Here is a 284,336-nt window from a genome sequence, read left to right as displayed (position 1 = left end):
TGTCAGTGGTGGAGATTGAAAAGAATGGGAAGGAGAGTGCCAAGAACCTGATGACCACTTCGCGTTTCAGTTTTGCTTGAAAACCTCGCAACGTGTTACGAAAGAACCACCGGGTTCCTGTTGAAAGGCCCGATCTGCTGCCACTTTGTAGCACCGCTGATGCCATCAGTGGACCACCCTGCACTGATAACTCCATCCAAATGCGTCAGGCAGGCATATGGGAACACCCAACCACCCACCCAAAATCAAAACCACTTCTTGTATGCTTTCTGCCAAATTATGCCAACACACCAATGTCATCAAACTGCCAACAGCTTGTTACTTCATTCATAACGCTATCTGTTTTATTTATTAGTCGTACCTTGTCTTATGAATTGTTTTACCTCACAACATCCGCCCAGCATTTAGCATCTCGCTCACAATTATAAATAATACATTGAGTAAATAAGAGCTGAGTCACAGAACAAATTGAACTCCTAAGCCAAGGTATCACTGTATTATCAAAATGGAACTTGCTTTTGAGGCATAACACGCAACACACTATGACCACATCCATTCCATCATCTCGTCAAAATGTTGCCTTACTCGGGGGGGGGGGCAGAGCTGCTTGTTTGGTTAGCACTGTGCCTTGTTGCAGTGTTAACCTCTCTATTCCGCCCTCAGCCCTCCTCACTGCATGAATGGCAGCAAACTACACATCTGCTTATCTGGCACGATTGCGCTTCCCTGGCCATGTGTGACTGCTTTAAAAAAATAAAAAAATAAAAATAAAATACATACAGCAATTTCCCCACCAACTCGCCTCTCTGGGTTCTTATTCTGCCCGGTGACAGGTGATGCTGTATTTTACTGTGAAAGAAAGTGGTTCTTGTGCTTCCTAGGGAGAGCAGAGCAGTCTTTGTTTACATTTTTTTAATCATTATTTTGTACAAATGACTGATTCCCATCATACTTTTTTTTTTCTCTGACTAAACCGATGCTATGCTTATAACGTGTGCTTTCTGTGTGCTGTGGAACTAGCTGGACGAGTGCTAAGAGTTATTTTTTGAGTTATGATGAATTGTCGCGCGCACACACGCAATTCTGCACCGGATGAGGCAATCAGGCTTCCTTGACATTCCGACATCATTATTTTGCTGCCTTTAATGCTACAAAGAAATGACGTGATCGTCACTGTAGCGCCGAGCCTGTATTTGCTTTACGCTGCTCCTCGTCCTCTTCACGCTGCTGTCTGTAAATGTCAGACATCTTCTTACATGAAGTGCAAACAAGCTCCTGCCTGAAGTTGATGCCATTGCTTGTGAAGCTGTCAAAGATCCGATCAAGCACGTGGCTTTTAAACAATATCATATGTGTTATTTCTCCTCCCCCACAAGCCAAAGCATGCACCATTTTGCTTTAAATTAAGCCTTTCTGCCAGGCAACACTTGACTGTATCATGTCATTTCCACAGTGGCCTGTTTTATTTATAAATATATATACATGAAGAATTAAAGTTATGATTTGTAGCCTGATTCCTTCTGAGTGGATGTCATGGATATATAAACTCACTTGAAGATGTACGGATGCTTGGGGCAAAATGTACAAAATGATTTCAGTTTTTTTCAAATTGCATTTGTTGTGTTGAGACAGATGTATATTAACGTATTAAACTTTGCAAGCATTACTGTAGTGATGTGTCTTTTTGTTTATTTGGATCCCCACACTGTGCTACTTGCACATTCAGACCCCTGGGCTAACATGACATAATTTTGTAATTTCCATTCTAATGTAGAAACAAAAGTACAGTACCGTACAGCAAGGCTACATGATTCATTCTTAAACTCTAGAATGAAAAGAAATACATACACTAGTTCAGAATTCCTCCTAGTAACAGAATTCCTTTGTTTTGGATTATTTTCTCCTGATTGATTGCCCCATGTAAGGGTGTTGCTTTTTTGCAGCACTTGAAAACTGCACAATGTCCCAAAACATGAGATCACAGTCGTGTTTCAGCCTTTTGTCCAAAGTTAGCCAGGATAGACTCAGTTCACGAGACCCTAATGAAGAGTGATGTTGTGGGGGGAAAAAGACAAGAAAAAAGTACCGTATACAGTATTCTCAAATGAGTGGCCTCAAACTAGAAAAAGTAGGGGAAATAAAGTGTCCCAAGATTTTCTCAAATGGCCTTTTATTTGTCAATCATAGCATAAAACATCAAATTACAAACTACAGACATTCGCCTCATGGAAAAATAGATATCTATAGAATAATAAAGGGAATAATCCCTAAAAAAATAAAACTAAATAGCTCAGAACCAGAAAAAAGCGAAAGTGTTATGAGCATAAGTTACACATCAATCACACTGACCTGCAGCATCATCGCTTTGAACGCGTTTGTATATGTGACTCATGTGAGTTTTATTTTCTATTCCCAAATGGTCATTTGAGGTGCATCAGGAATAGTGGCGTTCAATCGCTCATTGAAAGCACTTTCCTATTCCAACCAGCAGGAGGCAGAACAATCAAGGTACGCATAATGCACCTGTTAAAAATAAAGGGCCTGATTTGTGTCTGTATATAAGTTAGTGTCAAGTGTGTGTTTGTGTTAACCCCATATATTTGATATTATTTTGACGACAGTACTTCTTTGGGATCATCTAATTTGAGAAGTTTTAATAAACATGCAGGGTTTTTGTGGTGATACACAAACCCACTATAATTGCCCTACAAGGCTGACTTCAAAAATTCCATGTGTGCAAGAAATAATACCAACGGAATGACAAATTGTGGATATGGAACTTTCATGGGAATTGAGGGGGATTTGTAAAATTGCAGGTTGTGCTATAAACCGGTACTTTGAATGTTTTTAGGTTGTCTGACAAAATTATGTTTAAATGTTACTGATTTTAAACATGTTTTTAACATTTCAGTTTTTTCCACTTGACGTGTTCACTGCTCTCTGACTGTGTGGCATCACCAGTCCCCTCCCCTACGTGTGTCATATCAAGACTGACCTGTGAGAGGCAGCATGGTGCCACAAGGCATCCGCATTTCTGGAAAATACAGAGAAGTAGTAATCTGTGGCAGGTGTTCAATAATGGAGTACAAACAGGCCCCAATTTACCACTCAGCTAACTCACCTTTAGTAAAGCAAAAACTGGTGAGTTTGCCACCCTAAATATTGTACTGCTTTTAACATTTACTAAATAGGTTCGTGTAAACTTTCTACCCTGAACTTCATTCACTTTCAGTTTAAAGAGTCCTTGTGGAAGGCTGGAACCTTCTAGAAATGTACCTGAAAATTTCGCCCTAGACGATATATAGATACAAATGTAGCAATATTTTGTACTGCTAATTGAAGTATTTGTGGTAACAAACAAAAACGACAACTAATTAGTTCTCGTATAGTCATGACACTTTGACATAATGGTAACAAATAGGCCTTCAGTGCAGCATGTGATGTAGGCCTAATTGGGGGTACCGTACTTCTTTTTGCACAATTTTCTACTAAACCCTCGAGTACGTCTTTCTTTGTTTTGTTGTTGTTGTTGTTTTCTTTACGAGGCAAGCAGACATGTTGATGCTAATTCTCCCAAAGCGTCTCTTACTGCAACAAGAATGAATTAGTACGCCTCGTAGGAGTTCAACACGACCGCTATCTTCATGCAGCGGTCAGTCACGTTAGTACAATACAAACGCCCAATGGTACCCAGCTGCAGCCCTCCTCTCCACTGTGCTGTTTCACTGCCGTCAGTCTCATCAAGTTGATGGCACATTTGGAAAGAAAATTGCAACTCAAAATGAACAGGCACAAGTCGCAATTAACAGTCTGTTATACAATCTTTAGCGCAGTGTTAAGGACACCTTGGTGTGAGGATTGTTCGCGTGTGTTTCTGGGTTGTTTTGGTGTTGCCATTCTCTTATTATTAGTCTTTGTTTGTGGGGTAGTAGAAACACAAACATTCTAAAACATGCCAACAAGCATGTAAATGCTATGTACATCTTAATTGAGAAATAGAAAAGAATAACCCTGCTCAACCAGATTGAAACATTGTGAAAGGTGACAGCAACATGCTGGAAGTTAAACTGAAAACATCATTTAACTCATTCACTGCCATCAACGGGGATGGGAACAACTTTACTGAAGCACAACCACCAGTAGATGGCATTGTTGAGATCAGAAAGCAGTACAGCACAGTTTGTGAAGTCCACTGGGAGAAACGGCTGCATTTTCTGCAACCTGTTTTTATTCAATGATTAGATTTGGTGTGTGTATATAATCATTGAACACAATATCTTGTGGGTCTTGAAAATGCCAAAAAATGCTCAATATGCTTGCCAGTGAATGAGTTCACTTAGACAAGAATGGGACATTTGTCAGTGTTCCTAATTATATAAGGAGAGGCAAGAAAATGACTTCTGAACTGTGCTTTCATGTTCATGTTTTGGTCTTCCAGTTTCCTTGATTTGTAATACTAATAAATATTTTTGTGAAATGGCAATAATCTATAGGCAGCAGGGTTCGAAAGTGGTTAGCCTTCATTCGTGGAGTTTGCATGTTCTCGCTATGCTTGCGTGGATTTTCTCCGGCATCTGCCCACATTCCCAAACATGCAGGTTAGTAGTAGGAATAGGAATAGGAATTGGGCACTTGCACCTCCATTGTAAATTGAACCTTAAAAAAAAAAAAGAAAAAAAAAGGAAATTGAACCTTAGTTTACTATCCATCCATCTTTTGTAGCGTTTGTCCTCATGAGGCTCGCAGGTGAGCTGAAGACCATCTCAGCTGGCTCGCTGGACTGGTCGCAAGCAAACCCACGTAAGCACAGTGAGAACATGACACCTCGTCTTTATTTAATACAGAACACGTTAAGTTTCACTTTTTTATTGGGCGGCTCATGCTGAACATGACAGCAACATTTTGTCGCATTTAGCTTCAAATTGTGATCTAAAAAAAATAAATAAATAACCTGGTGTGACTGCCAACAGTCAACTTTCCTGCACATTTACAATATTTCTAAATAGTTGAATCGAAATATTCAATGTTACACCTACATATTGAATATATATCGAAGTATAAATCTTAAATCTAAATTTTAAATATATCATTATCTATACTGTAAACACACACTTTGGACCCCAGTGAGTCAATTTCTGCTTCCGCAACGTCAAGTATGTTTGGCCGAACTGATTTGAATGGGAATGGGAAACCCGCTTTGATTGGCCCAGAGTCGACTGCGTTCAATCCAACAACGGCACAAAATGTCCCGCTTCTACATGTGGTAGAGCAAAATAACAAACGAAAGAAAACTCCACCCATGCGCAAATTTAGACTGTGCTTTGTGCTAGACTTGCACTGGGAAAGGAAATAGGGTTCTTAGATTTAATATATATTAAGACCATTTTCATGTAACATTTAGGCGGAACCTTCAAAATTCGGCGGCCTGGTAAGCAACACAAATACTGTACTTAGTACAGTACAATAATGGCACAATATTTGTATGCCCTGACAGTGTAAGACAATTATTCAAATCTGTGTTTTGAACAATTTTGTATCAATAAATGAGGTTTAAAATTGGCCAAAACCGACGCTGAAATGACGCTGACAAAATTATGTAATACTAAATTGCAATCTACAACCTAACGTGAAGTTTTTTCTAGGGCTGGGTATCAATTCGATTTCGATTCACACGAGTTCAGTTCGATTTGATTTCAAATTTTTTCTGATTCCATTTACTTTGATTATATATGGTACATCAATTCTTGTTAAATATCAAGGACTGAAGAACATGATTAAAAACTCCACAAACATTAAATTCCCAAATAAAATTTAGCTGAGGCAGTAACTGGTTAAATGATTTCGTTATAATGAAAGTAACACGCGTTTATCGCTTAAGTGTTACATAAACATTGACATCAGAAAAGATGAAAATATTGTCATAATTCTCATTCAATTAAATTTCAGTAAAACAGTAAATAAATAAATAAATAAAACTGTAAGATACAAAAAAAAAACTTTGGCCTTTAAAAGTCAATTTTATTATGAATCTATGGGAAAAGATATTAAAAACATGGATTCATGGTTTTATGAATCCATGTCGGGCTTGAAAATTAAAATAATTTATTCAATTTTTTTTAGCCCTAGTTCTTTCTGTTGGCCTATTATGTTGAAACAACATAATTTCTATGATGCTGTGCTAGCTGGGATATTTGGATTTACCCATTGAAGGTGACAAATATTGTTGTAAATATGCAGAAAAGTGACTCTTAATTATTCTCACCAATTTTAAACCCGCTGTTTGAAGCGAAATGTGACAAAATGTTGCTGTTATTTTCAGCATGAGCCGCTTTATATATGGCTCTCCATGCACATTCCTAAAAAGCTCGGGCAAATGTAGTGCTGGGACGCAGACAAGCAGCAGCTTCAAGTTTTAAGTCCCTGTCTTTGCATGTGCAGTTGGATGTGAAGTGTGTGTGTGTGTGTGTGTGTTTGTTCCAGTTCATGCACTGATGAGTCTAGCGAGGCCCCGGTGCACTTCTGCTTGCACCGGCCCGTACTCCACCACCTCCCCATCCACGGTTATAATCCCTTTGGGAGAATACGGCTCCATCCTGAGCGCCCGCACTTTGGTGTGCACCAGATGAGCACAGCTCGAGGCCACGTGCGCGCCCTTCTCCATGGCGAGGAAGAGCCGGAGCAGCGCGGGGCGGGATATTCCCGCTTTCACGTAGAACAGATGAATGACGCCGTCGTCCAACGCGGCATCCGGCGCGGCCAGCAGGTCCTCGGCCAGGTGGGACTGGTACATGGCCAGCACCAGGACAAAGTCTTCTTCGGGGACCACCACCCAGTTTCCTGGGACGGGCTCGTCCAGCCGGGGGAGCACAGAGTCCGACAGGGTGGTCGGAGTTTTGCTGGAGCTCCGCGAACGCTCAAATCTTCTCGCCCTGAGGGAGTTGTTGGAGTGACAGGAGTTGTGGAAGGAGTTCAGCACGGCAGAGTCTGTGGAGACGCGCGAAGAGGCGCTGCGATTGTTCGTATGTCTGGATCCCACCTGGGTGCAGTCCTCTGCCACGGGCAAGTAGGCCAGCTTGCCCTTGTAGACGCGGAGAGACGCCAACCTCACCAGCGTGCCCACGGTGAAGCGGGCCGCCCCGACACGGCGATACTTCTCGCTCTCGATGTCCACGTCGGCCACGAAGCCCCACGCCAGCGACAGGAAGGAGAAGAGGCGAGTGCCAGAAAAGAGGTGGACTGACACCAGATCCATGCGGGACACCACGCCTTTACACAGAAGGAAGCCACAGTTGACCAGGAGCTCCTCACTGGACACCAACGAGCCACTGCGGGAAATCAGGCAGGTTAGACACCCTGAACGCAGCACAACACAGATACAGCTAGTGATGCTTTCAAATGCAGTCAGATTTTTTACAATTACATTAAACCCACACTACTTCATGCCTCTTCACTAAAAGTTTTCAAATGCCTATAAAAGAGGCTGTTTAACGGCACTCCCATTTGAGGTTTAATGTCAAAATAAGCATAAAATAAAGGCAATTACATTTTGTTTATTTAAAACAACCACAGCATTTTGTCTTTAAAATGGCTAGCTTAATGCTAAAGTTGTAATGGGAGCACCATAGACCCGAGGTGGACATTGAGGGCCGGAGTCCTGTGGGTTTTACATGTTGCCCTTCTCCAACACAGCTGATATATGATCAGCTCATCAGAAAGCTCTGCATAAGCCTGATAACGATCCTGTTGATTGGAATCAGCTTGTGTTGGAAGTGAGAAAACCTCCAAAACCTGCAGGACCTCCAGGGCCGAGATTGCCCACCTCTGTCATCGACAGACGGGCTCAGATAAAAGTAGATCTCCCAAAGAATTTCATTCTGAATTACAGAATATCAGATGGCCACAATGACATTCCCAAATCCAACCAAGAGTCAAACATGGAAAAAAATCCAAGTAAGGAGTCAAAGACTTTTTGGGAAAATCAGTGAAACACATTTTACCTTGATAAATTATAAATGTAAAAAGTGTTTTTCCAACCAACGCCAGTCTTCTGGGATTAGATTTGCGTTAATAATTAAGGTCCCAAAATAAATATGCAGACAAAGATGAAACCATGAAGGTGCCCTTAATATTTGGGGAAGGTTGGAAATGGGTCAAGGCTGCTGTATGAATGCCTTTTAGAGATTCAATCATGAGTTATCTTGATTGTTTCGGACCAATATGGTTGTGGGGAGACAGCGGCTTGATAAAGCCATGAAGGCAGATGGATGATGCTGGGTGTGTGCATGCGTGCGTGCGTGCGTGCGTGTGTGTGTGTGTGTGTGTGCGTGCGTTTTAGAGTGGTGATTTCAGACATGACAGGCCAGTGAGACAACAAAGGCAGTCCCATCTGGGGAAATGGAGACAAGGGTAGAAGGTCATAATCTCGATCTATCTTTCGCTTTTTCTCTCTCAAACATACAAACACACGCACACGCACGCACACACACACACACACACACACTGCAGTTGTGCAAAGAGTCTAATTGACATTTTTGCTGCTCTTGTCCTCTTCTATAATTTTCTGCTTGAAAGGTTGCAACCAATTGAAACCTCACTGTTGTTTTTCCATTAGTCCAATTTTTAATGTCAGTGCTTTTACTGTTTATTCATAATATATATATATATTTTTTTTTTAAACTTGCAATCTCTCTTATGAGGACAATCAATCTTGTACTAGTTGTCACGCTTCTATGAGATTTGAATAAAAACGTGATTTTGTTTGATTGTTAAAACGTGTTAAAAGAGTAGAGGTCACAAGCACTAATTCAACTTAATAACCAAAACTATTTGTTGCCAGATTATTTGTAGGATGTCATTCGTTTTGCCGTTAATCTCTTTTATGTTTTTCATTGTCATTTTATAATTGGAGTCTGTGTTGAATTTCTCCTCGAGGGACCAATAAGTATAATGAATTCCAAATTGGGAAAAAATAATAGAGCAATATAAAGTATTCCCTGAACTGGTGGTCTTGAATAAATAAACACCTCACTCCAAATAGACAATCGCCTTGTTGCCTGTGAAATTTCTTTACACCGAGTGCTTTATAACACATCATCTGCAGAGCCAACGCGGCAACTGTAAAGCTAAAGATGAAGCTGACGTTTAAAGCTCAAACTGCTAATAATGTACTCAACATTTCAAAAATGACCTGAAAAGAACTTTCCTAATTTGACTCCATACATCCGACGTGCGTCTCGTTGAAGCTCACAGCACCCCCCCCACCCACCCCCGGCGCGCATGTTGCGCTCTTCGCCGTATTGCGTAATAGCAGCTAGCTTGTAGCTGGTGCTCATTTCAATCACAGCACGCCTCACCCGGCGAACCCCCCCAACCCCCATTCATCAGGGAATAATCCCAAACGTACTGCCTGCCGGTGAGCAGCCTGCAGCAAGCAGACACGACACGGAGCTTCTGGATGCAGCGGGGAGTGTGAGTGTATGTGATGTGAGGAGTGTAAACAATACAGAAGCCTGGACCCTTCCTCTATTGTTGTTGTCACTGGAGCGCTGCCATACAGCATGTGAAAAGGGATTGACGGGTGCAGGCCAAGGAATTCATCAGAAGGAAAAGCACACGAGAGTATTTCTCATCGAATTTGAATGAAGTGATGGATGGCAGCGGACGAGCGAGTCTCGATGATGAGGAGAGAAAAACACGCGCTGCTTTCTATTGTTGGGAATCTGACAACAACAACTACTAATAAGTGAATGTAGTAAACTTCCATTCGTTTCCTTCTGTCTTGATTTTGGCAACCTCAACCACTCCAATGTGGCAATCGTTAATTAATTAATTAAGTGCATTGTTCTCTAGATGAAAAAAGTATATTGCGCAAGAAATGTAAATTTGACACGGCTTTAGTGGACCACGAAAAAAATGACGTGTACAGTCCGTGCTATTCTGAAGCTGCGATTTAAAGGTACAATTGTTATAATTGCAGCTTTGATGTAATTAGTAATCAGTCCGCAACTGTTGCTGCATAATGGATCACACACTGACCTGGGCTCACCTGCCGTGACAGCATGGCAATACGTTGTGAATCACGTGACATTAATTAGCTTGTCCCCAGACTGGTTAGACTCGTTTTATTGGCGTCTGTGATGAGTGTTAGTCATGCTATAGTAATGATTTAGGGCCAAATTCTCCCATTCACAAGCACAGATGAGTCACTTCAACGAATTTCGTGACCCCATAAGTCAAATAAAAACAAATGTTTCAAAATGCAACTCACGGCGCCATTACGATGACTGCAGTTGTTTGTGACGGCGGCTTTCAAACTCCATGCCCCCTTCAGCATGTGAAAATGCTCCTGTTCCTGTAGTTGGGACCCATTATAGCCGTTGGGCACTGGGCAGTCAAGTGTATATGTCGTCCACTACTTTTATTTTTGGTCTATTTTTGTTACGGAAATATCCCCTGAATAGTGATTGTGAGTGCTGTGGTGTGTGCGTGTGACTCACCCTGCGTAGTGATGTATGGATGTGGCCAAGGCATTGCCTGAGCCGCCAGGAAGTATACCAAGTGGTGTACGGATGGCCTCCTCCCAGTCTGATCTTTCCATGAGACCATTTATTACCTAACACCAAAACAGGGTTAGAATTATTGGGGATTCTTCAGTATAGTTCATTTTTATACCGTTTTGACTTTAAGTTTTTAAAATTCAGTTTGTTTTAATTAATTTTAGAGCAGGATTATTAGTTAAAAAAATAAAATAAAAAATGCTTTGTTTAGTTGAGTTGTTAGTTTTAGTATTAGTTTTAGTTTTAGTTTCTTTCTCTCTTTTTTTTAAATATGGAGTATTTGTTGGACACAACATAAAAAAAAATCACTAAGTATTTTTTAAATAAAGTAAATTGCAGTTTTCCAACGACTTCATTCTTCTGTACTGGTACCGCAATAGCGACAAAATTTAAAATGAACCCTGAAAGCTCATGTACGATTTTAACAAAGACAGAAACGAACAACATTTTTACGAGCATTATAGTTATTTTTTATAAATGTAAAATGTAGATTGAGTTTCATTTAGTTTATTTTTTAAAAGCACTTTTATCTTTATTTTATTTTGTTAAAGGTGCATTGTGCCGTTAAAAAGGTCATGCTAAAGCTTTTTCTACATCATGCATGCCCCACCAATGCCAAGAGGAGTACGAAGAACCCTGACTGTTTTACTCTGACTGCACCAATTTAGCTTTTATCTTTATAGCAGAGTGTGCGGACCCTGCACACTTTCTTTGGGGAGGGGAGGGGTGGAGTTTTTCTTACCTCATTTGAAGTCATGTCTTTGTTTTTCAACTGTGGCTATCGCTTTAAGATCGTGCAAGTACTTGCACGCGCACCATGAACGAGCCTGACACAGATGCTGCAGTTACGCTTTGGCCCAGTGGTGGCAATCGTGAGTAAAAAAGTGACAAACTGCACAAAGATCCTTTAACAAAAAGTGTTTTTTCAATTTGAGTATATTTGGTGTATTTTCATTAACCATAATAACCTTGCACCAAAAAAATATACTTTTAATTATGCAATGATTTAAGAGTTTTCAGCAAAGCTTTGATTGTGTTTACCTTAGAAAAGCGTGTAGAATTTTTATTATTGATTTCAATATTATGCGGAAAAAAAAGTTTTATCACATCGACATACATTTTTTGTATATCATTTTAGGTTTAGTAATCGCTAATTATAACACATAGGTCGTGCCGCGCCTTACAGGAGGCTAACATGCTTTGCCGGCATTTTTCTGCTACGGATACCCAAAGGAAAAGAGTTTTGCAAACGTTAATTGGTGGTATGCTTTGAAGTGTGGTCTCTCTGAGGCACTGTAGTGCATGTGCTTCAAAATGCATGAGCTTCGAACTTGGGTTGTTGCATTCTATTAGTTCACCACTAGATGGCACAAAATTCTACCCACTTTCCCTTTTAACGCTTCTTTATTTTACTCATGAGGTCTTTCAATGTTGAACGTTTGGAGTATTTGGTTACCTCAAACAGAAGACCATCCCCTGACACGATGACGAGCGCGTCCCACTGGGACAGGTCGGCCTCCCTCGCGAGCTCGCGGGCATGGTTCTGACGTTCTGTAAAACACAAGTAGAGTAAGTGATGCCGCCCGCCTTGCCAGGTTGTGTCTGTTTTGCTGTTGGTGCTTATTAACTTCGACAGTTTGGCTGACAAAGATTGTCTCTGTGGGTTGAAATACAGATCTGCAGAAAGAGAGTAAGCAGGAAATATTACAAGCTTCTAAAATCTGCAGTCCTGAGCTTAGTTACAAGTTAACTTAGCACTGCCAAAGATCTAAGAAATTCTTTAAAATTCAGTGTGGATCCATAATTTGCGCTCTATGCTTGCTTTTGTTAAAAACAGCGTCCTATTTTTTAGTCAAACTATTTAGCCAAGTCTGAGAATTTATTTCGGGAACTTCGTAATGATGACTTGTTGAAAGTGTTCTACAGCTGACTTAAGTGATGAAAATGACTCAAGTGGAGCTCAAATTAAACTGAAGACACAAATGTGCTAAAACCCTTAATTGGCTTCTATTTACTGCACCGTTGATTGATGCGAAATGTTTGCCATCCAGAGAGTTTCCGTGCTATTGTGCTGATCGTGCATCATTCATTAGAAGCAGGCGGCGCCAGATGAATGTGCACTCTGCAGCAAGGAGCTGCCTAATAGCTGCAGTGCTCCACCACCTCACTAACAGCAGGTGATGACTGACTGTGTGTGCGTGCGCGCGCGTGTGTGTGTGTGCATATCACTCTGATAGCTTAATCAGATGCCAAGGGACGACTGCTGCACGTATAATTACATTTGTATTAATTCAAACACTCACTGTGTTGTACTCATACAAGTCGGGGCATGCTGACGTTACGAACAGAATAGATTTTTGGCCTGATGTATTCCTCAAAGGTTATTGTCAAGACAGGCAGTGGTTCATTGCGAAATATAACACCACCATTGCTGGCTTTACGTAAGATAAAAACAAATTTCATTTATGATGTTTAAGGGAGTTGTCTGTAGAATAATAAGCCATTCAGGTATCGGACATAGTGTAGTATAGACATATTCTAAAGTCACACATTACCGGTATGTTCCTTGGAATAGTCCTATCATTTATAATGATGTATTTAGGGGTTTTGCCAGTCTCTAGCTATGATGACCAAATTAAATCTGGATGGTAGCCGTGGATGGAGGCGCTGATGGCAACTTCCTGTTCTAAATCCAGTCTGAACCCTTAAATGAGGATGCTTTGGAAACTGACAAGGGCCTATTTTGAACATTGATAAACATTTACAGTTCATCAAGTAGCAGATATTTTAGAAACTAAAACCACTCTGTTATATGAACAAGAGAGTGAAATCTTTTTATAAACACGTTCTATTGAAGACAATTTTGTGAAGTAGTAGGCGGAGTCTAACCAAGACACACTTAGGACCGTTCCCCCTCATTTGAATAACATTTCATGACGCATTTTCTGCTGACAGCGTCTGCAGCATGAAATAAATATGAGAGCAGAGACTTTTTATTTATTGATTGACTTTTTATTCTATTTATTTATTTAGTTTTGTCTCGCGACCCTTGTGAGGACAAGCAGCTAAGAAAATGTATGGATGGATATTTAGTTTTGTATTTAATTCCGCATTTATATTATTTTTATTTTTTGAATCTCGTTTTTTTATGTTGTGTATTTACATTTATTTATTTATTTATGTATAAATACGTTTTTATTTCCATTTATATAAATTTTTTATATACATTTTTTAAATATCTCTTTTTTATTTTTTTTTTTTTTTTTACGTTTATTTATTTATTTTATTTTGGCATTTTTGGTCCTCCATAAATGTCAGGTATCCAGATTCTTCAGTCTTTGGTGCTCTCGGGTTCCTCTAACAGACAGCTGATGCTACGTACATAAGCATGCTAAATGCTAATAAAATGTGTGTTTTAGAACATTATGGATTAAAATAAAGATCGTTGAAATATTTTGTATGTTGAACACTTGTACAAGCACTGTACATAACTTTAAACAGGCATTTTAGCGCTAATACAGGAAGGTACATTATGATAGCTCACTAATGTACGTGGTCTAGTGTTACCATGGCAACAATAGAGACACAATTCTCCTAATTACAAGCTGGAGCAACTTAAAATTGGATTTAAAGCTGTTATTTTAGTGTAATGTGTTACTTATTTCTTTAAGTGCAAGTCATGGAAAAAACGAGTGAGGCGGTTTTTTTCTTTCTTTTTTTTTCCATTTGAGTAAAACAGTGAAGTGTTTTTCTTGGGGCACAAAAGGAGGACAAGCGTCCTCCTCTTAATGCTGTCTGACAGACATCCTTGGGTACTTGTGCAGTAAGGGAGAAGAAACATAGCCGTGCCATCCTTTCTGACACTGCTGACACTGACCAAGACATGCTTACGCACACACACACGCACACACGCACGCACACACACACACACACACACACACCCTCTAGCAATGCAGTCATGCCTCATCTATCCTGCAACCCTGCAGTAGTGCCCACAGCTGCCACACAGCCAAGCAACGCATAATGAGTTTGTCCACTTTTGTTAGCTAGACACTTCAAGCCACAGTAATTCACACACACACACGTACTGTAAATAATACACACAAGATTAAAAGAGCGTCAAACACAAGACATTACTCACTGGTGAGGTGCATTTGTTAATCAATGGACAATTTCAAAAACTTTATTACATAGAATTAATCATCAGAAGTCATCGAATTTTTAAATGTCATTATTTTTGTTACGAGCAGTCTTAAGTGCATCTAAATAAAACCAAATCATTACTTGGGTAGCTTTCATTTTAAAACCAGAGATTAAAATGGCTCACAATATTTGACTTGAATAGATTGTAACCAGATTCCCTTGTCCGTGGTCGTAGATTTTAGGAGTAAATCCGAAAGTCTATTTCCTTCAGGATTAATGTGGCAAAAAGTGCATCTCTACCCTCCCCCCAAAAAGTGTGTATTTCCCCACAGTAACTTAAATGCACAGTTTCACCCTTTCCTCGCTCACATGAATGACTTACAATTAATCTTTTTTTTTTGTGTGGTAAAATTAGTGTCACACTTGCTCGTCATAAATCTGTGTTGCATAATCATTACCAGCCGGTATGGAGGCTAGTGATGATAAATAAATAAATCAAATCACCGTGTGGAAGGGGATTTTGTGAGACTGTGTGTTTATTGCGTGTGTGTCTTTATACATACAGTATGTGAATGCATGTGTGCATGTACATCGGTTACATAACAGCTGTGCTTGCACGTGGGTCAGAGGCAGTTGATCAACATAGTGACAGCATGAAAAATGACGTGTTCATTTGGAGTCGGTGTTTTGGGGCATGTTTTCCGTGCAGTCGTGTGGCTTTTAACACTAAAGAGACGATCGGTGAGATTTCAGCAGTAAAAAAAACAAAACGTACCTGTCAAGTCTGTCAGTGAGCTTGTTTACTAACCTTGAATGACATGACAGAGATAACGTGATTGAATTACATTTACGAGATGCCCTTAATAATGCTTGTATTATAACTTAATTCAATTTCAAAATTGAAAGATAAAAAAAATCTTGTATTTTTCAAGGCGCAACATTCATCAATTTTACTTATAATAGTTAAAGGTAAAGTAACAAATCAAGCCTGTTTTTTCACGTGTATGCTGCAGCCAGGACATATCAGCATGACCAGTGTTTTGTCAACTTGTCTTTGTGGCGTGTTCTAGTGCTCACCGGTGATGACCAGCGTGTGCAGGACGCCGGCCTCGTTAAGCATCCGCTGGACGTGGTTGTTGTAGAGCGTGAGCGCCTGTCCTTTCCCACTCTGTGGATTCACCAGCAGCATCATCCGACAGGGGTGCGACAAGTCACTCAGCAGCAACCCTGCAATTATAGAAATTTGGTCATGTGATGACTGCCACAAAAATGTGTGCACAGTACACAGTTGTTTAAGTTAGAGTAACGATATAACTGATTTTAAGTAAGCAATACATGAAGCCCTTTTCACGCTGCATTTAGCAGGGCGTATTCATTGTATAGGTGGTGACGGGCGGGTCACCACGGAATGGAGCGGTGCAGAAGAGGAGTGTTATTTTGGCGAACTTGTTTCCAAGTAACGGCATGATTAAGTTGTCCAAGTTCCCACTGAGCCATTAGTTTTTCTCTGCTGCACGTTTCGTCCTCCTCATTAAAATGAGCAAAGTCATAGCTTTCTCTTTTGTAACAATGAATGATACATCTTGTCAAGGTGCAGTCTAAACCAATTGTAAAATTTCCATTTTTACTTTGCGATAGGCTACTACATCAGCACATCCAAATATGGGCGCGCAGGAAACCCGTGCGATTGCAGAGCTGAGAACTGAGCAGGTGCAGTGTATTATTATTATTATCTAATTTTGCCAAGGCAGTCGGACACACCGTTTTCCTTCCTACAAAATTGTTGTTGTTTTTTGTAAGCATTAATTCCTGGTCCAAATGACTACTTATCGTTCAAACTAAACTGTTCATGTATAAACCAATCTCGTGCTCATGTTATGGTGCAAATTAGCATATCGAATATGTTAGGGATGAAGGAGACTTCAGAGTATTGTGTAGGGTTACAAAGACTTTATGAACACAGATCCCGAATCTTTTTAAAAGACGCTTGACGATGATCTTCTTTAGAAGGCTCAGCAGGAGGGAGGAGATGAAGGAAGATGGATTTGGGCCATCTGTCCCACAACATGGGAGGAGAAGTAAAGGAGAAAGTTGTCGGTACCTCAAAAAAAAAAAAAAGGTAGATCCTTGGGGGAGGTAATAAAGGCATCATACAAGTCACACAGTTACAACAACTGAGCGAACGACAAAGAATGTTCCTCTGGAATTCTGAGTGTAACTAGCAGTAATAGTGGCACTTTAGTGGCCTTGCGAATCAGGAGGCGTGCCAGTTGGCGCTGGAGGTCCTGACCCGGCTGCCTGCGTGTCCGCGTTGGCCGCATTCAAATCCCGTCCACTTCCTGTGTGCCACTCCTCCCTCCCCAAGACATTCCGGAGTGAATTATCTCTTCGCCTCTGTCTGCTCCCAGTTTCCTCCTCCGTCATTAGCTGCAGTGCCCAAACTGTGACACATGTTGTATATTTATTTACCCATCATGCACAGGGCTGGGCAGTCGTCAGAAGAGGACTGGTGGATTTATGTCCGAGGATAACGAGTCTGGTTTGTTTGTATAGGAGTGGGTGTTGCCCTGATTGCCAAGTGATGTGCAACATTTGATCTTTTTTTTTAGGTTTTATTTGGCATTTACGGCAGTTCTCACTCAACAATAAGCCAATCATGGCTGGAAAAGTTGAAAGTCCCCAAACTAAGTGCTTAAACTGAAAGCCAAATTTGTGTTGTGATGTGTGATTACAGACGACGACTCCATGCATTCTTCCAAGCAAGAGCATGGGAACCGGCCCAAATCTTAATGGAGTAATCACTATATTGAGGTATCCGCCATAGTATTTCCTATGTCCTAATTGAAAGGGGGGGAAACCCAAGAGCCGGAAAAGCGATCTTATAATAGCTATCTGGGCGCACACAGTCTGGGAGTCTGAGAATAGACACGTTAGACTTGTGATATTCTGCAACGTGTCCGTTTCTTGAACTCAACATACACTCAAGTCATAATTTGAAATTGTTTAAAGAAAAAAAAAAAAAGGTTTCTCTGTGAACCCCTCGTACCACCAACAAACTGAGATCTCCTATTTCTGCCTGTTGCTCTGTGTTGACGAGGCCTCTTAAGCCCGAACAAACACCCATTAGGAGGGAATCCAGTTTCCACATTAAAGGGATTAACGGATTAACATGAATTTGGCCTGGTGCGAATCTGTCCCTTCTGTAATATGACATAGAGACCCAATTTCAATCCACTGAAAACTAAATAATGCATAAATGCAGCTTTTTCAGCATTTGAAGCTTGAAGGTAATTTCTTGCGTGTGCATCAACATTAAAGCCATTCCAAAATCAAATGTATCTTGATCCGCTACCATAATCGCCACAGTACGTTTATACCATATTAACTGTACACTTTTACACATTTGATCATTTAATTTGCAGGTTGTCGGAGCAGAAAGAAAAACATTGTATTGGTCCCATAATGGAACATTTTAATTCTCTTTCTTATATAACTGGCAAATGGGTCTCATGTATTGCGTTTCTCAGCTAATTTTTTTTTTCTAGATAACACATTTCATCCAAATCAACAACCTGCAAATTAAGTGGGCAAACAATTTCATACATATATATATATTTTCAAATGTCCTTTTAACAACATTTAATTTAGTTTGATCCTTTTCATTTACAGTTTTATTGCAGACCGCAGCTATCGACAGACTTCACAAGTGGCCCAGCCGCAGCAGCAAATAGATGTGCCGTTCCATAATGTTGCTTGTAAAATAAGTGGCGGCTTTTTGGCCACACACGCTTACTTCTGCTGAATGAGACCATAAAGAGTGTGGAAGGAGGAGGAGGAGGAGGAGGTGCTGGCGGTTAGCTAGCTGCAGCTCTATTTTAAGAGAGGCTCAGAGTTGACGACATTGAGGTTTGTATGCAAGTCCGATAGCGTTGTTTTTGGTTCTTGGAACCAGAGTCTTTGTTCTAAAGCGATGCATATGGGAACTCAACTTCAAAGTGAACACATTAAGTGATGATTTCAGATTTGACATTGACATTTTCGAGTCGTTCCTTCTGCCTGGAGTCGTATCTCGCGTGAATGTGCGTAAATGACAGCGTTAAGTCAATGATTGAATCTTTGCTGCCAGGAAATGCGTTTCACTCAAACGCGCGCACGCACAAGAAAGTGGCCCTTAAAGAGTAGTTTGAGGCAACTGTATGTGACTAATTGTAAGAGGAAGAAGGATGTTACAAATTCATACACAATTTTTCAACACATGAGAAGCTGAATCACGAACCAAACGCCCGATGAGGATGAGTCGGAATCCTGTTGTCATTTGTAGTACTTTTTTTTTTTTGTACAACTCAGTTAAAAAAATCTGGCTGATCATTTTTGTTTTTGTTCCCTTTGCAGGTTTATTTGAAAGAGGAACTCTACACTTGTTCCACATCAGGTCTGATGTGATGTCTGTTCACACAGAAGTTCCTCTTCACTGGTCATTTACAGTATATTCACTGAATCACAATATTTTTGCAATAGTCAGTCATTTTTTTCGTACCATTATTTACACTATTCTTTTTTCGAGCGGTCCGTACCGCTTCACACACTTGCACATAAATACCATATGTGATCAACAGCAATCAGCCACCAAGTCTTCACACACAACCATAAATTACGTGAGTGAAGATATGAAAAGGCAGTTGTGGGGGCGGCTACGATCTCTCTGTCATTTTCATTATATTGTCTGCATCAGAAGCTTTTGGATAACATGGTAAGTGGTGGTTTCTTTGCTGGTGTGCAGTCTCAGCGAGTCCAGTATAGCAGGATCAGAGGTTCGAGGTTTTGAATATCAAAAGCGGCATTTACTCAGGCTGGGTTAAGTTAATAATTGAGTAATAGCAGTGAGCTCGGCCTGGAGAGTTCCGTTTGTGGTTTCACACTTAAAAGGACTTCCCAGTTAGTACTCACTGCAAAAGATTTTTCAGACCTAGGTTCAAGAAAATGATCATCTTCATCTGACTGAGCTATTGCTTAGGTCTCAGTATGGTTTAAGACTGTAAACGCTGATCTTGTGCGTGTTTCCGCCACAGATGTGTCGGTGGGATGGAGATAGCAAGGTCAGAAAAGTAGAGGAACAACACAGTGAACAAAATTAGCTACAGAGGACCTCATGTAGTGTTTTCTTCTAGGGAAAAGGCTACATATTGTATAAAAATAAGACAATCATTGTTTGTTTGGGGGTAAGAATGGAAACTCGTAAAATGCATCCCATACCAAATTGAGCAAAATTGTACTGCTTGGTCGGTGAACTTCACTGACACGGGTGGCAATTCATAAAAATTGCCACAAAAAAGTAAAACATGGCATCTGCTCCATGGTGTGACTTTGGAAACAATGATGAGCAGAAAAAGAGCTCGTTGGATTGTGAATTGTAAGGTTGACAAGTTGCAGACAACATGTACTTAAGTATAAATGTTCTAGTTATAAAGCCAAAGTAATGAATGAGCAAGCACTTTATGAGTTTAGCTCCCGGAGCAGAATGTTTTCTTCTGGGATATTTTCACATTTGAATTTTATAATTGAATTGAATTACACATATGTGGTTTTATTGAGCTTTATCATGGGAGAGTTCCTCACAATGATCATGCTGCCTGCTTAAGTGGATGCCTGATGTTGTTATAAATGTTATTTGCAAATGAAATAGGTATAGAGAGGTGGGTTATAAAACACATTTAATATGGGGAAAGTAAGCAAATTAAAAAATTGGAGATGGGACCATAAACAAAAATTGACCTACAGAAGCCCTGTCTGCATGGTATAATTGGCTGTGATAAACAAGTTTGCATTATAGTGTTGAGATTTGAACCCCATCCATCTATTTTCTGCCTTTCCTCGAGGCTGACTGACTGACTTGAGAGTCAGGGCACACATTGAAAAAGTCACCAACCAATCACAGGGCACAAATAGACAATCAAGAACACTCACATACGGAAAACTCCAGAGTCTTCAATTAACCTAAGAAAAATGTCGAAGCCTGGATTTCAACCCCCGACCTCAAAACGGTGAGCTAAATGTGCTAACCATTTGAATCCCATTAGCTGATATTGTGGTGTTGATTTGCTGCTTTTGGCCAGCGCAGGTCAATTGCTTCAGGTCAACGGATTGATTTGATCAGTAACCTCTTGGGCCAACTGCCGTCGCCTGGATCATAACGATGATAATGCTGTCCACAACACAGCTGAATCCCGCTATTGACAAAATCGGATCCATTTTGATGAGATTGTAGTCGGGCAAAGCAGCAGCAGCAGCTGCTGCTCTGTCAATCATAAATGTGTGAGCAGGGATGTATGTAAACATATGAATGGGACTTGGCAAGTTTAGCAGATGATTTGTCATGTACATGCACATACATGAACTATGACCTCTTTATCACAGTAGCAGACACATTAGTGACACACACTGGAGCAGGAGAGCAATTCTGGGGTATCGGTGCCTTGCTCAAGGACACCACTCGGTCACGGCTGCCCTAACGACATACAGTAGAACCAACTTGCTGGTTCTTTTCAAGCTGAATTGTCTCAGATTGAGTGGGTAATGTTGATACACTGTTTTATTCTCTTCTCTTTTTTCCCAGGAAGAAGAATACAAACTCAGTGATTCTCACAAGTATCCAAACTCTCTCATCTCAATTCTGCAGAGAAGGTTAAAGCTGCGGTTGCACAGAGGCCTAATGTGAATTAAGTGGGCGGAGAGCATTGCTTGACAACAAAGCCAGTTGACTCTTATGTTTCCCAGGGTACAAAACCTGTCCGATCACTATAGTTCCATGGTAAGTCTCACATCTGCTATTTCCTCCTCTGACAATGACAAGACATATAAAGTTGCAGCATGTTTTGTATTAAAAAAAAAAATAATCATTGCAAACTGGGAGATGTTATCTGGGTCACAATGTGCCAGTGATACTCTTCATGCATTTTAATATAGGACACGTAAGCCTTACAGATCACTTATCTTTGGGAGTCTTCAGCATTCCGCACAGGAGTAATTGTACTTGTTAGTATTTCAGGAATTTAACCGCTCTAATTCCCTACAGGTTCTCAGGAGTCTCTGACAGTCAATTTTAACTTTTAAAATATGCAAATAAATACATAAAGCAGAGAAACAAATAATGACATTGAATGTTAAAGGAAAACCATATTTGTCCATCTATCCATTTTCTATAATCTATACCACTTATGTTTAATAGGGTTATGGGTGAGAGGTGGGGTACACCCGGGCTGGTCGCCAATCACAGGGCACATACAGTATAGACAATAAACTGTTTACTCTCCTATTTACAATTACACCTGTGTCTTACACATGCATCATGTTTTTTTTTTTGGGGGGGGGGGGATATGCCAGAGAACTGCAGAGAAAACCCACACAAGCACGGGGAGAACATGACTCCACACAGGAAGGTCGGAGAGCGGATTTGAACCCACATCCATTTTGATGTTCTCTCTATTTGGCAGATTTTAACCAAGACGTGCTATTCACAATTCCACAGTGTTGTGCCAAATAATGCCTAGATTAAGTGCCGGTGGCAGTCTTAAATCCAGACTGGATAGACCTGATTGATTGATTTGATTGATTGATTTTGGTGACGACAGAGAACACAAACTTCCAATCACTCAGTCTGGCATCACCGAGGATAAAAACACAATCAAGCCTAGGTAACAGAATATGACACTTACTTATTCATCATGACCCATCAGCCACAAGAATTTAAAACATGTCAGCTATTTTAATTGGTTACTCACAACTGGTGAGATAATGGCATCCTCAGAGTTCATTTAACTTCTGACCTGCTTAAAAGCAATAGGGAAAAAAAGACTCTTACCTTCTAGAAGGTGCTGCCACCGGTTCGAGCGCTCCCGGACGGCGCGAGCCCACTTTTCCGCCTCTTCCAGGTTGGCTCGCGGGTCTTTCAGCGCGGAGAGACGGAAGCACTGCTCCACTCTCTGCCGCGAGAGCCCGGAGCCCACCCAACGTCGCTTAAACGGGTAAAAAGAGGCCGTCAGGTAAGCCGCCAGATCAGCATCGTCTTCTTCCCGGTACGCCCGGCAGCCGGCGCAGTCCTTCAGGTTGAGGACCACTCGGCTCCGGCCCGCAGGTACCGATGTGAGCCGTCGGACGACGAGCTCCTTGTCAGTCAGGCTCACGGCGCACCTGACTTTTCGGTTCCCGGTGCTGGCCGTGAATTCCCCGTACAGCGTGTTCATATGGTAGCCATGTTCTGTTTTCATTAGGTCCATCCTGACCTGGACGCGACGGTCACATCGCCGCGAGACCATGCAGGGAACACTTCGGGACATCTGACAGTTGCCACCGGTCCGACTGTTGTCAGTCACTGGAGTGAGTGACACTGCATCCGTTTTTACTTCACAATAAGAGTATTATATCTGTCAATATTCAAACAAGTCATACATTTGGACGCTATAATGAATACAACTTTAATTTAACTATTTCCTCAAATATAACAATTTATTATTCATATGAAACAATGACGTACTACTTTAACAACCGCGGAATGTTTTTTTTCTTAAGAGCTCGACAGACACATTTGTAGTTAGTGTTGTGGGTGATTCTTGTGAACTTCACACGTAAACTTATCCATACTTCACGCGCAACTTTGGTCGAGAGCTGTGCAAAAAAGATATGATATAGCTCCCTCTAGCGGTTATTATCTGCAAATGTGTTAGAAAATATGAAACATTGGGCCAATAACATCAACACTGACAAATGTTATTTGTTTATAAATAATGACTACTAAAACAACTAAATGCCTATATGATGAAAGTTTTAAATTTATTTTTTATTATATTTTTTTTAACTGATGAAACATGAGAAGTTACAGCTATTCATTGGTTTTATTTGCATAGTTTTCCACACGGATCAATTGCATTCTCCCCAAAAAGTCAATCTATGTATTTTCCCACAAATATAGCAGTATATTGTGGACTAAATTGAATTGCATTGTGTATTACTATGTTCTGATGAATAAATAAAGGTGCTTCAGAGATTATATTTTGCATTTATGGTTGAATAGCACCCGTGGATACATTTGCACCAATGTACAGTACACCAACGAGGTTCTTTCGAGGTTCATTACTGGTTCAAAGGCAACGAGGTCAACACGGTACTTATGATTTTACAGTATTAAACAATTCTCCAATGCTTATCAGTTAAAGAGCTGCATTTAGGTACTAAGCAAAACTTTTTCCCTTTTCTATTTTCTCTTTCGTTTTTTCCTCTTTCATTTGGCATACTGGTCTGTGTCATTTTACAGCTGCTGAAGCAGTTATACTCTGACACCAACAGATGGCACTGTTGGAAAGAACAACGACGGGGAGTTTAGAATACGTATTAAACCGTTTTCTTCTCATTCAAGATACCAGATCGTAACATGCAGTGTCTTTAAAACTATTCTCAGAAGAGACTCTGAATAGGGGAAATAATCCGTTTGGATTCTACTCTTCATTATGTAATGTAGTAGCCTATTGCTATTCGTTGTTGATGTTTTTTTGTGGTCAGAAATGTAACATTATAAAGCTTTAAACTTGTCATTTATGTGTAAAAGAAGTTAACTGCAATATACTAAAGTCTCTGTTAAGTGAAAAATAAATACTGTATGATGTCTCAATTTAACATATCAAGCAAATGTAAAATGTGGATCAAATGTATATCAAGCAGATCTCTTACTGATGTATGAGGAGGAGGAAGGGCACTATTGTTTTGCACCTAATGCATTTCTTGTGCATCTTTGCTGTGGTCAAAACAAAGTCATCGTGTGTTGTGGTGATGCTCCAGGCACAAGCATATCATCAACTGAGAGGAAAGGAGGAGTGGAACAAGTAGGAGGCGGTATGCATATATGCAGATGGGAATTAACGGTCCCAGTAACACCTGGGGCCAGAGGAGAAATGAGATTCGCATGCTAGTTGTGTGCGAGAGAGCAAAAAGACTTCCACCTTTCAACAGAACATCGGTAGACGGTAGCACCTCAATTCCTTTGCTGCCAATGCAGCGTTTCTCCCTAAAAGCCATTCAGCTTCATATGAATACGGACACATCATGTCATTTGCAACATCTCAAAACGCGCATGTCAGATCTTTACATAGATGATGGAACTCGCAACAAAAGAGGCTTTTCATTTCAAACTGCAGGGAAGATGTTGATTTCCTTATTGACTGAAAATGGCACAGCTGAGGAGCAGCCTTGAATGGAGACAAATCGATTTTCCCTTCCACGCTTTTCCAGCTGGGAGCTCTATTGGAGCCTTGAAGGCCTTGAAGTGGGGGAAGAGGGCTGGCATTGCATGTGGCGACATGGAACACGAGCACGCACGCTCATACTTGGAGGGGTTTGATTTCAAAAGTTTGTGCTAATTGCGGGCCTTCCCGACAATGAATCTCCTGAGCGCAAGTTGACTGACACGAGCTCGATAGCGGCTAAACTGCCATTATCTACTGAAGGGGTCATGCGGCACAGATGTCAACTTGGAGCACGCCGGTGCAATCGCTATTTCAAAAGCGTGTGTGTTGAGCTCCCACACACGTACGCACACACAGTGGCGGGTCACCAAGTGGGACTTTGGGATGTCGTATAGATCTCAACGTTGAGATCAAATTGGCATCCGACATGGCACGTTGGCCATCTGGGTCGCTTAGCATTGAAGGCCCGGAGAAAGGTTTCGCCTGTCTGCCTGGCTCTCCTTCATTTGCCCCTTAATTCTGCTCTGTTTCTTCGCATGCCCGCCCCCATTGTCGCAGCGCTGACTTCATTATATAAGCGGAAGACGTGCCGTAAACACAGTCCTCCGCAAATATCGGCTGAATGGCAGAAAGCAAAGACTTGTGAAATTCCTGCGAAGAGCTTTCAATGAAGTGCCTTGAGACTTGAGGGAGCGATCAACATGGCAGTACAAATAATGCTGAAATGAAAACCTTGTCAAGAGTGCTTAGAAACGCAGATACGGCAGATGGTTGACCTCGAGTCCACAGCCAAGACAACACGAGAGCCTTAAATGTAATTGAATGTCTTAGGAGAGACCAGAATAGATCATCTGTCCACTTTCCTTTTCCAACTTGAGTTTGACAGATTTTTTTCACGAGAGAACCTTCAAATGGAACTTTGCAAAACTTGTTGCATCATTCTCAAATATGACTTATTGCTGTATCTAAAAATATGAAATGGTGCTACTAAGTAAGGGGTCAGCAACCTTTATTGTCACAAGAGCCATTTTAAGCCAAAATAATAAATAAATAAAAAATCTGTCTGGAGCCACAAAATATCTGAAGATTATGATGAATGAAACAGTGTGTGCATTGAGGGACCAAGAGCTAATTAGAGCTGCACCATAACAGAAAAATATGCAATTATCCATTATTTTTTAAATTACATTTCTTGTCCTTTTTGTCCTTTTTTTTTCTTTTTTCTTTTCAGACATTTGAGACTTTTCTGCCTTTTTGTAATTTTTGGCAATTTTATGGACATATGGTAATCTGCTGCCTTTCTACTTCTGTTTTGGACATTTTATGGCTATTTTTTGACATTTTTGTTCTGACTTGGGGCGAGGACAAAAGGGAGCATTAGGCATTAGGGAAAGAACAACTCAACTTTTTGGGCAATTTTGTGGACATTTTATAATAATTTCCGGGATTTCTTCTTTTGTTTGTGGACATTTTAAACTAAGTTTTTGAAGGTTTTCGTATCTGCCTTAAAAAAAAATCTATTTCTGACTTTTTGGGCAAATCTAAAGACATTTTATGGTAATGTTCTGCCTCTCATCTTTTGTTTTTAACCATTTTATGGGTTACTTTTTGAATGTTTTCTTTTTTGCTTCTTTTTTTTAATCAATTCTCTGACTTTTTGGGCTATTTCATGGACATTTTATGGTAATTTTCTGCTTTTCCGCTTCCTTTTTGGACCATTTATAGTCACATTTTGGCCTTTTTTTTTTAGGTACATTTTAAAACTTTTTCCATCGACCTTTCAACTTAATAATTCGGTCTCTGACATCTTTTAATATTTAAATATTTTATTTATTCATTAAATCATTTAAATATAAATAATAAAATACATAAAATAATTAAATATGAAAATAATATTAATTTCTACTATTTATTATATATATATATATATATATATATATATATATATATATATATATATTTATTTATTTATTAGAGATCGGTTGCAGACCTTAGTAAACATTGTAAGCATAGGTCTAATGTGATGATTAACATTAAGGACAACCATAGTTCCACACTTCATTAGTAGCATTATCCCCCCTTTCTTCTAGTTTCCTTTATTTAGACTCACATGTGAAACTAATGTTCAACCCTACCTAAGTTTTATTTCAAACATCTTAATAGACATGAGAAACATTTGGGGATAAAAACATCCCCAGAAAAACAGAAACTCAAATGTTGATTTAGCTTAAATCCATTCATGTCATTAGAGTGCACTACCTGTTGAACAGGTGCTTTTAGCGAGCCTAAATGTATTGAGTTTGTTTCATATCCTCCACTACTTTTCCATACCCTCATTCAAACGTTTTTTTTTTTTTTGGTCCTTCCTTGCTTGTCACCTGTGGAGTTGTTCGTTCCCCCCTCGCAGCCTAATGCTGCCTTTTGTCCTCGGCCCAAAACAACACTCAACAGGAACCATGCTGCCTGCATGAATAATAGGTGCAATTAGTACAATTATAAACTGCTGGCGATGGAGGGAAGCTGTAAGTTGTAATTTGTATGCCCTTTAGACCCGTTTACTTTTGCCATTGTCATTTTCAATAACATTTTATTGAGAATCTATTCATAAGCTATTAGTCAAACCGCAAAATGTCACAGTGAATGGCAAATTTAATTTCTAATATCTTTACAAATTAGAACTGCATGTTTTGTCCAATCTCTTTCTTTCTTTCTGTCTGTCTGTCTGTCTCTATTTCTTTCTTTCCTTCTCTCTCTCTTTCTTTCCTTCCTTCTCTCTTTCTTTCTTTCTTTCTTTCTTTCTTTTTCTCTCTCTCTTTTTCTTTCTTTCTTTCCTTCCTTCTCTCTCTTTTTCTTTATTTCTTTCTGTCTTCTCTCTCTCTCTCTCTCTCTCTCTCTCTCTCTCTCTCTCTCTCTCTCTCTCTCTCTCTCTTTCTTTCTTTCTTTCTTCAGTTATAGAGTCATTAAAACTGACGTGAGGCCAAGAGGAGTGGACAGGAGGCAAGCCCATGCGCCGCCTCTGCAAAGCTCTTCTGGGTTATCACTCATTGTTACATATTACATTGGTTTATTGGGTCACAGCCAATATAATAGCGGGGTTGATGAAGCGTAAAGTGGAGGAATCAAACAGAGGCAGCTGTATTAGCGTGCCGGCATTGATATGTGCCATAGAAAGCAATGTGCACTCTTGCAAAATAGCCAAGTTGCCCGGGTCTATTAGATCTAGTCTTTGTAAATCTCTTGAATTGCAACACCGGCTTGGAAGATCACGCATGTTCAAGTCAACCCATCTGAGGGAAAATCTGAGGAATTTGTTAATCAATTAATAACCCCAGCAGGGCAATATAATCCACACACACCACAGCCAGTGAAATTTATTATTAAGATTCATGCATTACTAATTTAGAAAATAAAAACAACAAAAAATGCCCGATAGCAACCATCTTTTTTTTTTTTTATAGCGCTTGTGCTCATTAGGATCTTTTTTTAAATTATTTTGACTTTGGGTGAGAGGTTCTGTACACCCTGGACTGGTCGCCAGCCAATTGTCGGGCACATATAGATAAACATACTTGCTTTCAAACCTATGAATAATACATAAAGGGTTACTCAATGGGTGGCTGCCAAGATCAGATGAGGTCAGGCATTTTCTTAGTTTATGGCCGTTGCACCTTGAGCAACTGGTAGGCCACAGAAAAGGCTGGAAGGCAGAAATTCAGGCGGCCAATCCAAACGCCAAACCCGTTCATATGATTTTGAGCCGACAGCCCCAAGCAAAATTCTCAGCGGCTGCATATTAGAGGATAAATTGCTCACTTTGGTCCCCGTATTCGCTTTGAGCGCCCTCGTCCAGTCTTGTGTATACTGTGTGAAGCACACCAACAACTGTAATGTGCAGTATGTGAATAAATAGACCAGGGGTCAGCAACCTGTACTGTCAAAAAATAAATAACCATACTTTGAAATTCATTTTCTTTCTTTCTTTCTTCCGTCTACCGTTTTTTGATATATATTTTTTGTGTGTGTAATTTTTCAGGTTTACTTTTTCATACATTTTTAGAATCTTCTGGCTTTCTGTCAAATTTCTGACATTCTTGACATTTTTATGAGCATGCTGTATTATGGCCATTTTCTAAATCTCTTCTTCCTTTTTTGGACATTTTTGACATTTGTTTCTGCCTTTTTGCTATAATTTTTTGACATTTGTCATTTTTGGCAATTTTGTGGACATTTTATGGTCGTTTTGGGGGATTTCTTCTTTTGTTTTTAGGCATTTTATAGTTACTTTTTAAAGTTTTCTTTTCTGCCTTTAAAAAAAAACTGAATTTTTTGGTGGCAATTTTGTGCACATGTGGTAATTTTCGGGATTAATTAATTTGTTTCTGGACTTTTTATAGTTACGTTTTGAACTGTTTCTTTTCTACCTTTTTTTGGGGTCAATTCCAGATACATTTTATAGTGATTTTCTGCCTTTCTTCTTTTGTTTTTGGACATTATATGGTTATTTTTCTGCCTTTTTAAAAATTATTATTATTATTTTATTTTATTTTATTTTTTTGGTAAATTTTGTGTACTTTGTATGGTAATTTTCTACTTTTCCTCTTCCTTTTTTAGGGTCACTTTTTCGACATGATTAGGAACTTAAAACCAGTTGTTTTTTTTATCTACATTTCATCTCTCTTTGTCTGACAATTTACAAATTTTGACTCTTTTTTTTAAAAATAATTAACTTCAGTTTTATATATTAATTTCGACTAATTTTTTTTTAGAGCTCCACAGGACAGGGACTAAAGAGCCGCAAGTTGCAGACCCCCTGAAATAGACTGAAAATCTATCAATCGATTCGTTTATTTATGGAAACGACAATCAGGCTTGTGCTTGTGTGTTCTCCTTTTTCTCATCACCGCCATTACAGTGTCAACAACTACAAAGGCGCAGCTCTCATGATTCTGGGCGTGACCTATTCGGATAGAAGCCGCTGCTCATTTCCTGAAGTGGACCTGAGAGAGAAGAACAAACATATCAAGTCTTTGCAAGGCACACCTTGCTGTGTTCTCATCTCCTCTCCAAAAGCACTACAGCCACCTTGGCAAAGCGCACCCTTTTAACCAGCAGACTGTGTGTAGGCGGTCACATGTGGATGTCTTTGCGAGACTATTTTTGTTGCTCCAAACCGGCGGTGGTGAATGGCGTCTTATCAGACTCTTGGTTGCGCTGCAGGAAGCCGCCGCTTGCTTCAGCAGGGTGGATGATGATTATGATGAAGATCGCGCTCATCGACTGTGTAATAACTATAAAGCTAAAAGTGGATACAAAATATACACTGCCCGCTGCTTTTTCTTCAGCCACACATAGACACAGAAGATTTCATGCACAAAGTATATTTCTCAAAACATTACATCATTAACATTGCAGATATGCCCACAATTTGGAGTCATGCTGTGCCACAAAGGCTATTCTGAGGATTGTTTTCTGAAACCAGTAGAGTAAAACTAAAGAGACTTGAGTAGAATCCAAAATACATATGGTTGTCTCCCACCATGCATTTAAAGTGCGTCTCAAGATCCTACGTTGTGTGACGGTTGGTTTTCGAGGTCCTCACAGCCGAGATTGCGAATCACTGTTGCGCAGAGAAAACCTATTGCGGCAGAGGGCAGCCTAAAGTCCTTATCGAGTTCAATTTTCTCCAGTGTTGATAGAAAATGGATGGATGGATGGATGGATGGATGTACGCTATTTCTGTGTTGCGCAGACACGGTATGTGAAAGTTTTCATCACTCAATGACTTGCTTTTCTCCAACCGGCATAGTTCCATACCTCGACAGTGACGTTTCTTGTGTACCCCTTTGAAGTTTTCCCTTTCACAGCATCAAAGCCATTCTCATGCTCTCTCTGGACTTCTGCCTCCCCGTGGCAATTTCTAAGAAAAGTGAGCTGCTAGCCTTTATTTAATAAGCACTTCCTCTTCCTCCACATTGGGAAACAAATTGTTTGTTGTGCCCAGCTAAAATATAATGAAAAATCAAATACACACTTCTTTTGTATGGCACCTAGCTTTCTACCTTTATTTCCAAGATGTTTTTTTTAATGCCAATTTACAATATGATGAGTCAATATTTAAGAGGTAATTTAGCAGGAAACTTTATGTCAAGTCAAGGTAGCTAGCCGCTAATCGCAAGTCCACAAGACAAAGTCCACATTTCACAGAGATTGACAACATCCCCTGGTCTATAAATAGGGACGATCTCCAACTATCAAGAAGAGACTAAATCAGTTGCTAACACTGGACAAATAACCCTAGTCTTTTATACTTAGTCTGTGTGTCCATTTATATTCACCGAACCTTCCAGGGATATATTCTTCTCCTCTTGTCATCCTTTCAGACGAAACCGCAACGGAGAAAGCAAAACACATGCTATGCTAACCCTTTGAGGCTGAATGAAAGGACATCTAGTGAGGTGTGTTCTTTCTTCACAAGTTGCTAAGCAACACTAAGGCAAGAGAAAAATCACCTGTCAGGCTTGAAAAAAAAAAAAATGCAAAGGTCACAGACATAGACACCAATAAAAAATTAATCTGGCTCTATGAAGGAAAGAGGACAGGTAATGATGATGTACCGGACACTAATCATCCCAACACAAGTCACCTTTAATGTAGTAGAGCAAGAGGGGCGGCAAAAATGCTCGCACATCTGTAGACATAAAGATACTAGTAGTTTCTAGTAGTAGTAGACTAGTAAAAGTAGAAGTACTGACTCAACTCTTCATTAAAAGCAAAAAAAGAAAAGAAAGAAAAAGTCCAGACTCTGAAATGTGCTTAAGAAATGAATTTTTACTGTCCATTATAGGGCATGTACAGAGAATAATGAAAAAGGAAATAAATGATGTTACATCGCTCGTTTAAGAGATAGATAGCTAGCTAGCTAGCTATGGCACAGCTTTTATACTATCAAAACAATGTGTTCCCATAGCTTTGCTAGCCTTGTGAATTGAATAGCAAGAAATGGTAAATTAGCTAATGAAAATAACTGGAAAAAAACTTTTTTGTTTGTGTGTGTGTTGGTTGGTATGGTTTGTCTGTTTGTTTGTTTGTTTGTTTTCTCAAATTAGTACAATTTGGATGACAGCAGTCATTTGCATTTGTGTATTTTTTGGAACAGTATGATTGCAGTTAAGCTCTGTAATTTAGGGCTTGCCCACAAATAGCGAAAATTTGCTTATGATTGAAGTTATATACCATTATTTTACCGATCCGGCCCACTTGGTAATATATTTTCCTCCATGCGGCCCTTGAGATAATATGAGTTTGACACGCCTGACATAGAGCATTATTGTACTTTTGTACAAAATATTTCTGTTTTATTATGATAAAAAGTCCAAAGGATGATTATTTATTATTTTTTTTTATCCAAATTGTTCTTAATGAAATCACCGTGCAGCTGACCTGACTTTTCAGCAACACGAGTGCATCCAGCATTTGTAAATGATGATTAATGACAGGAACTATTAGTCTGCGTCACAATGGTGAATCAATGACAAAATGCTTATCCTTCCTTAACAGTCAACAGCTTTGACTATCTTTAGCCTCTCAAGAGACAATAAAATCATTGATGCCGCTTTAATGCCTTCCAGTCCTCACTCGGAGTCTTTAAGTCTGGCGGAGAGATGATAAATTAAGTCTGCAATACAGGAGTCAAATAGAATGAAAGGACTCTGCATTGAAGCCGCCATCGCTCCCCATCAACCCGCGTCGCTCTCTCGGGGGGCCATTAAGCATCATGGGTCTCTCCCGTCATTAGATTAACTCCTGTGCTCTGCCAGCGTTGGCAGGAAGACCATCCTAATTACCTTCACCGTACCAAATGCACAAAAGTCCTGCTTTCACCTCGTTATTTGAGTGCGACAGGCTCATCAGTGCGGGGAGGCGACAGCGAGAGGTGGACCTTTCGGATATTCATGTTTCATATCGCCTTCATTACACAGCGCATGATTAGAGTGCATGCTTGGCAGAGGCGACGTTCCTGGGGAAACATGAGCCACATTAGCTCCCTCGGCTTCGGCCAGCGGCGCACTGGGACTTGGTACGCAATGACACCGAGACATTTGCCATCGTAGAGTTTTTAATAGAGTGGATGCATAACACTCAGTCTCGTTACAGATCACAGAGGTGCTTTCCGTCTGTTACAGAAATAACTCGGCTGCCTTTTGGGGGCCAGGGGAATGTGAAATGAATGCACATTGGAATATGAGGGAGAGCGGGGAAACAACCAGAATAACAAGGAATCAAGCATTTAGGTAAGGCGGCAGAAAACAACAAGACTCATTTGTCAGTGAGGAAATTGTTCTGCTCAGAAAAAGTTTCTATGCATTGGGACATAATTGTCGTGATTCGGTTGGATGATAGCGAATATGTCGTTGAGCTCGGTGTTAACTAAATGGCAAATAATATTGAAATCAGCCGGAGGTTGATGCCATGCTACATGCACCTGAAAACATGCTTATTTCACGCCTGACAATTATCAGCCAAAGTTTGGAGTTATACACCTTTTAGGTGAGGATATCGAAAAAAGGCTTCACAAACGTGAACTAACGCAATCCTCAAGTCGGCCTCCTCCAATTGGCCGCCCAGCACAAATCCTGTACATTCCATTTGTCTTTGCTTTTGCTGTCACATCATCTGGACTGTTTCCACAATCACGGCGAGGACATTTCTCCAGTGAAGCGTTCTGGAATACGGAGAAGAGATGTTAGTTTAACTTCACTGCCCATATTTAACTATAAGTGCAAACACTATCGCTGATATCATGCTACAAGTAGAGCATTGTGATTAAAAAAAAAGAGGCTTTTTTTATTAAGCGATTAATCGTGATTAATGAAAATTCTAAGATGTAATTAACTTAATTGTTTGACAGCTCAAGTGTTGACATGATCTTGTGTAAATATTCCGGTTTACAAGGGCTTATTGACTGCATGTAAACATAGTGACTCTCTCAAGGAACGGGTCGCCTTGCAGGGCCTGTTACAGTGTTCAGAAATAAGAAACAAAACGGATAAAAGCAAATTCATATGCCTGCTGCCAGTTGATGAATTGTGGCAGTTAATTGATTTGTAATGTTGAGTAGCTAGTCACAATAACAAAAGACGGACAATCCGCACAGATGGAAAGAACAAAACATACAACATAAAAAAGAAATAAAAACATTTCTATGCAGGGAAATCCTAATAATATTACTTCTAATATTTAAATGTACATGATTATATTATTTATGTAAATGTGTTGTTTATACTAGAGGCCACATACAAATGTTAAAATTAGGGTTACATTTTTTTATCGTAATTAATCACATTACTTTGATAGGTAACTCATGATTAATAAATCAAAAACTAATTTTATATCTATTCTTAATATACAATAAAATATTTTTCTAAGTTTTCATACTCTTGTTAACATAAAAGTAGAAAAAAAGTTGCACTATTAGAAACATGGCTGCATCTTTTAGTCATTGATGCAGTAATTTCATAATAATTCATAAAATTGAGTTAAAATTAAAAAGATGTACTGCACTGTAAAAAAAAAAAAAATTCTGCCACTTGATGGCACAATTGCATTTGTAAGACATTGGTGACAGCTCAGTGCATTTTTCTTTTCACATTAAGAGCTATCTAATCTTCAACATGAAGTAACTTGAGAAATTCTGCACATTTTTAAAATTGTAAAATACAACTTGACTCCAGTATCCACAAATATATGCATTATTATTCAATTTATTACTGCTCAATTTTGACGTGGACGTGTCTGCTGCGTTGCGACTGGAATTCCCGCAGTACAGGCTTTCCAAGTAAAAATAAAATAAAAAATAGTGTTGTTAAGGAAACTTTAAATTAACTCAAAATTAACGCACTAATTTTGACACCCCTAGTTAAAACATATTTTTTTTACCAGGCATGAATTTTGGTAGTTGACTGACATTCCAGAAAAATAACAGTATGAATGACTCGTGTTGAACAGTTTGTTTTTCTATTGCAATACTGTAGCTGTGAAGAGGTTTATTGTCATCTGCAAAGTAAGAGCTAAATAGTTACACTATAAGCAAAGTTTTTTTTTTTACGCTAAATTTTGTGTTCTTCAACCAAGATTTTTAGGCACCATGAGTGAGCTCACCAATTTTCTTTCCGTAGACCTGATGACAGCTTGCATGTGCAATAGCCACACCTTGAAGCACAAGAGAGAGATAAGGGGGCGAAGATAAGTTGGTGAAACCAAACGGAGAAATTAACCATTTTCATCATTTATTACAGCAGACCCACGTTTTAGCAAAAGGACTTTTCCAGCGTAATGAAAAACTGAACCTCACTTTCAGTTTCCTTGCCTGGGGCGGAGTATAGTCCATTTTGTTTCTAATGATCGTAAAGTTGCAAATATTTGGCATGAACACAAAGCTTATTGTGTTCTATACATCTAACGAGTCTGTCTGGGGAGCAACTCAACTTGTTGAAGCCTCAAATTCAATTATAATGCGGCCATTACAAGACAAAGACAAAGATTTTGACCAAGGTCATTTGCACCGTAGGACTACAAAGGATTCTCCTGATGGTCTTTAGGCAAGAAAACCGCAATCAAACACTCTCTAATATAATATTAACACTCATTTCAATGAAGTTGGGAAAACGTAATTAAAAACGGAACAATAATGATTTGCATATCCTGAATACACAAAGACATGATACTTACTGTTTAAGCTATCAAAAAAAGAAGAAGTTTTCTCTCAAACATTTCCAGAAACTTACAGTTGACAAATGATGACGAAAAAGTCAAATATTCTCTCGCTTCCAATGTTAATTTCATTGACTAAAAAGGCTTCTTTGCTGTGCTTCATTTCTTTCTTATCATCTATTTTAACAATTCTTGCAGTGGTTTGTTCATTCTTTGCTCTTAATTTATTTTCCTCTTCATGTTTTGTGCGTAGCATTCTCTCATTTAACTTTGAAATGAATTAAAAATGATTGACATTTTGATGTTGTCTCTTTCTGCGTTCAGCAAGCTTTCCAATGGTACAAACCTTTTGAAAATAGGAGAAGGATTAACAAAGAACAAAGGAAGAACATTTCTACTTTCCTTCTAATTATTAGTGAATGAGGACCATTAGCATTTGTGCCAAAAGTGACTCTTTGAATGCTGCATGTGTGTGACTGGACTGCAATGGCGGGTCGTGAAATTCCTCCAGTCAAAAACCCGTCTCAGAAACATGAAAACAGAACGAAAGCCTGGTGGCTCGCCTTTCAGCGCGCCGTGTTTCTTTCTGTCCATCAGTTCGCTGTTCAAGGTGCTGAAATGGCGCATCACAAACTGTTCGCAGGGCACATATAGACTCACGTTCACATCGTCACTGAGTAAGAATTCAAGTCAGGCCAACAAACCACCACACCAACTCCTGTGTTAGTAAATGAAAACGTCTCATTAAAGCTGTCAGTCAGTCACTGGAGTGGATAGTTATTTAGCAACTCATTTAAGATGTGGAGAGTTAATAACTCCCACACCGCTGGAGGCGGCTTTTAAAAAACATGTTCATTAAGGGAGATCATTAATTTTGTATCTCAAAGTTTCAAGATTCTGTCTTTTAATTGAAATTATTGAATCGTTACCATGAATCCAATGAGAAAAAAAAGAAAAAAAAACACGCATTAGAAATGTTCCGGTCTGCCGGTCTTACTCTGTGGTCCTGTCTCTTCTCGATGCTCCATTCTCGCAGATCTCTCCAGTGTTGAGGTAAACATGCATCAGGGGACTGGCTACCTTCCTTCTTTGCCATGAGGCTCCCTCTAACCTTGGCCACCGAGCTGCCCACAGTAGTGTCAAACACTCCGGCCTGTTACTTGATTCTCCAAATGGATCTCCTCTTTCCGTGCAGCTCCAAAGGTGTCGGCTTACATGACAACGCATCTGCTCCATTATCAGCCCAACCGAAATGTTTCCTACCTGCATGCGTATGATCTGGTTTGGACCGCAGCCTGCATATTCACGGTTCAGCTTTTGTGAATTCAGCCATTTGTGGATTTGTCCTTTTTGGAAAAAATCTCTATTAACCACAGAAATGACCTGGTACTAGGGTTTCGGACCCGATCCCCTGCTTATTCGCAGTCCACGTCAATTAGTCAAATATTTTTTTTCTATTCACGGTCGGGCTCGATCTCTATCCACTGTACAGCAGAGTCCATGTTGAAGTTCCCTTGAGGGATCATAATTGATAACATTATAATAATAATGTTGATGATGAATGATTACAAGAAACTTGGGACGCTAATTAGCGAACTGCCAGGCTTCCCGTTCTGTCTAGGACAGGTTGTGACCGTGCACTCTAAAAACGGTTAGATCAAAAATAACCCAAATTGGGTCAAAAATGGACTGACCCAACTTGTTGAGCTATTAAATAAATAAAATTAACAATCAACAAAACAACCATTTATTTTACTTGTTTGTGGGTTATTTGTTTGACCCAACTTTTTGGGTTGATTGATTAACCCAAATTAATTTGGTAAAAAATGAACATAACCAACTTTTTTGAGTTATTTAATCCAAAACGTTGGGTCAAATTACATAGTAACTCACAAAGCAACCCAATTTGTTCGGCTGTTTTGTGGGTTATTAATTTGACCTAATATTTTGGGTAAATGGAATTGAATTGGGTGAAAATTTAACCGACCCCACTTTATGAATTACTTAACCCAAAAAGATGAATAAAATGAATAATATGAATGATAACCCATAAAGCAACCCAGTTTTGGGGTTGGTTATCCATTTGACCCAACTTTTGAATTTAATTAACCCAAAAAGTTAAAGTTTAAAGTTGGCTCAAATGAATAACCCAAAAATTGGGTTGCTTTGTGGGTTATTAATTACATTTTATTCAACTTTTTGGATTAATTAAATAACTCAATCCGTTGACTTGGGCCCTTTTTGACCCAATTTGGGTTATTTTTTACCCAACTGTTTGTGAAGACAAATTCCTTGCGAGTTTTGTCATACTTGACCAATAAAGATTTGATTCTGATAAATAAATAAAAAAGAAGGTGACCCTTCTTCACAAATAATCTAAAAGTTGAATTTATGCAGGATAAAAGATAGCAAAAGTGAATCTCTTCAAAAGTGCTGCTTTGCTACCTCTGCCAGAAAGGTCATTTATTCATCGGCATGGCTTTATTGGTTGAAATGCTGAAAGGTTTTATTGTTTACCTTTATGGCGTCACATCTGAGCTTCGCTGATGTGCACATTAGTCGCTGCCTTCTCCCTGGTGTCTTTTGGAAAGCTGCGAAGAGAAAAACACAAGCTTCTGATGGAAGAGGTCAGCGGGTCAGCGGTACAACTGTACATTACATTACTTTGCGTTATACTGTATTGTGTTAGGAGATAATAGGGTTGTCGGCGGGAGGGGATGAAGGTGAGAGAAAGCGAGATGGGGTTTGGAAGTCTGAAGGACTGTCGGCGAGAAGCGTGACCCAGCATTTGTTTCTGACGTCTCAGGGGAAAAAAAATCTTGTGATGGGTTGAATATCAATACGGTGCTGCGTACATTCATGTCGGAACCATCATGTTTCCTTTAGCTGCTATACATTGATCGGATGAGAAACCTCCGTTTATTCATATGAAAACCAAAATAGCGTGGAATAACGCATGTGTGAAAAGCAAAACATCCGTCAGGATGCAAAGTGTTTGTTTTGGCACTAATCTAAAACCATTTCCTCAAAGGGCATCATAACCAAGTGTCAGGCTGCCAGTGGCGCCGCTGCACAACAACATAATGAACTTGGCATTTCAATTGCATATTTGTCACATTTGGCTGTCACAGCATGCCATAAAGCTTTGGATTCCTCTGAGTGACAAATTACGAAGCAGACTGAGTGAGCTTTGTCTGCAAATGGCTTCACCCCCGCCAAAAAAAGAAATCATCTATAGGTACGTTTGTTTCTTTATTTGTTTCCCGACTAACGTTCCAATTGAAAGATCATCCTGGATATTCGACACGGATCCATTTTTTGCTCACGTCAGGAATTTTAACTCAGTAAAGTCCGTTCATCTTATTCAGATGCTTGACAACAATCTATGATAGCTCGTCAAATGTACATGACGTAAAAGTGCTCGAATTTCAAAACAAATGTTTTTGTGTTACTTTACAAACGAATTTTCCGCAGAAAACGTGTCTCGACTTCCTAATCAAACGACCTCAAAGGCGTGTGATGTCGCCTGTAGTTAAAACGGATGCCCTTGGCTTGAGAAAGATACTCGACATGATCGATGTTGACTTCCTTCTCTAAATCCTGATCGCAGTATGTAGCCTTTTTCTCATTGATTTCTGAGGTGACAAATGTCAAATGAGGTCCGTATTCTTTGAGAGAGGATGTTGCTTTATTGATCTTTCGGTGATTACGGTGCCAATAATGAGCTGAAGAACCTCGGATAGACCCTGGCTGCGAGATGGTGATGTGAAAACGATGCTTGACCTAACTGCAGTACCTCCCCTAATGTCGCGTGACATATCACCATCTGACAGGTCGAAAAAGGCCACGCATTTATCAATTTATTAATAGAATACATTTTAATGGTGCAATGTATTCAGTCTTAATGTATGATAACATGTGCACACAAGCTATCTCTCGCCCCGGGGCGATCATCAGCATCATTATATCACAACAAGGCTAAAAGTCAGGTATTGAAAAAGAAAATCAGAGTGATCTTGATAGGGTTCTTCTTAAAGCGTTGATCAAATAAGATCATTTCTTAATATTGAGTGAACGTTTATAGACTTTGCAGCATTTTGCAATTTGGGCAATAATAATGGCCCCAGAAAAGAACCCTGAGGAACACCACATTCTGCCACAAGGATTTAGGAGGAGGAATTCACTACTTTGAATGTGACAAACTGTAGTCGGTTCTCCCAGTAGTTAATTCCAAGTATAACAAATTATGAATAAAATAGAGAATAGATCAAATGTTGTTGTCCTTTGTCTAATGCATTTCTGATGACTTAACATTTTACATTTCTTAGTTTACATTTTACAATACAAAATCTCAACAAGCACAATACAGTAACGATTAGCATGTTTGCCTCACTGCTGAGGGGTTCTGGGTTCAAATCTGGGCTCTGGCCTTCCATTGAGGGGTTTAAATATTCTCTTGAGTCATTTTTTACACGGTTCGCTTTTGCTTAACTTCCAAATTCCCAAAACTGATCTTAGGTTCATCGAAGGCTCAAAGTTCTACAGATGTGAATGTACAGTAAGTGTGAATGGTTGTTTGTCTATACGCTACGTGCCATGCGACTGACTGGAGACCAATCCCGGGGTGTATCCCACCTCTCAACCACAGCCACTTATGATCGGCTCCTCGTCAAGCTATCAGGATGAGCTCTAAGGAAAGTGGAGACACTGCAAAATCTACTAGTGTATACTTAAAATACACAAGTGCTTCTTAATTCATAAAAATATCATAGAATTTTTTTTAAATCATTTTTGATGGAATGGTTTGATTCTCGCTTACAGAGACAAAAAACCCTAAATGCACTATCTCAAGTAATTAGAATATAACATAAACAGTTCAAATGATTTAAACATGGAAAACAGTTAGGAATTGGCCTTTTCTTATGCAGCATTATATAAAATAAATTGAACACATTATGAGAGTTTCACTTAGTTTTACTTAAACTACGGACATCAATTCATGTTTCTATGTCATTTATTAAAGTGAACATTTATTTTTACCCAATATCCCAGATATTTCCCATGTATCCGTTAGTGCTTCTCCTGTTCATGGTTTTCGTTCATTTGGCTTTGATGCTTTCCCCCGTGTCCCTTTTATCATGTCATGTCTGTCTCGTTAAGTTTTTGTGGCCGCCTGTTCTCATCAGACCACTATCCAGGTGTCTACTAATCAGCTCCCTCGGCCACTCGTGTCTCGTCCAGGTGTTCCTCATCAGTTTATTTCCACGGTTTCTTTCTGTCTCTGTTGGTTTGTTGTTTCTCTTGCTCTCTGTTCTCTAGTACCTTCTTCGTGTCATGCTCCTGGTTATGTAGATCTGCTCCCAGTGTTGTTTTTTAATTACTTTTGACTTAGTCTTTTTGATACGTCAATGTAACTTGTACACTTTTTGGAGACGCCTCGTGTTGTTCCCCAGTCTTGCCTCCTTGCTTCCCTGCAATGATCCGGCAAGACAGAAAGAAACCTGCTAATTGCTTGGAGCTGATTAGTAGACATCAGGGACCGGGCTGATGAGAACAGGTGGCCACAAAAACTTAACGAGACAGACAAGAAATGGAAAAAAAAAAGGGACATGGGGAAAACGTGGAAAATCTAAACCCGATCAAAACCAAATCAAACCAGTAGGAGAGCCAAAGTGATTGATTAGCCCAAATTAATTTGGTAAAAAAATTAACATAACCAACTTTTTTTAGCTATTTAATCCAAAACGTTGGGTCAAATTACATAGTAACTCACAAAGCAACCCAATTTGTTCGGCTGTTTTGTGGGTTACTAATTGGACCCAATATATGGGGTAAATGGAATAACCCAATTGAATTGGGTGAAAATTTAACCGACCCAACTTTATGGATTACTTAACCCAAAAAGATTTACACAGTTAAATTAATAACCCACAAAGTAACCCAGTTTTGGGGTTGGTTATCCATTTGACCCAACTTTTGAATTTAATTAACCCAAAAAGTTCAAGTTTAAAGTTGGCTCAAATGAATAACCCAAAAAAACAACCCCAAAATCGGGTTGCTTTGTTGGTTATTCATTTAATTTTATCCAACTTTTTGGATTAATTAAATAACCCAACCCGTTGACTTGGACCCTTTTTGACCCAATTTGGGTTATTTTTGACCCAACTGTTTTTAGAGTGTAAAGACAAATTCCTTGCGAGTTTTGTCATACTTGACCAATAAAGATTTGATTCTGATAAATAAGATAAAAAGAAGGGGACCCTTCTTCACACATGTTCTAAAAGTTAAATTTATGCAGGTTAAAAGATAGCAAAAGTGAATCTCTTCACAAGTGCTGCTTTGCTACCTCTGCCAGAAAGGTTATTTAAAAGGCATATATTAAAATGCAGACATTTCTGAAACGTAATGATTACTCAATGTTATTACCTAGTTATTAACTTTTTTTTTAATTTTTTTTATTTTTTTTATTGTGGGAGTAGGCCTAGCTACCTATTGAAACTATTTACGGCAACAGTATAAAATCTGTAATTCGCCAAAAACCAGGAATAACATAAGAGGGAAGAGAAATAGCTCACGTTTTGTCTCTGCTGATGAAACGCTGGCGCAGTAGGAGAGCCAAAGTGGACAGAACCATGACGGTGGTGCACATGGCCCCGACAGTCCACCGCAATCCAGACAAAGAAAGACGGGAGAGGAAGCATCCGTAGCCAAGACGACGTTACACAACAGAAATGCTGTGCAGGTGTTGGCTCTGTTTCTATCCGGCCCTGCCCGTCTGGCTGGATCAGCAATGGCGTGGGATTAGTCAATCCCAGATTAGACAAGGTGACAGCAATCTTTATTCCGACACAGTGCGCACTTTAATGTTGGAGTGAATGCTTAGTGGATAGAAAGAAACGAAACAAGACACCATTTTCATAAGCAAAGTATGGACACACACTCAGCTCGACATGAAATCCAAAGCCTTCCCATTTTGCGTCTCATCATGCCCAATTTATATGTGGCAGTGAGCAAGACATGGTTATTGAGAATCCTGAGAAGACATTGCTCACCGCGACGTGTGCCACTCTGCCGTGAAGGCTGCGGTGCGTGGACAGCACACAGATGGAAGTTCACACAAGTGGCTGTCAGGAATGTCAAGTCGCAGAGATGCGGCTGTGCATCTCATCTCCCGCTCTGAGATATTTACGCTCGCACGCGCCTAATTGGTCATTTCTGCAGGCTGCCTCTGCAGTGCTGATGGAGAGAGTGGCCTGGAATATTATCGTGGCTTAAAAATCAGGAGGACTGTGCTGTGATCCTGCACTTTCAAAATGCCCAGGTGATGTTGGGTTTTTCAACGTGTTAGCTTGTGTTTTTTTAAATGCAGTGCACGCTAATCAATATTTAGTGACAATCACCACCACTGCAATCATGTGGTTGAAGTGTAGACTTTGAGCTTTGATTCAAGTGGTTTCTTTTTAACGTTTACCATTTTGGAGTTACTACAATTTCATATGGAATACTTCCATTTTGAGGGGACTGAGCAAATCTGTGCAGTTGATGACTGCTTGAAGGTTGGACTGAATTCCGAGTTTCCTTCCTCGTGATGATTTTCCAGGCCTCCATGTTGAAGATGACTTTTCTTTATGATGCCCCCCAAATGTGAAATGGAATCTACTGCTACAGAGAAATTGAGTACTGCTCACCCAGTCTCATATACTGCTGGGCCAATTGGGTATATTTTGTTGCCATGACAACTACAGCTGGAATTTGGGGTGGCTGTATGTTGAGCCCAATTCTAAAAAAATAAAAAATAAATCAATAAAAAAAGTTTGTGCATACAGCAAAATGCTCGCAAGTCCCCACAAAGACAACTTGGATTCTAATTTTAAACTTGTTTTGAGACTCTTTTGTGATTAAAGGGGAGGCCAACTCCAAAATATGTTTTATGCAGCCCCACTGGTCTTAATATGGTATTCTGGTTAATACTGCGTTAGTGGAATATGAGTTAAGCAGCCAAATCCAGCCCTTTTTCATCCATCTCAGGGGGCGGCCATTTTACCACTCAAAGTTGCTCAGGTAACAACCAATCACAGCTCAGTTTCAGAAAAAACAGGTGAGCTGTGATTGGTCGTGGCCTGAGAGAGCAAGTGGCAAAATGGCCGCCCCCTGTGATGATAAAAATGGCTGGATTTTGCTTCATTACTCTTATTCCACAAATGTAATATTAATCAGGATGTCATTTTTAGACTCGTAAGGTCACCATAAAACATATTATTGTCAAGAAATGTTGAAGGTTGACTTCCACTTTAAGGGCTATATAAATAAACTTGACTTGTGCCGCGTATCTCAAGCTAACCCAGTTAGCTAAGGCTAATCTGTGTTTCAGGTTGCTGACGTAAATTAAGCACAATTCACATTCACATTTTTAGAAATAGGCAAGAAAAGATGTTTCATTTCACATTTGGATGTTGATTTTGAATAGGCACTCCAGAGACTGTTTGCATGTAAGTAATTAATACGGTCATTTCCCTTCATGCGCTTGTTTTAACGAGCTTCCAAAGCAGAGGTGATTGGCAATGTAGTGGTTCATCGAGGCTTCGGCTTCCCTGTGACCCTGAATAGGTGGTATAAAAAAAATTGATGGAGCCATTGTTTACAAGGTGTCTCGCATCTGAATTATTGCCTCACACAGCGCTCCTGGAATTACAATTTTGGGGCGATGGGAAATTTGTCGCCATGGGAACAGCTTAGCGTATGGTCGCGCGGCAGGCCTGATGGAAACCGTCATTGGTAAATTGCTCCATTTTCTGACTGCTGTAGTGCCGTTTACTTGCCGTTTACTTGCCTCACCTCTCCATCAAGCCGGCAATTTTCAATACCGCTTATCCTCATTAAGGTCGAGGTTGTGCTGATATCAGCCTGTCCCAGGTGGCTTTGGGTGAGAAGTGGGATAGTCAACAGCCAATCGCAGGGCACATATACTGTATGCAAACAACCATTCACGTTCACATTCTGAATTTAAAGTCTTCATTAATCCTAACATGCATGTTTTCGGAATGTGAGAAAAAAAAAAAAGAGTAGCCGCAGAAAACCTTCGCACCACAACTTCGAACAAACCCTGACATACAGTTTTGTTGGGCACTTGAGCAAATGCATATTAAAAATGAAATAAATCTCTAAATTAAACGCCTCAGGCTCCAGTAAATGAGGCCAATCATTTGAAAAATAAAAGTTTTCCTCCCTGCGTGAACCTCCCTTCGGACCTCTTGCTTACAGCGTCAAGCGACAAACAGGCAAACAATAATTACAAACATTAATACCTCTTTTTATGTAACATTACTACTACCGGTAAATAATATTTGGCCTCAATCCGCCACTTCTGTAGAGTTTTCTTGTCAGCACTCTTATGATTGTGTGTAATGTAAATATAATCTTCAAAAATAAACAACACATCAAGTTGAAGGTCAAAATATTTAGATTAAAAGGTAAATACTTTGGTAAGATGTTTTTTTTACAAACTTAATTTTAAAAAATGTAGTGCAAATCTATTAATAAATTATTTAAAATATTACAGCGAATTTAACATACACTCGTCAGACTGGTTGAAATTGTTTCTTTTTAGGAATGTACTCATTTTATGACATGCATCATGTTATCATGCAGAGGTAGGACATTGCGATAAAGTACGGGAGCGTGGAACCGCCGATGCGGAGTAAGCATTGCTGACTGTTGAGTACGTTCAAACCTACTTGCGAGTACGTTTGAATGTACTCGCAAGTATGTTCGATCATGCTCGCAAATACGTTCAAAATTGTAGGCTAAATGCTACAAACATAGCATATTGGTTTTTTTTGCATTATGCTGATACTTTGGAAAAAATCAAGTACAAATATTGTTTAATCGTAACTTTTACGATTCATTGGTATGTCTGCAGGGCATTATTTCAGTTCGGCAATGGGAAAAAATGTCATGTTTGTAGTTTTAAGCCTGCAAGTATTCTGTAGAGTACATTTTATTGTAAACAGAGTCTGTTTGGTCCCACTCTAAACAGAATAAAATTTACACTTGGAAGAGAGTAAAATAAAAAAAAAATAAAAAAAGTTACACAAGGGTTGAGGAACGAACTCACTACCTTCAGCTTGGGAGACAGCTGATCTACTCCCTGAGCCATGCAGCTCCTGCTTGTGTTAGTATATCGCTCGTCAGCTGGAATCTTGGTAAATCCAACAAAAAAAAAGGTTTTGGTCTTCTTTTAAATATAGGAGTGGCATAGCTCAGGTGGTAGATTGTTTTTTTTAATAAACTAGTGAAATGTTGTCAAAATATCTCCTTGCAAAATGAACTTAAAATTTCTGAGTAAAAAAATCTTTAATAGTTTTTTTTTTAATGGGATAGGCAAGTTCTTTCGTACACACAAATACTTTGATTAAAATTTACTCTGAGTGTTTTACTCTTTTCCAAGTGTAAATTTGTACTTTATGGAGAGTTGGACCAAATAGACTCTGTTTAGACTAAATTGTACTCCAAAGAATTGACTGTGTATGTTCGAACGTATTTACGAGAATGTTCAAACGTATTTGTGAGTATGTTCAAACGTAATATGTTCACTCAGGAAAACTAGTGGCTGAATCCGGCACAACGCACAACAGTTCAGTCGGTTTCGGTCACGACCCTCCTCTGTCCGCCAATCGGCTCCTTCCATTCCCTTATGTCCTCTCCCGTTCTCTGCTTGTCTCATTAAGTGGGTCATGGTTTTATTCACTGCTCGGTTTCTCGTCAGTTGTTGTGATAGTGAGATGTCAACATGACTAATTCATTTCTCTATGTTACGCATGTTACTGTATGTTTTTATCTATCACAAGAAGAAGTGCATTGCCATACGCTGTTTGCCAAAACAGGACACGGACAACTGTTCAAGTGCATTTTATTGACCATTTTCATGTTCACCACGTCTACAGAGGTACGAGTTTGTGGCAAGATGTGCAAACATGCTTGAAACACGACAAAGCCACTGCACTTGCTCCCACCGACAACCTAGTATACAATGACATGAGAATATAGTATTCAAATATGTCAAAATCATTGTCAGAGATATACTTAGAAAAATATAATTAAGTCTGCACTTTTAACAACTGATTGGCAAAATATTTTCACAAGAAAACAGATATTTCCACATATATGCCGTGATGAGCTTACAAGCTATGGGGAGAGCAAGCGTGTTAGATGTTATCTTTTTATTGGATGAAGTGCCGAGGCATACTTGGCATGCGTGGACATGTCCGAGTCAGCTAATTGTATGCACAATCACAAGTGTGTGTGTGAGAGAATGTGAAAATGGGATGTATGTATCTTGTATCTACGTGTTTGTGTGTGTTAATGGACGAGAACAAGATGCGAATTGAAAGTCGTAAAAGGCTAAAGCAGCAACGCGGCGTGATGACAACTGGTATTATTGAGCCAAGGAATCTAGTTTTAGGATGATGGATCATTTATGACCAGCAGTTGTTGGGTCTCTACACTCTAAAAACAGTGGGGTCAAAAGTAACCCAGTCCGATCTACTTTATGGGTCAATTTCACCCAATTTTCTGGGTTGTTTTACACAAAGTGGCCCAATTTTTTGACCCAAGTAAAGGATCTGACCAATATTTATGAGTTGTTTTACGCTGAAAGACCCATTTCTTGACTCAAAGTAGAGGATCGATCCATTTTTGACCCAACTGTTTTTAGAGTGTGGATAGAACTTAAAATCGACTTGGGTCTTCCATAAGAAAGTTTTGTAACTCTGCCGAACTTGTGAAGATGAATTTTTTAATCTGATTGATCGAAGACCTTGCTCATATTTTAAGATACATTAACCAGCATTACTGATTCCGAAGGCCCTGGGTAGATTCGATTGACATGGCAGCACATTAGGCTGAAATTTGAATCTGAAAGGCTAAAATGATCATTCTTGACTCTGACACGATATATGTTCATTCATGTCGGGACCAGAATTTAAACTAGATAAATTGCAGTGCTTTCTTTCCATCTTCTAATTCATTTTTTGCCTACAAACTCAATGTAATCCGTTTTAAGTGATTAGAAAGGCCGCTTATCAGCAAGTGTTGCCAATGAATGAAAGCGTATGATGGATGACAGCACACGGCCATTTTTAAAAAGAGTTATAGCTCTCAGTGAAGACGCTCGTTACCGAGGCAATGGGATGTTACGTTAAGTAGATGAATGAGCAGCCGAGGAGGAGCGGCGACTCATTGCCTCCTGGTAAAGGCCAGATGCTGATAGCAACAAGGGTCGAATAGGAGAAACAGGACATCAGTGGAGCAGATGCGAGCTGAAGATTGGATCAAATGTCCATCCTAAACAGATTTGCAGTGCATGCTCGGGAATTTAATAAACAGATGGCAACTGTAAATGGCGGCGCATGCAAAATTGCGATATATTGTCATTATTTCACGGGGTTAGACGGGTGGGGCATGTGATTTTTAGTACGACTCTTCAAGACACAGGAACGTCAATTCTTTGCTGTTACTACAAAATCTTGTTAGAAGACGCGCTCTGTTTCCGAGACCTCCAGAAGAGTTTTTAAAGCCCTTAATGGAGCCTTTAATGCGGTAAGTTTCTCTGATGAGGTAAACTAAGTGACAGGCTTGTAAATATTAGCAAAGGGGGAGAACTGCCCGTGCAACGTGGACATGCGTGGCTGCTGATCGTGCCCACCTGCGGACATTTTCCATCTTACGTTCTCAGTGTCGCTGTGTTTGTCTAAAGAGAGTGAAGCAAATGTAAAGCCCTCTTTGGTGCGGAAACAGATTCATGTGGAAGTGAATTGCGAAGGCAGAACAGCACATGTACACTTGCACACGGTTCACTTGTACAAAGGACAGACTTGAGATCAGATATTTTGAGCACATAATGCGTCGATATAGAGCCAAGAGGAGCACAGCCCCTTAAATCTGAGCAATACAGGACAGAAAGAGTAAAAAACAATTAACAGTCAGCAGTTCCATGGTCCTAAAACATATGACTGACCCAAGCATTCCCTGTCTATACATATTTCAAAGGGATACTTGACTCTTTGAGCCATTTTCAACAGTAAGAAGATATTTTGTCTATAAAAATTTGAGAGTGTCATTATTTATCATAAACAATTAATACCTTTAAAAACGAATTTTGCCACTTGCTGTTGAAGAAACAGGTAACGACCAAACATGGTTCAGGCCCTGTTCACACGGAAGCAAAGCCGGCTTTGTTCCTCAAAAGAATCTTGAACGCACAGAAACGTTTCAAGACATGCGTGTGTCCAAAAGAAGACGCTGAGGACGTTTAACGGCTGTAATGTGTATGCCAAGTCTGGAGTGGCGCTGCAGCCCAGCCACAGGGAGTTAACGGAAAAGTGTAGAAGAAGAATCAGCAAGGAAGAAGAACCACTGAATAGTCGATAGGCCAAGACTTTAAAAGTTGTGAGGCCGCCATATTACTCCTCCCAAGAAACGTTTCTCGGCATTCGATCCTATACATTTACTGTATTCAAATATATATACATATACGTATCGTTTATACAGTAGTCTTCTCGCAAGATGGGAGGAGTAAGATGGCCGCCCTGTCGCTTCAACGGCTTGCACGGGTGTGTATTGGGCTATCGGCTGTCCAGTAGTATATACAGATCAGTGAGACGAACACAGGAGAAGTGACAATGGCAGATGATTCCGGTACAATAACATCACGCACAAATATTTAGCTGAGGAGGTTGCGTAAAACGACTACGACACGGCTATCCGCCATTGTTGACAGACTGGCGGATTGCGCGCAGTTACGCAAGAATTGGAGCATACGTCATCAAACGGGAGGAGTATCCCGCATATGGTGTCCACATTAGAACGTAAGGGAATCTTTCCACTCTGGAGCCCGGTTCCAAGTGATCGGTTTCAAGCTCCGAAAGGGCGCCGCCATGTGGACGAACTGCCCAAATGGTAAGAAACTTGTGCGGATACATTGGGCCTCAGTTTGCTGACCAAACCCAGAAAACAGGTGAGACGTGATTGGTTGTTACCTATTTCCTCAGCACAGGTTATCTCCAGTCCACAGCAAGTGGAAAAAAATCGCTTTTAAAGGTATTAATTGTACATGAAAAATAATGGAGTTATCAAATTAATTCTGGACAAAATATTAACTTTTTACTGCTGAAAACGGCTCAATGAGTCAAGTATCCCTTTAATATTACTTTCAAAATAACATGAGGTGTATTCATACAAAATGTGTGACTCGAGGATGCATCTCGCTTAGCAGATTCCCACATGAATTTTCCCTTTTTGCCCCCCCCTTAGTGCATTTATGGCCCTTTGTATAAAAAAAAACCCAGTTTGACATAAAAAAAAAAAAAGGTGCGTTCAGTAGATTATTTGTCATAACTGTTTATTTCCATTTGTAAGCATTGTAGGAATAAAGAGCACAAATGAGTATTTTTGTTACACCAATGTGCCAAATTTAAGCCATATAGCCTATTTTTCTGATGTTATGGATATGGTTGTCATCTTTTGTTGAGCTTTTTAACAGTAGAAATTATTTTTGGCAGAAAGCATTGTCTATGTTAATTATATTTTATGTTGCTTGCTCTTAAATGAGCGAGTCGCAACATTATGCTGGCATTATGGCTTTGCTATACACTTTGTATTGTTTGACTTTTCATGTGGAATCAATAGTTTGTATCATCAGATAAAGTATTTCAGGAAACAAAATGAGTTCCATTTATGCTTTTTTGACAAGAAAAATGCCAAACAGTGTCACCTTCTGCAGGTGGTCTTAGAGACATCCAATAGTGGCAACTACCCTACACTTGATTCTTGAAATTTGGTCTCAGAGAAAAGAGCTTGACATGTGCGATACGAGCAAAGGGGAAATTAGATGGGCACGACATTTGGAAGGGGCCACCCCTGCTGGACTACGATTGCTTGTGGGGTTGGCAACAGTTGACAGCTGACTGGATAATTACTAAACTTAGTTGAGCTAAAGTGTCCTTAGCGTTTGCAGATGTTGCCAGCCTACATTGTCAGGGGGTTATCCAGGGAATTTAGTGAACAGCCCCAGCTTCCAAATGTCACTCAAATAAGCAGAGCAATTGTGTAGATGAACATGTTACTCATCATCATCATCATCATCATCATCATCATCATCATCATCATCATCATCATCATCATCATCATCATCATCGTCGTCATCCATGTCTGAGAAACCTCCCTTGCAAAACTTGAGCTTAAACAATCAGGGAAAACATGTCATTCTCATTTTTTTTTTTTAAGTCCACTGCAAACCTCGACACATTTTCTTCCTTCCCACTGACCATTCACACGGCCGAGCTGGAGACCTGCAGCCAGCCCACATCTGTGTACGCCCCCGTCACATGCCAGTAGACGGCGCCCATGAGTTTGGTCCACACCATCTGCACTTCAGCCGTGAAGAATTCCGGGAAGTCTTCAGACAGCACCTCCAGCATCACCCCGCTCAGTATCTGTAATTTGGTATGCAACGCACAAAGTCTCACTAAGCAGAGTTAAATTAACACTGCAGGAGTAGACACGTAACTCTTTTCAGACATATTTGTTTTCCTAATAACACCTACTCTGGACACCATTTAACTCAGTAAATGTTAAAAATACACTTTGGGAGTTGAAATAAACTCCAGAAATGTAAGTCTAACTTTTTTTTTTTTAAATGTATCTTTTGTGATCCCAGTCCTGGTACTTTTCTGACAAGCCTTTCATAAATGTAAATAAAAAATACAGTATGGCCTAAATATGAGCAACAGGGAGCTGGAAAGAGAATCAAACGAAGCTGTCGTAAGAAATAAGATTATTTGGTAAGGTAGGAGCAGAGCTGAGGCAGGAAATCAGCCCAATTCATTGTTGAAGAAAGGTGGGCGAGACAGGTGAGAATTGAAAATGTCCACGATGGTGAAACATGAAAGTACAAGGTAGAGAGGAATCACAATGGGAAAGAGAATCACACGCTCGAGAGGACAATACGCCGAAGTAAAGACGTGGGCCATATGTGCGTCAAGGGACATGAAATAGATGATGTAATACGCAAATCAGCAGCAGAAATGATTCCGATGTAGTAAACAGCCTTTGAAAGCAGTCTATCTCCTAACTGGTTATTTAAAAAAAAAAAAAAAGAGAGACTAAATGCACATTTCCCATGCAGGTGCATGCTCTTGCTATAGCTTATTTTATGATCAGAAAGCCTGAAAGTAATTTGCTTGTATTGCCATTTTGCGCTTTTTATATTCGTCAATGGCCCATTTTCACATCGTCACATAGATTTTAAAAATAATTGCAGGGCTTTTCAAATCATTATCTTTCAGTCTCTATTTTGGAACTAGAGTATCATTTAACACTCTTTTAAAACCATGAATGAAACAGATCAAACAGCTGGCCACTTGTAAATATGTAGTATGAATACAGTCCCCTCCAAAAGTGTTGCAATGACAAGGTCAATTCCTTTCTTTTTGTTGCGTACTGAAGACATTTCGGTTTCAGCTCAAGAGACGAATAGGAGACAAACGTTATTTCATATCATTTACATCTCGATGAAGAAGAAAAAGCACATTTTGTTCGAACCCAACAACTTTTCAAGTGAACAAAAGTATTAGAACAGTGAATAACTTGTCATATTTGGTGGCATAACCCTTACTTGCAATAACTGCATCAAACCTGCGACTTCTTTTTCAGGACATTCCAAATTGTTGTATCGGCTGTGCTCGATGTTTGTGTAAGAGCTCGGATCGATTTTCTTCAAAATGGTTTACTTTTCTTCCATAGACAGCTCTCTACTCTTAGAAATACCGATCGGTCACATGGTCCGATACTTTTGCTCATATCAAACGTTACGCTGGCACATGTAAACATTGAGTTATGTATATACTATGGTTACATTTGAATATGATTCGATTTCATACATGCAGAATTTAGATGTAAAAAAATAAATGTCATGATTCATCCCTGAATTATTAAGGAATTAAAGCACCGTAGCCAATCGGATGCCAGTGACTTCAATGGCGCTGATGTGCAGCTGCATTTAGGAAGATGATATTGAAAAGACATGAAGAGAGGAAGTGTCTTCAATCGTATGAAGAGGGATGCATGGTTGATTTTCTGATTGGCAATTATGCAAATATGTATATGGGGGAAATGAAACACGACACGTTGAGCATTTTGCTTGGTAGTTTGTTTGATTCGTCTTCACGGCAATCAACAAGTAATGGACACAAGTGGATTCTACAATTTAATTGCCTTCATCATAAAGAATTTGCACATTCCATTGCAAAATTATCAAAGTTATTTTAATAGGTGGATTGAATGGTTCCTTATGAAATTTACATGAATTTGTTCCAATCTTTCGGGAACCTTCTAGTAGTGATGGGAAAATGAAGCTTCATGAAGCACTTGTAATATTTTTTGACTCCCCTAGATGGTGCTCTTGGTTTAAATATAACGGCTAGTGCAAAGGAAATTGATTAAATTTCCACTGCATCTTTCAAACAAGAGTGGCATCTAGAGGAGTCAAAAAATGTTACAAGTGCTTCATGAAGCTTCATTTTCCCATCACTACCTTCTAGTACCTTTTTGTGCAGTGTGCATTATATTGACAAGTATTTTAATTCCCAGCAATATTAGCATTCTCAATATAATAACAATAGACAAACAAAGGCGCGTTGTAGAAATTTGTAAGATGAAGTCATTCATACCTTAAAATACATTGGTTCCACCTTGTGTTTGATAGCATGAGCTTTCCCCACCAGGGCCAACACCGACGACACCTTCTCCGGGTCATTGAGGTTCTGCACCACAGTATTGATGGCATTCATCACCCTGCGGGCATGTTGGCGAAGCTGGCAGCTTCGTTCCATCTCCTCGGGGTCCTCCATGTCCTGGAACTGGCTGAAATACTGTTTGGCTGATGGGAAGTTCACAAAGAACCTGGATGGGGGGGTGGGGGGATGGGGGGTGATTCAACAACAAAGCAACGTCATTGGTTTTATTCATGTGAAATTTCATGTGGAATCTCTGTGGTTAGTATTTCAATTTTATTTTATGGATTGTGATGATTTTTTATTTCTATTTTACCTGAAGCTATCAGTTAATGAGGACATCCTGGGAGTCAGTGATGAAATGTTTGACCTGCATTCATTTATCATCATTAACTTTCCATACGTGTGCAAGCTGACTCACTTATTTTTCCTTTTCCACTGAAATGGCCATGGGCCTGCTTTGGGTTACAGCGCACACTTATTTATATTTATTTTGTTTCCAAACACAATCCAAATGTGCATTGAGATACATTTGCTCCAAAGTAGAGATTTGTGTACTAAAGTATGTTAACGTGGCGACATATGGCCAAACGTTGCATTACAGTTTGATCAAACTGCTGATAACTAATTAACATACTTAGACAAAGCTACAGTCGACGATTAAACCTAATTGAATTAAAAATGTAAATTCAGCAAAAGTTAAAATCGCACTTTATAGAGAGGTTACAATCCAAATAATATGGTGTTTAAATGCATAGTATGGCATAATCCTTAAGTGGAATGCGGAAACTGGAATTTGTAGTGCGTCAATGGCGCAATCGCTCAGCGTACTGCAGAGCTTACGAGTCTTTATAAATGTAAACGTATCCAACTAATTGAAACTCAAATGCTGATGCGTAAATGATTCAGCCATTTCATTTTCACCGTTAAAGTTGCAAAATGGCCACATAATTACGTAAAATGTTTACAAGAGCCTTACAAATCACGAGCGTCCACGCTATTGACTTACTACTGTACTTTGACCTCATTTAAATCTTGTCATTGCTCACGCTGGCCAAAATTGTGGATGCAATTATTTCCCAGTTTGAGTTTGGCCCTGGGCGGCCCCGATAAACTGCATATACGCTCACCAGATTCTGTCATGCCAGGCCAAGAAAGGCTTCCGCTTGCCTATAGCATTTCTAGCTTGGCACTACCAGCTGTCACGATATGGACACTTTTTTTCCCCCTCAGTGACAGAAAATATATGTATAGTAGCTTCTTTTTTTTTTACCCTGTTTGGACAGACATTAAGTTTTGGTTCAAAACATTTTTTTTGTTTTTAAGGATTTGTAATCTATTGTTCTCTTCACTTTGCCCGGTAGGTCAACAGCTTGACGGACTTTTAACAAAATGGGATTTCATTAAATGAATGCATATTTGAAACATATACAAACACTTGAATGTTTTATTCTGTAGCTTTCATTTCTGTATTGACTTACCGAAGCAACCCGGAGAACATTTCGTCCCTGTGTGAGAGAGAGCACATTCTTGCACCTGCCTCTGCATTCAAATGAATCCATTAAAGTCAAATGGGCGCCATTAGCGTGACTTGTTAATCATACTTGAATCAAAGTGGGAGGGTTTTTCTAATTATTTAGAGCAGGGTGAACAACCTTGGGCTTTACTGTTGAATCTACAAGGATGTTTTTTTCTGCACATTAACTATTTAACAGTTGCAGACTTTTTGAAAGGTGACTTCTTTTTTTTCTTGATTTGAAGAACAAATGCACCTTATTCAGACTAATGTTTCCTAACTAGAATAAACTCGGTAAAGATAAGGAAAAGAGGTACTTGCATCATTATTGATACCTGATCAGTAGTGATGGGAAAATGAAGCTTCATGAAGCACTTGTAATATTTTTTGACTCCCCTAGATGGTGCTCTTGGTTTAAATATAAAGACTAGTGCAAAGGAAATTGATTACATTTCCACTGCATCTTTCAACCAAGAGTGGCATCTAGAGGAGTCAAAAAATATTACAAGTGCTTCATGAAGCTTAATTTTCCCGTCACTACTGATCAGCTATATATGAACTGAAACATAACAACAAGACCATATTGACCGAAATGAGTCAGGAGTACAAAGCAGTTCATCGCAAATCAAGACTGGGAATAAATGGCTTCTGAAGTGTTGATCTGCATTGTTTGCTCGAAACCGTTTTCAAAATGACGAAAGAGGAATAAATTATGTGCGTGAACGTCTTCTTGGTATTCACTTTAAGAACATATTGACAAAGAGAATATCTGAAAAACCACCTAATAACAATTTCAAATGTAAAATGGAATATTTATAAACATGAATAGCCCACAGATGATGACTGATGACGTAGCGTGATGAAAAGGATCATATTTCAGTTCTAATTCAACTGTACCGCAAACCAAAATGCCCTTTTAACAATACTAAAACTTGAGTCTGCCGAATGCACTACTGTTGCCTGAGGAGATCTTATTCATTCAGTGGTGCAATTGCATTTGTACGCATTGTTGAGATGAACCGAAGCCACTGCCACTGTTTCGCTGCTCCATGCTTCCGAGCAGATGGAGCGACATCAAAGTGGAAAAAAGAAATTCCGTGGCCCACGGTGGCTGCTGTGCACTGATCTCTCAGCTTCTCGATAATAACATGTCAACCGTGCAAGGCTGCGACCTCCGGGTCAGCCTCTGGTTGTTAAGTAACCCAGGAACTGTCAGTCAGCTGTGGATAATGACACTCTTAGACCATCACATGGTGAACGAGAATGGAGCAATTCTCAATATAATCGTTTCTAGCCTAATTTGGGGGGTACTTAAGTGCCCCTAAATTGAATTTCAGAACCACTAAAATGTTCAAGAGTATTGTTTTCTTTTTGCTGTATGTCCTTTTTATTTTTTTTTTACGTTGACATATTGGGGCAATGTATAAATTTTTTGGGAGACGGTGTAATATTCTGAGAAAAAAACTCACAAATTTACAAGAAATAAACTCGCAAATTTGTGACATTATAAAGTGGCAAATTTGCGAGGAAAAAAATTCATGAATTTACAAGAAATAAACTCGCAAATTTGTGACATTATAAAGTGGCAAATTTGCGAGGAAAATTTTTCAGGAATTTACAAGAAATAAACTCGCAAATTTGTGACATTATAAAGTGGCAAATTTGCGGGAAAAAAATTTCACGAATTTACAAGAAATAAACTCGCAAATTTGTGACATTATAAAGTGGCAAATTTGCGAGGAAAAATTTCAGGAATTTACAAGAAATAAACTCGCAAATTTGTGACATTATAAAGTGGCAAATTTGCGAGGAAAATTTTTCACAAATTTACAAGAAATTAACTCACAAATTTGTGACATTATAAAGTGGCAAATTTGCGAGGAAAAAAATTCACAAATTTTGTGAAGATTTGTTGGTGGTTAATGGAACAATCTTTATAAAAATGAAAAAGCAGGATAGAGACGGATTTCTAAACTTTACTCGTTACACATGGAAAGCTATATCAACAACACGCCCCTATCAGATGACTAACTAAACAATCAGAAATGTCTGAGTTAGTTAAATCTGCGAGTTTATTTCTCTGAAATTTATGATTTTTTTTTCTCGCAAAATTGCCACTTTCTAAAGTCACAAATTTGCGGGTTTATTTCTTGTAAATGTATGAGGTTTTTTTCTCGCAAAATTGACACTTTCTAATGTCGCAAATACATGAGGTTTTTTTCTCATAAATTTGTGAGTTTTTTCTCTGAATATTATGCCCCCCCCCCAAATATATATTTGTACGTAGCCCTAATTCGTCGTCAACATTTTTATGACCATACAGTCCTTGGTTGGAAGGACTGTTGTGTTTTCTTCAGTCCAACCTAATTGACGGTGGACGGGTCCTCCAGCGACGCACCTGCTACTGATCTGCTTTAAAAGGCAGCTGAAGCTGCTTGTTTGCAGACTATTCGCTTCACCTCACTGTCTTCCGTTTGTTAGTCAAGACTCCCTGTTCCTCATTACTCACTTTGCCTCAACTTTGTCTTTCGATTTTTGTAAGTACCATGTTGATTAGTTTCCTAGCACTTTTTCTGCAAGCATTTTTTTGTTGTTCTTAGTTAATTACTTCCATGTTTTTGCATTTTGCTAAGCTTTTTCTGTTTATATTTTTCTATTGTGTGCTGTTTTTCTTTTAATTTTTCCTCTTTATCCGTGTCTGCGTTTTGAGATCACCTCACTTCTGACAATAATTTATCTTGCTGTGCATACGATCGTACCTCTTAGAATTAGCCTGATTCGAACGGGTCATAATAACTGAAGTAAAGTAAATGACTGCAATCATTCACCAGGTCTAGTTGATCAAATACATAGAAAATGTGGAGTCCTACTTCTACTTTAACTTTTAGGAATGTTGACTTTCACAGCAGAAGTAAAGTTTTCTGTGTACAGTCGTGTAATTTTCTTTTTTGTATTGTATAGTCGCTAAAGAATCTAACGCAATGGGTGTCTACCGTTTTAAACTTAGTATTATCATTCTAAAACAATACCATACTCAAGTACCACCATCACATGTATATTTGATAAAACTATGCTTAAATGATGATTCAATTGAACATTGTTGCACAGAAAGTTTTACATTTAAAATTTCACATACAACAAATGTTTAAAAAGTTACTCAACTAAATGAAAATGCAAGTTAAATATTGGGCAATGATTTTGTTGCATACATGCTGCCACTAGTGGTGGTGACCAGTACTACATTTTCAGAATCACTGATCTCAAGGAATCTTAGCGCTCTAACGTCACGTCATGAAATAAACATGGTCTAATTATTTAGTGTGGAGAACAATTTATACATGCACTGAAAACAGCTCTGTGCGGTTAGCATTGATGTAAGAGCTTATGAGTGATTTCCTGCCTGTTGCACCAATATGAGGTGATCTGTAGTTAGTTACCATGACATTGACTGAGAAACTACTACTTTATTATAAACCAGGATGTCACTGACTTGATTTTTTTATAATTCCTCAATAAGGGCCTACAGTATGTAATCTGCCTTTCAGCTTTAACTTAATTGATTTTAGCGTTCCTCACAACCAATTGAGATTTTGAATAGAAGATGAATAACTGCCTTTTAATTAAATTTAAATTATATGTTGAAAAGACAGACAAGAATGAAAGAGAAGACGAGATAGTGAAGGGAGAAGTGCCAATACGTATTTCTGTCAACCCCAGATAAGACGACAGACTCGCACACACGCACACGCACACGCGCACACACATAAATATTCCCCCTGCCCTTTTCTCTCCCCCTCAGGGATTTTGTCAACCCCAAACTGGAAATCAGTTTGTCTCACTTCGATCACTTTTCTTGGTTGCGGTTGGCTGTCAATTTTAGCAATCTTTGAAGGTTTTTTTTTTTGTGTGACGTTGACCGTTTAGCTCTGCAAACCCAAAAAATCCAGCCTTTCTTCATCGAGTGAAGAAAAGCTGATATAAACAAGCATGTAATTTGCAATGAATAAATAAATTGAATAATGTACAATGTAATGTAATCCCCCCGCCCTCTACCCTTTCTTTAAGGAAAGGGTGCTTCCCCACCACACACGCACATTACTTTCCTCAAGTCAAAAAATTAAGTACAAATATTGATAATAAAATAAAAATGTTTGAAAATATGCATACATCTACTTTCAGATGAGCGAGATAAACACTGCATTGCTATCGAGTTGTTTCCTTGTGGTCCAATTTCATGATGCACTTCCACTCTGGGGCACGCAAATATTTACTCATTAAAAGTTGAAAATCTGCAGTAGCGCAGCTCTTCACCGATGCAATATTTAGAACCAGGGTGGAGCGCTACGTTCCAGCACCCCGAGCAGACATCCGACTGTCGTGTCTTGGTCCTTGTGCCACTGCTGCGTTCTGTGCAGAGGTGTCAAATCCAATTCCAGGAAGTAAAACCTCTGCCACAGTTTAGCTTTAGCCACAGGTGCCTCTAATCAACCCACATGTAAATGAGCTCCCTTACCTGCTAAGCTATGCTAACGTGTGAACTGACTAACATGAAATAGCAAATGAGGTCATTATAACAACTGAAGAAAGACAGCTTACCTGTATGATACAAATAATTAGTGAATGAGTGGTAAGAAAAAAGAAATTTGCCCCACGGTGAAGCAAGGTTCACTCACACTTTCACACTATATGACGGGAAGATACAGTCAGCTTTTCTGATATTTCGGTGTTAGTATCGCTTTTGCCTGTGACTATGTACGTACAAGACCGTTTCTTATAGTAGTCAAATGACATGTCATCACATGAAATCAAAATTAATCTTCACAAATCAAATGACAACAATCCAAAGTCCATTGCTTTTCAATGAGCGGAGATATTCCTTTCACCGAGTTGATGCTGCTTTCAAGGAAATTGGGAAGCTCAAAGTGTTCAAGTCATATGTAAACAAAGATGGCTGATTGTGGTAAATTGTTTGTTGTTCTGGTAATCGCAGCCGGTCCAAACCACGTTGGGTTACGTGAAGTTATTTCGAATAGTCATATAGTCAGCAGTCAGTCAATAATAAATAAAGAGCTAAATATGTTTATAATGGTGTAAATTGTGTTTTGCCATTCCGGTAGGTGATGCTGGGGTCCTTTTTTCCCCATGCACACTTCCTGGTTTGAAATCGGCAAAGTTAGACTTCCCACCTTCTTCTTGTCCTCCGCTGTACGCCGCCATTTTGACTTGTGATGCAATTGTGACGTAGCTTGGAATCAATCATCAATAGGCAGATCACGCTCTGCTGGATCAAACCATTTTTTTTTTTAAACAAAAAGGGGGTGCACTATATGTTTATTGTTAAAATATATATATGTTTCAACTTGTAGCCGACTGTGTGTTCTTTCTAGATTGTTAAAAAAAACACACACACAGTAAAAAAATAATATCACGATCTTGAAAATGTTGGTGGGTAATTGGATTTTCTTTCAAAATGGGCTAGACACGCTTATCGCTTTACGTTGTCATACGTAGAGGTTGAAAAATCCAACAACCCTGTTTTGGCAACGCAAGGTATAGAAGGTTCTATGTTAAAATACAAATGTAGTGGGTAAAAGCAAAAAGTCACGTTAAAAAGTATTTTCGTACAAATACCTGAAAACTCTAAATAAGTACAATGGCTTAGTATTTGCATTACTTCCACCAAGCGTAGATTAGTTAGTAATTAATTACACTATTGCAATTTATGTACAAAAAAAAACATCACCGCCGTAGGATGCGAACCCCGTCGCAAACCGAGGATTAATTAAAAACTGAAATTATTATCATGTGCGTGAGAATAATTATTCACTCCACTTCTACTGTTTTTTCAGATTTAGAAATTAGAGCATCCTGAAGTTAACAAAGTGCTCCCAAGGAATGTGATAAGGCAAGTTTCATTGAGCACACGTTCGGAGGCTTACACCTGTTGACAGAACTCACCTTATGAGCACCGACACCCCCACGTCGTCACAATTCTTGTACACGTGTCCCCAAGTGTCCTGGATGATCTCCCTCTCGGCATCGGACAGCGGCTCGGACCGCTCCGGACGGTCGTCGCAATCCACGTCCCGCCTCCTCACGCCAAGCAGTTGCTCTGGCGAGGGCGGCGGGGGAGACTCCCTGCGAGACATCCTCCGGCGGCGCAGCAGCCTGGAGGCTCCAAGCAAGGCCCGGGGGAGGTAGGGAGCAAGGGAAGGGGGGAGGGTGACGGAGAGCTGAGACCCCACGGCGGGAGCTGGGAGAACAACCAGGGTGAGAAAAAGGAGTGAAAGGCAAAAGGGGGGGAAAAGGAGAGATGGGGTAAGGGAAGAGAGCAATAATGGGCAAGAAGGAAAAAGAAAGGCTGAAAAGAAAAAGTCCTCCAGCTCTCCTTTGTTATTCCTTCCTCTCCTTAAAAAAAAAACTTCCCTCTCTCTCTTCCTCACTTTTTATCCCCTCTCAGTGTGGGAGATCCGAGTGCTGATGCTGTTCCCTGTCATACTTGTTCTCTGTCTGTCTGTCTCATCCTCTCACACCGGCTGCATGTGTGAGGGAACCTGATGGAATGAGTGAAGGGTGGGGAGGATAAAAGAGAGAGGGGCACAGTGAGGGAGGGAGAGAGGGAGAGAGATATAGAGAGGGGGGGGGGGGTATACGCAGGGACCTTCAACATCTCTCCATCTCCCTAATTGAAAAGCCCCAAAATTAAAAAAAAATGATAACCGCGAAAAAGTACATTACACAGCACTTTTCCTGTCGTAACTTCAAACTTTTTAATAGTTTTCATTATATTTGAACATAGAATGTTTTGATCCGTTTCTACATCATCTATTTTTATTTTTTATCTCTACCCAAAATGAAATTTAGCGCCTGATTTCTAAAGCTCCCAAATTGCGTGTTCGCGCTAACAGATTGTGTGTGTGTGTATATTTGAGTCGTTTTCCCGCAGGTGGCGGGGGGCTGTGGCCCTGAAAGTCCCGTCACCAAACTTGCAAAAGTGTTTGGGATGGGCAGCAGGCAATTAAACGGTGACGGAGGATGTTGCTGATGTGTGGCGGAGTCCAGACCTGAAGGGATTTGAAGTAAGTCCTTTGAAGGATTTTGATGTCGAGCTAGAAAATTCATTGGGAGGCAATTAAAGCGAATGAGAGTCATGACCTTGTTAGGAACCCCGTACAGGATTCTGTTGGTATAGTCTAGATGAGGAGAGTTCCGAAAACCAAATGTGGCCCTTGAGCACAAACTTCCCCTCTGCTAGCTTAACTTCTTCTATGACGTCTACTACTCCTTCAGATAGCTGCTTCTCACAGAACAGGTCAGTCAGGACTACATGCCATCTGGAAACATCATCCTACACCGGACATTCTCTGTTCTTTGTCCCCCCACTTCCCTCCCTCAAGAAAGAAATACTAATATCTCAAATGCAGAAGAAAAAAAACGAAACAAATAAACGGTGTTTTCCCCCCAAGCTGTTGAAGCTATTGCCCCGCCAAAGAAGACTGACAAAAAAATGGTTTGTTAGCGAGTATATTGTCACCCCAAGGGAGCCACTCGATATAAATTGAGGGGAAACAAAATGGCAATAGAGGTCAAACATTTACCTCCATCCAATCCTCCCTTATCTGCGCAGGCAAAGAAAAAGGAGCTGTTTGATTCGCTGTTTTGTCGACAGAAGCAGGATAGGAATGGCGTAGGTCGCCGCTGATGACATGTCAGAGGCGACGGGCTAAAACCAAGCCAATAATCGAGAGATGGAGATGTCACAGCATATTACAAAATGGCAGCTTTCAAAGGCTGTTATTCTGTCTGACAATCATCAGAACGGAATAAAAAAAAAGATAAAGTATGCTAAGACAGCATGTGGAGATGAATAGCCCATATATACATATGTATTATATTATATTATATTATATATTTATATTATATATTTATATTATATGTTTTATATATATATATATATTATATTATATTATATTATATATTTATATTATATGTTTTTTATATATATATATATATATATATATATATATATATATATTTATATTATATATATATATATATATATATATATATATATATATATTATATATATATATATATATATATATTTATATATATATATATATATATATATATATATATTATATTATATATATATATATATATATATATATATTATATTATATATAATATATATATATATTTATATTATATATATATATATATATATATATTATATTATATATATATATATTATATTATATTATATATATATATATATATATATATATATACACACACAAACACGTACTTCTGCTGCCCTCTACTGTATGCTTCCATTTACTGGGGAGGAGGCTGAAGAGAAGAAACCTGACGAAACCTTGTCCTGTCAAGCATGATGGAAAAGCTGGCTGGTATATCATAGATGTCGTCCATCACCTGGGAAGAGGCCGTAGTCTGCACAGGAGCCAAGACATGGAGGTATCATCTTGCAAGTGGGGAGCGCTGCAATAATAGAGCGCAGACTTTGCTTTCAGGAAGATTTTTACCAAAGTGGAGAATTGTTGAGAAAGAGCATTCTGTACGGGGAAGAAGGTTTTTTTCTTTTTCCACTGGTGCCAGGACTTTTATCTTACTTTCTGGATAAGGGTCTGATGATGATAAGCCAAACTTGTGTTTTTCAGCAAAATATTTGCTCGAGATCTAGTCTTGTTTGTCACAGCTCAACTCTATGTGGTACCACATTCCTAGGTCTTTGTTTGAAAAGATTGGTTGTTTAGATTGTGTGTTGAAATGTGCTTTTGATGTGAACAGAGTTTCTGTTACGTTGTCTAATTTTCATAAGCAAATTCTATTTTTTATGGAATATTATATTTGCCCACAATTTTTCTTCCCATGAGTCAGTTTTGTGGAACACTAGAATAGAGTAATTATAATGAATGGAAAATTGATATTAAAAAAACTATATTTGTAATTCAACTGATGTAATGGATATTTATGGCATTTTTTTTAAGTTACACATACTTTATAGAGATATATAAATTTAACTGTTTTAAAAAAAAGAAGAGTACTGTATAAGAAAATCTGCAGTGTAATCGCTTTGCCTTTGATCCTCTTGATTCCGTTTTTTGTGTGTATAATCTGTTTGATAAGATCTGTGATAAAATAATAATAATAATAATTATAATAATTGGAAAGGTATTTAAAACCAGAAATGTTCATGGCTATGGTAGTTGGACAGTTTGGCAGGGTTTTAATTGAGCAAATTCAGTTACATATAAATAAATACACATCAAATGGCTTGTTTTGCCTAAAGTGTAACAAACACATTTTAAAATCATAAACAATATATATCCTGTGTCGGAATTTCTAAAGAAAATATTTCAATTACTGTTCTTTCTGCCAAAATGATGAAGAAACTTCATTTTTTCTTTGCCCAATTTTGTAAGGATTTTGAACTGATATAAGAAATTGGTTGATATTGAGAATTAGTGATGTTCCACAATTTGAACTGTCATATTATTTGATTTATGGATGATTTGGAATATTGTTTTTCAGATTTGTTATTGGTTAAGTGGAAGAACTGTAAGCCCTCCTTCCAATGATTTATTTGAGATATTAAATATTTTTTTTGTATGTCTGAAGAAATGGGGGGAAAGCAAGTATGCAAGAAAAATAAGTGCCAATATTGCTCAGTATTTATTGTTTTGATGTTCAAGTTTATGCTGCTTTCTGTAATTGTAAATGATAAGTTATGTCTGAATCCCCGTTTTGTTTATTTTATGCAGTTATTTTTGCTTACAAATTGTTGACATGTGCACATAAGGCTGCAGACGCTAGGCGAGTGGAACTCCACCGGAAACACGTGATTTCGAGCTTCTTTTTTAAGCAAATAGTTTTTTTTTTTTTAACAAATACACAACTTTATAAACTAACTATCTAGTTAATTTGAACAAAACAATCTGCAAAACAGTAGAAATTTTGAATGTAAACAACATAAACAACACAACTCCATCGGAAACGCATTGCTTCTGACCGAAGCCCGACGTACAAACGGATTTAACATAGTCCGTGTACAACGTCCTCAAATCAAACGTGATTTCAATGTCGACCTTTCCACATGCAATCTGTTCCACACTCCAATCCAGATGGTGGCGGTAAAGCACCGGAAACATTGATTTACAACCCACCAATAAACCAAGAAGAAGAAGACGACGAAGAAGAAGAAACTGATTTATATATGAACGGATTACATTTGCCCCTCTCGGTTAGAAGCCAGAGGACCGGCATCTTACGTTGCCACTGTTGCTAACAACTGGTAGCCCTCCCTTAAACACTTATCAGTGCGTGTTTTACGCTAAGATCCCCGTATGGAGTAATGCGAGCCTCTCAATGAGCAAACTTAACTGTTTGCATCACCATTCAGAGTTTGTTATCCCAGTATCATGAGTCGTGACTTACAGAGGTTAGGTTTACATTTCGCAAAAATGTTTTTGTTTTTTTACGGATGGGCTATGCTTTCATTTCTTTGTTGATGGTTATGACAATATGATACAGACAAACCTACCAGTAGCACTCGGAGATATACAACGTAAGAGAACAAATATAATCACATTCTTAATGACGTAACGTGTAGGGGCGTATTTGTACAACTCTACGCCACACACTGCCATTTTCGCTTTGAAGACAGAAAACTACGTTAAAACATCGCAAGAAATGTATTCAAATTAGTCGCACGTGGCGAGTGGCAACGCGAGATGGCCGCCGCTGGCTTCACTTCTCGATTCACTTCTAAGCGTCATAAATCCATAGATCTATACATCGGCGATCTTTTCACCACTAGTGCACGTTGGCTAACGTTAGGCGGGTCAGCTAACAACAAGACTCCTCGCGTGCAAATTATGATAAGGCACCATGTCGCAGAAGAAAACATCCATTAGTCAGAGCTCCTCACAGGGTAAAGTAAGTCGTCTCCCTTGTATTTATAATATTCTCAAATTATATGGCAAGAAATTACGATCGTCATTGCGATCTTTGAATTCCATTTATGTGTGTAAAATTTAAATGATTGATTCATTCACGTGAGACATATTATAACGCATGTATTGTAATACTTTTTCAATTAATTTCTTAAAACTAGGACGTGTTCTTCGTCATCAGTAGGAGTGTTGAGAGTATAGCAATGTGAATAACACTAACACGGTGAAACAGAAAAGAGTGGTTCCACCGCCACTCAAAATGACCCTTCAAATTAAATCCATCATGCTCATTTTATAGTCCATTTTTACTTATTGTGAAATATTTTTATTCTTTAATAACAATTGTCCCAACGTTGTTTTCTCTCGCAGAGACTAAGTGGCACGCAGGGCGCTGGAGGTGAGGATGAAGACGCAACGTTCACTCAGCCAATGACATCACAGGTCCAAAGGAGCCTTGAGAAGCTCTCGCCTTCCCAGGTTGACCAGAAGGTACGCGCACAAATAGCTAACAGTGGAGGGAATTTTCGGTTTCACACAAATCGCTCTGTTTTTCCAGACAGCTGATGTGGTACAGTACATCCTGGTAAAAGATCAAAAGAAGTTACCCGTAAGGCGAGCAGGTAATAAGCAATCAAGACACTCAATACATGTGAAACACAACGCTTTTAACTCAGGTTCAACTTTGAGTAATGTTCCACTTGTGCGTGCCAGCCAACAATTTTCTATAGCGCTTGTCCTAATTTGGTCCAGCTGACAAGAGGCGGTATACACTGTCTTACCACTTTTTGGCAGTATTCTTCAATGAAACTAAGTTGTTTTTGGAATGTGGCGGGAAGCCTTAGTACTGATAGACAAACCACACAATCACAGGGAGAACATTCCCGCAAACATAGGAACGCCGGAGCTAAAATGTGAACGCCGAACCTCAACATTGAAGCAGATGTGCTAACCAAATGTGTATTTGTGAGTGCGAACCATGAGGTTATTCACAGTGCTACCTGCATACATTGCAACACCGCTTTCTGTCGACCAAGTGACAGAAAGCAATCCAAAAATAACAATCCATTTATCTTACTGTTAGTGTCTTGCTTAAATGCAGTGACGAGGCTGATTTTGTTTTGGTTTCAGACTTGATGAAGCACGTATTCAAAGAATACCGAAATGTCTACCCTGAGATCATGAAGAGGGTGGCGCGCACCTTTGATCAGGTTGTCTCTTCTGTGAACTCCACAGGATGCTATAGCTGGAGCAAAATATTTATATTTTGTTATAAATGCACTAAGAATTAGTGATGGTAAAATGAAGCTTCATGAAGCACTTGTAATATTTTTTGACTCCTCTAGATGCCACTCTTGGTTGAAAGATGCAGTGGAAATGTAATAAATTTCCTTTGCACTAGCCGTTATATTTAAACCAAGAGCACCATCTAGGGGAGTCAAAAAATATTACAAGTGCTTCATGAAGCTTCATTTTCCCATCACTACTAAGAATGTATTTTTCATTGTTTTTATAAAATACTGTCAATGTTTTTGTCTTTCTCCTAAAATGCTATGTAGCTAGTTACTATTACTAACATGCGTTTTATTTGTTTTATTTATTTATCCCCCGTTAAGGTTTTTGGCCTTAAATTGATTAAAATAGACGCAAAGAATCAATTGTACATCCTCATCAATAAACTGGAGGTGACAGCAGAAGCCTCGTCCTTCAGGTAAGTCTTCCACAAATATATATATATATATTTTTTTTTGAAAGCCTTCAAAGTGTCTCATCTGACTGACATGGTCACCGCAGCTCTGCTGACCCGAAGACGGGACTGCTCTTTGTCATCCTGAGTGTCATCTTCATGAAACAGGGCACGGCCAAAGAAGGTGAGCCGTCACGTCTCTGCCAATGTCTGTGATGAGAAATGCGACTGAATCGGTCTTCTCGTTTGCGACCGCAAGGCCTGATATGGAACATCCTCGGGAAGCTCTGTGCTAACCCTGCGTAAGATTGCCGCCGTTTGTTCTCCCGACGGTGCTCGACTTCCTCTTGGTGACGACACAAATCGTGCTTGCAGAAAGAAACACGAGGAGTTTGGCGACGTGAAGAAGACGGTCACAGATGAGTTTGTGCGTCAAAGGTAACAACTGTGCTCGCAATGGCAGTCTTGGGTACACGGTACAGGACGCCGATAAGGGCATCCAAGGTTCAATTCTTCCCCATTTTTGGCGATACGACCATCCTTCTCATCCACATAAGAGTACCAAATCAATTTGTTCTTCTCTAGAAGCTTCATTCTGGGGAGGAAAAATTATATAAATAAATAATTTGCCTATTTTAATAACTTGTTTATTTACTTTATACTCTACAACAAAAAAGGCTTTACACAATCAAGAATTTTTGGGTCAGTCAGCGAGTTCGGAAAAAAAAAATGCCCAAGCTGTGCTCCGTGAAAGGGGTGGCACAGTTTGGGTGTTGGTGAAATAACTGCACATAGCAACGGGATAAGATGAGATAATTTGTGAATGATTAGGAATTTTCCCATCATGCACAATAAAGTTTTTACCAACACTGTTATGTTGTGAACTTTTGTGTGTCTAACTTCTATGTGCTGTGCTATAAACGTTCTGCACACCACGTTATTGATTTTGACATATGTGGAATTATTTGTTGCAAAAATATTTTTGTTGTATTTTCCTGCCTGGTTTATTTTTTTCCTTGATTTTTGTTGCGTTTCTGTTCATCGGAATTTCCACGCTGGTGTGTTCAGAGCCAGATTCTGTAAGACCATAGATTCTGGTTTATACCACACCACACAGCAACATGGAGGAAAAGTGCACATGCAGGCATGAAGTCATTATGCGTCTGCACGCACACACACACTCCACATACTTTAAAAAAAAATAATAATAATTGGTCATGTAATCACCACTGTGGGGCAGGTGTTGGCATCTCACAAAAAAAATACAAAGAAGCTCGTTCATGCATTGTGTTGTTTGTGTTTATGTGTACTCAGGTACCTGGGGTACGTACCTATCCCCCACACTGAGCCACCTGAACACAACTTTGTGTGGGGTCCACGCGCTGATGCAGAAGTCTCCAAGACCAAAATCCTTCAATTTGTGGCTGAAGTAAGTATCAAACCTGAGTGCAGGGATGAGGTCATCATGCCATTTATGGGTTAAGGACTTCATGTATGTGCTTTCTCCCAGTAAGCTAATCAACTTCTGATTTGGGCACACCGGATATACAAGTCCTCTTTTCTACAGTTTGTCATGCACTGACAGAGAAGTTTTATTTTGAACTCAGCACGAGTTCTTTTGAAATCGGTCACAATTATCAGACAGCGTAAAGTTTTAGTTCAAGAAATAATTATTTTTGTTCCCCTTTCCAGTGAATATGGCCAAAGATTTAAAATATTGTCTCATTCACTAAAAATTGTGGCAAAGTCATTCAAAAATCCTACACAGTAAATTCTAAATGAGTAAATTTGACTCTATTTAGAGTAGGACCAAATAGACTCAGTTTTAGACTAGGCCAATAGTTACACTTGGAAGAGAGTACAAATTTTTTTTAATTAAAAAAATCACTCAAGGGTTGAGGATGGAACTCACAACCTTCAGCTTGGGAGACTGCCACACTACCACCTGAGCTATTCTTCCAAGTGAAAATATTACTCTAAAACGGAGTCTATATGGTCCCACTCAAAATAGAGTCAAATTGACTTTACATAATTTGCTGTGTATATATTGCGGTGAATATTCAAGTGTTAGGGTAAAGAAGGGTATGAAAACGGATGGCTCAAAAGCCTTTTTGGGGTTATTTGAGTCAAGTATTTGACATGCCAGTGCTGCTTCGTGTTTGTTGTCAGCTTCATAACCAGGATCCCCAGGAGTGGCGAAATCAGTACACAGAAGCTCACAGTCAAGACAGTCAGGCAAGCTCCAGCAGCCAAAGATGATTTGTACGGTAGTTTTATAACTTTTAATTGTTTTTTCTAAGATTGAATGTTTGTTCCCACAATGTTGACATATCTTAGCTTATAACTTTTAAACTTTAAATGCCCAACAGCGTATATATGTTTGAAATGTTTTTGTTTTAAAACCTAAGTTTCCTGTTGTTGGTCAAATAAAATATTTTTGCATTTGGCCTTGTCATTGGTGCAAAGAATCAAACTTATTAAACATAGGTGAAAAAAAATCATGAGTGGTTTAATTGGTAAACTGTCAATATTTTTATCATTCAGGTAAAAGTTGCCAATTCACCAAATGAAAGAAATTAAAAATATATATATAATTTTACATATGTATTATACTGTGCAGTGGATATATTAAGTCTACACACCCATGTTGAAATGGCAGCCTTTTGCAGCTTGTGCTGTAAGATGCCAACAAAATAATTAGGGAAACCCTATATTTGCTCCGTATATTCGCAAGTGCATTTTAATTTTTCCATTACAATTTTCTTCAACATGTGCCCAAAGAAACAGCAGTTCCAGTGGCAGAGAAGAAAAACGTACAGTGCTACTGTGACTACTTCCGTAATTACTTCCGACTGTTAGCTGTTCAACAATGTGCCTGGCGCTAAACAGCGCACAAGGACCCCTTAGTAGTCCAACAATATGCCCAATGTAAAATACACTAACTCAGCACTGAACTTAAGCATGCATTAACATAGCATTTTTCATCTACTGATGCCATCACACCACAACAAAAAAAGGTAAGGTATTTTTATTATTTAAATACTGTACATGTTTTGTTTTGTTTTAAATATAAATAGACATTTTCTGTTTTTGGAGCTTGGGAGCGGATTAATTGCATTTACATTATTTCCTATGGGGACATTTTTTTTTGGAGGTTGAACAATTCCGACTTCACTCACTTCACAGGAACGAATTGTGTGTACATATATATATATATATATATATTTACACCAGTGGGCGAGGCAGGCCAGTTGAAAGATCACACAACAGCTTAACACCTGACTCCCCCACCGCCACTTCCTCCAGTCGTAACCCAGAGTCCGAACCTTTGAGGGTCTGGACCCCGAGGTCTGAGGCCTGTTCCACACTCATGCAGGCATAGCCGAGACCCCGGAGAGGCAGTCCGCGACGACGTTGGATTTGCCCGCAACATGCTAGACGTCCGTGGTGAACTCCGAAATGGAGGGCTTGCGATGCTGACGAGCAGACCACGGTTCCGCCACCTTGGACATGGACAACGTCTGTTTGAATGTCCTCTCTAGCACAGGCACTGTATTAGACATTGTGGTTGGACGTAGGGCCTGTCAATTGAAGGCATGATAAATGAAAATGATATCAATCATTCTGGTGGGCTGGAAGAGAAGAGGCTTCACGCAGTGCATCGGTCGCAGCACCTGGGTGGCATTTGCAATGAACGGAGTGAACCCTCTTATTAAACTGTGAATTCAATCTTTCACAATGTGATATTGGACTTTTTTTTATCCTGGTGTGGCGCTATGTTTGTCTCAACTTATTTTATAAAATAACCGGCAATGAGCCAAACCATGAGACTTGGAAAGCCATCAATCGTTCTTTTGATTCATATACTGTTTTATTTTGGCATATGAGTCAACATGCCACATAAAAATGTTGATGAATGCCACTTTTTTTCATCTGGGGCAAAAAGGCTGATACTTGTCGGTGCACATGAAAATGCCTTAAATGGCTTTTATTTTTAAGTTTACCCCCAAAACCATCTCTGGCGGCTAACTTGACTTCGACTCCAGCAATATAGCCTATCTATAATAATGAACTTTACACTAAGTTTAATTTTTTATATTTATTACTTGATTACTATGAGTCAGAGTGTATGTTATATTTTTGTATATTTTACGAGTTTGTGGTTGTTGTTGTATAGCCTAATCTGGGGTTTTACATTATATGTTTGTTTATTTTAAGTTCTGGAATACAGAGGGATAATGAATGCAAGCCTTCCTAAATCTGGTTAAGCATCATGTGTATTTGCACGTTTTCCATAAACCTAATAAGCGAAATCATAATGTGTCTGGTCAGTTTAAAATAATAATAATAACAATAATAATAATAGAAGAATGAACAGAGTGAGTTTTAAATTACAGTTTCATAAAGCATACAAGACAGATTTATTTATTTATAAATCTGGAACTATTTTGAGGGAGCAGCCAGTCAGACACTTGCTGTTGTATAATAAATTACTGGGTGGCTCAAGTTGACATTGCTAGTTTTAATTGAAAATTCCAAATCAATTGCACTCCTTTGTCAATTATTTCATTTTAAAATATCAATTCAAAAGCAATAAGCAAATTAGCTTATAAAAAACAATTTATATATACTCTAAATTTATAGATAACATTTTATATGTTGTCCTTTTATATTTTTCTAAATTCAACCGGATGTTTTAGGATATTGCAATAGCTATGTATGTAGCCTATACTTTAACTGTACCCACCTGTCATCCATTTTAAATGATTAATTGTTTAGGAAACTGATTATCCCTATAGTTAAACTAGTATAGTTATTTATTAAAGCATGTAGTTATTTTGTTACTTATTTTGAACAGCTCGAGGACCGTACCGCAATCTTCTACAGCACTATATGCGCGTCGTCGTAATGTCTCCTGTGTTGTGTTTCAGCCGCGTTTCCCAAGGTTTACTGTTGTGCCACACCACTTAACTGTTTTGTTTTGTTTTAATTATGAATTGGCCTTTGTGAATTCCTTGCCGAACTGCATCAGAGGTCGAAGTTCATCGCTTCCAAAGTCTCGATTACCTTTTCTCGTGTGCGAACGCTGCGGTGTGTGTCTGGAACACACATCATGAAGTTCGAGGACATCATCTCTGACATCGGCGGTTTCGGGAAGTTCCAGAAGATGATCATCACCATCAGTTTCTTAAGCCGCTTCACGCTGCCCTGCCACTTTTTACTTAACAGCTTCATCGCGGCCGTTCCGGCGCACCGCTGCCAAGTCGCCGCCCTGGACGACGGAGGGCTCTTCGGGAATCTGTCCCTGGCAGACAGGATCACCGTCAGCATCCCGCTGGAGGAGGACGGCACCCGCAGCTCGTGTCGGATGTTTGCAGAGCCTCAATATCATCTGTTGTTCAACACGTCTGACGTCATTCAGGCGCCCACCTTGCCCTGTCCGGATGGATGGGTGTATGATAACACCACCTTCAAGTCCACTTTGGCCACTGAGGTGACCTACGAGCAGCCTATACTTTACATTTCGTCACTGGTTTCCCACAGTAAAAACAAAACCCCCAAAACATGAATGTGTTGCTATTAGTGGGACCTGGTGTGTGATAAAAGAAGCAGAAGCCAAACCACGGCCACCATCTTCTTTGTTGGCGTCATGTTTGGAGCTATTACCTTTGGAATTCTGAGTGACAGGTAATTTTCATAGTTATATATTCACATAGCTACTTATCAAAGCTCCCTTAGAAAGTTATGGTCATGGCTGAACACTCTCTCTCCCCAAAAGTGGGAGAGAGAAAAATAAGTAATTAAGTCATTTTTGTCCTAATTTGTGTGATCAGTAAATTTATTTGGTGATTATGTTATCTGTTCAAGGGATATGGACAAGTTAAACAATAATGTACTTTGCTCCCCCACTATTCTAAACACCGTATTCTGATTAATACTGTGTTTGTGGAAAACGAATTAAGCAGAAAAATCCGTCTGTTTTTATCCATCTCAGGAGGTGGTCATTTTGTCACTTATTGTTGACTAAAAATTAAAGTACCACTGTCACATGGCCAAACCCAGTAAACAGGTCAGCTGTGACGAAGGTCATGTCAGACTACAAGATAAAATGGCCGCCCCTTGAGATGGATGAAAAACAGGTGGATTTAATTCATATTCCACAAACAATATTAATCAGAACATTATGTTTATTGGGGGTGCATAGAATATGTTATTGTAAATATATTTTTTTAGTTGACTTCCCTTTTAAAGCTATAGAAAGCCTTTTGATACAAAGGTACTCGTTTTATCTTTTTACTATTGAGTTATGTCAAAATTTAAAGACGTTCCAATAAAATTGTGGAAATGTTTACTTAATTTTTCTGACATTTACCATAAAATATCGTAAGATATGTTTAATCACCCAAAAGCAAGCATGACCCCCCCCCCCCCCCCCCCATCATTATTATCATTTGAGGGTAAAATAATCCAAGATAAGACATTTGACGTGCATGTTGATTTTTGACCTTGTGAAAGACACACATCAGCACACTGGTTACATGCAACTGCCATGCAGACATGGCGGGTTTGATTCCTGGCCGATCCCAAGCCAGGATCAAAAATTAAACAAAAAACAAGTTTCAGAAAGTGCAACTTGTATAAAAACTAAACGTGATGCGCTCTCTGATGGGACAAGCTGAAAGTTACGCGATTTTTCACTGTTTCTAAAAGTCTTTTAAAAGCTCTCTCACATTAGTCTCGAAATAGAGAATGAGGAGAGCAGTTTTGTTGATGACCATGAGAAGCGCCAAGGCGTTGGATCAAAGCAAGGGTTAGTCAGTGTTGGCAACTTAACAACACATCTAGTGACTATTAGTGTTTTAAAAGCCTCCAGTAGAAGCTACTAACTGGCAACAGAGCAGTTGTTCGCCCCGTTGTGTTTGCACAAAATGTCACCATCTACTCGCAGGCCTATTAAGAATTGATTATAAAGAGAACCTACAGTACGGGTCAGCTAATGACATGACCGCCATGTGTTGACTTCCTGGGCTCAGGTTCGGTCGGAGGATCATGCTGCTGACATCGTATCTCTCCGGAATGCTGTTTGCTCTCGCCAGTGCTTTCGCCTCATCCTTCCTGATGTTCGCAGTGCTGAGATTCCTTACCGGCTTTTGCCTGACTGGCATAGTCATCGTCTCCGTGGTTCTCTGTACAGTAATTCCAGATCCACAAATTGCTTTTTTTGTGTTCATTTCAATCACTATTTGAAGTGCTTTACTTACCTATCCTGTATGTGTCCTTGTAAATCTTCATCCAGGTGTGGAGTGGGTGGACATAGAACACAGAAAGATGGTTGGAATAATGGACAGCTTGTCCTGGTCATTTGGGAGCATATGCTTTGTACCCATTGCTTACCTTGTGAAAGACTGGAGGTGGCTGACGATTAGTGTCACTTTGCCCGTCATCTTGGGTATCTTCACGTGGAGGTAATATATATATATATATATATATATATATATGGACCTATGCCTGGTTCCAATAAATGGTTATTTAGTAGCCGAGACATTGTGTCTGTGTAGATTTTCAGGCTGCGGTAAAAGTTGCAAAAGTTTAATCAAGGACAAGACGCTGGACAATTGTTGGTGGTTGAAAAAGGTTAACCTTTAATTCAAAAGGCTGTCCAGTTTTCTTGATTAAACTTTTGCAGACTTTGACATTGTATCCGGTGAAAAGAGTCTTCGTTTTTTTTTTTGCTTGCAATTTTGCATTTGACCTCCAGGTGGATGCCAGAGTCGGCTCGATGGCTGATTGCCAACGGAAAGCTGGACGAAGCTCTCGTGTGTCTCACCAAATGTGCCAAAATGAACGGAACTGAGGCGTTGTGTCAAAGACTTCAACCTGAGGTTCGTATAGTCCTCATAATGATGGTCGCGTCCGAATCATTAAAAATCATCGAGAATGTTCCTTTTACGATCTCAAGACTCTGTCCTCCATCGTGATGGCAGAGAAGAAAGGCAGAGTGTATTCCTACCTGGACCTGATGAGAACACCTAAAATGAGAAGACTGTCCTTATGCACTGGTTTACTTTGGTCTGTGTGCAGGATAAATAAATGATGATCTCCAGATTCATGTGTGGGTTAGGGTTACATACCGTTAACAGTCCACTTTCTCTTCTCTAGGCTCAGCTTGGCAATCGCATTCTACGGCATCACCTTCAACATCAGCGGCTTTGGTCTCAATGTTTACCTCACTCAATTGCTCTACTCTTCAGTTGAAGTGCCGGGCAAATTGTCCATTTTGTTCTTATTGGACACGATCGGCAGAAAGCGCACACAGGTGGGAATGATGATGATGCTCGCGGTCTTTCTGGGAATCAACATTGTGATACCAAAAGGTTGGTGTTACTACATTTCCACCGATTGAAATGTTGTCCTACTTAATGATGGCTGTGACCCTCCCCCAGATATGTCTACTTTGAGAACAGTGGTGGCAGTCATTGGAAAAGGTTTTGCTTCAGCATCATTTGGAACCATTGTGTTCTATTCTTCTGAACTGTTTCCCACTGTCGTCAGGTGCGCTTGCATATCTTACGTTTCAACAGCAGACTGTCAGTATTTGTGCACTGACTGAAAAAAAAAAAGAAGTCACAATTTTAAATCTTAGATGACGTGTCATTGATTGTGAAGAGTTGGAAACTGGAACAATTGCAAATGTAGGTAAGACTGACAACTGTGAGAGGTGCTAACCACATTTCAGTAGTTGGTTTCAAAAAATTCAACTCAGTTTTATTAAACACGTGCAAAGAAGGGCAATCCTGAAATAATTTCATGAATATTCAAAATCATTTTTTGTACTAATTTATTTTAGAGAATTTGGGGTTTTGGTAGCTCGAAGGTATAATCATGGAAAGAAGACGACGAAAGAAGAATAATTAGCAGGGCTTAAAGTAAAAAAAAAATAATAATAATCCTGAGCCTGAACTTTTTCCGGGCAGCGGTAGCGCAGGGTCCAACGTGCTCGTGATTCGTTGTTCGACAGTTATCAAGCCATCGAAATTGGATTTGTGCCCGTGGATGGACTGGGCATTTGGGAAACTCATGAAATTCCCATTGGCCAGTCCTCCCCAAGTGCCAGGTCATCTCTTTCATTATCCATTTATATTTTGTATAGTAATAGTATAGCATTGTGGGTTGCAGTCCCCTCTAGTGCTGCAGCTTACAAATATTTAGGTATTCAAATATCCTACGGAAAATTCTATTGAATAATCAGGTATTTGGATAAAAATAATATTTTAGCATGGTGAAAGAACAATTATGAATACAGAAGACATTAAAAATATATTTTCACTTAATAATTATCAACCATTTTCTTTTCTTTTCGAGTAAAGTCATCAGTTGCGCCGCGACTGCCAAAACGCTTCTGGGAAAAAACTTCAAAATAAAAGCATTAATTTGCATTGCGCTCCACATATTTGGTATGGGAAGGTTTATTTTGAAGTTGGCCTTCTCTACGCATTGGTGTTTTGACTTCGCTGGATTTGTCATTGCGCTGGAAAGCCGGAGTACTTTAAGTCCTGAATTAGATCAACTTGAGCTTCTTGTAACCATGTAGTGACCCATTTCCATCTGTGCAGCAAAACCATGCCAGTTACAGGCACGCGTAGTTTTATTGACAATACCAAAAGGTCTACTGTACTTTGTATTTTGTAGACAGAACGGGATGGGCTACAACTCCTCCATGGCCCGAATCGGTGTGGCCCTCGCTCCTCTGATCCTTTTACTGGATGAAGTGTGGAAGGACCTCCCCCAGATCATCTTGTTCTCCTCAGCTGTCCTGGGGGCAGTTGCGGCATCGCAGCTGTCGGAGACACGCGGCCGGTGCCTTCCGGAGACTATCGAGGATGTTGAGGGGAGGCGATAGGCCGAAAGACAGAGACTGCTGGGAGTTTTACCTGTTAGGCTGCCTCAGAGTAAAATGTCATCATAGCTGTGAAGCTGGACCAACAGGACTAAAAGACAGAACCTTTCATCTCTCTTTTTACTTTCAAGGATAACTCCTGTGCAAGGCCAAGAGTCAGGGATCAAATGTGTTTTTGTGGGGGGTGGGGGTACTGTAGGCACCCTACATTTTTAACCCAATATCCTCACTCATGTAGTTATTACTAGAGGACTGGATTCAACTGGCAAATTAATGCTATAGAATAAAGTTGATTTGGAATACATCAAGTGCATTTTTTTTATACGTAGTAATAAAAAGGTTGTAAGTCAAAGCTCCTTTTATTAAAGAAACAAAGCCAGCAACTCCCTATAGGAAAACATCAAGACAATAGTCCTTTTGAAAATATTTATAGCGATCCAACGCTTGCTGATACTTCATTACAGTTGAAGAATGGACATCAATGTGAGGAGACAACTGAACGCTAACAAAATATATATAAAAAACAAAATCAAAATGCTAAATAGTCAACAGTTTTAATATACGATGATACAGAAAGATCTAAAACTATATTTTACGCTGTCATTTTCTTAGGACACTTACTGGTTATTTTTTAGTACTGGGAATACTCTTTGCTCTCTAGTTTGGCAACGATTCGCTCCAGCTGTCGTTTAGCTTCACATTGTGGGAAGTTACTCATTTCATAGTACTGGGGGGCGATCTTGACCAGCCTGCAACACAAGCAATAGAATGAGTAACCTTATTTGAACCGACAATTAATCATCCTCCGACTTTCTGCTACTCACCACTCTGGTTTAATGTCTGTGCAAGTGCGAATGTAGTTTTTGGTGGTGAGGACAAATTCGTTGTAGAGCACCCATTCGGGCTTGTGGTCCAACACTGTGGATGGGTGCAGCTGGACCACTTGGTTGTCTTTGACTGTGAGGTAATGACCGGTTCGCTCCAGATGAGCCACCTGCAGAACAGACAGTCAATGGAACGTAAAATTCGGTCTATTGAGCCAAACTGTATACCTGCCGCATCCACCACATTTTAAAAAATGCTTAACTTTCATCAAAAAGTATTTGCCCCCCCCCCCCTGAATTTTTTTTGCATACTCTCCCCACTTTAAATGTTTGAGATCAAACAAATGTAAAGATCAAGAAAACCTAAGTAAACTTAAAATGCAGTTTTTAAATGATTTGATTTATTAAACAAAAATAAACAATTCAACGCTACTTGACTGTGTGAAAAAGTACTTGGTGGTTGCATGGTTTTGCATCATTGTATTAGACGTGCTAATTTCATTTAGCTCATCTATGGCATTTCCCATTATAAGTTAGCATTAAGCTAGCAGACCTTTTTTCCAACAATGAACCCTTGCAGCTTGAAGCAAGAACACCACACTGTTAGATATCTGCTCAACTTAACTGCACATTCAATTGAGTGCAAAATAATAATTGGAGGGGAAAAAAAGCACTGCAAGTAAAGTTCTACAAAAACAAGAAAATTTGCATTTTCCACATGTGTGCGCTTCAGTGTGCATGGATTTGCTTTGGAAAAGGCTGCAGCTTACAGTCTGAACTTTACGGTATATCGACACCAACCATCCTTTTTGTGTGTCATACACCAGCAGCACAAACCTGCATGAAGAAGCCCGTGCAGAGTGCCCTGCGGATGTTGATGTAATAGTCTCGACTGGTGAACTCTGTACTCCGGCGGGGCAGGTTGAAGCGGTCCATGATCCTGGACAGCTGCTGCCGCACGTTGTCGGCGGACATCAGCGAGCGGTAGTTGACAAAGTTGTCATAGCACCACTGGTTCGCCTCGTGGTCTGGGGAGAATTTAAAAAAACATTGTGAATTTTCACGTGGGGTCACTGTACCAAACATGTCCGTGAGTGAGTGCCACTCACTTTGTTTGAAGGCGTGGTAGACGTTGAGCAGAGTCAAGTGGTCGCCGTCGATGTGGGCGAATCTCATCTTGGACTCGTCGGCGGCCTTCTTAGCCTCCGTGGGGCGTACAAAACACTGTGGGACTAAACAAGGTTGGTATGGGCCCCAACAAAGCCGCCCATAGGGATGAGTCAAAAATTCCCAAAACAACGGAGAAAAGCCTAAGACGTGACAGCTTCAAGTGGCACGACCACAAGCTCTATCGAGGGGGGCCTGCAGCCTTAGCTTGGAGAGGGGGTTGGGGGAAACTTATTAAAGCACAGCTGGAAAATAATTAAATAAATCTACAAAATATGAGGAAAATTGTCCATATTTAACAGACATCCGTACACCAGTGAGAAAAAGATTTGTGTTTTTTTTTGTTTAATTTTTTTAATTTTATTTAGACAATCCTTTTATTGATTAGGAATTTACACTACATCACAGCAGAAATAGTACTATTAAGCCCACTGTCACTGTCTTTCAAGCTTATTTAAAGAGCTGGTAAAGTGAATTTTGATATTTATTTCTAAAGACATTATACAGTATATGAAGATAATTACTGAAAATGTTCAAAGATTGAGAACTAAGTAATAGTACTGAATCCTTAAGATATAGCGCGAAACTCTTTTTCACCATTTCAGGTGTCCGAATTTTTGGGGTGTGGCTAAAAAAAAAGGTCCAGTGATGCACATGGGCTTGGCCTGGCGCGAGTTACTTCGTTTTTTTGTTATACCTACCACTTAAACGTGCAGTTACAGCCGCTAGCAATTTATGGCTACAACCTGAAAAATGCATCTCTCCTGGATGCCACAAGAGACACATTCATTCAGTCCGAGGTGGCCTTGGAAATTTGAATACAACACAATCCAACTGAATTTTGCATTCATCTTCCACGGCTCAAGTTTTTTTGGGGGGGTGACCCGTTGGACACCTGTGAGTTGATGTGAATTCATCAGGGACTATGAGCGGGCGCCCATTTGTGGGCATTACCTGACAACATAGCAGTGATGGAAAGAATCTCATTGGAGCAGTTGAACTCGCAGCTCGCGATGACCATCTTGGCCAGCTGAGGGTCGAGGGGGAACTCTGCCATCATGGAGCCCAGTTCCGTCAGGTCGCCGTCGTCGTTGAGCGCGGCCAAGTAGTTCAGTAGCTCCAGGGCTCTCATCAGGGTCTCGGGAGCTGCAAGGAGGGTGACGAAAGAAATATGTATGACAAGACAAAGGAATGGAACACTTTCCACCTCACTGATAACATTTCCGAATTACAGTGTTCCCCCGCTGCAATGCAGTTCACTTTTCGCGGTCTCGCAGATTTTTTTAGTGCAATTTTGCATGCATTTTTTTTAACAGCAATGTGAACACTGAGAATGTTTAAACAAAAGACAAATGTGAGAAAATGTAAATTCCTCGATAAGAAAAGTGTATAAACTGTGTGGAGAGGGGTTTTAGAGCCTTAAAACATTTATAATAAATGTAAAACATAAAGCTAACTACTTGGCGGATTCCATTTATTGCGGGTACTTTTTTGGAACCTAACTCCAGCGGAAAATGAGGGAAGACTATTTCAAATTGTACTTTGTCAATACAAAATAAGCTTTCATCCATCTGCTGCCCCGAAAGGCAAGAGACTGGGTGCGCGAGTGGGGCCAAACTTGCACATATAGAAAGTAGATGAAATGAAGAAACCCACAACCAGTCTGTGTCCACTCATGCTTGTAGTGTAAGGAAAGAGGAAAGTGTCACTAAATTATAGGAACCCTCTAACATCAACCTGAAACAGAGCTCAGTCTTGGAGGCTCTTTTGAGTAGTTAAGGCTTGGATAAATGTGCCCGAGTTGACAAAATGTCCTTGAAAAGTTTCATGTCGCTGGTCAGCGTGCGCACTCTGATGTGGGATTCAGCATTCATTGTTATATTATTTGTATTCAACATTACATTGCAATGTTCTATGTGTATTTTACCACTTCCGTACCAATTATAATCAGAATGTCAAATTATCCTTCAATTTCATCTGTCATCTGTTTGTAAAGTGGATTGGCTCACCTGGTGGATCCATGAAGTCGAAGTGCACGAGGTCATCAATGCCCAATTTCTTCAGTTGCAGCACCACAGACCCCAAATTTGAACGCAAGATTTCTGGATATGTGTTATCCTGAAAATGACAGCATGATTAGCATTCTACAATTAATAGAAGACTTAAAGACTAGGAAGAAAACTATTTCGGCCTGTCACCTGCATCTCTGTTTTGTAAGCTTTTTCTGTGTAAAGGCGGAAACATTTCCCTGGACGGGTTCTGCCGGCTCGTCCTGCCCTCTGCTGGGCAGAAGCTTTACTGATGGCAGTGACCAGCAGTGACTCCACTCTGATGCGAGGGTTGTACACCTGCACACACATTGGTAATCACCACGTGCAATATTTACATGAATCAAGTGAAGTTTGCCCATGGCAAACAATTTTGAGCTGCTCGACAGCAAGTGCGGCTGCAAAGCCTACCTTCTGTTTGGCAAAGCCAGGATCGATGACAAAGACCACGCCGTCAATTGTTAGAGAGGTCTCAGCAATATTTGTCGACACCACAACCTTAAAAAATAATAATAATAAAAAATAAAAATCCAAACCAAGAATGAATGGCATGATTTTCTTTTTTCGCCTTTTTCAGTGGAGGATAAAACAGTGGATTTTTATTGAATTAAAATTTACGCTTAATTTTCTGCATGCAGTTAGATGTCAAGCTGAACATTTCCACTCTGTCATTCTGAAATATCAATTATAAAAACATTTCAGAAAGCCCAAAATATAGTTGTAAATAAACTAACAAAAAAAAACGGTCAGCTTGCTAACTGAATCATGCTGATAAGTGACAGTCCCCCATGTGCTCATTTAAACGCTAACATTAGCCAAACATGTTCACCCTGTCAGCAAAGTCACATACCTTGCATGTACATTGTGTGCTTGTAGTTAATTTACATTCGTTTTTTTGTTTTTGTTTTTTTTAAAGAGTGGGAGCTTTACGACAACAACAAAAATACATACCTTTCTTCCTATAGCACCATTGGGTTTCCGTGGAGGTGGTGGCTCAAAGATCCTCTGCTGCTGTTGTGGCGGCAATGTGGAATAAAGTGGAATGATTTTGATGTCTCCAACTTCAGGCCCGAGATCATCGACCTCCCGCTTGATCCGTTTGCACGCTTCATCAATTTCCTGCAGAGGAAGACATTTATTTTCAAGGCAACTTAAAGATACTGACTAGTGGATGGAATCTACTAAATTGAATGCTCGTCAAGTATTGCAATTTGGAGCTCAACCAAAACGGTCTGAAAAATATGACTCGGGCCAAATAAAATATTGAAATATCATACAATAACAGCACTTTGTGTCTACTGCAGTCAAAGTCAGCAGATGCCCAATTATCACGTGTCTCTGAAAATGATCATGTGGTATAGGTGGGTTGTGTAGAATTTTCATCCTTCCAACTAGGTGACATCACTTTCATTTTTCCTCCATACTTACACAGAATGTTTTCATGTTTTCTAAGACAAAGGTTTTTATGGTGGTGCAGGTTTGAGCCAGGAGCCAATCATCAGTTTGCATTATTTCTAAAAGGGACATATTGGTTTCATGTTGCAACAAATTGGCAGTTAACCAGTATCAACTTCTAATGTAAATGTCACGTATGCTCTCACCTCTTGTCCGGTGAGGAAGAGAAGACAATCCCCCTCCTCTTCCTCACACATGTGAATCTGGATGACGGTGCGAATGGCGGCCTCGAGGTAGTCTCGCTCCGGCTCGGGCGTGTAGAAGATTTCTACCGGGTGTGTGCGGCCGGGAATCGTCAGCAGAGGGCAACTGTCAAAGTACACCTGGAACTTCCCTGCATCCAGTGTGGCGCTCATAACTATCACCTGAGCAAAAACAGAACCTTGATGAGCATTTCATTTTACTAAATATCTCCCAGATAATGTCTTAAATGTGAGACAGAGAGCAGAATAAAAATTAACGTTGCGTTGCAATAAACTGGACTAAGGAAGAAAAAAAATACAATAAAAATCATAGCACCTTACCGGACAGAATAATAAACTCCTTGTGTGTTTTGCCCTCAATTCTTTTTGGTAAAAAGCATAACACAAACTACTTAAATAACTGATTATTAATGAGTGCCAATTTGGATACCAATATCCAGGAATGTTTTTAACTTTTGTTAGAAATGTTTTATATTGAATTACATTACATCTTAAAGTTAAAACTCAGGCATGTGCTAAAGGAAAATTAAAATGAGTAGAGATATTGTCAACTTTCAAGGAGTGTTAGAAATTTTTTTATCGCGATATTACAGCGAAATTCTCAAATCGATTCGATATGTGGCTGAATCGATTTTTAAACATAAGTTTTTTTATGGAAATATTCAACAAAACGTCTTACTTGGGGTTAGGATTCACACATTAAGCATGAAAGAATGTTATATTAATGGAACATTAAGCCTTAATATTTTATTTTAGTGCTGTTCAAACATGAAACAGACTGCAACATGTTTGTTAAAGGCAGTGGCTCAGTTATAAGCCTGAATTTTATTTTAAATAAATTTTCATACAAATCTTACAGTGTACATGTACAAGTTTACTGATAAGTATTTTCTAAATTTGAGTTTAAAAAAATGTTTGCTGCAACCTGTTTGTTAAATGCAGTGGCTCAGTTATAAGCCTGAATTTTCAGATAAATAAATACATTTTCATACATACATACATACATACAAGTTTACTGATTAGTATTTTCTAAATTTTAGTAAAAAAAAAAGAAAAGTAGCAATAATCAATTTATAGATTCGCATCGGGATTAATCGGTATTGAATCGAATCCTGACCTATGAATCATGATACGAATCGAATCGCCAGGTACTAAGCAATTCACAGCCCTATATATGACCATTTTAACTATTCCTAATGGGCAAAAAGGCAATTGAGATGCTAATTTCTTTACATTTAAAATGTAACCTGTTGCAATGTTTTCTGTGCCTTTTTTTTTGGGTCGTGTTTATTTGACTTTGAGCAATATCGCAACAATGCTGATAACCGCGACACTCGATCCATTTCTACTATGAGGGTGTACAGCATCAGGATTGGGAATTCATTTGAATGTGTGCCCCTGAGGTTGCAAATGTGTGAGCAAACAAACCTTCAAATCTGCCCGCTGACGCACCACCTCCTTCAGCACTCCCATCAGAATATCTGTAGCGAGTGTTCGTTCGTGGGCCTCGTCCAGTATAATCACTCCATATCGCTCCAGAAGAGGATCATTCATCGCTTCTCTTAGCAACATACCATCTGTCATGTATCTAAAAGAACAGGAGATGGAGACAAACAGATGAAAATGTGTGGTGTCTGGAATAAACGAGTGGAATCAGCGCCTTACTTCAGTATTGTTTTGGCAGAACTACAGTCTTCAAATCGAATGGAGTAGCCCACTTCCTGTCCGAGCATCACGTCCATTTCGTCTGCCACTCTTTGGGCCACGCTCATTGCTGCCACTCTCCTAGGCTGAGTACAGGCAACCGCCCTCTTCGGACCAGGAATGCTCCTCACCATATCCACGCACCACTGAGGGATCTACAGGGAAAGCAAAAGTCACATGAATTCGAAATAGATTAAAATCCCCGTTGAATTGCATTTCTGTGTACGTCTTTTCTCACCTGTGTCGTCTTCCCAGAGCCTGTCTCTCCTACAAGGACAAAACTCTGATGGCGTGTGATGATGTCGCTGAAGTTTTCCTTGTATTCCCACACGGGAAGCTGTAACCTTTTCTTCAAAATCTCATAATAGCGAGGCGTGTGCGGGAGGTTGGTGAACGGGTTAATTTGCTGCTGCATGGCCATCTGCTTCAGCTGAGGCATGGTGATGATGGCCGGCGTGCTTTTAGCTGGTGCAATCGAAGACTTCATGTCTCTCTCACGGTCCCTGTCACGGTCACGATCCCGGTCTCTGTCCCTGTCCCTGGAATGATCCCCACGGTCTCGATCAGAGTCTCTGTCACGCCTGTCAGTGTCAATAAAATGCAACGTTAAATAATTAATGTACTCTGATTGGTGTTCCAATATACTTTGAGATGGGGCCGGGCTTTTCACCAACTCCATCAACCAATTTGAGTTTCTCAAGATCTTTTTTCCCTCCAAGCAAGCGATTATTTTTTTTAGACAACACACATCCCCAGTGATATGCACTGCTTGAACTAAACATGGCTGCAAATGCGAACATGGTTTACAAAAGCACAATCGGGGTTACCAACTTAGCGATTTGTTTCGCTATATTTGGATTTCGTGCAAATATTTCTAAAAAAGCGACTTAGAACTAATACCTGCTAAGACACAGATGACATGTCATGAACACAACAATTTGCATACTAAGAGAAAATACCCCCCTGTATGGCATGATATGTATGACGGAGTCAGTCCGAATGCCAAAAATGTGGTGCTACGTCGCGAGTTGCAGGTCACAGCAAGATAACCACTGCAAAAAAATTAAGCTGACTATGTCACAGATTGCACCTATTGTGGATATTTTTTGGAACGTAACCCCAGCGATAAATGAGGGAACACTGTATCTCAAACTACGGCTTACAGCAAAAAAATAAAAATATAAAAGTAACAACAAACTCGGAAAAACTCTTAAATTGGATCACTCGTAAGTCAAGGTGGCATTGTTAATACTATAAAAGTTGTCAACACTAAATGCTTAGTGAAACGGTTTCAAAGCATGTGTGGCAAGAGAATTAACAGAAAGCAAGCTGCTTTCTTATGCAGAGTTTATTTTGCCGTGACCAGCAACTTGCCACTTAGCGTCATTTTGCCGTGAATTGAGCGAGAACTACAAGTACAAATTCTGCTTGTAATGTAGCGGATAGAGCTCTTTCCCCATAGGTGCTGTCACGGGTTCAAACTAACAACTTGCTAGATGGTAAATGGGCCGGGTTTTTTTTTTTGCATGTTTATTGAAGAACTGAAGAGTTACTTAAAGGGTTATGGTTAGGCTAGTAACGCCGATAACAGCCTGCGTGAAAAGAGGCGGGCGTAGCGAGGTGAGAATCACGCACAGTGCATGATTCACGGCAAAATAAAGGATTTAAATCACACTACACATAACGCTAAAATAACCTATTCACAGCCAACCAAACTGTAAACACAGTAAAATAGCTGTTCACGCCAGAACAAGCTGAAACAATCACGGCAAAATTACGTTAGCAGGAGAGTTGCTGGTCATGGCAAGAGAACCACTGCCTCTTTCTTATGATGGATAATTAAACATTACATACCAGGGATAGTTTAGAATACGCTCCCTTACAAAAAAAACGTATTTAAGAGAGGGCAATAAATACAATTTAAACATAGGTAAACCATAAGCTCAACTAATTAATAACGAAATATGTCATTTTAAAAAGGCAGTCGTTTTCCGCTTGGGCTAGCATGCTAGCTCGTTAGCTTAGCTATCAGGTATGGGTGGTAGCATTCCGCTAACTTCATACACGTGCCTTAAACGCTAGTGGTGATGCTATTTCATGCAATAAAACACGCTTATTATATTGCATTGAGCGTATTAAAGATTGTCACACCGGCACGTCGCCAGGTCAACAAAACCGACATATAACGTTTAAATGAGCTATATTGTCCCATTTAACCATAACGTAGGCTTTTAGCCAACTAGCAACAATCCCTGAGCGCTTAAAATGTTTCAATCGGACAAGTTCAGTTAGCGCCGCACCTACCCTTCAGACCTCTTCTTACTAGAGTAGTCATCACCCAAATCCAACCGATGTCTTTTGGACATCTTTATGAAATAAGGGAGCGTATCTTTAAATAATCAATAACGGCGGCCACTACTTCACCCGGTTTAATGCAATGGTGTTTCCTGATTTGGTTCTTCCTTGTTTTTTTTCTGTCATCCAGCGTCGTAGTCGTTAAGTGCATTACCGCCACCAGCTGTCCGGGGGCACATTACAACTTCCACATCACACGTCCGAAATTAAAACCCCCGGCATAATAATGCGAACATAAATATCCCCACTTGAATAAGAGCGTACAGAACTCTAATTCTGTGATGGTTTGTGATGTTTTCGCTGGGAACACCCCCCCCCCCCAAAAAAAAAGACATTGCGTCTGCTCCGTTATATGTGCTGCAATTACTATTGTACTACATGCATCACCACATAATCCGTTTGGGTATACGCAACATTACATTGACATCCTTGCTCAGAAGTGCAGAGGCTTTACCCGACGATATAAAAAAAATTACAAGTTAAATAGAATTAAATATGCATTTGCGCTCCACCCTCAGCAAAGCGACGCCCACTGACTCGCTTACACAACAAAGACAAATACAGTACAAAAAAAACTTGTTTTGTTCGTCTCATGGTCACTGCAGCAAAAACTTTCCAGTGAAAGTGCATTTTTTGTTCGGATCTACGCCGCCTTCTCAATTTTAGAGATGTATCAACACTGGTGAGTGCATTTCATTTACTCATTTCATTTGCTACATAAAAATACGGAGGGACTTAAAAGTTTGTGGATGACAAACTGCAACTACCAACATCGCAACTTTGACATACTGTATGGCTACACTGTATTTTGTCGTTTGTTAGTTAACTCTGCTCTGTAAAAAGGACATTTTCTCCCTTTTGATCACACTATGAACTTGCTGTTACGTGTAGTTTTTACGAAATGTGCACAATCAGTCTTTCATATCATTGACCCGGTTGTGGGATGTTGCCGTGGCTATAAAATGTCTACACACCCCTGTTAAAATTTTGTGTAATTAGGACAAGCGGTTAAGAAAAGGGATGGATGGATAGATGGAAAATAAAGACCCAGCTTATTTCTAAAGTTTTGTTCCACCATTAATGCGACATATTACCTCTAAAACTATTTATTTTTTTATTTTTAAGTCAAATAACACTCATAAGACTTAATCTCAGCAAGAATCCAAAGGGAAAATCCCAAATTTTTGAAAGCATATGGAGCCTATAATGCCAAAGAAGGGAGGATCAGTGTGTCTTTCTTCTTGGGACTTGCATCCTTCTCATCCTGTGAACACTTGACACACAGCCAAAACATTTTAAATAAAGACTTGTTTAACCTGGCTAATATAAACTGCGGTCATACTGACAATTTATCCCAAACTATGATTGAACAAACTGTACCTGTGACATCCCAGCAAGGGTATTTTGTAAAAAACAATATTCGATGAGCTAGTCATTGTGAAGGATGTATGGTGTGCAATTCCAAAATGTCAAAGTAATCTAAAAATAATCGTTCAAAAATCATTATTAAATAATACTTAACACTACATTTAAAACAGATTTTTTTGTGATACAACAGTAGTGCACTAATTTGAATAAAGGTTAAAAAGATTTTCTAATTATTTTAATGCATTGTGTTTTCATATCTTCCAGGCCGAAGTGTATAGTTGGGGCATCACTTCTTTTTGTGCTGTCCATCTGTCAGTGCACCTTGGCTCCACCAGAAGTCTGGCAAAACAATAGCACTCTGTATGCAGTTTGTAAAATGAGACCAAGCTCCTCCCTGGATGAGGGTTTACCCAAAGTCTACGGCCAAGCGCTCTTTAAGCAGGATTATCCTCAAGGAAAGCTCAAAGTCCTTCTCCGGTTCCATGGATTCCCCGTGGGGAGCGATCCAGAGCCCAGCGCGGTGCACATTCATCAGTATGGAGACCTGCAGCAGGGGTGCGATTCCACGGGAGGCCACTACAACCCCGGAGGTGTCAATCATCCCGACCACCCTGGAGATTTTGGAAATTTTGCGCCGCAACAGGGCAAAATCCATGCAGCATTAGAGTCTGAGGCCACGCTCTTTGGCGGTCTGTCCGTGCTTGGAAGAGCGGTGGTGGTTCATGAGAGGCGGGATGACATGGGCCTTGGGGGGGATGCTGGCAGTCTGCTACATGGAAATGCAGGGCGCAGGCTCGGCTGCTGCATTATTGGGATAACCACCCCCAAACTCTGGAATACATACTCCAGGCGCCAGCGGAGAATTTAATTGTGCATTTTTACGGCTTGCCATTCATATATTGTAGCCTTTCGTGCGCTTAGTCTGACAAATGAAAAATTAGTTGACTTTAAAAGTTTTTTCAAGTCAATGATGCACAGGTCAACAAGCCTGTTTTTCTGCTTTATTGAGAAAACGTGTGAAAAGTGGTTTATTTGGATAATTCATTTTCATCACTGACACATCCTATAATACATTTTACATTTAGTTCTTTCACCGCACATAAGGGCCAGTGCTTTTAATTGAAATACTGTATAGTGGCCTCCATACCCAAAACGATATGGACCTCCTACCTCATAACTCTTGAGGCAAATGCTAACCATAACGCTACCCTGGTATTCATTACACAGACATAATCTTCACAAGGTGTACTCACATTTTGTTTCGTGTTAACCAATGAATGCTTGTAAATGACCAAATCTACAAAGTGCAGACATTCACACCAAGTGGCTTCCAATGACAATATTGTGAATAAATATTACAACAGCTGCTGCAACTATTTGAGATTTTTTTGTTTAATGGTGCTTTGTGTTCATTTTTTTATCAAATGAATTGAAAATAAATTTACCAGAATTCACCTTTCATAAAGAGAAAAAAAGTTTAAAAAAATATATATCACAAGTGAAATCTGATTTTAATTTTATATAATCTAGATTTAGCTTATGGCAAAATGGCATGTGCTATCTCATTTGCCATGTTCAAATGTTATGTAACTTAAATCCTCAGTGCGGTTTCTGGGTACTGTTGTGTTTTGTTGTACTTCTACTACAAGGAGTAAATTGTATTCAAAAAGTGTCTTCATGGAGGGTATTGTTAGTTGCTACATTTTGGTTCTGGACCCCATAGATACATTCATAAAAATTAACTTTAGCGGTGAAACTCAAGTGTCCTTATGAAAATCTTCTGTTAGCTTCCTTTGTAGTCTGATGCGTTCAGCTATTATGGAGAAATAAATACCTTTGCCTAAAACAGTCAGAGACAAGAGCAACAATCTACATGATTGCTTTTTAGGCATAATCATTGTATGTCATAATGTGCTTCCTTAAACAAAATATAGATTTCAATAAATAGCAGCCTCTAGAAGTATTCTGGAATGTACAGGTGTGGAAGCACAACTGTCGTAATTGGGTGTTATCATCCCCTTCAAAACATGTGAGTATCAAACAGAACATGCCATATTGTCCGTCTCAATGAAAAAATCCTGATCTTGCCGAATTTCCTGCTCCGTATCGAGAGGAACCGATGCGACGGTCCGGGCTGGAATAGGGACGTGTTCCTCTATTACGATACATTCCGTTTCACCGTTCTCCACCCCCTCTTCATCTTTACTTTCTCTTCTTTTGTGGTTTAATGTAACAGATGGTTGCCCAGAGGTGTTTGACAGGAGGGGTGTGTTCACATCTATTGAGGAGGGGTAGACATCACCTGCACTCTCATCCTCCTTGGATTGGTCACCGTCACGGACCTCGTCGCGGTTTGGCAAGCTTCTTGTTTGAGGACTGGATGGCTCCTCCTCAACTGAAGGAAAAGACGAGTGGGGCGATTCGGGAAGTTCTGCTGGCGTTTCACTTTCTTGCTTTGAATGTCCTGGTGTGGCTGGTGGCTGAGTGTTGAGTTCGTCTTTACCCTCTATTGTGAAGGAAAACCGTGTTAAGTTTTTATAGTTTCACAGTAACAAAAAAAAAAAAAAAGGAAAGAAAAAAAGAAGAAACATACTTCCACATATGCCCACAGATATATGGTAAGTGAGGCCTTTGGGAGCAAAATGAGAAAAAGGCAGAAGAATTATTAACATGTTGATTACAAGTGATGAGTTTAATATATATTTTTAAACACATGAACTCATTCACTGCCATTGACAGCTATAGACGTCAAAAACCCATTTGAACTATTTCTATTAGTTTAACTTTTTTTTCATTTTTGTTAACAAGAGTATGAAAGCCTAGAAACTATTTTTTTGTACACTTAGAACAGATATAAAATTTGTGATTAATCGTGAGTTAATTAGGGAAGTCATTCGGTTAATTACGATTACAAATTGTAATCGCCTGATGCCCCTCATTTTTAATAATCTTTTCTTTTTTTTAAACATAAATATACATATATATTCTAAAATTTTTAATCATCTTTTTTTTATTTTTAAGAAAAGATTATAAAAAATTAAGGGCGTCAGGCGATTACTATTTTTAATCGTAATTAATCGCATTACTTCATTAGTTAACTCGCAATTATTCACAAATTGTATATCTGTTCTACTACAATAAAACATTTTTTGAGGTTTTCATACTCATATTAACAAAAGTTGGAAAAATGTTAAACTAATAGAAATAGTAAAAATTAATTTTTGACGTCTATAGCCGTCAATGGCAGTCAGTGAGTTAAGTGAGAGGACATGACAGCGTCAGGCTTTGCAATCAAAGAGATAAAGGGTTTTATTGTCTTATTGTACAGACAAATTTCCCTCGGCGATAACCACTAATCACAGATTTTGCCTCTACCTGGCAAACTCCACAATCCAGACGTCTCCAATGTTTTGAGCTTCTTCTCCAGTTCTGCAACCCGAGTTCCGAGAACCCTGGCGATAAGGGGCCCATTAGTAAATGTTAGGCGAGAAAGAAGTCATGATAACAGTCAGTACTTGTTAATTTGTCGCTGGTGCTGAATCAACATGTTCTTCTCGTGGATGGTTTCCAGGAGAGCGGTGGCCAGAGACTTGAGGTCCGAGATCGACTGGGCGGTGACGGGAAGCGTGCACCCGCCTTCGTCAGTCAACAGCTCCTTCACTGCACGCACACATCACAGAGTCGTCAAGCTTTCGTTCACACAAACCATTCTCAACCAGAAAACTCAAGTTGTGGTGAGATGAGTGAATGAGAGCCCACCTTGTTTGGCTGAGAGCACCCCAGTGAGTGCACTACTGTTAGGCTTCCCGCAAACTCTGGCATTCTTTCTGGATTCCAGTGCACTCTGAAATGAGGTTTCATATTAGAATTAAAAAACAGTCAAAAATGAACTGTGGAGTTTGCTTGTTTGTTACCTGCGAGCTTCCATTTCTGTATTATAACTCATTCACTGCCATTGACGACTATAGACTATATAGAATTTTAACTATTGTTAATAGTTTAAATTTTTTTCAAATAAGAGTATGAAAACCCAGATTTTTTTTTCTTGGTACATTTAGAACAGATATAAAATTTGTGATTAATCGTGAGTTAACTAGTTAAGTCATGCAATTAATTACGATGAAACATTTTAATCACCTGACACCCCTCATTTTTTATAATCTTTTCTCAAAAAATAAAAAATAAATAAATAATTGTAATAATTTTTTCCAATTTTTAACAATCTTTTTTTTTTTTTTTTAAAGATTAGGGCTGTCAGACGATTACCACTTTTAATCGTAATTAATCGCATGACTTCACTGGTTAACTCACGATTAATCACAAATGTTATATCTGTTCTAATACAATTAAAAAAATTATAGGTTTTCATACTCTTGTTAACAAAAGGTGGGAAACATGTTAAACAAATAGAAAATAGTTCAAATGAATTTTTGACGTCTATAGCCGTCAATGGCAGTGAATGAGTTACATAAATGGTAAAATAAACAGTTAAAAAGTGAATAATTTTTTTAAAGTTAAAAAAAAAAGTATTTGTCTCCCCCTACAGTTGCAAAGTGTAATTTACACTTTAGTCAGTGTTTAAAAAACAAAACACTATACACAGTACAGGTAAAATGATTAACATGCATTTCTTAAAGCTACAGTAGTTAATATTTCCTGGTTAGATAATATAAGGTCACCATGACAATAACAGATATATAATTCCCCTCATTACAACCCACTTTACCATTTAATTGACATAAACTGAATTACGTGAAGTTCTGCATAAGAACCCAAACACTTTTCCCAATCCCAGAAGCATAGCATGCATCCATTTGTAACTTTTAGTTAATGCATAATCGTGATTTCTGAATATTTTTACGAGTTGTACATTGAATTGTTAACTTATCACATTTTTAATCAAATCCACCCAAATTTAATATATATTTTTTTATTATTACTTTCAGGTGTGTGTGACCCCAGGGAACATTTTTTTGCTTTTGCCATATAATGCTACATTCACACCAAAATCGAAACGGCGATCTGGAACGCTTCCTTTGCTAGTGTTTCACCGTGTAGAGTTTTTTGGAACGATTTCCACTCATTCATGCATTCGTGCACACTGGAGAGTTGGAGGCGTGTCCCTCGGTGAACAACGACTGTAGAGCACTTTAGCGAGTCAACAAAAAGAGAGCACACCCCCTCTTTTGATGTGAATTCAGCATTAGAATAAAGTGTAATTGAGAATCCTCTACAGTAGGTGGCAGTGGCGCCCTTATTGACAGAGAGAGCACAAGTAGTATTACTAATACCACTTGTACTATATTAGCTCCTCTGCGGTGGAGAATTAGGGGGGGTGAAATATTTCCTTCTTATACTAATATAATATGTAAAAAATTAATACTTTTGTACCTTGTACTTGCCCAAATTCATCTTGAGCAAGCTGACCTCCTCTTGAAGCTGACAGAGCCGATCATGCAAATACCTGAAGTAGTCAGAACTTGTTAAGTCATCTTTAACGTGCATCCTTCCGCATGCGCATTTGAACGCAAACAAACCTGTTCTCCATGCAGAGTGCATCAATATCTAAAATCCGAACGTCATCATTCCCAACAATGTGGTTCATCTCCACATTGAGGCGATGAGCCTTCTGCTGAAACACGTCGCGCTCTGCTCGCACGTCCTGAAGCTCGTCGGTGAGAGACTTTGTGCTGTGCTCCAGCAACTCATTCTACAGCCATCCCAAAACACACAAAGCTCCATGTAGTCGGATGTCATCTGCTCTGATAAAACATGAGTGGTCGGTGGTGTTCACCTGCTCTCTTGCTCTTTCCAACTGTTTGACCAGGTCCTCGCGCTCGTGCGCTGGGAAATGGCGAGTGCCCACCTCGTCGTCTCCCAGTCTTTGTTTGGTGATGGTCATACGTAGGAGCTGTGAGACAATAAAGCCAAACTGATTATGACCACTTCGAGGAGACTTCACTTGCCGAAACGGTCACAGCTGTATATCCCATGATGCAGTAAGTCAGGAGTGTCAAACTAAAACAATGAAGGTTCCGAAATTAAAAACAACATCTAAGTTGCGGACCAAACAAGATGAACATTTATTGAATGGTCTGGTATATATACTGAATCTGAATATAATCAGACTGGAAAAAGTTTTTCCTCAGTAAAATACAGTATTTTTTTCCATTTAAAATTTCAACAACAATAAAAACAAGCAGTAGAATATGTCAGTGACTCAAAAATAAAATGAGGTGTCTCGCTTAAAACTACTATAATTAGGGCTGGATATCGATTCGATTCATAAGGGCCCGATTTGATTCACATTCATTTTTGATTCAGTTAAGGATTTCATGCAGTACCAATTTTACTTTTATATGGAAGACATTCTCAGAAGTATCAATGCTGCAAATAGAAACTTCTTCCTTTTACTTGGTGCATTAGTATGACAAAAATATATTCATATTTACATTTAAAATTTAATCCAATGCAGTTACATTATTCATGTATGTTTTATTGAACATGACCTGATCAAAACAATAAAAAATAATTGAAATCGATTACAACCACAGCGCTATGTAAATTGAGTGGCAAAAACCCTGGACTCCTCTTGGGGTACTCCGAGTAACAGAAGGGAACATTTGCATTTGGTAGCCATATTTAAAAGTATCGATTCACGGTTTTATGAATCGATATTGGGCTATGAAAAGGAATATCGATTCGATATAGATTTTTTTTAAACTCAGCTCTAACTATAATAGTCAAGTTTGTGGATTTATAAGGTGTTGCTGCAACAGGTCACGCTCATCCATTCGTCATATTCAGAAAATTTCCATTTGATGTCAAAATGCTGACATAAATTGACCTCTGTTACAGAAACAACCTCATAACACAAAATACATACGGACCCCCCCCCCCCTTAAAGCACAAACATGTATTCATGTTCCCACCTTTTGTTAAATTGTCCTACTTCTGTATCTATTTTTCTTCTTCTTGGCCATTATGGGAATAATTGTCAATTTGCATTATGGGGATGTCGATTTGGTACATATACATTTCATTAAAATCAGAATTACAGAAGTACAATTGAGATTTACCCGCTATGTAAAGGTTACATTACATCCATGGAATTTGAGCATTGCATTTAATGAATCCAGTAAACAGACTATTCTATTCCTCATAAAAGTCTGTACTACAAAGTTGTATGTTAAGACAACCGCATGCATGTTAAACTCTGGAGGGACAAATTCAGCCTGCAGACCTCAAGTTTGAGTAAGTGCATTGAGTGATGTCACACACCTTGTTGTCTCCCTGAGCTTCGGCCAGTCGTTGCTTCAGCTCCTTCACCTCCTCAGAGAGACGGTTGCTTTTTTCTCTTGAGCCTCTCAATAGCTGAGCTAAATTGACCTGTGGAATACGCCATAAGCTAAAGTTGTTATTGTGACCTTTTGATACAATTGATAACACCAAAGCGTTCAAACTTGTCAATCCTTCCAGTTGTGTATACTGTTAATTCTGTTCAGGACTAATACAAGAGCTGCAACCGATCCCTGAGCAATAACATTCAGAGTGGGCTTGTCGTGAATAATGTGATCATTGGCTATGAAAACTTACTTGATTGCGTTTTTCAGGAGGCAGAGACAGATCTCCATCCTGTTTTTAGGAAATTAAAACAATTTATATGTTTTAGAGCAAACCGCATCATTTGTGTATCTTTATGATGTCTGCAGTCATCTTACAATGAGCTCCCTGTATTTCTTTTTTAGTCCTTGGTGCCGCTCACGAAGCTGGTTGGCCATCAGCTTGTACTGATCCCTCTCTTGTTGGCATGTGTCCAGCTCCTTGGACAGGATAAGCAGAGCTTCCTTCTTGCTCTCCAACTTCCGTTTACAAATTAGGAACTGTGAACACATGGATAACTCATGTCATTACCAATGACATTTTCACATGCAAAGAAAATGAATGTTAACAGAGGTGGTAAATATAATAATCAGATATAACGTCTGGAAATTCAATTCATGTTTAATGTTTTCTACTTAATCAGTCTTATCCACCCATCAGATTTCTATAGCAGTGTACCAAATTTATTTTTCTCCAGGTATTCTAGTCCCCCTACCCCAGCGTCCTTTCTTGTTTTAACATAGGATCCCTGGTATATGGATTTCTACAAATAGTACTGAGGTTCCTCTGTGCACTATTTATTCGTGATTGCGTCACTGCAAAAAAAAGATGGGATAAAACGACTTAACTGGACCCATAGGTCATAATCAAGCTTCTCATCAGAAATCACTGATGTAAACAAAACGCCATGCAGGTGTAACGAAAATCACTTCCCCGCAGGCAAAGACAGCGTTGCTTCCAACTGAGCTATTCAACCGGCATTAGTTCCATTTAGCACAATTAATAGTGTCAGAACGCGTGATCCTAGTAATCTGGTCCTTGCTCGGTCTTTTTCAGGCTCACACCAACGACAATAGAGCTGTATTTATTTTTTCTGTGAATGTTTTTACCTCATTGACCATCCCCTGCCAGTCGCCGTCACTCCTCCTGGACAGATCCATCTCTCTGTGACGTGTACGAAAAAACCCACTGACGTCAAAATACCGATCAAAAAAATGTGTCCTTTCTGCTCAAAATACTTCCAGCTGCATTTTTGTCATCAACGCCGACGAGTAGGAGTCATCATCAGAGATCTTCTTGTAGACAGTGGTACAGTAGCGCATTTTTTTTGTTTTGTTTGCCGTTTCCTGGTACGGCAGCTAACCCTGTTACTTGAAAGGGTTTCTCGCTGGCTGGGGTTAGCATGAGTCACGTGTGTCACATTCAGCCAATCGAACTACTTATTCGATGTCTCATGGCGTTGTAATGTCGCGTGGTTTCAAAACATGGCCAAATGTTGGTCATTTCTGTTAAATGTTAACATGGTGAATCGAGTAAATTTGCTTCGTCTGACACTCTGGCTGTCATTTTAATGTCCGTCCCTACAAATGTCATCTCTTGCATTACCGAAGATCTTTGGACATGCCCCTCACCCCCACCGCTTGGTCACATCATGACGCATTAGCTGCCCCTCGGAAAATTTAGTATTCTTTTTAGTTACAAGTGTTTTCCCACAAGATTTATAGTCTCTCGTATACTTAACTCAACTGAAATGTGAAATATATATTGATAAAGTATACTTTAAAAATCTTCTCTTGTTGGTCACACTTCTTCTTTTCAGATGATGGCACAGAATGTTAATTTGAAACGTACGGCCAAAAATAGCTGTTTGAAATATTGATATAATGGCAAAAAACGAAACAAAACAAAAAATAAACCCCCACTAGGTGAATTGTAGTTATATGTTCTTTAATACACGACAGTAAATGCATACTATTAGCATTGCTGGTACATTCATCAGATACAAGTAATCATTAAGATATTGGCCAAGTGAAGAGGTTGTCTAAAATAAACCATATATTTTACTGCAGTCTGTAATTAAAGAAAAAAAAATATGAAAAAGGGACCACAAGAGGTATTTCAATAGCAGCATAGACTTGCGTTTTGTATTTTTGCATAGGTCAATATATATTGTGCGTTGAGCTTTACATAGTTAATATGAATCTCATACATTCTGTTATTCCAAGTGAGATTAAAAAAAACAAATTCATCATGCACATCAAGTCACCAGAGTTATCGGACGAGTACATATAGAGTACACAGATGCAATACAGCTGAATAGTGTGTCCAAGTGCAAATATGATTTTTCGGTGCATTTAATTCTTGGCTAAGTTTTGTATAATAGAATAACAATAAAAGCTGACATCTATAGATATTAGGGGTGTGCCCAAAAAATAGATTCTCATAAGAATCACGATTCTCATTTAGTACGATTCAGAATCAATTTTAAATGTCCCAAAATAGATTTTATTTAAATTATTTTATACTGTCTTCCCTTTGTTTGTGTGTGCCTTTATTGGGAGCACTGTTCATGTTGTACGCGATTTGGTCACTCAGGGGCAGTGTGGTTCCACGCGGTCTGATACACTGTTAAATTGTAGACACATTAGCGAGTAGAAGGAAAAAGTCACAATCAAGTTATTCCAATAAAAGTTGTTTTTTTGCAGCATGGAGCCGTTCTTTTGAGTGATAAAAGTGCCGCAAGTTGAGCACTAATTAGTAGTGATGGCAAAATGAAGCTTCATGAAGCATTTGCGATATTTTTTGACTTCTCTAGATAGTGCTCTTGGTTTAAAGATAAAGGCAAGTGCAATGAAAATGGATTACATTTGCATTGCATCTTTGAATCATGAGTGCCATCTAGAGGAGTCAAAAAATATCGCAAATGCTTCATGAAGCTTCATTTTGCCATCACTACTAATTAGCATTAGCGAGTCAGACTGGAGTAGATCATTACGATTCCTTGAACATCTATAAATTGAAGCAAAAATCATTGTCAATCAAATCATTTTGAATCAAAAATAGTTCCTAACCGAAAATCGATTCTGACACCCAAAAATGGGAATCGAATCGAATCGTGAGACATTCAAAGATTCCCACCCCTAATAAATATTACTGTACAAAGAGCACAGTCACAGTTCTCGCATCCGGAGCATTTTATTGTATTGCATTGGCATTCAAACACTGATGCAAGGAGCCAACAAGCTTGTCAGAAGACGTAAGATATTAGAATTTGAAGTTCCTTTTCTTGCTTTGGAATTCCTCTGGAAACCTGCCACAGTACAATAATCCTTTCATATTATGGAAGAGTATTCTAGTCTCACATATACTATAGGACTGAAACACAAAGGTATTTCGCCTTATAAGCTTAAATCTACAACGATATGCTCAAAGACCATCGATTTGCCTTTAAAGCTGGAAGAGAAGATGAAATTCCTGCGGTCAGTAGTGACTGCAGTAATGGACCGCGGAGACTGCACGTAGATGTCCTTGAACTTCTGGAAGGTTTTGGTCTCTGTGTCCCAAAGGTAAATTTGAGTGAAGGAGTAATCACTGCCTAGAGCAAGGTAGTGTCTGTCCGTGAAGGAGAAAGGCTGGAGGACCATCGCCCCTCGAGAGGGAAGAGCCTGCATCTCCGTCAACTGCTTACTGGTCCACTTGAGTATTTTGGAGTCACCGATGTAGCAGGTCATAGCTAGATACAATTCATTTTCCACTCTGAAAGCTTTGACCGCCACCACGTCCTCCGCATTTGGAAATTCGCCGTGAAGCATGAACTTCAAAGTGCTCTTGTTCCACAAGTAGAGGACGGGTGATTGAGAGCGGCTAGCTAAAATGAGGTAGGACTTTCCGTCCATTTCAACATACTCAGCATCTGTATCACGGAACCATTCATGAAGGAACTGATAGGTATGGAACCCAGTTTGATTCAGGTCCGGTTGGTCGGTCCACTTGTAAAGAGTAGACAGGCCCGCTTTGGAGCTGTCTACTATCACAAAATACCACTCGCCATCCATGCGGAAGACCTCAATGTCATTTGGTTTGGAGATGTTGAGGACGTCGATGGATTGAAATTTGGTGAACTTGTTCTGCTGATCATCAAATTTGTAAATGTGGGAGCCCCCAAAGAGCTGTGTGACGATGATCAAGACATGCTCGTCGACCAGAGCCGACGTGCACCCAACGACAGACTTTCCTGTGGAGAAAAAAACTGCCTGTAATCAGCAGTTCAACACAGCATCGCGTTTCTTAACCACTGTGCTGCGGCACATTAGTGTGTCATGAAAAATTATTAATTGGTCTGAAACTATATTTATATATATTATATCTTTGTTCATCTATTCATGCCAGCTATGTATAGTGACAGGCAGAACAGATAAATGCTCTTCCACTACATGGATGAAGGTCCAAGTAAACTTATCCAACTGTTGCCATTCATACAACAGAATAATAGCTTTATGTGTAACTAAACAGCCCCACATTTCACACAGTGAGTAAATTGAGACAAGATCATCATTATTTCAGTATACTGTATATACTTTTTGTGAGATTTTTGCTTGCCACAGTTCTGTGAGTCATTTCTAATATACACGTGCTTTTAGCTCAATAAAGGTTGCGAAACACTGATGAGCAAATTCAATAGTCGGTCAGGCTGCTTTCGAAAACATGAGAAGTGCATTACATCACAGACATGTTGTATTAGATCCTTGCTTAAAATGGATGCTTTGCTGTCCAACCTGTTATGTTGTCGAATTTTCTGAAATTCATTTCGACGTGATCCCACTCCATGACCACACAGCTGTTAGAGTTGGGTGCAGCCATGGCCACATAGATGTCCTCCTTAAAGGAGAAGATGTCCGCCGACATGGACTGAATCGGAATTGACTGGTGACGCACAAAGTCTGCGAAGGGAGAAAGACACAAAAAAACGGACAAATGCGGATAATTGCTCTTTTTAGAGTATTGATTCTTCAATCGATCAAGCAATCATGCCTTCGCACTGTATATAACAACTTTTATAATGAAAAAAAAGCAACACATTGTGTCACATAACATGTAATAAAATGCTGAAGAAAAAACAAAAGTCAAAGCTAGACTAATGTAATGTAAGATAAACAAGGAGGGGATTAGATAGATAGATAGATAGATAGATAGATAGATAGATAGATAGATAGATAGATAGATAGATAGATAGATAGATAGATAGATAGATAGACAGACAGACAGACAGACAGATAGATAGATAGATAGATAGATAGATAGATAGATAGATAGATAGATAGATAGATAGATAGATAGATAGATAGATAGATAGATAGATAGATAGATAGATAGATAGATAGATAGATAGATAGATAGATAGATAGATAGATAGATAGATAGATAGATAGATAGATAGATAGAATGTGTTTTTAGAACGTCTATTTACAAAGAAAAGCATACAGTTAGTCAACATTCAGCAATGACGAGCTACAGTGCAAATTTCAGTCACCTCCACAGGGGTCATGATAAATTATTGAATAGTTTCATTGATTATTTCCTTTTCTTTCTTTCCACACGAGGTATCTTTAGCCTAGTTGGACACTCCAGTGATTGCTTAGGCTTCATTTCAGTTTACCTGCAGACATGCACTGGTCTGGTGCGATGGGCAGGTCATTGAGACGCTTGCCCTTCATGTCACTGGGGCCTTCACAGAAGACGTCTGACACTGTGGCGTTTGTGTTTTTCAGCCACGTCATCAGCCACTTGTTCTCACAGCTGCACTGGAAAGCGTTACCTCGTAGATCCCTAACAACGGACACGGGAACAAACAAATGAATGCTATAACTGCGGTAAACATGCGACTTGATGTTTACGTTTAACATTCATTTGGGATACTGCTGTACAACACAAAGTGCAGCCTGACTCAGCTGGAATAGAAGTGCAGTCAGACACACACACACACACACACACACACACTGCATACACAAAGTGCTTACTCACAGTTCCAGCAATGAATCCAAGTCAAAAAACAGGTCTCTTGGCAGGAACCTCATCTTGTTATTGGCAAGGGATCTAAACAATAGCCCCACAGAAAGAATAATAATCCTCATTATACATTTTTGTATAACTCATAGTTTGAAATTGGCTGTATACAGATGTGGAGTGACTTGTCTTACAGATGAGTTAGATCTCGCAGACCACGGAAGGCCTTTTTGGCGATGGTTTCAATCTTATTTCCTTCAATGAACCTGTTCAACAAACAGCACAATAGGGATGCATAAATAGGCGGACTAGATACAAAATGATTCTCTTTTCTGAAGTTATGCTCATGTGCTAGTATAAAATACTTACAAATATTCCAAATGTGGAAGACCATAGAAAGCATCATCTTTAATCGTGGTCAAGGAGTTTGCATTGAGAAGGCTGAAAAATAGGGCAGTATATAAATCTGATGCAATATTATTATTATTATTATTATTATTATTATATTACCACTACTACAACTACTATTAATGATGATGATGATTATTATTATTATTATTAATAATAATAATTATTATTATTAGGTGTGTTACATTGTATACTGACTATAGACACAAAATATGGGACACTTGCACAATTTACTTAGCTTGTATCCTCATTAATCGAAACCCTTAAAAAGATAATAATGCTTTGCATTTAGTTGGAGAGGTTGATCATTATTATAAGAAGCATATGTGTGGTTATAGTTTTCATTATCTTATAGAACACTTCATTATACTATATACTTCAAATTATGTCTAATATTGGTCATGTTTTTTTGTTATGTTTTTTGTTTTTTTTAAGCTCTCAATAATGCAGCGCCACAATGGACATCTCAAAACAGACCATTAATTACATTTGAAAAGGTAATTAAAATAACACATTAATACATCTCTTGGGTTCATTAGATTGAAGTATAGGCAGACGTTTGTAGTGTATGTGCAAATGCAGCGAAATAAAAATTGGTGATTAGTGTCATACACTTACAGTAGCTGCAGAGAAGGCATGAGCGAAAACATCCCCTCTGGGATTTCTGCAATGGAGCCGTTTACGATGCTCCTGGTGGGGAATGAATAACACAAACTCACATTGGGACATTTGGACCCCAAGCAGCGGGACCCATGACTGGAACTCTTGAGAAATTAGGGATGTGTCCCTTTTATGTATTATTATGTTTATGTGAAGGGAACCATGCAACTGCAAGTAAGAATTTCATTACGGTATTTAATTATTTTAACGGTTTTATAAATATATTCACATGGCAATAAACGTCTCGAATATGGATATAGTAGCCTGTTTTGTGTAAATAGTGCTGAGGCATGTTACTTACAGGGAGTTGATGTCACTCGGCACTGTGCGCGGGACGTGCGAGGTGCCAACACACATGATGGTCTCCTTCGTGCACGTACATCCTGAAGGACATTTAAAATTCCTTTTCCATTTGTTTGCGCTGCAAATACACAGCAGCGCAAATAAGAAGAGCAGAACCCGATGCATGGTAGACGTCACTCCTGTTGTCGTTGTTGAAGGAGGGGAAATGCGTGAGGTTTACTCTACCAGCCGCGGTTTATCAGTCTGGGCGACATCGGGAATGCAGCAGTCGAGGACACTCCTGTCCTGACACCGACTGGCACGCGGCTGCGCCCTCTCAAGAACAGCGTTGTTGATGCAGCCAGCTCAAAAAAGTATCTTTATTTATTTATTTTTTATGGAGATTGACTGAAAACTACAACAACCTTTTGTTGTTGTTTATCCACTTCCTCCTATTACACAATATACCACATGGAAAAAATAAATTATTTGAGCTAACGTGGGCCCAAGGGCTACAATTTGTATTTTTTAAAACTGACAGGCGTGCCAGGTCATTCGTACCTGTAGATGAAGTATTTAATAAATAAATAAATGAAAAAAGTTAAAAATATATGTGCAAAATAGTCCAATACGTAATTTAAGTACATTTAAATTGTATTATTCTTAATAAGAATTAATTAACCTTTTATTCTACAAAAAAACAAGTTAATTTATTTTATTTTTTTTTTTTTACAAATATATCAAGGATGGGGCGGATACCCAGCCTTACAGTAATTTAAGGTAAGCGCACTCGCAACAGTGGCCGATGTATGCTGGTATCGGCCCTCTTGTGGCCATTTTACAATAAGGAACTATACATTTGAAGAATCGAAAACTGTCATCAATTTCATGCAATTTTAAGGAAAAATGCTATTGGATATAGCCTATAGGTCTTTCTTTAAAATTATCTTTTTTTTTTTTTTTTTTTTTTTTTTGGGGGTCGGGGTCTTTAAGTATCAAAAGCACTAGTGGCATCAATATTGTTGAGTACTTGTAGGGAGAGTTTAAACTCCTTCTGACAGGGGACTCTAACAGACATTCGCAGCAGAACCCTCACAATGTTTGGGTTTCCCTGGTCGAACCGGCATCTTCCCCCACCATCAGGCTCTAATCGAGGCGTGTTTCCTCCCGATCACGCCCGTCCTGGTCTCACTGCCATTGCCCACGAGAGCAGTGAAGTCACCCAGCAAAACGGAGTCCTCTGCGGGTCAGAGGAAATTAATGTTAAGCATAGCAGCCCGGCCCACCCGGAAATTGCTCAATTGTCCAGATTATCTGCTCTGGGCCCGGTAAAATGTAATATAAATGTATTGAATTAAGCCGCATCAATGTAAAACACATGCTATTCATAAAAAAAAGTCTTATTTTGAGGGGATGATGATGGATGCTAGCAGGGCCTAACAAGGTGCCAAATTTGCTGAAGGACAAGAAGTTGATGAGGATGATGAAACTGAATCTTCATTGCCAAGAGGGAGCAACCGTACAGTTCTGCCATGGCTGGCATAATTCACGACAGCTCTGCATCAATCATTGCTGTTTTTAGCCTTTGCGTGTTAACCTTAATACAATGTGGGCACGTGCGAGCCAAAACCAAGTCTCTGTCTATATTGCTATTTTGTTTTGTTGAATACCTTTCAATGATACGGGGAAACTGACAGACATTTCAAACGTGTTCTATGTCAGAGGCAAACAACACCTGTTTCATCGTATTATTTGTCTTTCACACTCTGATGACTGTCGCTTGTGACCCCTGACACCACATATGTTGTTACATTTTGCTCGTGTCTCGAATGCCTGTGCACTTCATGAAAGTGAACCCTTTACCCCGTGGCCATGGAAAAGCAACACTGGATACATTTACATGGTCAGCGGCGACTGCTGACCTTATTCTAAATAAAAGATTTGATTTTGGTTACGGTGTCTAAATCAGTTGTTAAGGGAATGTTCCCTTCCTACTGTTTACATGTTATGTTGCGCAACAACATGTTATTTTTTGTGGTCGTCTGTTCTTGAAAACTGACTGTAATAAAATTGCTTGAGTTAAGATTATTATTATTTTTATTTTATTATTATTATTATTTTATTTTATTTTTATGTGAAGATATTTGTAATTTCTTTACACAATTTTAAAAATATTGCAGTGAAATAAAAAAATACAACATTACCAATATAATATAAGCATTTGTTTTGTTTTTAAAATGGGGTGGAAAAGTGTCTCAAAGTCTAATACACAAAATTACAAAAATAGTTTAAAAAAACAAATCCAGACACTACCTGCCTGGGATGCATAAACCAAAACACAGAAGAAGAAAAATGCAACAATTTCTAATTTCCCAGGGCATAATGTCAAAAGTCTCCAGTCTTTATTTGTCTACTGTTCACTCTCAGCTTTGATTTCTCCCCAAGAGTTGTCTCTATAACCCATCCAAGGATGGCCATTAGGGTCTCTACAACTACCATCTGAAATTCTAAGACAAACAGACGTAAAAATAACAGAATAACTTTAATTACCCACTTTACTGACCTTTTTTTCTTTCTTTTTTTCCCTCCGTCATGGCACAGTTGAACACCCTCTTCCTAGTTCTTGAAGAATGAAATAAATGTTTGATAAAAGTTTTAAACAGTTTCCAATTACAAGTCTTTGCGTTTGGAGATGTTATAGTTTGATGTGGTTGTGCATATATATTTACAGTTAATGTTCTAGACATGATTTACATTGCAATATTAAAATTCTCGATTAAAGAAAACCTGCAATTACGAGTGACATTTTATTTATAAATCATTACTTTGGAAAAATCTAAACATCTGAATAACATACAGTACGTACGCACTGTAAAGTTGTAAACATTTAATTCAGTTAAATGTTATTGACTTGTTATTGACTTGAAGTTTGCCACACAAATATTAGGATGCATGATTGCTTGATAGTCTTCAAGCTTCCGATTTCCACTTTTCAGTGGGTTAGGCAAACTCTCCATGAATCTTCCTTTGACCCCTGGGTGGGGTGAGGATGCAACCGAGAGAAGTTTGCTGTCAGTGAGTGCTTCTCAACAAGTGTTTTATGTTCTCAAACTTCTTGTCTTCATGTGCAAGAGTCGCAGAAAGTATCACGTTAGGATGAGAAACTAAAGAATCCGTCATAATACGCATGTAATGAGCCTTATAATCAGATATTTGACTCACTTTGACTTTCCACTTTTTCTCTCTCAGGCTTAGACAGTCAAATTTCAACACACACGTTTACATATCAGATGCAAACATAACTTATATCAACTCAAGTTGCTGTTAAACTTGCTCATTAATGCAGCAAACATTAATCCTCTCGAGTGAAATTAACCGCTGCTTCCATTTTGGATTTAAAATAAAATTGTTGTTGTTGTTGTAATAGTGAGAGTCTAAAAGCAAAAACTAATTGGATACATGCTTTAAAAAATAAGATATTTTTATGGCAACTGGATGCTGTGCTGTTTTGGGTTAATGAAGAAAGTATAGAATCAACAAAAGCACAACACATTATTAGAAAGAGAGCTAGCTTGCTAGCCAGGCAGTCAGCAAGGCAAGACAGACAGCCAGACGGACGGATGGACGGATAGACAGACAGATAGATAGATAGATAGATAGATAGATAGATAGATAGATAGATAGATAGATAGATAGATAGATAGATAGATAGATAGATAGATAGATAGATAGATAGATAGATAGATAGATAGATAGATAGATAGATAGATAGATAGATACTAAACTCTTAACTTAAACTAGTGCATCATAACAACACGAGTGGTTTGTCTAATTACGAGTTAAAGTGTCCTGGTATTTAGTGAGACTCATCCTTGAGGGTTTGTCGCCTTCTGGAAGACATTTGTCAGCTCTTTGAGTAGACAGACAGCTGTGTGACAAACACTTGTCAGCTCCGCACATCTGCCATGCTTGTTCACACTGCGAGATTTGCTGCTTTGCTTTTCAGGCCACTATTTTTACCCCAGGTACACGGTGCCAATCGATTCTGGGTTGTGACCCTCTTCCAAATCTGCATCTAATGTTTGCAAAAACGTCTCGGATGATGATGGATGGTGCTCATAATTGGACACCTGCTGTTTTAATGTATCCTTCCTAAGAAACTGATCTGCATGCATCGTCATTTTAAATAGCTACGGCTGTGGATGTTCTCTGTCGAGGTCGCTTCAACCTCTAGTTGCTCTCATTTGGGCATGCAAGGAAGAACCTTTAATAGCTCACACTGCATGTGCTCTGCTTCCACATACTGTAGTTTCCAGCTCGACCACTTGACAGTTGCAATTATTAAATGTTCTTGTTTTTCAATTCAGCTTTCCGTCTACATGTGATGATGGACTGTTGTGATTTTCAGTTGTACTGTGACCAACAGGGGCGGGCGAGGGAGGAAAAAGTTGCCAAGTCTATCAGAAACCTTGGTCTAACTGTGCGCATGGGTAGAGTTTTCATTCTATTGGTATTTTCAGACAAATGGGTATATGCGCCGTTGTGGGAGTGAACATAGCCGACTATTCCCGGCCAATGTAGCGGCTCCTCTCATTTCCTTTAAATGGGTAGTCAACCATAAACATTTCTTGACAATAATATGTAATATGTGACCTTACTAGTATAAACGTGACATTCTGATCGATATTATATTTGCGGAGTATATGTTATGTAGAAAAATCCAACCGTTTTGTTCCATCTCAGGAGGCGGCCATTTTGCCACTTATTGACGACTGAAGATGACATCACAGTTGCTCAGGGCTTAGGCAACAACCAATCACAGATCACCTGTTTTCTGAAGCTGAGCTGGATCGTTTGTTACCTGAGACCTGAGCAAATGTGGTGTCATTTTTATTTGACAGCAAGTGGCAAAATGGCCGCCTTCTAATATTGATTAAAAGCTTATATTCCACTAACACAATATTAACCAAAATACCGTATTTAGACCAGTGGGGCTGCATAGAACATATTGTCAAGATCTTTTTTGGGCGGGTTGACTTCCCGTTTAAATTCAGCACAGAACGGTCTACATGGCGGAAGCATAATGGTCTCGCTGTAGGAAATCAACGTGCGCAAAGTACGTTTATAAGGAACGGCAATAACATCTTCACTTGCCAAATTGTGCATCTGTGTGTGACAACACCCATAGGTCCAGCTTTTAAGCATTTTCTTGCAATTCAGAGAGTTTCTTTGTTAACATTTACAGTTTTAGACATGATTTACATTGCAATATAAAAGTTCTCGATTAAAGAAAACCTGCAATTACTTAAAACCAATTTACAAGCAAACAATTGCAGTTTTAAACATGTTTATACACTGCTATAAATGCGCGCGTGGCTACACTACATTAGTGACACAGGATAAGAGAGGGATTTGCAGGTGACAAAAGCTTCATAATGGTGACCTCTGACCTCGATAATGTGCCTGTGACACAGAGCAACTGGTGGCTCTGCCTCGCCCCGCTGCATACCACCAGCCAGCGTCCTGCATGACTCCAGAGGCCACACTTGTGTCTTCAATCAGTTTGCCTAACTAGAGAATAGTGATGCAAGAGCGAGCGAGCAGTGTTGAAGAACATGCATCCCTGCATCTTCGTTAAGGGCATGAGGTATACATACCTCAGGCAAGTCCACACAAATCGTGTAACCTTATAGTTATTTCCTTCAACTGACCAGCCAACACCTGCTGTTTGGGAGATTGTCTTCATATATGCCATGCAGCTGCTTCAATAAGAGGTCACCGAGGTACAACCCCCCCCCCCCCCCCCCACCACTGATTTACTATACATGATGTAGTTATCTCTAATTAGAAACTACTTTACATTGTGTATGTTGCCATCTTGCAGGATATACAACAGTAATACAGACAGGATGATACAATTTTTCTTAGGCATGATCACTACCACTTTTTTTCAGACCGACTCCTGACCATACTCAACTCGACTAGTCACAATACCAATTTCAAGTAACAATACCACTAGTACTTATAATATATAAAATTTTCCCCACACAAACAATGACAGATAATTATTTGTAATTAAATTACCTATACCTTAAATTTGCATTAAACTAAAGGATTTTTTTTCTTTTCTTTTAATTGTAAGTTCTTGATCCTAAAATAGCCACAAGAGCCGCCATTGCGAGTACCGATAACTTGAAATAAGGCCGGTTATCAGCCTGCTACTGATACCTGGTATTGGTATTCCCCCATCCCTAGTTGTGCCTTTGCATGTGATCAATTGATAATTTGATATAAGAAAACAAAACAAATATAGACCAAGTTCAACAATGCAATACTGGTATCGGTGACTACTCGAGCTGAGTAGCCTACACGTCCTGTTCTCGGTCTGGAAAAAAAGTGGTATTGAATAACCCTATTAAAAGTATCAAAATTATATAATGTATTTTTAAGCAGCTGTTCTTCTCCTTAAGGTTGATAAAAACAAACAAACGAACAAAAAATAAACTGATCATGATAAGCTATGATCTGACGGTGGTCCTCCCCCACAGGACCCACCCTCTCTCCCACCCTCCCCTCTCCACCATCTCCCCCTCACTCGTGGCTCTCAGTGCCCACGTTCTGGCAGCCGGCAGAGTTTTCTGTCCTGTGTCGGGTTAACATCGCTGACCTCATGGAAGCAGCGGAGGAAACTCTCACTTACCGACATGGCCCCGGACCTCACAGGACGCTGCTCCCAGGGGACAAGGCTAAGGACACCGGGGGACATTTTGAGACAAAAAGTGAGTCCAACTACGTGGATTTGGACATGAGACCGGAAGGCGCAAAGACTGTGAAAGTAACGTTCACCGGTGAAGGGAGCCAGCTCTCTGTCAAAAGTGACGGTTCGAGGCAGGGGGTGCGTGGACCGGCCTCTGTAAACTCCTTGGACATGGGCAGCGGTGTTGACCCGAGTGGACCCGCTCTGAAAACTCGAGCCGGACTTTCCTACGAGGAGGACTCTGGGGATGAGACGCGGCTGCAGGCGGAAGTGGACCCGAGCGACTGCAGCGAGGGGGACGAGCTCCAGTACACGGACATGTACCTGAACAGCCGATCTGAGTCGGATGACGGTGCCAGCGCGGTTCTGTCCGACCACAGCGGCACGGACACGCTAAAGGACGAGTCTCACTATATCACCACGCACGAAATCCAGCTGACCGAACTCGACCACGACGTCGATTACGACCTCGGCCGCGGTGCCAACTGGGACTTTGAGGACGACAACTTGGTGTACTCCTTCGTGGATTACGCCTCGTTTGAAAGCGACGACACCCGAACCGGGACTCTGATCTTGGAGGGCATTAGTCAGGTTGCCAAACTCGGCGTGAGCACGGAGCAGGACGACAGCGATCTATGCGACTCGGAGAAATGCGCCAGCTCGGATGAAAGTGTGTGTAAAAACCGCACGGTCGGGGACAAAATCCACCTGTCCATCCAAGCGTCCAGAGAGGAGCCTGTCGGCATTACGGACGAGGGCGCCAAGCGCTTTGGAGACAGGAGTCACTTTTCCTTCGCGAGTGCTGGACCTTTGGGAGATAACAGAGCCAAGTATTTCATCCCCGCTCCGGGCCGTCAGCACCTTGCAACCAAACTAAGACGGAAGGACATTAATGAATATTCCAGTGGCGCCTCCAGCTCCATCAGCGAGCTGGATGACGCTGATAAAGAGGTGCGTAATTTAACCGCCAGGTCATTCCGAAGCTTGGCGTGCCCTTACTTTGATACGATTAATTTAAGCACTTCAAGCGAGTCGTCCATGTCGGAATACGGCCTCAACAAGTGGTCTGCTTACGTGGATTGGAATTATGGACACATCCCGCGGGGGGCAGAGCACAGTGTAATTGCGCACAAGACAACCAGCACCACATTGGAAATGAATGAGACGCTGGAGAGTAAAACAGCCCCACAGGCTAATAAGAGACTAACTTTTCACCAGGAAGCGTCTTTGTGCAAAGGAGCGGAGATAAAAGATCAGCAAGAGGTGACGTTGAATGTCCAGTGCGACTTAAACGCACAAGCAGCCACCAGGCGACCCAAAAGCACCAAGAGCAGGTCCGGGGAGATGCATGGAGCAGTGTTAGCCAGGTCAGGTTGTGAAATGCAGTATCACCACACAGACAGCACAGGCAACACACATAAGAGGGCCATCTTTGCGTCAAGCCTGCTTAAAAATGTCATCTCCAAAAAGATGCAGTTCGAGCAGGAGCGCAAGATGGAGAGAGGTGAGATCTCAGACACATACCCCGCGCTCTCCCCTTGCTTTCTGGACGGGGGGAAGGACTGGAGGGGCTCGGAATCAGGCTCAGGTTACACTAATTCTGGAGATGACCAGCCTTCGGAGGGCAGCAGGCCGAGTTCTTGCGAGCCTGCTGAAGAGCAGAGTAGCGCCGATGCCGTGGAGGATTCAGGAATAAAGGAGCCTAAAACGGGGCTCAGTCACAGTCAAAGCAGCGCGTTTGATTCCTGGAAGGACGACGACGCCGTGAAGGAGGCTGAGCTCGCCAAGGAGGAATCGGACGGGAGCAACATGCTCACAAAACTTCTTTTCATGCCGAGCTGCCAGCGTTTCTCCAAAGAGAAGGAACGTGCCGAATGTGAGACGGTGCTCAAGACGGCAAACGCGGCTGCTAAAGAAGAAAGCGACAAAGGTGGAAAAACACCTGAAATCAAAATATGTCTGAGAAGTGTGAAAGAAAATACAGGAGGAACCCTGAATATTGCCAATCTGTTAACCCCTAAAATAAGTTCTGTCAACACATTTCGAGGAGGAGGTGATGCCAAATGCCATATTTTGTCTGCTTCGGATAAGATCCCAAGTTTTACAGTTCGAGACGTCAGAGACACTAAGTGCAAGTTTCAAACACCAATCTACCGTGTCCGGGATGTGCGTAAACTGGTGAAAAGTTCATATCGCTTTGTCTCTTTGGATAATAACGACAGTAAAGGTTCGGTTGAATCCGCCGAGAAACTTGAAGACAAGGCCACTAAGGAGCCAGTAAAACAAGTGTCGCCTTCTCCCATTGTCATTAAATGCCACTCAGTAAAAACAAATAAATCACCAAAAGAAACAGAAGAAGATGCACTGCCACAGTGTGCTACCAGCAAAGTGCCAATTGTTGTAACAAAGCAACCTGAGCAGTCGGAAGCTGACAAACCATTCAAACAAAGGCAGGAAAAGTTTGCCGGCGAGGCGGCCGACAGGCGACTCGAGCCTCGAATTCCCAAACAAGCCGCACTGGAGAAACTCAAAGCTGCCGTCAAAACGATGGAGCAGCTTTACGTTTTTGACCGAAACGAATGGAAACGCAAAGCTCAGCCTCAGCAGCCAATCACGGGCAGCCACGTGCTGTCGCTCATCGCCCGCGAGGAGCGAGGAGCAGAAGAAACAACAGCAGAACGCGACGTCGTACACGACCAGTCAGCGCAACGCAAAACCTTCAGCAACAAAAGCGTCCTTCATCTCGGCAAAAGCAACAAGGCGCATGTTAGCATTAGCTCGGTTGCTAGCCCTGCGCTACAAAGCACCGCTTTACAGACTGTGAAAAGCTCCAAGGCGCCAGCCGCACCTTTCTCTGTGAAAATAGAACCTGGCACACAAGGGCAGGTGGAGGTCCAAAACAGTCCCACTAATTTCAACGTCCCACAAATCGACTCGGAGAACTATTTAACCATACCGGGCCTGGCGTACACCAATGAGATCAAAGTGGGCAACAAGGAGACAGCGTACACAGAGACGAAGCCGAGCATCAGGCAACAAGTTGACGTGAAGGCATACGAGCAGCCGTCTTCATCTCTCTACCACCAGCCTGCAGCGGGCCCGCAAACACAACAAGTGTTGTGTTTCTCACCCCCATTTGCCACTCTGTCACCTCCACCTTCCAGTGGAGACGCGGCCCTTCAAACGCAGCGCAAAATGCTCCTCGACCCCACCACAGGACATTACTACCTAGTGGACACGCCCATCCAGACCACCACAAAGCGACTGTTTGACCCCGAAACAGGCCAGTACGTGGACGTGCCACATTCACCGGTGCCGCCGATCGCCCCCGTCACACCCGTCCCTCTCCCATTGCCACCCCTGGCCTTGAGCCCGGGAGCATTCGCACCCACCTACATGATTTACCCGGGATTCATCCCCTCGCCCACTCTGCAAACTCAAGCCTTGTTGACACCGTCGCCCGGTCACTCCGAAGACAGAGAAAAGTTGAAAAGCACTACAAGCGCAAAGCAGGAAGTGAACGCTCCGTCGGCGGAGAGTCCCTACTACAGCGCCACGGCCGAGGCCCCGCCGGGACACGTGAAGGCCTCGTCGCTCATAGGAGGCGCAGTCAGCGCGGACAGGAAGCCGATTATCAGCATCACAACGCAACAAGGTCCAAGAATCATCGCCCCGCCTTCTTTCGACGGAACAACGATGAGCTTTGTGGTTGAGCACAGATGACCAAGAAGACACCTCATTGCACATGTAAGTTGGCACATTGCCCAAATATTCACATTTAACACTCAGCCATAGTTTTACCCTGCAAAATGAGAAGAACGTGGATGCTACCACTGGCATCTGTTGTTGTCATGGCAATCTCAAGCAACGATTTTAGCGTTAGCATCATGGTTTATTAGGTGTGTACAGTACAGTAAAGATTTCAAACACAAAAATCATCTCCATTTTGAACTGAGAAAAAATGTGGTTTATTATTTCGCCAAGCCTCAAAAGAACAATTTTTTTCTTTGAGGTGCAGTTTTGCTAATCAATGACTTCATTTGAGGAGCAACTTTCTATTTTTGAGGAGCATTTATTTTGGCATGGTAATCCTGAAGCAAATATGACAATATATCGAATGAACAATTGTTGCCTTTTAAAAAATATATATAATTAACATTTTTTATTCCTTGAATGCATTTTGTGAATAGCAGCATATATTTTTTTCATCTAGAAACATTTCAAAAGCAAATATAAATTCTGTTCCAACTACAAAAAAAGCTAAATTGATAAAAGAAAAAGAAAAAAGCGATCTGCTGTAATGTAATTTTGAGAAAGTTATTAAATTTGCTGCTATTTTATTATTCAAAGTTGGATATAGGGCTAGGCAATAATTGTTTAGATACATCATCATTTTAAAAATCTAATTGTTGAAAATTTGCTAAATCGAGTTTGTTATTTAGAATCGGTATACATTATTGTTGGCTGAACAATTTGCACAGGAATTATTTTTGAATAAATACAACCTTTAAATAATAGTTTGTTGGGTTTATTAGATTAAAATCAATTAAAATTGTAATTGTCCTGAATGACAGAATTTTTTTTTTGGGGGGGGGGGGGGCATATTGCCCAGCCCAAGTTGGATATGCTCCGCTTTAATGTGGTTCCAGCCAGACTTTTGTGAAAAGTGTTCTCTGTCAACCAAGCACTTATTCCGTGTACTGTTGTCTATATGGTAAGATAGCTTAGCAATTAGCATTGCATCTCCGTCTACTGTTAATTATTACTCTTCATGAGAACGATACTTGTCAGAAGTGTAGCTTATTCGCCGGCATGGATGGAGGTGACGATGATTGAGTCAGGAGCAACATGTTAAGCCACACTTGTATCACCGAGCTTGTAGCTTCCTTGTAGAACCTGCGGATCGGATCACTAAACCAAATCTGACCGATCCTGATGAGTTTCATAAAATCATCTCTCTTTGAATGTGTCAAACAATTATTATATGTCATGATCACTTTAAAGCATAGTTGAAGCTACTGTGTATTAGCAGCGAGCTAAAGAAAAACATTGGGTGCAGACGTGTCACAATTTGTGATGCGTGGGCTCGTGATTGGCTACAAATAAAGATGACGCTATCTACAATAAAACAGCACCATTTTCTGAAAACAAAACCTTCATTTTCGACACATAAAAAGGAATTATTTGGTTTGGCGGGCTTAGGAAAAGCAACATCGAAAAATGCTGAGATAGGCAGTCTGCTAGTAGGAATGGCTCTAATTTGGTCAAAATGGCTCATCAGATGTACATATTATTTCATCATCCTTCCATCCATTTTTTAAAAACACTGGAGCTGGAGTCTATCACAGCAAGCTGGCTTTATTGTCACTTTCTCTATTTGAAATATTTTTTTAAATTATTTTTTTAAAGGACAATTTGCCCTCTTGAAGTGTAAGTGTTTATTATTATTATTTAATTTATTATTATTATTATTAATCACAATATAAATCTGATACATTATTATTATTATTATTATTATTAGAGGAACAGTGATTGATAAGAATACATATACTGTATTGTATGTACTGTAGACAGCTGATGTAATCTTATAAATTGCTCGTCCAGACAGAAAGATGGAGGCGGCACCTGATTTAGATGTGCTGACAGGCAGCATCCAAGCTTGGATGTTGTTGGTACATATACAATATCATAAATAACTGAGATGCCCAGTGGGGATACATGATGGTCATCTCCAATCATGCATTTCTGATACTGTCATGCATCATCAAAGATGTAAATGTTTGTGGATGTATGACCTGCTTACTCTGTGTGCACTTATATTCATTCCCTTTAATTATACACAGTATGGAATGGAACAGAATAACTTAATGTTTAATGACCGAGAGTAGTGATATGTCTGGATTGTTTTTTTTCTCTTCTTATTCATGGGGTTAAGGAGTTTGAGGTCAAGCGGCGTGCGCGCTAGTGTTCGGAGGTCGTCATGTACCACACATGCATACTGACTTTTGAGCTCAGCTGTGGCATGCCAGCGCTAATAGACATGCGGTAGCTTCATGACAAGTAATGTGAGCACTCAGAACTGTCGCAAAACTTGATGGGATTTTCAACCGCATTCCTCAAGTGCCCGATTTTCCGCATGACAGCACCGTCGGACTATTTCGATAGTGAGAGGCGACTTTGTTCACGTGCTTGATGTTGAGTGTTAGAAAAAAGATAGGAAAGTAGATTAAAGCCTTTAATTTTCTCAAAAAACGACAGTGCGCCTTATTATCCAATGCGCCTTATATGTGGATCAATATTGGTTAAGTACGCTCCATTTAGTGGATGCTTAACGCAACCCCAGCCACTACAGTAGCTTCTTATAATGCCTTATTCAGTGGAACCTCAGAGTTTGACCGTCTCGGAACTCGTACAAATCGAACTTCAACCGAAAAATCTGAGTAAAAAATGCCTTTGAGTTTGAACTCATTTTCGGAGTTTGAACACCCAAGCAAAGCAAGCTAAGCCGAACGTACCTTGAAAACGGGTAGCCGGGTGAAGCCGAGCGAAGCCGAGCAATGCCGAATGCTCACGTTGCAGTAGTTGAGACGATGCACTGCTCATTTCCAGTCAGATCGTGAATATTCCAGGAGGTGCTCCATACTTGCGAGGGCATTTTGACTTTTCCACGACAATTTTCTTCGCCATGGGCCCAAAGACAGACAACAGTGCCAGTGGCAGCAAAGAAAAACATACAGTGCTACGAACCACACTGGAATTTGGAAGGAGATTATCGCGCCGTTGTAACTACCGTGACTACTTCTGTAAATACTGGCACGAGGACCCCTCTTAGCTGTTCAACAACGTGCCTGACGCTAAACAACGCATGCAAGGACCGCTTAGTAGTCTAACAATATGCCCAATGTAAAATACACAAACTCAGGACTAAGCTAAAGCAAGTATTAACATAGCATTTATCATCCACTGATGCCATCACACCACAACAAAAAAGTAAGGTATTTTATATTGTTTAAATACTGTACTGTACTGTAAATGTAAACAACATAAATCTAAATTAAAATAGGAATTTTCTGTTTTTGGTGCTTGAGAACGGACTAATTGCATTTACATTATTTTCTATGGGAAAAATGTTTCGGAGGTTGAACAATTCAGACTTTGAACACTTCGCAGGAACAAATTATGTTCAAACTATGAGGTACCACTGTATATGGTAAAAGTTTTTAAATAGGCCATTTATTGAAGGTGCGCCTTATAATCCGATGCGCCTTATAGTGTAAAAAAAATACGGTATCTCTTTAGGGCTCTGAGAGGGAGGCGGCGTGGGAGAACGTTGCTGCTGCAGTCTTTTGCAATCTCAATAATATTACAGGGGAAACCTGTTGAATGGTAGCTCATTAATTGATTTAATTTAGGTGCAATCCTGCTGAGAAGAAGCGCACTTGACTTAAGATGAAATATAAAAAACTTAAGATGAAATCTAAAAGCATTATTCAAACGAGTATAAGAAAAAAACGGAGTGCAACACACCAAATATGCTGTGATGAAAACTTTGCATACACCTTAGATCCAATTACCCCAGGTTGTATGTTTCACCTCGACCTTTGAAACATAAGTAACTGCCCAAAACCTACAAAAAAGTATTATGGACCCATGTGCTAAACCTAACGGGAAGTCTGCCGCTTTGACTTTATTTTGGAATTCTGCGCCATTTTTGCCTTTTTATACAAAGTCATATTTTAACCAACTCTTCCAAGACAATTTATCCGATTGTCTTCAAACTTTGGCTGTTTTCATCTAATGATGTTTAAGAGGTAATTTTGGCATAATCGCACTAAATGTGTTGGACTAATGCCAACATGGCTGCTGTCAAATAGGTTTAATATTTCAAACAAAACAAAACAAAGCCAGTACCTTATAAAGTCCATTAATAGGAACATGAAAAAACAAAGAGTTGACTCATTCACACTGTTCCAATCTGTTCCAGTCTATTGTCAAGCAAGGTGTCAGAGTAAGAATACAGCTGCGTGAGCTTGCGAGATTCTTGTCAGTTGTGTGGCAGCCAGAGGCTCAGTGTGGGATTTAGTAGTGGTGTGAAGTGGAACGGTGTGTGAGTGAGCGAGTGTGTGCGTGTGAGTGTGTGTAGGGGGGCGTGGCTGAGATAGTGAAGCATGAGGAAAAGGTCAGGTCAATGTAAAGTATTTGTTGTGCTGATGCAGGGAGAGGACAGCTGCTGGGAGAGATCAGATGCTGCTACTTGCTCCGCCGTGGAAGCGAGTCCGCCGGGCTGGGACGGGGTCAACTTTTTTTTATAGCTCCTCCCCCTCCCCCTCTGCCCAGTCCAAAACGGGCTGGACGGCGGTGGAGAGCAGTGTACTCCCTTCACTCTTACATAAACCACCTAAGCTGTGTTTTGAGTCCCTGCAGCAGATTGATGTGTACTGTACACGCCAATATAGCACCTGGCACATAGGAAGTGAATGCATGAAAGTACACCTCCGTTATTGGGGGATCAAAAATACCTGGAGATTTGGAATAGTTGTAAACATAACAATCATCTATAAAAGTCGGATGACAAGCTTAGGTGTGGATCCCGTCGACATTCAATTCAGAATTTCTCAACAATCTCCACTCGTTGTTTGTTTTGTTTGTCTTACTGCCTTCAAGTTAATCTTCAGTACAGAAAGAGCATTCTCTGTGGACAATTGTAGTGGATGATGGCAGAATCATGTCCTTTGTGAATAAAAAATATACACAACAATTGCCAAAAGGAAATATGTTGAGGAATGGAGGCATGTCAGTGTTAAAATCAATCAAGACATGCCATGAATGTAAATACAGAGCTCGCAATATGACACACTACTAATGCTGCATTCGAGGATGGTCGGAAGTCGGATAAACCCAAGTTGTTTTTTCCCAATTCCGACTTGAGAGTGTTCAATGCGAAAGTAAACAACCCAAATGACGGATAGCCGTATAGTGATAAATTGCATATTATTTTGGTCCTCAAAACTCATTTTGACCTCCATTTTGCTTCATTTATTGTTTTTATCTGGTTTCATAAGCAATCCATACAGTTCAGTAGTTCACCGTATAATTTCATGCAGGAAGATAGCGGCATACTGTTACGTACGTTGTGTTACATGAAGTTATGTCGAATATTTATGAATGAAGAAAGTTATCTAGTTTATACTTGAGTAATAAAAAATTTGTGTTTTGTAGAGTGACGTCACTTGTGAAGTGGGGGTCCTTTTCCCCCCCAAGAAAGACAGATACAACTCATATGAAGATTAGTGGTGCTCGTTTAATAATCTGATGAATCAATTATTTGCAAAACAATTGACAGATTAATCAATTATTAAAATGTTAAACCCATATCCCACTGAGGGACGAACATTTGTAAGCGTTGGCTAAGGTAGCAAAAAAAAAAGTTGCATACTTGAACAACCCTCACGAGAACTCGTAATTCCGGAGCTTCGCAAACGTTCACCTCTCAGTGGGATACGGGCATTAACATTAACAGCTCTAAAATAGAAAATGTGCAGCTAATCCATGTGATCGATATCGGAATTGACAGTATAAAACCCTGATCGAAACACCCCATCCAAAAGTTTTAAAAAGCTTCAGTGTAGATCAGGGCTAGGCAAACCTTTGTGCTCATGGGCTACATTTAGTTTTTAAAACAGGCCGATTAGTCAGATAATTTGAAGTTGACGTTTAAAAAAAAAAGTAAAATCTGTCAAATATTTTTTTCTAAAAATAAAATAATTTATTCTCAATATTTTAAATGTAATTATAATTTATTATTATTATTTATTTATTTTTTTTACGGTAAATCAATTCACCAATTATTTAGAGAGAAAAAAAAGACAAAATACAGTTGATTTTATCGATTTTAGTGGGTTAAGCACCTAACAAATACTGAAAAACTGAAAAAAGAATGGAACGAGCTGTCTGATCACACTATTTGACGTCAAAGAAATGTAGTATTCTTTAGGTCATTCCCCTGATCTTGAATCAATAGAGTATACTCTTCACTTCCTGAAAGGCAACAAGGCTGACAAACAAGCAACAAGTGAAAAAGGCTGCAGTGAAGGCATGACAAAGGGAGGAAAAGTAAAGGATTATAAGTATGAAAATTTACGACCGGAAAAGGCTGAAAGTCTACACTTCAATCACGACTATTTTCTCTCTCACTTTTCATTTGCAGACATATCCATGGAGAAATCTGCCGTCATTCAACGCCAGCCAGCATTCTGTTCTTCAAGACATCCTGTACCCAAAGTCAAAACGAGTTTAGTCTCTTTGCATGGCAGCACTTTGCAAGGTAAAAACAATGAATCTCAATGTGCGATTCTTTACCAACCTAGGAAATAAGTCACTTGGTCACCAGTAATAAAGAGAGTGAAACATACACAGTATTAAGGACAGGGACCATTTGAAGTAAATTCAGCAAAATGTGGAATTAGATTTTTTTAATTTATATTTTGTAACATTGTGTCACAAGAATGTGGCGGTGTTCACCACCACCTACTCACATTTAGACAATTGTTTACAAGTTGAAAGCTCACGTTCCACTTGAAGTACAAGTAGATGCATCCTCTGCGTCATGACTGCACGATGCTGTTTACACCTGCACTATTGTAGCACTGGATGAAATGTATGGAATTGGTGAGCTGTTGTTTTATAAGAGAATCAAGCTTGCACCTTAAATGACAAAATGAGAACAAAGCGTGTCGAAGCGGAGCCGGGACTCCTGTTGGATTTGAAGGGAATTTACTTCCTCTATTTATGTTTATTTTATTTGGACACTTTTCAGTGTAATGAGGTTGGAGTCTGTTTGTCTGCTGTATGTATGTACAGTATGCGTGCGTGTGCTACACATGCGGGATGTATCAGCATTTGGCAGGCATACAAAGAGGAGTCACGTTACTTCGCTGTGGACAGGAAGCGAGGCGATGCTACATGGGCTAATGTCCTCGGGAGAATTTAGTAGGAAATATGACAATTTCCCTGATAAACCACTAATTGCATATCAGTGAGCTCAGCTGTAGCTTATCTCTAAATCAATAGTTAGTGTCTTTCCTATTTCTTTTCCAATGGCTTCAAGACACGATCAATCAACAATCAATTATATTTGCCCATCCCTACTGACCTAATAGGCTCCATCTTACCGGCACAAAATCCTACTCCATTCTGGCGAGAACAGGCCCATTAGTGTGATTTTACACTGGTCACTCCTCTCAACTTGTACAAGCAATCCTTAACACCCCTGAAATGTTTATTCGTTGCGCTCACTGACGACATGCAGGATGAATTCATTTCCCTCTCATAATACATTTTGACTATGCAATGAGCCATGACAGATTATAAACATCACCCCGTATCCCATCCAGACTGTTGTTTTAGCAGGTTTCCAACCCGTTGTACTAAAGGTAATTGGATCTGCTGGTCGGTCTATTTGCCTTCATTGTGTAAGATGCACAACTTTATTTAAATTGCCCTATATAAGAGTATTGTATGAGTGTGTGTAATCATTTGGAAGGATGTTTGATAGAGTAGAACGGCTCGTTTGCGCTTTGCTGCAACTTTGCAGAAAGAAAACATGTATGTGAAACACAATCAATCTGTCTTCTTACTACTGGAATCTGTAATTTGGGATGAGTGCAAATACATTTGATTGGTAACTAGATCAGTCTTTTTAAAGGTATATGTGGAAGAAAATGATTGCATAATCCCCATTTTTTTTGCTCTGTATGCTTTAATGCCAAGTTGTCCAAATAAGGCTGAAATGTTTCTTTTTTGATTATTTATTGTAAAACATACATTATATACATTTTATTTTAGACCCTGAAAAGAATGATTCTCTATTGAACTTGTTGTATTTATAATATGAACATAAAGTCCATCATACCTACATGTGCATTTTTAGTCTGTTGTAGAATTTGTATTAATGAATATTCATGTACTTAATGAACTTGGATGATCTCTGTATGCATAGAATTTGCAGGCACATTTATGGATTTTTTCCCCCTAAAATGTCAAAGTAAAATGAATAAAATATTCTTCAAGGTTAAACAAAGCAGTTGCCTATAAGGATTCATATTAAAAAAAAAAAGTATATATGGATGCTTGCTTGCAAACAAAGAAGGTTGTTGGAAGTCTTGATGGTTAGAAGTAAGTTCAAATAGGATCTGCTGTATTGTAATGACATCACAATACGATGGGTGTTGTTGAGCTGTGTGGCATGTGCAGAAAAAAAAAGACACAAGGTCGGTGGGGATGGCGGCAGAGAGACATTTTTGAAAGGAGAAGTGAGTGCTGTACGTCCATGCTTGACTTTGAATAGAAATGAGTGTCATGTAGACAGACAAGCCTACATACCTCTGGAATAAATTCAAAATGCAAGCTACTGAAGGTGTTTGCATTATTTGAATGGATTTTAGCTGTTCACATTTAACTTTTGCACACAAAAAAAAAGGTGAGCTATTAAATGACTTTTACAGCAACAAAACACTGAAAATGTGTACCGGTAGTAAATAACACGCATACCATTTATTTTGTTGTATTTTAAAATAATACCAATGTAATATTAAATACAAAATCTATATGTATATACTAGGTTTATCTATGTTTATGCAACTGAACGTTCGAAAGGATAAAAAAAAAAAATCATAGTGGGTGTTAAGAGCAATCATCCAGATTTATGGCAGCGGCAGAAGAGCACATGTGCCGTCTTGCCAAAACGCAAATTTAGCTTTGTGGTGACACTGAAACATCACCCGGCCGAGGCTTAAGTTTAACCTGAGCGTTTGCTGCTGTGTTTACTTGGTCGCCATGGCCGCAACGAGACTGGCAGACACCGCTTTGCCCCCAGCTGCTCTCCGTGCTTTTGGAAGAATCTGCATCAAGGCCCAGTTATTGGTTTTAGATGCCAACTGGAGCTCTGATGCCAGGCACAGTTAGGATAGAATTTTTTTTTTATTTCCTCACCTGGATCGACCAGTGAGTATCTTATATTTAATGCCTTGCTTTAATGTACTACAAAAAAATGCATTTGTGGGCCAACTGAAGTGTGGATGTGCAAACAGTACTGTACACTAGGCAAGATTTTAATGAGTGTACTGATGATTTTTTCCCCAATTCTAAATATACCGTATGTCAACAGACAGAGTTTCCAGTGTATGTTTATTTTCATCCAATTATATTTAAAATAAAGTAATTTCCAATTACCTACTTATTAAAATAAGATTTTTGGTGGGATTGATGAAAAAAATTACGTGCAACCCCTTTTCACACTGCACTGTTATGTGCCCAAGATAAATATATTTTCAAATAAAGCCATAACAAGACAACACAAGAAATCCCAAACAAAATGTCAGATTACTTAAATACTCACAGGAATGTAAACATTGCATGTTGTTTAACAAAAAGCAACACACATTCACCACATTTGTCTCTTTGGGTGTTTCATGGCCTAATGTGTACTTGCTGAAATGCACCAAAACCTCACAGAGGGGAAATATAAAATGCCCCAAACATGAACGTTTCCTCCTGGGAGTTAGTGGTGTCTCCTCTATGAGCTGGAGTCAAAAACTTTCTTGCACATGTTTGAGTTTTCCTGGTGGAGCGGGAATTCCGAGCCGGGGATGAGCAGCTTTCTGCTCTTTTGCGACGTTACGCTTTTCCCTGCTGACAGGCTCTCGTGTTTCTTGATGTTCTCGCTGAAAAGTATGATCGAGACGTTAGATTTCTTTTTGGAGGGGAGGGAGTTGACTGATTTGGGGATTATTCTGTCGTACCTGACGGGAAAGGTGCTTTTGTCCATCTGCATGCACACCAGGAAAGGATACTCGGAGAACTGGACAGTCGTGATGAAGTCGAGGGAGGCCTCTGTTTCAAAGCTGACCTCCAATCCGGCGCTCATGAAGTCCATGTCGACTGTAACATTACCAGAGACCACTAACGCTCCCCTAGAAAAAGCACCGCAGAGGAAGGATTGGTGAAAAGTATGTCATCTGCATTCTACATTGATGCTTTATGACGTTGTGGGGCCCAGAAGAAAACATAACTCAAAATGCAGAGGTGGGCGCATCAATGAATTTTGAGCGTTCATCATTCGGCAATCGGCAATAGTCGGGACACACTTCGCGTCAATATTTCAAGCCGAACAGTCGATTTGTCATTCGTCGATTGCCCAGCAAAATGAGCGTCCGTCAATCGTCATTTGTCAATCCGTCAACAGAATGGGACGTCCGTCGTTGACAGATTGCCGATTACATTGACGGACGAAAACCCACTTTCGTCAATGCCAAATTCGTAAATTGTTTTAAGTTTCCCATCATCAACAAAATGATTGAAACTGGACTAAAACTGAGACTAAATTTTAAAATGGCTGATAAAATTAACAATAATTTGAATGATTGCGATTTTAATTGTGATTTTAATTGTGATCTACATAAAAATCCATATTTTTTGATACCAAAAATGCTGATAATGTAAATCACTGAGTTAAAGCCATGAGCAGTTTCCACTGTCTTGACTGCTCAGTAGTTCAGAATTGTCTCTCAGCTGAATCCTTTGTCTTGCTCGGCAGTGTTCCATTGCAACGGTGAGTGCTACATCGCCAAATTGCACAGCAGAATACCAGAACTGATCATGACGCGGTAGAAGCTACAAAAAGGCTGCCTGCGATATGCGTGCATGCCCCTTTTTTGTTTGCCTCTCCAACATGCATCGGACTCCATTGAAAAATCCACCTGTCTGTAACTTTGGCCATGGGGGCATGCCCTGGCAAAGATGCGTGTGTGTGGTTTGTTCTGTGTCTATAGATAGGCCGTCAGTCTATTATCAGGGTAAAAGAGGCACAGTTATGTTGATCCATTCACCTGCCTCTGCCATTCGCTTGCACACACAGGTCAAGTCCCCTTTTGCTGTGACCAGCTCTGTTCTTGAACACAAACGCAAACCTCCGCTTTTTGTAGGCATCCACTCCAACATAGTGCACAAAACAATTTGTTGACATTTGCAGGTCTCATAAATAACCCTCTACTTACACAACTATTACGTTCAAATATACAATGATTTTGGCACAGCACATTTGCAATTCAGTGGCACTACACACACCGCCAAATCCCACCAAAGACATCCGATAGCTGCGCCCGCTGTCGTGTATTACGTTCTAAAATAGCGAGCCAGACAGGACTGACGTCACGTTCCATGCGAACCCTCAAAGGCGAGATAGGTGCGAAGCACAATACTGGATGACTTCCAACATGTCAAGTGGAACAAGTGAATCAGACAACACTTATAGAGCCTTTAAAGTTCACATGACTCCAACATCAACACGCGTCTATTTGAGGCGCCGTGACATGGCTGGAACTTCTGAAACTACCATAAAGGTTATTTTTCCAAGAATTGCCACGGTGGTATCCAGAGGTGTTCCATGCAGTTGTTAACAAACATACCACAGATTATGCATGCGAGGTTGTGAACTATTCACCGTATGTTATCATCATGTAAAGGCATTGCTTTGACTTTGGACTCTTTGGTTGCACGGTTTCTGGACTTTACCTGTTATTTACGCTGGTTTTGGACTCTCTGTACCACAAACTGATCTCCATGCCACCAGAGATGTCGATGGCTAGTCCTCCTTGGAACTCTGCACTTGCCTTCAGACCTGACTGCAGCTGAATAACCTACAAGGGAAAAGGAAGATAATAAGCAAAAGGATGGCCATACTTTTCAAGACTTTTCTGAGCTTTTATAACTATTTTCTTGAAGATAATCTAGCAATTAAAAATGGAGTCCTATGTGCCCCAAATCTTAACACATCCATACCAGCTATTGGCTAATAACAACACATCCTCACCAGATGCTAATGCGTGCGCACCAGATTCCAATGCAGCCACACCAGATGCTAACGCAGAGGTGGGCATCGAGGGCCGAAGTCCAGCAGGCTTTGCATGTTGCCCTTCTCCAACACAGCTGATATATGATCAGCTTATCAGCAAGCTCTGCTTAAGCCTGATAACGACCCTGTTGATTGGAATCAGCTTGTGTTGGAAGTGAAAAACCTCCAAAACCTGCAGGACTCCGGCCCTCGAGGACCGAGATTGCCCCCCTTTGTACTAACATGTCCCGCACAGCTCCTAAGACGTGCACCAGATCTTTGCTAATGCGTGAGCATCAGATGCTAACACATCCTCACCAAATGCTCACACATGCGCACCAGATGCTAATGCACTGGTTCTCAGCCCCGGTCCTTGAGTACCCCTATCCAGCCTGTTTTCCATGTCTCCTCAGCCAGCACAGCTGAGGATCGTTATCAGGCTTTATGCAGAGCTTGCTGATTAGCTGATCGGATGAAACACCTGTGTTGGTCGTGGGAGACAGGCTAGATAGGGGTACTCGAGGACCATTGTGCTAATGCATGCGCACTAGATACCAAACCATACACACCAGATAATACAGCGGTTCCTTGCTACTTCGCGGTTTTACTTATCGCGGATTCACTATATCGCAGATTTGTATTTGGGTCCAAAGTTTATACATTACGGGGTTTATTTTGGGTTCTACCTCACGATTTCTCTTCTTTTTTTGGGGGGGGGATTATTGAACCCCCCCAAGATTTGTTTTTGGGTCCAAAATTCATACATTACAGGGTTTATCTAGGATTCTACCTCATTATTTTACGTGTTTTTAAGGCATTATTAAAGAGACAGTAACATGAAAAATCTACTTTTTGGAGATTTTAGTTATGTTAAAATGCCAATTCCTCACCAAAAACATAACCGAAGTGGTGTTTTCCTCCATTCGCCCCTTTCTATGAGAAATTCTAGGTCATTCTGCTCTCCAAGCACCAGCCCCTCCCAAACTGAGAAAACGAGCGGGTGAGCACTTTGTGACGTCATTAGGCGCGGACCCACTTTCTCTGAGACCTCCATGGGATAGTGACAAAAGTAGCCTTTATCAGTAAACATTCTGTCCAAATTAATTCAAAGTAATCAATTATCCTTCACATTTGCAATACAAGTGCAAAGTCAATTGGCCGTCTTAAAATCCCAGAAAGGTTTTGGCTGACACTTATGTAAACTACAAGTAAAACTGAATCAGCGAAAGGAATCTGTTGCAGATGTGTTAGGGGCTCCGTAGCCAAGCAATTGATCCACAATTTGAGAAACAAATGGCAGGTATCTTGGTCCATAGATTCATTCCAATGTTGATCTTATACCAATTAGCCCATGTGTATTACTGTAGTTGAATACCTCAGAATGATCAGTCAGCAGAATGAGACCCTTCACCACATTCATGGGTTCCCCAGACATGGAGAACATTTTGGACATGAGGTCGCTATAACCCTTGAAGAAGGTAACAGGTCTCAGCTGGACATCAAACAGCAGAGCCGACATCCCAGCGAACGACTCCAAGTCTCCCTCGCCCTCATCTGGTGTTGCGGCGATGAACGACTCCAAACCCTGCGCCTCAATCGCAACCTGGATCACAGCAGCAGAAGTAAACCGGTCAAACACTTTGACCACCAAATATGGCTTTTATTGTTTCGCTAAATTGATGACTATTTAAACCTGCAGTCCGTGCAGCATTGCTCCTTTACTAGCACCATAAATGTTCATGTTGCTTCTTCTCAGGATTCCAGAGCCGGAGTACAAAATTTCCAAACTGTATGTGGAGGTGACATCGACAGATTCTGTGGGAAGTGAATTACACCATTTCAGTACAAATTTTGCAGGATTGTATGAAATTTGTTTTGGGGGGGTCTTATTATAGTGCAAGGGTGTCAAACATACTGCAGTTTCTCACTAACATTAACTGTTGTTGCTAATTTTGTCCACTGTATGGTACATTGATGACCATTTAAATGACATTCAGAAATGTGGCTGATCTGATGCTATAATTTTTGACTCATTTTAAGATTATGTTGCAATCAATCCAGCCATCCATTTTCTAATTAAATATTTTTTAATTTATTATGTAATTGTTTTTATTTAAGAATTAATTATTAATTAAATAATCAATACATATTAATTGAGCAATTATTCACACAAAAAAAGGAAATGTTTTTTTTACCTGTCGTTATTTTTACATTATTAGACCATGCACATACTGGTCCGGCCCACTTTAGATCAAATTCGGGTTTAAGAGAGTATGAATATGAGTTTGACACCCGTTATAGATATTATTGGAGATTTTAAAGAAAATACTAATATATATGGACAAAGATATAGAAAAAATAGCTCGGCCAAGTCTCCCTTCAAAAATTTTTTTTAATTTCAATAGGACCAACCTGGTTAAATTAAGGTTAAAGAAAAAAAATCAATGTATAACCAATAGGAAATTGAAAAGACATGAATCCTTATAAATTAACTACTTACGTGCCATGAATCCCGAGTACGAAGATGATGACCCGAATTTTGAAAATCGGTCATAGTTGTGTGAAATCATATCCCGCATGACTTGCCTCAAAACTTTGCTGAAAGGAATTGTAATAGATTAGTTCCACTCGACTTTTCTGCTCTGAGCAACATCCGATCTTACTTGTGTTGTTCTACAACAGACCTGGCAGGCAAGTGGAAGCGGAGGATGTCCTGGACTTTCGACAACATGTACTTGTTCATCTCGTGTGGCAGGTGTCCGATGGACAACAGGAGATTCTTGATCTCCATGTACGAGGGCTTGCTACTGAGGATGACATCCGCGGCGGCAGCTCGCACGTTTTTCTCATAAATCCGTCGATTCTGGTGGTAAATTCTGTTCACTGTCTTTTTGACCTGAAATCACAGAGAAATATATGCAGCACCAACCTATCGTCGTTGCTATGTGACACTTATGTCCATTTTTGTCTTTTTTTTTGTCTTTTTTGGGATGAAACGTAAAAAACGTAAAAATTAAGAAAAAAATGTGTTTTTCACATAGCAGCGACGCTATACTCCATAGCGTCCTCTCAGTTGTGGTGCTTTTTTTCTTTTTTAATCGAGTCATGTGAACCATTTATTTTTAAGGGTAATGCTGTAAGATGAGACATTAATGTGTTTTGAGATCATAGTTTTTGGTATTGAAACATTTATATATGCAGTCCTAAATGTCAATTATTCATGATTTTGCCCCCATTTTTTGTGGATAGTGGGGGTTAACAATCTTTTAAAAATCTTCTATAATATTAGGCTGTTTTTTTTTGTTTTCTGCTGGTTATTTACCTCATCAGTCATGAGGGTGACGTCGTATCTCTGCAGGCTGGTGAGTGCGATGGTGCTGTACGCGCCAACTTCTGACTCTGTGTATTTGGTAAAGATGGGAATGGCCTCAGGTAGCAAAGAGTTTTTCAGAGCCAGGAGGAACATCTGGACCTCGGACTCTTCCTGTGTGCTGTCTGGCCCCTCCAGAATCATCTTCTTGACCTCAACGACTGCCTGAGAATTTGAAGATCATCATTTGGACAGGAGAACTAAACCGAGTCATAAACATAAACAGGCTCTAAATAGCCTAAATTTATACAACCACTGAAGTTTCTAAACTTTTCCTTGGAGCTCACCGGCAAGTCACATCCTCCTTTCTGACACAGTTTGTGGACCAGGGCTCCCATAATAATCACAACAGACTCCTTGATGTCTGCGCTGCCTATCTTTCCTTTAGAAATGTCCTACATGAAAACACAAGCATCAGCACAACATTTAAAGTGGAAGTCAACATTCAACATTTCTTGACAATAATGTTTATCCTGGGGTCCCTCACGGAAACTATAAATAAGTAGACACGTAGGGGTAGACACGGTCGCCCAGTAACCAGAAGGTTGACAATTCGATCCCTGCTCTACCAAAGTCATGTGTCGTGGTGTCCTTGGGCAAGGCCCTTCACACACATTGCCTCCAGTGCTAATCACACCGGTGTATGGAAGGTGCGAATGTTTGGTGGTGGTCGGAGGGGCCGTAGGCGCACACTGGCAGCCACGATAAGTTCTGTCAGACTGCCCCAGGGCAGCTGTGGCTACTTAAGTAGTTTACCGCCACCAGGGTATGAATGTGGAGTCCATGTATATGTATCCACTTTAAAGTGTCTTTAAGTGTGTAGAAAAGCGCTATATATATCTGATGCATTATTATTAACTCATTCACTGCCATTGATGGCCATAGACGTAAAAAAATCATGAGCTATTTCTATTAGTTAATTTTTTTTTCCACTTTTGTTAACAAGAGTGTGAAAACCTAGATTTTGTATTGTACATTTAGAACAGATATACAATTTGTGATTAATCGTGAGTTAACAAGTGAATTAATGCGATTAATTACAATTAAACATTTTAATCGCCTGACGCCCCTAATTTTTTATATTTTCTTTTTCTTTTTTTTTGCGTCAGGCGATTATTTTTTCAAATTGTAATTAATCACATGACTTCACTAGTTAACTCACGATTAATCACAAATTTTATATCTGTTCTAAATGTTAAAAAAGAAAAATGTTTTAGGTTTTCATACTCTTATTAACAAAAGTGGAAAAAGTGGAAAACTAATAGAAATAGTTCAAATGAATTTTTGACATCTATAGCCGTCAATGGCAGTGAATGAGTTAACTTCAGAAAACAAGTGGGCTGTGATTGGTTGTTGCCTTAGCCCCGAGCAACATTGATGTCATCTTCAGTCGACAGCAAGTGGCAAAATGGCCACCCCTAAGATGGATAAAAACGGCTGGATTTTGCTGCTCAACTCATATCCCATTAACACAATATCAACCAGAGTATCATATTTAGACTAGTGGGGCTGCACAGAACATATTATTGTCAAAAAATTAAAACAATTGGGTTGACTCTTTATTTATTTAGAAAGACACACTCACCAGCAGCATCTGGAGCATCCTCTCATCAGGATGTGAGGCAAATCCACAGGCATAAAGGAACCTCTCCTGCAGAACCATACCTTTGGCATCTGTGAAGTTGAGGAATTCAATCATGGCATCCAAAGATGCTGTCGTTTGGGAGGAAGTGACAGCATCCACCACTTGAGGACTAAAATTAGACGTTAACGAGAACAACTGAATGAATACTCAACTTCAAATATTCTGTTAAGTCACTAAGTGAGAGTGAGTGGGAAATAAAGGAGTTCCAGCTACTTACAGGGATGTCTTGCTGGCGCTCTTCAGCAATTTGAGGATATCGGGTTTGGTTGCCTTCCTGATGCTCTGGATGAGCGCCAGGAAGCTGCGAGGGGCCGTGGCCTTGGACAAGCTGCCTGGCTCTAGTTTGTTCTGTAGAACTTGCCAGTGTTCAAGGAGCTGAGAGGGACAAGACAAAGTGAGGTCACGAGAAAATTGAACTAAATAACAAAAAAAATATTAATATTATCTTTCAGTTGAACAATGGTAGCACAAGTGTTATACAAGAATAGAATCACTCACTGATGGACAAGTTTTGCACCGAGTTTTAATCTTCTCCGCTTTGATACCAACAGCTGCTATCTTGGCATCGATGGACTTGACAACCACGGCCGCATCTTTTCCAGCCGTCTCCAGGGGTCCAGCTTCTGTCCCCACCAGGGTGAAGCTTTGCCTGTGAAGCCGGAATGTACTTTAGTGCCTTCGCGACGATCCTGTATGGAATTTTCTGTTCAACACTTTACCTGGACACAACCTTAGCAGACGAAGACCGGTGGGCGTTGACATTCAGCAAGTGTTTTTCTTCAGCCACAGCCGAGCGGATGAAACCGTCTTCCAGTGTGAACACGGTGACGGAGCTAGATTTTCGGGTCACACCTAAAACCTGAGGTGGGGAAAGCATCAGTAGAATGAATCCCGGGGGGAGATGGTCGTTCAGTCCACTAACTGACCTGGCTGTGTGTGGTGAATCCAGTCTCTGCAGTTTGGCATGACTCCAGGAACTTTGTCCTTGTCACATGGTTGTTTTCTGCTTTGTATGCAACCGTGCACCTTCCAGACACATCATTCTGTTTCCACACAGTTATTCCCATTAATTCTTTAATTAATCAAATACATATCTAATCAAATGTTGTGTTTGATTAAAACTTTTACCTCAATAACCTTTCCTGTATTGACCTGCAGCTGAAGTAAACTGGACACCCCTCGTTTAAGGTTTTTGATGAGGGCTGGCTCGCCCCAGTAGGAATAAAACGCTTTAACCTGCAGCACAAATAGAAAGCAGAATTATTTGATTTAGAAGACTGAATGCAACGGTTTCCCATGCAGATGCGGCAACCGGGCGTTCGGCTGAAGCGTAAAGTGACAGCTGGACAGAGGCAAGGTTTTCTTGTTTCTTAATCATGTGCAGCAGTTAAGGTATGGTAGTAATTTAGCTTACAGTCCAAAACATAAATAAGTAGCCTACGCCCCAACTGGTTTGAGAGAAAACCTTGTTTCTTTTCAAAATCTACACTTTATAATCCCGCAAATGTAGGCCATTGAAATCCAAATGAGATTTGCCACTGTACACACACAACAAATTAATTTCATGTCTTGTAATGTTGCTAAGTACTCACCAAAACCAGCATTTAAAATGAAATACAATTAATACAAAATTGACTTTTCAACATTTTCCACTCATTTATATTGAGCATTGCATATCATAAAACATATTAATATGATATTTTTCCGGTTGGGCTCCATGTCCTGAACAAGCCAAGCAAATGACATCATCCTACAGTGTCCACTATAAGCATGTCATTCATTTGGCATCCGACCGCAGCATCAGATTGGACCACCAGAAATAGATCATCCACTGCTTGCGTCATGTGCTGTGAGTGTGTGTGTGTGTGTGTGTGTGTGTGTTCTTGGCCCTTTAAATTCCCATAAATAACCTCCACGGAGAGAAGGTGCTCAATCTATTTAATCTTAATTTTCCAATTTTTTTGATAAACCCAACACATTAAAGCTGTGGTGAAATTAAGTGTGCGGAATAAAGCAGTCACTTTGTTGAGTGCATCATCCTGCATGTCACGTTACGTTCAAGGTCCCATGCCACGTTGTTTTTAAAAATAGCCTTTGATACCCTTTTATCGGGTTCGCTACGTATTTGGGTAGGAAATGCTCAAGATGCCCTTTTCCAAGCTATTATAGTTGGTCAAAAACACTCTGCAATCTTCATGGGGCCAAATTTTCATGAATCATCTGATATTTACTATACAGAAATGAGCTTTGCGCTGATTGGCTCGCTGCTCCCCTTCAATTGAATATAGAAAACAGATTTCCTCTGATTGCTAAGTGGCAATATCTTTGCATCTGTGGCGGCCATGTTTGGAATTCACCAAGCGATGGGTGACATAGACGCCCTGAACGTCCTAGAAGTTTTAAAGAATGGACATATAGTATATTGCATTTCACTACAATTAACAAACCAGTCCAAAACAATCAAGGAAAAAGCAGGTTGTGACAGAAAAGTGATGTGGGCAAGAATGAAGGAGCGAATGAGGACATTTTAAGTGGTTGCCTTCACCCGCATTCACGTACTGCAACCGGCACATCGCTCGTGTGCATTTTGGTGACAGGCTATCACACATTTAACTACGGTATCTTATCTTTCAGTCAGTGTAACACATTTAAGATAACTACGCCACCTGACCTTTCCACTAGAAATGCGCAGTGCATAAAGTCCATTAAATATATTTTTACTGATACTGCCAACATCATCACACGCCCACGATGACAATAGGGTTATAAAGTTAAAGCGGAAGTCAACCCCCCCAAAAAATATTGGCAATAATACGCAACCCCACTAGTTTAAATACGGTATTTTGGTTAGTATTGCGTTAGTGGAGTGTTAGTTAAACAGCAAAATCCAGCAGTTTTTTTTATCAATATCACAATGTTTAAGGTTGACAGCCATTTTGCTACTTGCTGTTGAGTGAAAATGACATCACAGTTGCTCAGGTCTCAGGTAACAACCAATCAAAGCACAGCTTCAGAAAACAGGTGAGCTGTGATTGGTTCATGCCTGAGCCCTGAGTAACTGTGATGTCATCTTCAGTCGACAGCAAGTGGCAAAATGGCCGCCCCCTGAGATGGACCAAAATGGCTGGATTTTGCTGCATAACTCATATTCCACAAATGTAATATTAATCATAATGTCATGTTTAGACTAGTGAGGTCACATATAACATATCATTGTCAATAAATGTTTAAGGTTGACTTCCACTTTAAGAGATCGTGACAGTCATTAGTCTACAAATACGATGACATCCACCACACATATCCATAGAGCTCAGAATCTGTCTGCCTGTACCTCAATCAAATTACAGGGAATCCTCGAGTTACGGCGGAGTTACGTTCCTATGCTGGCGATGTAACCCGAATTTCGACTCAAGTCGGATTTCACAGTTAAAATCGATATTTACATGAAGATACTTTGTACAGTAATTTTAAAAAACATACTTGCGCGACCCGCAACTAATATTTCGTGTTTCATTCATTGTTGACAAACGGCAGAGCGGAGCCAATTCAAACTTAAACACAGAAATGCGAGGCGCCTGATGGCGAACCAACCTGCTCGATGGACGTCCGTTGCTGGAGGTAACAACAACACAACTTTAAATAACTTTAAAACGGCGTGATTACTGTAGGAAATTAATGAAAAAGAAGGTACTACAGATGAGGCACGGGCGCCGTAAAGTTGAAACCACGTAGGTCGCGTACAACGTAACTCGAGAACTCCCTGTAACCCAAATTGCGTTGCGCAATCTGTGCCAATACTTAGACATGGTTTCATCAGGTGTAAATATGAGTCTGCTTTCAGCCAGCAAATTGTCATGTGTGCCAGGCGCCTGCCAAAGGAAATGCCCAGCTTGGTGCTGGGAGACAAACCAAATTCCCAAACAAGTGCATCGAGGCTTGTGTGGGGACAAAAATCAGAATACGACAGTTTTTAAGCCCTATATGTTGATGTAATATTTTTGATTTTGAGTACCTTTCCATTTCTCAGGTGCACAAAGAAAGGCTTTGTCAGGGCTGTCTGTCTGATTTGGCCCATTAGCCTTTCAATGGTGGTTCCATGGAAGACATTCTTCTTTTCAGATCGATGAGACAATGGGTCAGCTCTCGCATTGGAGATCTGGCATACAGATATGGAATCAGATTAAAATTAAACTGCTCTGTTAACAATCATTTTTACACCAAGGAGACCACCTTGAGCTGGATCAACTGCTCGTCTTTGTTGCTTGGATCTCTCCACACTAGATTGACGTCCACATCACTGGAGATCTTGTAACCGGCACTGCCCTCCTTTGACCCCCGGGCCGTGTCCACCAGCACCTCGGTGGTGTAGCTGAATTTGTACAGCTGGTTGTTATTTAGCTGGGGTCCTGCGGCACCACCTGAAAAAACACAACCACCACAGCAAATGAACAATAAAATACAGCAGCTGTCAGTTAAATAGATTAGCACATTAACAAATGTCTATAGATTTAACTTTATTCCTGTACATTTACTATTCAGAGTAAGTTTGGATTGCAGACAAATGTGGATCTTGGGAGGGGAAGATCACATTTTTTGCTAGCTTTCAAGGCTTAGTGTAGTGTACTGTTAGTAAGATGTAAACTTTGGGAAAAGTCTTCAAGAAGTAATACTTCAGGATAAGACAAAAAAAAAACACAACAACGACAAATTTAGGCCCATTTTTCCCAACAATGCAACTTTGCTTTTACAAATTTAGTTTCATTTGTCATATCCCACAATGAAAGTCTTCTGCCAAAGTCTCTAGCTGATTCAATCAGTGGCCATATAACTAGGTGTGTTCACCCTGATAGAAGATAACATTTTCTCTTCTGTGCTATTAATGACGAGCTCTTTGTCAGATATGAGTCTGGTAAGGAGTGAGGATGGACTGACGTGTCAGTATATGATTTCATCACCACGCAGTGATTTCAACAAAACAAAGCTCCAGGTAATTGAAAGTCTCGCAAGACCAGCAAGGAGCATCCTATCAAGGTTTTGATGTCATTACAAAATTGAGACATGAATGCATTCATTTAAAGGAAGCATCTCCACTAACAATGAGAAGATATTACAGTGACATCAAATTAAGTGACATCATCATTTAAAAAAACAAAACAGAATTTAGCAAATAATAACGCACAAACAGAGCAGCCATACTAAGCAGAGTACTCACCACTGGCAGGCTTTGCGAGACAGGAGGCTGCACAAAGCAAGAACACAGCAACAGTTAACATTGTGTGTTCTCTCTGCAGCCAAATGAATGAAAACGACACACAAAAGTGTCCGTGTGTGCGGGAAGTGGCACTACAGGGCCAAAAAGAGGCAAAGAAAGTCAAAGCTTCTCCTATTATGTTTTATCGGAGGGGAGGGCAGACTCCAAACTCCACTCTCAAGTACTAAGTATACGAGATAACGAGCAAATCATTAACCTGATGAGCACAGATTTGACAGGAGCTCCTGCTATTGATTGGAGCAGCAAGGACCCCCTTTTCAAGAACCAGCGGCTGCCCGTTTGGATGTGATCATTTGCTCAATCAATGAAACGCTATTATCGGATTGAATAGTATCGTTAAAAATAAATGAAACAAAAAAAGCCAATTTGTTCATTTTACATTTTTTTAAAGGCCAAAAGTATGAATGAGTCCATTTACCAAGTCGATGTGGAGACACGTCCTCGTGTTAGTCGCCTTATTTTCTTCTCAGGGGAACAGTTGTGACTTTGTTGCTGCAGAGTGGTAGGAGGTCTTTGCCGAGTGAAAAGAGCCGCTGACTCAAATTACAGCTCTTTAGAAAGTTTTAGCTGGCCACCAGTTTCTGTGGCAAGCTTTCTAAAAAGTTGGGAAATTAGGAAAAGTGTCATGCGTTTGCATAACTGGTGTTGAAACAAGATACATAAACACAATATCACAGAGGTCATCGGTGTGTGTTAATGGGTGTATGGGGAACGAGGGCCCAATTACTCTTCATTACATAAATACAAACAGCTCACACGTTACTCTGAATTCCATCCATCCATTTTCGATAATTATTTGCTAGTTCAGGGTCACGCTGAACTGGACGGACATCTTTTCACAATTTCATTCACACTGTCAATTACAAACTGCCTGCATGGAAAGGAAATGCTACACTTGTGTTGATAACAGGTATTAAATATTACACTCACTTGGTGGTGACTCATTTTGACTGACTGACAAAAATATGTATCTAACGCATAATTTGACCCCCTTGACAATTTGCAAAGACTTTGGAGCTATATTTAATGGTTTAACATGCTGCATGTCTTTTTTGTTTCTTTTCCATCTTTAAGACTGAACATTGCCACAAAAAAAGTCGTGACTGAATCTTCCAAGTCTCCACACAACTAAATTTAACATAAATATGGATATTTTGTGTTTTAAAGAGACATTGTGTAGAAATTTCTATATTAATAAATTTTAAAAACCCACTATTTATTTCAACAGTATGGAAAAATATTTGTTTAATCACATCAACGTGCATTTAAAAATATATATATATAATCTTTAGTCCAGTGATCGCTAATTATATTATATGGGTCGTGCCTCACCTTACAGATGGCTTATGTTTTGTCGCCATTTTTCTGCTACGAATACCCAAAGGAGGCAAACTTAGCAAATGTAGTAATCGGTGGTAGGTTCGCTAAGTGTGGTCTCTTAGAGGCACCGTAGTGCACGTGCTTCAAAATGCATGAGTTTCAAATTTAGGCCATTGCATTCTATTAGTCCACCACTAGATGGCAACAATCTCTACATACAGTCACTTTAAAATATATTTGATCAATTGTCATTCGATATTTATTTATTTATTGACGTACACAGCTAGTTCTAATTATTTAACCAAAATGTCATGTCTTAATGCAGTAAAAACAATATTTATGCAATATGGTCATAAGCCAAAGCAGTATGTATACTTACTTTAAATACAGATTTTTTGTTTTAGTAGTACTGGTAATTTGACGATGGAAATACTGAAAATATAGAAGTACACAATACTTAAGTAAATGTACTGTATTAAAAAAAAAAGTCTGTCTTTTGATCAAATGAGAAGGTGTAATCCATTGCACGTTACCTGGTGCACATAATCTTCAGGAAATAATAAAATATGTCATGACCTATGACACACTACCTTTTGAACAATGAAATGTGAGGGTGAAATATATTTGAAAGACAAAAATAACCAGGCAGTAGTATTCTAGTTGTTTAACCAACATTTTACCTTACACCTTAAAAAAGATATATACAAATTGAAAAAAAGATATGCAAATATATAGGTTACATTAAAACTGCTTTTAAAAAAATCCTGAAAGTTATGTTCTGTCATATGACCAAAGGTCACGTGTCACGTCAGTGTTTTGCAGACAAAGCTGTTCTTATCAAATATGTATCTAAATGACAAATTATCTGTGTTGTAGAAGTGTTATTCATCTGTTCTCTGCAAAGTGCGTTGGTGCCACAGTAGGGAACGGAAATGTGGCTTTTTCATCACAAGATTGCAGTTTTAAGATTACCTGTATTTTATGGTGACACAAAAATGTGTTTACAATACGCTTTAAATTATTTAAAAAAAACTGAACTCAAAACTACAGTGCTAATGCAAAACATTAAGTCTCCCATCTTATCCGTCGAAAATGATGTGTATTAAATACTAGTATTTATTTTTACGTGTAAATATCTGTGTTCAACTGCTTAACAGCAAAGACATGCCATGTACAATATTGTGTATATTATAATGGTTCCTTAACCACAGGGCTCTTTGTTCGAAATAATGCTCGTTAGTTACATCATTGATTCTTTTGTCCTTGAACATTACAAAACAATGTTAGCTATGTTCGCCCATTAACCTTTCATATGGCGACCTACCTTGCAGTTGTTTCATCATTTACATGACATCAGGAAAACGTTATCAATGATTCCTCATGAATTGTGTTTGATTTTTTTCCCCCAAATTGCGGAGATTTGCTAATCTTGCTCTCGCAAGATGTATTCTCGCGGTATTTGTGAGTTCACAAACTCCAACTAGCAAGCTTCATTATGCCTACTAACTGTACTTTACTGAATGAGGCAGAGCACATTATTTGTAGTTGTTGGTGTAGTTTTAGCCACCAGGTGTCAGTATTGGGCTGACTCAAAGCCTTTATGCAGCTGTGATATGAAGAGGATGACAGCATACAAAATGTATACAAAGACCAACATTTATTCAGATATATTTACAACTTGCCACAACCCAGTTATTCACAAGAAAGAGGACAGAACAAAATTTAGCAAACAATATTTCAACTTAAAACCAAGAATATGCAGAACTTACATATTTGGCACTGAGTGGTAAGAAAGTGTAATCAATCAAAATTAACAATCATTGTAAGTTGTTGGTGATACAAAAACAACACAAAAAAGAGAATGTGACTGCAAAACCCTGAAAAGCAGCTTGCAGTATTTAAATAATGCTGGTGATGGTGCACGTGCCTTACTTTTAAATGCTATTGTGTAAGCCTTAAATTTTTTTCTCAAGTGCAAATACAACACACGCCATAAATATCCCAGTTTCCTGTGAAAAATTACCGGCTAACACGGTAAAACCAATGAACATCTTTTTTTCTTATCAGTTTAGACACATTTGATTGCAAACAATTAAACATTAAAATAAATATAGTATGGATGATGTCATTGGATGACAATAGAGAAGCAAAAGTTACTGCTGCTGCTTAAAAAAAAAAAAAGTAGTGGTCCCATGGAACTAAAACAAAGAATCAAAAAAGTAGCTGATCCGCCCAATAAGCGTCATTATTCCTCCATGAGGATTAAAGTGCTTAAAATTGACCTTTGATGATGAGACATTTTTATGCTTCTTCCAGATGATGTTTGTTAACGCATCGAAAGTAGTCGAACCTTCATTACTTGTATATGCCTTGATCTATCTACCTCAGGATTACTTAGGTACTGAACGTCACGGTCTGATAAGGTGATCCCATAAATAAATCTCAAGTTCATTCTTGGCAACTTCCAATTTCCATCCATAATTTCACAAAGTGCTAACCAGCCAAATGCACCATGAACTAGTCACTAATTTTACAAATGTTTTCTAATACTTAAATGTTCTACAGATAGGCGAGCCAATTTCCCACCAGTAGACAAAAGGCATGCAGTGCTTGCTCAGAATAGACTTAACTTTTGTACAAGAAGCATTAAAAACGACACCACTGTCAAGTTGTGTCCACTCTCAATACAAAGTACTATTTGTAACAATGCAACATGGCAGCCTCCTCTGCTGCTTCCCTTCCAGAACAATGTTGTTTGAAAGCTACTGTACTAAAAGTTCACCAACATAAGGGACGCCCACGGCATTGAACTGCTTGACGCAATGTAACTCACAATACATTTCAGAGGTTGTGCGTCATCCAGAAATAGGTCCACAAAATGACTCATGTACTATTTACACAAAAATGAGTCTCTTCATTTTAGACACCAAAGTTGATTAAAGTGTCTCCTTTCATTGCTGGTGTACAGCCTGAAGAGTCCTGGAAAAGAAATGCATTTTAAGATTGAGTTGAAAGGCACACAATTAGAGAAATACATATAAACTAGGGGTGTCAAAATGAGTGCGTTCATTTTGAGTTAATTTAAAGTTTCTTATGCCACTAATTTTTTTAACACGTGAATAATAACTACCATTGTTTTAAGCGACCTCTTCAGGTCAGAAGCTGCATCAAAGCCTTCTGTGTACGCTCTTGCATAAAACAAAAAACATGTTAACATGTTTTTGGGGGTGAAGGACAAAAAATAAATACAACTTTTTACACATTTTTGGATTTGAATGAGTTAATGACCGCCCCTTACTTGGAAAGCCGGTACTGGGGGAATACCAGTCAAAAAGCAGCAGACACGTCCACGTCAAAATTTAGCAGTAATAAAAGTAATAATAATGAATATATTTGTGGAGACTTGGGTCAAGTTGTATTTTTTACAATTTTGAAACTGTGCAGAAGTTACTTTCTTGTTAAAGATTAGATAGCTCTTAACTCATTTGCTCCCCAAAATTTATAAAAACTTTCTATTTTTAATATTGCCATGGTCCCAAAACTTATTTATACGTTTTTTATGTTTGTTTGTTTTTAATGCTAGAACATACCTGACCTGAAGAGGTCGCTTAAAGCAATGGTAATTATTACAAAAACAGCAGAGTATAAGAGAACAACCAGGGCCATGTTGCAACAAGCTTTTTTCCCCAGTGTTTTCACCAGGTTTGTGACTAATGATGAAACTTAGCTATATTCTAATGCTAACTGCTGCAAAACAGAAACAGATAGAAATATACTTTTTTTTCCTGATGAAAGAAGAGACTAATCTTTCTTTTTGTAGGTTCCATAATTTTATAGCAATAGAACGCAATATTCTGTGGGCCTTGGAAAAATCACTCAAAATCTAGTAAAACAGCCGCGAGCAAAGGGGGTTGCTTCAGTGAAAATGTCTGGGAGTGAATGAGTTAATATGAAAATAAAATTGCACTGAGCTGTCAACTGATCAACTTCTTACAAATGCAATTATGTCATCTAGTGGCAGAAAAATGACCTCAACACGGAGCAATATCACACTTGTTTTTTTACAGTACAGTACATCTTTTTAATTTTAACTCAATTTGATAAATTATTATGACATTATTGTATCAATGACTAAAATATTCAGCCAGAATTCTATTAGTTTAAAAAAAAATCCACTTTTATGTTAACGAGAATGAAAACTACATTTAGAACAGATATAAAACTTGCGATTTATCGTGAGTTAACTATTGAAGTAAAAAATGTAATCGCCTGACACCCCTAATATAAACATAAAAAGTGTTTGTTTGTTTTTTAATTACGTAAACATGACGCGATTGTCAGAGAAGAACTGGATTGCCCTGGCTACTGTAGCTACAGTACATTATAATACAAAGCAAATCAACTGGCAATCAATAAAAGAGTGTGGATGTTGCACTGCACCCTGCAGCACAGCAACACAGACTCTATATAGCCACAGGTGATAAATAATATTCAAATATTATTGGCGACAATCTTGCGACTTGAATTTCGAATTGCAGCTTAAAAAACTAGATGCAGAACCCCGCACACTACGCCACAATTCAGTCACATTCATCCATTTTGTGCAAGGCTTACCTGGTACATCCTTCTTGCCTCTGGAGATTTATATGGCAGCTTTAGGTAAACAAACTGCACAAAATGAAGCACATTTAGATGCATTGGAATACATATTCAGAAAAAAAGCACTTGTTTACTGCAGATACCACCCCCACCCCAAAAAAACAACAACAACAATACATACAGATATAAACAGTTACATTTTTAGTGTGACAGCAATTAGTGTCCCATTGCTTTTCCCCCCCTATTCTGAAATTACAAATTTATAAAATCCCATTTCCTGTAAGGCAGCACAAGTCTACTCCCCCAACTTCCCTTCCTTCCTTTATGACTGTATGCTCTTGTGTGTCACTGAACCATGAAAGACAAAGTGTCATGCCAAAGCAATAAAACACATTTAACAGTTAAATATACATACCAACTTTCTCTTACTGCTTCAATGTCGCTCACCAGATTCTGTGCTAGACAGATGCCAAAAATCTAAAAAATAATAATAATAATAATAATAAAATAAATAAAAAATAAATATATAGAGAAATAATAAGACACACACAAAAAACATTAATTGAAGTTAACTTATTACACTCCAAAAAATGTGCCTCATTGATTCTCACCTGTAATAATGCAATCCCAATAAATATGCCTGCCACCACTGTCAGGTTATCTTGAAGCCACTTCTCAAATTGTGGAACACAACCTTTAATGTAGATGAACGTCCTCTGCTCCGAGTCCTGAAAGGCCCAAAGAACCACGAGAAACACGCTGGTTTACTGTCTGTTTACATTTGCATTCAGGTCACGGTGTACATTGCGGTTTCACCCATGTACTCTTGGCATTGCTGTCGAAAGCTTTTCACAATGAAATCCTGTTGCACTATTGTCACTGGATTGTTTGCACCCCCCCCCCCCCACACACACACACACACCCACACACACACTGCATGCAGCATAATGTTTTCCTGAAGGAACTGGCTCAAATGTGCTCTGTACTGGATTTGTCTTCACATTTAAAGTCAAAGAAAACAAACTCTTTCCTTTGCTTTCCTTTCCTCACATGACGATCCTAGTGAGGGAGTGAGGCCAAAGCTAATGACGGGGGAGGGGTTTCAAATCCCACCGCATTGCTGCAGCATGAGTAATACCACATTGGTACTGATGGGGACACAGCTGCTAGATTTTGAGGAGTGAACAGAAATGTACTGAAAGGAGGATATTGTGTCCAGGGTGGAGAACCTAATGACCTCATGCATCAGTAGCACACCAAGTGAAACAACATTCACAAATCAGGGTTGTACTGCTTTCATGTCAACACCACTGAACTTTTGGATCTGAGGAATTTTAACTTTTTTTCGACGAGTTACTCACAGCTTTTGCTCGGATATCATATCCACATTGAGTGTTGATGACGTCCTCCTAAGAAGAAGAAGAAGAAGAAGAAGAAGAAGAAGAAGAAGAAGAAGAAGAAGAAGAAGAAGAAAGTTTAACAGCCAGCTTAAGAGTACAGTATTTCAGTTTCTGCTTGTAAAAAAAAACAGGCAGTGGTGAGTATTGCATTTTTACACAGCTTGAATATGTAAGATAACCTGGAAAGAAGGACATTAAGATGGAGAAAGAAATGCATCTCATCAATAAGTAAAAGCTGAAAAAAATCAAAACATATTCAAAGGGAAGTGAACCCCCCCCAAAAAATCTTTACAATATGTTGTATGTGCCCCACTAGCCTAAACACAGCGTTCTGATTAATACTGTGTTTGTGGAATATGAGTTATGCATAAAAAAAATCCACCTGTTTTTATCCATCTCGGGGTGGCAGCCATTTTGCCACGTGCTGTTGGCTGAAAATGCCATCACAGCATCTAAGGGCTCAGGTAACAACCAATCATGGCTCAGCTTCAGAAAACACGTGAAAACACTTTTTAAAATTGGTTCTTTTTATTCTTGTTCCAAATCGGACTTGGCCAATGAATGTTGAGTCATTTTATTTAACCTAAGAAGCGATATTGAACTTTGCCAGTTCTAAGGAGCACAGTAGCACCTAACCTGAAATTTTAGGGGCACAAGGAGAAAATTTAGGGGTGCACACTGTAAATTGACTTGTAATATTACTAATAAATAAGAAAGAAAATATATGCATATATTATATATATACTAAAAAATAAAACAATCAGCCAATTAACTGGTTGCAATGGTGCGAGTGGATGAAAATTTTACTTGCACCGTCTCAAATTTTAGGGACAAAATGCCGCCATTTCAGAGACCTGATTGTTAAAAAAATGTAACCTATAATGTTAAGTGAATCAATGTGTGCCAGGGTCAAATTGTCACATTATAAAAGTAATCAGTAACCTTATGGACCACGCTTTAACATTAGTAACTGTCATAAAGAGTAGTTAACCATATGTATAATAAAATGAAATACAACAAAAAATGGGAGTAAATTACTGTACTCATCCTCGTATAATCCCAGACACAGACAGAAAATGAAGGTGTTTGGAGAGGAATACTGTCAACTGGTGCCATTGTATAGGTACTGTTGGAATTAACAAGTGTGCTGTAGTGTATGCTGTCAGAAGGCCTACATCTTGTGCGTTGTAGTTGTTTCATCAGTACGTGCCATTTAAATAATGGAATACTCAACATGGTTGGTTGTGGGGAGGAAAAAGATACATACATAAAATACTCATAACATAAAAGGACTCCTCAGCAACACGTAAGAAACTGACTCGAAAATTCCATTCTGTGCTGAGCCAGCAGGGAGTGAAATGACTAAAAGTAGAGAGGCCTGGATGTCCTGTTGGACGCCAGCCTGAATAGTTGACAACGACGGCCAGCTTCTGGAGAACACAGATAACCAAACTATCTGTAACGGGGAGGAGCTCTTCACTTTACCCCTGAAGTACAGTACAAGTCAGCAGTGTAAATATTTCTGCATGCCAGACCTTGACCTCCGCAAGACTGTAAGACTTCCAGCCCCTTAATTTACAAGATTGTTTTCAACTGAATGGACAGGAACTGTGTGGGGAAAAAGCAAAACACCGAGCGGGGTAAACATACCGCTGGGTCTTTGGTGCAGCAGGAAAAGGGCACCCCACATTTCTCGCGACTCGGGTTAGTATCAGTGCAGTTGAAGTAGATGTTCAAATTCCAGTCGTCGGCTCCAAAAGCGCCGCAACACTCCCACTGTAACAAGGTCAAATGGGCAACATAACTTTCAGAGATATTTGGATTAAGTCACACAGTCCTGATAAACACAACGATAAATCTAGCATATTTGTCGGATTTGAAGTCACTTTTTTTTCCCCCATAAGTTTTGCTCAACAGATGATTTACAGTATGTTTGTTTTTCTTCCTCATGATGCATTTTTTTGGGCTGGTACGACTTGCTTTACTCCGGAATGACGTATAATTTAAAAAAAAAAGTGGTAATTGGATTTAAAACAAATGCTCACATATTCTTGAGTGAAGTCGATCAGGTTCTGCAGATCAATGTCATCCCTGTAGGCCCGAATGTTGTTGTTGATGAAAAAGTTCAGCTGGTCCTTGATCCAGTCTTTGAAGACGAAGGCCAGGACTCCTGCCGTCAACTCCAGGAAGAAGATGATACCCAGGAACACCGAGAACTGAACACACGCAATCACAGTCAGCCAATATTGTAAAACGACAAGCAACACTATTAGCTGTCCACAATTTGCTTGACCAAGACGCCTACAAATTTGAGAAGGAAGGAGTTTTCTCGCAGTGCTCCAATGCACCCGGCGAATCCCAGAATGAACATCACTCCACCAACCACCAGGAAGAGCCACACGGGATCAAAGCCCCCCAGGTCTGTGATAGATGAGATGTTGGATAGAACACCCTGGTGTGGGAGTAAAAGCAAGTGAGAGGACATTTTAGAACCAAAAATTACACAAGGAAAGAGAGAGAAGCAAAATGAGCATTAAGTAATTTGCCATTTGAGCTAGTTGTCAACACACTAATCAATATTTACTACAAGCAGGACTCTGATCGGGCTCAACTGTCAACCTTCAACATTTCTTGACAATAATATGTTATATGTGACCTCACTAGTCTAAACATGACATTCTGGTTAATATTACATTATTGGAGTATTAATTATGCAGCAAAATCCAACCGTTTAAAAAAAAAAATCATTTTCAGGGGGCAGCCATTTCGCCACTTGCTGTCAACTTAAGGGCTCAGGCAACAACCAATCACAGCTCACCACTTTTCTGAAGCTGAGCTGTAATTGGTTGATACCTGAGACCTAAGCAACTGTGATGTCATTTTCACTCGACAGCAAGTGGCAAATTGATCGCCTTCTGATTCTGATAAAAACTGATGGATTTTGCTGCTTAATTTATATTCCACTAATGCAATATTAACCCAAATACCGTATTTAGACTAGCGGGGCTACACTGAATTAAACTGTACTGTAAATAAATCTATGCTTCCATTATCTCAAATGCTTAAATCATTAAGGCCCAACTGACAAAGATTTTTTTGTCATGTTGATACTGATTCTGATATCTGACAGAAAAAAAATGTAAACAGAGAATACAGTCAATAAAATAACTTACAACAATACAAGATAGGAATTACAGGTATAATTTTCTCATTTGACTGTTTCGCAATAATTTGTCCTTTAGAGTATTTGTTTAACTTATTTTTATTTATTTTAAAAGCGCTAATAACGGACAATTAAATCATACATATGATTTATTTAATCCCATTTACTATAATGTTTTTTCTCATTGGATTTTTGAAATTCCAACACCAGTAAGACAAAGGGAGTCAAAGTTCAATAGTTCAAACACTTTTTTTCCTGGTCCAATAAATGCTGGTCGTTAGGTGGCTGCAATCCACAACTAAGAAATGTGACTGAATCTGTGTATGTGAATAATAAAAAAAACTATTAATCCATGGAAACAAACCTTCTCGCTCCATGCCCACAATCCGATGCCAAGGAACGCCACTCCAAGGAACTGGATGGGAAGAGAGATAAGAACAAGGTGATTCTTCTTCTGTGATGGAGACTGGGGAACAAACGCCATGCACGCAAAAAAAATCTAATCAAATTTCAGTCTGCAGCATCAGCAAGAGAGACTCCCACATTTGAAAACATCTTAAACAGCTCGAATAAATCATGAATGACTGAATGAAGGGTAGTTCCAGCTCAAACTACCACTTAACATCTTGAAAGCTCAAAAAGACATTCCAGGAGGTGCAACTGGTGGGCCAACAGAGATGAAAATAGATTGTGGTAATAAATTCCTTAAACTTCAGAAATTATGTAATTTATGTAACACAGTTTAATGGAATCCCTTTCCTCTATTCTTGCTGAATGCCATTTTATACAGCATTTGACAATTTCATTTTACAATGTTATTTAATTAGGTCTTATTTATCTAAAATATTATTAAAATCAGTTTGATATCTTTACAAGACATAATCAGCAAAGCTGGTAGCCAAAATGATGAATAGGATCATAGCTAAAAAAAAACAAAAAAAAATAAAATAAAAAATCTGTTGAATCTGTGAATTTGATCATTCGAAGCTTTGTGTTAACAAGCACATATGTCGTCAGTGTAACTACATTGTAAAAAAATTAGAACAAACCACTATGCATCGCTAACAGACCATCAAAAGCAAAACAGGAAGTAAACGGGACGAGAGCAGGTTTGGAATGGGAAAATTACATAATTCTCTTCTGAATCACTGCTCTCGTCTGTAGTGAATATAAAATATGTATTATGACAAATAATTATGAAATGCCATCTGGTGGGGGTAGGATGCAAGTCAGCTGGCATGAAGACAAAAATGCCTTTGCACAGGTTTGCATTGAACATTCTCAGAATGTTCACTTACTACAATTGTCAATATAGGCCTATTGCCAAGTTAGCCACGTGTGGACCAAATTACCAACTGTGTGGCTAAATTGCATGAGAGGCCTATATGCCAAGGAAGATGGGTCTGGTTACATTAAAAAGGGTTGCGTTCAAGCTTCTAGCCCTGTTCTTCGTTCCAACTTTGTTATGGTGGGCCTCTTCGGAACTTTCCTTTCTTATCCAAGAAAGATGACCCGGAAGTATTTGAAGGTTGTTCAAATTCTAAAAATCCTTTAAAAAATGTGCCTTGCTGTAGCCTTTAAGCCACCTTAAACATATCTAACTTCTGACCAACCTTTACGAAAATAAAGGAGATCCGTTATCAACAATCCTCTCCACCAACTTTCAAATGGATAATAGACATGAAAGCTTACTGCGAGTACGTTTTGTTGTGAAGAGCAAAGATATGAGCCGCCTGTTTGTCTCCTCGTCTCGTCATTTACACATCTCCACACTATATTGTGCCATATTGTACTTTTCCAACGATAGTGATCAGCCGATTTCTGTAAAAAAGCATGTGATTGGCATACGTCCATCAATGCGTTTCATTGCCGATCACAAAAAAAACGATTGTCTGCTTGGCAACCTGCAGCCAGCTAGAGACCAGCCTGTGTCAAGTGTTACATATCCTCCCCTTTTTCTTTTACACTGCATTTTTAGAGACCAAACCAGTAACTAAATCGCAATGTACATTTCCTGCACTGTCCATTTGAAATAATGTCATTTAGCAAATAAATGGATGGATCGTTATGATTTACGTCAATGCCACAAAAACACATGTAAATGGATCGTCCGATCACGCGTCTAAATCTGATTTTCTCCGATATACATAAAAGATAAAAGATGGATATCGGATCAGGTCAGCCCTTCTTTCGTCTACAAAACCATCACATAATCACAAAGGAAATAAAGCGTAACTTTTAACTTCATACAACTATTTACAGGGTTGGCGCTATGGGGTGCTATAGCTCCATCAGAAATTTGTGTAGCTCCAGTTGAGCCCCTCCGGCATTTTATTTGTTATTCTAATCTTATAGTTATAAGTGATATCTCTTATTGTTTTTTTTTTGTTTTTGTTTTTTACACTAAACCTTGACAGGGCGGCTAGGGCAGAGTCTAAAAATGGGCAGTGTTTAAAAATCTTTTTAATTTGACTTTTTTGTTTTGTTTTGTTATAGTAACAAGAGCTAATAAGCGGTTAAGAAAATTGATGAATGGAACAAGAGCTAAAGTCCTGGAGCCTGCCTGGCAGCTAGGACAATAAATGAGAACAAGGGAGACCCTCGCAGGCTCGCACGAAACTACCCTTACCTTACAAGAGTGTTGGTGGATGCATGTAAACAGGAGCGGTGGCCGTCTAGCTATCGCAGCAGTGTACTAAAACAAAAGCCATCCAATGCCTGATGGAGGCAGCAAGTGCACCCAAGCAGCAAGCTTTGTTGCAGCGATGAAATCATCGAGAAGCGGCTCGTAAACGACTCTCACATCATGAATGCTTCCACTAATGGCAGACTGCACATGTCACGTAAGACTGTTGTTACATTACAGGCCTAAAGACAGCAAGCGGAGCACTTACCCAGAATATGATGTTGAATCCGAATATAAAATATTTGATGCAGCAGCTCACTTCATGAGCCTTGAAATGCTTTCCAGACATCATTTTGGATGCTTTGTTCCTTCAAACGCCGCCCTCGCTGCCTAGAAATCACATCGATGGTCCTTAAGCAAAAAAAAAAAAAATAGTCGCTTGAGGAAACACCCGTTTTATTTTTGCTTTAACGTCGACAAATACAGCTGTTCCAGCGTCTAATTCCAAACATCATTCCGTTATGGCGATGACAAAACGCGGGGAGAGAAGTATTAACTCGTCAATCTCTTGACAATGACAATTGCCACTTCACTACAAAAAATATGAGTCCCAAAAGGTTGGCGGTGAGATAATTCCACAGAATTCAAGCAGATTAAAATAGCTGGTTTTCTATTTGAGCCACAGTCTTGACATGGCTGTTTGATTGACGCGCGTGCAAACAAATGAGGCCCCGCAATGTTCACAGGGGGCGGGACTTCCGAAGACCTGCTGTCAATATTGTTTAGCGAATAATCAAGTGAATCAAAGACAAATGTAAGAGTTAAAAGATTTCCTTTCAACCATAGTTAATAATTGCCTTTATGAATCAAAATATGTACAATAAATAAAAAACGGTAATTCTCAATATGCTGAACGCTTTCACATTTGCCATTTTATAATAATCTACTGGGGCCAAAGAGTCGCCTAAATTGGGTATTTTATTCCTTTAAATTCAAATTATACTACTTGTATCTAGATGGGGAAACTAGCACAAGAAAATCGTCCCCTGCCTGAATTGGAGTTCTGGTGGAAATAAAATGGGAAAACGCTGCCTCGTAGTGGACAAAAGTGTAATTCAATGACAAATGAAGATCCAAGCAGAGGATGTGGTAGTCATTAGCTCCATTTATTGCATAAAATAAAGTACCAATATTATAATCTATTACAAATGTTTGTTTACAAAACAGGATAAATTATGAAAATAAATAATTCTGTGCTGCAGGTCTGTATCACCGATGAAGGGAGAGGGGAAAAAACACTTCAGCGTACAAAAAAAGTCCAAGTGAAAATACACAAATGCTTTGTGATCATTGAAAAACAGTTCACAAATATTACTTAAATTATTTTCTGCACAATGCACTGCAATTCATCCAAAACTACACAATCATGTATTTTTCATCCAGGATACAATAAAAAATAGAATAGTATTTGGCAATACAATGGTAGTACAATATCAACCCATTTATATTTCATATGCTGAATAAATATAATTATTTTGAGGTTTAAAAATCACTCTGTTATATCAAGACTCTGTGGCAATCCTTCTTTTGACCCTTCATGCGTACATGTGAGTTAGCTTGAGGCCGTTTTCTCACATGGAATACAATCATTTGAGGTGACGTTTTTGTTTTAAAGCTTTTTTGTTTGTTTGTTTAGCACCCATGCTTCCCTTTTTAAATTTAACACAGCTGATATTTGGTCAAATCAACAGCCTTTAATTGGACATTAAAAATATGTCCAAATAAATCAGTTTGTGGCTTAAGGAAATAATTCAACTATGCTTCCCTTAAGTGGAAATAAATAGTTACACAGCATACATCATACTGTACCATGTTTACAGGTACAGGGACAGCTTTGCACTTTCGTTTCCTTCACACACATTATCCAGTTAAATTTAGAATAAACAGACCCTGGAGAACAAAAGATGATTTGAGATTTCTGCTATGTTCAATAAAAACACTTCCATCAAAATACAATGTAAAACAGTTGCAAAGTATTTGAAAGTCACATACAGCTTAACAATTACAATGAAATACCGATCTTTGACCTGAAATGTTGCGATAGCGGCTTGCTGTTTGTCCATTGCTAAATCCAATCCATTTTGATGTCAACATTCACGTTTTGACATTTTGGTTACCGGTGTATGGCTCTTCATTCAGTCATATATAAAGACATAATTGGTAAATAACGTACAAGAGTATGTTTCCAGTCAACCACATCATCATGCTGGCATTAACGATTTCAGTGAAAGAATTGCACTAAAATCTGAGCAGCTGGTTTGTACTGTATATGATGTAATAATCACAGTTGTTGTATCCAGTGCATTATTGTCCGTAATGCTGGTTTCATCAGGGCCAGATTGCCCCTGCATATGTTTGTAAAGGCCATCTGATACTTTACATTGTTTTCTGAGTTGTCATACAATGTGCAAAACATTTAATAAAAGCGGAAAATGCATAATACTTTAATAACATATCACATGCTTCCTCTGGCAAGCTTCATGGCATGTTTCATACGTTGACATCGTAGGAAGCCACCAGGAATGTCCCCAAGTTGCGTTGTTTGTGGCACGTTTTATTCTCTTGACAGTGCTGCAGGAGTATAGCTGGGAATAAAGACCACCACTGTAATCCAATCCAAAAAAAGCTTCGTGGAGGCAATCGGTCTGGTGATGAATCTTGTTGGGACATGCCCTGGTGAGAAACGCTTAAGTGCAAACAGCCGAGTAGTTGTGGATCACCTTAAGTCACCTTGATAGCCGATTTCTTGTGCACAAAGAGGAATGAAACATAGGGGACGCCGATGAAGGCCCATTTCTCATTGGGCCAGAACATGATGACTGGACCTCGCTCCGGGGCCTCGCTAGCAACGTCAAAGTAGGCGAAGCAGACGCAACCCAAATAGGAAGCCAGACAAATCAGAATGTGCCTGCAAGAGTGACAATTGTGAAGGAACCAGAGAGAAGTACAAGAACAGACTCGTCTATAAATTTAAGGGGAGAAAAAAATCTCTATCTTATCCTGTTTAGGGTTACAGGGGGGTTGCTTTCAACAAGAGATAGGTTCCAGCTGGTGTACCCCATCCCAGCTGACCATGCTGAGATTCAAATCCAGAACATTAGAACTACGATGCACACAAGACCACTACTACACTTTGTTGCTTATTTAAGACACAATCAAAATTCAACTCTACACAATCAAGCAAATTCTTCATTAAATGTATTATGTCTGTCCCTATTGACAAACACATACAAGGTGGACATGCAATAAATAAGTTAATAATGTTAACTCGTTCACTGCCATTGACGGCTATAGATGTCAAAAATTAATTTGAACTATTTCAATTAGTTAAAAAATGTTCTCACTTTTGTTAACAAGAGTATGAAAACCTAGAATTTGTTATTGTATTAGAACAGATATAACATTTGTGATTAATTGTGAGTTAACTAGTGAAGTCATGCGATTAATTACGATTAAAAATGGTAATCGCCTGACGCCACAAATTTTTAATAATCTTTTCCTAAAAAAAATACAATAAAGATTATTAAAAAATCCCAAAATAAATAATTACAATTATTTTATTTTAATTTTTTTTTTTAAAGAAAAGATTATTAAAAATGAAGGGTGTCAGGTGATTAAAAATTGTAATCGTAATTAATCGCATGACTTTACTAGTTAACTCACGATTAATCACAAATTTGATATCTGTTCTAAATGTACAAAAAAAAATCTATTTTTTCATACTCTTGTTAACAAAAGTGAAAAAAAATGTTAAACTAATAGAAATAATTCAAATGAATTTATGACGTCTATAGCCGTCAATGGCAGTGAACACACAAATGCCTAATACTCCTTTTGGTGTATTGTGTGCTGTGATATGAGCTTACCAAGCACAGTGTAGATAGGGAAAGTTGACGGATGACCACATTTCACAGAAAATCCTGTCGCTGAGCCAGCAGAGCAGAGCTAGAGCCCACCAGATCCCTGAGATCAGACCCAGCTTGTACACACGTGGGTTTTCACACCTGTGACAAATAAACAGCATTGAGAAACACAAATACTACTGTACACCAAACAATGACGATCGCCAAGTCCTACATAAAGTACGGTAGGCTATGTGTGTATCATTAAAGAGTCAATCATTAGGTTTTAAAATGTAGCGCCCTTGAAGTATCGAATTATCTTTTATTGGATCCATGCACACCCTCAGTGTCATCCTAATCTTACATCATTATCATCGCTGATTGATAGCATAATACTAATATATGTATTTCGGTTTACACTCTGCCAAATGTTATGACAACAAATCAGTCACAAAATCTTTAAAAAAAAAAAAATCAAAAAAATCTTGCCATGTGTAACGAGTCAAAAGAGAAGCTTGAAATTATGTTGAAACATATTTAACAAAAATATGAAGTGTTAGTCAATATGCATTATGGTCTAAAAAAACTGTTGAATGTGATTGCTAAAGACCAATTACTTTATTATGCAAAGTAGCAATATAATTAAATCATTGCTATACATATGTCTAATGTATGCGTATACAACGGTAGCACCTAAATACATTAGAATGGATACCATTATATCACTACAGGACAGCACAGGACAAGGAAAGAACAGCATTGAAGGCTTTTGTTGATTTTTCATGATACTGTTCTCCTGGAAAATGACATTACAATTACCTGCACTTTTATTCACCAATTAAACCCTAATGCATTGTGATGGATATACACATAATCCCCTTTGAAATTGCCGGAGCTTTTCCAAATAGAATGTATATGGCCTGGCTGTTTAGTTATTGCCCCAAACATATTGCTTGATTTTTTTAAAGTACGCAATCATTTGCAAGTTAACGGTTCTCGTAGCATTTTTTCCCCTCCATATTTAGAAGAGCAGCAAGCCAAACCCCTCTGATCTCTCTACATATATGTGCCTTTGCACCCAGTCAGTGACCCTGAGACAGACTAATCCACAATGCTGCTGATAGAAAACTATTCTTAGTTGTGTCCTTAATGCACACACACACATAAACCTGCTGCTGGCTGAACAGTGCAGTCACTGTGACACACTCATGCGAACGCCCTCGCTCCAAGGAGAAATTAACATTGGTGTGAACTCCCCCCCCCCCCAATGTTGCATCACAGATTTTCAGTTAATACTGCTTTAAAATAAAGGGAAAGCAGCAGATGCTTTGCTAATACGACAGTCGGCAGTTAAGCTGTCGTAATGTAGAAATGTTGAAAGTAAACATGGACAAAACCGTGTGAATGGAATTGTATAACAAAGGATTAAAAAAAAAAAAAAGATACAGCTGGTAGAAGCCTCATAAACAACATGTAGCATTAACTCAGCTACTACTTGCTAACGGATCTGAATATAGAAAACGGTTTGGACTTTGCTCTTAGTTTACCACTGCTGCCCTAATTTTTTATAAATGCATTTAAAAATACATTTATTTAGACTTGTTTGTGTTTAATTTATCATGATGTGCTTTGGCGCAAGCATTAACTAGCTTAGGCTTGTGTCTACAAAGGAGCTCGTTGACTGCATTAGTTGTACTTGCTAGTCCAGAAAATCGGCTCTTTGGCTGGCCTCAAGCTCTACCAGCTGTGTCTAATTGCTTTGTCCAATTTCCTGGTTTAATTCAGTTCCTGACGGTTCATTGTTCCGTGGTATTGTATGACAACAGCTTAGTGTTGATGTCATTAATAATTTGCTGGAGTCAATCTCACACTTTTTCCTGCCTCCTGAATTTCGGGGGACAGACGTCTTCATTGCGCTTAAGCTAATATTGTTAGCTTCTGGTAAACAGCACATGGACTACGCATATCTGCACACTAATTGACAAGTGTAATTCAATGGCTTGATGATAACGAGAAATTAACATCCACACTATCTTTCCGGGGTCTTGCTCGCACAAGAAAGGACCACCCCTCAAAATAGGTTTTATGAAATTACAATAATTCTTGACTTGTAAGGTATTTTGACATAAAGCATATTACAGACATTTTATTAAGACACCTGTTTAAAGTTGTGAAATAACTCCTTTAAGGAACAATTCATGTTCCTTTTTCGATCTATCCAAATTATCTACTTTTAGTTTTCAAAACAGACAACCACCTGTATATTGTGCTTTATCCACTGACTGGCAATCTATAACTGACCATGGATTTTAAGGTTTTCACTGTGTGTTTTGGAACTGACATACATTTTTATGCACATTGCCTTGAGCTGTGCTGTGCTGTGCTGTAGGCATAAAAATGAACCTTGATTTTAAATGTGGTTTCAAATTCAGGGAAGTACATCAGTAGCAACACGATTAAAAAATAAAAATAAGCTAAAACGTTTCGACAAGGCAAGCATTAAGGGTCACACACAGAATGTTCTCCTAATTATAAATCAATCTGTTATTTTAAAAGACATCCTGACTTTTGGCAGATAGGAGAGGCTACTCTCAGGCAAAAGGAAATACTGAAGAATAGCTGGCTCATGATACTTCCTCCTAAAAGGAAATGCCCTAAAGGGTCCATGGTGTATTATATCTTCTCATCTTCTGTTATGTCACAAGGACAACTTCTGCCAAACTTCTCAGCAGCATCTATCTTGACTGTTATCACGTCGAACACCACAAGAAGCACTTCCTTACAACAAACCCAAAGTGCCAGATACATTAGTTCTCAGTAGTATGTCTGTAAAGTGTAATACACTGACTATCAACTGTGACATAAGCATGCAAGATAAGCAGCAGCACCAGGACTTATTTTGTGGAGGGGGCTGATGGCGAAAGTAAAGAGCATGGGGGCAAAGATAAGTGGTGAAATGGCTGGCATGTCTATCGGGTGGAGTTTCAATGAAAAGTTGGAGGCAGAAAAAGGGAAGTGACAGGGAGACTTCATGAAAGTCCTACTGACAACATATATGCAGAAACGAAAAGTTTATTATTATTATTATTATTATTATCATCATCATCATAAATGTTTTCCTTTTAACTCATTCACTGCCATTGACGGCTATAGACGTCAAAAAATCATTTCAACTATTTCTAGTAGTTTAACATTTTTTCCACTTTTGTTAAAAAGAGTATGAAAACCTAGATTTTTTTTATTGTACATTCAGAACAGATATAACATTTGTGATTAATCGTGAGTTTACTATTGAAGTCATGCGATTAATTACAATTCCAAATTTTAACCGCCTGACGCGATAAAAAAAAAAGATTATTAAAAATTAAATAGGCGATTAAAATTTCTAATCGTAATTAATTGCATGACTTCACTAGTTAACTCACGATTAACCACAAATGTTATATCTGTTCTGAATGTACAATAAAAAAATTCTAGGTTTTCATACTCTTGTTAACAAAAGTGGAAAAAAATCTTAAACTAATAGAAATAGTTCAAATTAATTTTTGACGTCTCTAGTCGTCAATGGCAGTGAATGAGTTAAACATTTGATTTTTCATAGAATTTTCATATGGTTCAAGTTATTGCCCTCATAATTACTGTCACAGTGGGATGGAATGTTATTTACATCAAATCTTTTTTTTTTTGTGCGTTCCAGTGAACATGATGCAAGTGAGGGGAAATTAGTCGCACTGTAGGAGGGAAGCAAACAAGAGCATATCACGTCATTAGCAAAAGTCAGATGAAATAGGGAAGGAATTCTCCCCCAACAAAAACAAGCCGCATCCGTGGATGACTAGCACCGACAATAATGTCAAGAATTATTCAGGTTGAACAATAGAATACTTAATGTCATAAGAGTAGCCATGGTGAGTGAGGCTGATGGTAAAAGGAAACTGTAAATTGCAATGACAAGGGGATAAGGCTGCAGACTAAAAACTGGCCTGTTACATGACTTTGGGACGAGTCACAGTGCAAGTATAGAAGGTCAAAAGGGGGAAGAGTTAATGTACTGCTGACTGCATGTTGACACTGTGTCTCATTTGCCCCTTGACAATAAACAAACATACAGTACACACACACTTTTTGACAGAACGACAGTGAGTCATTGGCAGAAAAGTGTTTTATCTCCTGCTGTTGAAGTGTTTACAAGTTAGAAATTGATGCTCAACTAATTAAAGCCAAGATAATTTATTTCTTACACAAATTCAGGGTCATGGGTTAGGTTGGGCTGGGCCTATCCCAGTTGACGTCCCATCTTGAGGGGACATGAGAACAGACTAGTAAAATGGCAACAGGGACATTTTGTGGAAGGAGAACAAGAATGTCAAAATCGTATTCATACGAAGAAGAAGAGGAAGAGGAAGATTGCTAGGTATTTGTAATATATCATTAATTTCGCTTTTTTTCGCCTTCTTCATGCCACAAAAGGGATTTACAGCCCCAAAAGGTGCATTAACCGACCAGGATTCGATCTTTGGGCACAATGCGATGCGGGATTAGTTGTGCATTAACACCTCTAGATGCAAATATGCAACGGTATATGATAGCAATATAAGGTATAAAAGCAATTTGAATGCAGCATTATTTTTTAATTTGCTGAAAAGTTGTCATTTTGAAGGTACACGTATTCCCCCAGGGACAATATACTGTTTGTTTTTTTTACAGAGAACCAGTTTCAGTGTTTGTGATCATGATTTCATCTATAATCGCTTGTTGCAGATGTAACTGTTGTGAAAACGCTATGTTTTCAAGACCCAAATGGTGTTGATGATGTGACAACAAACAGACAAACCACCACCATAAAAACTGTCCTTAATGAGTACCACTGCTTTAGGGCAAGAGGTACACCCTGGAGGGTCAATGGGCGCCCTACCATCTTCCTTCTCATAAAGAAAGGTCTTTTAAATCACTTTCAGAAGACTTTTCCACAGTAGAGGTGGAGGAAAAAGTTGCATTGAGAAGAGTCCAGCACTATCTCCGTCAAAGGCTTCCCGAGAGAGAGAGAGAGAGAGAGAGAGAGAGAGAGAGAGAGAGAGAGAGAGAGAGAGAGAGAGAGAGAGAGAGAGAGAGAGAGAGAGAGAGAGAGAGAGAGAGAGAGCAGAATGCTCGCCTGAATGGTCCTGAGAAACTGCCAACTGCCAGCAAAGCTTCAATGCTAACCATTTCTGGACTCGCAGTAAAAATAAATCAATTTCCGCCAGCATGCACTGCAAAGTCAGACTGTTCCAAAAGATGTATTTTTGCCTCCGCCAATGTTCTTCTTGTTTTGGCACGTTCGGAAATTTACAGTCACCGTGTTTCAAAGCATTTGTAGAGAGAGGTATTACATCCACTCATTATTGCATTAACGGAGAGATCCTGTTGGAAATGTCATTGGGATTTTGAATGATAAAATCTGATTATGTAAAACACTAGCTCAGAACCAGAAGTCTAAATTACTTCCTTGACTTTTGGTTAACCTTCTGTATATACTGTGTGCTATATAAACAAGATGGCGAGCAGTGCTTGAATTGTCATATTTATGACATCGTTCTTGTTTATTAATTATGAGTACTGGCTTTCCGCAGCTCATTTTGATGCAGCTCTACTTGCTGGTTGGGTTTCAACATCAAAATACAGCAAAAAAAAAAACAACACATTGAATAAATCCATCGTAATGAGCCATGCTAACAGAGAACAACAATGGAAGACTAAAGTTCTGCTGTATTTCACTTATCAGCGTGCGGATGCGCACGGTAAAGAGACAATCCAAGAGAAGAAAACGGTCTGCTGCAGTAGAGACTGTGGAGTAAAATATTGGTCTCCAGAGATAAAACCAGAGGTGGCAATTCCGTCAATGTTGACGAAAGGTCCGTCAATCCATCAATGACGGACGCCCGTTTTGTTGATGAATAACGAATGACAGGAAACTTCAAATAATGGACGGAAGCCGTTTTTCGTCCGTCAACGTAATCGACAATAAGTGGGTCAGTACTGAGTGACGGACTCCCATTTCGCCGATGACTGAAGCTTGGTTTATGCTGGACGAGTCCTTAAATGCACATAGTGTAGCAACCTTGCAAAATAGTTGAGAAGTTCTGTAGTTTCCTATGATCTGGAGGGGCTGTGAAGGCAACGGTAGGGAGGATGTTTCTGTTCTCATTCAAGAGTTTGTTGCCAGCTTGCCCCTTAGCCTGATTTCTTCTGCAAAACTACAATAATAACCTGGACTGCCAGTTGGCTGTCACAGCTGAAGGCAGAGGGCAGCCATCTTGTGTTGCCTCAGTTAATGTCATCATCTGCCAATAAACTAAAAAGGAGAAGATGAACTCCTTCAGAATTAAGAAATGTAAGAAAATCTTGTTTTTAAAATACTTAGTTTGAGCTGGTCATGTCACTTAATAAAGTTTATTTGTAAAACACTATTCATCACGATAATAACGATGATGGAGTGACTGATTGATGGACCGTTGAAATTTAATGATGATCCTAATATAGCGGCGACCAGTGAAATTTACTGACGGTCCTGAAATAGCGGCTGTAATTTAGCAATGACGGAAGCACACAGTTATAATAACGATGAAGGATTGACTGTTACAGTTTGTCTCGGCTTGAAAGAATGACGGCTCGACGATGACGGACGGGCGTCCCGGCAGTTAACAAATGGCGGACTGTCAAAATTCATCAACTCCGTATAAAGCACAGCAACAAGTGTACACAGTGAAAAATGGATCATGATAGAGGGCGGTTCATGACTCCATACACATTTAGCACTAGTGTTTCAAATACCAGCGGACAACTGACCTTTTAAGCTCGGTGATGAGCAGCACGGTGCATGGGATGCCCAGAGTCATGAGCGACAAGGAGTTTATAACAGGTTTAACAAAGGCCAAGCCTGTAGTGATCCCTGACAGGATGCCGATGACCACTTTGAACCTTGACCTAGAGCAAAGAGCAAATCAAATGGAGATAAACAAGTTTCTATCGCACTTGAGAAGAACATTGTCAGATAAGGGTAAAAGAGGCTCAGAATCTTTCTACAGCCAACTGACATTCAATAAAACAGAGCTGCGTGGTAAATAAGAGCAACCACAATGGCTGTGTGATAATGGAAAGAGAAGTAAGGACATGTGATGTAGCTTTTACTGGTGTCAGCTATCTTGGACTGGCCTATTATTAAACTGAAGGTGTGACAGCAGTGGCTATGTCTTGTGACAGAATAAGTGAGCATAAGCTATATACTGTAGCTGTTCAATGCTAATTTAAGACCTGAAATTGTATCTGTTGAAACAGAAAAATGTTTCACAACAACAACAAAAAAACAGGGCTCTCATACCAGATGCTGATACGCAACGACACATTTAAATATCAGTTTAAAGTTTCTTAAGGTCATAAATCAATCATCAACCACAATGATTGCCATACCGATCTCTCCTGAACATCCTGGGTAAGTATCTTTTGGGGAACCACATGGCGATGGCACACATGAGCACCCATAAAATGGCCAACTCATCCAACATCTGGCCTAGGAAGCTGAGGGTAGCGTGGAAGTATGTTGATCCGATACCTATAGTGGGAAAGGTAAAAAGAGACTTACTCACTAGAAAAGTCAGGTGTGCTAATAAGGTTGGATATGATGTGTATTGAAAGACTTGCCCGTTTCCAAACAGTCTCTACTGTCTCTTCCCAAGATACATTTCAGATAAAGACAATATATGTGTCAAAATCATTAATAATTTCCATAAGTGAAATAATGTAATACTCTTGTCAGACACAATCCATTTTTTAACCATAAACCTGCCCTAGAATTCACACACAAAGCTTTTTAAGTTCTGGCTACCACATTCTGACCTCAGTAAGGAAATGGAGGAGGGGGTTACTGTCGGTTAAAATCAACACTGAGAGAACGAGGCACCGTAATTCCTCCAGAACGTTGTTACATACAGAGGTACCATTTAAGACTAATGACCACTGAGTCAAATCAAATGAAACCCTTGAATAAGCCAAGTCATTATATAAGGGTTGAATGATTGAGGGTAGCTTCAAGCTGCAGCTAATGAGATTATGATGAAGACCATAGAACTGGATATGTAACTTATTCCTAGTACACAAGAGCGACCAATGCGCACACATCTCTGTATGAAAAATGATATGTTAGGCTACTTAAAATCACATGTACATATTTGCATCCCTTACAAACTTTATATTTTTGGTAAAATATTGTTTTAATTGTTCAATATTTTTCAATGCTTAGCACTATTGCAGCTAACAATTATTTATCGATTCACCTGTTGGGTAGCATTGCCCCAGAACCTTGAGTGTTTTATAATTGTGTAAATAAATAGCTCTTTATTTTGTTTAAAAAAAATTCACAGTTGTACACGTATATAAAAAAAGAAGAAGAAATAATTCTTGTGAAGGCAACAGTGAAGCTATAGTATTTGAGAATGAATTATTACGAGTTGTGAAATTTTGTTTTTCGTTCCACACACATTCAATTATCATTCCAAACATAATATGTACTCTTCGCGTTATAGATAACTTAACCACTTGGGATAAACAGTTCTTATTTACCTAAAACCATAGCAACCTGCTAAATATTTAAAGTGTTTAATGTGACATATTTTGTCCTGTCTCAACTTAAACTACATACCACTGAATGTGCATATTTCAACAATCACTACATAGAAGTATAGTTGTTATTTTGCTGCAGTGACTCAGTTGACTGGTGGCACAGAAAATGGGTCATCATTACACAGTAAAGATCACGTCACTCAAACCAACTTACCCACCACAACCAGGAGTGTCCAAATGAGGTAAATCCCACTGTTGAAATGTGTTGCATATTGGCGAAACAAGTACATTAATATGGGCGGCAAAACAAAAAACAAAATGTTGCTGATCTGAAATGACAAACAAAGGGAAACAACCCATGAGAAAAAAAACACACAGGCAGATGTTTTCCAGCGTGCGGGGGGGCTCTACACTGACATGTAACTTGATGCTGCAGCACAAACTGTAAACATCAAGTCTCGCAAGCGGCAGCAGTTTAATACAAAGAAAAACTAAAATTAAAAACGTGACAGCTGTTAATGGCAAGCCGAGCTGTGTTAATATGGAAAAACCGCACGGCTTTTACTAAAAGTGCACACTGACCGTGTTGTAAAATTCAGCGATGCTCGGGTAAATAAGGTAGTTGCCTTCACACCAATCCACATCGGAGCTGCCAGCCTGCAAATGGTCCCAGAAAATAAGATTAACGTTACTCATGTCTGGACTAGTTGCGCTCGAGGACAACGCTGTTGTCGCCCCGCCACGCAAAAAGAAAACTCGCGAGATGAATCTGTAATGTCTCGTCTTTGGTCTCAAGATCATTCATAACAAGCGGCGAGCACATGCACATCGAATGATGCCAAGATTTTCCAGCGTCCCCGCTGTGAGTTGACAAAGATTACAATTCGACGTAACCATCGACGTCACCGCGTTGACACTTGTGCCGTTTACAACCGAAGATCACTTCTGTTCGACAAGAGCATTCCTCCCCCCACACACTGGTTTGTATTTGGAAAGGACAAACGTCGTTTTTAGTTTATTCATACGTTCACAACTAATCGGTCTCTCACTTACAAAAGGATCGACTGATCGTCATTGAACTAAAATACTGAGTATGATGTTTAGCATTCTACGTTGTTCGTAAAATTCTAACACATTAAAAAATAAATATAAACACACACAAATAAAATATTATTTGAGGTAATTGCGTTAGTTTACTGTAGTAGTAGGCAAATACATTTCAGATTAATAAGATACGCACCACGTTTCTTTGCTGTTGAATGTCTGCATCACAGTTTGAACGTGCAGCATCAAAAGATAACGGATGATGATGAAGGTGAAGGTAACTTTCTTGGCTTTGCGTAACGCTTGAAGCTCTAGGGACGTTTAGTTGTTCCAAAATCCTGGTTGACACGTCAAATATCGAATTCAATTATTTTGACTTATTTTCAGCCACAAAACTAAGGAGTAGATTTACCGCATATTTATGTACCAGGACGAAATTTTTTTGTTACGTGGGTTAGCGTCACAATGGTTTATCCTTAAAATAGTGTGACGTAAGATATCGCGAGAACATTTCATCAGCTATGTGAGATCCCGGAGCGGATATCCGTTCTCTTTTTCGTGGCGGACCGTGGTTGGGCCGGTTTGGCAAAATGAAGGTACAACATTTATTCAAGCGTATACTCTTGGAGAAAACTATTTTCCCTGAAATATTACCGTGTATGTAAAGCAGTTATGATTCAAATTGAAGCGCTCTCAAAAACCGTAGCATCACTGCGTTCGACGCTGAGGATGCGCTTTGATTGTAGCGCTCGCTAAGCACTGTCGGACATTGAAACATGGCGGTTCCCATGTAGAAATGTGCACCGAGTCAACGTCACTTTGACTGGTCCTATATGTATGTATTTGCACAATGTATTGGTCATAAATCCAGGTCGTTGCTGAAGTCTCGGTAAACATTAAAAATGTTGTTTATAAAGTATTTTCGGCAATTGCTAGCCTTAGCTTCATGACCGACCTGCGGTGAAGCTAGTAATGGGCCTTCATTGCATGAGTTTTCTTTAGCGAAGTGGCAACGAAATAATTTATTCATGACATAATCTTGTATATAGATATTAATCTGATGTGAACCTTTTCTAAATCGTCACGCAGAACTGTACGTCTATGACCACAAATGCACTGTTGTCTTGCAGCTAAACATCTCGTTCCCCGCTACTGGCTGCCAAAAGCTCATCGAAGTGGACGATGAACGCAAGCTGCGTACCTTCTATGAGAAGCGCATGGCCACTGAGGTGGCGGCTGACCCCCTTGGAGATGAGTGGAAGGTAAGATGTAATCTTGATCACTTAAATATTTGAGACTTCTGTAAATGTGGCACACTTGTAGTATCTTTCTGACTGACCCGTAGTCGTTAAGATGGAAATGAGTGTTGCTAAAGAAACTGTAGAGAACTCTCCGGATATGACTAGGCCCAAACAGTGCCTGATTGCAACTGTAGTTCTCTCCCACGCCTTGTCTGTCAAATAAGTGAATATAATGAACAATATGATTCATGTTTCAAACTGAAAGTATATCAAAAGCTGCACACATCATGACAACTCTTCTCTATTCTAAGGGTTATGTGGTGCGCATCAGCGGAGGCAATGACAAGCAGGGCTTCCCCATGAAGCAGGGTGTGCTGACACACGGCCGCGTGCGCCTGCTCCTCAGCAAGGGCCACTCCTGCTACCGTCCCCGCAGGACTGGCGAGCGCAAGCGCAAATCTGTCCGCGGCTGCATCGTCGACGCCAACCTGAGTGTTCTCAACTTGGTCATTGTCAAGAAAGGTAACATTTAAGTGCACACAGTCTGAACGTACACGGCTTAGTTGCATGTCGAAAGCAATGTATTACAGGTAGTTTTGGTCCGTGTGTGGATGTTCATGGCATACACAGGTGATCCTTTTTGACTACTTCTAAGTCATTAGGGTGGGACAGTGTGTGCTAAAGTAACCAGAGGACTCTCCGGATACGACCAGACCAAACAATGGCTGGTTGAAACTGAGGTCCTCTCACATTGACAGTAAATGTTTGTCAAAGCTTTGATTGCTTTATTGTTAACGGAGCACTTTTTATTCTTGAATAACACATTTCACTAAGCTATCTTTTACCGCCTTCCCTTCAGGCGAGAAGGACATCCCCGGGCTGACCGACAGCACTGTCCCCCGTCGCCTTGGCCCCAAAAGGGCCAGCAAGATCCGCAAACTCTTCAACCTGGCCAAGGAGGATGATGTCAGACAATATGTTGTGAGGAGACCCTTGAATAAGGAAGGTCAGTCAATCTTGCTGCGATAACTGACAATGATGTAGTGTGCAGATCTGTAAATTGTTGGCAGTTTGTTAGGCATTAACTTGTAATGGGAGGCACACATTTGCATTGGTGGTAAAGTGTCAGTTGTAGATCAATACGAGGCCCCACACCAGCAAAATATTGCTTAGATAGAATGGACTATCTGACTAGACGTCATCGTTGGCTCTTCAGGTAAAAAGCAAAGATCGAAGGCTCCCAGGATCCAGAGACTGGTGACCCCACGTGTGCTGCAGCACAAACGCCGCCGCATTTCCCTTAAGAGGAAGCGCACCCAGAAGAATAAGGAGGAGGCATCAGAGTATGCCAAGCTGCTGGCCAAGAGGATGAAGGTAATCTTGAGGGCATGCATCATCTCATTTTAGCTCAAATATTTATGAGTGTGATGCTCCCATTAGCCAGTTACGCCAAAGTCAATATTCCTTGCTGTTTTGACAGCATTGATGCCTCAAACTGCTTCCAGCGTTCTTGAGCATTGTTGCCTTTCAATTGCAGCCAATAAGACAAGACGTGTGATTATTTTTTTTGGCTTTTGAAACCACTATGCAGAAGTTGTTTTGGCAAAATTGCTATAGTGTCTGCGATTAAAAGCTGTTAGTCTTTTACATTTCACCACTTTGTATAGAATGTCATAATGAAAGATTTCACTGCAATGTTTTTCTTAAATCACCAGGAAGCCAAAGAGAAGCGCCAGGAACAGATCGCCAAGAGGCGCCGCCTTTCTTCTCTCAGGGCATCCACATCCAAGTCAGAGTCCAGCCAAAAGTGAACTTTATAAGTCAAATAAAGTAATGTTTGGTCTAAATTTGGCTGTTTCATCCTTCTCAGAACACAATACTAATAGTTAAATGTTCTTCCACCCACGTGTTGCAAATAAATGTTTAGAATGTGGACTTAATATCTTAACAGGAATCTGGTGGTGCTGATGTGTGAACCTTGGGAGCTGTGAAGGGTGCTCGCCTTACGCCACTAAACTTATCGCACAACAAAATGTTTTTCGTTATGAAAAACCTGAACATGTTTGCGGTTAATTTCATTCAACTGAGTGCATCTGATTATTTTGTTACGCACAAATAAAGTAAATGTCTTCTAAATTGGTGCATTTCTGAAATATGAACAAATCACTCAATTTTCAAGTGCCTTTATTTACATATACACCGACCACTCAGTGAAATTTTTCAATGCTGCCCATTCCTTTGCCGAATGAAGTTGATCGGCTCTCAATCAAAGAGGTGCTGGCGGGTCTCCTCGCTCGCCAGTTAGAATTTGCTCGCGGATTATTCTTGACACCTTTGTATGGGCTTGGGGTAGCCTCTAATGCCGCTGGACGAAGGTGCGTATCTCCATCTTGTTTGGGGCGGCTCTGCCGGGCGTCCCTTAAGTTGTACATTTCCGTGAAGTAGAAGAACGTTGACGCAATCTGCTGCTGTACATGTAGCGGGAGCCGCTCCAGGCTCCATGCCAGGGCCAGCCAGCTCGATTGCAGGATGCGACGCTGACCTGAATTTGTGGAAAACGCCTCCATGATCTGCAAATACAGGAAAAGGGAGAAAAAAAATCCTACGGATATTCACTAAAGCATTGTGATGTTGAGATAATGTAAAAATTAAGTTCCTGGAAGCACAATAAATTTGTAAATTTGATTAACTTGTGCTAAATGTTCCTCTCCATGAAGTCCTGTATGTTTTTTTGATGGATCAACTTGAGTAAAAACCTGAGCAGAATGCATCTTGGCTCCAGCCAGCTGGATGGTTCTTCTGCACAGCGTAATGGAGAGCGTCATCAGCCGCACAGAGTACCTACTCTCGAACGCAGCTGCCTGAGAATCTTCCACCAACACATCCTCTTCCTCTATAAACTCAGCATAATTGTAATTTGTAGTTCAGGACCAAGCCATGATAAAAGTACATTTGCTTCAAAACCTCCCGGCCGCTCACTTTTTTCTTCCTCTGTAGGCGGTAGCATGCGATCCACCAGAGCCTCAGATATGTTCAGTGCCGAATCCAGTCCCACGTTGGACGCACTGACGGCCCTTCCCACCAGCGACCGGTCGACCGGCTGCTGCACCTTCACCATCATACATGTGACTGCGTGCTGCACACAGTCCACAGTTCCATGGGCCACAATATTCACCGCATCATGCACCTCCAGCACCTTACTCCGGACACCAGCCACAAGCTAGGAGGCAAACATCAAAGCAGGAGAGCCGCTTTTAAACACATTAGAAGAGGCGGGAGTAAATTACATGAGATGATATCACTCTAAAGTGCTTTTGGTGTCATCAGAATCATTCAGTCATCATGAAAATGTAACATTGAACACATGACTAGCTTAAACTGTGACGTTAATCTCGTCACCTGGTTTGTGGGTGTGTGCAGCACAGGGAATGTTGCCTCCAACCAGTCCAGACTTTTACATGCAACATCATTGGCAAAGGAAACTGGAGATGCAAAGGACAGTGAGGTCACCCACTTGCATAGATTTCCAATTTGTCTCCTAACTGAAAATCATACTAAACCAAATAAGCATTTAAAAAAATTTTTTTTTTTGATTCGGCAATATATTTACGATATTGCAGTGCGCAATTCTGGAATCGATTCAATATGCAGCCGAATCCATTTTTGCTGGAAATATTCAACAAAACGTCTTAGGGTTAGGGTTCACATTTTAAGCATGGGGGAATGTTATATTAATAGAACATTTAGCCTTAATATTTCATTTGCAGTGCTGTTCAAATATGAAACAAACCCTGTTTGTTAACTACAGTGGCTCAGTAAGCCTGACGTTTCAGATAAATAAATACATTTTCATACAAATCTTACAGAATACATGTACATGTTTACTGATTAGTATTTTCTAAATATAAGTTGTTTAAAAAAATAAAATAAAATCGCAATAATCAATTTATAGATTCATATCGTGACCTATGAACCGAGATATACCTGGCATCGAATCGCCAGGTATTTCGCAATTCGCACCCCTGTTGGTTATATCGTAAACTTGCTGAGCCACTTGTTACTAGGCAAAATTCCTATTTTTTCCCCCACCCTGAAGTGGTTACCAGCACATTCACACATATGGACAACTGTGAGCTTTTAATTTACCTAATTGGATTACTCGAGTATTTTCCTTTTCAGCCTCATTGGAACAAAATACTCCCTGCCTACACATTGTAACGCTCGCGGGACGATCGGCCATGGATAGCGCGCGGGTCCGCAAAAAAACGGGAAAACAACAAAACAATTGGCAGTCCACGAATTCACTTTATTACGCTGAAAGAAAATCAATGGGCTCGGCGCCACAATGACCGTAGCTTCTAAGGCATCAAAAGAAAACATTTACCACCATCAAAAAGAAAAAGAAAAAAAAGAAGTAGTGCTACACGCGCACACAAAAAACTAAGAAGCGCCACCGTGTGGAACAGTGCCACACTGCCGATTGTTACAACATGGCCTCAAAATATTTTTTAAGTGTTACTGGTACTATTCCCCAAATTCTTCTTGGTAAATTCATTGTTGTGTACCAGTGTTGTTTTGCTAATTTAACGGCCTGTGGTCAATTAGTCCTGATTATACCTGGCAGAATTTAATTAGCTTTTATTTTTTTTACTTACTTAAAATATTTACTCACCTTGCGGCTTCAGTTTGGTGATAACAGGTGACACTCGTTGAACAGCAACCGAACCAAACAGGGTCACGCCACTCTCCAGGCCCTCACACACACTCTTCAGGCTGGCGTTGCTGCTTTTGGTCTCCCCGTACAACACTGACAGGTTGTCGTAGGCAGAGCGTACCAGGGGCAGCTGGGCCACTCTGGAAGCAGCGGTCTGCGGCACACAAGACAAGACATTACATTTAAAGTGCGATATAAAACACCCACACGGCCATTTATGTCTCATTTATGCCCCTCTAATCCCAACGTGTGCTGCAGTGAAGTTATCCAAAAGCGTAGTTCTAATGACGCCTGTGAAGAGGTTTGATGCAGCATGCGATGGGTTAATAAAGTGAATTGAGCTCACCTGCTTGTTTTGGGACATGTTTACGAACTAAAAAGGCAGACGGGACAGCATGAGAATATGACAGGGCGTTTGGGTTTTAATTATAAGATGTAACAAAACGGAAATACGTCGCTACCTCACCGACAATTTTTAACACCATTCATGGGAAAACTTCGCACGTCACGTCCCGGCGACTAGCCAATTAAATTAACGCCAATTTGTGTCTCAGTGAATTCTCAAATCTCGCGAGATGTACACTTTGTAGGAAACGGTTGCGTGTGCATAAATTTGCGTTCAAAGGCCCTGTTTGATTTTTGAAAAATATTAGGTTATTCATATTAGCTCATTGTAGATAAGGTTAAAAAAAAATAGCCAGTGGGCAGGATTAATGGAAATATATATATTTTAGACCATCTAGATCAGTTTAAGTTCAACCGATGAAAATCAGTTTAGGCCAGATACGCTTTTTATTTATATTTGATAAAGTTGAGTTTGACCAACTCAGTTAAATCATATTACAAGGGGGGATTTAGCTTGAGCTGGTGTTACATAAATGTATCGGATCTTACTCACAATTGTATTGTGTTCATCCAATTTTGTATTTTTTAATGATATAGGTGTAACCAAGTGGTTAGACTGGGTGTTAGTTTTTCCAACTGTCCCTAAATGCATCAGCCCCATCTTACCTGTCCCACTCTGCTGGCCGACTAATTAAGTTAACGTGAAACACCGGTGCACGCCAAAAGCAGTCGTCAGTTGCTGAGCAAGTATCTGTTACTCTTTAGTAGGGATGGCAGAAATTGAACATTGAAATGAGCAAATCATTTGAAACGATTGATTCACAAAAATAATCGATCTTTTGGAATGTTCGAAACAGCTCCCCAGTAAGGAAACTAACTTTCAAAGGCTTCTTTGTGACAGGGCATTAAGTTTTGACAGAAAGTATTAGAGAGGAAAAAGAATGACCCACAAAAACATGACATAACTGTGTTACGGACCTTTTTCTCAGCCCATTGTGCGGGTGCGTTACCACTAAACCAACCGCCGCGATCAAAGCGTTCAAGAGGATGTTGACATTTTATCATGTAGGGCGATGAATCACGGCAACTTTACATACGAAGTATACTTAGGTTGGATTTATTTCAGATTTAAGACATAATATAAATATAGTGCAATGGTGGGATTTTATTTAATTTTAGAAAAGGCACTTGCTGAAACAATGTGACATTTGGAGGCGTAATGGAACGTGAAAGGCAACTGTCACGTGCCGTCCTGATTCTGAGACAGATTTAAGACCGCGATTCGAATCACGTTCCGCCTGGGTTTCCGGTACGTACCAAAACACAGTTTCGATATTGACATCACTACTGTTTAGCCTGGAAAAAAGTAAAGCATTTTCAGGGTGCACACTCCCCGTTCGCTACGACGAGGTGAAATGGGGAGTGGCGAGGTAAATATTCCCCACGTTCGCCACATTGGCGCGGCCAATTTTGTCAAAGAGTGTCTGTACGCAAAAAAAGAGAAAAATGTCAGTATGCAAATTGCATACAGTTATTCCACAATCCTCGATGTGGCCAGTGACGCACACGATTGGTTACAGTATAATCAACATCATCACTCCAAGGCCAATGACAGCATTGTTTACATTGGCCAGTAGCATCGAATCGAATCGTGACCTATGAATCGTGATACGGATCGAATCGCCAGGCACTATGCAATTCACACCCCTAATGGATTGCATGTCACATGGGCCGATCGGTGGTTGTGGACTCTGGCTGGTTGGTGTGCTTTTTGTTGTGGTCTGCCGCTGCTGTTGACCCAAGCTCTCATTTTTGTCGGCCCACAAATCCAAGCTCTCGTTCTGGTCATAGAGAATTGCCTATTTTAGCCAAAAGTAGTATTTTAGCTAAAGCACTTTGAATCGGCAGGCAGGAGCCCACACATTCGTTTTGAAATCAGTCCGTAAATAAAGAGTATCCATGTCATCTTATGTTGACTGTCTCATCGTCAATAATACATAAAAGAGGCAAAACACAATCACAAGTGTTGCTAGTAACAGCAACAAAGAATGATGGGAAAGCCTCCTACGAGTATTGATGCTCTCTTCAAGTTAGCGTCAGTCAGCCCAGTAGTATGCACCAGAAATGGTGAGAACACATTTCAAAATAAGAGTACTAACAGGAAGTACAGTGTCAGCTGCCTTACTCTTGCTGATTTAACTTCATTTGAGGACAAGCGGTTAAGATGGATGGAAGGTAAGTGTGTCTTGTGAAGTGTAAAATGTCTTATCCTATTTACTGTACATTTGATTATTGGTTTCTTTTTGTCCTTTTTTTGGCACATTTTATGTTCACATACTTGTTCAAATAAACAAAGACCGTGATTTTGTAAGAGCATTCAATTGTAAATTTTTTTTGATCAAATGCAATATGAATATCGTTCATCTATTTTACATTGATACACAAACTGTAAAATTGTGTATGTTCATTAAAATGTGAATTAAAGTGGTTCGGTCTAATCCCTGAAACTCCAGGGCTGAAAATGAGTCCCAGTCAGGCCCTCACCTTGTGTATGAAATGCGCTATATAAATAACAATGCGTTGCCTTGCTTATAAGTTTAATGATGAGACATAATTTATACCGTCAACTAGAATTGAATACCCCGGCAGCATCTCTGTACAAATGACCAAATTAGCTTTTTTGCTACAGCGCCATCTGGTGGTATACACAGGCAAGATATGTGTGTACACTACAGTGCAACCACAAAGTGCACTTTGTCCACATTTTATTATGTGTCAGCCTCACAAACGAATTATTTTTTTTAATTCTACACCCCATAAAAAACATCATGGAAACGTGTTTGTTGTTTTGTGTGTATGCATATTTCTATCAATTCATTTTCTCAGATTCAAAACCGAACCGGCTGAACTCGAGGCAGAGTTGATATTGTAAACGCACTATATGCTGCCCCCTTTTTTTTGTTTTGTTTTGTTTGTCTGTTTTTAAAGCATATGCATCACACACAAAAAACACACCTTTGCTTATATGGGAAGGTTCTGTAAATAATTTTCGGGTACACAGTGTAGGCTGCATACACAAAAATAAATTATGCCGATTTAGTAAAGGAATGCATTTGGGATGTTTAAACATCACGTTTCCTTTTCCGATGTATGTTTTGGCCATCGTGCACGCTCTGATCCACGTGGACTGTCCCCGCGTGGTGCTGATGTTGGATGTTCATGTTGATTGATGCCGCAGCATCATCGCAACGTGCTCGGCCGGAAGATGTTTCTATGTGTCGATATGCGTCAGGGAGGAGGGCAGGGGGTGCAGCCTCTCGGTCTTTTATGTAGCATGCAGGGGGGGGGGGGGGGGGGGGGGCAGTCACAAGGTTCCGGACTGATGTTGGAAGCCGAAAGACACGCACGAGAAACACGTGCAGTGGGCGGGCCATGGCGGACCAGCTGCACGTGGCGTTGACGAGCACGCAGTCGCCAAGCACTTTCAGTCTGTTGCCGCATCTGCAGGAGACAACGCCAGCATGGCTGTGGAGATGGAGCCCTCCGAGTAAGAACAATTTGTAACTCATGCTTAATTGCTAATTAGAGCAGCTAAATAGTTTCAGGTATTTTAAAAATGCATGTTTCAGAAGTGTTGTAGACATTTTCCGTTCATTTTGAGCTGCAGCCACACATTTTTTTTTTAATTCATGAATGCCAGTCTCCTCATTTGATCCTTTGAATTATATACGCTGGATGATTGTGCTGCGAGAAAGCAGTATGTTGTTTTATATTCATGTGCCTGTTGAACTGAAGTGCTAGCCTTTAAGTATGCCTTTGATGGTCCATATTTACATTTCATTTGCTTCCTTTGGGGGAGGGGAGGGTACTCTGGCGGAGGGGTTTAATGAGCACAACTGGCTTTAACGAGAACAAGATCAGCATCACTGTAGATGGCAACATGTGATCCACGTGTAAGAATGCACAGGGGGTACAATTCTCAACGTAGTGCAATGATGTCCCATTTGTACTTTTAATAATAATACTAATTAGTATTATTATTAGTAGTAGTAGTGTAATGATTGAGATAGTTAATTGAACAATATGCTTATTATTGTGGCTCCTAATTTTTTGGGACATAAATGAAAAACATACAACTGCATTAATGAACATAATAACTCTGTTATCTTTTGAAAGAGATAATATTTGAATCAGCACTTTTATTCAATATTTGTATACTGTAAACATAAGGGCCAATGCATACTAATGATGAACATTAAGACTCTTCTGTATACAGTTCAACAGACATATCAACAACCTCATGAACTACAAGGTGCAACAACATAACATGCAAATATCATCACTGCATAATAAGCTGCAGCCCAGGGAGCAAAGTATATGTAAGCCTATTTAACAATTGATTTATTAATTTCTTCCTCTGCCTGTCTTTGCAGTGTCATTCGCTTGATAATGCAATACCTAAAGGAGAACAACCTCTACAGAACTTTGACCACGTTACAGGAAGAAACAACCGTCTCGCTCAACACTGTGGAAAGCATTGACAGCTTTATCGCAGACATCCAAAAAGGCCACTGGGACTCGGTCTTGCTGGCAATTGAATCACTCAAATTGCCCGACAACACACTAATTGACCTTTATGAGCAGGTGAATTTGGCTTTTCCTTATTCTTTTCTGATGCGGATAGAAAGAAAAAAAAAAGAATAAAAACGATTCCTTCAGTCTGTAACTCATTAGAATAATGTATAAATGTAGAGTTTGCAATGCTAAATTTCAATGTGGCATGAATGTCATGGATGTATCAATGCTTGACTTTGTCTGACATTATCCAAAACCTATTAATTTATTTTTACATAATTGTGGCTCTTTGCTATTTTTTATTTTTTATTTTTTTTAAGAGCTCAGTATTGTTCATTCGGAAATGTCATCATCATCATTGCTCTTTTTTTTTTTTTAATACACATATATATATATATATATATATATATATATATATACATATATACATATTGAAATAGCTCTTTGCTATTTATAGAACTCTTTTATCAGTAATAGACTCATAGACAGCTCTCAAAGGTCGCGCTGTAGCGACAAATTAACCTTTACGGCAATAATACATATTTTGATATATAAATACATCTTTGACAGTGCCATTCAAAACTGAGATTTAAAAAAAAAAAGTTTAACAAAATATTTGATTTATCTCTAGAAATTGATCTTTTAGATTGTGAAACTGATGTGCTCAGTTATTGTATTTTACACACAAAAAAAATTGCTGAGTTTGGTTAATTACTTTGACATAGCAGAATATATTTGCATGTGCCGATCAGTGCACTGAAGTTGAAGTCAATTTGAATGCACATTTCTTGGAAGATGTTTGATGTTGGCTGGATGGCTCCGTGGTTAACTTAACACTGCTGACTTTGGACATGGGGATCGGCGTTCAAATCCTGGTTAAGTAATGCCGTTTTTGGGTAACTTGGTCTCAATCCTGGGTTGAAACACGGGTGGCTTGTGCTGAGATCTGGTGTAAAAATTGTGCCAGGCATAGCATGTAAGTGACTTGCTGTGGCTGTTGCTACATCTTCTTAGAAAATGTTGGTAATAAGTTTTTTTTTTTTAACCACAGCTGCACCGACCAATTTTTTTGTTAGCTTTAACTCCAGTATGGGTAGTTTTTACCCTTGTTAAATCAAAATCTTGACCCCAAACTGCTGTGTCCAATCCTGTATATAACAATATATAATGATTATGTTACTCTCATTTCCTACTAATTAACTCCCACAGGTGGTAATGGAACTGATTGAAATGAGGGAAGTGGGCGCCGCCCGTTCACTCCTGAGGCAAACCGACCCGATGATCATGTTGAAGCAGACCCAGCCGGAGAGGTACACCCACCTGGAACACCTTCTCACACTCTCCTACTTTGACCCACGCGAGGTGAGATCCAGTCAAGGTTCCTGCATTGAAACGGCTCACAAATGTTTCGCTAGGTGACGCTGTGGTCTCCCTCCACTGCAGGCGTACCCAAAAGGCAGCAGCAAGGAGAAGCGACGCAGGGCCATCGCAGAGGAGCTGGTGAGGGAGGTCAGCGTGGTGCCGCCGTCACGCCTCATGGGCCTCCTGGAACAAGTCGGTGTAAGTATCCAAAGTCATTGTCCAGTTCACCTGTTTTATAATGAATCATGTTTGCTTCACAATCCCATCCTGATACAACCAACATCTGTTCTGATTGTTAAAATCAATGATTGGTTGATGTTGTTGTTTTTTTTTTTTAGTCACTGAGACTGAACACCCCGGAGAGCCTCTCGCCTGAAATGACCATTGAGAGTCCGACTAATACGGACAGATATGCAGAGAAAGAGACTTGTCCAACCCAACTGTACCGTCACATTAAGGTAAACTAAATGTACATTTACATAATCACATACATATTATTATTGTGATTGTCAATACCCAGTGCTAACTTTGTGCTAATTTGTGAATTTAATATGAGCATTGGAGATTTTTTTTCCCGGTCATTGCATCATCATATTTGGGCGTACTCGCAAAAATAATTACAAATCTGGAAAGCCCTCCTCACCTTTTAATTAAACATATGATGCAGTTTGTTGCAAATTGATTTTTGGCCTTGCTCCACGTGAACTTCGGCCACTCCGAAGGTGAAGGTCGATTGGCACTAATAATAATCAGCTGATAAATAGGCTCTTCACACTGTAAAAAAGTGAGTTCAAGGAAATTAATAAAACTTTGAACTAATGTGCAGTTTGGACGTCGATCACATGTGGAATGTGCCCGTTTCTCTCCCGATGGCAAGTACTTAATCTCTGGCTCGGTGGATGGCTTCATTGAAGTGTGGAATTTCCACACAGGCAACATAAGCAAGGTAAAAGGTGACACTAAAGGTTAGATGATGTATATGTGTATGAAAAAACATATTTACTGTCTCCTCTTTTGTGTGTGTGTTTGATTTAGGATTTAAAGTACCAGGCCCAAGACAGCTTCATGATGATGGATGATGCGGTGTTGTGTATGTGCTTCAGCCAGGATTCCGATCTGCTGGCCACTGGAGCCCAGAATGGAAAAATAAAGGTACAGCCATTTACAGTGCAAAGTATAAAACTTTACAACTTAAAAAAAAAGAAAGAAGAGAATGACGTCACACAACTGGGAGATGGGATGTTTTTTTTGTTTTGTTTTGGTATTTTTGCTAGACTAGCGTAAATAGAAGATTGTGAGATACGACACAACCGACTCCCGACCAATCAAAGCGGCTCCACTCATTCGTTTGAAAATCAGTCTTGATGATTGATGCGTCCTACTTGTATACCGGGGACGGCGTTTAACTCATTCACTGCCATTGACGGCTATAGACGTAAAAAAAAAAAAATTGAATTATTTCTATTAGTATAACATTTGTTTCCATTTTTGTTAACAAAAGTATGAAAACCCAGAAAAACAAATATTGTACATTTAGAAAAGATATAAAATGTATGATTAATCGTTAGTTAACTAGAGAAGTCATGCGATTAATTACAATTTAAAAAATGTAACGCCCCTAATTAAAAATAAAATAAAATATTAGAGGCGTGAGACGATTACAATTTTTAATAATAATTAATCGCATGACTTCAATAGTTGACTCACGATTAATCACATATTTTATATCTGTTTTTTAATGTACAATACTTTTTTTTCTAGGTTTTCATAAAAAATGTTAAACTAATAGAAATAGTTCACATGAAAAAAAAAATTCCTTTCGGATGTTGAAGGCTGTTGTAATAATATGTCTGAAAGGAAAAATAAATGGGGAAAAAAATTCAGGGCGAAACAGAAATTCACTCGATTGGGGTCCGCGCATGAGATCGGTGCATGCAAAGTCAGTTTATACAAGTAAACTGTAAGATCCCCGGTCATGCGTCTGTGTCGAGGTGCACTGAGTTTACCAATGGAGTTTATGTAACCCTTTTTGTGCGTGTGTTTGTGTGCGAGGTATGGAAGATCCAGAGTGGCCTGTGCCTGCGCAGATTTGAACATGCGCACAACAAAGGTGTGACCTGTCTGAGTTTCTCCAAGGACAGCAGCCAAATCCTCAGTGCATCTTTTGATCATACCATCAGGTGGGTTAATCTACTTTTTAACAATAACATATCAATTCGACAGGGGTCAATTACAAAGGGAATTCTCCACAGTTGTACAAATAATATCAGCTAAGAATTAAAGGGGAAGTCGAACACCCCCCGCCCCCCAAGTATTTTTTTTTTTTGACAATGATATGTTCTATGCAGGCCCACTAGTCTAAATACGGTATTCTGGTTAATATTGCGTTAGTGAACTATAAGTTAAGCAGCAAAATCTAGAAGTTTTTTTTTTAAATCGATATCAGGAGGCGTCCATTTGCTGTCGAGTGAAAATGACATCACAGTTGCCCAGGGGTAATAACCAATCATAGCTCAGCTTCAGAAAACAGGTGATTTGTGATTGGTCGTCGCCTGAGCAGCTGTGATGTCATCTTAAGTCTACAGCAACTGGCAAAATGGCCGCCCTGTGAGATGGATAAAACTATCTCATTCCACAAATGTTATATTTGTTAGTATGTCATGTTTAGACTAGTGAGGTTACATATAACATATTATTGTAAATAAATGTTTAAGGTTGACTTCCCGTTTAAATTAAATAAAAACCTAGAGTAGAAATCAATGACTGTTTAACTTTCCACATATGGCTTCCTCCCAGATTCCAGAAACATGCATGTTAAGTTCATTGAAGATCCTAATGGTCATAAGTGTCAATTTTAGTGTTGGTTTGTTTAAAGATGTCCTTTTATTGATTGACGACTAGTGCACCGTGCCTTTCACACAGGTGAAATAGGCTCCATCCAGCTCAATCTTAAAGGGACAACAGTATATTGGTGACATGATTTATTCGTTTACTGTACAATCAATTAAAAAATCAAAAAGGGTTGCTAAGCTTACAATGTACCTGTAGAGCAGAAATGTTGCTAACTTGCTAATTCCCCATCGCTTCTGATTCCTCTCAGCTGCCTAGTTTGCTAGTTTTAGGTCCAATTGTTGGCAAAAGCTGAGAGGGCTTGTTTTTATCTGTTTGCAGATCATTTGACTTGTATACCACTGTCAGGTTATACTGCCAGTTTTATGAAATGTGACAAAAGGTGACTTAAAAAATGGTAAACTCCTGTTTAATGGGGACAAGCGCTGTCAAAAATGGATGGAGTGAAACGTGAAAACTGCATTGTAGGGGTGGGAATCTTTGAATGTCTCAGGATTCGATTCGTTACCGACTTTTGGGTCTGCGATTTGATTCAGAATAGATTTTCGATTAAGAGCGCTTTTCAAAATGATTTGATTGACAATGATTTTTGCTTCAATCTATAGATGTGCAAGGAATTGTAATGATCTACTCCAGTCTGACTTGCTAATGCTAATTAGCGCGCTACTCGCTGGAAAAAACCCAACTTTTATTGGAATAACTTGATCGTGACTTTTTCTTTCTACTCTCAAATGTAGCTACAACTTAACAGTGTATTAGACTGCGTGGAACCACACTGCCCCTTAGTGGCCAAACCGGGCACAACATGAACAGCACGCTAAGTAAACACAGACAAAGGCAAGACAGTATAAAATAATTTTTTAAAAATCGATTTTGGGACATTTCAAATCGATTCTGAATCATACTAAATGAGAATCGCGATTCTTATGAGAATCAATTTTTGGGCACACCCCTACTGCATTGTCATCACTCTAATTAAACATTTGTTAACTAATTCACTACTTTTCGACTTTTTAACCTTCACTTAACTTCAGTTAACAACAGACATTGCTCCGTGTGAATGCAATGTAACAATTCTGTGTGGTAAGCCACAGACGCTCACCAAAGAAGCTCCATCACAATCAAGAAGACGGATATTTCTATTTCTGTCTCCGGGGGGTGTGGGCTGACCCTCTCCTCAGTTGCCAGCACATGAGCTTTTTGCGTGGGTGCAGCTGAGACTCCATGTGCTCAGGAGCAACATTGCCACGTGCTCCGCCATGCGCTGTTCCATGAGTCGCAATTCTCTGTATTGTTTTTTTTTGTCACAGCCCAGCTCATCACAAAAATAACTCCCAGCTCAGCAACACATTTTGCCTGCTCTTAAGAAGAACGAAATCCCTTCTCGAGTTCAGGAATCATATTGGTTGTTTCCTTAGTTCCTCCATGTGATGATGTCATCCTCAGGATCCACGAGCTGCGTTCGGGCCAAACACTGAAGGAGTTAAATGGACATCTATCATTTGTGAATGATGCATCTTTCACTCAAGATGGATTTCACATCATCAGCGCGTCATCGGATGGTACCGTCAAGGTACAGTGCTCAGCATTCCCACATTCGTTCCGTCATCCAATTTTCTATCTTTAGCATTTTGCTGGTTGCCTGTCAACTGCAACTCCCACACACAAATAGACAATTTAGAGTCTTGCATGAACCTAATATGCCTGGTTTTGCAATGTGGGAGGAAGAAAGAGAAAACCCAGACAAGCTCGGGGAGAACAAACCTGACACTTCTAGAAGTTGCCAGGATAAAGATGGAAAATAATGACAGAACTTCTGGACACAGCCTTCTTTGTTTGATCCAGTACAAGGAAATCCAAAATGGCGCATGCTCCCAAATCTTTTGCTTGGATACTTTATAGGGCTGGAGAACGAATAGCTAATGTTTCTTCGAATGAATATGCAAAAGTATCAAGTATCAGTTTTCCAAATCTTCTTTGACTCCCTCCACTCTGGGGTGTCTATAAATATTTTACTGATGCCTCATATTGTTAAAAAAAAATAATTAGAGCGCATCCAACAATTAATTGTCTTGCTTATTGGATGATCATTGTTCTGTGTGTGCGTTTTAGATTTGGAACAGCAAAACTTGTGAATGCATCCACACGTTTAAATCGGTGTCGCGGGCTTTGGATGTCCCTGTGAACAACGTGATCGCTCTTCCCCAAAATCCACAGCTCTTTGTGGTTTGCAACCACTCCAGCACCATCATTGTCATGAACACGCAGGGTCAGGTGAGACGAATCACAGAAACAGTTCTTCGTGTCGAATCAAGTCACCCTGTCTCACATTTACACGACACACCTCACATTTCTGCAGATATTTAATTACATTTTTTCATGGGACAACACTGAGAACATGACACTTAAAAAAAAATAAAAAGTAGTCAGTGTACATTCCGCGAATAGCTAGCAACAAAAGTGAGTACACCCCTCAGTGAAAATGTCCTCCAAGTGCTTGTGCTAGGTACATACAGTAAACAAGTGTTGCAGTATTTCAACATGAATGACCCCCAAAACACTTTCAAGATGACTACTACTTTGCTAAAGAGGCTGATTGTAAAGGCGATGGACATCCCAAGCCTGTTTCCGGACCTAAACCCTATTGAACATCGCTGGGGCATCCTCCAACGGATGGTGGAGGAGCTCTGGTGAACTGCATGCTCAGGCAAGTTCAGGCAGTGCTGAGAAATAATGGTGGCCACACGAAATAGTCACACATTTTCACTTAAGGGTGTACTCACTTTTGTTGCTAGGGGTTTAGCTATTAATTTTGAGTAATTTTAAAGGAAAAATAAATGTACGCGGATATATAAACTACGCTGCCTGCTTTTCATTGCAACATAGTCTCATTTCTTCAGTGTTGTCACGTGAAAATATATAAATAAATAACTGCAGAAATGTGAGGGGTGTAGTCACTTTTGTGGGATACCGTATGCGTCAAGGGAAGCGAATTAAGTATTTGAAAAAGTTTTTTTTCACTCAGATTTTTAAGTACATTTTACCAGGAGAGTTTTGAGTACATTTCGCCAGTTTATTTATTTTATTTTATTTTATTTTATTTTTTTGTTAGTCAAGCGTTGAGGAACAAACTCACGACCTTCAGCTTGGTAGACAGCCGCTCTACCATCTGAGCCATGCCACTCTTGCTGTTTGCCCTGATAATGCATTGCTGGTGTGTCCAAAATGAGACCAAAAATGGGCATTTACATTTTTTTATTTTTTTATTTTTTTTAAACAAACTGGTAAAATGTACTTAGAATTTCAGAGTGAAAAAAACGTTACTAGTTTTTTTTTAAAGTAAATATGACCTTTTTTTTCTTTTTCTTTTTTTTACAGTGCGCATGTACTTTGTAATACAACTTCTGCAATTTTTCAATAATAACACCAGAAATAATCTGAGCTAATGCAAGAGCTATACATAGAAAAAAAATAATACATTTCCAAATAATAATAATGCTATTTTAATGATCAGTTTCTTCATTCAGAGAAGTATTACTTCTTATTTTGGTTTAATTCGCAGTGACTGCAGCATAATGACTCGTTTTTTTCATTGAGGGTATCTTGAGTTTCTTTGCCCATTTTTTTTTCTTCTTTCTCAGACTGTCAAGACATTCAGTGCAGATAGAAAGTCAGGAGCAAAGTTTGTGTGCAGCACAGTGTCCCCACGAGGCGGGTGGATTTACTGCGTGGGAGAGGACATGGTGCTCTACTGCTTCAACTACGTGACAGCAAGGCTGGAGAAAACTCTGACGGTAAGCTCTGTGGAAAATACTCGTTCATTACCAAAAGCCTGCAGGGATGTGTACGAGGAATGTAATTTACCACTATTCCGTTTGCCAGCATTATGTAAGAAGACTTACAAGTGTAGAATGTTAGACGGGGCAGAGCAGAATGTGCTTATGTGCTTTTGTGCCCATTACAGGTCCACGAGAAAGATGTAATTGGCATCACTCACCACCCACATGAGAATCTGATTGCTACTTACAGCGAGGACGGCCTCCTGAGGCTGTGGAAGCCTTAGACTGACTGGGGGGCATGGAGAAACTCACACATGACATTCTTATCCAAATGTGCAATCAAAAGTTTAATACTGAATTGAGACGCTACACAAACCAGATGTGAACAATCGCGATGAATTCTTGTAAACGAAAGACGTATGCATTCTTCAGCAGACCCATCGCGAGACACAGAAAGCTAAACTTGAATTCCTCAGAAATTGCTTGTGAATGCTGGAAAATGGCAGTGTAGTGGTTCACATAGTTGACGCTGGCGCGGGCTCACCCTGTGACTGACTGGCCTTTCAACTCGACGTGAAACAACGTGCGTAAAACGGATGGGTGGATGTAAGTACGCGGGGGGGAAAAGTGAATGAAAAGAATATTTTAGGACTATAGAGCTGGTTAACACATCACAGCTTATCGTAGCAAGCTCGTCACATAACATGTAAATATGGCCCCAGGAATCTTCGGGTGATCACATATTCTCAGTATTCAAACAATATCTTTGTCAAAAGGAGTTATTTCATTAAAAAGTACACCACAGATAAGCAATATCAAATGAAAGGAAACGTGATTAGCACTTGGATGAGGAAAAAAAGGGAAAAAGACTATTCCGGGTGCAGGATGCCAAACTGACAACAAAGCAAAGTGGATTAAAGTCTTCTGTGAGAGCTCTTTTTAGTACAGTGATCAGATGACTTCTTTTTTTAAACAGATGATTTATTCATGTCTGGTCGTATCGTGTATATATATGAACTGTCAATCGAGGTGTAGCCTACTTCCTTATGATTCCAAACTTTACCAGCGCAGTTTAAACTCCCTCATTTTCATCTCTTATGTATTTAGATATGAAAATGCATGATTGTGAACTGTTGTGATGACACGGTAGTGTTTTTTTTTTTTTTTTTTACAAAACAATACCGGTTCTTTGTTCGGCCGTAAACAAACAGCATCAGGAGTGTAATATTGTATTATATATAACGTTTTGTTTCTAATGCAATTTTTTAAATGTTTTTGTATGTTTTTTCAGTCTTTTCTGTTTCTGCATGCTACCTCAGTGCTAAATATCACTCAGAGCAATTTTAGCATTTCAGCATGTCAACAACACTAAAGTCTCAGTGAAGCTCCAGTGACGTACGTTGTATGATCTGTACAGTACGTACAATTAACGTGACGTCACATTACTCTTTTGTGTACAATCGTACAAATACTCAGCAATGTAAAGGTGCAAATCTTTTGACATACTGTATGTCTTATGGTACTGTCGGTCATCTTTCACTATTGTTATGTACATCTAATGTATGTACTACTGCTTTGCCACTATCAGAAATGGTTATCAGTAAAATTCCCAAAACTTTCATATTGTTGTTCGTGTTTGTGTACATTAGGCTACGTAGTGTTTTGTAACGGGTGCAAATGAGAGGAAAGAAGTTTCCATCCATCCATCCATTTTCTGTACCGCTTGTCCTCACAAGGGTCGCGGGGTTGCTGGAGCCTATCCCAGCTGGCTTCGGGCAGTAGGCGGAGTACACCGTGAACTGGTTGCCAGCCAATCGCAGGGCACACAGAGACGAACAATCATACTCACAATCACACCTATGGACAATTTGGAGTGTCCAATTCACCTACCATGCATGTTTTTGGAATGTGGGAGGAAACCGGAGTACCCGGAGAAAACCCACGCAAGCACAGGGAGAACATGCAAACTCCACCCAGGAAGGCCGAAGCCGGAAAGAAGTTTCATTCATTGTTATTACATCCATACATACCTTAAAAAAAACACACACAACTGCAGACAAGAACAATGTTGTTTTTCTTAGGTTCCATCCTACCACATGCAGGAGTGCCTCATCTTTCATTCAGAACTGTATATAGAGAGAGTTTAGCCAACTCGGTTTCGACAGGGTAACAAGATGGCGGCCTTATGTCATGTGACCAGCAGTTGACCAATCACAGCGGCCAAACTATATACGGCTCTGCTTTCATTGTAACTTTGGTGCCGTCTAACGGCTATACATATACTGCACTACAAAAACAATTACAGTACTGTATTTCCAACTTTTTTTGTTTTCGTGAAATGATAGTCATGTTTTGAACGATTTCTACATTAGGCTATGTGTAGAGACATCTAGCACCTCGGGGGCTTGAAATTGTACTGTTGCTGCATATGATGCTATATGCTATTAAAATAGTTGAGGTGGTGGGGTCAAAATATAGAATTAAATGTACTCAAGAAAGAGTACTGTTACTTTGGAAATAAATGACGTAAATGAAGCAAAAGCAGAAAAATATTATGTTCATAGCAACGTCAGATTTATTGTGTGTGTGTGTTTTGTTTTTTAAAGTGAAAACATACAGGCATCTGACCGATGAAAAATTAACATTCCCCACCTAAAAAAAGAGGGTGGGGGAGGGGGAGGATTTGGATATGCCTGTTCAACTTGTACCGCGGGTATATTTATGTACGTAAACTGATGGTTCATCTTGAAACGTAGACTACAGTACTACTAATCTTTTGTCAATGCATACTATAAACCTAGATGACGCCGCTTTTGAGATGCCCTCACCAGGGGTCCAGGATGGTCTGAATTGTGTTAGGTGTGGCTGCATCAACTACCCAAGTTGCTTTTAAGACTTCTTCCAAAAGGCCAATCTGTGTGCACACATATTGTAAATTGTAAATCTTCAATATGTCCTGCAACAGGTCAAGCGTTATTACATCACATGCTTTTATTCCTATTTAGAAGTTTAGTGCCATATCGAGGATTAATTTCTGCAATGTCCTCAGCCTTAAACCCAATTTCAAATGGATTGAGCCTGTAAAAGGTGCACAAATGAAAAAGATTGTTAGTGTATTTTGCATCAGCCATAATATTTATATACAAAAAGGCCAATAAAACTATTTGATTCCTTAAGACAAGCATTTATTAATGAGGTAAGGTGCACATCAGCAGCTCCACCTACCAACGTGGAATATACAGTCAACAACCAGTTGCATGACACGAGACAAAATGGTTTACTGCAGGCCTTAAAAATCTTTGATTAAAACGCATCACTTCCAAATGTCATACCCCAAAGTCAGTATCATGCGAATTCCTCAGGGGTGTATTGGAGTAAAGATTTGAGTAAAAAATAAACAAACGGAGGTTCTAAAAAGTTGGCATTGAAACCTTGAACCCCACTGGAACAGCACAGTCTAGCCCTGCCAAGAATTAAAAAATAAAAATCTACTTACTGTAAAAATCAACCCCTTTTGCATGATAATTACAAAAGCAAAACAAAGACTGCAGTTGCGGTATGTTAATGTTGAACCAAAGTTAAATATTGAAACTCCAACTGATAAATTAGTTTCAAGCAACATCTAATTGCTTGGCGTTGTCAGTCACATTTCCAAGATTAAAAAAATGTTTAGAAAACCGCCCTTTTAAAAGGGTCAAATAGCATGAATGTAATAAAATCAAGTGAGCATGCGCACTCCATTTTAACACGCACGCCGACACACACATTGAACAGATTATTGACAAGATGTTTACAACAGCGTGATTCAGTAACACTATAAAAGATTATTCTATATTATGATATTGGCATCGTAGTCGATTGCCTCGGCATTAAAAAGTGTTATCGGACACACAAGTCTTGTTTCGCCTTCACCTTTTGTCATTGTCAATACAGCAGCAGCAAAAAACAACAACAACAACAAAGTCCTTCAGACCTCCATCCAAAAATAACAATGAACACAGTTTTGTGGTTCAGCTTGACAATTGAAAAAAAATTACAGAAAAAAACTAAAAGGTGCATGAGATTTAACACAAAAAAAAGGCGCTTAATTTTAAGAGATGGAGGTTTTGGAATGCAAGGTGGTTGTTTAAGACGTCTGGCATTGAACACCTCCGGTGCTGGCGTAGTCATCTTCATCCATGTGGTAGTGCTGATGATGCCGGTGTCGTTTCCTGTTCTCCAGGTCACAGTCCTCAAGGTCGGCGTAGATGTAGAGGTCATCGTCCATGCTCTCCGGCTGCTCCGCGTCTACTTTCACCGGAAGGTAGCGCTCCAGCTCCTTCAGTTTGTTCTTTGGGAGGAAGTTGGCTTTTGGAAACACCACCTAGAAGAAAGCAGATGTGAGTCCACTTGAGGTGTGTGTCATTGGTTGCATGTATGAGTAAACGTGGCCCGTCTTACAGAAAAGTGAATAATGAGTTTTCCTTTCTCAAACGGCCGGCGATGCATCGGCATCCCTTCATTGCAGATGCATTTTTTGTCGCCAGGTTTGATCAGTTCGCCTGTGGGAAGAGACAGTCTTATATGTATGAACTGATTTTGTCGAGACCTTTCAAAAGACAAGAAGCAGTTTAGTTCAGAGAGTGGTGGTGACCTGGATGGGAGGTGACGAGGAGAGTTCGGTTGTCAAGGGTCTGGACCGGCTTCTGGAAACCGCACAAAGCTTCTACCAGTTGTAACTCCATCGACATGGTCAAATCTTCTCCTTTTCTAAAAGTGCATTCCAAAATTAGAATTACAGTAAAACTGGCTCCTACATACACAGTAAATAACGTTTCAAAGTAAAAATGTTACTTGGTGAAACGTGGATGTTCTTGCAGGTCCAAGACAATGATGATGTCACCTGGTTCAAGACCTGGCTCCTGGTCTCCCTCTCCATGGAACATTATCTTCTGCCCATCTCTCATTCCTGTGCAATGCAACATTTAGATTTGTATTCATATTCTTCCCCGAGCGTTCTGCTTGGTTCTTCCTTTGTTCTCACCTTTATCGACGTGGACCTCAAGAATCTTTTTCTGTCGCAGGATCTTCCGACCGGCGCACGCTTTGCAGCGGTCCTTCTGACTGATTCGCTGTCCTTGGCCCTGACAGCCATGACAAACTGTGGACACCTGCTGGACCATGCCCGGCACCAGTTGGTGTACACGCACCTGCATGCCCGTACCGTGGCACGACATGCACATCTGGGCTGCCCCTTTACGACTGCCACGACCTGCCGATAGAATAGTTCATAAGCTGTCAAAGTTCACTTTCTGTGGTATGGCAGTTGCTTACAATAACAAAGGCCTTGTCCACACACAAAAAAGTCAATCTTATTCAAATATTCTGGCCTTTTGTCATCAATAGTTAAATTGACCATCCAAAAATAAAAAATAATAAATTAAAAAAAATTAACAAAATCAGCAAATGTCATATATATATATATATATATATATATATATATATATATATATATATATATATATATATATATATATATATTCCCTGTAGCATAATCTGTGAATGAACATATTGTTAAAATTAGTCGTCTTAGTCTTTCGATCACCCTTTGTCATTACACTCAAAAAAATAAACAAAATAAAAACTGAAACTTTATATAAAATGATCAGCTTGATTAATAACAAATGATGTCACAAGGCTTTGTTGGATAAAGGAGCTTTTCTTACATAGTGTAGCTGTCCAAGTAACCAGTTAGAAAAGAGCAGTTATGTCTACTGAAATAATTAGATCAACAATGAAGAAGCTCAGAGACGCCACTGGTATGTGATGGGGCTGGCACAATATTGGAAAATTGTTGATATGTGATACGGGTGTTGAATATTGGGATGTTGATATTGTTGCGATAATTGCAATGTACCTAAAAGAATGACATTTTTATTATCTAGTGATAGAAATACAATATTTTCATGCAGCAAAATAAGCAGATTCAAATCTTTAATGTATTCATAGCTAATTATTTGCAATTATTAGTAATAAGTATCAACTCAAATTTGCTCCCAGTGGGCCTGGCATCGCCGTTGTATTGCAGCAGATGCAACATGGAATGTGAATGAGTAAACGTGAGCCTCTTTAAAGCACTTTGGGCACCACATTGTGGAGATAAAGCGCCCAAAATGCACTTCATTTACCATAGCTGATTTGAACATACCTTCACATCGCTCACAAATAGTGTTCTTCTGGACAGAGAGTTTCCTTGTGGCTCCATTATAAAGATCTTCCAGTGTTACTGAAATCTGGTGCACTATGTTCTTTCCTGCAATAGAAGGAGAAAAAAAATAGCGATTTATTATATTTAATACTATTTTGAGTAGTAGTACATTACATTTAGTGATGGGAAAATGACTTTACATGAAGCACTTGTGATATATATATTTTTTACTTCTCTAGATGGTGCTCTTGGTTTAAAGATGCAGTGGAAATGTAATCAATGTCCAATGCATTAGCCTTTATCTTTATACCAAAAACATTCTCTAGAAAAGTAAAAAAAAAAATCACAAGTGGTTCAAGGAGGTTCATTTTTTCCCCACCACTACTTTCAATAAAATAAATACTAATACAGCCAAGAGTCAGAAAATCAAGCAATATCCTGCATATCTATACCTTTTCTCTCTCTGTGCATCCGCCTCCCACCGCCGAAAAACAAATCAAAGATATCCATCGGTGATGCAAAGCTTCCTCCTCCACCGCCACCACCGGGTCCTCCTTCTTTTATGGCTTTTTCTCCTCCACGGTCGTAAATCTCTCTTTTCTTAGCATCTGACAGCACCTCGTATGCTTGGGAGATTTGCTTGAACTACGAAGAATCAAAAGTACTTATTAGATGGGGACTACAAGTCTGATGGTATCAATCTCTTGTCACGTGTCAGACAAAGTACAAAAAAATCACAATTTGTCCACTTTTTATTACCCTCTCTCCTTCTGTGGGATTCTTATCAGGATGATACTTCAAAGCAAGTTTGCGATAAGCCCTTTTTAGTTCATCAGGGGTTGCATTGGGTTTGACACCCAAGGTGTCATAGAAACCCGTTTCCTTCACCATGTTTGCCTTGAGATGATAACCTTGGAGAGAAAGAGATCATGAAATTACATTTACTATTTAGATACTCTTCTTATGTTTTAGGACAGCGGTGGGCAAACGTGGTCTTTGGGGGCTGCAGTCCTGCATGTTTTGGATGTTTCCCTTCTCCAACACAGCTGGTATATGATCAGCTCATCAGCAAGCTCTGCACAAGCCTGAGAATGATCCTGTTGATTGGAATCAGCTTGTGTTGGAAGAGGGAAACCTCCAAAACCTGCAGGACTTCGGCCCTCGAGGACCGAGTTTGCCCACCACTTTTTTAGGACATAGTCTACAACACCAGATTTTTCTTTTATTTTTAATAATGCATCAAGTTAGTGAGGGAAAAGCAGTTTGAAAAATAAATGAATTAATACAGACATTGTCTTTGGGGGAATGGAAAGACAAGTCACATAATCTTGTTCATCTTGTAGAAAGACCATATTCAAGGGAGTGGCCGAATCAGAAATATTTGTACACAACTAACACGTTCAGTTTAACAAAACTATTTTAAATGATTTTGTTGGCCCATGTAGTTGCCAGTTGTCACAGATCGTTTTAATTATCCTTTTACAACAAAACGAAAACGACAACAGGTATGCTGGAAAACGCTCAACAACAAATAAGCGTTCTTAAAACATTGTTACGTGTAAAATATTTATTTGGAACAAATACAAAGACACAAATAAACTCAAACATCTGCTTAAAATACAAATTTCTGGTTAATTCATATTTTTAAGTGGGTATAAAAAATAGAACAACTAACGACCAACGTAGCATTAACAAACTGTTCACAAGGTTTCGTTTCTACTCCGGCCTTGGTTCCGTTAGCTTCGTAGCCGGATCAATGTATAGTTAACGCTAACATGCTAGCTTAAAGATACGATGGCAATATTACTAACATTTACTCATTAACAGAATTGATTCGCTAACATTCATTCGCACGCTTGTGTCAATGTATTCCAACCTTATGGGAAGCAACACGTTGACGCCGTCAAAAAGTCAAGCGAAGACTTCAAATTCCAGAATTTTCTCTGCCATGGGGTAAGCGGCACTGAAAGTACGTCATCAACAAGCGCCGCCAGGAGTCAAAGCAAGCGACGCCTGGTTTGCTAACTTGACTACTTTATTGTTTGTTTTTTGTTGTCAAAATAAAATGTTAAAATGCCGATTTGTAGGCTTGTTAGTCAGGAAGACACGCACAAACCCATTCTGCTGCCTCACCTTCAGCCAGTTGTCTTGGGTCGTGGGCCAGAAACCACTATTAAAGACAAAAAATGCTCCAGGGAACAAGGTAAATACTGTACAGTACTTGCGATTCATTTACGCCCACGCCAGCTACTGACGTATGGGATAAAGTTAGACTTCATATGATTTCAATTTCCAAATTATTTAATCTGAAAGTTGTTGTTTTTTATTCATTAACATTCTGATTTGCTTAAATGAAAAATATGTGGCCTGATCTGTATGATTCTGAACATTATAATGTAGTAGCTGTAGACTTTTTCAAGATTTTCGCAGGTTAATTTAAAATGTAATGTACTACATTTATTCACTCCAAACTTTACCCAAATGATCCCTTCCCAACCAGTTGAGTTGAAAGCGGACTGCAGCAAAGGTTTTATCAAAGTTAAACAGGTAAGAGAACATGTAAAAATGTATGCATATTGCATAAATGAATAGTCACAACTTTTTACTGAATTTCGTTCCCATTTTTATTCTATAGCTGGGCGCAAACCCCACCTCCATTGATTTTGAGGTGGTGGGTCAAGGGAAGGAGGTCAAAATGAAGCCTGGCCAGCTACTCCACATTGTCAATGAGTTGTACCCATACACAATACAATTCAAAGAAGATTCTGGTAGTTGTAAGAGACCACTCGTTGTGTCTTCAAAGGATAAAGAAAGCCATCCAGAGGCTCCCTGTGTAAAAGCAGCCAAAAAACAAGAGCAACTGCCCAGTTCTGTCAGAGAAGAAGAGTCAAGGAAGATTAATGTAAGAAATTTACAACTGAAAAGGCTGTGCTGATATATTAACTTTTCCTCTGATTTACCTTTTAATGATTTACAAAATAACTGTGAGTCAATTCTATAATGCGCGATGCAACCATCCCTCCCATCAGGACAAATATTGATGACATCATAATGATCCGTCAAGACATTTTCTTCTTTTCTGGAGAGGAGGGGAAAAAGCCATCTATTTGAGGTGTGGCTTTTATTTATAAAAACCGAAAGTGAAATGTAATCTGTTGCAGGAAAGTGTTGGACATTGGAGCCAAGGGCTGAAGGCATCAATGCAAGACCCAAAGATGCAGGTTCTGGAAAAAAACAACATCACTTTGGTAATAAGTCAAATTATGGTCGTAGGGTTACTATACATCTCTGAATTCTTCTTGTAGGTGTATAAGGATGATAAAGTAGTTGTAATCAAGGATAAATACCCCAAAGCACGTTACCATTGGCTGGTCCTCCCATGGGTATCCATTCCTAGCCTGAAGGCCCTTCGTGATGAGCACTGCAGCCTGGTCAAGCACATGCAGGAAGTGGCTGACCAGATGGTTCGACAGTGCCCACATGCAAATTCCTTGGACTTCCGCAGTGGCTACCATGCCATCCCAAGTATGAGGTAACCAGAGCTTTTAGTGATGATGTTTCTTGAGTAAGAGCTGCTGCTACACACTGAGCGATGCGGCAGAACCCGACTGAGCATTCCAACACACGTACATATTGTGTCAGTTTTTGTATTTTCTCTCTTGCAGTCATGTGCACCTCCACGTGATCAGCCAAGACTTCGATTCTCCTAGCTTGAAGAACAAAAAGCACTGGAACTCGTTCACAACAGACTATTTCATTGAGTCTCAAGGTGAGATAATATATTGTTATTAGCAGGGCTGCAACTAATGATCATGTTAATAATTGATCAAGTTTTTGTTGGGTCTTAAGGTACAAAGTGCAGTGTTGTTGATTTTTATATTGTTTTTAAAATAAAACTTACACATTACATTGGCGAAATTGATTACTTTGTGCTCTTTTGTTGTGATTTCTCTGCAGATGTCATCCATATGCTTGAAACGGATGGAAAGGTAACCGTCAAAGGAGGCACCAGTGAGTTGTTGAAGCTGCCTCTACGTTGCCACGTGTGTCGCAAAGAACTTCCCACTATACCAGCTCTGAAACAACATCTCAAGTCCCATTTCCCAGCTGACATTATGACCTCAAATGCATCATAGTATCTCACTTGTTCATAGCTTCGTTTTGAGACATCTGCGATTGGCTGACGACCAGTCCAGAGTGTAGCGAGCCTCTTGCCGAAAGTCAGTTGGAATAAGGCACCTGCTCATCTGTGACCAGTGAAGATAGGTCTAAGTGGTATAGAAATTGGATGGATGTGCCCCTCTTTTTCTGGACATAACATGGATGCAAGGATCATGATCTACAGACAGTACATTGCTTCTTTTTCCTCACATTTAAATGGGTTTTGATTGTTTTGTAAACATTAAAGAAAATATGTACAGTTTCTATACGAGGTAAATGTCAATTTTTTAAAGTTTTTATTTATATTAGAGCTGTCAAACGATTACATTTTAATCAGATTAATCACATTTTAGAATTTTGATTAATCCCGATTAATTGCTTAATAAAAAAAAGGCTTTTTTATCAACATTTTCCCCCCGTCAAATTTGAAGAGCACTGATTATGTGTTAATTCTTTTGACATTTAATGTTATGAGGACGTCTTCAACATTTTTGGATCCACTGCAAACGCTCATCCTCCTCTTTTATAATCAGTTAATTTCCTTGCATAATTTAAAATGAAAAAAAAAAGACCCCAATATTTTGAGATGAACAAATATTCTAAATGTGATACGCAAACATTTACTAAATGCTTTACTTTAATGCATGTAATTATCATCCGCGGTCACGCTAAAGGATAATCTATGGTAAAAATTAATAGTGCAATTATTCTGCGTTAATTCATGATTAATACAATAATTTTTTTGTGAATAATTAATCAATCAGTTAACGCTTTAACTTTGACAGCACTAATTTATATGTGTTTAGATGATCTGAATGACCTCTGTCTATTATCTAATATTACTTCCAGCGGTCTATATATGTCAACATCTCATACTTGTTTCAAAATTGACAAAAGAACAACTGCCATAAAAATATTGGATTACATTATGAATAAACTGTTTTAGAAGAAAAAAAACGGTTGAAGTAGAAAAGCATTTTGAGCTTACATTAGCGTTGTGCTTTTATTGGTGACATAATTGATGCTGAGTAAAATACATTCAGTTTTTAACATTTAAATGCTGTAAAAGCGCGTTACATCTTGGATTTATGCTGTAAAACTAAATGATTTAAAACAAAAAACAAACAAATGTAACGTCCAAAAACAATCAGGAAAATACAAAAAGCAAAGCAAAAAAAATAAACAAAATCTTTGGCCCGTACGGGGATCGAACCCGCGACCTTGGCGTTATTAGCACCACGCTCTAACCAACTGAGCTAACCGGCCATGTCGACGCATTGCCCTATATAAAATTTTATAGTTTGCCAGCTACAGTTGGGATTTAACGAAAACGAGCCATTTGCCATTCTAGCGATTTTGGCATCCAGGAAAAGTATTTTTTTTTCGGGTTGTAGTCATTACTTGCTCGCTAATTGCACGCTGTAGTAGTAGAAATGGGTCTTGTAATAAAAAGAAATTCGCAATTGCGCAGGAAAGCCACTGAAGGCGCTCATGTTCTGAGGGTCGACTCTAGAAGCCCAAGTGTACCACTGGGTTTCGCTTTAACTATGAAGATTGTAACCCTATGTATTATCTCTATTAATTCTTCTTCCCCCGTCCAGTGACCTCTTAACCGTGGCACAAAAGACAGAACAGGCATGTTCTCTTGTCGTTGTTTTAGCACAAACTTTATTCTTCCCTTTTAACCAACATACAGTGCGCTGAGTCTGCCATTCACTCTCTGGACCGACACCGCCTCCCTGTGCCAAAGTGCGGAACTGCGACACTATAGCCCCACCATACTGTTCTTAAAGGACCAGGCTTGGCTTGTAATATGTAAAAACCAACAACAACAAAAGTAATACATAGCCTAGATTGTTCTCAGTTTTTGCTCATGTTTAACAAAAAAAACCTTCTAACATGTATAATGTAGAAACAAATACTACAAAATGTTATCATTGTGAAATCTTTATTCAATTATTCCATACATATCTGAACACTGATGTGTTGTTTAAAAAACTAACTTGCTTTAGAAAATATGAACTAACACTATGGAGGTAAATTTGGTGCAAAACTAACTTGTGCAAAAAATTTGTACCTGTAGAAAAAAGTCTAAATTTGTATCTGTAAAAGTCGTGATTTGTATCTGTAAAAAAAATGTGTGCCTGTAAAAAATTTTTTTGTGTCTGTAAAATAAATTTGTACCTGTAAAAAAAAAATGTGTATGTGTAAAACAAATTTGTATCTGTAAAAACAAATTTGTACCTGTAAAAGTCATGATTTGTATCTGTACAAAAAAAAATTTGTACCTGTACAAAAAAAATTTTGTACCTGTACAAAAAGTATAAATTTGTATCTGTAAAAGTTGCGATTTGTACCTGTAGAAATGACAACTTGTAGTCAAAGAAGTCGCCACTAGGAGTCACAAGTGGGTTTTCTGCTGCTGTTCAGTGACGTGAGTTTTGCCCCATTTGTCGCGCTACAAATGGAGCAAAACTAATTTGTACTTGTAGAGCGCCGTGATTTGTACTTGTAAAGAAGGGGGCGGGCTCTGGTGTAATGAAGGGTTGTTTTGACCAATCAAGTGAGAAGGATTAGAGCGGATTGGAGCGCAACCTCATTGGTTTAGCGAACGACGGTGGCGGGACTCGCGGAAGGATACAAGCAGGACACATCGTCGCCAACCAACATACATATTAAGAATACTTCTTAATATGTATGTTGAGGAAGAATACTTCAGTATTCTTAATATGTATGTTGAGGAAGAATACTTCAGTCGACTGAAGTATTCTTAATATGTATGTTGGTTGGCGACGATGTGTCCTGCTTGTATCCTTCCGCGAGTCCCGCCACCGTCGTTCGCTAAACCAATGAGGTTGCGCTCCAATCCGCTCAAATCCTTCTCACTTGATTGGTCAAAACAACCCTTCATTACACCAGAGCCCGCCCCCTTCTTTACAAGTACAAATCACGGCGCTCTACAAGTACAAATTAGTTTTGCTCCATTTGTAGCGCGACAAATGGGGCAAAACTCACGTCACTGAACAGCAGCAGAAAACCCACTTGTGACTCCTAGTGGCGACTTCTTTGACTACAAGTTGTCATTTCTACAGGTACAAATCGCAACTTTTACAGATACAAATTTATACTTTTTGTACAGGTACAAATTTTTTTTTGTACAGATACAAATCATGACTTTTACAGGTACAAATTTGTTTTTACAGATACAAATTTGTTTTACACATACACATTTTTTTTTTACAGGTACAAATTTATTTTACAGACACAAAAAAATTTTTTACAGGCACACATTTTTTTTACAGATACAAATCACGACTTTTACAGATACAAATTTAGACTTTTTTCTACAGGTACAAATTTTTTGCACAAGTTAGTTTTGCACCAAATTTACCTCCATATAACACAGCTAGTGATCATGTCAGTAACAACTAACACATTAAAATTGGTCATGAATGAAACAACGTGTTACTCTAACACGGCCTCTTTCTTTAGTAATGCGTTATTTCCAAACTGATAATCAGATTTAAATTACTTAACCTAGTCGCCAAGTGTTACTAATATGGCAAGGATAAATCACCAGAATATCGAAGTACTTTATTTGGCTGAAACAGGGCAATATCAGCAAAATGAACATTCATAATTCTCTAAGTTGGTAAATCATTAAGAAACTAAATAGAAATGACCAGGATGTCTCTAAACCAAACACACCCAACAGTCAGCGTTAAACACAAATAAAATAAACATGCAACACAAGTACAACCTGATAGGTCAAGTACCTTGCACACACAATCTAACGGCAACGCAAACAGCAAGTAAACAATAACGATTAACAGCATTTACTATGTACAAAAGACTAGTTTGTTTTTCGGTAGGTGAACGTTGCGGGTACTATTCTAATGGATCCCGAAAAGCTTGAATAACATCATGATAGAGCGAGGGGCGATTGAGAGTGATGCAGTAATTTAAGTTACCGGTTACCTAAGCAGCATTTCACATATTTCTGAAGATAAATTACCTTGTCCCAGAGTATGTGTACATGTGAAGTAATTTCATACCACAATTTTTGTGTGTATTTGTTAAATCGAAGAAGTTAAGTTTGTTTGTTTGTTATTCTGTGTGCCAATTAAGTTACCATGCTATGCTAAGTTAGCATCTGCCTATATTGCCTAATGAGCGAGCTGGGTCTGGAACAAAATATTTTATTATACAATATAGTTTATTATACGATTAGACAAATCTTAACACAAGAGCCCGATAAAGGAATACTACAGGAAAGTGACTGACAAGCAGCACAAAACATTTTGTGTTTAAGGATAACACAAGCAAATACAAATTAAAAGATTTATTTTCATAAAACACACAAAATGCAGTAAACTGTATAGATACACTCTGCAGCCAGGTGAAGACAGGAGTACAAAATAATTTCAGTAAACAAACAGTAACATGATACCAATGTCAACATTCAGGTGTAGAAAAAAAATAGCTTATGAGCCACCTAATACCGCCAGACAGCTTCTTCAACAGTCTTGAAGTTAATGTGTGAAACTTGCTTTAGATGAGGTCATCTTCTCCGCAGACGTAACTCCATGTCGTCCTCATCTGGCACCATGAGGTGGTCCACAGAGTAGTGAGCATCGTCGCCGATATCCTGGAAGAAATACTCCTCGCTCTCACAGCTCTCATCCCCGTCTTTACAGTCTGCACCTTTGCTTTGGCGCGCCTCGTTGCTTTCATGACTGTTGCTGTCTTTGGCCTCGTTGCTTTCACTGCTCTCGTGGCTGGCGGTGCGACTGGATCCATTGCTTTCATTGCTCGTGGAGTCGTCATCCTCGGTGGTGTCACTGGACTCACTGCTCTCGTGACTAGTGGAGTGACTACCTTGAGTGGTTCCGCTGCTCTCCGGACCGGCGGTGTCAGTGGATTCACTGCTGTCGTTACTTGTCATATCACTGCCAGTGCCGGTCTGAATGGTTTCTTCACTGGCGCTTTCACTGCTCTCAATCACACTTACCAGCGAGGTCTTGACGTGGTAGTTTATTTGACTGACTTTGACTGCCTCATGGGTTTCACTGCTGGGGCTAATGGTCTCGTTACTATCTTCACTCGCACTCTGACTGCTCTTGTCTTCTTCGTTGCTTTCATGGCTTGTGCTGCCATGAGCGTCACTTGTTTCACTGCTTTCACTACTGGTGCCATCGCGACCCTTATCGGCCTGACCGGCTTTCCCACCGTCTCTTCCACTTTTGTAAATAACTTTATTAACCAATGGGGCTTTGATGGTATGACTTTTGTCATCGGTTTGAGTCGACCCAATGCTGGCGCTCTCGCTGGACTCGCTGCTGTCACTGGCCTCACCATTATCACCGATGTCACTTTCGTTGCTCTCAGTACTGGTGGTGTCACTGGTCACGCTGGGCTGAACTGTTTCTTGACTGGTGCTCTCACTGCTGTCAGTCACATCACTTACTAGTGAGCTCTTGAAGGCATAGGTTGCTTCACTGACCTTAACCGTCTGAGGGGTTTCAGTACTGGGGCTGTTCGTGGCCTTGCTGGATTCAGTGCTTTCATCACTGGCGCTCTCGCTGCTGTTGTCTTCCTCAGTGCTTTCTTGACTTGAGCTGTCATGAGTGCCACTTGTTTCACTGCTTTCGCTACTGGTGCTGTTGCTAGCTTTACTGGTCTCACCGCTTTCACTGCTGGTTTCATCACTTCCCTTGCCGGTCTGTCCAGATTCCCCAATGATACTCACACTTTTGTAAATCACTTTGTTCAGCAATGGGCTCTTGATGGTATAACCTTTGTCGCTGGTTTGAATCGATACGTTGTTGCCACTACTGGTGCTCTCATTGGACTCACTGCTATCACTGTCATGATCACTGATGTCACTGGTCGCACTTTCATTGCTCTCGGTACTGGTGGTGCCACTGGTCACGCTGGTCTGAACGGTTTCTTCACTGTTGCTTTCACTGCTGTCAATCACATCACTTCCCATTGAGCTCTTGATGGCATAGCTGACTTCACTGACCTTAAACGTCTGGTGGATTTCACTACTGGGGCTGCTTGTGGACTTGGTGCTTTCATCACTGGCACTCTCGCTGCTGTTGTCTGCCTCCTTGCTTTCATGACTTGTACTGTCATGAGTGTCACTTGTTTCACTACTTTCACTACTGGCGTTGTCGCTGGCTTCACTGGTCTCATTGCTTTCACTGCTGGTTCCGTCGCTACTCTTGATGGTCTGATCAGGTTCCCCATAGTTGCTCTCAATTTTATAAATAACTTTTTCGACCAATGGGCTCTTGATTGTGTAACGTTTGTTGTCAGTTTGAATTGGTCCATCATTGTTACTTCCGATGGTCTCGGTGGACTCGTCGCTGCCGCTATCGGTGGCCTCACTCATGTTACTGCTCTCGGTGCTTTCACTCCTTGAGCCATCGACGCTCTGATTGGATTCATCACTGGTGCTGTCACTGCTGTCAGTCGTATCACTCGCCCCTTGGTCCTTGATGCCGTGGCGTGTGTCATTGGCCTCATTACTTTCGCTACTGGTGCCCTCATCATTGTCAGCAGCGTCAGCTGTGTTGCCAGTGATGCTGCCTGTGTCCCCTTCCTCACTAGTAGTGTCGCTGAGGTCTGCTGTGTGCTGCTGTGATTGACTAACAACTTGGTTGTCAGTACTCGCAGAAGCTGGATCCCAATTCTGAAGCAGAAAAAAAACCCTTGTGTTACTTGAGCCATTTTAGGCAGTAGGTTTAATTCATAGCCACAAAAGAAGTGAAAATATTACATTCCAAATTATGCCTTCAGTACATTAAGTCATAATAAGGTAAATCACCTTTTGGTACTGTTGGATGTAATACTGATAGGATGTTGGATCATAGGAACCTCCACTTTGAGCCTGAGGGAAATGAATAGAGGCATTTAATGATACACTTTACCATCTACAGAGACAGACACTTCCGTCTGTGTCTCGACCCCGTCGTTGACGGATGCTCAAATTGTCGGCGAGTTCCCACTTTTTTGGCGGGTGCTTTATGACACGAAACCTAAAAAAAATACATGGGCTGAACAACGACCGAAGCAGGTCCGGGTCAGTACTTCTCAGTCCGTGTATTTTTTCAAGGCTTTGTGTCATAAAGAACTTGCTGAAAATGTTGCCGTCTGCCAAAAATATGGGCATCCGTCAACCTCAGGCCAACGGAGGGACGGAAATACCCACCTCTAACCATCTACATCATCACTGACATAATTAAAAAGAAAGACTAGAAAATACATCCCAAAATTGTACCAATAGCAGATACTATAATATAATAATAATGAATTAAGTATATTACCTGCTGGTAGTAGTGGTACAAGTACTGCTGATAAGACTGTTGATCGTATGAGCCTCCAGTTTGAGACTGAAAGAAGTTAGCAGAGCGAAACAGTTAATGATACACTTTATGATTACCGTCAACATGATTATGTTGCATTTGTCCGAGGCTCATCTGTCATACTGTCATCTATAGAGAAAAACATTTTGAATAAATTACCTGCTGGGGGTTCTGGTAGGGGTAATGCTTTTCGAATTGTGGATCATAGGAACTTCCACTTTGAGACTGAAAGAAATTAACACATTTAAATGAATGACATTAGTTAACATCCCGTTCATTTGTGTAATGTTCATCATTGTCATCTGTAGACAAAAACACTCACTCGATGTTGGCGATTTTCTTCAGAGCTCTGAAACCCACAAAAGATGAGGGGGAAAAAAAATCAAAACGATACCTTTAGCAGCAGAAAATCATAATTCCGTCATGTGTCGATTAAAATACCTGCTGATGGTGCTGGGAGGGGTAAGGCTGATAGGATTGTGGATCAGAGGAACCGCCGGTTTGAGACTGAAAGAAATTAACACAGACATTTAATGACACCCTTCAAGCATCTGGTGCTGTCATTGAAAGTTCATTAGAGTAAGCCACATACACACACCAAAAAAAAACCACACAAAAAATTAGAGTTTTTTTTTTAAACCCCAGATCTCAGACCTCCCAAAATAAAATAAAATGATAGCTGCAAATTGCAGTAAATCATAATTAAATCCAAGTAAATTACCTGCTGTTGGTAGGTGGAATGTTGATAGGATTGTGGAATGTATGAACCTCCAGTTTGAGACTGAAAGAAATTAACCGGAGAGAATGAGACATTTAATGATACTCTTCAACATCAACATCATTACTGTAGCGCATTCTTTGAAGATTTGTTGCTTGAAATTGCAGATGCGTGCAGACAATATAATCACACCATTAGTCTAATGATATGCTGGATTTCTAACATTAAATGAAATTGAGAAAAAGAAAAGAAAAATGCACTCACTGATTCACTTGATTCACTTGACTCTGCGACGCCATTCAATGAAATCTGACAGATGAAGAAATAAAATGAACGTGTTTACACTGTCCGTGATTATTCGGGAGCTATTTAATTTATAGCACCACAAAAGTTACATTTAAAAAAACAGGTATATGACTGATGAAATTGTTTTTCTTTAATAATAAGCATTTATTTAATAACAAGCATTGTACTTATTTTCCCAAAATATGTACTTACAGGTTTGGCAAATACAGCCCCAATAAGGCAAAATGTTAGTACGATGACCTTCATTCTGTAATACACATGTGCAATACACATTATTATAGAGCTAAACCAATCTCACACATTTGTTTTATTATTGTCAGCAAAATCTAAAGCTAAAAGCAGATGTTTGCATGCAAATTTAAAATACAGAAATATGTTAATTCTATGTAAAGAAAAATGCAAGCACATTTAACTGAATGAAAAGATACAAAATAAATATTAAATATTACCTGAGTAGAAGCAGTCAAAGCTTGATGGATAATCTTCTTTCAGTGAGACGCCAAGTGAGAAGCTGTCCGAGCTTTAGTTTATGTGACAGCGAGCAGGAGAAGCCAGCGCCTATTCTGAGCTGCAAGATCGTAGTTGGAGCATGCTGTAGGAAACCCCAACAGCTACTGTATATATGCAAACCAAATTATGCTTTAGTTACATCACTTCCTTCCGGATTTCTCTTCTATGGACACGCCAAGATATTTGTGCCAGAGAGTGAGCTCAAAACATTTTGGCGGGCTGGTGATGATTACACACACAAACCACAAACAGACACGCCACAAACACGCGCGCATCCGCACTCATGCACAGACATACACATTTTTTTTTTTAAAACAAAATCCAGTTCTTGCACTTCAAACCAAGTGTCATAAACTATGGAGGAACATTATGTCAGCAAGCACATTTTTAGTGTGAACTAAAAAAATTGGTCCATAGACAGAGACTGTAGATACAGTAGCTAACTAGCTAGCTAGCTAGCAGATAGATAGATAGATAGATAGATAGATAGATAGATAGATAGATAGATAGATAGATAGATAGATAGATAGATAGATAGATAGATAGATAGAAAATGATATATCTAAAATTCAGACCTTGCCCCCCAGATCCACACTTACATTTTGGTCAGACTCTGCCCCCTCATTTGTCATAGGCCTATATGAAATACAGATGCGCAAACTATAGGGTTTGTGTTCCTTTGGGGAGAAAAAAACCATCACCCACTCAGAGCGGAAGCGTGGCATAAACGAGGTTATACTTGTTTCCCTGTTACCTTACATTTTGACCACTTTTCCCCAAAACTGCCAACTGTCAATGCTGATGAAGTCCAGAAGACATTATAAATCCTTTATACTTACTATATTATACGTTTTTTAGTCAAACTCACGTGCTGCCCTATTACCTTGTCTTTGTGACATCAATGTATATTGTAGCTTAACTGTATCTACAAGCTTCAGCACAGCCAACAAATTTCATCCATTTCATTAGCTTTGTTCATGACGTGCGTAAATAACAACAGTAACAATGGAAATACATCATTGTTTGTGCATATGCACCAAACAACAGTTTATAGTACCCACTATTTTTGGAGTCCTTTGTGCAGAAGAGATCTCCGGTCCTTGCTGGTGACTCCATCGATTTGTTGGGGGACTTCAATGCTCACGTGGGTAATCACAGTTAGACCTGGCAGGGCGTGATTGGGCGGAACAGACACTTCGATCACAGCCAAAGCGTTGTTCTGTTATTGGACTTCTGTGGTAGTTAGGAATTGTTCATAATGAACACCATGTTCAAACATAAAGGTATCCATACGTGCACTTGGGACCAGGACACTCTAGGCCACAGTTCATTGGTCAACATTGCGGTTGTGTCATCGAACAGACAAAAAGCCCACGCCGGGAAACATTGAGTCTGAGTTGACCGTGTTCTGGGGAAATCAACAGTTGGATTGGTGCAGTGTTTGCAGTAATGTGGACTCTCTATCCGTCTGTTGTGGTAAAGATAGAGCAGAGCTGAAAGGCGAAAGCAATCTACATTCCTATCCTCACCTATGGGTACGAGCTGTGGTTCTTGACTGAAAGAACTAGATACAAGCAGCAAAAATGATTTTCCCCGCAGTGTGTCCAGGCTGTCTCTTGGTTATAGGGTGAGAAGCTTGGTTATTCGGGAAGGGTTCAGGGAAGAGCCGCTGGTCTTCTGCATTGAGAGGAGCCAGATGAGGTGGCTCGGGCATCTGATCAGGATGCCTCCAGGACACCTCTCAGGTGAGGTGAGGTCCATGTCCCACCGGGAGGAGGCCCTGGGGACGGGTCAGGATATGCTGGAGAGACTTTGTCTCCTGGCTGGCTTGGGCACACCTTCGGATTCCCCCAGAAGAGATGCACGAAGTGGCTGGGGAGAGGGACATCTACATTTCCCTGCTAAAGCTGCTGTGCATGTGACCCAACCTCGGATAAGCAGAAATGATGGATGAATGAAACCTTGACCTTTCGTAATCATGGTAAACCATCAAATTGGTAATCAGCCTATTTAGTAGCACTAGAAAGTGTGTCCGGACTTTTGACTGGTAGTTTATACAAAATATAGGCCTACTGTAACTATGAACTGTGCAAAATGCAAAAATACAGGTGCCTCGAGTACAATAGTATAATGTATTATTAAAAAAAAAAATGTTTAGAACCCCATCGTAAATAAAATATAGTTTTGTTACGATGTAACCATACCCTGTTTTTGGAACTTTGGGATTGGTCTGTGGAAATAAGATATGTACAGTAAGATACCTAAATAAAGAGATCATATTTCCTGTCTGAGGCTTTTAAAAGTTTCCTGTCTGTCCATATATGGTCTGTCTTTAAATAAAACTAAAGAATTCCTTGTTTAACCTCCTTGGAGTTTGGCTATGCACAAGAAACATGTAATTAGGCTGGGGATGTTCACTCAAGTCTGGAGCACTTTGCAAACCACAGCCGCCACTCGGTGTCCTGCTTTAGAAAGGGGCGTAGTGAGCCGAGGTTGATTGATGCTTGTTGTGGCACGCAGACATGCGGTTTACTATGTCTGTGTGTTCGCCGTGCGGTTCTGTGAAGTTGTGTGATGCGTTGACCTTCACAGTCAAGTCTGTGGATTTACGCAAGGGAAATAACTTGATTGCAAGTGAACATTTGTCACAATTGTGACTTTCTTTATATCACCTGGTGGTTTTCAGAGAATGAATTAGAAAACTGCAGAACACTTGCGTTCCAACTATGGAATCAATATATAAATGATTGCTAAAGTAATGCTAGCACTCTGAACAGGAAAGGGAGAACAAACCTCAGATACCGAAACCATCTTGGGTGCAATATGGGTCTAAGTCAGTTGAGCTTTTGCAGTGAGAAAATTAAATAAATTCACGAATTTGGAAGAATATGTTAGGAATTGGATTTATCCAATAGTGTATCTTTTACAACTGCACTTGAAGTATACTCAGGTTTATCACGGTAAATAAGTAAAAACCCATACAAGCATAGGGAGAACATACAAACGCCACACAGGAAGGCGAGAGCCGTCATTCGAACCTTAGACAGATGTGCTAACCGCAAGTCACTGTCCTGCCCAACAAGTAGCCAAAACAAATTTGCCAGCTTCTATTTTAAACCGTCTGTAAACAAGTTCTAAGAAGTTACAGTTGCACAATTTGGGTTCTTGCCTTGTAAAAGGCAAGGCACATTTTTTTAATGACTTTCACAAACTACTGTTTTTACATTATACTGTTGGTCTTATGGCCTATGACAGTGGTGTCTTTTTAACGAGTGAAGGCTAAGACAATGGTGATTTTTAGCAATTTCATATCTTGTTTCAACTACTACAATGGTGCATTAAGGCCACGTACATTTTTTTTGTTTTTTGAGGGGGCGTAATATTCCGAGAAAGATTTGGGACATTATAAAGTGGTAAATTTGCGGAAAAAATACGAATAAATTTACGAGAAATAAACTCGCAGATTTGCGAGAAAAAAACTCTGAAACGTGTGACACGTAGCGTAGCTATAGTCTGGACAGTGTTGCCTTTTGTACATCAGGAGCTATATAATGCTAAAATTCGTTGTTGGTTAATAGAACAATCTTTAAAAAATGAAAACGCAGGATGGAGACATATTTCTAAACTTTACTCGTTACACACGGCAAGCTACAGCAACAACACTTCCTGACCCACTATCAGCTGACTAACACTAACCAATCAAAAGCTTGCAGACTTTAGGTAAATGCAAGTGAATGACTGAGAACAACAGATTCAACACATCAATTTAGCAACTTGTACACAACGCTTCAAAGTGCGTGTGCTTAATATGATATGGTTAATATCTGCTAAAGCAATCACTCTCTCCTTATTTGAAAACCCGACCGAAAAGTATTGGCACAAACATCCGAGAACGCTATGTGTATTTCTTGCAAATTTCAGTTTTTTTTTTCTTGCAAATCTGCGAGTTTTTTCCTCGCAAATTTGCCACATTATGATGTGACAAATCTGCAAGTTTTTTCCCGTAAATTTGTGCGTGGGTTTTCTCGCAAATTTACCACTTTGTAATGCCGCAAATATGAGTTTTTTTCTTGTAAAGTTGATTTTTTTCACGGAATATATAAAAAAGGTGGAATATAGCTTCAGGACACCCTGCTTGGCAAGCCGTGGTTGTGGTGCCCTTTTCTTGAGCCAGGATTCAGCAAAAATGTTGAATGTGGGCCCAGGAGCCTCAATTTGACCTCACAGTTGGACTGTTCAGTGACATGCAGTTTTCAGTCACTTCAACTGATTTCTTGATATCTTTGGCACTAGCAGGAAACAAAAGGATCATTTTGACCTCAGTTTCTGTTTCTGATCATTTCGACAGCCTCGTAGCTGGTGAATTTCATGTTTTGGGGCAATCCTAGAGGCGTATTTTCGGAGCGTACAACGTCCAGTAAAATGTGCTCTCTGCAGTGAAGCCATTCTTAAAAGAGCAGTGGGCAGCTTTGTACTGCCTCGGGAATCCAATCCAGACCATGTGTCAGCACCTTGGTCAAGGAAAATGGCCAGAAATGAACTTACATGTTTTTGGAATGTGACAGCAGGCTGGGTAACTGAGAGAAAATCCACAGAAGCGTGGATACTGCATGGAAACTCCACAGCAAAAGGCCAAAAAGTCGGGTGTTAAGAGCAAATGGAAAGCTGGAGTTGAACCAAAAGCCTTGAAAAAAAAAATCTAACTTGTGGAATCCCAATTTACTTGCCCCAGAAAGGCCCGTATTTCATTTTCTGTCCAATGCTGGTCTTGTCTGCTTCTCTCCGTTGTAATATTCTGGGTTTGAATCCCATCCTGAGACTTCCATTGTGGAGTTTGTTTACAGGAGAATACGTGTGAATATTTTTTTGTCTTTATCTGCGCTGTGATTGACTGGCTACCAGCCCAGCGTGAACCCATCTGTTGCTCAAAGTCATCCTAATATGTAAATGTAGAAAATGGACGGATGGTGCACAGTATTTGAGTCTTTCTTTCCCCTGAGCCCCCAACCCATTTGCTATCAAAGTGTTGGCGTGACTGACCTATTGTGTGTGAGGCGTGTGTGTGCAGTGTTTGTAGAGTATGATCCCCGTCTGGAATACAAAAGAGCTTCTTCCCAGGTTGAGCAGAGGCACATCCTAATGCTTGCGCAGAATTCCCCTTCTTCTTCAAGCAACTTACCTCAGGTATTATTTCCTTATGCGCGGGTGTTTTATTCTCACATTAAAAATTTGTGAATTTATGCTGTCTGATTAGTTCCCATTTGTTGTAGCAGCTGCTGGTATGCTCGTACTGAGGCCTCTTTTATCCGAGGTTGAGTGTTTATTGCTTTATTCTGATACTTGGGATTTATGTGTATCACCAATATGTTATATGAGCTACAATCAAACGTCTAGACTCATCTGTAAAAAATATGCATGTTGATATACGCACGTGTCTCAGATTGAGTCAAGTGTGTACTAGTCACACGATGAAGAACCATTTAGTATTTTATTCACGCCGTTTATGTAGCCCATATATCAATGTGGCAGACGTTCCCTCAGACACACTTGAGTATAATTGCGGCTTGACAAATGCACATTTATCACCAGTCAATCAGGTTGAAAGATTCTGTCAACTTAATAATGCCACAAATGAAAGTTCTAAATTACAGTCTGTCTAGACTAGAGGTTGGCAAAGTATGGTTAAGTAAGTATAGTATTTGTTGTGTCAATTTCTCCATACAATTGATGAATTATAACACATTTATTCAGTTTAAATGATTAATCTCATTGAATAATTGGCTAATTTGTTTATTGTAAATAATTAAAAACTAATGGGAGTAAAAACTATTTACATATACATTTAAAATGCATTTGATAAATTAATTGTAATTAATTAATTAATTAATTATTGTTTATTATTATTTGATCGCTCGTGTCGTGACAAAACCACCTATGTCAAAATTTTGTGAATTTTTCTTTTCTCACAAATTTAGACTACTGTTTTGTACCCATACATACCTTTTTTTTAAACACATTATTGACCAATCAAGCAGATGCAAGAATCAACAAACCTGAAAAGCGAATAATGTCATTTTGTCAAATAACATTGTAGTTGTTAAAAATGTATACTTTTTTTTATGTGAAATTATTTTGTATTGATTTTCCTCATGAATTGGCTTAGTGGTTTATTTGAAAAAATAAAACAAAATTATATTAGTAAGATAAACAATTTTATATTTACATTTTAAATTTATTTAGGTAAATAATTGTAAATTAATTATTCATTCTAAATAATTTAAACAGAATGCTAAATCATGATTTCCTTATTAAAATTAATATTTTACACAGCTTACTTGTATTTTTTTAAAAAAAACAAATTACATTTTCTATGAATGTTTTGGCCCATATTTCCGTTTTAAAAATTAAATCTAGCCACTGAGCACAAAATTTTGCCCCCACACTCAAACCTACTATATCAAAGTTTCCCCTGAAAGCATCTTCAGTTTTACTGTACACAACATGCATTACAAGCATGAAAAAAATATGACGTATAGAAATATGAGTTGCGATGCTGCAGTCAGGACTGTGACTGTAAACTGTCATCTTAAAAAAAATCATATTTTTAATAAATATTTGTACACATCACAGCCAAGTCTGGAGTTGATATGCATGGGTTAACCGGACCAAACCAGAGAACTTTGGTTCCCATGAACAGACCCGCGAATGTCTGCTTTGCTTCCGCTCTGCAACAACAACAAAAAGCGACTGTGGACTTAGTCTGCTTTATTCCAGTCTAGTAGCTGCTTCGTGTTTACTTTAGCTTTGCAAGTGACTTGAGGTGAAGCCGAGGCTTGCTACCATGATGATGGGGGACGGACGGCTTTGCACATAAGTCAAATGTGTGGAAGTCAAAATATTTGCGGCAGTTTTGAAATCCGTCTATACGGGTTATTGCTTAGGTTTGTCCTTAAAGCATTTGCTTGTCTGTCTGTCTGTAGTGATTGATGTAAATGTGCATTTTCTTTATTTGTGTTTATTGTTCCAGGCATGAGGACCTGCATAGTTTTTATTTGCCTACTGGCTGCAGCATTCCCTTTATCTGTGAGTAGAGATGTCAGTAATGAAGACTATTTAATGACGTTTTCAAATACACATGTATCAAATATTTCACATTTCTAATTCCATATAGGTAGAAAATAATCGTCATGGAAAACATAGAACTTCACACAAGGCCAAAGAAAAGGTAACCGCCGACTCTCTTTTGTAAAAGGCCTTATTTGAAATTGTAATTTTTTTTGTTTCTTGCCCAATTCAGGACATTGTCATTGAGGAGGCCAATAAGGCACCAGTCTTCCCCACTTTAGTGGCTGTTGAAGCCAGTAACCAGGAGCAGGAAGATGGGGAAGCGAGCGCAGAAGACAACACTTCGGCTGTGAAAAAGAACGGTGAATTTGAGATGACCATGGATAAAAGCGAGGCGGTCCTGCTGAGTGAGGACGAACTGGTGGACCTTCTCGAGAAGGAAGCAGCGGAAGAGGAAGAAGCAGAAAGAGAAGGGATAGATGAAGAAGTGAATGCAGGTGTAAATGAAGAAGAGGTCAGTCAAACGGAAGAAGTGCGGGAGGGGAAAATGACGATGACACAAAATGAGCAGGTTAAGAATGAGAGTGTTGAGGGAGGTAAAAAGTTGGTGAAAGAAAGCAAACAAGATGAGGAAGAATCTTTAGGTGAAGAACATGTTGCTTTTTTGGAAGAATCGGAAGGCAGCACACAGTCCAAGATACTGTCCAGTTTTGACTACGCTGGTGATAGTGCAATTGTGCCACCTCTACGGCCAATTATGGACAAAGACCACACCGATGACATAAAGTACGTTTCTACATCAGATGTCAATGACGATAAATTTGGCGTTGGCGTCATAGATGACGATGTGTTGCAAAACACCAAAAGAACTGCACATCAAGGAGCGGCAAGTCAGGTTCAAAATCAAGACCACAAAACCAAAGCCTCAGAGACACATTTGGCTGTAAAGGGTGAGGAGAAAAGTCATGTTGAGAGTGGAGATCGTGCCAGTGGACAGACAAGGAGACCAAAGAAGAGCCAAAGAACAAGGAAGCACTCGCCACAAAGGGAGGAAAAACAAGATAAACACGAGCAGAGCCAAGACGCGCCTCAAGAGGTGGCAGGAGGACACAATAACAGCACAGTCCACAAGGCAAAGAGGAGAAGAGCAGGACAATGGGTATGGCACACATACAGAACCTCCAAAGTTCAACATTTCTGTGACACTCATGTCAAAATAAATACATATTGTCAAGTCAATTAATTAATGCTGGGCTCAAAATGTCACTGCACTCACAACATCTTTAACTCAAACCCTGGTCCTCGAGAGCCGCTGTCCCGCCTGTTTTCTATGTCTCCCTCCTCCAACACAGCTAATTCATATTATCAGCTCATCAGCAAGCTCTGTAGAAGCCTGATAACGATCCTGTTCATCAAATCAGGTGTGTTGGTGGAGGGAGACATGGAAGACAGGCAGGACAGTGGCTCTCAAGGACCAGGGTTCCCTACCCCTGCTCTAAGGCCACATATTAACTAACACTTTCTCATTAATAACCCTCACAGCAGTGATTCTCAAAAGTGTGGTAAGAGTACCAATCGGGCTCCCTTGTCCGGTATTTGAAAGAATCACTGGATAAAATGGTAAAATTATACCTATTGTTACCGTGACAACAACATAAAAAGAAATACAATACAGTACATTTTGATTAATACAATTCAGTTGTGTTTAACTTTGAAGTACAGATTGTTTGCAAACATTCGCTACGGTAACATTGATATTTAAAAATATTTACAGTATTTAAGTCAAATACAGTGTAACCCCGCAAACCTTTGGTTTGGCACTCATAAATTAACGGATTTGCAGATTTATTTTTCTTTTTGTGTGGGGCCAGGGACACCACCGTTTTCTTTTTTTTCCTTTTTTTTTTTTTGAGGTAAACACATGTTGTTGTCTGAAGATTTTGAAAAAAATTAATTCTCTGAAATTTTGCTATTCACAGACCACCCGGTACCTAATCCCTGCACATGATGAGGGTCTACAGTATTATTATTATTATTATTATTTTTTTTTAATTAGCGCAGTCTTAATGTTCAAACTTTGGCCATATACTAATATTGCTAGAATGCATGAAGCATTTTTATATTTAATGGCATTGCTCATAATATACTGACTCAGTCAGATCCTTTTCTATATCACAGTATAGTGCAATATAGTTGTAGTGGCTCATCGGTAGACTTGTGCAAGCCTTTACCAATCACCATAGTGGTAGTCATGTGTTTAATTTAGACCTTTTCTGCTGCCCTCAAGTGGCGAAAAAGGTTATTACATGTGTCCATCAAGGAGCTGCTGAAGTAAAAGGAAATTGTTTGCTTTTCCTGCACTAAATCTGATGTAGTTAAAAGCAGATTAAACATTTACAGATGTATAGGTTGTTTGCATGCGTTTGAATGATTCCCTACATTTCATCCTACAGGGCCCTTTAGTAGGTGTGAACCCAGTGCAGATAAGGGCCAAAGTGGATCTCTACCCGAGTGCCAGGTTCTCGCCTCCCCCAGAAGCGCCTCCTGGTTGGTGTCTGCCTAATACAGCAGCATTCTCTACATTGATTCCATCACTATACCAACAGTCTCGCAATCTGCTGACTGGCGAATTTAACGAATACTTCAGCATGAGCGGAGCCATTCTTGCTTCATGGCTGCAAGCAAAACACGACTCTACCAGTTTAAGGAGAGAATGCAGACAGATCAGGTGGAATTTAGTCACTGTAAAAACTTGAAGGCAGATGGAATGCGAAGGATGGTGTGTTGTGGTTTTAGCTGAAATGAAGCAAACCAGTCATGGAGGGACGTCAATCATATCGAGTCAGGTGTATTTATGGTAAATGGACTGCTTTTTATATAAGTATGATTTTTTAATGATTTTTGTTTGTTTCAGATCTATGCGATAACTTCCGCTGCAAACGTGGAAAAATATGCAAACTGGATGAGGATAATAAGCCAAACTGTGTATGCCAGGAACCCTCAGAATGTCCCTTTAGCTTGAATGAGTTTGATCATGTAAGTCTGAACTAAAATACAGTGACTATTTGTGTTTGTTTGCCCAACCATACTACGTAGTATGAGCAGCAATTTATTGAATTGACAATATGAGCTTCGATAAAAATGAGGAGACAGAAAATAGCAATATTTTGAGGGAGGTTAATTGTACCCCAAATGGCTAAAGAGAAATTCTCTCCATTTTTTATAGCATAGAGCAGTGGTTCTCAACCCTGGTCCTCAAGTACCCCTATACAGCCTGTTTTCAATGTCTCCCACAAGCAACACATGTGTTTCAAAAGATCAGCAAACTCTGCGTGAAGCCTGATAACGATCTTCAGCTGTGTTGGCTGGGGAGGCATGGAAAACAAGTATAGTAGAGTATGACCTTGTCACATGTACGCAAAAAACAAAAACATTCACACAAAGTGTGGATGGACGATTTAGTAGTTTTTAAATTTCAGTTTACCCAACATGGTTGTTTTTAATCATATGAGAGGAATGGAACAAACTATGCAGAAAGACCTTAGCTGAGATTTGAACCATCTTGACTGTAAGGCAGTCATGCTAACCGCTAGCATCCCATGTTGCCAAATGAGATAACACAGATTTTGTTGTCACGAAAGTTTGAACAGTTTTAGGGTGTTTTTTTTTTCTCTTTTTTTTTTTTTTTTTTTTTTTTTTTAGTTTTAGGGTGTTTGACGTCGCCGTTGTTTGACATCTGAAAATAACATTGTTTATTTATCTTTTTATTTGCTGTAATTTTTTTTAGATTTTTGTCTCTTTTTGTTTACAAAAGGGCTCATAATACACAAGTTACGACATTGGTATTCTCTCTATGCTACAACTATGATGAGGCTGCATGTGTCTTTTCAAGTGCATTCTTTCACTTTTAATGCAATATCATGAAAGAGCTCGTCACAGAAGGCCTGGTATAGGCAAATCATGTTTCATGTGAAAATCAAGCAAAAGTTCAGAAAAGTAGGCAATATTAGCAGTAAACAAATGCAAAAGCAGGTGACATCAAAACACAACCACTACTTCTAGCATCAGTCAATTTTCATAAATATCGATCACAAAAACTAAAACCAATTAAAAGAAAGGGATGGCATTTCAGACTCAGCAGTCGCAAATAATTCATAAACCATTAAAATATCGTTGGCGCTCAAATTATTGCTTGGTTTGCCAGAGCAATAAATTCAGACTTCTTAAAAAAAATAAAATTAATTAAATGAATAAATAAATAAATAAATAAATATATATATATATATATATATATATATATATATAAAACAATCAAAACAACACCTTTCATCTTCATACCTTAATCTGATAAAGAAGACCACTGTCTGTATTGCTGAAGGTTTGCGGGACAGACAACAAAACATACAACACTTCATGTGAACTCTTCGCCACGAAATGCAATCTGGAAGGCACCAAGAAAGGACACCGACTTCATCTGGACTACACAGGACCATGCAAATGTGAGCGCGTGTGAACATTTCACGTAAAGACTGATGCATGAAAAAAGAATATGACCGTGCGCTTTCTCCTTCTTTCTTGCTTAGTGATACCTCCATGTATGGACAGCGAGCTGGTCCAGTTCCCACTGCGAATGAGGGACTGGCTGAAAAATGTGCTGCTGCAACTTTATGAACACGACTCCATGTCTCCCGGCTACCTCACTGCCAAACAACGATTCAGGGTGCGTTAAACTTATTGCTGCAATTTTACAAAACCTTCACAAACTTTGATCTTGCATCTTCTGTCCCTCTAGTTCTCTGTCAATAGAAAACAATTTAGCATACATCACAAACGGAAAAAACAACTAATATGCAAGGGACATGAAGTTGTTCGGTTTGTGTTCATAGGTGAAGAAAATCTTTGAGAGCGAGCGACGTCTTCATGCTGGTAATCACTCTGCCGACCTACTGGCTCAAGACTTTGAGAAGAACTACAACATGTACATCTACCCAGTGCACTGGCAATTTGCTCAACTGGACCAGCACCCCTCTGATAGGTCCGTTTTACTGCACTGATTGACGCTAGCTCTGGCAAAGGCCAAAATAGGAATTTTCAAATGTTGTTTGTTTCATTTCATTGTTTCCGCATAATCATTTGCATGCAGTCGACTTTAGGGATATTCTATTCAGATTTCAAAAATATTTAACTGTATGTAATCTAAGTAAGCTAAAATAACTTTTGAGGAGCTAGATAAAATTGTATTTTTTTTGTGAAGAATCAACACCAAGTGGGACACAATTGTGATGTGGAGCAAAATTTACATGACATTTTTTTTCTCCAGAAAAATAACTGAAAAGTAGGGCGTGCAAAATGATTCACCCCCTTTTCTCTCAGTGCAGCCAATTGACTCCAGAAGTTGTCTGATGATTTCTGATTGATCCAAAATACTTACACAAGACACTGTGCATATGGCTCACTCTTTTAAGGTTCTTTAAGGTTCTTGTTTGGGTTTACACTCAAAATTTTCCTTACTTACGGTACTTGCTCTCACTGTTAGGATAACTGAAGACCCTAATTTAGTAAATTTAGCAAAGCGAGCGGCGCAACCGTGAACCATTGGGGTGTCACACCGATTTAGGTAATTTTGTGGACCAGAGCACTCGGGTGGCTCTGACAGTGGGTATACTGTGCCACTGTGGGTGTGAACACAGTGACTCACATGGAGACATCTCTGTACGGAATGCGTAATCGCATCGACCCGTGCATTGTCACTCCTTTTGACCCGTGTGGCAACAGTGTGACCAGGTACCCTTATTAAATACAAAATGAGCTAATGTTGACCGCAGGTATAAGTTTATACCAACTTTCTGCTAAAAAATTGTCACATGTGCCGGGTGCATGTCAATGGACACACCCCCCTGCCGTGCTTGATCATTTGATGTTGCTTTCTCCTGTGCAGAGTCTTGTCCCACTCAGAACTGGCCCCGCTGCGGGTCCCTCTGGTACCCATGGAGCACTGCACCTCTCGCTTCTTTCAGGAGTGCGATGCCGACAAGGACAAGCAGGTGTCCCTTACAGAGTGGACTTCGTGTTTTGGCATCAAGAATAGTAAGATCATTCACACACACAGACGCCATGTTCAATCAGAAATGAGTAAAGAAAGTCATTGAAAGGGGACGATGGTTAGCTCTGGTTCGATTTCCGGACTGTGCGGTCCTTTCCTGCAGATCATTCCCTCTTTCACCCCTTTCCTATCAACTCTTCAGCTGTCCTGTCAATTAAAGGCTAAAAAACCGCATTGAAACTACATGTTGACTTGTACTTGTTTGGCTCTGCATCAGGAGTTATTTATTACTCTATACTGATTAATTGTAATCCATTATGGTTTGAAATGTCTACTGAAGACTAAATACATTTTATTTGTAAATGTCAAGCCATTAACGCCAAGAATGTTGTTTCCACAGATGATATCGACGTTAACCTTCTCTTCTAAGCTCACTTTGTAGCTCACCAGCAGATGGCACGACATGACGGGGCCCCTGAGTTGTACTATCTATATGAACAAAATTTTCGAAAACACACCTTTTAACCAAGCGATTAGTTAATCAAGGGTTGGGCTAGAACTATTCATTTCCCTTTAATTATAATATTTCACTTGATTTACTTTAATGCAAGGACGTGCGGTCAGGGTAGGCAAGTAAGGCAGTGCCGCCCCCTGCTGGCCGTTCTCTGCATGTGAAGAGTTTAAAAACAACAACAACCTTATAATGATTACATTAAATGATGTTTCATTTTTTTTTTATGTCCGACTCCAGAGGAGTTGTGCCTCGACAGTCATGAGCCTCGCCGCATGTTACTGATTAAATGAATAAATTTTGGACACATCGAGGCTTTCAACTGTGGGCGAAGTTTGGGAAATTCCATTTCCTGTTCCATCATGACTGTACTTTAGTACAGAACTGAGACTTACTTCTTGTGTATGTAATCACCTGACATCCTAATACCTTAAATCTGAGAACCACATGCTTTATTTTCTACATTTGATAGTATTCTATATTTTAGATGCCACTGCTAGGATGCCATTTTTTTAAAGGTTAGAATTCAATCGTTATTTGTTCTTTCCAAGCTGGGTAAACATTTAGTGGAGAATGTGTTGCACGGTACATTATAGTAGCAGGCTGTTGAATATCCTTTTGCGGCGTCAAGTAGATTGGAAAATTGTTACTTACCTTACCTAGAATGTGTTTGTGTTTGCACAGTGTATCATTAAAAGATGAATGGAACGCATATTGTGTTTTTGCATCATGTTGGTGGATCCCTGTTAACTCCCATACAAATGTAAAAGGTCCAAATGATTGCAGTGACATCCAGTGCTTAACATTGATTGTTCCGAGAGCAATTGACCAATCTGCTTCACACAATATAAGCAGAGAAAGGAAATCATTGCAAAGCACTGATAAAGAATGTCTTGGCTGTTGTGCGTCATATCTTTACTATGAAGTGGTTTGTCCTCAACACCTGCTGAGACATATCAGACCAGCTCCAGGAAGCTGTGGCAATATTGCTCAAATATTGACCCAACCTTAATGGATTACAGCAAGTATTTTCTTATGGGGGGCGCAAATAGGACCTGATGGGCCAGACCAGCTGGTTGCAGCAGGCCCCCGCTGGGGAAGACCCACCGGTAACTACTGGACACATAGCAGCTTGCCACAGGAGGACGCAATCACCTGCCATGAGGATGATGATGAGGGCAGAAGATGAAGAGCAATCATTGGGGTGGACACTGAGGAAGAGCAAGAAAAGAAAGCATTCTTTATTTTATCAATGCCATATGCTTTGCAAGTCATTGTAATGATGACTAATATGATGGAAATGTCAGCCTATTAGCATAATTGCTTAAAGATGAAGTCAACCCCAACATTTTCTTTATTTTATGTGAGCTTTTTAAAATGTAAAATAGGTCACTAAATGTTTGGAAACATTGGGTTGCACAATCTCTGGATGTCATAACACTGAAAGGGAGGGAGAACAAACATTGACCGTCTCAGAAAAGCATCATAAAACATTTTATACCAAAGTTTTCCTCGTTATTAAGCTTCTACCATGATTAAACAATTAAAATAATAATAATAAAGTTCATAAAAAAAAGACAAGTTGTTCACAGAAAAATGTATACTTGAAATATTAAAAGGGTTCTCAGTGGAACTCCCTGTGTGAGATCTAGATGAAACCCATGTGCAGTACCCCCCCCCCCCCCCCATAAATTAAGCAATTAAGCTAAACAAACAGTTGATGATGCTAAAGATGTTACATTGATGTCTGATTGGTTGTTCTTCCTTGGCGTGGTGGTTTCTAAACAAACAAACAAACAAACAAACAACAAGCAAGCTGCTAGCTAGCTAGCTAGCTAACGAACGAACGAACGAACGAACGAACGAACTAACGAACGAACGAACGAACGAACGAACGAACGAACGAACGAACTAATTAACTAACTAACTAACTAACTAACTAACTAACTAACTAACTAACTAACTAACTAAGCACCAAATTGGACGGAGCACTTGACGAGGGAGCCCTCCATCAACATCACAGCCATTGCCATCCTGCCCTCGTGGCTCCTTAAGAAGGTAAATATTATTTTTGCAAAAGTCAATATAATATTCTAATGTGGTTTTGTGTTGGATTAACATTTTATTGACTGTTTTATGTATAATATGCAAGAATCCAGCACTTTGGCACTGGATTTGGAGACCCTTGGTGTACAGCAGGGTTTACCAATTCCGGTCCTTGAGGTCCGGAGTCCTGCAGGTTTTAGATGTTTACAGAAACAACAACAACCAGAATACTTAATACTAAAGTTCAGGATCGTTATCAGGCATGCTGATGAGCTGATTATATGAATCAGGTGTGCTAGTGGGCGGAGCCATCTTACAGCATTGTGTGGTTGTCGTTTATAACGCTGCTCTGACTGAAAGAGCAGCCAATCAGGAACGAGCGTTTATTTAATTGCCATTAGTTTGGAGATGTTGCGCATGCATATTCAGCATAATTTCAGTATGATTTTTTGTTTGGTTTATGCCAACGTCTGCTTTTTTGTAACCGCTGTTAATTTGTTATTGCGTTTGAAGTGAAGGCTATGTAACACAAGTTTGACTATAAAATAAATCTTGTGAAACATGAGTAGCTCACTGTTGTGCTTTTCTAAAAGTAGCTTGCAGTGGAAAAAAGGTTGGAGACCCCTGGGTTACAGTATAATACTGTAATATTTACTTTTGTACAGTACAGTACTGTATTATTTTTATGGTAATCCACTGTAAAATAACAGTATGACACTGGCGATTGTAGCTGCCAGTAGTTTACCGTAAATTAATGGTAATTTTTAATTGTGTGTAAAATAACAGTAAAATGCAAACAAAGGGTTGACAGAATAATACTGTAATTACAATTTTTGGAACAGCACAGTACTGTATTATTTTTTACATCAATCAACTGTTGTTTTAGATCACAGTAGTACACTTTAAAACAACAGCATGCTGCCGGTGCTTCTTTTACTGTAAATTGACGCTATTTTTTTTTTTTTACAGTATGGAATTGGTTCAAAATGCTTGATCAATGGAGCCGAGAATGCTGCGGAACTACATAGAAGAGATATTGACATTGATTTTATAATTGAATCGCCACTACATTGTATAGTAACATACCAACAACATCAAGCCATTATGGAGCTGTCTCGCAGAATGATTCATGACAGACCATAACAAGTGCAGCAACAGAATTAGTTTTCAGTGCACAGTATATATATTTTTTGCCACAGTGTTTATTGTATTTGAGACACATGTTCTGGGTTGCACCCACAGAATGGCTATTTACACATGAACACATATGTTTTGTAAACATTTTTCATTTGCAAGTATTCCAGGCAAAGGTATAATCAGGAAATTTGAGTGAAAGTTCACGGTCCCTTGCCATGCCATTACTGATCAGTGAGGAATATTGCAAGCATAATATGACTCTTGACTGGAATAACAAGCAGTCAAAGTTGGATTATTTGCCATTAGAACAGATGAAGACATAGATGGACTTAATTTAAGCGAGTAAAAGTGTGTAACATGTGTTCTATATTGAATATGAGTTGTCCTTGATGCTTGTGAGCCGAGACAGGATGACGAGGATCAGTAATATGACCAAAACTGACATCTGTCTGTGGCCTTTTTTTTATGCCACATAGCCAACTTTGGTAACTTCAATATATGTCAAATAACTCGCTCTATAATTTATTCCAGTCATTCAACAAAGAAAGTAATGCAAACAATGAAAATAGTACATATATAAGTATTGTAAATATCTCTACTGTATTCTGATTATGACAAGCATAGTGTGCTAACGGTAGCCTCGCTTGCCTCACAGTCAAGATGTTCTGCATCTCCCGCATTACAAAAACACATTTCTTTAGTTAATTGAAGACTCTAAATTGGTATAAGTGTGAGTTTGAATGGTTGTTTGTCTTATTGTGCTCTGGCTCAATGAGGACAAGCAGTATATACATTAATAACAATCATTTCAAGTAAAAATAGTCTTGTGACGTCCGAAAAATATTTTAAGTTATTTAAATGCATTTCAAATGTTGAATCAATGTTTCACTAGACTCACTCGTTTCTCTTCTTGTTTGAGCCTTGAATTCCAGCCAGAAAAAGACACACAAGGTGATTTCTTACGTCACTAAGCTTCTTCTTTGTGCAGTGGTAAAAACAATTTTTTTTTTTTACTTGCGCCTTTATGTTTGGAGGCAAATTAAACTATATCTCTCTTGCGCCCAAGTACTCTTCTTGCCGTGATAACATTTAATAAAGCAAAATCTAGACGGTGTTAAAAATGTTTTTATTGTGAATTGTCAGATTTACTGTAACAGTTTGTTTAAATGCTGCTCTAAAACAAGTGGATCAAACCCGATATCCAATGTTTTTTTTTTGTCCACTGTGAAAAGCATGAAACATGTCTCGACCATCCTCCCTTCACTGACAGTTCATCAAATAACACATTTAGCACCAAGCCATGTATAGATAATGTACCCAACCTTTAAAACATCACTTGAACCCATCCTGTCAACATATCATTATTACTTATGTTTCAGAAGCCCATACTCAATGAACACATATATAAATTCATATTCAGGTGCATGTGCACTCCAAGTAAAAAAAATGTCGGATGCTCATTTTCATGTCAGCTGTGTTCACTACGACGGAGCTAATGACAATTTAATTTCTAGTTTCAAAACCAAACTATACAGTGAAGTAAAAAATTAAAGTACACACTCACTTTGTCTGAATGTGTTCATGTTTTTAGTAACATTTGAAAAATTCCATTTGATTTATTCTGATTAAGAAAAGCGTGTGGCACGTACTGACACAGGTTTACAATAGATAAATTCAACACACAATTATACTGTACATATATACTTACATACTGTACATACATACATGAATAGAAATAAGTATGATTATAGGTCAGAGTTCTGAGGGCTCAGGAGAAGAATAGCCTGAGTGACAAAAGTGGATCCGAGCCTCTGGGTCCTACAAGCCAGTAGGGATGTAACGATATCCAAACATCACGATACAATATTATCACGATATGAAGGTCACAATAATTATCACAATATTGTGGGGAGGTTGGCAACACAAAGGTCACAATATTGTAAAAAAAAAAAGGAGCTCATACTAAAAAACACACACACTTTTGTCGACTACAGCAATTCATATAAACAACCTACAATCTCTAATAACACTTAATATTGAGGCACTTACTTAATGCTAATGCACGCACACATTGAGTTCCTCCACATATTGACTCGGTTCACAAGCATATTACGTTCCCCTTCATCTGACCAATAGCGTGGATTTTAAAAGAAGGGCCAAAACATGCAAATTAAACTGCACTAAAAATCTAGCCACCAGAGGGTACTAGAACTGCACAAATGGGAATCAATTTGACTTTTTAAAAAGATGTTCTGCTTTTATTATCGTGACATGACGACGATGATATATTGTGGCAGTTTTAATATCGCGATATCACGATATCATGATATCACGATATCACGATATTGCCATTATCGTTACATCCCCACAAGCCAGACACTGTAGCCCTGCGACTGGATGGTAGCCTCTTGAATGCTTAATCCAGGGCACTCATGTAGCAGACATGCTGCTCCTGCTCATAAATAGCTGATCAATGACCCATCATTGATGACTATACTAAAAAAAAGTATTTATTATCAACAAAGCAAACCAAATGAGACTACTTCAGATAGAAATGTGAGATAGACTCACCAGGCAACATGACATGCGACAAGGTTCATGTACTGACGACTGAGCAGAAATAAATCAAAATATGCTGACAAGACAACAAGTCACACCTGAATAAGATACAAACAGATGGAGCGAGATGATTGACTGATACACACGAGGGGCAGGAATGACGAGACCAGGTGGGGACATTCATAATGACTAGACAAAGAAGGCACAAAGGTCAGGAAAACACAACACCACATAACAAAACCAAATCAGATCAAAACAATGCAAGGCACATCCAAAAAGGCAACAAAAGTGTGGATTATAAGGTTTTACCATGTCCCTCATATTTGACTACAATTGAATGTATACAGAGACTGGCAACGTCCCATTCTTCTGCCAGCCTGAAGTTTCCCATCCTCCATCTTGTTGTGCAGTCTGTTTGTCGGCATATGGCCACAAAAGGAAGATTAACAGCATCTCTTTGCCTCAGTGTGCAAGTTTAAATATAGATCCGGCTTTGGACCACTTTCAGATGCTAACAAACCATCGTGCCAAGGCCTGCTCATCCTTCCTGCTAGTTATACTCACAATGCGTTGCATTAAAACATACTATGGTAGCCTGAATAACACAAAATATGTAACATTTGGGACTTTACATAACAGAACTTAGAATTCAAAGAACTGTAATGTGAATTTTGTTATCCAGGGAAAAGGCATTTTCTGGCTGTAAGCTAGCTAACTGTACGATGTAGTGTAGAAATGGGCCAAGTAATTATAAAAACTAGTGTTGTTCCGATACCAGTATCGGGAGAGGCCCCGAGACTGCATTAAAACAGTGGTATTGGCATCGGCAAGTACTAACAAGTAACATACCGATACCATGATTTCCAATGCTAATATAGGACTTTGGATGCAGCATCTGCATACCGAGCCAAGACATCCTTGAATGCGCTGAAGCTTTTTCATGTCGATAAAAAAACACCTAGGTATCGGCATCGGCAAAACTGTGTATCGGAATTGGTAGCGGGGGCCCAAAAATCGGAACAACACTAATAAAAACGTCACAACTGTGACATCCATCCATCCATTTTCTGTAAAACCTGTTCTTTTTTGGAATCAAGGATATGCTTGAGTCTGTCCTGGCTGGTCGAAAGGTAGCTTCCCTGGATTAGTGGTCAATCAATCCCAAGGCAAATATCGGCAACAACCACTCACCCAAATTTGCAATTACAGGCATGTGCTGATATTCAAACCTAAAACAAATGCGTGCTAATTATATATAATAATAGACATTTGTTTGATTGGTGCATCATTTTTCCCCTACATTTATTATGGCTCTCGGAGGTTTTGAAAAAAAATTAATCTTTTTTGCTTTTCTGGAGGTTCCCCTGAGTCAGAGCCAATTGCTGCAGTTGATCCAAAACCTTTTGAGCCTCCTCCAACAAACCACGCCCACCACGACAACCGCCACCACGACGACCACGACTACAACTGCAGTTACACTTGCTCCAGTTGGCTAGCAACAAGCCACTTGTGTCAAACACCTCGTCACGTTTCACTGAGAACCGGCGAGTGTTTTCTTTTCACAAACACCACTCGAGTGAATAAACATCATGCAAGGAAAATGATGTGTATGAGTTATTTGTTGCAAGCAATCCTTTCCTACTTTCACGATCAAATATGGCTTAAGAGCAGCTGACTCACTTTTTTGGCATAAATGTATTTTTTTCTGCCCCATATTGCAACATTTAAACTATCCACAGAAATATTTGTTTCTGATCAGAATCAGAACACAGCTTTAATTTCGCTCCACTAGATCCTCATCACTCCACTTTCAAAATAATCAGTAAATAAAAACGCAGCTTTGTCTCGTGTTATCAAAGAAAGCCCAGCAAAGCTTTTTAAATTAAAGTGAGGACAAATCAACCGCAGAGTGAAAAACATAATGCACCTTTTTCATTATACTTCAACAGAAACAATCAGAACATTACAATTGTTTAAATATTTTTTTTACTTCAAATGCAATTTAGTCTTTCAACACCTTCTTAACTAACTTGTAATTGAAAATTTATTGACAGTACCGTATGTAGCAGTACTGTATTTTGTCAGAGAATTAAAGAGCCTAACAAATCTTAGTGAATATGACATGACATAAACTTAACATCTATTCTTTGGGCTTCGGCGAAGTCAAGAATCTTTCTGCCTGCGTTTTGATCAAATCCACCAAAATCGCATTACAATCACTAGCACCACAACTTATACCTGCTTTTAGCTCGTCTAAGCTCTAGCCTACTACTTTTGAACCAAATTGTCAGGTGCATCGGGCGCACGTAAAATAAAATGCCATTGATCCACCAGTCGCAGTGCTGTCTGCCAAATTCCCAAGCACAATAAACTGGACTTGCCCCAGCATGAAAATGAAGATACACCCGTTTTTACACTTAGCACACTTGCGCCTGAACCCCCCCCCCCCCCCCCCCCATAAAAAGTTATTTGCTGTAATATATGTTCCTGGTTTAATCCAGTTTTCATCCATCTGAAGGGGCTGCCATTTTGACACTATACTGCCCTCTGCTGTGGACTGAAATTGACATCAACGTGCCTTCAGACTTTTAGTATTAAGACTTCAGCATTTTGAACGTCACGTGACCAAACCAAGAAAACAGGTGAGCCATAACGTTCACAATGCACCGGCTTCGAGCAATAGACAGAGATAGTATGATTGAATTGAATTGAATTCAATTTCATTTTTATGCTGGCGATGAGCTATAAAGATAATCTGCAACTGTATTATTGCCTACTGACGAGAACTGAATACAAAAATGAAACTTATCTTCAGGGCATCAGGCAATTTTTTTCTTCATGTCCTGTTTGGGGCTTAGTATTTAATTGATTTCTATAACAACATGATGTATTATAACTCATCGTCAAGAGGCTAAGGATGGAATTTGTACGTTCTCCCAGTGCCTTGCGATTAGCTGGCAACCTGTCCAGGATGTAACCCATCTCTTGACCAAAGTTAGCCGGGAATTAATTTAAAGAAATTTATGACAATCTTCGCAGCTCTTACTGCAAAACCTATGAATTGCCACTAAGTGTTGCTATTTCCCTGCAAACATCTTCCTTCCCCCCCTCGTTAGTATCTGTCAAGTGTTGCTAATGGATGAGTCATTTTATTTATTGTTAACAAGATTAAAGTGTGCTCTATAGATTATTTATTTTGGGGGAAATTGTTTTGAAATTAGAACAACTTTTAAATCAAAAAGTGCAACAGAGACTATTGGCTGTTCCACTACAGTTCAAATTTACATAATTCATACTAAATGACCACCTGAGTTTAAGCTTAACCAGCGCAATATGAAAAATGGATCATTTTCCAACAGTGTTATAGGCAGCCCCGTAGCACTCTGAATACAGATACATATTGTCAAGAAAATGTTGGGGTTGACCTCTCATAACAAACATTACAGTATGTGGATTTTAGAAGCTAACACTGTTAATACTGTTTGCTAAGGGTAATATGTTCAAACACTGCAGCTCTGCTTACCTTCTGGCATTGACATGGCAGTGCTGTCGAGTGTGTGCATGTGTGGGGTGGGGGGGGGGGTAGTCATGGCTGACTCCTGATTCCACAATTCTGCAAAACCTTGGACGGCTCACATTTAGCATGGCTCACATACAGCAATGTCACAGTAACCTTGCAGCTTTTGCGTTGGTTTGACTTTTCTATGCAAAGAAAAAAAAGCCCAGGATGTACTGTAAATGTGTTCCCTTTCAAACTCCTTTGTATGAACATGTACACATGCCCACAAAGTAGCCAAAGGTGACATTTCGGGAAAAAAATAGGCTACAAACGTCGATGATTCATCTTCCTGTCATTACAACCTGACGAAAAGCTTTTATTCATGGAGAAAAACATCCACGTTTCAAATCAGAGAGGTTGTTCCAGCAAAAGTAGGCATAATGATAGAGCCTCTCGAATGCAGGAAATCAACATCTGTGTTTTCATCCCAAAGGCTCCACACACTTGCATACTTGTTTTATTTAGAATGTGGAGAAACACTTTTATCATTGTCAGAGGCAACAAATGTGGCCGACGCAAGCTAGCGATGCTCATTTGTTCTGGTACTTAATAGCTGAGAAGCGGAATGTAAACATTTTAGTGACAAAAAGGAGAAATGGAACCGCACGAGTCGAAGCATACAAACAAACAAGAGAAATGTCTTTGAAAGCTTTGGGATTTCCAGCATCATAAAAAAATTGGCAGTATAATCTGTGCACCTGTCTGTAAGTTAATTGTTATGTTTTAGCAAGCAGGCTAACATATTGTAGATGATGATGAACAGCTTGTGCTCGCCTGTCCCAGGTGGGTCGCCAGAAAGGTCTGCAACAAACACCTGGATGAATTGAATTGATGATAAATGCATTTCTGGAAATAGTCAGTAAAAATGAAAGAAAAAAAGTGAGTGAGAAATGAATGACATTTTTTCAAGACATTATCATTGCTCTGTTGTAAATATTTAGTGGTACCTCAACGATTGAACAAAATCTGTTCTGGCCGGTCACCGGAAATAATGGAAATTGAAAAAAATATATATTTTAAGGTCAAACTGTCACCATCATAAAGCTTTTATTAATTGCACACGCAATGCTTTTAAACTACCATTTTAACTTTCTTAACTGCCAACCAAAGCGCAAAATAATGAAACACACACACTCAAACAAATAAGAATGGAGTCTAGTGTGTATATTATTCATCTCTTCTGAAGTGCATCGTCTCTTATAACCCTCTGGTGCTGCTTGGAATAAGTGCGGCAAAAAAAGCCCAAAGAAAAGGCAAAGCACCTTGAGTTAATCCTTGAGATATTTTGAGGTACGCTGAGGTCTTGCGTGAAATGCTGACACTTTCAAAAGTTTTGCACGACTTTAGAGACATCATTATAACGACGCGTGTGCCGCTTTCGCTTCCACTTTCGCTCCCACTTTCGCTCCTGCTGCATACACATAATTATTTTACACTGAAGAATTTGTGTGAAGCCAACACTTTTGATGAGCGAGCAACAATATTTGCAAATTGGGAGAACTGATAAAAAAGCATTTAGGTATATGACTTGTTTATATGAAATATAATACATTTGTTGAATTGCGTACTTGGAAGCGTGAAGATTCTCTGGAGAGCACTGTTGAGTCGTTTTGTCGTTTTTCATTTTGTCACTCTACAGGAAGACGACAAAACAATATGCAGTCGACCTTCCTTGCTCCATTCAAAATTCAATTGACAAATGTGTTTCAATAGCACAATAGCCTTGAAGAGAAATACAAAAATATTATAAAATACTGAAAGTAGTGGTTAGTATGTGTCACAATCAAGGTTATTTTGGTTAATGCAAACTAATAAAATACCGAAAACTAAAACTATATTTGGGAAACCATTTTTGTTAACAAAACAAAACAATGTGTACAATATATTATAATGCTCAATGTTATAGCTTGTAAAAAGTGGTAAACAAAACAATCCAGTTACATTCCATTGTTTTTCAACTTGAATATGAGCAGAAAGTGTAATAAATAAATAAATGAATTAAAAAAAAAAAGTTAACCTGAAACGACCTCCAATTCTGGCACCAGTGGAAATGAGAACGTTTTCATCAAGATGCCTTTTAAGGGAATATAGACTAATATTGACTAGCAGAAAGATCTTGTTCAATTAGAGAGAGCAATCAGTCAGGGTTTTTGCGGTAGATGCATTAGATCCCAATGAATTTGAATAATTCCACAAGCTTTTGGAGAGCTATAGCTTTCAACTTTGAGATCTATGTAGTGCCATTCCAAAGGCTGATGAAATTGCATCACGCCTATTTGTCTTTTGACTTGAGCCAACCACATGCCTGATGAAATGCAGTGTGTGTTCGACATAATGTAAACCCACTGAAGCTATTTAAATGCTCGTGGAGTTTCAGGGGATGTCAGACTTCAAGGCTGAACCTAATCAGTTGAGCTGTCATTCTTTTTTTTTTTTTTTTAACAACTTTTCAAACTTCTTTTAGTAGTTTTGTTAGCCTGAATTAAAGTTTCAAGGCTAAGATGAAGTTTCTTCCTATTTTGCTCCTCTATTTGATCCACTCGTCTATCGCTGTAAGTACAACCCCCCCTGTATGATCCTCCTTCTTTTTTGTTGCATTTCTTTGACTTTAAATGTAGCTGATACAACATTCCCACAGTTGTGTCATCACCAAAGCAGCGGCGAGTCTGATAGTGATGAGTCTCACAGTCATGATGTGAGACTGACATTCTGGACATAGATGACAATAAAATGCTCTTTTATGAATACTTGGAAGGGTTTACTGGTTTTGTTCAGAGAGGCAGTAAAGGCTTTTCGGCCGTGGCCTGCGTTCCACCGCTGGCCTCTATTTCCCAAGTTGTGGCCGCCACCTGCACCGGCCTCGACCCCACAGCCACCTCCACCTCCAGTCACGACTCAGAGTGCAGGCCCGCAGAACCCACAGACCACTGAGGGCCCACGAGGTGACAACAGATGACATTGTTTTCTTTAATATTCTAAACAACAAGGCACCCATGAGTTGGATGTTAAAATGAAGTGATGGTCTGAAAAATTGCAGAAAAATGCTCACTGAAATGTACAATGTAGTATGGAAAATTTACTTTTTAATGTTTAATGTATCCAAATAGTTGCTTTCTTCGGTGCATGCCTAGCAACCAAGTATGATTAAAAAAAAAGAAGTTAATGTTTAAGTCTTTTGGTTTTTGAAAAAGTATCAGAGTGAGCTGTTCTACACTAGGTGCGTTTCCATTACCCTCAGTTTTGCGCAAAAGCAAGCTGGTAATGGAAACACGTGATTTTCGAAAAAAACTCACAAATATCGCAAATAAGTTTTTACGCTCTCATGAGGTGGTTTGAGACGTGTCGAGATAGAAGTATTTCGCAAAAGTGTAATGGAAACACTTTTTGCGCATTCCCTGTAGTCATGTGACCCCTGCCCGGTCACGGAGGAAAGGAAGTAGGACTGCCCTTCAGAAGTTCACCGTTTGAATTTGTGCAACCTTAGAGCTCCCTCCAGTGGTTGCTTTGTTCATTGTTTTGCTGAGAAGAGAGAATTCCAATGTGGCAGCACGCAACGCCGACTCGTTTATGTGCTATGCGAACTGTTGGATCCTGTTTCGTTGTTGCCTTGTACAAGAATTGTCCATAAGTACATGTGATGTTAAGAAAATAACACTGTGTATTCATTTTAGTTAATTTAGGACAGTTGTTAGAGACAAGAGACTGTTGTGCAATGTAACTAGCTACTAGCATGAGAGTGTGTCGTGTATAGTTAGCTAATACACTTTTTTTTTTTTTTTTTACGACGACCTAAAGAGGGTAATGTTCAGAGGCCATTGTTCAAATAAACTGCCCAAAAGGAAAATGAAGTCTGGTTATTTGGAAGGTCGTTAACTCGCTGTCTAGCCACTCGCTTTCGTGTCGGATTTGCCTTAGGAAAACAGTCAGCTTGGAATGGTGTAATGTGTTGCCATATTTAACATGTCGGGCATGCCCACACAAAACGTACAGGATCAACATGGGTTCTGTAGGAATCGTGTTTGATCCTTTTAACAGCATAATCTTTGCTTCATCCATCTCTGCACTCAGCATTCCATTTATCATGACTCAGCATCACGTTCAGCCATGCTAAACCATGCGCTACGTTTAGCTGCAGCCAAGTTTGAGATAATATTGAGTATTGAATAAATAACAATCAATCTTATAAATACACGTGCAAAGAGATGCCGTTTTTCAAGCCCCAACACATGACCGTACATGTTGAAATGACACCAGTGCAATGTGCTGTAGGCAGATGAGGTCAACACGTGTTTTCTGAATTCTTGCGTTTCCAGAAATCTCTGAACAGCTGTTAAAATTTTGACACATCAGTCTTCCTTTGCTGTAGCGTTTGAGTCCATCATAGAGAGCAGTTTTGGTCTTTTAATATTAAGTGATATTTTTGCATTACCACTGACACTGCCCCCCCTAGTCTTACATTTATAATATTATAGATTCTGTCTACAAAATTCATCTGTCATTGAATTGTGGTTATCTTTGCATGAGAATGATTTGTTTAATGGATACTGCAGCTTTTGGCAAGATAAGAACCGTGCTCGGTGCACACAAAGGAAGTCTCACACGCACACACATACATACACAGACTACAATTGTAGTTTAAATCACATCCCACAAACCACCAAAGCTTGCTGTTGTTTTGTGAAAACAGTATTCTTTGAGATGGGCGCAGTTTGCTATTTCATCCCACCTACAAGTTAGGCTGCCCGCGTTATTTTGACACCACTCGTGAGGCAATGACACATCAGTTGCACCCGCAGGTGCTGATGCGACGTCTATTGAACTGCAGACATATTATGGTACAAAACAAGCAGATGGGGGTATTTACCGGATTTTCTCTTGCTTTCCACCTCATTGCTTCACCGTGATTGAGATTTAAGTGCCAATTTGTCTTATGATGCCCGATTGGTTGTCTCACTCCGTGAGCAATGCATAGATAATATGCCTGCCGCTACTTTTATTGAATTTGCTCTAAAGTGGTCCAAGAGGACATCCCTTGAAAGCAAGCATTGATCCAGAGGGAACTCATCTCTACTCTATTGATTTTCCTCAGCTTCTCACAATGATGCTTGTAATCCTGACATGTTTTACAATTACAGTGTCAGGACTCCCAGCGAGTACACCCATCATGTACTTGTTCTATTTAAAAAATTCTACTGAGTCCTCATTTGTCTACACATTCAAGAACAGCTCAAAGACACTCATCGTCTTATTCAACTTTCGGAATAATTTCAGATCTGTCATAACGGAAACTCAAGTCTCAATCGCAGATAACTGAGTCACCAACTGTGGGACAAGCTGCAATAAAATTATTACTTTCAGCCTCTAAAACATTATAAAGTACTTAGTTTCCACTTGTAGTAGTAAATATTTTGCTGTGGGCCAGATGATAATCCTGCCCTTGCCGGCCACCGCCGTCCCGAAGAGGTTAGCGATTGTCTTTATGTTTTTATTTTTTGGGGGGGCATTTGGCACTACACCAACACCGAGGAAAAATGCTAAAATGGCGCTGCCACTGTTGTTCTTATCTGTCTTGCTTACCGCCTGATTATTTATTTTTTTGCCTTCCGTTGCAGCTGTGACATGTATGAAGATTTATCTGTAAGGGCCTTTTCTGAATTAAGATAACCGGTTTAAAAGCGGGAAGGATATAATAATTGAAAGAAATGAGGTATACTCTAACCATCTCCTTAATTGAACATTTGTATGTTGGATATCATTCTCGGACAGAATTTGTAGATTTAGCGCAGTAGACATCTCGCTAGTAGACTGTTTACATGCGTCTAGCATGACTGGCCCACCGAGTTTGACCCCCTCCCTAGCCTCATGAATATGAATTAAGTGTGGTGACGTATATCGTGCGGTACACCATTTTAACAGTCATAATGTACTGTGGAACTTGTTCAAGCATCTCAGCTAATAGCAGTAGAGCGATATAGCTAGTTACGATGCATTATATGTGCACTTGTTTTGACTCACTCTTTGCTGAAAGTTAGCTTGAGGCTTTGTGGCCCTAAAGGGTAAAAAGGCTTAACACTAGCATTTCCATCCTTACTTCTATGTCAAGTTGGTAGGTTGCTACATGTTAGCATTTGGTATAGTTGCCCATGAAGTTGAAAGCTGTAGGCAACGATGGAACCTCAATCTAACAGACCAGGAACCAACGGACTTCGGAATTAACAGACGCCAGATAATGTCCAGTCCACTCAAAATGGTGGCCCTTTATACAGTAATTGTTTACAGGCTCTGTGGCACAGAGAGATACTGGTGCACAATGTTGAAATCCATCCATTTTGTATTGCGTTCAACATGTGCGATCTGGTACAAAGTGTCCCGCAGGCTGATACTGGGCCATGGACCGATGGTTGGAGATCGTTGTCGTACAGGTTGGAGGTCATTAATGGTAGAAAAAGATTTAAAATGCTTTATCTTGGTTATATTGCTTTCTATTAAAAATAACAACTGACAATTAACAAGGGTGTTTGGACTTTTTTATGTCCAATAAATTATTCCCAGAGACCATCGGCCAACACACCTCCAAGTCCATTCCCACACCTTTGGTTGATCCCAAGAGAAACTTGTTCATCACAAGCTGCATGTCAGCCAAGTGAGCATGTAGCTGCCTCTTAAAAAAAACAACACCAAAAAAACTGCATAAACAAAAAACAAAACGGTACATCATTTTTGTTGTATATCATCAGCCTTCTTTGGCTCCCCAGCATCACCAAATTGTGCTCATGGTCCAGCAGTCAATGATAACCTTGTGCTGTAAAATTAGATTGTCAATCATCTGATGTATTGTCTGATTTCAAGATGTTTACTTTTATTCGCAGCAGCCCTCCCTTTCATCTAGTCTGAGCTCAGAGGAGCTCGACGTGAGATATATATTTTTCTCGGGCATGCTCGCTCATTCAGCTCTGACTACATCTGTGCCCTCCTCCATGCTCCAGATGGCGGCTCAAGCCGGCCAAATGGGTGGCTACCTGCCTGCAGGAACTGTTAAGTATGTAGGTCCGACTGCAGGTTTAATTTATCCTGGGCAAGCAAACTGGGCCCGGAGGGGATCACAGAGCAAACACTCCAACCCACACAAGGGCACAATGTTTGTGAGCCACCATAAATAGGTTCAAGGCTCAATATTGTTGTTTTTAAGCACACTAACGCTAAAGTTATCACTATTCCCGTTTGCTTTTGATAATTATGATGCAACATGTACAGCTGTATGGACTAAAACGACATCTCTTCATGCACATTTTTACCTAACTATTATAGTTATGTCAATAAAAAAAATTTTTTTTACATAAAAATACTCATGTGTCCATTACTGCTACTTCATCAATACATCATTATTTATCATCAATTGTTTGAGTTAACAGAAGTGCTAAATATACCATCCTCATCTTTAAATCTGATCGTTCACATCCATTACTGGCAAATCAGACGATCAAGAAGATTTGCAGTAATTGCAGGTCAGAAAGTAGACTTTAATGCATTGTAACAGTCACCGTAATTGACTTCATTTTGTTCTGAAATGACCTCTGAGGTAAGGTCAACCTGCTGAAACCCGTTTAAATGGCTCGACTTTGAAAGACATTTGTGGCGACACGAGAAGAGGACCCATTAGTCACCAAAATGATTATCCTTGGACCATTTCCTTTATATTTTGTGCATAAACAGGGGATGGAATTTAAATGAGCTTTATAGTATATATGAATAACAGATTTTCCAACAAAATCTTTACTCATCTTTCTCCAGTCTTACTGGCTTAATTGCCCCAACCACCTCAGATGATGCCAGCAATGCTGCACACAATCTAAGAAATAATATCTATCAGACATTGTAATCAAGCATTGTGTGCAATCAGACTTAAGGTATGATGAGGTCAGCGGTAATTTAGTAAAGCCTAAATTCAGAAGTCATCAGCTTGCACATTTGTTTTGTTTTTGGCTTTTTACACGTGACCTCGATGCACTGTGTTTGAATACCAGGCGAGATGATGCAATAAAAGACATGGCATGGTGCATCATTATCATTATTCACCGCATTTCCTCTAGAAGGTGAGTGACAAATGTTCATTCATTCATTTAAAAGCTTCTTTTATTTTGTTGTGTTGAAGCACTTGCATTTTGTTGAAGGTGACGTCTGTAGCATTGGGACTCGTTGCCAAAATGAAAGTAGTCCTTGTGTATCTCAGCCTGGCCAGCATTGCCTCTGCTGCACCTGTATGTTTCACAACACACTTCTAAATGGTGATTTTCAAGCGTCACTCCTGAATTATGTGAACTAATTGAACCACACACCGCTAATTCCTCTTTACTCTTTCCCATGGCTCCTTCACACTGCTGGTTCCTCTCACCTCTGGCTCCCCTGCTCTGTGTCATCTGGCACGGCTGCTAGAAAAAGGACTAGCACACGGCTGGTGGGGCAATCCAGCACATGACTACCTCACGGCGCCATCCGCATTGCAACAGGCATTGATTGTGTTTTAATTTTAATCAAATATTAGTCGACAAAAATAAAGAGTCATTTTAGGTGACGAAATAAAGAGCAGTTGTAGTCGACTTAAACTTTGTTTCAATGAAACATGTTGAACTGAGAATATTTTCACCAAAATAAAAAAAAGTGCTAATTGCCTATGATTAATCTTACAGCTGCGAAATTAATGTTAACATGTTTAAACATTAAATAAAGTGCAGTGAACAGTTTCTGAGCGGTTCTTTTTTCCCAGCCGCGTTTTATTCCATCTGATTTTGTGATTTTTTTGCCACTGTGTTGTTTTAGTTTTCGTCAAATTTTCGTCAGAAAAGTTTTTTTCATGACGAAAAATTTGCCGACATTTTTTTGTCGACGGAATTATCACTGCTCAGCACAGTAGAGCAAAAACAACAATACGTTGTCAACATTATCATCATAATATGCATTTACACTTCTATGCCAGTTAAGATTGTTTAAACATGCTTTAAACATTGCCTATATCGTTAATGTAGTTGATTTTTTACCTCTCGTTTCTTGCAGCCATTCCCCTTTCATGGTTTCATTAAGTATTCTATTCCACAGCCACTTGGCAGGAAGTCTGGAAGTGGTAAATATATACACTAATATTCAGCAAAGTCCCTACTGGGTTATTGAATACTGCACAATAGCCAACTTTATAAAAACGTTTTCTGTTTTACCATTCACAGTACTCCCCGTGCGACTTCTCTCAGCAGCAGGTAAACATGTCATTTTTGCATAATAATTCAATAGTGAATAGTTAAAAATTACATTTCAGTAGAGCTAAATGAATAAAGGCTAATTATTTTCTTTTCTTTTTGCTTTGTTTCCATTACAGGTGCTACTATTTGAATTTTCACCTCACGACATCCACCCCCAGCAAAATGCGAATGTGAGTGAACCAAGACAAAGATGTTGCTGTGATGTGTTACTTCCATTTGTTCTCTTGAGAGGTTTTCTTCCTTTTTCAGATTCACACATTTGACACCAACCCTGTGCCAATTTTCTTCATCGAGTGTCAATAAGTTGTAGAACAATAAAGAATACATGTGCTGCATGCTAACATCTTTCCTTAAGTTTTTTATTTTTTTATTTATTTAAGAAATAAAGTAATTGATCACCTTTTGCTAAATATTTTGTCTGGAATCCTTTTAAACAATTAGGGCTCTATTTTTGCAAGTCTAGCGCAACATGCGCATGGGTGAAGTTTTCTTCCTTTTGGAATTTTGGTAGATAGGTACAGTAAAAAAATTAATTGTTTGTGCCGTTGTGGGAGTGAACACAGCCAACTTGATTCCAAGCCGATTGAAAACGGTGTAACATGTGTAACCTGGATGGAATGAATGAAAAAAGTGGGAAAGTGGGTTGGCTGGGTTTTGTTTCTAAAACAAAATAATCACTTTTTTTGTTTTACTTTGCTGGTGGTCGTTCTTGAAAGGTAAACAAAAACAGAACTATCGAAGCATAAAATTAGCCCATCACACTTTCTTTATCATTTCAAGTACATTTGTACTTTTGAGGAAGGGAGACCTCTTTTCATACTTCTTTTTCCCATTATGATTGTAACCATGACAACCAACCCCAAGTGCTTGAAGTACCTTTCATGCATACATGCAGTATACTGCATGTATACTGCATACTACTGTACTGTATACTGTATATACAGGGAACATGTGGAGAGCGGGGGAAAGCTGCCATTTTTCATCAAGATTATCATTGTCTCATTTAAATTTACTCACAGTAGTGGTACACCATGAGTTGTAGGGTGCTTTGTGTTCAAGGACATTCTGTGAACTGGCATCAGAGAGAGAGTAAGAGAGAGAGAGAGAGAGAGAGAGAGGAAGAGAGGGAGAAAGAAAGAAAGAGAGAGAGATAGAGAGAGAGGGAGAGAGAGAAAGAGAGAGAGAGAGTAAGAGAGAGAAGGAGAGAGAGAAAGAGAGAGAGAGAGAAAAAGAGAGAGAGAGTAAAAGAGAGAGTGAGAAAGATAGAGAGAGAGAAAGAGAGAGGAGAGGGAGAGAGAGAGAAAGAGAGAGAGAGTAAAGAGAGAGAGAGAGAGAGAGAGAGATATATGAATATGCACGCTGCTTCCCTTAGACGGAAACTCAGAACGTTGTTCAAATGTGCCGTTCAGTTATTCAGAGTGCTCGGGGAAAAAAAGGAGTCCAGTACAAGGATCTATCTGCCATCTATCTGCAGATGTGACGTCATGTGCCCATTGTGTAAAGGAGTGTGCAGTATCATTTTTCGGCCACACGTGGCAGTAATGATTTGAAATTAAATTTTCTGCATTAGGCAGCTTTAACCAGAATCAACCTGGTGGAACCTTGACCCCACGCCTTATAAGTCTTTTTGTGGAAACCAAAACCAAGTTGTCATGACTACAGTTCTCTACTTCCATACTTATGGCAAAAGTTGCTTTTTGTTCATCTGCTTTAGAAGAAGAAGAAGACGAAGATGACAAAGAAGAAGAAAAACAAGAAAATCATGGCAATTTGGTTTTGGTTTTAGTTTCCATAATTATCGTCTCCATCCATCCATTAAATGAATCCCAAAATGAATTGCAAAAATTACAATACAGGCTCATTTATACACATTACTTGTGCATTTTAATCTTTACTCTATAAAAAACATTATTTATTGTAAAGATCCTTTTTTTTTGTGTTGGCTCTGTACTTAGATCCTCCTACTAATACAATATATCGCTAATTGACTTTCAATGTTAGGAAGAAATATCTGCACTATTAGTGTGACCTCAGGGCTTTTGTTGCTTTTAAAAACATTGAATGATGGCTTAAGCTGTACTGTAAATATACTGCATCCCTCGCTTTTTATGCCATCCACTCTGTGCAGGTTACCTTTACGCATGGACATACCAAGAACCTTCTCCTGTGACTTTGCTGCATAAAATATTTTGACCAAAATATAAACAATCACCATGGAGACAACTACTGACATTACCTGGAAAACTACTTCAATGTGGAGCCACCGTTCATCATAATGACACACACTGACACCGTGGAATGCAATTGCAAGTGCAAGATACCAAGAAAGGCAAGATGATGGCTTCAATGTGATGATCCCCCCCGGGGACAAACGCTTGTCACAACAAGACCTCTCACATTTTTAAGGGCACAGGCGTCACTCCCTCCAGTCATGTCCTGCAATATGTTTGTCCCACTTGCACACTTTTGGATGCGCTAAATCAACCAAAACATCTCCTCTTACTCATTTGCCTGACTTGATCTAATCATGCATCCATAATTATGTGCGTGTGAGTGTTCCTTACACAGCGTGTAATTAAAGATAAGAAGAACCTTGACCCAACGCACCCTTTTTTTCTCCACGTTTTTTCCAAGTATATTTATGTCTTCAAACACATTCTTCTTTGCGCTCGGTGGGATTTGATTGGCTATCATAGCCCGTGCAGGTGCTGTATATAAATGGTCTCCATGTGAGAAAGCAGGTACTTTCCACCCTTCCAGAGACACATCATCTTCACATTCTCCACCCCAGAAAGAAGGTGAGACTTTAAATAAGACTTAAAAATAACAGCAACAATAACAACAACAGTGTTATATGTCTTATCTACAGTCCAGATGGAGCGAGCTGTTATCATGATGTGCCTATTTGTCGCTTGCTCGGCTGCTCCCGTAAGTCTGTCTTCGATTTGAAAGACGTGCTCACGACGATGTGAAACCATTTATTAATCGCCCGTGTTCATCTCCTGTAGGTTTTGGAGAGTCAAGACAATGAGGTAAGTCGGTCTTCTGTCAAATCCGTATGTCGTATTTATGGAGACAGGTATTTATGTCAGGCCATTGAACATCACGGGATGATGGATGTATGAAACAGCAGTGGTAATTGCCTCTATTGCACTTGCGAGTCTGGAGATGTCTGGTATTTCTCCAGCAGATCGCGGCGCATGCCAATGAGGCCCTGAGGTTGATGGAGATGTACAGGCTGTACCAGCAGCAGGTTTGAAAGGTTCATTTGAATACAAAAAATATATATAAATCTGTTTGCTGACTTTTGGTTTTACTTTTCAGGGGATGGTGGCAAACCCTTTTCTTCCTCCAGCTGAAACGACTGGAGCAGGTGATGCTGGTGAAGCTCCTCCAGTAAGATTCCAAACAACCTAATCCACAGAAGTGGAATCAAGGGAACTGAACTCATCTAGCTTGTTGCATACGGATGCACCTTTGATTTAAAAAGCTTCATCAGTTAAAATTTTTCGGTGTCTCAATTTATCTCTCGGAGGGGATTTCCCACTAGAGTGGTCATGTGAGAGTTTTTGCTGTTCTGAGGTGGCAAACTTGGCAGACACATTATTTAAGGAGAGTTTTTTGTAAGCACATGATAAGTGATAGCTAAAACTTCCTTTGGGACTGAAGAATCCTTTTGAATTAAAGGGTTCAGTTGCTGTGATTAACTTTTGTGAATTACCATGACTTGGATGACTGATAATCTATAAAGACCTTCAAAACAACCGCATTTCCTCCAATAACGCAAAGCTGTGAAATGTTACGGATCGTCTGTATTTAATTACAGAAAACCAGAGGTTGGCATTCTGTCAACATTGACAGAAGGGCCGTCAATCCGTCCAATGAGGGATGCCCATTTTGTTCGAAAAATTGACAGACTAAGCATTGCCCAAAGTGTCGTTTTTGTTGGCCAATGTAATCATCAATCGGGTCAGTACTAATGGACGTGGGCATTCCATTTTAATGACAAAATACGGAAACATGGATTGTTGCCCATTTCGCCGATGATTACAATGCGGTTTGACTTGAAATATTGATGATGACGTTGACGACTGTGGATGATTGATGAATGACGAACACTCAAAATTTATTGATACGCCCACCTCTGTGGACATCACTGAACACTAATTCTTTACGCCCTTGAACACTATCAACGTTAACAGAGGTCCCTGGGGCCAGTACGGGCCACCAAGACGCATTGGTCGCTGGACAGTACAAATGTCATTAATGAATTTGATGAAATAAACTCATAAAATGTTGTAAAAACAAACAAAAATGGTGCGTTCACATTGAAAGTCACCATATCGCCCTGCTTTCAGCATCCATCCATAGAAACATATGTTTGATGATGTCACGTTGAAATTATATTTACTGTATTTACTTGAGGCTACAACTGCATTCGTCATTACAAGATTGATGATATAAATACGGTACAATAGCAAATTGGTCATAGAGTAATGATTATGTTGTGCAATTGACCAGAATTACTGTTAACCTAATACATAATATACTGCAATAATTGGTAATGTAAGTTCTTGGAAATATTTGGAAAAATATGGAAATTCAGACAAATTCATATAGGTTGGCAGCTCTGATAATGGCATTCACTCAAAAAAAACAAACCCACAACACTTTAATGTAATTACCTCAGTTCACTGTTAGTAGTAATCTATAGTACAGAGTTAAATTCGTTCTCCGCATTTGACCCATCCCCTGAGGGAGCGGTGAGCAGCAGCAGGGGCCGCGCTTGAGAATCATTTGGTGATCTAACTAGTGATGGGAAAATGAAGCTTCATGAAGCACTTGTAATATTTTTTGACTCCTCTAGATGCCACTCTTGGTTGAAAGATGCAGTGGAAATGTAATCAATTTCCTTTGCACTAGCCTTTATATTTAAACAAAGAGCACCATCTAGGGGAGTCAACAAATATTACAAGTGCTTCATGAAGCTTCATTTTCCCATCACTAGATCTAACCTCACAATTGCAACCCTTAATGCTGAGTGTCAAGCGGGGCGGCAATGGGTCCCATTTTTATAGTCTTTGGTATGATCCGGCCAGGGATTGTACCCACAACCTCCCAGTCTCAGGGCAGACACTCTACCACTAAGCTATTATTTGTGAAATCATTGTGTATTCATAAAAATATTTTTGTCCTTGCAGGCTGAGCCGGCTGAGGCTGCACCTGAGGTAAGTGAGCTGCATTCAATGCAACTTTTCTTTTTTCTAAATGGAGACACCCATGTTAAATAATGTTCCTTTCTTCTTAAGCAGGTGGATGTTGCACCAGCTCAGGCAGCCACTGCGGCTCCTCCTCTTCCTGCTGCTGCAGAGCCGGCTGGAGATGCATCAGAAGAAGATGAGGTGACATTCTAGCTTGACATTTAGCAGAATATTAAATGATCGTTATTGTGTGCACTTCCTCTTACAAAAGATAAATGCTTAAAACATTTGCCAATCGTGAAAAAGCCTTTAAAACAAGGCGTGTGATTCAGATGCTAAAATATTTGAAATTTTCTGGAACACAGGATAGCCAACCTGCCTCAAAAGCTGCTGCTCCTGTTGCCCGTATGAACTCTGACGAGACAGAAGAGGAAGATGAAACAGAAGAGGCCGAAGAGACGACTGCGGTCGAGGCTGAAGCACCTGCAGCAGACCCCGCAACGCCTGCTGATGTGCCAGCAGTGGTTGATGCCCCTGCAGAGACTGCAGCAGTTGATATGCCAGCTGTGGATGCTGCCCCAAAAGCCCCTGAAGCTGCTGACGCGGCAGTCGAAAAAGTTGCCGGCACTGCTGTAGAGTAATTATGCCCTGCATCTATCACTGTATAGTTTCAGTTCAATAAAGTGGAATGGTATGAATAAAGATGGAATAGTATGCTTTTGTGGGTGCATATTAACATTGTGGAACAGTTAGTATACAGTAGCCTACTGCTAGTGCAAAACAAACACGACATCACATCACTCTTCATGTGTTATTAGAGTTACCACACACTATTAAATAAAGGTCGAATTCCATAAACTGTGGTTTCTATAGCTTTTACTCAGACTGGTTGTATCACGGCACAATCAGAAGGAAAAGGACAAAAGCACGTGACTCAGGCTTAATGCTAATTTGGATCAGTGCGTAATTATACTTCGTTATAGATAACCAGCTCTGTCTTTAATCATCAAGCTCCATGCATTATTTATTGAGAAATTAGAAAAATGGGATGTTGTAATGGCAGCACGTGCCTTGTAGTCACGAGATCCAGGTTCAAATCTCATCGAAGCGTGCAGTTTGCTTTTTCTCTCTCTGCTTTTGTGGCTTTATACGGATACTCCAGCTTCCTCCTATAATATGCATAAGTCACACACTACATAATTGTATTTGTTGCCCTCTAAAGCAAATAAGGTGCATCTATTTCATGTTTCTTGCTAAATGGATCTGTTCGTTTGATTATGGCAGCAAATTCGTATGGAAATAGATTTTTTTTTCTTCCCTTTAATTGGCAAGTATTTGCGTTCACCAAATCCCTGCTTAACATAAATCAAACTATAATTGTATAATAAAGTATTTGGTGATAAAGCATCTGGTGTGACATAAAATACTGGACAGGCAATAATTTCATTCAACACAGAGGATATTTGTAAACCAGTTGTCGCAGGCATCAATATTAGCTATGGCAAATGCATTTTTTAATTTGTAACTCGTCAAGATCAAGTGCTGTCAAAACAGCTGAGCAGCTATTAACGTCCCACACGACCACTAAGGTTTACCATGACAGTTTGTAGTTATAAGGCCAAATAACCTAGCAATTTCTAGTCAATATAAATAATTAAAAAACAATAGTTATAGCATCCTTCCTTGTTTATTTAAAGATGCTGAGAAGATGGAGGGAAATGTGTCCTGCAGCAGCCAACAGGGAGAGCCACTGAGTTGACAGACCACCGTTGCCTTAAGAGAAAGATAAAAAGTAAAGGAGAAAAAAAAGCTGCTGCGCTGCTCAACACTGCCAGAGGTTCAATGCCACTTCCATCTCAGTTCTTTACTAAAAGAGCGGGAGAAGGCATACCTGATGTGAAACCTCCTCTAGCCGGTAACATTTAATCGGATCAGAGTTGGATATGGCTGAGAGTGCTGACAGAGCGTAAGTGTGTGTGTGTGGCCTTGTGTGTGTATATGTGTGTGGGATAACAAAATGTTCTGGTGTTGCAGTCTGATCAGAAAAATATCAGGAGAAAAATAGAAGCTTTGTAACTATATTGGTTTCGGTACGTTGGTTGTCCACTTTCTGAAGGTATATCACTGCATGGGTGTTACAAGGTCTTTGCCTCCTCTCCACCCAGCCAACCTCTAATCCTCCTAATCCTTATCAGGGTCGCTAAATCTGTGACACTATTAATTTAGCCCCAGTGCTTTATATGTGTCAGTGTTCCGTGTTGATATTTTGTCCAATTAGCTTCCGAAGACCTGCTTGCACATTCTGCTACACATGTCAGTACTTCTTGCAGACAAGAAAATGGATTTGTTTGCTGGAGACCAAGGTAGGTTTTTTTTTTTCATGAACTGTCAAAAAGAGATTCAGTTTCTTTTTATTTTCACATTGCAAGTTAATGGGAAAGATAAGGCTGACAGTATGCTTAACTCCAAATCAGGTGTACAGCAGTAAATATTTCCTTTCTGAAAATAGGAGAAAGACTAATGAAACCTTTGGCCTAATTACAGAATTCAAATGTATTTATTTTCAAAATCTTAATAGGTACACATATGGACAAACGTGATTATACAAAGAAACCCTTTTTTTTTTTTACTTTATCAATAGACCAATATTGCAAACAACTAGTGGTGGGAGTAATTGTCCATTTATGTTGCAATACAGTACTCTACAACATTACTGATTCCATATTTTAAACATGCTACATTGTTGTAAATCTTACAATATCCACGTTTGATGTATTGTTTGACTGCCACTTTGCAGTTCTGCAACTATGACCACGTCGGCGACCTCAACATGACACTTGACTCAGGACCACCAAACAGCAGGCTCAAAATGTGAGCGGATGTTTAAGTACATGATGTATTATAGAGGCAAAATAGGCTTCTTTATTCTTATGAGTGCCATCATTGACCTTTCACAAACTACATTTGCTGCAGGATTGCACCTCAGTCACTCTCCAATCACTTCAATGTGAACAACAGTAACAACAATGACGAGTAAGTAGCGTTCTGGAGTCATCAGAAGACAGTCAATCTAATGCTCTATTGAGAGAAAAGTGATTTGATTTCATATAAGAAATAATTCACTGCTCACTGTGTAAACTTTTATTCAAACGCATGCACAGAAAGAAAGAAAAACAAGAAAAAGGAGCAGATGAAAAGGGAAAGGATGTAGATAAGTAAGTACATCATCACAACTAGAACAACAAATGAGGACTAAGTGTGATTTAAATGATTTAGTCATTCTGTTTTTGTTTTTTTAACAGGCCCAAAGAATTATTTGTCATCAACCCTGCTGGAAATCTTTATTACAACTGGCTCTTCATCGTAACATTGCCAGTCATGTACAACTGGACCATGATTATCGCTAGGTGATTACTTTCACAATATTTTTAGCAGCATGGTAGCTTAGCGTTATTTTTAAAACATGTTTTATTAATGTGAATTGGGTACGCGATAAATGCGTCACCCAAAGGTACTATGTATGGCACAACAGTACGATCATATTTTATGTAAAATCGAATTGAATGCAAAATGTCGTCATTTTAAATTTTAAGTGGATTTTTTTTTTTTTTTTGTCCTACAATTTATTATTATTAGTCACCTGTGTTTCTGTTGGTGTTGTCCTGCAAACAGGGCATGCTTCGAGGAGTTGCAGCATAACTACATCCTTTACTGGGTTTTATTTGACTACACCTCAGACCTCATCTATCTGGCTGATATGTTCGTCAGGAGCAGAACAGGTAAACAAAAAAAAAAAGCATGATCTATGACGGGGAAACCTAAGATGTCAAAACTTTGCGCTAGACTTGCGCGGGGAATGAGTTGTGGAAATGTGACGTGTGTTTGCCATTTTCTGACAGTATTATTCGCTAAGAAAACATACAGTTATTAAATATTTAGCAATGGTAAGCATTACATCATCACTTTTGGGCGGAATCTCGGCTGACTGGTAACTCGGCTATTCTCACATTGTTCAAGTAGGTAACCTGCCTGATATTATATCTTACAGTATCTATACAGCACCAGCTGGTATTAGCAGCTAGTGGCTAGCCTGGCTATGCACCGGGCGGTATAATAGACAGAAGGACCAGCCGCACGCCGGATGTCAGGAGACAGACCATATCTGCTAAGCAGTGCGTAAAGTATTTTAACGAGGGACACGACAAAACTGTCAATCGGCTCAAAAACGGGCAAAACGCTGCTTCCCCACCGTCCATCTTAAAAAAAAAAAACATTTGTATAGAGAAAAGGTCTCCATCTTGGATCACCATGAACTCCTTATCACTTCCGGTTGTACAGTCTTTCCACTTGAAAGTTACTTGTAAATTTGTTTCGGCTGCTTGTAAAAGTGTTTTGTCACTTGTATATTTGTGTCGGCGTTTGTAAAAGTGTTTCACGTCTTGTACATTTGTTTTCTCAAATGTAAATTTGTCTCAGGACTTGTAAATGTGTTATAGCAATTTATTTTTGCTTTTTGTTTTCCAAAATGTATATTTGTCTCCAGCTTTTGTGAAAGTGTTTTGCACCTCCCGGCCACCGTATCACACAGTTGAAGTTCCAACGTTCTATTATCAACAAACCAGGCTTAAAAATCCAGACTTTGAATAATTTGTGAAGGATACAACTGACAGTTCAATTGAAGGCAGCAGGGAACCCTCTAATTGTACGTTGTCATCACTACAGATCAACAATTATTGCGAAACATGGTTTCCTCCAAGTTGGTATTGACTCTTGCTGCAACTCTAAAATACAATATTCGGTCCCAGTCTAAACAGACTAAACTTTGCTCTTGTAAGAGAGTAAAATATATATATATATTTTAAATCACTCAAGTGTTGAGGAAAGATCTACAAACTTCAGCATCTCGGCCATGAGTGTCAAACTCCGGTCCTCGAGGGCTGCAGTCCTGCAAGTTTTGGAGGTTTTCTTCTTCCAACACAAGCTGATTCCAATCAGCAGGATCGTTATCAGGCTTATGCAGCGCTTGCTGATGAGCTGATCATATATCAGCTGTGTTGGAGAATGGAAACATCCAAAACCTGCAGGACTGCGGCCCTCCAAGACCGGAGTTTGACACCTATGATCTAGGCAGTACGAGGATTCCATCTGACACCAGTGATATACTGATACACAGTAGGAGCAGCATTTTTCAGCTTAGCGGTCTCCCACCCTGAAGGTTCTGCGATAATGCGATCATTCCTCAACCCTTAAGTGAATTTTTTTGTGTGTGAATATTTTACTCTTATTGTAAGTGTACAGGTTACCTTGTTTAGACCGAGACCGACTGTTCTCTTTTTTAAAGTAAAATTTACTCTATGAAATTTACTGCAAACAACAACAACAACAAAAATAAATTGGGGAAGTGGGACGTTGTATGTGAAATAAACGATAACCATACATCGACATTACACAGCCTCAGTCTTCTGGTTACCGAATCAAACACAGCAAGTTTTATTAGGACATAAAATCAAGAGACCAAACTAAATTTTTCCTAGAGTTTTTCAAGAGTTGCTTGAAATGTATGAGGGAAAACATACTGATGAAACATACATATATGTTTCCAGTTTTTACTATAACGCCCCAATAACCACCAAGCTGCTGCACATTTACCATTTCAAGATTATTTGCTATTTAAATTTGAATAGTGTTCATTACTTTATGTCATCCATATGCTAATGTTTAATGGTTAACAACCCAAACATCCTTCATCGATTTAACTTGTATCTTTGCAGGTTACCTTGAGCAAGGCTTGATGATCAAGGATGAGAAGCTGCTCCGCGACCGCTACATCAAAAGCTTCCAATTCCGGCTGGATGCCGTCTCCATGTTGCCTACTGATGTCCTGTATCTCATTCTGGGTCTGGACTACCCAGAGATTCGAGTTAATAAACTTCTAAGAATCGGTCGCATGTTGGAGTTCTTTACAAAGACGGAGACTAAAACCAACTACCCCAACATCTTCCGCATTGCAAACTTAATCATGTACATTCTCATCATTATCCACTGGAACGCCTGCTTCTACTTCTCATTCTCCAAGTCCATTGGTTTTGGGTCAGATGAATGGGTTTACCCAGCTGTTGACGATCCAGAGGAGCCTGCTTTTGGCCAGCCCATGCGGAAGTACGCCTTCAGCCTCTACTGGTCCACATTAACACTAACCACAATTGGAGAAACGCCACCACCAGCCCTCGATTCTGAATTTATCTTCCACGTGGCGGACTTCTTAGTCGGGGTTCTCATCTTTGCCACAATTGTGGGAAACATCGCAACCATGATCTCCAACATGAATGCTGCCCAATCCCAGTTTCAGGCTCGGATTGACAACATTAAACAGTACATGCAGGTAGAAAATACACACATATATATATATATATATTTTTTTTTGCAACAACATAGACTGCAATTTACAGTTGTTTGAATAAAACTGATTGCATGAAACTGTCAATTACAGGTTCGGAAGGTCAGCAAGGAGCTGGAATTACGTGTCATTAAGTGGTTCGACTACCTCTGGAACAATGGCAAGACACAGGACGAGCGCGAGGTGTTACGGTATCTCCCAGACAAGTTGAAAGCGGAGATCGCCATCCAAGTACACATGGAGACTCTAAAGAAGGTTCGCATCTTTGCAGACTGCGAGGCAGGCTTGCTGATCGAGCTCGTGCTCAAGCTCCGCCCACAGGTCTTCAGCCCCGGAGACTACATCTGCAAGAAGGGCGATATTGGTCGTGAGATGTATATCATCAAAGATGGAAAACTCGCAGTGGTTGCCGATGATGGCGTTACGCAGTTTGTGGTGCTCGGGAGCGGGAGCTATTTTGGTGAGATCAGTATCCTTAACATCAAGGGCAGCAAAGCAGGCAACAGGCGGACAGCAAACATCCGCAGCATCGGATACTCAGACCTCTTCTGCCTGTCTAAGGATGACCTCATGGAGTCTCTAGTGGAGTATCCGGATGCGAAAGGCATGCTGGAGGAGAAGGGCCAACAGATCCTGATGAAAGATGGCCTGATTGACTTGGACCCAGCTAACATCAAGCCGGAGGCCAAGGAGCTGGAAGTAAAAGTCAACAGGTTATACAGTACCATGGATTTGATGCAGATCAAACTGAAGAAGATTCTGGAGAAATACAAGAAAACCGATAAGACTCTGTGGCATCGCATCAATGATCTGGAGCGTCTGACAGGAGAGGAGATAGAGGATGATGGCGAGGGGGAGGAGGATGGGAAAAAGGAGGACGTTCGAGTGGAACAGGAGAAAGCGGAAGATAAAGCTGGAGTGGATGAAAAAGGTGAAGAGAAAATGGAAGAAGTGAGCGAAGAGGAAGAGAAGACTGAAGCAAAGGATGTGGGAGAAAAAGGCGACGAGCACAAAAAATAACTAAACCTCAAAGTTTTTTGTGTGAATAAAACCATGAACACAAGTGTATTTTGTGTATTCAGATCAAACTGACAAAGAATAACTGGACAGCTGCTGTAACCATGGAAACGACCTGTAATGCCCATGCATAACAACAATTTCATTGGCAAATCAATGAGAGCATTAATATTTGCATTAGTATTTTATGTATTGACTTAACCACTGCTATCTCTTGTACGCAACCTCATCAATTTATATTATTAGTATTCATCTATAGCATAGGTGTCAAACTCCGGTCCTCGAGGGCTACAGTCCTGCAGGTTTTGGAGGTTCCCTCTTCCAACACAAGCTGATACCAATCAGCAGGATCATTATCAGGCTTATGCAGAGCTTGCTGATGAGCTGATCATATATCAGCTGTGTTGGAGAACGGAAACATCCAAAACCTGCAGGACTACAGCCCTCCAGGACCGGAGTTTGATACCTATAAATAGTGTAGAGCAGGGATAGGGAACCCTGGTCCTCGAGAGCCACTTTCCTGTTTTCCACGTTTCTCTCCTCAAACACAGCTGACTCAACTGATCAGCTAATCAGCAAGCTCTGTAAAAGCCTGATAACGATCTTGTTCATCAATCAGGTGTGATGATGGGGGGAGACATGGAAAACAGGCAGGACAGCGGCTCTCAAGGACCAGGGTTCCCTACCCCTGAAGAGTATTGTTTGTAACCTGCAGTCTACCAATGATCTCCATACATAGGCCAGTAAATTGCAAACTTGCGGAGAGAACAATAATAATGCAGTTTGACATATTCTATATTTAATTTTAGTACCAAAATTGAACCTAATCCTTTTTGGAGGGGACCTTTTCTTATATAAAATGGAGAGAGAAATTGTATTTAACTTGTGCAATACATTGTAACTGAATCATTATTTGAGTATTTTTTTTTAAGAGCAGTGCTAATGTTCAAAGTTCAAAATGTTATAGTGACTTACATTAAAATTAGATACACCTTTTTAGGAATACGGCATCTGTCTTGTTTTTCATGTAGGCCCACTATGCTGCCCTATCTTAATGATCGTTATGTTGGTACTTGGAGAGCTAAGTAATTTTTAAGTAGAACCACTGGGATACATCATTATTTTTTATTTTTATAGGAAATCATTATTTCGCTCAATAATAGCATAAGCTTGCAACCCAAGTGAGAATAAGCGGTTTAGAGAATGGATAGATGGAAAATTGCATAAGCCCAAACAAGATTAACAGACACTTTAATGCAAACTACTTTAAACTGCTTTTACAGTTAAATTCACAAGTGCATTTTTCTATAAAAGACTTGAATAAAAACATAATTCTGCGCTGAGGGCACTATTTTAACATATAGGGAAAAAAACACAATTTGAAAGGTTTCATTTTATGTTTAAATGGTCACTACAGCACTGCTAAAATAACAAATCTGATATTTACAGTACTGCACAGTAAACTACATGTGTGGGAAGAGATTGCTGTACATGACTAGGCAACCATGCAGTCAACTGGCTTCTTCACTTGCTCATAAAAGCCTTAATCAATAGTAAAGTTACACAGCAATCTTTTCCAAAAACCCTCTCTAAGGGAACATTTTTGAGACATAAACAAATCATCGGAATAATAGTGAGACAACCCTGTGTGACGATTAACCATCTTTTGTGTTGGTCCCTGGGTGCTAATGACTAAATGCCATCAACGCTTCTCATTACAAGCTCTAATCAAATGATGGACAAAGCCAGCCCAAGATGAACATAAAGCAATTTGGGGGAGTTGGCAAGAGCTGAATGAGTACAACTTTAAATTTGGTGGCTTCACGGAAAGCAGTTGTGTGCCAGGCAGTGGGTCCATTCGTCAAAAGATAGTGGCACGCAGATGTTCAATTAAATCCGACTGTAGGTGGTGAATTAAAACAATGAACCAATTAAGGGGGGATGTGACTGAGACATACTTCCGATTATTATTATTATTATTTTTGTTCCTAGGCTTCCTAGAATCTCGAGTTATTATGAGACCAAGTTAGTGAGTTCCCCGAGACAGCCGTAAGCACTCGCATGTTTAGTACAAGGCAGTGGATATTTTGCCGTGTTCGACAATTCTTCGACTAGCGCTATTTTGCCATGAACGGTAAAACTTTTTTAGTTGGCGGGGATCTCAAATCTGCTGGTCTCTGCGTTGTGTGTAATTAACAGAGGTGGGTAGAGAAGCCCAAAATTGTACTCAAGTGTAAGTAGCGTTACATCAAAATAATATTATTACTCAAGTAAAAGTAAGATTTAGTCATAAAAAAATCACTCAAGTACAAGTAGAAAAGTAATCGCTGAAAATAATACTCAAGTACTGAGTAACTGCTTGAACGTAAAGTCAGATTTATTTTTAAAAACAATGTCATCAGACAAAATCTAAAATGATGTGCAAATTCTGGCATCTTCAAATCATAACATAAAAAAAAGAACGCGAGTGTAGCCCAATATAGCGGAGTAAGAAAAGCTTTTCTTCTTCACACATCTACTCAAGTAAAAGTAAAAAGTATTGTGCGATAAAACTACTCTTAGAAGTACATTTTTCTCAAGCAGTTACTCAAGTAAATGTAACGGAGTAAATGTAACTCGTTACTACCCGCCTCTGGTAATAAAGGACAGGAGACGTGAATTTTGTTGACTCGTCTTTTACTTCCTGCATAAACACAACGTGTACTGGTCAACGTGCAAGCCCTAAACGGCAGTTTCAGTAGGGGGCGCTGTTGAGCCACTAGATCTGAACAAGTGGAGTCACTCTAATAACACCGTTAGATATTTTCGCCACGTTTTCATTTCAAAGTGGATATTTTCACTGGCGCAGGATTCCTGCAGTTCTATGTTGTTGACATTGTTGACTCATCACTTATTTGTATACACTTTGACGACAACTTTTGGTTTCCTATGTTCGTTCACATTCGTATTGAATTGCAATATGGCCGCCGGATGGATAGGCGGGGTTTGGTGACGTCATGTTAATACTATCTATAGTTGTGAAGTTTCACTAACAAGCTCACTCCATATGTATTTTGTTGTCAAGTAAATAAAACCGGCATTCATTTTTAACAAATCTCTACAAAAAATAATTGCCTTTGAAACATCCCTTTTTTTTTCATTCCCTCAAATTGATACGCATTCATGTCTTGGTGTACATGTCAGCAACAGAACAGGACACCAAATTTTGTGCATTTACAGTTTCTAAGAAACCTTCCAGCTAAAGAAAATGGAAGTGACAAAGACAAGGTCAGAAGCCAATTGATATGCTTGCTGTACACAAACTAAACCTGTGTGTGTTGTAAAATTGTGTCTTAAAACAAATATTTCCTTTCTGTGTTCCATTCTTGTTCAAAGCAATATTTGTATTAGCGCTGCTGACCTTCTAAATTGGGTTTTGCAGAATCAGCAAGACAGCAACACTATTCTCCTTATTACATGAGAGTGTGCTATCAAACCAATATGTTGAATATTCAGGCCACGCCCAGTTACTCACTTGTGTCATTTGTAATGTCGATAGACCAAACAAATGAGTTGGTCAAAGTGTTTCGCTACATTGTAACTTACCGTTTCACTCTCGTACAATTGGGGACAAACACTGTTGCATGTCCATTGTAAAATAAAGCAAAAATGGTACGTTCTGCAGCCACTAAATGAGGGAATACCTCTTTGATTTCAATGTTGAATTGCTTCTCTGTATGAAATGTGAAAATATTAGCAAAAAGAGTAGGAAAAATGTCTCACTGCCTTTCCCATGAACAGCTGCCATCCTTTGATCAAACTTCCATACATTCCAGGTGTATGCGCAGCGTTCCCTGCATTCTGCTAATATTCGCGTCACGTACCCCATGTTGTCATGAACCGAAAAGTGAGTGTGAGAAGCCTGTGAGAAAGTCCTGGCAGAGCAGAAAAGGTGGCGTGATGGAATACATGCCATTTATCCTGGGACATTTGCTGCTGATTTCCCAGAAGAAGTGTCTCTTGGGAATTAATTGCCCAAGGGGGTTTGACTCTGTCGAAGCAGTATTAACAAAGCAACAACCATCAAAAGTAACATAAAGGGCTGTTTACATAAAAAAATTAAGGAAGTAGAGCCTATTGTATTGCGGCTTTTCATCACTGGGAATATTGCATTTGCTGTTTCTAGCTTTGGATGCTCTATTTCAACCAAATGCCCCCCCCCCCCCCCCACACACACATGCTGTCAAGCAATATCCCTCCATTTTCTTTGTAATCATAGCTCCTGATTGTGTTTTGTAGCTGTTACAAAAGCAGTAATACATATATTTCAAATAAGTCTATATTGGATAATTAGCTTAATAGCCAGCTTTGTTATTTGCGGAGGGCCTATATACAGTCGAAGCGCAAGCCCTATTATTAATCAGGGACATTTAAGTACACGTTTTGGTGACATTCCATCACAAATTCGCAGGATTCATACCAGTAAGCAGAAAAGTAAGCTAAAGCTGCAAGGGCCTCTCCTCGTCTCCTTGTTTGGAAAGACACGCTGTGTTGTAATGTGTGCGTGTGTGTGCGTGTGTGCGTGCGTGCGTACGTTTAGCTCACGAGACGGTATGTCTGCTAAGATGAAGAAAAACAGGTGCAATCTAATGTTTGCATAGTTCTAATAATTAAATCCTGATCATGTCAGCGTAACCTATATAGTTATGTGACTTTCAAAACTGCAATGGTGAGAACACAAAATAGATGAATTTGTAAAGTGCCCAACATTTTTGTGGAAAAATATTACAGCATAAAAGGATTAACTCTGGTCATTGGTTTAGCTTTTTTTGTGGCTATGGTTTGACATCTAGTCCAAAAGAAGGAGCCGCTTTTAAAGTGGTGTTAAGGAAAGAAGAATAGCATAGTTATGGAACGTGTGCAAACTCACATTCAAAGTATATATAAACCAGAACATTCAAAGCGTTTTGTTGTTTTACTATTTAGCTTATCGGCATTATGCTTATTATTGTGATGTTGTTATGATTGTATGATAGATAAATATGGATTAAAAAAAAATCTTAACTAAAACATTGTCCCTTGGAATTAATTCCTAATGGCAAAACTGTTTTCAACCAGCATCCCAAAATGTCAAAATGTTTCACTTAAGCAGACATGTCTTTTGTCATCCATGCCTTAACCCTTTCACAATTTGGAAATGAATGAATGAATACATACATAAATAAATAAAAGAAGTAGGTAGTGTAGTGTGGAAAAGGTCAACACGACTGTGAAAAAGTCAAAGAAACACATTGGTCAGCATAGAGATTAAATCACATTTGAACAACAACTCAAATGACTGTCTCTTTAAATCAAGCATTCAAACCAATACTTACCATGCCCAACAAATTATTTCAAAATACTAGCATAGTGCAAAGTATTTTGTAAACATAGAAACTATGTAACGATGTAACAGTATCCAAACGTCACGAGATATTATCACGATCTGAACCGCACAATGCGATAATATCACGATATTGTGGGGACGTTGATGTAAAAATAAAAAAATAAATCTCACAATACTTTATAAAAACTTGACGATATTGTAAAAAAGAAAAAAAAGCTCAGATCGATTGAAAAGAAGCACAATCTTGTGTTTTTGTATATAACAGCAGTGACAAATAAATCGTTTTTCCCAATCATTTTATATTGAATGTCTAGAATCCAAACTCTCGAGAGGATTGGTACCGGAGCCCAAGCCGTGTGTGGAGGAGAGTCCGACTATATCTAGTCGAATTTCTCTGCCTCACACACCAGCTCGGGCTCTTTTACCGCCAGAGCAGTGACATTCCATGTCCAAAGAGCTAGCTTCTGTAGCCGGGGATCGATTCCCGCCTTTGGCCGCCACCAAGCTCGCTGACCATAACATGCCTAATTAAAATTAGGCTGCACTAATAAACTAACCACCAGAGGGTGCCAAAACTGCACAAATGTAAATAACGCTTTTCTCTGCCCTGACATATTGTATTTATTTTACAATGAGATTAGAAACAACTTTCTTCTTCTTCTTTTTAATTTCTTTCTTTCTTTCTTTATTACTTTTCTTTATTACTTTCATATTTGCTTGGTACTGCGATTGGCTGGCAACCGGTTCAGGGTGCACCCCCCCGCGACCCTTGTGAGGACAAGCGGTTAAGAAGATGGATGGATTTGCTTGTTATCCAAAAATCACTACAATACGCATTTGATGTATTGGTGTGTCCCTAAATTCATTTAGCAACGATTAAACCATTTCGGAGAAAAATTATGTTTAACAGAAGTCAAGTATTATTATTAAGGAACATTTTCAATCAAAGAATGGGCTGTAAGAAAAATATGATACAAATATAATAAAAGTGTGGGGAAAAGAAGCAGATAAAAAAAGAAAACATGTTCATCTGTAAGCAATCAATGCAGTACTTATCAGAAATGACACTTCACTCTGAATCACAAATACAGATTGATTGGCACCCTCAAAAGTCCAATTTCCTCTGTTAATGGTTCACAAATGCACATCCATGGTGGCTTGTGAGAAAAGCAGGCATTTAAGACGAATGGCTGCACCATGCAGGCAAACTCCAGCTGGTATAATTAAATGTGAAATTTCAGGGAGTGGAACATCATTCATGCAAATATATCTGGAATTGGGCATTTGAAAAAAAATATGTTGCCATGACAGTGAGACATGAGCAAGAGCGGGCAACAGCCTGTCATATCAAACAAGTGGTTGACATCACATTATCAACAGTAGTTTATATTTAATACTAGAAAAACAACATGCAATAGGCCTTCAAATACTCACAGGCAATTTGCAGAGTAGATGTCCGGACCATTGCACGGCTAACACAGCTCTTTCCAAGATAGGCTCCATCTGCCTGTGAGCGAAAAAGAAATTACACGCATGGCAGTTCAATTATGAAGACAGTGGTGAAACATAAGAATACATCATATGAGGTTACCTTACTTGTGTTCACTGGATGTGACGGCGCATTGTGTTTGTTTTTTGGTTTGCTGGGTGTTCTTGCCTTCCTTGTCAGCTCCTCCCCGACTCACAGTTAGCTTAACCGTTGGTCGTGAGTCCGTGTATCTTTAGTTGCCTATTTCTGTTCATTTGGGGCTCGTGTCAATGTCAAAGTTAGTCATATGTAATATGCCTTGTGTTCCAAGCGTGTCAGTTTTTTTCCTATTAAATAAATATTCCACATGCAGGCACCTTGCCTTGTCTTGGCCGTTTTCCTGCGCTTGTGTCCACCTTGCCTTTGTCGCGTCTCCACCGCCCCGAATCGTGACACTTTGCGCTGGCAACAACTTGATTGTTAATTTGCGTACTGCACTCACGTTGCTGCCAATGTTACTGTGTAATGAGGTGCTGGCGTTCCATATCAGTGGAAATACATTCGGCTAAAAGGTTAACCTATTGAAATTATGTGTTTGATTAAATGTTCTGTCCGACGCTTCCCTGCAGAGTGGTCTTCAATTATGTCTCACCTCACACACACACACACAGACAAATAAGGACATCACGTCTGAGCACCAAAACATCCCACTGCACTCTTAAGTGAAAGAGCAGTGCTGCCACAAAATGCCTTCACATGGCTCCTTAATAGGAACATCATCTGACTAATTGGACAAATAATTGAGAGGTCTTTGGATGGCCAATCAGTGGCTGGCCCTGGTACAGCTGCATTCATCAAGGACAACTGCACCCTAAGTTGTGACGTACGCTATAAAAGCTTCTGGGAAACGAGCTGTTGACAGCACTGAAGCTCCTGCTCTGACATTTCATAAAGCGATGTGGTGACATTTCAATGAGAAAGCAACAATAATTACCTGATGGCAATCAGGCCAGTCAGGAAAAAGTTAAAAAAAAAAGTTAGTTACAAGCCTCTATGAAGTGCGCTGCTTTCACAATGTCCTGACTTACATTGATACTTAATTGGATCTTAACAGCATCATTCGTTTCATTCATTTTAGTCTTCCATAAAAAAAAAAATCATTTTTGTTAATAAGTCCCTTATATTTCTGCTTGCAAAAAAAAAAGAAGTTTACAAACAGATTAGAAGATAAAAAATAAGACAAGGATCCTGGATGCTTTAAGTCAGGCTTCATGGAGTATTTTATATCTAACTTGAAACATGAAAAGTAACCGGGTTCTGTGTGAAAAGCACAGTCTGAAAAATATTCCCTTTACTTTTTTTTAGATGATAATACTTGTATGATTGACATTCTATTATAAGGAGGAATAATGTGTCGTAGGATAGTAGGGCTGGCATAAAATATTAGCACGATATAATGTATTATCTCTCTGTTATCACTGATGGTACAACCGTAACCCAAAGCACAATACAATACAATTACTGCTATTTATAGAATAGAAAATGAAGCTTCATGAAGCACTTGTAATATTTTTTGACTCCCCTAGATGGTGGTCTTGGTTTAAATATAAAGGCTAGTGCAAAGGAAATTGATTACATTTCCACTGCATCTTTCAACCAAGAGTGGCATCTAGAGGAGTCAAAAAATATTACAAGTGCTTCATGGAGCTTCATTTTCCCATCACTAGCGTCCGGCATTCACAACATTGTGAAGTAATAGTGCAATCGAACCCACAAATGAATGAACATCTAACTATCTTTTTTTCTATGATTTGTTTTCCTAAGATGTTTGCGTCTTGTTAAAGGGAACAAGGCATGTGTAAGAAACCAGCCCAAGTGGAATAGAGGTGCGGAAAAGGGAGCTAGGGAGGAGCAGTGACAACTAAGATCCGAGCCCAACCACCTTTATACACTATTTTAATTATGTGATAATGTTGTTAATTGAAGCTATTATTTATTTATTTATTTACATGGATATGGATTATTATATAATCTTGGTCCAGTGGTTGTTGTGCTTTTTTTTCTTCTTCTTCATTTTAATTATTTATTTCCAATTCATCTGAATCTTTACTTGGCAACATTTCAAGAAATGAGCAAGCTATTCTTGTGTCGGTATGTATTTGGCAGATTTTTTCGTTCTTATTAGAGATGGCTCACAATCAACCAGGTTTTGAGGTTAGAGGGATTCTGCGATGGTGGCAAATATTTAAATGACATAATCCCAAAGAGAGTAAACAAATTGGCAGTTCCAGCGATTGTGAAAGTAATCATCTTTTGAATGTGTTCTGCATTGTGAGCAGGTGTCTGTGTTTGCCAGTGTCATTTTGTACATTTTGTATTGAGTGTTCTGTGTATTATCTTATACTGGAGTCTGTCTTCCAGTGAGCTATTGAGACCGTTATGGTGTGGTCTGTGTTCAACAACTGTTTACAATTTTGAAATTAGTTTGAAGTGCAAGTCTTTGAAACGTGTTGTCATCATTGTGTAGTTATGTGCAGGTTTAAATGTTTTTTTTCCCCCAGTGATAGCAGTGGGCCCTGGTCTTTATTAGAGAGTGTTGTAAGAGATTTATAGTTTTAATTAATCTTCAAATGCGATCTGTATTTTTGATGAATCTTGTTTGATTGAGATGTGTTTGAGAGTGGATGACGGTTTCCAGTAGCGTAACACCATGCTGAGAGTCTCCGGTGCAAAAAAAAAAAAAAATCTCTCTCTCTCTCTCTCTCTCTCTCTCTCTCTCTCTCTCTCTCTCTCTCTCTCTCTCTCTCTCTCTCTCTCTCTCTCTCTCTCTCTCTCTCTCTCTCTCTCTCTCTCTCTCTCTCTCTGTCTGCGCTGTCTCTGCACCGCCGATATTTACTGACGGTTTCTAATCTAGTGGTTAGAGATATATTGAGGATTTTAAAATCCGAGGTATTAGTGATAATAATGCCTCAAGGGTTGAATTGGGTTTTTATATGTGATGGAATTTGTGATGCATGTTCTGCGATGTAAGCGTGAATGGTTGTTTGTTTATATGTGCCCTGTGAATGGCTGGCAACCAGTTTAAGGAGCAGACCCGCAACCCTATTAAGGATAGGCAGAGCAGAGTATGGATTGATGGAATTGATTAAGATGTAGTTCGTTTGTCTTATAGAAGCCAATACGGCAGGTGGTGTGAAATGTGCCAGAAGTGTTTGTAAAATGCAACCGCAATCCTATTGGGTCCTTGTGATGCATTATTTAGCTTTAGAAGTAAGCCTTTGTAGAGCTCATGAAGTGTTATTGAAGTTATTTGATTTCTCAAATCTTGTTGTAAAGTATTCTTTGCTATAGTACATAGGGAAAATGTAATGTATTCCTTTTGGATTTTGAGTACTGTGATTGGCTGGCAACCAGTTCAGGGTGTACCTCACCTATCACCCATTGACAGCTGGGATAGGCGCCAGCATGCCCGCACCACTCACGAGGATAAGCGGAAAATTTATGGATTTTGAGTAGTTTCAAATTGTATATAGCTGGCATTATTGCATGTCCCTTTTGTGCATGAAGAGACATGATGGCCACAAGACGGCCACATATCGACAGCTAGCAATCAGAGGAAGGCTAAATTCCATATCAGATTAAGGACAACGGCGGCACAATCAGAGCATAGCTCATTTACATGTTTAATTTTTTTTTTTTTATATTTATCAGAAAACAACTTGATAACCTGCTCATTTCCAACCCACATTATCTTGCAAACCCAATAAAAGGGCATCAATGATGATAATAAATAAATACATATATTTAAAAAACAAAAACAAAAACTGGAATGGGACTTTTGAATTGATTTTGAGCATTCAGGTATTTCTTTGTTTGCTGATTTGGATTATTTGAGAGTACATTATGTTTGTGTATTGCTTGGATTTTTTTTTTTATTCTAGTCCCTGTATTGGAAATTTCTGGGGAATCGTTCAATTTGACAAAGGATGCTCAGTCTCTCTGCTAAACAGCGGTAAAGTCAGGATGTTTGAGTTTGGTTTATGTCTAACGCATCAGCAAGGTGGTGACCATTTTATCAATCACAACTGTCCATGCGCCGACCTCATGGTCCAAATTTTCAGCACCACGTACCGACAAAAATTTCTAACTACGTTGACGGTGAAAAGCATGGCGGAAAAGCAAGCGCTCCCTCCTACTGACAACAGTGTTTTATTTTTACTTCTATTATAGTATAGTGTTGTTTGTATGCTGTTGCTGCTCTACACTGCCCCCTATAGTCTGGGAGAATATAGTTTAACAGCAGAGGCAAGCCGCACAGAATATAAATGCTGCAAAAACTGTGTTAGCCTGAATCCATACATCTTATTTCTGCACAGAACTTACATGTGTCACGCATAAACCAAGATGAAGGTTTTGAAGCGCCGATGAAAACAGCATTATAATAGTGGATTCAGTGTTAATAGGGAGAGATCATATTTTATATTATAGCCTCGGATACCTTGGAGAGAAGTATTACTCATTAAAAATAATTTTATTGAGGTGGATGAGCAGTATAGTGGAGAGAAATAGCAGTACTGTCTGGAAGATGAAGTCCTCTTATGAGGTGCCGTCTGAAAATCAGATTGTCATGCAAGCTTCATGAATGCAAATCCAAAGTAGTTTAGTTTCCTCAAGCAACTGTTGCCACTTCTTCGGTGAGTGTTTCAACCGATGAATGAAATGATGTTTGACGCAGTGTAAAGCACTTTGAGCACCACATGGTGTAGAAAGAGCTATTTAAGATCAGTCCATTTACCTTTTTCCCCCCATGGAGATAATTTGGTTGTGTGCAAATTCAAGGCTCACCCCGAGCTCCTTTATTTCTTTGTGACGTGGAACGAGAAGGTTGAGGTTTTTTATTGATCCTGCAGCTTCTGTGTGACCATTAATACCCACACTCCTGTATCTTTACAAATTTGTCAACATTTTGACCAGAAGTATCACATTAGTTTATTCTACAATAAAAGTAAACCAAGAAAAGGTGGACAAAATAACGATCCACAGTCTTCGTTATGTGACGTTCAAATGAGCTTATATTATTCTGCCATATGATACACAAGCAGAAATAAATATATGAATAAAAATGGTGAAAGCTTGACGCAGTGCAATAATAAACTTTTGGAGCGAGGAGGAAACCAACTTCTTTATTAATGTGGTGAGTAATATGAAAATAACGTCTTATCGACGGTGCAAAATAAGAAGCAGAAATGACCTATTTGCGTCATTACGCTGTCCGTGCGTCGCGGTTTAGAGACAGGCATCGATCGCAATACCACGTAGGGAGTTACTCTGTCTACTCATGCATGTGAACGGGTTATCCAGAATCTTTCACGAACTGGAATTTTGTCTTCAATCCGAATATTGACGGCAGGTAGTGATTGTTTTGCAGATGACCCGCGCCAACTTAATACAGTGTTGTGTAATGCAGGATGATTGTAGTGATAATTGGTACACAGCACAATTCATGTGAAGTCCTCAACCTCATCAATTAAGTTGTGGTTTATTGCTTCCTTTGTGTTTTTGAGTGCAAGCAACAGGTAGGCTACTATGCTACACCTTGCGCAGCAAGCAACGACTCTTATTCATGATGATGACGTCCATACTACCTGCTGCTTGCTTTTTTCCCTCTCACTCAAACCTCCGGTAAAGTAAAAATAACAAAAGTACTGCCCAGCAAGCTATGATGTAGCGTTATAGCAAAATGGAGTTGTGCTACTTTTTGATACACAAAGGCAAAGACTGGCCATTATGACTCACCAGTTGTTGAGATTGAAAAGGGTCAAAAACAGTAGGGTGGCAATTTCAACCTTGAGAGGGTATAAGAATTTTTTTTAAACTGAAAATAACAAAAAACGGTGATGTAATGGCAATTTTTCTGTTTTGGTTCTTGTGCAGTTCAGACTGATCTGCAAAGTTTTAATCAAGATGGAAAATCTGAATATTGCCTTGTTTTGCTTTGCTATTCCATGTTGAAGTAGCAGTTGTTTTAAGGTTCATCGTAATTATTGTACCTACCATGTATGGCGGGAATATGCAACTTAAATGGAGGGTGGCCTCAATTTTTCATCAGTGCCCATGAGGGCTCACCTTGACTAGATGTATGACAACAACAAAACAACAGTTTGTTTGTCCATCCAAAATCCTTGTGTTTGTGTGAACATGGCCAGCCTTATAAAAAGGCCAATTTTTAAAAAATCCATATTATGCATCTGATATTGCAGTCAAGGGTTGAAGCCACACACACCTGAATGTTTCAATGTCCTGTAGTGGAGGCTATGTGGCTGCTCCCACGCGAGATTCGGTGGGCTGAAAACAAAATAAAGACAACGCAAAGCGTGCTGTGATAACGCGCACTCCTGCCTGCATTTGTTATTCATGAAGTTTAAAACAACAGCAGCCACAAGTGTCGATCAATCTCCTCCGGCTTGTGTGCCCACTCCACTCGTGCGTCAGCGAGTGCGCACGGCGTCAAGCTGCTGATGCTGCTCTCACAGCCCATTCAACAGGCATTTACGCACACTTACACGTCCGCACCGGTCGCGTTTTGACAAGAAATTATCCGGCAGATAGCAATCAAATGGGAGGACGATGTTTAGTTATTATGGATTCGGTCCTGCTGCGCACTGAGGTACCTGAGCACCACTTTGTCGCGCGTCTGTCTTGGTAGCTCCTGCTCCATCATCCGATTTTTTTTTTCTCTTTGGGAGGAAAGAAGACAAGAATGGCAGCTTCCCAAAATGGATCAAACCTTACATCAAACTACACGAACCAGTTTGTGCAGCCGCCGTGGCGCGTCGCACTCTGGTCCGTCGCCTACAGCTCGGTGCTGGCCGTGGCCGTGTTCGGCAACCTTATCGTCATTTGGATCATCTTGGCACACAAGCGCATGAGGACGGTGACCAACTACTTTCTGCTCAACTTGGCCTTCTCCGACGCCTCTATGGCCGCCTTCAACACTTTGATTAACTTCGTCTACGCCACCCACGGGGAGTGGTACTTTGGGGAGGCTTACTGCAAATTCCACAACTTCTTCCCAGTCACGTCCGTGTTCGCCAGCATTTACTCCATGACTGCGATCGCCGTGGACAGGTGCGTTCAATGCTCATCACTGACTGACTGGCCATCATTCCTCATAATCAAAAGAGGTTCAAAACAACAGCAATCTCTTAATAATGCACATATATAAGTGCTATTAATATTAATAATAGCATGCTGTTGTGGTTGGAGATTGCAGCGGTGCATCATACTGGGAGGCGTTTATTTGCCCCTTTAATAATTACCTCTCTCAATAGCTTTGCAAAGGTATAATTTTTTTTTTTGACCCTCCTATACTCATGAAGTTATTCATGTGTACCTAATATTATGACAATCTTGTGTAGGGATATTGGCATCCAACAGTGGAGGAATTTTGTCGTCCATTTGAAAGTGAGCCCATCAGAGGCAAGATCACAGCAGCACATAAATACTTCAAGCTCCAAAGCGTGTCAAGGGGGTACAAAGAAAGAAAGAAAGAAAGAGAACCAAATTGTGTCAAATTCAATCTCAGCATGAATTCTCAATATCTTCTCCATCCATTCTTCCCCTGGGCTTTGCTGCTTTTCATCAACAGAGGCTTAAAATGGAATCTTCAGCTTAAATGAAAAACTCAAATTGCATGAAAGCTGCCCTTTGGACGGTATCTGGCAAATGTGCTGTGCAATTTGTTCTCATACAAGATGTGTGTGAGCTGGCAGGGTGGGGTTGCTCATGCCTATTGTAGCCTATAGTGCTGGATGGTTGATATTCATGCTGGGGAGGCAGTTTCAAGTGCGACTGACTGCCTTCTCACTCGCCATATGAGGCCGTCTTTCAGAATTATTTTTACATTTCGCTGGCACTAATTCATAGTTGGCACTGACTGACTGCGTGTGAACAAGGGATGGGCATTTCACTCAGTTTCCATGATTAACTTAGGAGTAGGCGGCACAGTGGATGATTGATTGATTAGCACATCTACCTCACAGTTTGGTGAGGGCCTTCTTGCAGGGGGTTTGCAACTTCTCCCCATGCCTGCGTGGGTGTTGTTGTTGGTAGTCCAGTTTCCTCCCGTAACCTAAAAACATGCATGATATCTTAACTGAAAATTAAATTGTCTGTAGGTGTGAATGGTTGTTTGTCTATATGTGCCCTGTGATTGGCTGGCAAACACCTCAGGATGTATCCCACCTCTCCATGTAGTAAGCATGAGCCTTACAGAAAATGGATTGATTGATTTACTTAACCAATTGTTGTTGTTTTTTGGGGGGCGGGATTAATTAAATAAATGTTATGAGAGTTTGTTCTTTTTTAGCTCACAAAGAAGTCGAGACTGAATCAGCAGCACCTCAGCTCGCTGTTGCCAAGTAGTGCACTCCCTTTTGCAATCAATTGCACACAATCAGGTCAACATAATGCTCAACAATCAATCATCCAACGAATCAATTATTATGCCCATCCTCAGTGTGTCTTGCCCTGTGACTTCAGCGTATGTGGTGATCGCTATCAGATTGGCTTTCCACTCGGCGGGAGTAGCGTTATCGCGTCATCTGTCATGGTTCAATAAGAAGATGATGAAGGCAGTGGCTTCAGTATCATAGTGAGAATGTGCGTTCCTGTGTGTGTGTGGATGTGCGTCACTGTTGGGATATGGCGTGAGGCATTGTCCTCCTCGACTAACACAGAGGGAACAATCTGTTTCCTACAGGCAAGCTCACTTTGGCTTGTGTAACTTCCATGTATATGGTCTCCAGTGTTGTTTTGTCTTTCCGATTCCATCAATAAAATAAAGAAAAAGAACATCCGCATGACCTGCGCGCGTAGATGTAACCCCAGGTTATGCTTATTTTTGGACCTCGCTTTCTGCTCTCTTGAAATGGCACAAGGCCACAGTTCATGATCAGCCATCAGTTTGTCCTTGCTTTCACCTTTATGAGGCTGGTTTAAAAAAAAAAAAAAAAACTAAAAAAAAAACTGCATCATGTCTGCTTCCTTCTTCTGAGTCAGTAACATTGATATGGAACCAGCCAGCCAGTCAAATAAACTGAAGCTAGTTGTTGCACAGATGCTAGTCGTTTGCATACTGTTGAGGTGCCCTTGATCAAGACGCCGAACCCCACCCAAACTTGTAGCTCAAGGGTGCAGTCACAGTTTGTGTGCCCAATTGCTCAGACAGCTCATCTAGCATGCCTGGATGTGTTTGGCCTGCCTGCCTGTATTTGTGCAACCTATATATACGGCAGAGCTTGGAACACAAATCTAAGCGCATCATTGCACCATAGTAAACAGATGATGCAGTGGGACAATCTCACAGAACGCTAGTATAATATTGAATAGATTTTGTTAAGTACTCTCAACTCAACTAGTTACCCCAAGGAGTTGTGCCATAGCATGAATGTCTTGTTGCATAGATACCAAATAGTTGTAATCCGTTTTGCCTAAATTCCACGTTATAGAGCTCTTAATGATCAGTTAATTGATTCCTCGAATATTAGGCATATCCCTAAACTAGAACATCAATATGGTTGTGGGAACTGGGATTTTTGCTTTGTGTGGACTGTGGAGATTACCATCAGACGTGCTTGCGTTTTCAACATATTATGTAAAAAAAACAAGGGTGAAAGAGATTAAAGAAATAAATCAAACTACAACATAAGTTCAAAACTGTGGCATTTTCTAACTTGGGGATAGGCAATCTTGTTAATTTATTTTTATTTATTCATTTCTTAATTAAACCCCAAAAATCTTCAAAAAAAAAAACCACGGATAAACATGTAGTAGGCCTATACAGGGAAAATGGGGGGATCTCAGAAAAAAAAGGAAATATGATTTTATGGGGGGCAGAATGGCTCAGTGGTAGAGTGCTGTCCTCTCCCAACTGGGTGTCTGTGGGTTCAATCCCCTGCTCTTGTGATAATCTCAAAGTGTCCTTGAGCCATACACTTGCGTCCAGTGGACCTGGCAGATCCCTGCATGGCTGCAGCTGACCACTGGTGTGTAAATGAGTGACTGTGAGGCTTTGTAAAGCGCTTTGGGCACAATATGATCTAAATAAAGCACTATATCTAGATACAAATCTGTCAATTTATATGCCAAAATATTTGTGGGAAAACCCACAAATATGCAAATCCATGGGTGTGTACCGCGAATATGCAGAGGTCAACTGTATTTTTAAGTTGCAAAATCACCATTCACCACTAGATGGCATATGTCTTTGTTGCACTTACACTGGGTCTTATACTGCCTTATGCCACAAAGTGAGTAGGCCTAATGACTGTTTGCTGATTTGGAATAATATGCATAACAAACATAATGTGTCAATTATTTTAAAATTTTCAGTGAGTTGATTTATGTAAACAAAAATGTACAAAATGAACTCTTGAAATCAATGATGGTTTCTTGTTGAGCAGTTTTGCGCCATCCATGAATGGTAAATTTTATGCACTATATCCCTTTGCACTGGGAAAAAAATGCAGTATGTAATTTGTTGTTTGCTTCAAAATGTTTGTTGTATTTTAGTTGCCCATCCCTAACTCTTCAAATCTGTGATGTTGTAAAGCATGGTTGACTGGAGGGCGACCATCTTCCCTCTCCATTCATGGAGGGACAACTTGACATTTAGTGTGTTCGCTTATACTTTTGCCTGGCAACGGAACTACTGCTATTTAAACACCAGACAATGATAAAGTGTTTGTGAGTTGTTAATGTTACGGTGCAGTGACAAGCTTTCAAATGGGATGGTTTCCTAAAGCACCCTGTGTCGCTTCAGGCATGACGAAGATGTCAAATTGAGATTTAAAGATGGCAAGGGTCATTAATCTGCCTCTGGGACGTCTTTTGGAATTACTGTATGTTGTAGTCCAATTCTTCAAGTTATTGTGTGAGTGTATTTGTGTCTTGCTGTAGTTTTTAAAGGGGATGTCAACCTTAAACACTTCTTGACAATAATATTTTATATTTGACCCCACTAGTCTTAACATGACATTGTGATAATATATGCAAAAAGTCTCAGGGGGCGGCCATTTTGCCACTTGCTGTCGACTGAAGATGATATCAATGTTGCTCAGGGCTCAGGCCACGGTCAATCAAAGCTCACCTGTTTTCTGAAGCTGAGCTGTGTTTACCTGAGATAATGACACCTAAGCAACTGTGATGTCATTTTCACTCGCCACCGTCTGATATTGATAAAAATGACTGGATTTTGCTACTTAACTAACATTCCACTAACACAACATTAACCATACCATACCATATTTAAACTAGTGGGGCTGCATAGAACATACAGTATTATTGTCAAGATATTTTTGGAAGGCTGACTTCTTTTTTTAAGTTATTCTTAATAATCTTCATGTGGTTGGTGTGCAACAAAAGTATCTCTCAGTGCTTTGACATGCACCGACCAATGTGACTCTTAATTGCTGGTAAATAGATTGTATTTGTGTTTCAGACATCGAGGTGAAAGCAGGTCAGTGGCCTTTTAGAAAGACTCAATTAACAAATGTCAGCCTGGGCAATTGGAAATCAAGTAGAATTCTCAAAGGACATTCGTAAAGACACATTCTTACTAGTGCTGTCAGGCGATTGAAAAATGTGATCTAATTAATTACAGGATTTTAAATTAATTAATCTAATTAATCAATTTTATTCTCATATTTGCCAAAGATCCCCAAATAAAGAATTGGGATTCTAGGACATTACAAAATTGTAGTGCATGACTAATCAATTGAATAGAACAAGAAGAGAAGTTTTGAAATCCACATTTCTATTGTTGAAGTGTGCTTCATTAATGAAATTTAAAAGAAAACGTTTAAGCATATCAACAAAAAACAATTAGGTCAGGCATTATTTTAAAAGATAACATAAACTTCAATTTTGTTCCAAAAAGTTCAATGTTGAATCTAAACTTCCACAAGCTGAGGTTCGGCGTATGGATGGCATGAGATGAACTGATAATAGCTGTGGTGGTTTCAGGAAAAGTTAGAGGTTAGAAGGAGAGGTTAACAAAAATCTAAAGCTACAATAACTGAGTCATAACCACTCAAACCCAAAAGAGGACCTGGGGCTACAGTATCAACTCCTCAAATCAAAAACCTACCCCAAGCTAGGTTACAGGATCTGACAACTAATGCTATGTGACTTTGAACCAGTTGCTCAGACAAACAAGCTTGTTTACATTGTGAGTCTTAAATGATAAGTCAGGCTGGAGCTGCTTTTTAAATTGTATTTTTTATTTTTTATAAGGTACAAATCATTGCGTTCTTGTCAATAGTCCCGTCTTTGTTCTTTTTATAAATACACTTGCATTTAACCACTAGCATGACCAGAATTGTAAAACAACTAGATCTCCCAGAGCCACCATTTTGAGCCTAATATGGTTATTATTACTCGCTGTTTTGAATAGCGAATAAAACCCCTCTCTTACTTTTCTGAGGCAGACGGGTAGTGAACCTTTATTGATTCCGATGATCAGGCTTGTACTGCCAAAAAACGTCATAACTCCATCACACCTAGCAGCCTATTTTTTCCCAACAAAACGAAGCCAGCATTATGTGCAACCATCCATCCATTTTCTTCCCCCCATATCCTATCCTGTTCAGGGTCACTGTGAACTGCAGCCTATCTAAGATGACTTTGGGACCATATCTGGGGCTGTTTTCCAACCATTCAAAGGACACATATAGAAGCTGACATCCACTAACACTCACAATCACATTGCCATTGAGTGTGAAATGAGCCCATGTTGCCTGCACGGAATTCAATTGGGTGAACTCTACGAACAGGGACCCTGTGTGTTGTGACCATTGTGTCAAATTCATTACATTTTGTGTGACCAAGGCATGCTTGGACTGGTTTGCTTTGAAGGTTCGACTTATTTTGGAGGCTCTGATCTTAAATCTACCCCCACATAAAGATCAATTATTGAAAAACTGCATGTCAAGTCCTATGAGTCACTAAATCTTGTGACTGTTGACACAATAGGTACATGGCCATCATCCACCCACTGAAGCCTCGTCTGTCAGCCAAGGCCACCACCGGAGTCATCGCCTGCATTTGGAGTCTGGCCGTAGTTCTGGCCTTTCCCCTCTGCTACTTCTCCAGAATTCGAGTGATGCCTCGTAGGACCTTGTGCTATGTGGCGTGGCCCCGCATGGAGGACGACCCCGTCATGTGAGCAATGTTTTATTATACAATAAAGTGGTGACATTCATTTACAAAATCAAAAGGCCCAAAACAAAAAAAAACAATAAAGGTAATGTTAGAACTCAGCTGTAAATTGATATCTTTTTCGTTAAATATGTCCCCGAAGGTACCACATCATAGTGACAGTGCTGGTCTACGTGCTGCCTTTGGTGGTGATGGGCATCACCTACTCTATCGTGGGGGTCACTCTTTGGGGAGGGGCGATCCCTGGAGATTCATCTGACAACTATCATGGACAATTGCGAGCTAAAAGAAAGGTGAGCATGCTGGAAGGGAAATGTGCACTAGATATTCATAAATTCAGATATACATTGTGTGACTCACTAGGTTGCAGGGTAATTATCAACATCTGGAGATGAGTGATGATTTAATCATTACAATTAGTCACTTATTATCTGAGATGCTTTCAAATTTGTAAAGGGCAACAGACACGGAAAGTTATTTGCATATATGCAAAACTGTTCTACATACTGAGCTTTCTTATATTCTCTACGTCAGTGATTCTTAACCATGAAGGCCATGAGCGCCATCTAGTTGGTCACAAAGTAATTTCAGTTTTGGTAACTTTCAATTGCCGCTTTGTACACATGTAGCAGGGTATTTTTCTAAACCGAATATTTACCCCATTCTTGTGTAGCAAAACAATCCGTCCACACTGCCTCTTTGGATTTAAAATAAAACACATACACATAAACTTGAGACGAAGCTTTAACCTTGCCAGCAAGCTGAATTCACAATGATCAACCGAGCTATTGCCAGGGTAACAAAATTTAATTTGATTCAGCAATTGTTTTGCTTGTTGAGCATCTTGTTGGGTGTCACATAAATAAATGTCATTGATGACCACATTGTATCATGTTATTTGATAATTATTTTATAAACCTCATCTAGATTGAATTTAGTTATTAAATACAAACAATAATAAGTCAACATAATTATTTCTGAATGGGCCCCGGGCCACTTTTTACAGGAAAAGTTGGGCCCCAAGGTAAAATAAATAAATAAATGAATAAAGATTAAGAACCCCTGCTCTATGCCATTTAACTGCATAGAAATAGGGGTTGCGGGATTTAAAGGGAGGATGGGTGAAGTATTCACCCGCTGTTGCAAAGCATTATTTCCAGCTAGAGAAAAAAATCCTCTCTCTTGCTGTGCTTGCAATTGGGACAGCTAGGTAACATTTGCACAACTTGACCAAAAAGGTAAGCCTGTCCTCGTTCTGTGCTCACCATAGCAGCGGGTTCTACATGTTGGGCATTTGCGGTCTTTGCAAGTAATTACATACCTTGTCATATTTCCCCTTCATATTCTCCTTCAACTTGTGGCTTTATTCTTCTAAACTATATCTCCTTCACTTACCAAAACTGCATATTCAGATAGGGAAGACAATTTAAATCAATCAAGATGATGGACTAATTGCATTCGGCGCACCCACGCTGTTGCAGCAAACGGCTCTCCCTCCTCTTCAAGCCAAAAAAATGTATGTCTAGAGAATAGTGGACATCACACTATAAACTCTATTGTAGAGAAATAAAGTCTCTTAGTCCACTAGTCTGCACAACCTCTAATAGCAATTTTAATCAGTCAATTGTATCAGAAAGTAAACGTCAAAACATGCAGTACCTTCCACAAGCAAGTAGTTGTTAAATCATCCTCAGCTTTTTTACACTCCTTCCTTCATTCAAGTCACATTTTGTTCCCACTCAGATTTGGGAAAAGCCTGAGTCAGCCAAGGGCAAAGTGTGGCTGTTACTCCCTCGGAGTGTCAGTTTAATTCTCAGGTGTTGCTAATTTAATTTCTCTGTCAAAATATTGATTTTCTCATAATGGCATTCCAGACTCCTACGAGATGTAATTAACAGCTTTAGGCCATGTTAATGTCTATTAAGATAACTCGCTTTTAAGTCTCCTGATTGACAACCTGGTGATAACACAGATATATAACATAATTATATTTTAAGGCAGTACTTTGTAGCAATGACATTTCAACACGTGTTACGGAGATTTCAATCTTTAAAGTGGCCACTAATTGTTTTTCTCCTGGGCTCCACCTGCCATTTTCAAGCGTAACATTATTGAAGGAGTGATAATGAATGTGTCCATCTATCGATTGGGTCATCTCAATTGAGAAAGGCCAATTAGTCAACAGTAATCACAAGGCACATGACACAAAGACAAACAACCATTCACACTCACACCTACGGACCCTCAGAGTTTTCAATTAACCCGGCTTCTGGAATATGGTAAGAAGCTGAAGTACACCATTTAGGAGGTCAATATTTAAGTTTTGAAATCAGGATTTGCTGACTGTGAGGAAGACATAGTAAATGCAATTCTGCTGCACTGCAAATATGATGGTGTCAATTCAACACCTGTGGTGTTCATTTGAATACCGGCAAAGTGTCTCTCTGCATCCACACTACCCGGTGTTATAGTAACATTTACAGAAACATGTAAATGTTCAAGACTCAATTGTGTGTTACAGCAACAATGGTAGTGTTGATAATACTGTAATTACTGTATCGATTTAATTCTATTCCCTTCATACTACTCATTGCTAACTCTCTGAGCGTGTCTGGCAAAACCTGGGAAATTTGTAGTAGACTGTATGACATTGTACATGTCGCTCATAATCCTCTTAGACAGTCTGTCAAAAGAGATTCGATTGGATTAATCACGTAAACCACAAATCGTTTCCAGGACAAAACAGCAAAGAAATTCATTTATTATTTAGTGAGAATAGCAGTGCAATAGTTCAGCTGCAATGTTGGGTTTAAACAATAGCATTAGAGATTTCAGTACAGGTCACTGAGTGGGCATTTTCATTTGGATGTTGAGTAGAACATTTCACGTTGTGTGTAATGTTTTGCTTTGTCCAAAAGTCAGGTGTACATTTACTTTAAGTCAGCTGGTTTTATTATGCTTGAGAGTCTTGCCCGAGGCGTCTCTCTCTCTCGCTTTGGTAACCAACTCTGACTTCAGCCTGCAGGACAAAAAAAAAAAGAAAAGTATTTGCAAACATGACGTTCATGACAAAGAAAAACGACACTGTGCAACATGACTACAAATGAAAGGAAGGCACAGGATAAAATATGCTTCAAGCCAAGATAAGCAAAATAAAGAGCACTCAGTAAAATACCAGCAGAAGGTAGATCAAACCTGAATCCTGAACGGTAATCGTGAAGATACATGATATGTACTTCAAAACAAGAACTTTTTTTAAAGCTTTTGCTGATCCTAAAAAACGGCAGCAAGATATGGGGGGTCAAGCATGGTTCGACGCAGACACAGGGGAGACGTGACTAAGGCCCCATCCAGACGGAAGCAAAGCCGGCTTTGTTCCTCAAACAAATCTCGTACACAAGAGCATTTCAAGACTTGCGTGTGTCCAAAAGAAATGCTGAGGACGTTTAAAGGCTGTAATGTATATGCCAAGTCTGGAGTGGCAGCCACGGAGTTAACGGAAAGCATAAAAGAAGAATCAGCGAAGAAGACAAACACTTTTTTTTTTTCGAACTTTGTTGCAATCTACAGAACAAACATGGCTTTGCATGTATCGAAACAACATGAAAAAGACAAACACAGCAGAAGTGACAATGGCGGGTGATTCAAGTACAACACGGCTTGTTGAACGTGCGAATAAAGAAGCAACATTTTTTGCTGCAAAAGCATAAGCAACCTAAGGAGGCTGCGCAAAACGACTACGACACGGCTATCCACCATTGTTGTTGACAGACTGAAGGCTCACGCGCGGTCGCGCGAGAATTCAAGCTGCGACAATGCGTCGTCTCCGAGCTGCGACCATTACGTCATCACTGGTGGAGTATCCTGCATATGGTGTCCAGACGGACGCGTATGGGGCGAGATTTGAAATCTTTCCACTCTGGAGCCCGGTTTCAAAAGTGATCGGTTTCAAGCTCCGAAACCGCGCCATCGTGTGGACGAACGGCCTAAACAGTAGGAAACTTGTGAGGATACATTGAAACTGGCTTTTGCGTGGACGAGGCCTAAATACACTCACACTAATAACAAAACGAGACACACCTGGGGCAAGACACCAGTGGCTGAGGGCACTGATTGGTTGACACAGGGAAGGGCAGGATTACACATAACAAGACCAAGGGAGACACACTAGAAAAAAACAGAACACAACAGATCATGACAGAAACTTAAAGAAACATGACAAAATCAAACAGAACCCAAACTAAACCTCAACCATGACAAAAGTAAAATAAAAAAACTAAGCAAAAACCTAACCCAAACCATGACAATAACTAAATTGTGTTAACTACAGACATTTTCAACATTTCACATGAATTGTATTTGGTTACATACTCGCAGTCATCGCACATTTTCGATAATCCCTTCTGCATTGTCGCACAAAATACTACTTGGCAGAAAGCTAGTCGATGGATTTGTGCGACGCAGTGGTGAGAGCTAATCATTTTACCTGAGGCAATCACATCTGTAAACCACTCACTACGTGCAGTAATTCAGTTGTCAAGATGATTACGGAAGCAAAGGTCACTTGATGAAGTAGATGGAGGAACGTATTGAGGCAGAAATTGTTCCTGTTTCACCAATGTAGTCTATAAAAATAGAGTTCCTGCATTTTGTCTCAATCACACACACTTCTTGGGAGAATGTGGCAGGTCAGTGAGGTGGCTGGTCACCGATTTATTGTTTGCTGTGATTTTTCTTCATCTTCAATGATAGACAGGCCTAACACAACAGGTTCTCCATTTTCAACCCATGCCCTGGGCTTTGTATTTCAAATGTCAACCCAGAGTGCAGCACTAATGATGTTATAAGTCTGCCATAGCTCTTACAGACATGGACTGCTTGTTGTAGGCAACACAGAGTTGACCTTTCCCCTTAAGGATATTTGAGTGTGGGTGAGACACCAACTTGGTTAGTTTCCTTGGCTAGGTTGTGAATTGATGGTGTGTTGGACAGTGGCGGTAATGCTATGCAACCCATGAGCATTTTGGGCATGCTGCACTTGGATAATGACTAGACCAGGGAGTCCTGTCCTGAGGGCAGGTGGTCATGGGCAATCACTTGGTGATGAAAATCACCGAATAAGCAACTTTAAGGTTCAGTCAATCCTCCACTTGATCGTTTTTCTTGCTTGTTATTGTTTTCCCACTGTTTTGACTCTTTTGCCTTAACGTTTAGAAACAGGATTCTTGACAAATATGTATATGAAAAGTAAAAAAACAAAATGTCTGACTTCTTGTTGATTTTAGAGCACGGGCCCTTTAGACTTTTTATACATTTATTCATGATAGTCAATCCCACTAATTTTACATTGATCAATTAAACTGGTGGAGGAGGTAGTTTTGTTGGAATATAATGATAACGGCAATATCGTGATATCACGATATTAAAACTTCCACAATATCGTCATCTGTTAAAAACAAAAGTCAGGTTGATTTCCAGTATTTTTGTAGCATTTCAGGAGGCACAAGCTAGTAAATTTCAGGTAATTTTGGACCCCCTCCACTTCATTCAGAATTGGAGGGGGTCAAAATATGCAATTTGGAGATGTGATCATCTGAACTATTGCAACGTCCTCGCCTCACCTTTGTATACCCAGATTGAAAACTCATATGCTTTCAGATTTAAAATCACCCATTTGTCTCATTGCCTGTATGGAAGTGAACCAATAATTGAGGAAATCATTATCAAGTGACACCTATTATTATTTATTTTTAACCGTTTCCCGTTGCCAGTGACAAATAATGAAAAGTGATGCATGGATTGACTCAGTCATCAATCATACACAGCAAATTTGGTCAAGATCGAGGCAAGCTGTCAGATTCTTGTTTTTGATATTGAGTCACCAAACATTTGCGACAAGCAACACGCTGTGATGAAAACGCTTTCTAGTATACCTGGTTCAAATTTGGTGGCAATTGTGTCAATTCTCTGGGAGGGGCTGCACAGGGACAACAGTTACAACTGCCCTAAATTCTACAAAAATGGCACCTTCAAATCATCAGGACTGACTCTCTCAGCTCTATTTTTGTGACCACGGCTTTTTAATACATATGAGCTCTTATTGAATTACAATCCCATTCTGTTTGTGTCTAACAGTGTGCTGTAGATTAGCATCTAATAAAATGAATGTCTTCACTTGTATAGCACTTTTTTTTTTACATACAAGGTCAAAGCCCTTGAAAAGGACCAGACAATACTATAAACGTACAACAATCTTTAACAAACATCATTGTTTAGTGCCAGCAAGGTGATATCATTGAGCTCAGTGGCTGGCAGAGCACCAATGTGACATTTAACTTCAGTTTCCATGTCCAATCTGTGTTGGTTCCCAAAGAGCAAATCTCACAAAGAGGAATAATCACTTGAGAGTTGCAAGCAGTAGAGCGCTACCAAGGATGCTTTGGACCTGAGGTACATTTGTTGAAAGGCTTGACGCTATAAATAGATGCAATTGGAATGAAGTACAAACTAAACAATGGCAAATAGGCCCTGTTGAATCTGGAAGAAATTATTTTTTTTGAATGCATGAAAGTATAGTCCAGCTGCTCCAACTGAAGCACTCAATATGAATTACAATCCTCATTCACTGTGAATTCTAACTGCAACATGTGGTTGAAGTTCACCTAATAAAGGACAAGTGATTAAGATGTATCTACCCAAAGGATTATAACAAAATAATTTTTAAATTCTCTTTTATTTTTATTACTCCTGTTTCTCTCCGCCCACTTAGGTATCATTATAACGGTCTCTCCACGCTGTATAACGTTGCAAATAGACTGTAGATGGCGGGACTTATTCTGGCTGCCAGATAATTAATGGGGGGGTCATTTATTGGTATAATGAACAAACATAAATCTAGCTGTGGAGAAAGCCCTGAGACTGTTTTGGTCAATTACATTGTAACTCGGGATCCTTTTTCTGCATTAAAAAGCTCATTAGCATTTGAGTTTCATTAGTTTTATTCAACAAAGCAAAGCAAATCAGCATTGTTTTAACATGTAATATGTAATTCAATTTAGATGAAATAAACAGTATTAAGGACATCGTTATCATAAGATGTTGTATGTTGGAATAGTGTGTCGTGTATACTGTGATCATCACAGTCAGTTTTTTTTTAATTAATTTCCACGTCAGCTACTCTGTGTAATACTGCTTCCTCCTTTGAATGACAATTAAAGTCAAAATGTTTGTTGCTCAATTGTCCGTAGGTTTGACTGTGAGTGTGAATGGTTGTTTACAGTGCCTTAAAAAGGTATTCATACATTTTGTGAGATTACAATCACAAACTTCATTGTATTTTGTTAAGATTTTATGTGATAGACAAACACAAAATATAGCACATAATTTTGAAGTGGATTGGAACTAATATACAGTGTTAGGAATGTTACTTTTAAAAAGTGACTCATTACTGTACTTGCTTTAAAAAGTAACTGAGTTAGTAATTGAATTACTTCATAATATAAGTAACTCGTTACCAGGCAAAATAGCTATTTTCACTACTTAAAAAAAAATATTTTATGTAAAATTATTTGGATTTTTGAAATATTATTATTATTATTATTATTATATTTTATACAAGGAATTAAAATTATGTCCAGGCTTTATAGGATGTTTTCATTTAATTTTGTGAATATTTAACTAACTTAACACATAAATGCCTTATTCCATAATGGCATATCATTATTATTATTATTATTATTATTATTATTATTATTATTATTATTATTATTATTATTATTATTATTATCATTATTAGACTTGTTAACTTAAATGCTACAAAATGACCCATGAATAATAATAAAAATATTTATTATTATTATTATTTATTTGGAGTGGTGATGTATGTTCTACCACTGCCAATTACTACAACATGGTCCTTGGTGGAACAGAATTGTCAACAAATCCCTCCACATGGTGGCCGTTTTTTGGCAAATCTCTACTGTTTTTTATTATTATTATTATGTCACTCTTGTCAAAGTTGTCTTTGCTAAAAAGCTAACCCTAATAAAAAAAAAGGAAGACACGTCCAGAAAGAAGACAAGTCCGTCACGTCGTGACACACTACCCGCGGCACCTCCAAAATATAAGCCACTATACATTTCAGCTGTCAATACACTTTTATTGTGAGGTCCGACAACAACAGTGCCTCTTAACTATGCGCAAATGACATTTTCAGAGCCAGTCACCAAACAACATCTTGTAAGCTTACTTTGAGCCTTGAAACTAATAAATGAATTGTAACGCATGATAATCACGATAACGGCGATTCAAATATGGGGAGAATAATTAGTTAGATTAGTCAGTTTATGAAAAACAAAAACAAAGTTACCTAAGGGGTAGGCTGGGAGTTCATTTAAACACCGTTATTTTCAACACTGCTGATATACTGTTTTTAGGCCAACATAAACCTGAAAAGTGTGGTGCGCATTTGTAGTTAGCCCCTACATCGTGATCCTGCTCAATACAAGCCAGTGCAATTAATTGCTTTCATAAGTTACCTAATTAGTAACCACAGTCCACTTGTGTGTAATTTACTCTCACTAAAAATGCAGTTAATTTGTTCAGTGAAGAGGTTTGTGTACAACAGCATCAAGAAGAGCAAGTAAGTTACCAGAAGTTTTGTAGAAGTTTAAAGAGAGGTTAGATTATTATTTTTTAACATTTCTGGTAGATTACATATGCCTAAATGCTTGCAGGTGTTTTTTTAGGGAAAGGTGGTTCTACAAAATACTGAAACAGGAGGACTGAAACCATATGCACACTACATTTTTCAAATTGTATTTGCCTAAAATTTTGAAAACGTATATTTCCATTGAACTTCACAATTCTGTGATATAGAAGTGGGGATATTTTTTTTCTTTTGCATGTCACAACTCTTTCCTCTGGTACTTGTTAGCTTAAATGCTACAAAATGACCCACAATATTGTTTTTAGTGACACAGGGCTCATTTAAAATGTCAGTTGTGTCAGGTCTGGAATCAACAGCAGATTAAATATTGCTGAAAGGATGACAATCATGTATCCTGTCAAACAAAATAAAATTGGCCATCAGTTCACAGCTCAACAGCTGTTTGCATTTCTTTATAGCACATAGATAATTCATACTATTTGTTATCCACATAATTTTTCATGTGCAGTTTGCAAATGATTAATTGTACTTATCGGATCTGTGCAAAAGTGTGTGACTACTCAGAAAAACTATTTAATGATAATAACAAATGCAAGCTCTGTGAAATAAGATTTTCCGCCTCATTTCCACTAAACCCGATCATAAGTGATTGACATTTGGAAGTGTATTTGTCCACGTTCCAGCGTGTGAAAATACACACTTGATGGCCGGGCAACCAAACATCTGTTGTTTGAAATTTACAAAATGGTCAATGATTTGGAAAATGAGCTGACTTTTGTTTTTGTCATTCACATTTTCATTGTGTGATTCTTTTTAAAGTGTGCAGCAAAGTGGTGCCCTGTCTGGTCTATTATTATAGACAGGTTATAAACAAATTACAACACATTTTTTTTGCCGTCATGGCAATTACAAAAATGGTGTCCTACTTAATACTGAAAGATAGATACATGCACATTCTTACATGGTAATAGTTTTCATAAACTGTAATGGATGATGTTCAGTTGTATTCCTAATTGTAATATAAATGTATTTACATTAAATAAAATTGTGAAATTTATCTTCTTCAATTGCCAGGTCCTTTGGACTCTTAGGATTCCTTTCATCACGTTTTGTGCAGACTGACAGGTTGAATGAATTATTAGCTTGTTGAATAAATTTGACTATTTCCCACGGCACCGGTGAGAGAAGTTATGATTGGGATGTGCAGAATTAATATGAGGTGTGATACATTTTCCAACCTCCACATACCTCATCGCTCAGAACACACGGGAACTCATGGTACTGTGATGTATCCTGTTGAGCGAGGGTTAAAAAAAGAAAGTGTTTTCTTACTTTTCTATGATGAGCTCATCAGCAAGCTCTACAGGAGCTCATTTGAAGTTGGACGAGGAAAACATTTAAAACACGCAGTTTGACACCTGTGCGCTAACACAAGATGACAGCTTTCCAGAATAATTGTGTACAATAGACCATGAACTGATGAAGACAGCTCAAATGAGAGGCGAAAAATCTTAGACAACCAGAACAATCCAGTTTGTGATGTGACTGGATGATTAAGAATGTTCACAGGCAGTGTACCAATAAAGAAAGTTATATGGGTTTGCTAGAGCAATGACTGAGATGATTTTCTTGTAATTATTACCTCAATAAAATAAAACAGATGCAGATGTCAATTCCATAACGCTGTACAGTATATTAACTCGTTCATTGCCATTGACGGCTAGGGACGTCAAAAATTCATTTGAACTATTTCTATTAGTTTCAAAATGTTTTGAGTGTGACAATCTATCATTTTTTTATTGTACATTTACAACAGATATAAAATTTGTGATTAATCGTGAGTTAACTATTGAAGTCATGCGATTAATTACAATAAAAAAAAAAATTGTCTGACGTCCCTAATTTTTAATAATCTTTCCTTTTCTTTTTTTTATTAGGGGCATCAAGCGATAATTTTTTAAAATTGTAATTAATCACATGGCACTAGTTAACTAAAGATTAATCACAAATGTTATATCTGTTCTAAATGTACAATAAAAAAAATCTACGTTTTCATACTTTTAACAAAAGTCGAAAAAATGTGAAACTAATAGAAAAAGTTCAAATTAATTTTTGACGTCTATAGCCGTCAATAGCAGTGAATGAGTTAATTGTATCCTAAAACAAAACAAAAAACATTGAATTGAACATGATGAATGGGAGTCTGTACACAACACACACAATAACATGGCAAGATAACACATGAAGATTTTTGGTTGGAAATAATACAAATTTGTAATATTTAATAATGTCAACCCGACCCATTTCGGACAATATTATAGTGACAAACCAGTCTTAACACACCTCAGACCACAGGATAAAATGTATAAGACAATCTTATAAGTCTTCAGATAGACGGGCATTTGCAAGTACTCACTGATCACAATTTGACTTTTTTCCATTCGCCTCTTTACTGCTCCAGTCTGCCAGTAAGCCACACCCACCCCATTCGCCACTCTGCTCGCCTTGGAGCACAGTTGCTTCAAATCAGGAATCAGCCACCATTTAGGCATCTCCTGCTCAATCATTCTATGCCAGATTGATTTTTCTGCTCATGCAACACTCTTCCTGATGTTGATCTATCGTTGACAACTTTGCCTGCCTCTGACCTCCATGCATCTTTTTGTACTACAATTTCTGTCTTGGTTGCATGCTTCATGTTTTGTGCGAGTTTCCTTGTGCCCCCCCCCCCCCTATTTTTGAATCCAAACTTCCATGCACTGAATTAGATAATTGTGAATAATAAGCCCTCATGTTTTCCACTCAGATTTTCACTTTGACACGCTCACATGATTTATTGACTGTAACTAAAAAAATTATAATAATCAAAATTTAAATTTAAATGACGAAATTAATGCTACTGCATGATATACGAAATCAGTGTCAGTTGAGTCGGTCAACTAGCTTGCCTGTAGGGATTTGTAATGTCTAGCAAGTGTCAGTATTCAGTGACACAGATTTGACAAAGTATCAATACAGTTTTGCAATGTGTCAGAACGTTTCATGACACCTCATTGACCTATCGCCACCCAGTGGATTGTGAAGCATTACATGTCCAGGCCCCGGAACCCTCCTCAAGTCTACAGAGACTCTTGATCTCCGCTTGCTCTTGATCTGTGTTCCGACTCGCTTGTTTTTCACTAGAACTGTCACATCAGACATTAAAAAGCCATTACCAATTGCTACTGCGGTTTGGTGTACTGCATTTGTGTTTTACTCTTGTGGCTGTGATGCTTGATAATGACATTCTCTTGCAATTGCGATGAAAATTAGTATTGTTTTAAACAATATACTTTCTTGGAACATGACATAAGTTTCTCCCAAACTAAACACTTTTTAGCACATTTTAACATCCATCTCCATGTTTTTCTGTCTTACCACATATTTAATTTAATGCATCTTGCAATACAAGGCATTTCAGTTATGTGGTTGTTCAGTCTGAGTATTATAGGCGCCACTATATAAAAGCCATACATAGCCTCGTAGACCATGCTTGGCAGCCACCTCCATTGCTGCTCGAGGCGAGTTCATCATCCATTTTGAAGAGCACAGAGTTCGTTTTTGACTTCAAGAGGACCAGGACCACCACTCTCAAGCTATCGCCATCACTGGGGAGGAGATTGAGATTGCGCAACTGTACAAGTACTTGAGAGTACACTTGAACAATGTAGAGGGAGCAGCATCAGCGCCAGGATTGTAAAAAACACCATAAATATTGTATGTGTCTACTTTTCTTTCGATTTATAATTTTTAAGGACAATTAAAGGGTCAGAAATACTGCTTTGGTACAGATCCTGATATCTCCATTGGTGCAACCCTCATGAAAGTCTTCAAAATTGACAGATTTAAAGCTCGTTAGTTTGGCGATGTCACTTTGGAATGAAAAAACAATACACTGTTTTCATTCCAAAGTGACTTTTGGCAACTGTATCCTTGAATCACTTTTAAGTCTTCATTTATTTTCCTTAGAAATGAACTGAGTTCTTTTGAGCTGTCGATCCACCACCTCAGAGCTCACTGGCTTTTTTTTTTTTAATACCATGAACATTTGTCGAAATGGCGGGTGCGTGAGTTTCTGCTCAAGTTTCTGCATGAGTTTACATTTCGGGAGGGACCCGCTGATGTCTGTTTTGTCTCCGGTAGCCTGCTTCTAAGGAGGCTCACGGTATTCACCAAGAGTGTTTTGCCAGGCATCAAACAGTTGCGATCCAGAGAAGTGACTTGTTGAAAGCAAGTGTCAGAACACCAGCCACATGATTGAATGTTGGAGCAGAAAACGTGGCCTTGTTAACACATAGGTCGTGGGAGGTGATCTGGATCCAGTATGGATTGTGCAGCAGCAGGTTGTAGTGATGCAAAACAATAGCACAATATAAACAGTAGTCTTTTTTTTGTACATTTAAGCAGGAATCGCTGTTTAGTTAAGTGAGAAGTACAATTCATTGTCACTGTATATGAAATGTGTACAGTATTTACACAATATTTAAATAAAAACAGGCTGCGCTAGTAGTTAGCACATCTGGCTAACAGTTCGTATTGTTCTTTGTATGGGGTTACTCCAGTTACTCCAGTTTCCTCCCTCATTCCAAAAACACGCATGCTAGGGTAATTTCAAGACCCTACATTTCCCATGAGTCTGCACAAAATATGTTACAGTGACTTTGTTTGTTTAACTTGAGTTTTTCAAAAGCGCATTAATACTTATTAAATCTAAGTATTATCCTGTGGATATCATTCATCTCCCTTCATTTTTTTAAACCAGGTGGTGAAGATGATGATCATCGTCCTGGTGACCTTTGCCCTGTGCTGGCTGCCCTATCATATCTACTTCATTGTGACGGGTCTCAACAAGCATCTGATCAAGTGGAAGTCCATCCAGCAAGTTTACCTGTCCGTGCTGTGGCTGGCCATGAGCTCCACCATGTACAATCCCATTATCTACTGCTGCTTGAACAGCAGGTGAGTTAAAGCGCAAAGTTGCAAGGTAAATGTTTCCGGCAATCATGTGCACGTGCGTTTGCCATTTTCTGTTTGTTCCACACAAACCATAAATGTATTTTCTTCTTCAATTTGGATACATTAAAAAAAAAAAAAATTATGTTAAGGGATTACATAACAAAATACAGATTGGGAGCTGAAATGTACAGTATTGTGGTTATTTTACACGCATGCATTTGCATTTTGTTACACAACAGTTAATGCAAGAACTAAGATCATATGCTTCACTAAAGATTATGTTATGTATGGCTTCATATATCCTTTAACGATAAATAAATTGGGGATTTTAATCATTGCATCCTAATGAAAAGTGAAAGGGCTAAGTATATTATATCTGGTTGGATTGTCTGGGAGAATTGACTCGGAAAGGAGAAGCAGCAGAGCGAAGACCACCGCCAAAGTCAATAATTCACCCTTCTCCCTTTATACAAACTGTCATTTATGTCAGAATATATTAACATAAGTATCATAAACATGCCAGATTATGATTTTTTTTGGGGGGGCGGGGGGGGGCAAAGGTCCTTGAAATTTATTCTGAGAAATGAAATATCCTGCAAAAATCGGTAAAACATGACTCATTAACCCTCAATCACCATTTATCTAAACTTAAAGTTTTATTACGGTGACACTGTCTGAATTTTTTTTTTACCTTATATGTATTCTACAATAATTGCACCACAGATGTAGTGGTATTCTATGAATAAATATACATTTACATATAGGAATTTAACATTTTTCAAAATTTTTGACATTTCTTGTGAGTGAAGTAACAAATTATTTTTACAGCTAGCTCATTTTAAGAACTCTTTCAAGCTAAGCAATTCATTTTGGATACATTCACTGTGATTTACTGCTGTCCAAATTAGTCAACAATAACAAATAGTTGATTATATATAACGAGGTAGCCCTCGAGGATTGCATGATTAGCCCGTGGGCTAAGTTCAAGTTCTAGTTTGCACACGTATGTAAATAATGCACAATATGACAAACAAACATGATGGGCGGTTGTGCGATTCCACATAATACAACAACGTTATCTTGTTTTGCTCTTTTCCTGTCTGTACAACTGTGTACTGCTGTTCTACACACAAACTTGGACTTGTTTGACTCTCTGATGCTTGCCAAACACAGAAGTGATGTACAGTGGCCTTAAATGGTCAGAAAACAAACATTTTGGCAAAGTGCTTCATTGTAAAAGTTGAATTTGTGATATGTTTAGTGATAACATCTAAAATACAGCTAATGTTCTCACATGGTCAGAAAAGCCATAGTGAGTAACAATGTGTAAAGTAGCCATTATGGAGCCAAGGCAAATATTTTACAGTTGACACAATCTCACGAGACACAACCAAATAAAAATATCACCATGACACATGATCATGATGTAGCTTTTGCCTTCTTGTGGAAGAACATTTAATTGTTCTGCCTGTCAGCAGAGGTGGGCAGACAAAAATTGTACTCAAGTCCAAGTAAAAGTAGAGGTAAAAAGGTAAAGGTAAAAAGTAGTGCTCCAAATAAGTAGTAAATGTAAATGAGTAGTGTTTTCACTGAATGCGTACTCAGTAACTTGGGATGGGATTCAGCCACTGTCCAACAACAACTCTGTAATTAAAACACTGTATACAATCTTTGTAATGTAAAAATACTAGTAATACTAATAATGAAAAACAACAATAGCATTTGTTATTTTTGCATTCTTCATAGGAGGTTCATCAAAGAAGGAGAAGTTCCGCTTTCTGTGGGAAAGTCAGTGAACTCCACTCTTATTGATTGATTGATTGATTGATTGATTGATTGATTTATTGATTCCTACAAATAGCAAAAATCCTTGCGTAATTAAAAAGCATGTACCTTGGCTTAATGTGAGAACAATTCAGCCAAGAATGGACCGAGCATTAGGCAGTCGTTCCAAATTTTCCAATGGCCGCCCCGCCCCTGGGCACACTTAAAATTGAAAATTGAATTGGATCATTCCCAGTCAAACACCTGATGACCTCTCACAGCAGACTGATTGAGAATCAATGGACTACGTTGTAGAGGTAACCTAAAGTTTCTCCCCACATTTGTCTCGGTTTGACTCTGCTCACAGCAAAAGTGGTGCTTCAGTGTTTACATAAAAAAAAAAAAATCAATAAATAACTACAAATCTTTCCAGAGGGCACAATAAAACAATTTAAGCCTCCTTACTTATGCATCTCAGTTGAAATCTTGCCACAGCCCTGCTCGATAGTCATTGACCAAAGAATACATTATCATACATAACAGCCACACATGAAGTTTTATCTTCGTGCTGTCATTTTCTCCCACACTCTGATCAGTCCCCTGCCTTGTGACACTTATTATGCTCTTTCTGCTCTCTGATACCGCATCAGGTTTCGTGCTGGCTTCAAGCGAGCTTTTTGCTGGTGCCCTTTCATCAAGGTGTCCAGCTACGACGAGTTGGAACTTCGCTCGACCCGGCAGCACCCGACACGGCAGAGCAGCAGCATGTACACGCTCTCCAGAATGGACACCACCATGGTTGTGGTTTACGACCCCGCCGACGCTGATGGCGGCGGACCCGGAAGGAAGTGGTCCCTGTCGTCCAGGAAGAGAAGCTACATCACGTCTCGCCACACGCCTGCCTCTTGCAGCATTGGTAGCATAAAAAAACAAAATGGCGGCACCCCAAATCCTCAAGCTGAGCAATTTTCTTGAGTGGTAGAGTGATTTCTTGAAAATACCACACGCTCCATTGGGGAAGTCAAGTCAAAATTGTTCATTATAATAATATGTTCTATGGTACTCTTAACATGCCATTCTGATTAATATTGCGTTGAAAATTAATTAAGCAGCAAAATCCACCTGTTTTTATCCAGCTCTGCGGGCGGCCATTTTGTCTTGTACAGCTGTTGTCTGAAAACGACATCACAGTGCCTAAAGGCTCAGAGAACGACCGTCAAGGCTCATTTGTCTTCTCGGTTTGATCATGTGATGTTCACAAGTGAAGCCATAGGCACTGTAATTTTCAGCAAGTAGCAAAATGGCCGCAGCAGGTGTATTTGGCTACTTAAATCATATTCCACAAAAGCAATATTAATCAGAATACCATGTTAAGATCAGTGGGGGCTCATAGAACATATTATAAGGATTTTTTTTTTTACTTGACCTTACCATTTAAGCAAAAAAAAAAAAGTGTTATTCTTGAGAAATGACAGTATTTTCGCTGCCGTGCATCAACGATGACATGAATAAACTGGCATGAGAAAATGATGCATGCATGATACACTATACGTACAATTCAAAGTGTTTGTGTGTTACATTTGAATAATCTTCACAATTTCTTGGCTCAAATGATACTGTACTTTACTGCATAAAGTTGCGCTCTAATCAGATTGATTGTCCTCTGCAACAGTGAACTCCTGCTCGGCAAAATCCTTAATCACTAATTAACATCAAAAGGTTAATTGTAGCGTTATTTTGGGAACGCCTCAGCCCCTTGGTTCCAATGATTTGTTTTTTCTGCTTGAATTTTACACAAGTAAAACACGACGCAAGCATGACTGACATGTTCTCAGTGGGTTGAATAAGACAGTATGCTGTGGTGATTGTAAATACTGTATGTATGTTAAAGTTTGTTTTCCAAATGTATTATTAAATGTGAACTTTTTTTGACGTGTGGAACTACTGTGTTTCTCTGAAGAAACGAATGTCGAGTTACTACTGTTGTCTGCAGAAGTCATTAACAGTTCTCTTTACATGTAAATGAAGTATAAGATGAACTATGTGGTTTTTTTTCATAAAAAAAAAAAGAAGTAAACAACCTTAACTTCACACAAACATCATTCTATTGTACTGTGTGTATCCCGTGATGCAATTTTAAACCTTTTCATTCTGAGGGTTTCCATTAAAGAATTCAAATGTGCCGTGCAATGTGATACATGTTCTGCTCCGTGTCTGCACAAAGAAACAAAGAAAAGCCTCTTCGTGCTCTAGCTATCTTTTTTTTCTGCTGTAAATAGATTAAAATTCATGTTAAAATAAGGGGAAAAAATCTATTAAATTAAAAGGTTACTTATTGTTCTTGCTTTTCCAAGCCCTTTAATATATATTGTAATAGGAGTTTAAGAGGGGAAAAGGGTTATTGTTCTTGCTGTTAAGCCCTTTAATATGAGTTCTGAATGTTTCGAGACTTCTTGAAAGTATAGGCACCAGAATGTGAAGTAAAATGTTTATTATATTTACTGTATGTCAACTATTTGTTTAAAAAAATGTGATTTTGTATGTTTTGTATGAATGTTAAAATACACTGTGTGTCTTTCTGTGGTAATTCTACTTTGTTGTAACTTGGATGATATTGTGTTTTCGGCATTGCAATAATTGATTTTTTTTTTTTTTTAAATCTTGCCATTTAGAGATTTTACTTTGTAGCAAGCATTGCCTTCACTGTAATCCATACAATGTGTTTATAACATACAAGCTTTATTTACAATAGTGTGACTTCAAATTACATCCTAATACTTTAGTAATTTTCTACGAAAACATATTTTTTCAACAGCCTACATTTCATCTTTGTACATATTTCATTGCACTCATAGCAACAAGTAAATAAAATGTACGACACCCAAAATGTTTTTGTGAATTTATTTATTTATTTTTTTGTTCTTTTTTTTATTTTTTATTTTTTAAAAAGAGCTCAGTATTGTTCATTCAGTAATGTCATCATCATTGCTCTTTTTTTTTTTTTTTGT

At 39.3% G+C, this 284,336-nt stretch overlaps 23 protein-coding genes, 1 long non-coding RNA gene and 2 other non-coding genes across 37 annotated transcripts in view; 13 read left to right on the top strand and 13 right to left on the bottom strand.

Moving 5' to 3' along the window:
• The window catches only part of ube2o (ubiquitin-conjugating enzyme E2O), a 21,322-nt gene extending 19,659 nt beyond the window's left edge, over nt 1–1,663 (top strand). For all 4 annotated transcript variants that reach the window (XM_086082357.1, XM_086082354.1, XM_086082358.1 and 1 more), the window contains one exon: nt 1–1,663. This exon is cut by the window's left edge and continues 97 nt beyond it. The gene's annotated coding sequence lies outside the window, so the exon portion shown is untranslated.
• A 497-nt stretch (nt 1,664–2,160) lies between these two features.
• On the bottom strand, nt 2,161–23,049 carry LOC147169879 (sphingosine kinase 1-like). The gene is made up of 5 exons (XM_086083483.1): nt 22,558–23,049; nt 15,777–15,926; nt 12,013–12,107; nt 10,497–10,612; nt 2,161–7,325 (listed from the first exon to the last, which is right to left on the bottom strand). The coding sequence occupies exons 1-5, from the start codon at nt 23,030–23,032 to the stop codon at nt 6,482–6,484; spliced, it is 1,680 nt and encodes a 559-aa protein (XP_085939609.1). The 5' UTR covers nt 23,033–23,049; the 3' UTR covers nt 2,161–6,481.
• A 9,980-nt stretch (nt 23,050–33,029) lies between these two features.
• On the bottom strand, nt 33,030–42,708 carry LOC147169878 (uncharacterized). The gene is made up of 5 exons (XR_015095845.1): nt 42,694–42,708; nt 42,217–42,420; nt 38,159–38,232; nt 35,090–35,140; nt 33,030–33,653 (listed from the first exon to the last, which is right to left on the bottom strand). It is a non-coding gene; the product is annotated as an uncharacterized LOC147169878 (long non-coding RNA).
• A 3,855-nt stretch (nt 42,709–46,563) lies between these two features.
• Nucleotides 46,564–61,490, bottom strand: cygb2 (cytoglobin 2). Its single transcript, XM_086083768.1, has 3 exons — nt 60,905–61,490; nt 53,368–53,599; nt 46,564–51,132 (listed from the first exon to the last, which is right to left on the bottom strand). Exons 1-3 carry the CDS (start codon nt 61,093–61,095, stop codon nt 50,968–50,970), a joined length of 588 nt encoding a protein of 195 aa, XP_085939894.1. The 5' UTR covers nt 61,096–61,490; the 3' UTR covers nt 46,564–50,967.
• A 3,747-nt stretch (nt 61,491–65,237) lies between these two features.
• Nucleotides 65,238–70,059, top strand: ndnl2 (necdin-like 2). Of its 3 annotated transcripts, none has more exons than XM_086082015.1 (10): nt 65,238–65,408; nt 66,292–66,411; nt 66,479–66,542; nt 67,051–67,130; nt 67,536–67,630; nt 67,714–67,790; nt 67,866–67,908; nt 67,982–68,044; nt 68,921–69,035; nt 69,776–70,059. In XM_086082015.1, exons 2-10 carry the CDS (start codon nt 66,352–66,354, stop codon nt 69,863–69,865), a joined length of 687 nt encoding a protein of 228 aa, XP_085938141.1. In that variant the 5' UTR covers nt 65,238–65,408; nt 66,292–66,351; the 3' UTR covers nt 69,866–70,059. The 3 variants fall into 3 exon arrangements, with proteins under 3 accessions (XP_085938141.1, XP_085938140.1, XP_085938139.1); XM_086082014.1 differs by lacking the exon at nt 65,238–65,408 and adding an exon at nt 65,500–65,900; XM_086082013.1 differs by lacking the exon at nt 65,238–65,408 and adding an exon at nt 65,508–65,905.
• On the top strand, nt 68,662–68,796 carry LOC147169876 (small nucleolar RNA SNORA11). The gene has a single exon (XR_015095876.1). It is a non-coding gene; the product is annotated as a small nucleolar RNA SNORA11 (small nucleolar RNA).
• Nucleotides 70,060–72,496: 2,437 nt separating the features above from the next.
• LOC147169874 (solute carrier family 22 member 7-like) lies at nt 72,497–77,855 on the top strand. Its single transcript, XM_086082012.1, has 9 exons — nt 72,497–73,100; nt 73,191–73,294; nt 74,641–74,795; nt 74,904–75,072; nt 75,366–75,489; nt 75,567–75,676; nt 75,767–75,981; nt 76,051–76,159; nt 77,297–77,855. The coding sequence occupies exons 1-9, from the start codon at nt 72,720–72,722 to the stop codon at nt 77,505–77,507; spliced, it is 1,578 nt and encodes a 525-aa protein (XP_085938138.1). The 5' UTR covers nt 72,497–72,719; the 3' UTR covers nt 77,508–77,855.
• A 61-nt stretch (nt 77,856–77,916) lies between these two features.
• On the bottom strand, nt 77,917–87,376 carry LOC147169873 (ATP-dependent RNA helicase DHX15). 2 transcript variants are annotated; one of them, XM_086082010.1, is made up of 14 exons: nt 87,210–87,376; nt 85,144–85,486; nt 84,867–85,060; nt 84,630–84,789; nt 83,145–83,363; nt 82,495–82,662; nt 81,955–82,041; nt 81,694–81,843; nt 81,505–81,613; nt 80,450–80,641; nt 79,438–79,560; nt 79,166–79,356; nt 78,329–78,498; nt 77,917–78,253 (listed from the first exon to the last, which is right to left on the bottom strand). In XM_086082010.1, exons 1-14 carry the CDS (start codon nt 87,269–87,271, stop codon nt 78,136–78,138), a joined length of 2,286 nt encoding a protein of 761 aa, XP_085938136.1. In that variant the 5' UTR covers nt 87,272–87,376; the 3' UTR covers nt 77,917–78,135. The 2 variants fall into 2 exon arrangements, with proteins under 2 accessions (XP_085938136.1, XP_085938137.1); XM_086082011.1 differs by having other exon boundaries at nt 85,144–85,444; nt 87,210–87,372.
• Nucleotides 87,377–87,773: 397 nt separating this feature from the next.
• Nucleotides 87,774–90,001, top strand: LOC147169872 (extracellular superoxide dismutase [Cu-Zn]-like). Its single transcript, XM_086082615.1, has 2 exons — nt 87,774–87,942; nt 88,893–90,001. The coding sequence occupies exons 1-2, from the start codon at nt 87,929–87,931 to the stop codon at nt 89,494–89,496; spliced, it is 618 nt and encodes a 205-aa protein (XP_085938741.1). The 5' UTR covers nt 87,774–87,928; the 3' UTR covers nt 89,497–90,001.
• LOC147169871 (coiled-coil domain-containing protein 149-like) lies at nt 89,616–97,586 on the bottom strand. Its single transcript, XM_086082613.1, has 12 exons — nt 97,121–97,586; nt 96,350–96,511; nt 96,225–96,263; nt 95,910–96,017; nt 94,423–94,539; nt 94,166–94,338; nt 94,020–94,092; nt 92,388–92,472; nt 92,144–92,288; nt 92,004–92,080; nt 91,222–91,257; nt 89,616–91,134 (listed from the first exon to the last, which is right to left on the bottom strand). The coding sequence occupies exons 1-12, from the start codon at nt 97,169–97,171 to the stop codon at nt 90,665–90,667; spliced, it is 1,536 nt and encodes a 511-aa protein (XP_085938739.1). The 5' UTR covers nt 97,172–97,586; the 3' UTR covers nt 89,616–90,664.
• Nucleotides 97,587–98,910: 1,324 nt separating this feature from the next.
• Nucleotides 98,911–103,665, bottom strand: LOC147169870 (leucine-rich repeat LGI family member 2-like). The gene is made up of 8 exons (XM_086082612.1): nt 103,384–103,665; nt 103,041–103,112; nt 102,384–102,455; nt 102,209–102,280; nt 102,033–102,104; nt 101,668–101,837; nt 100,787–100,951; nt 98,911–100,245 (listed from the first exon to the last, which is right to left on the bottom strand). The coding sequence occupies exons 1-8, from the start codon at nt 103,548–103,550 to the stop codon at nt 99,410–99,412; spliced, it is 1,626 nt and encodes a 541-aa protein (XP_085938738.1). The 5' UTR covers nt 103,551–103,665; the 3' UTR covers nt 98,911–99,409.
• A 6,350-nt stretch (nt 103,666–110,015) lies between these two features.
• LOC147169869 (uncharacterized protein C4orf54 homolog) lies at nt 110,016–122,645 on the top strand. The gene is made up of 2 exons (XM_086082017.1): nt 110,016–113,868; nt 120,329–122,645. The coding sequence occupies exon 1, from the start codon at nt 110,035–110,037 to the stop codon at nt 113,842–113,844; it is 3,810 nt and encodes a 1,269-aa protein (XP_085938143.1). The 5' UTR covers nt 110,016–110,034; the 3' UTR covers nt 113,845–113,868; nt 120,329–122,645.
• A 647-nt stretch (nt 122,646–123,292) lies between these two features.
• mttp (microsomal triglyceride transfer protein) lies at nt 123,293–139,116 on the bottom strand. 3 transcript variants are annotated; one of them, XM_086082019.1, is made up of 20 exons: nt 138,942–139,116; nt 136,716–136,892; nt 136,238–136,264; nt 135,256–135,443; nt 135,038–135,181; nt 132,154–132,261; nt 131,952–132,068; nt 131,745–131,884; nt 131,524–131,674; nt 131,243–131,400; nt 130,966–131,134; nt 129,668–129,775; nt 129,333–129,545; nt 128,695–128,906; nt 128,511–128,608; nt 127,704–127,825; nt 127,386–127,613; nt 125,692–125,816; nt 123,921–124,091; nt 123,293–123,842 (listed from the first exon to the last, which is right to left on the bottom strand). In XM_086082019.1, exons 5-20 carry the CDS (start codon nt 135,098–135,100, stop codon nt 123,695–123,697), a joined length of 2,331 nt encoding a protein of 776 aa, XP_085938145.1. In that variant the 5' UTR covers nt 135,101–135,181; nt 135,256–135,443; nt 136,238–136,264; nt 136,716–136,892; nt 138,942–139,116; the 3' UTR covers nt 123,293–123,694. The 3 variants fall into 3 exon arrangements, with proteins under 3 accessions (XP_085938145.1, XP_085938146.1, XP_085938144.1); XM_086082020.1 differs by lacking the exon at nt 136,238–136,264; XM_086082018.1 differs by lacking the exons at nt 136,716–136,892; nt 138,942–139,116 and having other exon boundaries at nt 136,238–136,502.
• A 139-nt stretch (nt 139,117–139,255) lies between these two features.
• Nucleotides 139,256–150,116, bottom strand: LOC147169867 (tetraspanin-5). The gene is made up of 10 exons (XM_086082021.1): nt 149,674–150,116; nt 147,144–147,194; nt 145,922–146,068; nt 145,662–145,832; nt 145,267–145,392; nt 143,578–143,625; nt 142,828–142,944; nt 142,632–142,693; nt 142,232–142,285; nt 139,256–140,596 (listed from the first exon to the last, which is right to left on the bottom strand). The coding sequence occupies exons 1-9, from the start codon at nt 149,755–149,757 to the stop codon at nt 142,273–142,275; spliced, it is 819 nt and encodes a 272-aa protein (XP_085938147.1). The 5' UTR covers nt 149,758–150,116; the 3' UTR covers nt 139,256–140,596; nt 142,232–142,272.
• A 434-nt stretch (nt 150,117–150,550) lies between these two features.
• On the bottom strand, nt 150,551–162,826 carry acer2 (alkaline ceramidase 2). Its single transcript, XM_086082516.1, has 6 exons — nt 162,485–162,826; nt 162,117–162,231; nt 160,754–160,895; nt 160,133–160,270; nt 153,332–153,469; nt 150,551–152,373 (listed from the first exon to the last, which is right to left on the bottom strand). Exons 1-6 carry the CDS (start codon nt 162,701–162,703, stop codon nt 152,187–152,189), a joined length of 939 nt encoding a protein of 312 aa, XP_085938642.1. The 5' UTR covers nt 162,704–162,826; the 3' UTR covers nt 150,551–152,186.
• A 612-nt stretch (nt 162,827–163,438) lies between these two features.
• Nucleotides 163,439–166,034, top strand: rps6 (ribosomal protein S6). Its single transcript, XM_086082517.1, has 6 exons — nt 163,439–163,542; nt 164,077–164,208; nt 164,499–164,709; nt 165,047–165,193; nt 165,404–165,561; nt 165,903–166,034. The coding sequence occupies exons 1-6, from the start codon at nt 163,537–163,539 to the stop codon at nt 165,996–165,998; spliced, it is 750 nt and encodes a 249-aa protein (XP_085938643.1). The 5' UTR covers nt 163,439–163,536; the 3' UTR covers nt 165,999–166,034.
• Nucleotides 166,035–166,372: 338 nt separating this feature from the next.
• On the bottom strand, nt 166,373–169,410 carry LOC147169864 (perilipin-2-like). 2 transcript variants are annotated; one of them, XM_086082514.1, is made up of 6 exons: nt 169,248–169,410; nt 168,860–169,055; nt 167,587–167,669; nt 167,167–167,407; nt 166,944–167,080; nt 166,373–166,757 (listed from the first exon to the last, which is right to left on the bottom strand). In XM_086082514.1, the coding sequence occupies exons 1-6, from the start codon at nt 169,263–169,265 to the stop codon at nt 166,395–166,397; spliced, it is 1,038 nt and encodes a 345-aa protein (XP_085938640.1). In that variant the 5' UTR covers nt 169,266–169,410; the 3' UTR covers nt 166,373–166,394. The 2 variants fall into 2 exon arrangements, with proteins under 2 accessions (XP_085938640.1, XP_085938641.1); XM_086082515.1 differs by lacking the exons at nt 168,860–169,055; nt 169,248–169,410 and adding an exon at nt 168,334–168,801.
• A 3,228-nt stretch (nt 169,411–172,638) lies between these two features.
• LOC147169863 (WD40 repeat-containing protein SMU1-like) lies at nt 172,639–183,426 on the top strand. The gene is made up of 12 exons (XM_086082680.1): nt 172,639–172,793; nt 173,680–173,890; nt 175,031–175,183; nt 175,265–175,381; nt 175,522–175,641; nt 176,010–176,129; nt 176,219–176,335; nt 177,236–177,363; nt 179,480–179,606; nt 180,146–180,307; nt 181,675–181,827; nt 181,998–183,426. The coding sequence occupies exons 1-12, from the start codon at nt 172,768–172,770 to the stop codon at nt 182,094–182,096; spliced, it is 1,533 nt and encodes a 510-aa protein (XP_085938806.1). The 5' UTR covers nt 172,639–172,767; the 3' UTR covers nt 182,097–183,426.
• A 1,549-nt stretch (nt 183,427–184,975) lies between these two features.
• dnaja1 (DnaJ heat shock protein family (Hsp40) member A1) lies at nt 184,976–190,009 on the bottom strand. The gene is made up of 9 exons (XM_086082906.1): nt 189,876–190,009; nt 188,759–188,910; nt 188,452–188,644; nt 188,000–188,104; nt 186,836–187,063; nt 186,646–186,760; nt 186,446–186,561; nt 186,253–186,353; nt 184,976–186,175 (listed from the first exon to the last, which is right to left on the bottom strand). Exons 2-9 carry the CDS (start codon nt 188,888–188,890, stop codon nt 185,939–185,941), a joined length of 1,227 nt encoding a protein of 408 aa, XP_085939032.1. The 5' UTR covers nt 188,891–188,910; nt 189,876–190,009; the 3' UTR covers nt 184,976–185,938.
• Nucleotides 187,625–192,424, top strand: aptx (aprataxin). Its single transcript, XM_086082907.1, has 7 exons — nt 187,625–190,202; nt 190,500–190,546; nt 190,635–190,901; nt 191,161–191,220; nt 191,305–191,531; nt 191,665–191,768; nt 191,957–192,424. The coding sequence occupies exons 1-7, from the start codon at nt 190,073–190,075 to the stop codon at nt 192,133–192,135; spliced, it is 1,014 nt and encodes a 337-aa protein (XP_085939033.1). The 5' UTR covers nt 187,625–190,072; the 3' UTR covers nt 192,136–192,424.
• Nucleotides 192,425–193,352: 928 nt separating this feature from the next.
• Nucleotides 193,353–193,426, bottom strand: trnai-aau (transfer RNA isoleucine (anticodon AAU)). Its single transcript has one exon. It is a non-coding gene; the product is annotated as a tRNA-Ile (tRNA).
• A 2,094-nt stretch (nt 193,427–195,520) lies between these two features.
• On the bottom strand, nt 195,521–202,202 carry LOC147169859 (uncharacterized). Of its 2 annotated transcripts, none has more exons than XM_086082956.1 (11): nt 202,126–202,202; nt 201,004–201,168; nt 200,747–200,801; nt 200,513–200,557; nt 200,252–200,311; nt 199,972–200,037; nt 199,853–199,879; nt 199,690–199,755; nt 199,492–199,557; nt 198,993–199,055; nt 195,521–198,857 (listed from the first exon to the last, which is right to left on the bottom strand). In XM_086082956.1, exons 3-11 carry the CDS (start codon nt 200,798–200,800, stop codon nt 196,722–196,724), a joined length of 2,583 nt encoding a protein of 860 aa, XP_085939082.1. In that variant the 5' UTR covers nt 200,801; nt 201,004–201,168; nt 202,126–202,202; the 3' UTR covers nt 195,521–196,721. The 2 variants fall into 2 exon arrangements, with proteins under 2 accessions (XP_085939082.1, XP_085939083.1); XM_086082957.1 differs by having other exon boundaries at nt 201,004–201,165; nt 202,126–202,178.
• Nucleotides 202,203–206,088: 3,886 nt separating this feature from the next.
• On the top strand, nt 206,089–215,395 carry sparcl1 (SPARC-like 1). 2 transcript variants are annotated; one of them, XM_086083209.1, is made up of 11 exons: nt 206,089–206,248; nt 208,092–208,147; nt 208,236–208,289; nt 208,362–209,288; nt 210,583–210,676; nt 211,044–211,165; nt 212,508–212,628; nt 212,713–212,849; nt 213,016–213,164; nt 214,068–214,216; nt 214,573–215,395. In XM_086083209.1, the coding sequence occupies exons 2-11, from the start codon at nt 208,094–208,096 to the stop codon at nt 214,599–214,601; spliced, it is 1,836 nt and encodes a 611-aa protein (XP_085939335.1). In that variant the 5' UTR covers nt 206,089–206,248; nt 208,092–208,093; the 3' UTR covers nt 214,602–215,395. The 2 variants fall into 2 exon arrangements, with proteins under 2 accessions (XP_085939335.1, XP_085939336.1); XM_086083210.1 differs by lacking the exon at nt 206,089–206,248 and adding an exon at nt 207,899–208,005.
• A 20,530-nt stretch (nt 215,396–235,925) lies between these two features.
• enam (enamelin) lies at nt 235,926–239,077 on the top strand. Its single transcript, XM_086082070.1, has 8 exons — nt 235,926–236,033; nt 236,105–236,163; nt 236,244–236,267; nt 236,423–236,488; nt 236,560–236,631; nt 238,437–238,463; nt 238,545–238,637; nt 238,802–239,077. The coding sequence occupies exons 2-8, from the start codon at nt 236,110–236,112 to the stop codon at nt 239,075–239,077; spliced, it is 612 nt and encodes a 203-aa protein (XP_085938196.1). The 5' UTR covers nt 235,926–236,033; nt 236,105–236,109.
• A 1,318-nt stretch (nt 239,078–240,395) lies between these two features.
• On the top strand, nt 240,396–246,853 carry cnga1a (cyclic nucleotide gated channel subunit alpha 1a). Its single transcript, XM_086083300.1, has 8 exons — nt 240,396–240,799; nt 241,234–241,307; nt 241,410–241,469; nt 241,598–241,651; nt 241,739–241,843; nt 242,109–242,215; nt 244,208–244,818; nt 244,927–246,853. The coding sequence occupies exons 1-8, from the start codon at nt 240,677–240,679 to the stop codon at nt 245,851–245,853; spliced, it is 2,061 nt and encodes a 686-aa protein (XP_085939426.1). The 5' UTR covers nt 240,396–240,676; the 3' UTR covers nt 245,854–246,853.
• A 12,349-nt stretch (nt 246,854–259,202) lies between these two features.
• On the top strand, nt 259,203–284,133 carry tacr3a (tachykinin receptor 3a). Its single transcript, XM_086082533.1, has 5 exons — nt 259,203–259,811; nt 265,716–265,904; nt 266,044–266,194; nt 279,371–279,567; nt 281,979–284,133. Exons 1-5 carry the CDS (start codon nt 259,444–259,446, stop codon nt 282,301–282,303), a joined length of 1,230 nt encoding a protein of 409 aa, XP_085938659.1. The 5' UTR covers nt 259,203–259,443; the 3' UTR covers nt 282,304–284,133.
• Nucleotides 284,134–284,336: the final 203 nt, after the last annotated feature.

Source organism: Leptonotus elevatus, chromosome 8, assembly GCF_054856555.1.
Source record: "Leptonotus elevatus isolate MCC_2025b chromosome 8, RoL_Lele_1.0, whole genome shotgun sequence".
NCBI classification, from domain to species: domain Eukaryota; kingdom Metazoa; phylum Chordata; class Actinopteri; order Syngnathiformes; family Syngnathidae; genus Leptonotus; species Leptonotus elevatus.
The sequence above is the reverse complement of the archived record's forward strand: the minus strand, read 5'-3'. Positions and strand labels throughout refer to the sequence as shown.

Bases quoted from the DNA above. Each gene is read 5' to 3' on its own strand.
- LOC147169879 (XM_086083483.1), bottom strand. From the start codon at position 23,032: ATGTCCCGAAGTGTTCCCTGCATGGTCTCGCGGCGATGTGACCGTCGC. The intron at 15,927-22,557 runs GTAAGAGTCTTT...CTATAATTGCAG, and splicing joins GTGGCAGCACCTTCTAGAAG to GGTTGCTGCTGAGTGACTTG. The intron at 7,326-10,496 runs GTGAGTCACACG...GATTTCCCGCAG, and splicing joins TCCATACATCACTACGCAGG to TGGCTCGTTGGTGTCCAGTG.
- cygb2 (XM_086083768.1), bottom strand. From the start codon at position 61,095: ATGTCTCGCAGGGAGTCTCCCCCGCCGCCCTCGCCAGAGCAACTGCTT. The intron at 53,600-60,904 runs GTGAGTTCTGTC...CCCCCCATCCAG, and splicing joins GGGGTGTCGGTGCTCATAAG to GTTCTTTGTGAACTTCCCAT. The intron at 51,133-53,367 runs GTATGAATGACT...ACCAAATTACAG, and splicing joins TGGAACCAATGTATTTTAAG to ATACTGAGCGGGGTGATGCT.
- ndnl2 (XM_086082013.1), top strand. From the start codon at position 65,858: ATGTCGCAGAAGAAAACATCCATTAGTCAGAGCTCCTCACAGGGTAAA. The intron at 67,909-67,981 runs GTAAGATTGCCG...TCGTGCTTGCAG, and splicing joins AAGCTCTGTGCTAACCCTGC to AAAGAAACACGAGGAGTTTG. The intron at 68,045-68,920 runs GTAACAACTGTG...ATGTGTACTCAG, and splicing joins GATGAGTTTGTGCGTCAAAG to GTACCTGGGGTACGTACCTA.
- LOC147169874 (XM_086082012.1), top strand. From the start codon at position 72,720: ATGAAGTTCGAGGACATCATCTCTGACATCGGCGGTTTCGGGAAGTTC. The intron at 75,490-75,566 runs GTTCGTATAGTC...TACGATCTCAAG, and splicing joins GTCAAAGACTTCAACCTGAG to ACTCTGTCCTCCATCGTGAT. The intron at 75,677-75,766 runs GTCTGTGTGCAG...TCTCTTCTCTAG, and splicing joins TTATGCACTGGTTTACTTTG to GCTCAGCTTGGCAATCGCAT.
- LOC147169873 (XM_086082010.1), bottom strand. From the start codon at position 87,271: ATGTCCAAAAGACATCGGTTGGATTTGGGTGATGACTACTCTAGTAAG. The intron at 85,061-85,143 runs GTGAGAAAAGAC...CTTTCCCTGTAG, and splicing joins GCTCTGGGAAGACGACACAG to ATCCCTCAGTGGTGCGTGGA. The intron at 81,614-81,693 runs GTGACAGGCCGA...TGTCATTTTCAG, and splicing joins CTTACAAAACAGAGATGCAG to GATAACACATATCCAGAAAT.
- LOC147169871 (XM_086082613.1), bottom strand. From the start codon at position 97,171: ATGGATCTGTCCAGGAGGAGTGACGGCGACTGGCAGGGGATGGTCAAT. The intron at 94,339-94,422 runs GTGAACACCACC...GGATGGCTGTAG, and splicing joins TGGAAAGAGCAAGAGAGCAG to AATGAGTTGCTGGAGCACAG. The intron at 91,258-92,003 runs GTAGAGGCAAAA...TTGCTCCCAAAG, and splicing joins TGGATTGTGGAGTTTGCCAG to GCCTCACTTACCATATATCT.
- LOC147169870 (XM_086082612.1), bottom strand. From the start codon at position 103,550: ATGCATCGGGTTCTGCTCTTCTTATTTGCGCTGCTGTGTATTTGCAGC. The intron at 102,281-102,383 runs GTAAGTATTTTA...TTTGTTGAACAG, and splicing joins CTTCCACATTTGGAATATTT to GTTCATTGAAGGAAATAAGA. The intron at 101,838-102,032 runs GTGAGTAAGCAC...GTCCGTTGTTAG, and splicing joins TTGGATTCATTGCTGGAACT to GGATCTACGAGGTAACGCTT.
- LOC147169869 (XM_086082017.1), top strand. From the start codon at position 110,035: ATGGAAGCAGCGGAGGAAACTCTCACTTACCGACATGGCCCCGGACCT.
- mttp (XM_086082018.1), bottom strand. From the start codon at position 136,298: ATGTTAACTGTTGCTGTGTTCTTGCTTTGTGCAGCCTCCTGTCTCGCA. The intron at 131,401-131,523 runs GTGAGTGATTCT...TGTCCCTCTCAG, and splicing joins GGTGCAAAACTTGTCCATCA to CTCCTTGAACACTGGCAAGT. The intron at 128,609-128,694 runs GTCTGTTGTAGA...AATTCCTTTCAG, and splicing joins CGCTTCCACTTGCCTGCCAG to CAAAGTTTTGAGGCAAGTCA.
- LOC147169867 (XM_086082021.1), bottom strand. From the start codon at position 149,757: ATGATGTCTGGAAAGCATTTCAAGGCTCATGAAGTGAGCTGCTGCATC. The intron at 145,833-145,921 runs GTAGGCGTCTTG...GCGTGTGTTCAG, and splicing joins ACTCCTTCCTTCTCAAATTT to TTCTCGGTGTTCCTGGGTAT. The intron at 143,626-145,266 runs GTATGTTTACCC...TCTTCTTCTTAG, and splicing joins GCTGCACCAAAGACCCAGCG to GAGGACGTCATCAACACTCA.
- acer2 (XM_086082516.1), bottom strand. From the start codon at position 162,703: ATGATCTTGAGACCAAAGACGAGACATTACAGATTCATCTCGCGAGTT. The intron at 162,232-162,484 runs GTCAGTGTGCAC...TTGTCATTTCAG, and splicing joins TCGCTGAATTTTACAACACG to ATCAGCAACATTTTGTTTTT. The intron at 153,470-160,132 runs GTCAGTTGTCCG...TATTTGTCACAG, and splicing joins CTCATCACCGAGCTTAAAAG to GTGTGAAAACCCACGTGTGT.
- rps6 (XM_086082517.1), top strand. The intron at 164,710-165,046 runs GTAACATTTAAG...CCTTCCCTTCAG, and splicing joins CTTGGTCATTGTCAAGAAAG to GCGAGAAGGACATCCCCGGG. The intron at 165,562-165,902 runs GTAATCTTGAGG...TTAAATCACCAG, and splicing joins TGCTGGCCAAGAGGATGAAG to GAAGCCAAAGAGAAGCGCCA.
- LOC147169864 (XM_086082514.1), bottom strand. The intron at 167,408-167,586 runs GTGACGAGATTA...TTTGCCTCCTAG, and splicing joins TGCACACACCCACAAACCAG to CTTGTGGCTGGTGTCCGGAG. The intron at 166,758-166,943 runs GTTTTTACTCAA...CTGTATTTGCAG, and splicing joins CCAAGATGCATTCTGCTCAG to ATCATGGAGGCGTTTTCCAC.
- LOC147169863 (XM_086082680.1), top strand. From the start codon at position 172,768: ATGGCTGTGGAGATGGAGCCCTCCGA. The intron at 176,130-176,218 runs GTAAAAGGTGAC...TGTTTGATTTAG, and splicing joins ACACAGGCAACATAAGCAAG to GATTTAAAGTACCAGGCCCA. The intron at 181,828-181,997 runs GTAAGCTCTGTG...TGCCCATTACAG, and splicing joins GGCTGGAGAAAACTCTGACG to GTCCACGAGAAAGATGTAAT.
- dnaja1 (XM_086082906.1), bottom strand. From the start codon at position 188,890: ATGGTGAAGGAAACGGGTTTCTATGACACCTTGGGTGTCAAACCCAAT. The intron at 188,105-188,451 runs GTATAGATATGC...CTTCTATTGCAG, and splicing joins GATGCACAGAGAGAGAAAAG to GAAAGAACATAGTGCACCAG. The intron at 186,176-186,252 runs GTAAGACGGGCC...GCTTTCTTCTAG, and splicing joins AACTCATTATTCACTTTTCT to GTGGTGTTTCCAAAAGCCAA.
- aptx (XM_086082907.1), top strand. From the start codon at position 190,073: ATGCCGATTTGTAGGCTTGTTAGTCAGGAAGACACGCACAAACCCATT. The intron at 191,221-191,304 runs GTTCTGGAAAAA...TTCTTCTTGTAG, and splicing joins TGCAAGACCCAAAGATGCAG to GTGTATAAGGATGATAAAGT. The intron at 191,769-191,956 runs GTGAGATAATAT...ATTTCTCTGCAG, and splicing joins CTATTTCATTGAGTCTCAAG to ATGTCATCCATATGCTTGAA.
- LOC147169859 (XM_086082956.1), bottom strand. From the start codon at position 200,800: ATGAAGGTCATCGTACTAACATTTTGCCTTATTGGGGCTGTATTTGCC. The intron at 200,558-200,746 runs GTAAGTACATAT...TTCATCTGTCAG, and splicing joins GGGCTGTATTTGCCAAACCT to ATTTCATTGAATGGCGTCGC. The intron at 200,312-200,512 runs GTGAGTGCATTT...AATTTCTTTCAG, and splicing joins CAAGTGAATCAAGTGAATCA to TCTCAAACTGGAGGTTCATA.
- sparcl1 (XM_086083209.1), top strand. From the start codon at position 208,094: ATGAGGACCTGCATAGTTTTTATTTGCCTACTGGCTGCAGCATTCCCT. The intron at 208,148-208,235 runs GTGAGTAGAGAT...AATTCCATATAG, and splicing joins CTGCAGCATTCCCTTTATCT to GTAGAAAATAATCGTCATGG. The intron at 212,629-212,712 runs GTGAGCGCGTGT...TTTCTTGCTTAG, and splicing joins CTACACAGGACCATGCAAAT to TGATACCTCCATGTATGGAC.
- enam (XM_086082070.1), top strand. From the start codon at position 236,110: ATGGAGCGAGCTGTTATCATGATGTGCCTATTTGTCGCTTGCTCGGCT. The intron at 236,164-236,243 runs GTAAGTCTGTCT...CATCTCCTGTAG, and splicing joins TCGCTTGCTCGGCTGCTCCC to GTTTTGGAGAGTCAAGACAA. The intron at 236,632-238,436 runs GTAAGATTCCAA...TTGTCCTTGCAG, and splicing joins ATGCTGGTGAAGCTCCTCCA to GCTGAGCCGGCTGAGGCTGC.
- cnga1a (XM_086083300.1), top strand. From the start codon at position 240,677: ATGTGTCAGTGTTCCGTGTTGATATTTTGTCCAATTAGCTTCCGAAGA. The intron at 241,308-241,409 runs GTGAGCGGATGT...CATTTGCTGCAG, and splicing joins CCAAACAGCAGGCTCAAAAT to GATTGCACCTCAGTCACTCT. The intron at 241,652-241,738 runs GTAAGTACATCA...TTTTTTTAACAG, and splicing joins AAGGGAAAGGATGTAGATAA to GCCCAAAGAATTATTTGTCA.
- tacr3a (XM_086082533.1), top strand. From the start codon at position 259,444: ATGGCAGCTTCCCAAAATGGATCAAACCTTACATCAAACTACACGAAC. The intron at 265,905-266,043 runs GTGAGCAATGTT...ATGTCCCCGAAG, and splicing joins ATGGAGGACGACCCCGTCAT to GTACCACATCATAGTGACAG. The intron at 266,195-279,370 runs GTGAGCATGCTG...TTTTTAAACCAG, and splicing joins AATTGCGAGCTAAAAGAAAG to GTGGTGAAGATGATGATCAT.